This window comes from Panthera tigris, chromosome A3 (genome assembly GCF_018350195.1).
Source record: "Panthera tigris isolate Pti1 chromosome A3, P.tigris_Pti1_mat1.1, whole genome shotgun sequence".
Classification (NCBI taxonomy): Eukaryota; Metazoa; Chordata; class Mammalia; order Carnivora; family Felidae; genus Panthera; species Panthera tigris.
In genome coordinates, this window is record NC_056662.1 from 103,473,631 (window position 1) to 103,723,735 (window position 250,105).

At 44.3% G+C, this 250,105-nt stretch overlaps 5 protein-coding genes, 1 long non-coding RNA gene and 2 other non-coding genes across 16 annotated transcripts; 5 read left to right on the forward strand and 3 right to left on the reverse strand.

The window, feature by feature from the left end:
- Positions 1-3,073: 3,073 nt before the first annotated feature.
- On the forward strand, positions 3,074-50,005 carry BUB1 (BUB1 mitotic checkpoint serine/threonine kinase). Its single transcript, XM_042982030.1, has 25 exons — positions 3,074-3,183; positions 6,644-6,703; positions 7,361-7,499; positions 8,517-8,713; positions 10,799-10,842; positions 11,466-11,566; positions 13,533-13,585; positions 13,679-13,863; positions 15,199-15,350; positions 20,268-20,527; positions 22,580-22,638; positions 23,943-24,071; positions 24,167-24,277; positions 25,032-25,131; positions 26,183-26,264; positions 29,292-29,466; positions 31,437-31,524; positions 35,561-35,799; positions 36,961-37,104; positions 45,996-46,111; positions 46,431-46,592; positions 46,758-46,915; positions 47,008-47,182; positions 47,744-47,850; positions 49,682-50,005. Exons 1-25 carry the CDS (start codon positions 3,158-3,160, stop codon positions 49,875-49,877), a joined length of 3,258 nt encoding a protein of 1,085 aa, XP_042837964.1. The 5' UTR covers positions 3,074-3,157; the 3' UTR covers positions 49,878-50,005.
- LOC122237533 lies at positions 33,101-33,240 on the forward strand. Its single transcript, XR_006216134.1, has one exon. It is a non-coding gene; the product is annotated as a small nucleolar RNA SNORA29 (small nucleolar RNA).
- Positions 50,006-56,860: 6,855 nt separating the features above from the next.
- Positions 56,861-97,734, reverse strand: LOC102968763 (two pore calcium channel protein 1-like). Of its 2 annotated transcripts, none has more exons than XM_042982032.1 (19): positions 97,660-97,734; positions 89,030-89,118; positions 88,157-88,271; positions 85,243-85,371; positions 81,016-81,132; positions 80,797-80,915; positions 80,469-80,570; positions 78,919-79,045; positions 76,707-76,908; positions 68,052-68,196; positions 66,433-66,618; positions 65,109-65,173; positions 63,898-63,985; positions 63,273-63,342; positions 61,056-61,275; positions 60,814-60,904; positions 59,159-59,272; positions 58,800-58,924; positions 56,861-57,591 (listed from the first exon to the last, which is right to left on the reverse strand). In XM_042982032.1, the coding sequence occupies exons 1-19, from the start codon at positions 97,732-97,734 to the stop codon at positions 57,446-57,448; spliced, it is 2,325 nt and encodes a 774-aa protein (XP_042837966.1). In that variant the 3' UTR covers positions 56,861-57,445. The 2 variants fall into 2 exon arrangements, with proteins under 2 accessions (XP_042837966.1, XP_042837965.1); XM_042982031.1 differs by having other exon boundaries at positions 89,030-89,121.
- A 3,054-nt stretch (positions 97,735-100,788) lies between these two features.
- On the reverse strand, positions 100,789-114,026 carry LOC122237052. Its single transcript, XR_006215253.1, has 3 exons — positions 113,988-114,026; positions 113,015-113,174; positions 100,789-101,196 (listed from the first exon to the last, which is right to left on the reverse strand). It is a non-coding gene; the product is annotated as an uncharacterized LOC122237052 (long non-coding RNA).
- A 3,513-nt stretch (positions 114,027-117,539) lies between these two features.
- Positions 117,540-118,534, forward strand: MTLN (mitoregulin). Of its 3 annotated transcripts, none has more exons than XM_042979788.1 (2): positions 117,540-117,845; positions 118,449-118,534. In XM_042979788.1, exon 1 carries the CDS (start codon positions 117,555-117,557, stop codon positions 117,723-117,725), a length of 171 nt encoding a protein of 56 aa, XP_042835722.1. In that variant the 5' UTR covers positions 117,540-117,554; the 3' UTR covers positions 117,726-117,845; positions 118,449-118,534. The 3 variants fall into 3 exon arrangements, with proteins under 3 accessions (XP_042835722.1, XP_042835720.1, XP_042835719.1); XM_042979786.1 differs by having other exon boundaries at positions 117,540-117,861; positions 118,452-118,529; XM_042979785.1 differs by having other exon boundaries at positions 117,540-117,861; positions 118,449-118,527.
- A 3,252-nt stretch (positions 118,535-121,786) lies between these two features.
- Positions 121,787-121,890, reverse strand: LOC122237502. The gene has a single exon (XR_006216109.1). It is a non-coding gene; the product is annotated as a U6 spliceosomal RNA (small nuclear RNA).
- A 2,427-nt stretch (positions 121,891-124,317) lies between these two features.
- On the forward strand, positions 124,318-183,100 carry NPHP1 (nephrocystin 1). 5 transcript variants are annotated; one of them, XM_042982033.1, is made up of 21 exons: positions 124,318-124,432; positions 127,331-127,404; positions 132,865-132,925; positions 134,316-134,440; positions 136,456-136,666; positions 136,968-137,069; positions 140,381-140,481; positions 140,802-140,844; positions 142,384-142,471; positions 144,065-144,159; positions 146,194-146,322; positions 158,495-158,569; positions 160,317-160,427; positions 161,722-161,804; positions 164,716-164,792; positions 165,737-165,836; positions 166,332-166,460; positions 174,022-174,134; positions 177,368-177,441; positions 180,841-180,885; positions 182,606-183,100. In XM_042982033.1, exons 1-21 carry the CDS (start codon positions 124,364-124,366, stop codon positions 182,876-182,878), a joined length of 2,178 nt encoding a protein of 725 aa, XP_042837967.1. In that variant the 5' UTR covers positions 124,318-124,363; the 3' UTR covers positions 182,879-183,100. The 5 variants fall into 5 exon arrangements, with proteins under 5 accessions (XP_042837967.1, XP_042837968.1, XP_042837969.1 ...); XM_042982034.1 differs by having other exon boundaries at positions 142,387-142,471; XM_042982035.1 differs by lacking the exon at positions 136,968-137,069.
- A 4,756-nt stretch (positions 183,101-187,856) lies between these two features.
- MALL (mal, T cell differentiation protein like) lies at positions 187,857-222,518 on the forward strand. 2 transcript variants are annotated; one of them, XM_042982037.1, is made up of 6 exons: positions 187,857-187,937; positions 189,161-189,273; positions 196,038-196,244; positions 215,890-216,057; positions 218,663-218,785; positions 220,868-222,518. In XM_042982037.1, exons 2-6 carry the CDS (start codon positions 189,205-189,207, stop codon positions 220,928-220,930), a joined length of 630 nt encoding a protein of 209 aa, XP_042837971.1. In that variant the 5' UTR covers positions 187,857-187,937; positions 189,161-189,204; the 3' UTR covers positions 220,931-222,518. The 2 variants fall into 2 exon arrangements, with proteins under 2 accessions (XP_042837971.1, XP_007082422.1); XM_007082360.3 differs by lacking the exons at positions 187,857-187,937; positions 189,161-189,273 and adding an exon at positions 195,335-195,484.
- The last annotated feature ends 27,587 nt before the right edge of the window (positions 222,519-250,105 follow it).

Below are 250,105 nucleotides of genomic sequence, written 5' to 3' on the forward strand. Positions count from 1 at the left end.
GATAAAGAATCTGAACCAACGGCCGGACGAAGGGATACAGAGGGCAAGGTCCCAAACAAAGGAGCTTCTGTCCTCATGGAGCTTGGTGCCATTTGGCTGCACATGGAAGCAGTCTGGTTCCCGAAGTGTGGACACTCTCTGGAAAAAAAAAAAAAAAAGACCAAAAGCTGCCCTCTTGGATTTATATGGAGGCTTCATTACACAGTCATGATTGACTAAGTCTTTAGCCATTGGCTGATTTTAACCTTCAGCCCCTCCCCTCTCCTGAGGTTGGGGCTGATGGGTGATGGTGGGATGGACTGAAAGTTCAAACCCTCCAATCACATAGTTGATGGTGGAAACCAGCTCCCATCCTTAGGTGCTTTCCAAAAGCCACCTCATTAACAGAACAAAAGACACCCTTACTATTTTCCTCATTGTCTCAAGGAAATCACAAAGGTTTTGTGAACTGAAAGCTAGACACTGCAAAAGACCAAATATACATGAGAAATATATACATATTTGACCACAGAGGCATCTTCTGAAGTCACAACCTACTCTCAGAAAAAAAACATTTTCCAAGAAAGGGTTCTACAGCTCTCTTCCTAGGTATCAACTTTATTCTTAATATTCCACAGTCTCTTAAAACACACAGGAGTTTGCTGTAACTATTCTAATTATAAATCTCCAATCTTATATGATGTTTCAGCAACACATCTAATACCACTACTCTAAGTTGCTCTAGATTCCCAGAGGAAGAAAGATATATGTGTATCTGTGACATGTTCATATGTCAGAGGCAAAACCTAGAGAAAAATAATCATTTTTCTTTTCTAAACAGAGCACTAACTTTGATATAATGTGCCAACCCAAGAGTTCAGGAATTAAGTGGAAAACCTTATGAGGTTATAGGATAGCAGAAGCCAGAGAAACACGAAGACAAGGAGGCAGATTTCTTTTTTCATTTTACAGATCAGGAAACCGAGAGCCAGATTAAGAATGTGAGTCATTTGCCCATTTGCTGCTCGTTGAGAAGGTTGGGGTTGGAGCTCATCCCCTGATGTGGCCCAGCATCCCTCCTCCAGTAAGCTTGGGGATTATGATATTGAAATAACAAGTCACTGAAAACCCAAATACAAATACTTTACCTAGTGACCTTCTTAAACATTTAGAGAATCTATTAGTCAACTTACATATTAGCAATTTAATGTTGAAATTATTAGGAAAGTTTTAAAGAAAGAGAAAGTTGTGTGTACTTTACACATAACCAGACTTGCTGCTCCCAAAAGGCCCAATTACTATCATGATCAAGTACGAACTCCTTAATCTAGCACTCAAAATTTAATATCAAAGTATCAAACTAGTCTTTCAAAAAGAATCTTCACTACTCTTAAATAGGAGTCTTCAAGGGTGATCTTTCAGTAACCCTGGTCTCCACCGAGAATGACCTCCTCCAGGATCTCCCCCAGTCCTGCCCCCTTTTGCCCCTCCTGCCCCTTTCCTTGGCTTTGGAGTTTGTCCCCACCTCACCTTCACCCCACCCCAACCAGGCCGTAGGCCACACCTGAGTGGAGGAAAAGACCCCTGACCATATAGCCTGTGCTATCCACGGACACCCCAGCCCTCCTTGGCTGGGCTATGACTAATGTGGCAGTTTAGGGGGATTTGGGCAATTTGTGAGGCCCTCAGAGCTCGTTTATTCTTTGTAATAGAATCGCTCTGAGCAGATTGCCACTGTGGAAGGCAAAAGTCTAACCCAACAAAACCCTTAAACCTTGTGTGCAGATGTCATGAGAAACTTCCAAAGCCACTTATTTTAAAAATGCTACAATAGCAAAGGAGAGATCCACCCCGTTTCAAGGCCCAATTCAAGCTCCACCTTCCCTATGAAGTTTTATGAGACAGGTCCATTTCCCCTCTCTCCTCTGGATCCCCTAGCAGATAATCTGAACACTAATATGGCACTTAATACATGTGTATGCCACCTTTAAATGGTTTTATATGACTGCATCTTCATCTCCCAGACAAAGCCACAAGTTTTCTTAAGGATCTGTTGGAGTTAGACAAGGTTGCAATTGGGTATAAATCCAATGGCACCTGGTATATGATGGCTGCTCAATCAACATTTCCTAATTGATGACTGAGCCACTATCAGACGCCAATTGAAAAGCTGAATGAGTGCAACATCTGTTAATTCCTGTGACGGTTAGCAGAACCTAACATTGGTCTAAAGACCCTAGAGTGAGCACCCTCTGCGTTTTAAGCGCCACAAATCGGATTCTTGTGCACACTCAAGTTGGTCAAAACCATGGAAGGAATTCTGGACGGTGAAAGCATCAGGATTTCCAAAAGCTGCTATGTTTTCTTAAAGGTATTTAACTTAAGGGCCCTCAGAGAACAAACACCCGCAGAGCTTCTGTGAAAGGAAGGTAATCACAACAATAGCTCTCTATATTTTACTTGCATTGTCAAGTGGCTTTTGAAACAACCTGGAGAGGTAGAATGGGAAGTAATATGCATCAGCGTATTACGTATTTCTTCTTAGACAACTGGACTCCTTTACAAAGAGGTCTCTTCATTTATAATTCCCGAGAACTTGAGACTCCGGAGCTCCTAGTTCCACAGATGTTGAAAGTTTCCTGGTTGGCGTTCTATAATCTATCCAAACTCTTCCGTTCTTATTATAATTACCATTTGGATGTAGGTACAGCCCGCAGAACCTAGCCCTCCCACGCTCTGGGGCACACCATATTGCTTTTCAGATCAGTTAAATCAAACCCAGAGGACTGCAAGGGTACTAACCCATCACCTTCATATGCCACATATAAAAACAGCCCTGAAGTGCCTACCGACGCGCCCTCACATTGCAGTTACTAAGCCAAAATCCTAGGGCTGCGCGGCACCACAAAACTCAAACCGCACTCAGCGGGCTCGGAGGTTTCGGTTCAACCCGGAAGAGGGGGGAAGTGGAAGGAACAGGCGGCGTGCGGAAGGGAGGAGGGACAAAGGTCTCCCGGCAACGGCCCCGGCGATTGGCCATCCTTCTGCAGCCTAGGCCAATGGCCAGACGCCTTGCAAACGCTTGTCGCTCCGAGTGCGGCTGCGCGGGAGATTCAAATCGTCGGCGGTTCCTCGCTGGGGGAGCGGCTGTGCTGCTGCTGGTCCGCGTCCTCTAGACATGGATAGCCCGGAAAATGTTTTTCAGTAAGTGTCGGTCTGGTGGCATGGGAGCGAGGTTGGGGCGCAGTCCCCGGCTGCGGGCCAAGGAGGAGGCTGCGGAACCTAGGATTCGGTGTCTGCAGGTCCTCGGCCCGGAGACCGCAGTCCTGCCTCCTTTTGCCCCTCCCGCCCCTTTCCTGGGCTGTAGTTTGTCACCTCCCCGCCCTCACTCCCACCCAGCTAGGCTGTGGGCCACTCGTGGTCGTGGAAAGGACCCCGGGGGGTGTAGCTGGAGGTGCCCGCTGAGACCCCGGTCCCTGTCCTCCGAACTGCGGCCACGGCGGCACTTTAGGGGGGATTTGGCCAGCTCGGGAGACCCTCGGAGTTCTCGGTGACTGTTCTCGGAGTTCTCGGGGACCGCTCTGGGCAGATGGCCGCGGTGGGAGAAAAAAGTCTGACCCAACGAAAACCCTAAAGCTTGCGTGTAGGTTTCATGAGCTTTCAAAGCCACCTAATTTAAAACATTCTACAGCAGGGGAAGAACTTAAAATAACTCTTACCCATAATCCCACAATCAGTTTGAAAAAAGTCTTTGAATAACGTGAACTTAAAAAAAAAAAAAGCTGTGCTTGTTGTCATTTATGTCAAACAGCTAACCCTTTTTTTTAATCCCCCCACCTTTGCTTTATGACTTTAGGTGATTTATCTACATTGTTTCAAAAGCATTTTAAAACAGTCAAGTCCTATGTGACAGGAAGTAAAACTGGTTAGTTTTATCAGCCCTAGGATAATTTACTCTTGGGGATCAGAAGGCCCAGACCATTAAGTAAAACCAGGACAGAAATCTACTTTAAGACGTTTTCTTCAGCCTTCAACCTAGCCAGCAAGCTCTTTCACTTCTAGAAGCTTGTTTTCCCCATTTTAAAAGGGAAATCGGGTATTTCTGACCTTATTTTGGCTTTGCAAAGACCAATTTGCTCCAGCAAACTGGATGTTTTTAGTATTAATTTACAGTGTATTTTAGGTCATTTTACTAGGGAAATGTGGTTGGTATTGGAATGTGAAATGTTTGTTTGGAGCAGGCTATTATTAACATATATTTTGGGAGAAATGGGCTCACCTAGGAGGCGTGAGAAGGAGATTAAAACTTAGAAGTAATTTTTAATTTTTAAAAATAAGCAATACATTTATTTTTTAAAAAATATTTAGCAGGGCACCTGGGTGGGCCAGTTGGTTAAGCCCGATTCTTGGTGTATCTTAATGATAAAAAGGAGGTATGTGAAACTGAAGGGAAGAACATTCTAGGCAAAGGGAACAACAAGTGCAAAGAAGAGAAGCCTGTCTCCCTCAGGGAACAAAAATACTTTTATAGGGGCGCCTGGGTGGCTCAGTCGGTTAAGCATCCGGCTCTTGACCAAGGCTCAAGTCTTCATATCAAGGTTTCATGGGTTTGACCCCCGCGTCGGGCTCGGCACTGACAGTGCAGAGCCTGCTTGGGATTCTCTGTCTTCCTCTCTCTCTGCCCCTTCCCCACTTGAGCTGTCTCTTTCTCAAAATAAACAAATAAACAAAACAAGACAAAAAAAGATTTAGAAAAGTATTCATTGAGATGTGTTATACCCGTCTACTCTCCCACCCCCATATGTAACCATTTTCCTATTTTTCAAATGTTTCTTGGTGCAGATATATTTAAATTATAATATTACATTAGTATATCTGTATATGCATATGTGTATGTGGGTGGGTGTGTATGTATATGCATGTACATTTCCAGTCTTGATTTCACATAAAATGTAGCAGACCATGTATACACTCCTTTTTTTTTTTTAAACAATATCCTTGGAGATCTCTATCAGTATATAGAGAGCTCTTTCTCAGCCTGTTTTACAAGTGCATATTTAATCTACCATAATTGACCTAAAAAGTCCCTCATTGATGGAGACTTGATTTGTTGACAGTCTTTTACTAAATAGTGCTGCAGTGAAAAATCTTGTACGTGTGGCATTTTGCACATACACAGATGTATCTGTCTCCTAGATTCCCAGTTAGTGGATTTGCCAGATCAAAAGTAAATCCGTCTGTAATTTTGGCAGATATTACCAGTTCCCTTGGCAGGGATGAAGAGCACTCCCACCTGCAAGCAAGCCCCCTTGCTTCATCTATTCACTGTTGCACATTTTTTTAGTTTTGCCAATCTGGTAGGTGAGAAATTTGGATCCGAGTGAGGTGAATTTCTTTTATGAGGGAGGTTGAGTATTTTCCTGTGGGATGTGTTTTATTTATTTATTTTTATTGTTCCCCCCTCCCCCCTGGTTTCTAGAAGCTTTGTTTTGTTACCCCAGTTTATCATTTTTCTTTTGATTCTGTTTGATGTTTTATTTGACATGTAGGTAGGAGTTTTTTTATTTATATATAGTTTGCTTTATCTAGCTTTTCTTTTGTGGCTTCTAGATGTTGAGTCCTAAGAAACATTGATTGCATTGGTATACTGAGATGATAGCTAGAAGAGAGTATTGCTTACAAATCCTTTTTTCAAAAAATCATGTAATTTCTCCAGTAGAAAACCAGGGATCTTTCTTAGCTTGACTCTCTCTCACACCCAGCAAGTCTCATTGTTTCTGTCTCCAAAACACCCCAAATCCCACACTGTACTGTTCCCACCCTGGTCCAGCTCACCACCCACTGGGACTGTAGTAGCTCCCTAACTGGTTTCCCACTTCTGTTCCCATTCCACCCCTCCTTGGCCTGGAGGGGCAGAATGGACATTTTAAAATGTAAATTACATTTTGTCACCCCCACCCTTCCAGCTCAGCACTCTTAAATAGCTGCTTGGCTGGCTCTCTGGCTGTCTGATCTAGTGTCATTCTCTCAGGGAGAATAGCCTTCCCTGACCAGTCTAAATATTCTAACTCTTACCACACTCTTCCCTCTTGTCCTGTTTTGTTTTATTTTGTTCCTAAGTGCTTAATGTCACCTGGCTTTATTTTAGGTGTTTATTTGTTTACCCCCTAGCACCGAAGTGCCCTTAGAGAAGAGAACATTGCTTTGCCTAGCTGTTTTTTGTTTGTTTGTTTTTTTGTTTTTTTTTTAAAGCTTGTGGTTGGGATGCAGAAGTAGCAGCAAGCTGAATTCTCTGGGAGCTGTAGTCGCTGATTTATGAACATTGCCATTATGTGTTCTTCATGATGGTAGTGACATTAGGCAGCCGTGCCAGGAGAAGGAGACTTTTAGGGCCTAAGGATAGAGTCTGGGACCCTCTTCCAGGCATCTCTTTCACAAGGGCTACCTTCAGGGGCTTGGGTTTTGCTTTCTTCTGGAAAAACACTGGATCTGAGTTTTGTGACAACTTCCAAGTGAATAATCTTTTAATTTTTAATATAGCATTTGAACTGATATTTCAGATATCAATTTTAAGGTTTGTAAATGATACATGTAAAATAAAATACATCTTTTGCTTTTAGGAATTATCCCTAATAGCTCATGTGCCTATTTTTCTCTGTTCTAGAATGTTTGAAGCCCATATGCAGAGCTACAAGGGTGATGACCCACTTGGTGAATGGGAAAGGTTAGCATTTAGTTTATTTTTTTCCTTTAAACAAACTATATGCTGGGGCGACTGACTATTGATTTTGGCTTAGGTCATGATCCCAGGGTCGTGGGATTGATTGAGCCCCTTATTCGCCTCTGTGCTGAGTGCAGAGCTTGCTTAAAGATTCCCTCTTTCTCTGGGGCACCTGAGTGGCTCAGTTGGTTAAGTATCTGGCTCTTGATTTCGGCTCAAGTCATGATCTCATAGTAGTGAGACTGAACCCCTCATGGGGCTCCTTGTTGGGTGTGGTGCCTGCTTGAGATTCTCTCTCTCTCTCTCTCTCTCTCTCTCTCTCTCTCCCTCTCTCTCTCTCCCTCTCTCCCTCTCTCCCCCTCTCTCCCCCTCTCTCCCCCTCTCTCCCCCTCTCTCCCCCTCTCTCCCCCCTCCCTCTCCCTCTCTCCCTCTCCCTCTCCCTCTCCCTCTCTCCCTCCCCCTCTCTCCCTCTCTCCCCCTCTCCCTCTCCCTCTCTCCCTCTCCCTCTCCCCCCCTCTTTCTTTCCCTTCTGCCCTGCACACACACATGCACTCTCTAAAAAAAAAAAAATGTCCCTCTTCCCAGCTCATGTTCTCTCCTTCTCTCAAATAAACGAACTATATGCTGACCTAAAAATTAATATTATCCATATTTTTCTAGTTACATACGGTGGGTAGAAGAGAATTTTCCTGAGAATAAGGAATACTTGACAACTTTATTAGAACATTTAATGAAAGAATTTTTAGATAAGAAGAAATACCACAATGACCCAAGATTCATCAGTTATTGTTTAAAATTTGTAAGTATACTTTCAGATGTATAATCAAATCTGTGATCATACTGTGTTTTTGCTTTTTCCCCCAGATTTTAAGATCATTTTAGACTGTCTTATTTTAATTCCTGTGTTTCCAATCATAAATTTTTAAAAGTTGTATGGCCAGAGACTTGTATTTTAGAACCTTTTGGCTTTTGTATTGTGGAGTCAGTCATTTAATTTTAAAACCTTCCTCTGTCTATCAAGTTGGTAGATAGAAACCACTAAATTAAAAGGTGTGTTGGATGAGAGGTGTGTTTGGGGATAGAAGGATAAGCAGACACTGCTAGGTATTCAGAGGGTTCCTGGGAATAAATTAAATTCATTGTGAATAATTAAGAAAATATTAACTCTCAGTAACTAAATTTAGTACTGCCCCAGGAACAGGCTGCCTCAGTTTAGGCTTTAAAAGTTTGTGTCTTTACAGTCCTGAAATAAAGACTTTGGGGGCACAAGTTCTAGTAATCATAAACGGATAGAGTTAAGATGGATTTATTCACTAAATTACAAGGTACTAGGATTAGAGGCGCCCTGTGGCACTTGGGCAAGCTCAGATTAAGACAACTGTAATACATCATGAGTCATGGAACCCAGTATCCTGGGAAATTATGTGGGTAAGGAAAAGAAGGAGCTTAATTTTTAGGTTTGCTATCAGAGAGCCACACAAGCCTGCCCCTACAGCATATCCTGAACCCTCCACGAAGAGCAAACACTGGGGGTGACTGGGTGGCTCAGTGGGTTAAGCATCCAACTTCAGCTCAGGTCATGATCTCACAGTTCTGGAGTTCGGGCCCCGTGTCGGGCTCTGTACTGACAGCCTGGAGCCTGCTTCGGATTCTGTGTCTCCCTCGCTCTCTGCCCCTCCCCTACTCACACTTTGTCACTCTCTCTCTCTCTTAAAAATGAGTAAAATGAGTGAACATCGAAGGGAGCCGGGCTCCGGGCCCTACCTAGACCGGCAGTTCCTTCGTTCTTGTATCTGTTTGCTTTGGGTTTCTGTAGGCTGAGTACAACAGTGATCTTCATCAGTTTTTTGAGTTTCTGTACAACCATGGGATCGGAACCATGTCATCCCCTCTGTACGTAGCCTGGGCTGGGCATCTGGAAGGCCAGGGAGAGCTGCAGCATGCCAGTGCCATTTTTCGGAGAGGACTTCAACACCAGGCCGAACCAAGAGAGCAGCTGCAACAACACTACAGGTAGTTTGAAAATAAAACTGCAGAGTGTCCCCTGCTTTGAAGTGTAATGTTTGCTCTTAAAAATTTTTATTGCTTTGTTTGTACAGGGAAATCTTTCTCATTGTGAAAATGTGGATAATACACAATAGTATAAAGGAAAGGAAATTGCCCAGAAATATTACTGGCAACACTTTGGTGCGTTGCCTCCCAGTACCTTTTCCTACCCCTGTGTGCGTGTCCTTGTATTTGTATATTTTAACAGTAAATCGTATTGTTATGTCTGTTACGTATACTGGCCTTGATACTGCTCTTAAGAAATTATGGACTTTTATAGCACAACTTATAAAGCAGTTCTGAAATCTGTCCCAGAGTTATGTCATAATTTAACTGTTCTCCAAATGAACATTTAAGGTGTTTTCAACATTTTGATTTTTGTCAAGAACAACATAATGAGTATCTTAATGAATAACTATTTTTCACAACTTTTTTTTTTCTATGATTAAATATACCTCATTTAGAAATGCTGACAATACAGAAAACTAAAGAAGCAGAAGAAACCTGGCGTTTTAGTTGACATGTTGTTCTCTGCTCGTTATAGGATTTACAGGCATGCTTTACATATATCTGCAGCTTCGTGTCAAGGTCTTTTTCCTTTACCATAGAGTTAGCTCCCAATAGATTGCCTATTTTCATCTCTTTCCTTCTGATAGAGTCTCAGAATTGAAATTATATAGTTAAAGGGTGAATGAAGAGTTTTTAAGGTTTGTGGTACATATAAGCACAGTCCCTGCTCAAAAGGTTATACCAGCTGGCCCCTCTCCAGAAGCATCTGAGATCACTTATCTCATTGTACCCCTTGCCAGACTTAATACACTCATTGTTTTCAACTTTGCTATAGCACTCATGTTCTTTTTAAACTTTATAAGGAGAATTTTCAAGCATGCATTTAAAAAAAATATAATGAACCTCCCCTTTGTCTGTCATGTACTTTTAGTAATTATTAACGTTTGATCATGTTTTTTCTATGCTGAAGAATTTAAAGCAAATCCAAGACAGCAAAATATTTTATTCCAGGGGCGCCTGGGTGGCTCAGTCAGTTAAGCGTCCGACTTCGGCTCAGGTCACGATCTTGCGGTCCGTGAGTTCGAGCCCCGCGTCAGGCTCTGGGCTGATGGCTCAGAGCCTGGAGCCTGCATCCGATTCTGTGTCTCCCTCTCTCTCTGACCCTCCCCCGTTCATGCTCTGTCTCTCTCTGTCTCAAAAATAAATAAACATTTAAAAAAAAAATAAAAAATAAAATATTTTATTCCAAATACATAAACATCTCTAGAAAGTGATTTTTGTGCAGAAGCTTAGGCCATTTCACACCTAACAAATTTTAACTGTAATTCCTTAATATCTGTAATTTTCAGTTATTCCTCATAATGTAAAACATTGTGAGTTGTTTTTTTGTTTGTTTGCTTGCTTGCTTGCTTGCTTTGTTAACCACTGGTTTGTTTGAATTAAGAGTCACAAGATTTGGCATTTGGTTGTACATCTCTTATTCTCTTTATACTCTAGATTCTTGTTGATATCACCCAAAAATGTCAGGTTTAGAAGTTGCATTTTACTCAACAGGTGATTTGGTGTGCAAAGTTGCCATGAAATGATATATTTTAAAACTTCTCACAGCATGAACAATAATATATCTGCCATTTGGAGTGGTGGTCTAAGTTTTAGACTTCTTTCTTCTTAACATTATATTCATTATGGTCCAGATGTGTAGAATGCCTAAGATAAGGAGTTCAGACACCCCATGTTGTAACATTTGCAGACGATACACAGAGAAAGAGGGTACGTTTATTATATAAGTTTGAGAAATACGGACATAAACTAAACAGAAGGGGGAATTTTTCTAATACAGTAATTGGGTATGAAGGAAATCCCAGAATTTTTTTTTTTAATTTTGAAGCAATTCTAAAATTCAACTTTACATTCTCTCTCAACCTCAGTCTTTACTAGCTTATGATAAGCTGTCTTGATTGATCTAGATTGATCTAAATAGATTGATTTAGTTTTCACTGTAAGCTTATAATCTGTGTTGATGCCTTTACTCCTGCCACTTAGGTTATTTCAGGCACGCCTTGCTGAAACCCACTTGCCAACTCAAGGTAAAACAACGCTTTCTAAAAATGTCTAAATTGTTAATAATTTAGTCTGACTTGTGCTGGCTTTTTTTCCCTAAGAAAATAATTCATCCAGTATTTATTGATTGTATTGCCTTAGGTAATAGGGAAGGCACTCTGGTAATAATACCTAGCAAATATCCCTGGAGAGTAGAGCTCTGTCTTAGCAATTTAAAAGAGCAAACCCAAAAGAAAACTTGAATTCATTCTATTTTTAGGATTTAAAAAAATAATCAAAATTGGCCAAAAATAGAGGACAAGGCTTACTCTAGAGTCCATCTGTTCTGAATTGAATCAAATGTGTTTAATGCAACTTTTAAAGAAATGGTAGTCATATATTTTCTTAGAAATAAAGATTATGTTTCAGAAATAAGCATCAACTATCCCATCCTGTTGTTTAAATTATCTCTAGAATATTTCTCTTATCTTCTTAAAAGTGTTTTAGTTACATTTTCTAAGACAGTGATCAATGAATTGATTTATTTCTTATGCTACTAATTGAAAGACCAGGGGAATATATTTGTAATAATTTTACTTAATGTGTTTTTATCCTTGTTTCTCTTTATTTCATCCCCCCCCCCCCCCCCCCCCCCCCCCCCCCCCAATAGCTAGAACCTTGGAACCTCTCCATAATGCTCAGATTTTAAATCAAATGGTGACATCAAAATCAAATCCAGGAAACAACTCAGCCTGCATTTCTAAGAATCAGGTAATAATGACATTTGTGGGTTGTGTGGAAACTGGGAATGGCATTGAATGGTCATCCAGCTCCCTTTTACATCCACTTTGACATCTCATTTGTTTGACCTTGTTCCTGTGACTCTAACCTCTCTGTCAGCCACCTGCACCTGTGGCCTGTCATCATCTACCACTGCTCACCTCAGATATCAGATTTAAATAACTTATCTGTTTATCTGACCTAGGGCCCCCCCACTTTTTCACCTTCTGTCTTTACTTCCTCCCCAGCAGCTTCTCTCCTCCTTGGTTCTACTGGTCTCCCTCACATGGGCCCATGAGCCCCTACATTAGATAATACCCACCTGGAAATTTCTGATCCCTGCTTAAAAAACTCAGGAGGTTGGGTCACCTGGGTGGCTCAGTCATTTAAGTGTCCAAGTGTCTTGGCTTCAGCTCAGGCCATGACTTCATGGTTAATGGGATCAAACCCCCATGTCAGGGGGAGCTGACAGCACAGAGCCTGCTTGGGATTCTCTCTCCCTCTCTCTGTCCTTCCCTTGCTCACATATGTTCCCTCTCTCTCTGTCTCAAAATAGATAAAAATAAACTTAAAAAAAAAAAAAAAAACTCAGGAACTTGGAACAATAGTACCTATAACCTTAACCAGGGCTTTACTACTCCCCAGAAATTGTTTCCAGTTTCCTGGTTGACACTATGTTTTATGTATTTCCTACGTGTCCCATTTCACTGTCTAATGCCACATTATAATGATGTTAAACTTCTTTTCACTTTCCTCAAACTTAGGACCTGGTTGTCTCTAACCTTTCCTTTGGGAGCTGGCAAAAATACTATTTTAATGAGACAAAAGCCATTAGATGACATCTGTCAGTTTTCTGCCACCAACCAGTAAATGTAACTGCATCCCTCCCTGCCATCACAGTTGGGAAAGGTGGTCTTTCACTTGTGCTTGTTGTTCTTTGTTGAGATTTTTGCCCTATTGAGATCTCTTCTGCTCAAGTCTCTGCTTCCCCTAGCCTGTTTTCCAGTATCTTTCCTCTTTGTACTACGGTTTCTCTTTCAGTTTGCTAAGGACCTCCTTTAAGCTGACTCTAGCAGAAAGGCCTCTGTCCTTAGTGCATGTTACAAGTTTTATTCATATAACACATTCTTAGACGCAGAATATGCATTTCTCACTTTGATAGATACTCAAACTATCTCATTTTACATTCTACACATTTGCCAGCCTCATTGCTTCCTATTGCCCCAACTATGTGACTTTAAAAAAAATTTTTTTAATGCTCATTTATTTTTGAGAGAGAACGAGTGAGCGAGCAGGGGAGGGGCAGAGAGAGAGGAGAGACAGAATCCGAAGTGGGCTCCAAGCTCTGAGCTGTCAGCACAGAGCCCAATGTGGGGCTCAAACCCATAAACTGTGAGATCATGACCTGAGCTGAAGTCAGACGCTTAGCCGACTGAGCCACCCAGGCGCCCGACTATGTAAATTTTTAGACAGCAGAGATAGGTCTTATTTATGGTCACATTTCCAGGACCTAGCTCAGTTCAGGACATGTATAAGATGTTCAATAAATATTTGTTTGGTGAGTCAGTCCTAGCATTGGGAACTCCTGAGGATAGAATAGTACCAGAAGGAAATTTTTATGATTTTTATTTCTATTAATATAGGATTTTGGAATATTAATCCCAGAACACATAGGCACTGTGGTCCAGCTCCTTGTCTGTTGATTGGAGGGAAATAAGTGCCCTTCTCTATTACCAAGTAGGAATTTTTCAAAATCATTTTCCTATTGGACTCTTAGTTACAAAAGTTGTAAGATTAATAATAGTTGATTATGATTGAATTAATTATAATTTTAAAGAACATATATAAATCTAGTTACAGAACCCCTCTAACACTTTCTTATTGTTTTGTGAAATAATTTGGATGGCAGTTTCTTTTCAGATAAGTGAATGCTGATGTTCCCTTTCTGTCTTTTTAGGGCTCAGAAGTTTCTGGGGTGATTTCTTCAGCTTGCGATAAAGAGTCGAAAATGCAAGTATAATCAGTGCAATAATCTATTAATTAGTGTCATTCAAGAGCTGTTTTAGTACACTGTTGTAAATAATACATTTTTCCCCATTGTAGGGAGCAAAGGGTGATCATGATTTCCAAGTCAGGATATTCTGCACAACCGTCTCTAGCAGCCAAAGCTGATGTTCAGCAGGTTGTTATGTATTGCAAGGAGAAGCTTATTCGTGGAGAATCCGAATTTTCCTTTGAAGAGCTGAGAGCCCAGAAATACAATCAACGGAGAAAGCATGAGCAATGGGGTACTTGCAGTGTTGTGATCTGAGATACTCTAGTCACTTAAAATAATAACCTTGAGTAATTACCTTTTTAAACAGGTAATTGACTATGCCGAAAGAATCTGCAAAAAAGTCTCTAGCTCATGTATCTGAAGCCTAGAAATCTTTATTAAATGCAATTACTGAATGAAAAACATTCAGCAAAGAGCACGCACATACCTCAGACCTTTCCTGAAAAGTGTAGCGGCCGCATTTGTCCAGGGAACTACATTGATGTCTTGACAGCAAAGCTCAGAGTTGATATAGCACTAATGTGGGTTAAGTAGATATACCAGCGTTGCCTTCGTTTTAGTGATATTTTAAGCTTTTAAATATTATCTGAATGGATTTGAACTTCTGTATACAGCAATTTTAAACCTGTAGGTCAGTTATTTGTACTGTGAAAGGATTAGGTTAGGAACTGGAATTGAGAAGAGATTTTCTAAAATCTGCAAGAACAACAAAGAAGACATTCAGAAGGAGCCCTCTGATCAAAGTGCCACATTATTTATGGCTGCGTACTAGGTCAAGTTTTGTTCCTCACAGAGAAAACCATGAGTGTTAACACCAAAGTTTGTGCTTGTCTTTGCTGTAACAACATGAACTTTAGAGAGGAAAGTGGAACTTTGTGCCACTCAGGGCTTTTATACCATCTAAGTCACGTGGACGAGAGCTGCTCTGCGTTGGCCTTTTTTGTTTATCATTTCTCATTTGTTCACCAACTGAGAGAACAGGCAGTTAACACTCATGGAGGACCCATTTTGTGCCATGCACAGATGCATTTTTCATGGAGGACCCATTTTGTGCCATGCACAGATGCATTTTTCTTTCACACACTAGGACGTAAAGTCTTAGCCAAAGGATCTGATTTGAATGTGATATGGCTACGTTAATTGCCTTTGCAAGTGAGACTTACTGCAGTACATGTGAGGCACTGAACTTTCAGGGTACCAGACTCCTCCTCCTCAGAAAGCACTGGAGATTTACATCTTTTATCTGTTCCACTTTCAAATGATATGTAGAATCATGACTTTTATAAAAAGTGATTATTATCATTGTGCTATTATCAAATATTTTTTATTGGTCAACATTGTAAATTTGTACCTTACAAGCTCTGAAATGAAAAATAACCATCCCAAAGGCAGGTAAAAATTATAATTAAAAGGTAATACACCTTTCAGTGCTAATAACCTAATATACATGGAAAAGACTAGTAAAAAAAAAATTGCCATCTTAAAAATAACCTTTCACTCATTTCTGTGTATTCCTGTGATGACCTGAATTTAAACTTGCATGGAAACCATTTTTTCTTTCCTAAAGTAAATGAAGATAGACATTATATGAAAAGAAAAGAAGCAAATGCTTTTGAAGAACAACTGTTAAAACAGAAAATGGATGAACTTCATAAGAAGTTGCATCAGGTGGTGGAGACGTCCCAGGAGAACCTGCCTGCTTTTCCGGAAAGGTCTGAGGTATGTGCATGCTCTTTGCTGAATGTTTTTCATTCAGCAACCAGTAACACTGATTTCTGTTTTTACTTGCTCCTTTCTGTGCTATATTTTTAGAGTTAATTCTGATGTTAATTTAGATACTAGCTTTCCAAATTTTTATGATTGGACACAGAAAGGTATTCAAAATGTAAACTGAGAAAAGGAAGTTACAAAGAGTATGCTTTTATATGTGTGTATGTATATACTTATGTGTTTATGTATTCATATATGTAGTCTTTTTTGGATTTTTTAATACAGTGACATAATTATATGATGAGAATATGAATTTAATAATTTAATTAATTAATTGTCTAGTTGTATTTTGCTTGCCATTGTTTCATGTTGGAAGCGGGGAGAGGTTATGAGTATGTTAGAGTCACATGATTTTCTTAAAATTATTAAGGAATGGGGTTGATTGAGAATAAATTTAAGCTACATAATGGCTGCTTAAGTGATCACATAGTATATGTCTGCCTATGATATAGGATACAATGAAGATAAACACCTTAATTTTTTTTTAGAGTTTTTCTTTTTATTTAAGAGCTTTATAGAGGTATAAATGACATATAATATATTACACATATTAGAAGTGTAAAATTTGCTAAGTTTTGACATGTATGTACACCAATAGAACTATCATCACAATCAAGATAGTGAACATATACATCACACCAAAAGTTTTCTTGCCCCTTTGTTCTTACAAAGTCATGCTACATTTGCCTTGCTTCCTAATGTATTCCAGGCATACAACCTTTCTTCTTTTTTGTTCCTTTGTTTTGTTTTGTTGTGTTTTGAATATAGTTCACACACAATGTTACATTAGTTTCAGGTGTGCAACGTAGTGATTCAACTTCTCTGTGTGTTATGCTGTGTTCACCACAAGTGTAGCTACCATCTTTCGCCGTAGGGTGCTGTTAAAATGCCATTGACTATGTTACCTCTACTGTACCTTTTATTCCTGTGGCTTATTCATTCCATAACTGAAAGTCTGTATCTCCCACTCCCCTTCACTCATTTTGCCTATCCCCTTACCTCCCTCCCCTTTGGCAGCCATAAGTTTTGTTCTCTGTATTTGTAGGTCTGATTCTGCTTTTTGTTTGTTTACTCCTTTGTTTTGGTTTTTTACTTCTACGTATGAGTGAAATCATATGGTATTTGCCTTTCTCTGTCTGATTTATCTCAGTACAATACCTTCTAGGTTCATCCTTTTTTTGTGGTGGCATAGTATTTCATTGTGTGTATATGTGGAATGTTATATACATACATACATACACGCACACATGCTACATCTTCCTTATCTGTTCATCTACCAAGGGACACTTAGGTTGTTTCCATATCTTGGCTGTTATAAATAATGCTGCAGTAAACATAGGGGTGTATATATCTTTTCAAATTACTGTTTTGTTTTCTTTGGATAAATATCCAGTAGTGAGATTACTGAACTATATGGTATTTCTATTTTTAATTTTTTGAGGAACCACCATACCGTTTTCCACAGTGGCTGCACCCATTTAATTTCCCACCAGCAGTGCACGAGGGTTCCACATCCTCTCCAACTCTTGCTATTTCCTGACATTTTTTCAATTTAATGTAATTTAACTTATTTTTTTTTAAGTTCATTCATTTTTTTTGAGAGAGAGAGAGCGGGACAGAGAGAGAGAATCTCAAGCAGACTCCACACTGGCAGTGCAGAGCCCGACCTGGGGCTTGAACTCATGAACCCTGAGATCATGACCTGAGCAGAAACCAAGAGTCGGACATTTAACTGATGGAGTCACCCAGGCACCCCTCCTGACTTTTTTATTTTAGCCATTCTGACAGGTGTGAGGGTGATATCTCATTGTGGTTTTGATTTGCATTTCCCTGATGATGAGTGGTGTTGAGCATCTTTTCATTTGTCTTTTGGCCATCTCAATGTCTTTTTTGGAAAAAATGTCTAGTCAGGTCCTATACCCATGTTTGGTTGTTGCGGTTTCTTTTTTTTTTTTTTTTTTTTATTTTTATTTGGTGTTGAGTTGTGCTCTTTATTTATTTTGGATACTAACCCCTTATTGGATATGTCATTTGCAAATATCTTCTCCCAGTAAGTTGCCTTTTTGTTTTGTTACAGTTTTGGGTTTTGGTTTTGGTTTTTGTTTTTTCTTGGGTTTTTTTCTTTTTTTTTTTTTTTTTTGATGTGAAAGATTTTTACTTTAATGTTGTCCCAATAGTTTATTTTTGCTTTTGTTTCCCTTGCCTCAGGAGACGTATTAGAGAAATAATGCTATGACCAGTGTCAGAGAAATTACTGTCTGTTCCATTCTAGGATTTTTATGGTTTCAGGTCTCACATTTAGGTCTTTAATCCATTTTGAGTCTACTTTTATGGATGGTGTAAGAAAGTGGTCTGGTTTCATTCTAGTAACACTTTAATTTCTTACATATTTTGAAAATTATAAAAATGCATGACTATGATTTTATAAAAGCAAAGATGTTATATATGTGGATGTGCATGTGTGTGTATAGTTACACGTATATAAATGAATGGTTACTAACTACGTAGTTTGCATTTTTCCGGAACTTTACTATGCATGAACACATAAATATGTATACAATTGACATATACAGGCTTATACAGTTAGCCTGTATAAGGCTTACTTTGTGCTTTTTCTACCTAACCCACCTTACGGATCTTTCCTTGTTATTACATAGAGATCCAACTGATTTTAATAGCATCACAGTCTACTCTCATACCTTTTAGGAAGGGCATGTGTCATGTGGAAACTATCATAAACCATGCTGCAGTGAGCATTCTTGTACATATGAGATGATTACTCTAGGAAAGACACAGAAAAGCAGAATTGCTGCTGAAGTTTGTGCACCTAAAATACTGCCCATCTGTCCTCCAAAAATTTACTGTTTTACACTCATAATAGTGAATAAAAGTACGTGTTTTTTGTATATGCTTGGCTAACATTACCTATCGTAAATATTTTTAACCATCTGATGTGTTTATTTCTAATCACAGGTAAATTTGGACTTTTAAAAATACATTTAGTGGCTGTTTTTTTTTTCTTAAAAACTTTTAAGAATTTTTTTAAATTAAATTGGTCTTTTTTTCTTAAAATTAATTTTTTAAATTAAATTTGACTTTGTTCATTTTGCTATTGGATCGTTACATATTTTTCTTATTTAGTTGGATTTCCTTTTTTGTATAATTTGTTTTCCCTAGATAATTCCAAGAAATTGTTAAAATAATTGTTTCATTATTCTCCTGTGCTATATTTTTATGATACTTATCATTTATTTCTCTCTAAACTCTTGGGAGAAACTAGAAATATGTTTTCATTATGTTCAAGTACATCAGGTACGCTCTTAGTTTCACTTCTCTTGGCCACATGCCTCCCGGAACCATCTGTCTGTCTCTTCCACGCTGGCCTCCAAGCAGCTGTCCTCTCCTGACTCCTCTCCAGTGGTGTATCCCTGCTTATTTTCTAGTTCCTATGGCATTGTTTCCTTTTAACAACCCCATTTTGGTGGCACACAGTCCCTAGGAGCTTTTTTTAAAAAAAGCATATATGAGCGATTAGTTTTTTGAGATCTCTTGCTTGTACCCTCACACATGGGCGATAATTAGGCTGGATGCTATGTTCTCGAAGGGGAATCATTTTCCCTCAGAATTTTCTTAGTTCATGCTTTCAGCTCCACTTTCATTTCCATTCTGAGATGTATCTATATGTCTGAACTTTTCTCCTGATCAGCCTCCTCCAACTGTTGTTTTAGGTGTTAGAATTACTTTACCAACCTTTTGGTGAGGTTTTGGAGGTAGATGATAAAGCACATAGTTAAGCCACTGTCTTTAACCAGAAGCCTCCCTTTATGGAGGTTGCTTTTGTGTTGGGATAGCATAAGGATATATTTCCCAAACGGATTGTCAGTGGCCCCCAAATCATTTACTGAGCTACTCGACCTTTCCCCTTTGATTTAAAATATCTTTATCGCGTGCTAAATTTTTAATATACAAGATCTGTTTCTAAAATGTACCTTTGCTTTGGTTACTTACTAGGTTTCTTCTTGATCATTCCATATTGTATATTTACCATAGCTTTGTTGTAAGTTTTGATATCTGGTATGGAAAGTCTGATTATTCCTTTTCAAAACATGTTTTCAGAATTGAATATTATTATTAATTTTGATCTGTTTTTAGTTTGGTAGGTGAGAAAATGGGATAGGTCATTTCTGATTACTTTTTTTGATCACTAGTAAAAATGAACTTTTTATATTTTATCCATTTGTTTGTGAACTATTCTTGCCATAGAAGTTGGTGCCTTTTTTTTTTTTTTTAACAATTTGTGAGAATACTTTTATATGGTGAGGAATGAACTCTACTGTCTTTTAACTTTTTAACACAAGAGTGTGCAGTGACAGTCTAAGTGCACATGAGTCGAAAAACAAAGGTTTTAAGTCCAGAGCTTGTCAGCCTTCCCACTGTAAGCCATGTTTTTGTGGAAGCTATTGTTGCAAGTTAGAGTCACATCTCCTCATCAGAGAGAAGATGGCTCCCAAGTGTATTTTAATGAAGGGAATACCATTATGAGCATTTGAGGGCATTGACTTATTGGTCCTTTCTCAAAATTAAGAGAAATAAGACAGTTCTTAAACACTGATAAAACTGTAGGGACTCGTTATTTCCTATTTCAGGAAATAGGTGCTGCCCAGTTTTATCTGTGGTGAAGAAGCTACAAAAGCATCCATCATGTAAAGTGGTCCTTGTTGTTGTTGGCTGTACCTGAAGGGTGTGGGGATGCCACAAGGGGAGGGGAAGCTACTGATGACAGATGCCATTCTTTGCAAAGCTGTAGTACCTCATGAATGGTACTCTGGACTTCACGGCCTTGTTTTTGTTTGCTTAACTTGAAAGGTTAATCCGGCACGGATGGGGCCAAGTGTAGGCTCCCAGCAGGAACCGAGAGCTCTGTGTCTTCCAGCCATCAATCAGCAGACCTCAAAGAACATGGGGGAGAGACCCAGAGAGGCAACACCTGTTGCTCCTCCTATGGCAAATGCTGTCACTGCCGCTTTGGTGTCCCCAGCCATCAGCCAGAGTGTATCTCTTCCTGTTCCTCTGGCAGCCCAGCCAGTGACAGACTCCATGTTTCCAGTGGCCGGAAAAGATGACGGGTAAGGCGAAGGTCGTCCTAGAGACAATAGTGACGGGAGTGGCATTTGTCAGCTTCTTTACATGTTCTGCAGTTTCAAGAACAGTATATAAAAGATGAATGATTCCTGTTTTTACTGTAATCTGTAGATGGACATGTTGAAAAAGTTACCGAAATCGTCCCAAATCTTTCAGACTTATTACACTATTTTTCTTTTAGAGTGTTCATTTCATTTCATTTCATACTTCTCTCTTCCCTTAAGAATATTCAGTACCGGGGCGCCTGGGTGGCTCAGTCGGTTAGGCGTCCGACTTAGGCTCAGGTCACGATCTCACGGTCCGTGGGTTCGAGCCCCGCGTCGGGCTCTGGGCTGATGGCTCAGAGCCTGGAGCCTGCTTCCGATTCTGTGTCTCCCTCTCTCTCTGCCCCTCCCCCGTTCATGCTCTGTCTCTCTCTCTGTCTCAAAAATAAATAAACGTTAAAAAAAAAAAAAAAAAAAGAATATTCAGTACCTGAAACTCACCGTTTTTTTTTTTGTAACTGGAGAATGTACAGCTATTAACCTGTGATTAAACTGAAATGGCCTTTCTTACTGGCCTTGAATACATGTAGTGATTATTACTGTCCAGACACGTGTTCCTCACATGGGTTCTCCTGATCCTTCTAGCTTCCCACCAGGAGTAATTTGGGATTCATATCCATTACACGATATGCCAAAACCCATCTGTTGTACACTGCTTTGGGGATTTTTTTTTTCCCCAAATTTTGAGGGATTTTCCTAGATTTCATAAATTATAATTTATAAATAATAACTTACTTTGTTTAAATTTTTACCTCCCATGACTTCGGCACGCTCTTTCTCTCTTCTTACATACAGCAATTTTATTGATCCGTTAGAAAAAATGAGAGCGACCGTGTAACTTGTACCCTTCCCTTGGGCTAAACTCCTTAGCACAGATTATGGCTCATAAGGACCGGTTCTTCTCAATATCTGAGGTTAACTTTTATCAATGATTTCTCCTGGAAATAATATTTAAAATGCTTTTTCACTCACATTAGATTAATAATTCAGACCTGTGTCCTGTGTCATACAGTGTATGTCAAAAAAGAACTGTTGCGTCGTTGGAGTCTATGACCTTATTAGTTCTTCACTGTTAACACAGTTATAAAATGATAAAAACAGGAGAGCAGTGACAGGCTCAAAAAGATGTTGTGTGTCCCATCCGCCCCAGCAGAGACAGAGTCATGAGGCTGGAGGGGCCAGACGAGCTGTCCCTATAAAACTGTGAAACTCTTTAACCTAATGAACATTCAGATCTCAGTCAGAAGCACCTCAGCTTAACCCTGACCCCGGCCCAGGCAAGGGACTGAATGGACCCTTGGTACTCTCACTAGCCAGGACAGCTTACCGTGGCAGAGAAAAGATGCCTTTGTCTAGAATCTCATGTAAGAACTCATGTTTTTAAGACAGTTTAGTGAGGATTTATAAAATTAAGTGTGTTGTACTTTTTACTTACACCCTAACGTGGTCCCTGCTAAGGGAATTTTAGCAATGTTAAATAGACAAGTGAGGTCCACTATCGTGACTGTACTTAAACTGTGATATAAATGTCTTGTGTGCCATCTTTTTTATTTCTCGAGAACTCTTAAAGTCGGCAGAACCATGCTATGTGGCTACTGGCTCAGCATCACAGCTAAAGCACACCAGTGCTTCCCATAGCATGACTGTGGCCAGCTGCATTGCTCACCAAGGCCAGGACCTGGGTGTGAGCCCTTTAGCCTATGTAATAAATGGGGTCATTCGAATTAGAGGCAGTTTTCCTGCCCTCCCAGATACAGGAGTGATTACATGATGTTAGAATACAGGCCCACTGTGTCAAGGCAACATGTAGTACCTGACCTTGATCTATAAGAATTCTTTTCTTCAAAAGGAAATGAAAGAAAAAATAAAACACTTTATTTACTTACACCTAAGCACTTCCGTCCGTACTTTAAGTAAACAGGCTTGTAATTGCTGACATTGTTTATTGTTTGTTTTGGGGAGTCAGTTTGTCTCAAGAGTGTTCTCTTTCAGATGTGTGGCTAAAAGTACTCATGAATTCAAACCACAGAGTGGAGCAGAGATAAAAGAAGGTAATGTTTAATTATATTAAATTTGTTTCTGACCTCTTTGCCCAGGCTTCTTGAGGTCACTCAGAGGTCTTTTGGGTGGCTGTGGCTCATGAAGACTTCAAGCCTTAATGAACTGGGGTGTTCACTTTCCAATTCTTAGAATTTAGGGGTTAGCGAAGCCCCAGACCATCTCAATTAAAGGTTGAAATCTGCTTCTTGGTCATATCTTTTTAGGTAGAATCCTTTGGAAATTTGATTTCGTGAAACCTTTTTTATTAAATTTCTCAGCAGATTTACCTAAAACAAGAGTTATCTTTAATATATTGTGGGGTAGGAAAGGTAATTATAAGTTTAATTAGGAGGATTATACTTCTATTTGGTACTACTTTGTTAGAGGCATTTGCATACAAGGTAAGTTTTGTGAACAAAACAAGATACATCGATTGTGCAGTCACTTGCCCTATGTGACTGGTATCCTCTCAAGTGACGGTTCAGTGGGGAGCAAAGCTGCTCGAAACAGCTGGGAACACCTGCATTTCACCAAGACTTCCCGAGCACCTGCCAGATGCCAGGTACTGTTCCAGGTAGTTAGGGACGGAGTTATAAACAGAAAAGACAAAACCTCCCACCCGTACAGAGGGGGAAAGGGAGTGTCAGGGGGAGGGAATTGAAATGTCAGAGGTGACCAGGAAAGATGCTCACAGAGTGATATTTTGGATAAAGTCCCAAAGGGGGGAGCTTCCCATGCAGCTAGCTTGGAAAACTTGTTTCAGGCGGAGAGAACAGCAAATGCAGAGCCCTGAGATGAGAAATCTCCCTGATGGTTTCTATGCACAGCGAAGAGGCTGAGGTGGCTGGAGTGAGTCAGAGGAAGAGGAGGAGGAAGATGAGGTCTGAGTGAGCAGGTCCCGCCCAGGCTTTACGGGGCCTTGTATGCCGTTGTCCGGGCTCCAGCTGAGTAAGATGGAAAGCCAGTCTTAAGATTCACTGTGTGACTATTAACATGTATTTCTTAGGGGACAGTGGAGCGAAGGGTGCAACTTATGACAAGGCGGCTGATTTGATCTGATCTGAGACCAAGCCACTTCATCTCTTTGAACTGTCATTTCCTTTTCCATAAAAGGATAATTCTTGCCTTACCTACCTCATGGGACTATTATAAAAATAAAAGTGAAAGATATGTGAGCACTATAATAATAGAAGTCCTTAGTGGTAATTATCAGCAATAATAAAATGTTTTCATTGCAATGTTCCTTAAATTTTGTGCCTTCTAAATTGTTCTGATTTCTCTGCTGGTAATGCCTTTTGTCCCATTTCCTTTATAGGGTCTGAAACACATAAGGTTGTTAACACAGGTTCTTTTCACACAACTCCAAACACGTCACTGGGAATGGTTCAGGCAACCCCATCCAGGGTACAGCCATCACCCACCGTGCACACAAAAGAAGCATTAGGTAAAGCCTCTTGTTTGAATGTGTAGCATCTGGCGACAAATTAATGAAAGCTCTTTTGCAATCATGTTTACAGTTACTCTTTTTATTCTTCTAAGGTTTCATCATGAATATGTTTCAGGCTCCGACGCTTCCTGATATTTCTGATGACAAAGATGAATGGCCATCTCTAGATCAAAATGAAGATGCTTTTGAGGCCCAGTTTCAAAGTAATCATTTGTTAAAACACTACTAAGTGTGTAGGCATTGTGGGTGGTTGCCACAGGAAATATCAAGGAATATACACGAAATTGCCCTTCCCTTGATTAGCTTGTCCCACAAGGGCAGACAATGCATGAAATAAAAAAATGTGATAGTGTTTGTAAAGGGACTAAATACATGTCACAGATTGGTTTTATTTCTTAGAAAATAATAGAAGGACAAAATCCTGGTGAGTAAGGAATGGCCAGGAAAAGCTGAGTACTTGAGGTATGACTTGAGCCTTGCCTGGCTCGAGTAATGGCCTGGGTGGAGTGTTGGAGCCCACATTTGTTGTCCCAGGTTTTATGCTGGAAGCCAGACCGAGATCATCATAAAGATAAATAGGATCATTAGTCTCGGGAGGCCTCAGAATATAAAGTTAAGAGGTCAATTCTTTCTTACAGGAAATGGAAAGAAAAGCCACAGAGAGCTTTTTTCAGTGAGTCAGGTGACCAGAGCAATGTTTTAGGAGAATGATGAATACCGTGCCTTGCGTGTAGCAGGAGCTCAAGACCTACAGGCTTGAGTGTTAAACCCTGTGACCACAGTTAAGTCCCTTCATCTCACTACAAAGTGACTTATCTTGTTACCTAGTATTTGAAAACTGTGTCAGTTCTTTTCTGTAAGCTGTTGTTCCATTTTATTTGTAGGTGAAGTTTAGCATAAAGTATAAATGTTTTTTCCTAATACAATAATAAAATGCTACTTTTTACTCCAATGCAGAAAATGCAAGTTCTTCTGGGGCTTGGGGAGTCAATAAGATCATCTCTTCTTTGTCATCTGCTTTTCCTGTGTTCGAGGATGGAAACAAGGAAAATTATGGGTAAAGACACATTTAATTACTGCTTTATCTTGTGTCCACCTGAGGAAACAGCCAGCCAGGTTTTTCTCCGGGTTTGGAAGAGATGTGGTGGACTGGAGGAGATGGGTGTTGTCAGAGGGACATGAGATGCCGGCAGAGGTTCCTCTGGGACTCGGGATAGTGAGAAAACGTGGCTCACTGATCAGATGGCCTGGGTACCAGTGCCAGCTCTGCCACCGGCGAGCATTTTAACCACATGACTGGAAGATTCTTGCTAAAGTTGTCCAAATCTGCATTGGACACCAGAGTTATGAGAAAGCAGACCTCCCATAGCAAAAGCATGTGTTGACAGGAAAACAGTATGGTTACAAATTATCAGAGAACTGAAGGATTCTATAGATTTGAAGCTGAATTAGGTATGAATGAGTTTACCAGTACGCGTGTCCATACATGCTCTGTTTGTATTTGCAGGATTGGTAAAGTAGAAGAGGAAGTGGCTTATACTGGGTTATGCTACAGAGAGATGTTTTAAGCTGAAAGATCACCAGGGAGCCATATGTGGGGGTAAAATGGGGTAGCTCCAGGAATTTTCACAGTTTACAGTTTCAATCATGGAAAGAGAGGTGTCAGTGTGAATTAAGAGTATCGCGGTGTTGGAGAGATTCACACCGAGGCAGAAAGGAAACAGTCTGATCAGCTCAGAAGGAAGTTCCGTAGCTAGACCTAGTCTTAGACATAAGAAACACGATGTATGGCGTCCATGACCTTCTATTGGCGATAGCTCTACCTCTCTTTTTGTCCTATTTATAACTCAGTGTAGTAGAGATTTTATATGTTCTATCCTCTCTTAAGTTACTGTAGATCTATTTTTATGTGTACAGTCAAGTTAATTCAACTTGCATTCAGTTTTTCTACAACTACTGTAAAAGTAAGGAATGTGTAAATGTGTAAATAAGCAAATATCTTACTAGTCAAATAAGATAAATGGAAAATGTTTCTAACAGTCTTATTTACGTGGTAGTATCCCCTGTAGCATATTTTACAATTTGTAATTCTAGAAATCTTTCCTTAGATTACCACAGCCTAAAAATAAACCCACGGGAGCCAGGACCTTTGGAGAACGCTCTATGAGCAGATTTCCTTCAAAACCAAATGTGAGTAAATCACTGCCTCATCCACGAAGTTAGTCTTATATCTCTTTGCCCTTCATTTTACCAAATTATTATGTCAATCAAATGAGTTAGTGTATATTAAACAGTCCTGAAAAGTACAATGTAATATGAAGAGTGGGTTGGAACATTATTCTACAATTATTCAAGCATCTACTGTGTATCGTACACGGTGGTAGATACAGAAACTAAAAAATGATATGATCCTCACCCTCAAAGAGCCTTTCCTTTGGCAGGAGGAACCAGTGGGAGATATATTTTTTTCCAGACCCAAGAAGTGAGGCCTCCAGTGGAATGTTAGAAAACCCAAGTCTAAATTAAACTGGAAGGTCCTTCATCAGTGTAACTCAGCAGACAAGCGTCAGCGTTCTTCTGTCAGAGCAGCGAGGGTGCCCAGCCCATGGGCAGCTTCTGCTCTCGCCCTGAGTGTGTTATGTGGGTGCTGTGCTTTTCTCCACTCACCCAGCCCAGCCCTCTGACCGTGAGGGGTCAGACTCTAGCACTGAAATCTGTGCTAAACCCTGGTTCGTAGTTTTAATTCCACCGTGGATTCTGTTTTTGTTTTTGTTTTTTAATTTATTTATTTATTTATGTATTTATTTTGAGAGAGAGAGGGAGAGAGTAGGGCAGAGAGAGCAGAGAGAAGGAATTCCAAGCAGGCTCCGTGCTCTCAGCACAGGCCCAATACGAGGCTCGATTTCACGAACCCGTAAGATCATGACCTGAGCCAAAATCAAGAGTTGGTCGCTTAACTGACTGAGCCACCCAGGCGCCCCCACAGTGGATTCTCTGAACAAATTATCACTCAGTTCACTAATCCTTCTGATGAACTTTTTGGCCTTCTTAAAAACTTCCAAATAATGGACTGGATTTCAAATATAATGGCATCAATTCATAGATGCATTTCACCGAACTGTTCAACCAGATGTGTTTTGGCCAAAAAATCCATGATGAATGTTTTGCATCCTGTCCCTAAGCATAAGCCAATTGCTTTATCCTGTGTTCATCTGAAGAAACAACAGCCAGTGTTTCCTCCAGCATTGGAAGAGATATGGTGGCTATATAAAATCTGTGCACTGCATATTAAAACCATGGGTGGCATTTTATTGGCAACTAACGGGCTTTGCCTAGTGTAATTCTGACTCAGCAGTTTCTCTTTGTGTATAGACTCTAAAACTTGGCCATTGCATTTTTGGAGAAACAGTTAATTCTGAGGCTGAAGAAGAAAAATATAAGATGAGCTTAGAGCATCTCGTAGTGCCAGAAAGTAAGGAAGTGCTTTAAAAAAAAAAAAAAAAGATGGCATAACAAAAGAACTCAGGAGCCAACCTGAATACGCCAGTGGCCAAACCAGGCACAATCTGAACAGGAAAATAAATAGAATAAGGTAGTATCGGATTATAACCCAAGAAATAAAATAAATATCAACAATGATATAAATAAATGGGAGACAAGACAAAACAAAACTTCCTTACAGAAGAATTAATAAGTAGAAGTAAAAATGAGAAGTAATAAACATAGAAGGAATGAGTGGTAATAGAAAAAGCCATTAGAACACCACAGTAATCATTGTTCCAAGCTAGATCCATAAATGAATATTAAAATTAGTGAGTGAAACTTTAAGAAGGAACAAGGTATTTGTATAGCCTTGCAGTATCTCACTCACATTTTCAATGTGATTGTTTTAACATCTGTCCACAAATTCTTTGATATCCCTCCCTCCAGGAAGTGGATCTTCATTTACTTCCCCTTTTTTTTTTTTTTAAGTTTATTTATTTTTAGAGAGAGTGTGTGCATGGAGAAGAGGCAGAGACAGAGAATCCCATGCAGGCTCTGCACTGTCAGCACAGAGCCCAACACGGGGCTCGATCTCAGGAACCGTGAGATCATGACCTGAGCCACAATCAAGAGTCAGATGTTTGACTGAGCTACCCAGGCGCCCCATCTCCTTTTGAGTGTAGGCTAACTATGATTTGCTATGAATAAATAAGGGTCAGGAAAGGAAGAAATAGTTTCTTGCAGAGCAGAAACCCAGCAGACACTACCTTCGCCAGGTGATTGATTGGTTAATCTGGTTATTGGTTATTAGTGGTTATCCCCAGTAATAAGTTGTGTTGATATCATATATCTCCTAATAGGATGTAACAAGAAAGGGCGCTTTACCCCTGATATTCTTCCCTGAAATCAATATAACCCCAGTCTAAACACATGAAAGGCCAAATTTAAACCCAAATGGGAGGGACATTGTACACAGCTCCCAACCAGTATTCAAAAGTGTCCATGTGAGAAAGACTGAGACAGACCAATACACTGGCACAGATTAGAGGAGACTATATGCCACACGTGTCCTGGACTGGAGCCTGGAACAGAGAAGGGACATGTGGAAAAATGATAAAATCCAAATAGCATCTATAGGAGTAGTGTTTTTACAGATGCGCCAGGATTCTATAAGATGTTAACATCAGAGGAAGTTTGACGAAATGCACGTGGGAACTCTGTACTATCTTTGTAACTCTCCTATAAATCTAGGCTTTTCGAATTAAAAAATAAATCAATAAAAATTGGAACATAAAACGTGACCCTTGAATGCAGTGCGACTCCACTGGGGTGTGTCCCACTTCTGGGGAGAACGGAACCACAATGTCCTTGACTGTGTTAGCCAGGGGTGACATGTATTTTCTCTTTAATTCCTCATTTTTTGGGGGGCGGTGCCTGGGCCTCCGACTCCAACTCAGGTCACGATCTCACAGTCCGTGGGTTCAAGCCCCGCATCGGGCTCTGTGCTGACAGCTCAGAGCCTGGAGCCCGCTTGGGATTCTATGTCTCCCTGTCTCTCTGCCCCCCCCCCCCCCCCCGGCTCACACACTGTCTCTGTGTCTCAAAAATAAATATACATTAAAAAAAAATACTTTAATTCCTCATTTTTTGAATCTTAAAAAGTATGAGTGTGTTACATTTTGTGGACAAAAGAAGGAGATTGCTGCTTTTTTTTCAGCTCATCTTTTGTTGCAGGAAGTACCTCACACTGAAGAGTTGTCAGATGATTCAACCGTATGGGGCATCCGCTGCAACAAAACCCTGGCGCCCAGTCCTAAGAGCCCGGGAGCCTTTACCTCTGCTGCACAGCTTGCATCTACTCCTTTCCACAAGCCACCAGGGGACTCCGTGCACGCTCTGGAAGACAAAGGTGTGTGTGGCACTACGTTAGCATGTTGTCTTCTGCCAGCTTCAGTTCTTGCACAATTAGCTTTCTTCTTGGAAATCCTAAATGGAAGTTGAAAAATTATAAAGAAGAAGCTTCAAGTCCATTTACTGTATTATTACATGTATGATTTTTTTCTTTTGGTATATTGTTTTCTTAAAGTCTGTGCATTTTAGAAATTTAATAACTTAGATTATAGGTGGAACAGGAGGAAAACCTATAGAAGCATTTGAACGTAGATATGCAAAGTCCAACCCATTTGTACAGGGTTTAGGTTTATGTTATGTTTACTGCAAACAAAATGACCACTATGGACAGGTCTATTTTAAGAGTATAAAATAGCAAATTTTAGTCCTTGGTGTATGTCTATAAATTTTACATTAGAGTTACAGCCAAGTGCTACACTCAGGAAAATCAGATATTTTTTTTTTAATGACTGACCTCACGAGAGTAATAATAAAACTCACAGTCCTTATTTCCCCTAAACATAACACTCCTGTATCAAAGATCTTTATCTGAATTGAACCTTAATATAAGACATTGGCGTTGAGTGCAAATAATTATTACCAACCTATTAAAATTAAATACCAACCAATAAAATACATACAATAAGGTCTGGGACTACTTTACCATTTTGATGACTACTAATTTACTAGCCAAACTCCAATACTGCTGACACCTTAAAAAAAACTTTTTTTTTTTTTTAATGTTTATTTATTTTTGAGAGAGAGAAAGAGCACGAGCGGGGGAGGGACAGAGAGGGAGACAGAATCCAAAGCAGCCTCTAGGCTCTGAGCTGTCAGCACAGAGCCCGATGCAGGGCTCGAACCCGTGAGCTGTGAGATCACGACCTGAGCTGAAGTCGGACACTTAACCAACTAAGCCACCCAGGCGCCCCACTGATGACACTTTTATTAAAAATAGTAATTGTTCCCCAAAGCAATAATGAAAGAACGCTCAAAGAATTGCACTCTACTTCGTGGAAGTATATTGCACTATAAAGTCTGAGCCTGTAGACCTATACATTTTTAACTAAAGGCTAAAAAGTTTCTCTTAGAGTACTAGCTCAGTATGTTACATTTCTTTTCTGGATTTTGAAGGAGAGTTCAGTTGAAACTTGGACAACTGCCAAGTGCCATCACAAGCTTGTCACTTTAATAAAAAAAATTTTTCCAAGTGTTTTCCATTTGGGAAAACTAGTTTACTCAGTAGAGTCTTTCAGAGAGTCAATATTGCCTGTTCTTGTAGTATTTGCACGTCAGTTAGATAAATAGAAGCTGGTGTTCTAGTTCTAAAAAGGATTAGCAGCTGTCTGGTGAGGCACTAGCTGATAGTTTAGTCCGGTGTAATACCTGGCTGTATGTAGTCTTAGCGTCATTGGTAGAGGTATACTCCAATGCCTTCCTAGCTTGTCTTTCCATAGACAGTTTTCATTGGTTTGCTTTTAGTTAAAGGGAGTGATGGTGAGTATTGCCAGGTAGCTTCCAGATACAAACACTCTAAATCAGTTTAACCAACTAAACACTAACGGACTAAATAAAGCAGTTACACAGAAGGACACGCAAATCTCCACCCCCACCCCCAAAAGCGTTGCAGCGTTTTACTCTCCACGTCCTTGTCTTCAGGTTCTCCTGAAGCAGGGTGTGCCCTCCGCCATACCGGTAACCTCCGTAGGCTGCTCATCCTGCCCAGAACTGACTTGCCACCTCCCGACCCTTTTGAAGGATTGTATGGAGTTGAAATGCTCACAAATGGTAGTGGTGGTAAAAAAAATTTTAGTGATTTTTTTTTTCCCATTTTTAAACATTATGGAACATTTTACCATGGAATGCTATTTTGAAATTACAACGAAAGTTGGTATAAGAAGGAATCCTGGACTTTATAACCATATGAGGTCGTGTGTGTATGGACACACGCATGCATAACGTCTCTCTCTCATCTTCTCCATATTTCAGAAAACGTGGTAGCAAAACAGTGCCCCCACGTGACTCTGGATTCTCACGAAGAAAACGTGGTGGAACCCTCAAAAGACAGAAAGTTCAGGTACTATGAGGGCACGTGTGCTTCTGTCACCCACTGTCGCTCTAGCTTTGCTTTTAGGATGTGGTGGAATACCTAATTCCCACCCTTCGAGGCAAACAGAGACTTCATGGACTCGCAGGGATAAGCCAGAAGGTACTCTCTCCATATGTACCATACGCTGGCCACATCAGGGCAGTGAGAGAAACAGCTGGGGTAGCAGAGAGTCTATGGGAACAGTTCCTGTGACTGACTTCTACTCCTCTGGAGAACAGAGCCTACATACTCTGACCAGCGAAAGACCCTGGCGCGTGAAAACTACTGCGGAACCGGGCAAATGCGCATCTCTTTCTTTATATCCGTTCTAACTGAGAAAGGCAATAGCTTTCTTTCAAGACGAGTAAGATAGAATGTTTCGGCCTCCTAGGTATTGGTACAAAATGCAGATGCAGCATACGCTAGTGCTTTGCGGAAGTAAAGTTGCACTGTTTTGAATAGTCTGGGAAACGCAACAGACGCTAAGAGTAGCTGCAATTTTCAAGTATTTATTATATTCCCGTATGATGCTGACACTTTTTGTGCACTGTACCCTTTGGTTAATCCTTACAGTAAATTAATTGTAGGAACTATCCTTTTCATCGTTAGAGATGAAGAAACCAGGTCTAGAGAGTTAAAAGAAAAAAAAAAAAAATAGATGACCTATAGTCATACAACTTGTGATTGCAGCACTGGAATTTGAACCCATTTCTCTAGTTTCAAAAGCCTTGCTTGCTCTCACCACTATGCTGTGCCGCCTCTTCTTATTAAAAACCTCTTCTTAAAGCGAGACTCCGGCAAATAAATTGGACAAAAGACATGAGCAGAATTTACAAAAGAAAGAATGAGTAAACATGTAGAAAATGGTCAACTCCCTAATAATTAAAAAAAAAAAACACGCAAATTAACAGATCTTGCCTTTTAATTTAAAATGCCGCTCGATAGGCCCACCAGCAATCTTCCCACCTGCAACTAAACGTCTGAATCACAAGACTGCCGTAAGCCACCCTTGGCATAACATAGACCTATACAGGACAAAAATCAGTTGCCAGGGTAATAACTGTCTTTGACCCTGTGAGATGATTAAGTTGCAAGGAAACACTTAAGACCGAGGGAACAGAAGTTCCCTGGCTTAGGAGCCTTATTTCCATGGGTGTTAGTGTGTCAGTGGCTCTTGCAACACTCAGTTTAGATTCCAGAGTCCCCACAAGGGACAGGCCTGTTCCAAGACTCGTCATACCTGAAGCCTGAAGCTGCGGATTCCCAGCGTATATTCCTAATTCTCTCGGTCTAGAATGCAGTTACCAATAATGGTTATTTTTTACCATAAGCAGTGTTGACAGTGATACTCTTACGTTTTCAGTTTTCAGGGGAGAAGAGCTAGAAAGTTACCAAAATTCAAATTCTCGTGGAGAAGGGAAAAGGGTTTTATTGATGACTTATGCACCCACAGTAATTGGGTACTCACATAACTTAATAGCAATACCTATGCGTTTGGAAGCAACTTTTTCTGTGTACATGGGTACCTCTACTATGTTTTGTTGTAATATGAAATATTGGAAATACTCCCATTTGACTACCACATTTTCTCCCAATAATAGATTTTGGTGGCTATGCTTATGGGATAGATTAAAATTGCCATGATCTGAAGAGGGAGGATTTATTTGTGTCCTCCTTCTATATGAAATGGCTGAACAGAAAATTAATTCAAATAAAATATTGACAATATTTACTAAAAACCAGGAAAGTGTTCTATTCCAGCATACACCCACTGGATTAGGTGGAGTGTGGTGATTCAAATCCATGCTAGGACTGTGGAGAAACCTGGCAGACACGACCTTTCCAAATGATCAAGGTTAATTTCACAAGTGATAGCTCATGGTAGTCATGCAATGAGAAGGGCACTCTACCTCTGGAATATTCTTCCCTAAAACCGATACTCACAGTCTAGTCATGAGGAAAACCTCCAAGAAACCTGAGTCGGGGGACACTCTACAAAATACCTGGCCAGTACTCCTAAAAAAGGACAAGGTCTTGGGAGAGTAGGAAACACTAAGAAACTGTCACAGATGAGAAGGGAGTAAGGAGACCTGACAACTGAATACAACACGGTACCCATGATCAGATCCGGGCGCAAATAAAGGGCCCTGTGGAAAAACTGGCAACATCCAAATGAAGTTTGGAGGTTAGTTAATAATATAACAAACGTTGGTTTATTGGTTTTGAGAGGGAAGCCTCTGTAATGTGAAATGATAACACTAGAGGAAATTAGGTGAGGAGTATTTGGGAATTCTTTATTATCCTTGCAACATTTCTTTAAATCTAAAATTATTCCTATTCCAAAATTCGTTTCTTTTTTTAAAAAATTCATAGTAAGAAAAATGCCTGTCAAGTAAGAATGAAGGGGCACCTGGGTGACTCAGTTGGTTAAGGGTCCGACTCTTGATTTCTGCTCAGGTTATGATCTCACTGTTCGTTAGTTTTGAGCTCCGCGTTGGGCTCTGCGTTGACAGTGCAGAGCCGGCTTGGGATTCTCTCTCTCTCCCTCCCTCTGCCCCTCCACTGCTCATGTTCTCTCTCTCCCAAAAGAAATAAATAAACTTAAAAAAAAAATTAAGAGGGGCACCTGGGTGGCTCAGTTGGTCGAGTGACCAACTTCGGCTCAGGTCATGATCTCACAGTTTGTGGGTTTGAGCCCCGTATCGGGCTCTGTGCTGACAGCTTGGAGCCTGGAGCCTGATTCAGATTCTGTGTCTCCCCCTCTCTCTGCCCCTCCCCTGTTCATGCGCTCTCTCTCTCTTTCTCTCTCTCAATAATAAATAAACGTTAAAAAAAATTTTTTTTAATTAAGAATGAAACATGAAGTTGTATGTACAAAGTCCTTTTTCTCAAAATATACATTTTGTAAAATTTATACATATGTTTGTGCATATGTGGATGTGAAGGTGGAGGAGAATTATGTGTATAAAAATACATACACAGTCAATTCTTATTATTTTCACTGGTTCTTTTGTATAAAGTCACTGCAAACTCTGAATTATCCAACACGGAACCATTTGTTATTCATAGGGGAGATACACAGGTTCCTGTGAGCCTCTGTTCACAACATTTTGTTTACAGACACCTTATTTAATAAACATTGTTGATTCGTTAACATTGAACTCAGGCCCACAGCACTATAACTCATACCTGAACAAGGCTTATCCTAACACATATTCTCCGTAAGACACATCACGGCCTTCTTGCACTTAGGCACACTAGAAAACACTTTAGCGTTGCACTTGGGGAACATCCTAAACAGCGAAATCACCAACAAAAATTCAGAAAAACACGTTACTAAGTATACCATGCAACGGCACTTGTTTATACTGTGAGACCTGAGACAAGAATGCAGAGCATTGCCTTATTTCACTTTCCCTGGGAACGCGTGTGTTGGTGACTAAAACTTTTCACCATTCTGCATGTCTGTAAAAGCACCATGAGTATTGATTTGGGGTTTGCAAATGAGTTTTAGCATGTAGGTGAATTCACAAACATGGAACCCATGAATAATACAGATCAACTATATATGTGTATGTGTGTGTGTAAAGAAAAACACTGGTGTTAGGTTGTTGGATTATGGCATTTTCTGTTTGTTTCAATGCTGTGAAAAAAGCCATTTTGGGATAAAGTTAAATAGTCAGTCTTGATAATAGTAGTGATACTTAGATGACACCTTGGGGAAATAAATCCATCCCTCCCAGTGTTTATCACTGAAGAATATCCAGTGTATTCCCTCACCTATTTATTGAATATATTTCCATGTCTTTGATTTTATTTCTGTTCATATTGTACTAGCTGTATTTGTAAGTATTTGTTTATCTGAAGAAAATGCTTTACTCAACTCTTTGTGAAGCAATTTTGAAATGTCATTCCCAGAATGGAAAGGAAACTGTTCTGTGGGACTTTTTGTGTGATCAAATGCAATAGACTTGTAATCACGTGGTGTTTTGTTTCCTCTTGTCTATTCCTTTAACACATTCAGTCCCATTCAAGAGAAAAGCCCAGAACCAGCGTTCCCTACAGATGTATCTTCAGCATCCGTGCTCCGTGTGAGCCAGCCTCCTGCAGACGGTGTGCTAACCAGTGAGGTACAGCAGAGCCTTGAGGCTTGTAAACTCATAGACACTGACCTCGCCGTTGCAGAAGATGCATCAGATGCCAATGCCGGGCGCCAAGCAGAATGGATGCAGACTAATTCACTTGGGAATGTTGATGTTGCAAGTATGAACACATATTCAGTCCTACTTGTGTCCCTGAATAAGGACAATAGCCTGGTGAAAGCTGTTCCATGAAAGAAGCTCAAAGAACAGGGACTTCAATGTCATTGAGTAGACCACAAGTTCAGACAAAACTTGCATACCGTGTCGGAGTGTGCTACAATGGTAGCATACTTGAAGGGCAACTGAATCTGTTTTAATTTTAGAAAGTATGAAAACAAATACTGTTGGAAGAGGGAGTTAGAATTGGAGGGTCTACTCTGTGCCAGGAATTTAATTTAAGACTGGTATCCCTATTTTACAGAAATGTAAACAGGCTCAGTGCTTAACTCCTTTCCCCTGGTTATTCAGAAACAGTCTTGGATAGTCTTGCACAGTGGCTAAGAGCACAGACTCTGAAGACTGACTAGGTTCTAGTCCTAGCTTCTCCTCTTAGGCAGTCACATGATCTTGGCCAAGATCGTTTCAATTCTCTGGCCCTCTTTCCTTTTCTGTAAAGTGGATGTGATGGTTCTACTTCAGAATCTTGTAAGGACCAAGTGAATTACTGAGCATAAAGTACTCAGAACAGTGTCCTACATAGGCTTAGCACTAAGTACGTGGTAATCATGCTGGATTAGTCTTTGAAACTACCACTAAAAGCATTTTTATAGCATAAATTGGACAGAAACTTTATTCTTCCCTTTAGAAATTATTTCTCTTTTGTGAACCCAGAGTACATCTCATCCATGGAAATTGCTCATAGATAATATAAGTATCGAAAGGCATTGTGTTTTGTAGATCTGAGTGGGAAAGCAAGTTAAAGAATATATATCTGAGCATGTTAGGAGTAACTAAGATCCAGGTCTGCCTTTAAGACATAATTATGTTAAAGGCAGAATCTAGCAGTTCTGGGCAAGTGGAGCAGGTGCCTTTGGTGTTCATTTCCTTTGTCACAACTACATACTGATCTGACTTTGTAGATCTAAAATAACAAATAATGAACTGTGCAGAACTAGCTCTTTTGATATTTGAGAACGGTTATTATTTAAATCAGTGCTCTTTTAATGATGAAGCTTTTGAAAGCTTATTTAATGAATGTCTCCATTTGTTTTATCTATGGTTTCTTTGGGGAAATTCTTGGGTACTGAATTCATGTTCTTTTTTTGTTCCCATTCCTTCTAAGATTTGACTGTTGAGAATCCATGGGATGATAAATTGATTCTCAAACTTTTATCTGGGCTTTCTAAGCCAGTGAGATCCTATCCAAATACTTATGAATGGCAATGTAAACTTCCAGCCATCAAGCCCAAGACTGAGTTTCAACTGGGTAAGGACTATGTGGGTAACAAACTTTTAAACTCTTGTTTTTGTCTGGGAAGTTGATGGTAACCCATGCATGTGTGATTTCCCTTCTGGCACCACCCCTACACTCCCACCCCCACTTCGAGTAGTTTTATCTACAGGATAAAGCTGAGAGCATTTTGTTAAGCCAGAACTGTAGGAGTTTGATTGCTGTTGGGATGATAACTTACAGAGGGCAATTTGGCAATATCTATCAAAGTAAAAAATGCATATACTTTTAGACATTCACTTTTAAGAATTTCCACAGATATGCTTGCATACGTTCAGAATGACATGTATGCGTGTAAAAACAGCAGATTGGAAACAACACAGGTGTCTATGTGACTGCTAAAGTAAATTATGGGACCTCTATAGGAAAATATGGCTTGCTCTGTACTGATAGGTATGATGTCCAAAATAGGCTGTTAAGTGGAAGGGCCAACCTGTATTATATGCTGCCTTTCATTCCTTAAGAAGGGGGAAGATAATATATTCATATTTGGTACTATTTCCAGAGAACCCTTGAAACACACTCAAAACTAACAAATGGTTAATAGAGTGGATGTGGACAACAGTGGGAGCAAGACTTCTCACAATATACTTCACACACACACACACACACACACACACACACACACACAGGTTTCCCTGTTAACATCTTGTATTAGTGTGGTATATTTGTTAAGGTTGATGAGCCAGTATTAATAGATTATTATTAACTAAAGTCCATAGTTTACATTAGGGTTCATTCTTTGTGTTGTACAATCTATGGGCTTTGACAAATGCGTAATGATGTGTATCCATCATTATGGTATCATAAAGAATAGTTTCACTGCCCCCAGAATACCCTGTGCTCCATGTATTCATCATCTCTTCCCTCCACCTGAAACCCTGGCAAACACTAATCTTTTAACTACTGTCTTCATAGTTTTGCCTTTTCCAGAATGTCATAGAGTTGTAATCATACTGTATGCAAGCTTTTCAGATTGGCTTCTTTCACGTAGCAGTATGCATTTAAGGTCCCTTGGTCTTCTCATGACTTAACAGTTCTTTCTCTACAATCACTGAGTAATCCTCCATTGTGTGAATGTGCCATAATTTATTTATCTATTCACCTACTGAAGGACATCTTGGTTGCTTCCAAGTGTTGGCAATTATGAACAAACCACTGTAAACACTCATAGGCACTTTTTGTGTGGACATAAGTTTTCAGTTCATTTGGGTAAATACCAATGAGTTGTGATTGCTAGAACAGGTGGTAAGAGTATGTTTACTTCTGTAAGAAACTGCCAAACTGCCTTCAAATGGAGTTCGTACTATTTTGTATTCCCTCCAGCAATGAATGAGAGTTCTGTTGCTCCGTATCCTCACCATCATTTGGTGGTGTCAGTAACTTGGGTTTTGGCCATTCTAATAGATGTGTATTGAAAGGCATTTCATTATTTTTCATTTGCGATTCCCTAATTATATAATGATGTAGCACATTTTTTCATATGCTTATTTGCCATCTGTATATCTTCTTTGGTGATGTGTATGTTCAGATCTTTTGCCCATTTTTTAAAAATCAGTTCATTTTCTTACTGAGTCTTTTCCCCCATTTTCTTTTTTTTTTTTTTTTTTTTTTTTTTTTTTTTTTTTTTTCAACGGTTTTTTTTTATTTATTTTTGGGACAGAGAGAGACAGAGCATGAACGGGGGAGGGGCAGAAAGAGAGGGAGACACAGAATCGGAAACAGGCTCCAGGCTCCGAGCCATCAGCCCAGAGCCTGACGCGGGGCTCGAACTCACGGACGGCGAGATCGTGACCTGGCTGAAGTCGGACGCTTAACCGACTGCGCCACCCAGGCGCCCCTTCCCCCATTTTCTTAATTGAGTTTTAAGAGTTGTGTATTTTGGATAACCGTTATCAGATAAGTGTTTTGCAAAGATATTCTCTCAGTCTCTGGCTTGTGTTTTCATTCTATTAACTGTCTTGGGCAGAGCAGAAGTTTTTAAATTTTGTCAAGTTTATCAATAGATTTCTTTCATGGATCATGCTTTTGGTATGTGTCTAAGAGGTCATCAACAAACCCCAAGTCGCCTACCTATTCCCCTGTGTTACCTTCTAGTAATGTTATAGTGTTATGTTTTACATTTATGTGTATGATTCATTTTGAGTAAACTTTTATGAAAGGTATAAGTTCTATGTCTAGATTCACTTTTGCATGTTGATGTCCAGTTTTTCATCACCATTTATTGAAAAGGCTATCTTTTCTTAATTGAATTGTCTTTGCTCTGTCAGTGATCAGTAGAGTATATTCGGCTGTGTTTCTGGGCTCTCTCTTCTATTCCATGATCTGTTTGTCCAGACCACACTGCTCTGATTACTGTAGCTTTTATAGGAAGTCTTGATGTTGTGTCAGTCCTCCAAACTATTCTTCGTGTTCACTGTCTGGGCCTTTTCCCTTTCCACATAAGCTTCAGAATCAGTATGTCAGTAGCCACAAAATAACTTGCAGGGATTTTGATTGGTATGGCCTTGAATCTCTAGATCAAGTTGGGAAGAAATGACATCTTGACAATCCTATCCATGTATGTGGACTATCTCTGTTTATTTGGATCTTCTTTTTTTTTTTTTTTTTTTTAAATCAAAGTTTTATGGTTTTCCTTATATAGATCTTGTACATATTTTGTTAGATTAATACCTAAGTTACTTCGTTTTAGAAGATGCTTAAATATTATGGGTTTTTTTTGTTGTAAATTCCACTTACTAATTTCTAGCACATAGGAAAGCAATTGACTTATATGTTAACCTTGTATCCTGCAAACCTTGTTATAATCATGTGTTAGTTACAGGAGATTTTTTTTGTTGATTCTTTGGGATTTTCTGGCTAGACAATGCTGTCATCTGTGTACGAGAACTGTTTTATTCCTTCCCCATCCATATACCTTTTATTTCCTTTTCTTGTTTGATTGCATCAGCTAAGACTTCCAGTATAATGTTGAGCAGGAGTGATAAGAGGAGAAATTCTTGTCTTGTTCCTGATCTTAGTGGGAAAACATTTATCTGTTTCTACCATTAAGTATGATGTTAGCAGTAGGTTTTTTGGTAGATGTTCTTTATTAAGTTGAGGAAGTTTCCCACTATTCCTACTTTGCAGAGAACTGTTAATCATGAATGGGTGTTGTTGGATTTTATCAAACACTTTTCCTGTTTTTATGATAGGATCATGTGATTTTTCTTTTTAGTCTGTTGGTATGATAGATTTATTCATTGATTTTTGAATATCGAACCAGCCTTGTATACCTGGATTAAATTACACTTGGTCATGGTAAATAATTCTTTTTATACTTTTTTTTGGATTTCATTTGCTAATATTTGGTTGAGGACTTTTATATCTATGTTCATAAGAGATACTGTTCTGTAATTTTCTTGTGTTGTAACTGTCTGTTTCTGGTATTAGGGTAATGCTGGCCTCATAGAAGGGATTAGGAAGTATTCTATCCTCTGAAAGAGACTAGAGAATTGCTATAATTTTTTCCTTATATGTTTGGTAGAATTCATCAGTGGAGGGGCGCCTGGGTGGCTCAGTCGGTTAAGCGTCCGACTTCAGCTCAGGTCACGATCTCGCGGTCCGTGAGTTCGAGCCCTGCGTCGGGCTCTGGGCTGATGGCTGAGAGCCTGGAGCCTGTTTCCGATTCTGTGTCTCCCTCTCTTTCTGCCCCTCCCCCGTTCATGCTCTGTCTCTCTCTGTCTCAAAAATAAATAAAGGTTAAAAAAAGAAATTTTTTTTTTTAAAAGAATTCGCCAGTGGACCCATCTGGCCCTGGTGCTTTCTGTTTAGGAAAGCTGTTAAGTATGAATTCAATTTTTTGTCTGTTTCTTCCTGTGTGAAAGAAGAAATTTCATCGAGGTGATCAAATTTGTGGGCACAGAGTTGTTCATAGTATTCCTTCATTAACATTTTTAATTCATGGGATCTTTAGTGATGTCCCCTCTTTCATTTCTGATATTAGTATTTTATGTCCTTCCCCCTTTTTTTCCTTAGGTAACCTGGTAGGGGCTTATGGGTTTTATTGATCTTTTCAAAGAATCAGTTTTTTGTTTCATTGATATTCTCTGTTGATGTTCTGTTTTCAGTTTCACTGATACCTGCTATAATTACTTTTTTCTTCTGCTTGCTTTGGACTTAATTTGTTCTTTTCTAGTTTCCTACGGTGGAAACTAAAGTTATTGATTTTAGATCTTTCTTTTTTAACGTACACATTTAATCCTATAAATTGCCCTCTAAGCACTGCTTTTGCTGCATCCCACAATTTTAATGACTTGTGTTTCCATTTTCTTTTAATTCAAAATATTTTTAAATTTCTTCTTTGAATTATGTGTTGTCTAATCGCCAAGCGTTTTGGGGCTTTCCAGCTATCTTTCTTTATTGGTTACTAGTTTAATTCCACTGTGGTTGGAGCACCTACTTTGTATGATTTCTTTGTTGTTGTTGTTGTTGTTTTAATTTGGTAAAGGTGTGTTTTACGGCCCAGAATGGTCTGTCTTGGAGAGCGTTCCACGTGAGCTTGGAAAGAATGTATAGTGTGCTGTTGTCAGATGAAGTTTTCCATAAATGTGAATTAGATCCAGTTGATTGGTACTGCTGTTCGAGTCAGTCATGCCCTGACTGATTTTCTGCCTGTTGGATCTGTTGGATCCAATCCAACTGTTGGAATCCAAAATTTTCTGCCTGTTGGATCTATCGATTACTGAAAGACGGGTGTAGAAATCTCCAACTAGAATAGTGAATTCGTCTGTTGTCCCTGCAGTCCTATCAATTTTTGCCTCACTATTTTGAGACACATACACATTAAGGAGTTATGTCTTCTCGGAAAATTGATCCTTTATCATTATCTAATGCCCCTTTTAATTAATGCCTGATCACTTTTCTTACTCTGAAGTCTGCTCTGTATGAAATTGGAATAGCTGCCCCAGCCTTCTGTTTATTAATTAACATGGCATATCTTCCTCCATCCCTTTACTTTTAACCCATCTGTGTCTTTATATTTAAGGTGTTTTTCTCATAGACAACATATAACTGGGTCTTGTATTCTTATCGCCTGTCACAGTTTCTGTTTTCATTGGTATATTTTTAGTCTATTGATCTTTAGACAGATTGTTGGTAGAACTGGATTAATATCTACTATGCTTGTTGCTATTTTCTATTCACTGCCCTTGTTCTTTGTTCCCTTTTTTGTCTTCTTCTTTCTGCCTTCTCTGGTTTTATTTGGGTATTTATGTGATTTTGTTTTCTCGGTTAGCATATCAGTTATACTTCATTTTTAGTGGTTGCCCTAGAGTTTGCACTATACATTTAAAACTAACCCAAGTCCACCTGCAATGAACATTATACCAGTTCACAGGTAGTGCCAGGTACTTTATAACAGAATGTTACCAGTTCTTCCCTCCCGTCCCTTAGAACAGTAGTGTCACTCATTTCATTTGTCCTAAGCTGTACTTATTGCACACATTGTAGCAATTATTATTTTGAAGAGCTCCCTGCTAGACCCACTAAGAATAAGAAAAATAAAAGACTTTCTTTTATCTTCATTTACTTCTTTTCCTACACTCTTCTGATCTGAGTTTCTGACATATTTCCTCTTCCTTCTGTCTGAAAAACTTCTTTTAACATTGCTTGCAAGGCAGGTTTGCTGGTGACACATTCCTTTAATCATGGTGTAAGCAAGTCTTTATTTCTTCACTTTTGAAGGGATAATGTCACTGGATACAGAATTTTTGATTTGGGGGTTTTTCTTTCAACACTCACTCCACTCTCTTCTTGCTTGTGTGCTCTCCAAGGAGAAGTCCATGTAATTCTCATCCTTGCTGTTCTGTAGGTAGATGGTTTTGTCCCTCTGGCTTCTTTCACTGTTTCCTCCTTATCTGATTTTCTGCAGTTTGAATACAACTTGTCTAGGTGTAGACTTTTTGGTATTTTTCCTGCCTTGTATTCTCTGAGATTCCTAGATCCCTAATTTAGTGTCTGTCATTAATTTTGGGAATTTCTCAGCCATTATAACTCTAAATATTTTGCCTCTTCCTCTTTTTCTTCTGCCTGCTAATATTCCCATTACACATCTGTTACACCTATTGTAATTGTCCCACAATTCTTGAACATTCTTTTCTATCTTTTAATTTTATTTTTCTTTGCAAATCACGTTTGGAAGTTTCTGTCGACATACCTGCAAGCTGACTGATTCTTTTCCCAGCCATGTACAGCCTATTGATGAGCCCATCAAAAACAGTCTTTATTTCTGTTATAAGTGGGGTATTTTTTTTTTTATTTCTAGCACTTACTTCCTTTTGATTCCTTCTCAGAGTTTCCATTTGCTTGTATTTCCCATCTGTTCTTGCATATTATCTCTTTTTTTCATTACAACTTAGCATATTAATCATAATTTTTAAACAAAGTTCCTGGTCTTATCATTGCAAAATCTTTGCTGTATGTTTGTCTGGCTCTGATACTTGCCCTGTGTCTTCAAGCTGTGTTTTTGTCTCTTAGTATGCTTGTAATTTTTGTTAGCAGCCAGACCTGATGTACTGGGTAAAAGTACTGAGATAAAATAGGCCTTTGGTGTAAGATTTATGCTTCTCTGTCTTGAGATGAGGCTGCCTTTACTGTTTGTTGCCACCATAGAGACTAAAGTTCCCATTTGTGTCCTTATTTCTGTCTCCCCTGTTGGCTTTGGGTTTCCCCTGAGGCTTGTTCTTTTTTTTTTTTTTTTTTTTTTAATGTTTTGTTTGTTTGTTTGTTTGTTTGTTTTTGAGAGACAGAGAGAGAGACAGACAGAATGTGAGCAGGGGAGGGGCAGAGAGAGAGGGAGACACAGAACTTGAAGTGGGCTCCAGGTTCAGTGCTGTTAGCACTGAGGGCTTGAGCTCACAAATTATTAGATCATGACCTGAGCCGAAGTTGGACCCTGAACCGACTGAGCCACCCAGGCGCCCTGAGACTTGTTCTTAAATAAGGTCTGAGACATTAGTTGTGCTGTAATCCCCCAGCTACTGGCTCCAGGGGTGCTTTCTGCTCCTGGGCTTATGCTCTGGCAAGCTGTTATTCTCTGTATCCACCAGTGGGGGCAGCAGTGTGCCCTGTGACCTCAGGTCTTTAATGGCTCTAACATGAGTTGTCGATTTTCGGTTTGTGTAGCTTTTTCTTTTTTTATTGTGGGGAGTGGAGTGATGACTTCCAAGTTCCTGAAAGTGCCACATTAGAAACTGTAAGTCTGCTCTTGTATATTTGATTTTGAACATGTGGATTTTTTTAAATTACTTTGAAAATCTATTGCAACTTTACCTTGGTAGTCTCTCCTCAAACCAGTAGTAACCCCAGTGTTAGAAAAATAGCAAGACTTGGGGCGCCTGGGTGGCGCAGTCGGTTAAGCGTCCGACTTCAGCCAGGTCACGATCTCGCGGTCCGTGAGTTCGAGCCCCGCGTCAGGCTCTGGGCTGATGGCTCGGAGCCTGTTTCCGATTCTGTGTCTCCCTCTCTCTCTGCCCCTCCCCCGTTCATGCTCTGTCTCTCTCTGTCCCAACAATAAATAAAAAAACGTTGAAAAAAAAAAAATTTAAAAAAAAGAAAAATAGCAAGACCAATCCAATTTGAGGGACATTCTACAATTCACCTGACCAGTACTCCTTGGAAGTATCATGGTCATCTAAAACCAAAAGTTGGAAGCTGTCACAGCCTGTCAGAGGCTGAGGAGATTTGATGTATTTGTCCTGGAACATTAAGGAAAAACTAGTGAAATCCAGATAGGCTTGGTCTTAGTAACATACCAGTGTGGGTTCTGTATTTGTAACAAATGTACCATCCTTATTGAAAGTTAACAATAACTGAGCCTGAGTGGCTCAGTCAGTTAAGCGTCCGACTTCAGCTCAGGTTGTGATCTCACAGTTCGTGAGTTCGAGCCCCGCGTTGGGCTCTGTGCTGACAGCTCGGAGCCTGGAGCCTGCTTCGGATTCTGTTTCTCCCTCTCTGTCTGCCCCTCCCTCACTCATACTTTGTCTCTCAAAAATAAATAAATGTTTAAAAAAATTTTCAGAAAAAAAAAAAGAAAGTTAACAATAGGGTCGCCTGGGTGGCTCAGTCAGTTAAGTCTCTAACTTCGGCTCAGGTCATGATCTTGTGGTTTGTGAGTTCAAGCCCCACATCGGGCTCTGTGCTAACAGCTCAGAGCCTGGAGCCTGCTTTGGATTCTGTGTCTCCTCCTCTCTCTGCCCCTCCCCTGCTCATGCTCTGTCTCTCAGTAATAAATAAATGTTAAAAAAAAATACAGAAAAGAAAAGAAAGTTAACAATAGAGGAAACTGGATGCAGAGCAAACAAACTGTACTATCTTTGCAGCTTTTCTGTAAATTGAAAACTATCTAAAATAAAATTTTTACTTTAATAAAAAAATGTTAAGTATTCTATGAGAAATATTCGTACAGTTGTACTTTGCGCTTTGTGTCCCAGTGAAAAACACTTGGCGTTTTTCAAAGGTGTACGTAGAGCTTTGTTCAGCACTTTACAGGATCAGCAGTCTTGCCAAGGACACAGTGCAGGTATCACCCCTTTAAACCTGAGAATATTGGCAAAGAGAGGATGTCTGCCCGCTCCTGCCATAAAGTGGCAGGCCCGGCGCCCAGCAGTGCTACCTTTGGTCCCCCCACATGCCATGTAAAAAGGGAGGCTGTTTTGTGGCAGGTGTTTAACTTTTGTTTAACGCAAGGAAAACATTTCCTGAGGGAGCTATATCCATTTTTATGTATGAAGGCAAACAAGCACCAAGAAAATTCTACAAATACACAATTTACCAAAAATGATGTTTTGAACCTTTTTTTCCCCACTTTGACACGTCTGTCTTCTAAGGTTCTTTGCTGGTCTATGTCGATCACCTTCTTGGAGAAGGGGCCTTTGCCCAAGTCTATGAAGTTACCCATGGAGATATGAACGATGCCAAAAATAAACAGAAGTTCGTTTTAAAGGTAAATAATCTGAGCAGTTTTTTGTGTAGTGTACAAATGAATTTTAGAACTTGAGTTCGTCAGCCCCCTTTTTTCTCTCTTGAGACAACAGTGATTTCATTTGGGTCCGTAGTCCACAATTAAGAAACATAAACTGTCCAGCAAGGATTCGGGATGGCCTTGCCACAAATGACCTCACAGCAGACCCCATGCTTCGGCAACAGTCCGTAGCTTGTCATCACCTTCTACCGCACATCATTTGTTGGGGTACACGTTGCTTTCTGGCTGTCATTTTCCAGAATGTGAGACTGGATGTGAATGTCACATACCTGACTTGCAGGTCCAGAAGCCTGCCAACCCCTGGGAATTCTACATCGGGACCCAGCTGATGGAGCGACTAAAGCCAAACACGCGACACATGTTCATCAAATTCTATTCCGCCCACTTATTCCAGAATGGCAGTGTGTTGGTAGGCGATCTCTACAGCTATGGCACGTTGCTGGTGAGTGAATTTGATGTGAACGTGATTTGGAAGTACGTTTTTGGCCTGTGCCCTGCTCGTACCTTTTGCGGTTGGAGCTTCTGTCGGAGTGGCAGGTGGGATTGTTTCATTAATCTCATTAATCCTGTGCAACCGATTCAGGATTCCACTCTCTGTTGTTTCTAGAATGCAATCAATCTCTATAAAAATACCCCCGAAAAGGTGATGCCTCAAGCTCTAGTCCTCTCTTTTGCGCTCAGAATGCTCTACATGATCGAACAAGTGCACAGCTGTGAAATTATTCATGGAGACATTAAGCCAGACAATTTCATACTTGGAAACAGGCAAGTGTTGCACTTTCAATGCAGTTCTGTTTCCCAGCAGCCTTCCATTATTTGTGCTCATGCCGCCTGGCCCTTGTTTGTCTTTAATATAGATTTTTGGAACAGGATGGTGACGACGATGATATATCTGCTGGCTTGGCATTGATTGACCTGGGGCAGAGTATAGATATGAAACTTTTTCCGAAAGGAACTACATTTACAGCAAGGTGTGAAACGTCTGGTTTTCAGTGCATTGAGATGCTCAGCAACAAACCATGGAACTACCAGGTACAGAACTGAAGTGAGAGAGTTGAGAATTGATTCCTTTATCATACTTACTATATTTTACAAATGAACTTGGGGATCTAGTTAGTTTGAGCCGGTCCCATCCTCTCCTGTGCTGGGAGTTAAGACCATGCTCAAGTGTTTTCAGTTGCACACATATTCCATGGCGAGAGGCTTCGGAGGGCAGGTGGAGACCAGCCACCAGAGCCGCGGGGGAGGGAGGTGGGAGGACTCCAGGCTGCCCGTGTGGAAGACAGGCTGGAGCACTGCGTTTGCCCCTAGACAGAACGGAGGACCTGAGAAGCACACAGTGGCTCAGGGAGAACGGCTTTCCCAGGGGCTGCCTCAAGAGGCGGTGGCCGGGAAGCCTCCAGCAAAGCCCACACAGGCATCACTCAGCAGGGCATCTCGGTGGGGGGTTGAATAAGCTATTTATTTATTTCTTCCAAAATTACTTAAAAATAAAAGCCTGTGGTTATCTACTTGCTGCGTAAGTTAGACCTCTTCATGTACTCTTGTGTGCGTGACTATTTTAGTCACACGTGCCTTACGTTTCCTTTGTAGCTTGATTACTTTGGAGTGGCCGCAACAGTGTACTGCATGCTTTTTGGCACTTACATGAAAGTGAAAAATGAAGGAGGAGTTTGGAAGCCCGAAGGTCTTTTTAGGAGGTGAGTATTCGCGTTGGTGCCACAGTGAAAGACCACGCATGGTGGAATGTTGGGTCCATCTGGTGGAGAACAGATCTCTGCCGCTGCGTGGAAAAGCCCTGCCTCGGGAGGGGCGGTGAGGCAGCACAGTCCTGGACGCGGGGCACAGTGAGCAGGGTACAAAGCCCCGCTGCTGCTGTTCCCGGATCCCAGACGGTGTGGGGCAGCCAATGTTCTCCAGTGAAAGCTCCCGGCCACACAGTCAGCATCCTGTACGCCCTCAGATGTTCCTCTTTACCCTTTAGAGAGACCACCTGGTGTCACGGAGCCTCAAGCTTTTGCTGGTTTTCTCGCGTTTGTAAATGAGAATAATGCCGAGCGTACTTTCCTAAGATGTTGGCTTTTTTTTTTTTAACTTAATGTTTGCTTATTTTTGAGAGGGAGAGAGACAGAGTGTAAGCAGGGAAAGGGCAGAGAGAGAGGGGGGGGAGACACAGAATCAAGAGCAGGCTCCAGGCTCTGAGTTCGAACACACAAACTGCAAGATCATGACCTGAGCCCAAGTCGGACGCTTAACCAACTGAGCCATCCAGGCGCCCCTCCTACGATGTTTCTCATAAGAAGCAAAGGAAATCATGTACGTGAAAGTGCTCTGTAAATTATGAAGTCATATGATGAGGCAGCTGTCTGTCACAGGATAGGCTTTTAGTTCCTATCTCTGTGTGACTGTAGTTTTTGTAAGACTGTCTTCTCATCTATAAAATCATAGTGAAAATTGATGACTAGACTAGAGCTCTTTCTGGGAACATGGAAGGCTCTCTTAATAGTGTCATGTGAATAAGCTATAATAATGTTCAAGGATTTGGTACATGCAGATTCACTATATCAGTTAAGCTTCTCTTAACTTTTTTTGAGGTATAAAAACATATGCAGGAAAGGACACTTGCTTTTAGCGTGCAAAAAGTCTAATGGAGTTTCACATGTTTATCTTGAAGAAATTTAAGCTGGGACTCCCCCAGCCCTCCCACCCACACCCACACAGCCCGACCAAAAATACGAAAGCAGTTGGCGGTAATTTTACAAAATGGGGTGCCAGTTTATAAATAAGATTAGATCCAGGCCCTGAAGGGAAACTTATAGCTATGGTTTATTCTGCATAATGAGTCATCAAATTTAGTAAATACTCTATTCCTTCTCTTGCTCATAATCAAAGGACCAGAGGGTTATTCAGAAGGCTTCTGTCTCTGACTGCCAGTGTAGAGAAAAATCTTAACCCTCAGCAGGCCTGATAGTAATGGGCTGAATATTCTGTCTGAAACTCAAATCTCGTTGTATTCTGCTTTTGCCCCAGTGCCTTATCTCCATGCTGTGGGGTTTTCACAGTTAATTTTAATGATCACAGTAGTTGGAACTCTGAATCTGAACTCTATTCTGGGTAGTCCAGCCTGCCTACCTGGTCCCGGCACATACGCAGTTAGGCCCATCAGAACCATTCGGCCAGATTGGCAGATTCTGGGAGTATGGTATATAATGCTAGCCGAAAGCAGATCGATTTTCATAGATAGATAGATAGATAGATAGATAGACAGACAGACAGACCGACGGACAGTTCTTCACTGAAGAGCTATTATTTCTAAGCTACTTAAGTCATTTTTTTGGAGTAAGGTGTGTACATTTAATTAGATCTTCAGTTTCTCTTACCTATAATAGATTCCAATTCTTGGTGCATTATAATGTGTTTAGATGAAGTTCTATTCAGCCGTCCGAGCATGTAGAAGCCAGAGGCAGGAGTGAGGTGGCCCCACGTGTTGCACACTACATTTTGTCTTGTATCCATGCGTTGTCTCTCCAGGCTTCCTCATCTGGATATGTGGAGTGAATTTTTTCACATCATGTTGAATATTCCAGATTGTCATCATCTTCCATCTTTGGATTTGTTAAGGCAAAAGCTGAGGAAAACATTTCAACAACACTATACAAACAAGATTAAGACCCTACGTAACAGGCTGATCGTACTGCTCTTAGAATATAAGCGTTCTCGAAAATAAAATACGGACATTCCCTAAAAATCACTTTGTAAATGCTCACGTACTCACTTTGACCCTTGATGTTTTCCACACCTGTTGTTTATGTCAATATTTCTTAAAAATAAAGTCTACAACATATGTCCATGTGACCTAGTCATTACAAATATTTCAACAAAGTATAGCAGGCTGATGGGGCGGGTGGCACTTGAAATGCAAGCCTTCGTGAAAATAAGTTGATGTGCACATTCCCTGAAGTCACTTTTAATACCAACCTGTTCACTTTAGCCAAAAAGCCAAAAAGCAAGACAGCTTTTTACTAAGTTGAGGGTTTATATTTGTATAAAATAAACAAAAATTTTTCAAATGATATTCAAAGGACTTCAAATTTTTATGGATAGAATTTGACCGTTCTTTATTGTACCTGTTCTTCAGTGCTGTCCATAGGAAATATTACGTTTATAAATCTTAAGCTTCTTCCTCTTTTTTTTTTTTTTTTTTTTGGAAAGTACCATTCAAAAGAGTATCCCCCATCTTGAAAATAGTCTCATAAGCTGTATAACAGGCAACTTAGCATTTTTTGACATTTAAAGCTGGAAGGGTCCTATAAACTGAACTGAACAGCCTTCCTCCAGGCCTTCCTCCTTCTTTCCTTAGCATTATGATGTAAAGAAAGTTGAGGCAACTCCCAATTCAGGAGCACAGTGAACCGCCTCCTCCCTTACTCCCACCCAGCAGGTACCCCATTCCAGAAGCAGCCATGACCCACTTTTAAATCTTTCCCAAAATGATTCTAAGCCTATTTCTGTACACTTTTCATATTTAACTAGCATAATTAGGGTTTTTTTTAATTTAATATATAGAAGATTTACTACATAGAGGATGGTCTCATTTTTGTTAAGGACTGTATAATATTTTCGTTATATGATGTATCTGTAAATTCCTAGAAACGAAATCGCTGGGTCAGAGGTGAATGCATTTAAACTTTTGTGTCAGGATCTCCAAATAGCCCCCATACAGGCTGCGCCAGCACGAATGAACATCTGTTCCCCTCCGCCTGCGCTACAAGCACAGATCAGGCTCTCCACATCCGCTGCTCTGACGTGGAAAAAATGGTATCTCCTTACTCTGTCCATTTGCATTCTCTTCTGAAATTAGGCCAAATATATTCAAGCTCTATGTGTGTTCTTCTTCTGTGAACTCTCTAGTCTTTGTCCCCTTTCCATTTTGATCTTTTTCAGGTGAACCTGAAGGAGCCCCTTTATGTGAGGTACAAATATTTGTCCCAGTTTGTCATCTGTCTCGGAACTCAAGATTTCTGTTTCCACGAATTTTTTTTTTTTTAAGATTTTTTTTTTTTAATGTTTTATTTATCTTTAAGACAGAGAGAGACAGAGCATGAGTGGGGATGGGGCAGAGAGAGAGGGAGACACAGAATCCGAAGCAGGCTCCAGGCTCCGAGCTGTCAGCACAGAGCCCTACGCGGGGCTCGAACTCACAAACCGCGAGATCGTGACCTGAGCTGAAGTCGGATGCTCAACCGACTGAGCCACCACCCAGGCGCCCCTGTTTCCACGAATCTAAGAAATTTTTGTTTTATACTCTGATTTATAAAGTTTCAAATGGCCTTTTTTGGCTTTTGTGTCTCAAAATGCCATTCTCAGTTGAGAAATACAAAAAAAAGTGCTCTCATTTTTTGATACTAGTACTCATTTAAATACTTAAGACTAGGGACGCCTGGGTGGCTCAGTCAGTTAAGCATCCCACTCCCGGTTTCGGCTCAGGCCCTGATCTCACGGTTAGTGAGTCGAGCCCCACGTCAGGCTCTGCACTGACGGCATGGAGCCTGCTTGGAATTCTGTCTCTCCTTTCTCTCTCCTGCCCCTCCCCTGCTCACGCTCTCTCACAATATAAATAAATAAACATTTAAAAATATTTAAAATAAATACTTAAGACTTTTGACTGCTTAAATCAGATCTAGTTTCCTATTTTTTTCTAGGTGGTAGTTTGAGCATCTGAACCCTATTGGTTTCTGCAAAAAGCTTTTCAGATGGTTCTTTTGAAGTTTCCCAGTAACTAGTCATCACTACGAAAATCATGGGTTTTTTTAATTTTTTAACGTTTATTTATATTTGAGAGAGATAGAGACAGTGCGCGAGTGGGGGAAGGGCAGAGAGAGAGGGAAACAGAATTAGAAACAGGCTCCAGACTCTGAACTGTCAGCAGACAGCCCAACGTGGGGCTTGAACCCACGAAACATAAGATCACGACCTGAGCCGAAGTCGGACGTTTAACCAACTCAGCCACCCCAGGCGCCCCTTATGAAAATCATGTTTATGTCTTTCCCAATTTTTCACTGGTGATTTTTCTCTCGCTGGCCTAGGACCACTAGGAAAGGGCTAAACAGTGGTGGCGCTGGGCAGCCCGGCCTCCTGCTTTAGCGGGAGCTCTTCTCAGGTTTATCCAGTGAGCTCACGATGCTGCCCTGTGGTAGGTGTTTTTAGTCGCGTTGAAGAAGTACCCATCCATCTCTTCTCGCACAATGTATTAGAACACTTTTTTCTGGCCCATCTTCCCATCTGTATTGGTCCAGCTCTCTGCCATTCCTCTGTGTGAATTTATTGATTTAACCAGTCCTCTATTTACAGACCATTGGTTTCACCGTTTTATTGCTACAAAAAAGTTGAGTGCGTGTGCAAATGTGTCTGCAGGATAAATTAATAGAATGGGATCCCAAAATATGCTTTATTTTGAAAATAAAAAATGTAATCTACATGACTGATTACACACTCAATCTGGAAGGAAGCTGAAAAGGGACAGACCTCCTCAAACAAACTAACATTACATTTATTCTGAAAGTGTCAAAATAACCGAGCACTGATAAACCAAGATTGTGGGGTTTTTTTTTTTTCTTTCAAAAGTGGCTGTTTTCAAAGGAAGACAAGACAAGAAAAGATAAGGGTGCTGTTTACTAAACTAAGAGCGAAATGTGTCCATCTGGGAAAGGCCACTGTGGGTGCCTTCAGTCTTGGGCAGGGAGGACACTTGGTGTCCAGCCCCTATTAAAGAAAACTTTTTTTAATGTTTGTTTTTGAGAGAGAGATTGACAAGAGTGTAAGCAGGAGGGGCAGAGAGAGAGGGAGACACAGAATCCAAAGCAGGCTCCAGGCTTGGAGCTGTCAGCCTAGAGCTCGATGCTGGGCTGGAACTCGTGAACCACGAGATCATGACCTGAGCCAAAGTGGATGCTCAACCAACTGAGCCACCCAGGCACGCTGGCGTCCAGCCCCTACTGACTTGTCCTTTGTTCCCATCCACCCATTTGCTGTTACTGGGTTGTCAGCTTCTCTCACACTCCAAATATCGTCCATGCTATTCACACCAACAACCTTGACCTGACCACAGTGTCGTCTCAGCACTGCCGTCGCCCATCTGGTGTCTGATCTATGCCAAGGGCTTTACTTAAATAAACTTCACAGTCTGATTTCCTAGCAACGGCCTTGTCTCCAGGGAGAAAGGCTCGATCTGAGCAAAGTAAGCTACTTTAAGCACTTCAGCCAAATAGTTTTCGTTTTGTTTTGTTTTATCCATTACCTAGTACAAACAATAGCAACCATCTTCATTTAATTATAAATCGGTTGTCCGGATTGCACACGCGCACACACACACGCACACATGCACTGTTTACCTGCACAAGGAAACAAGCTGTGCATCTAAAGGGCAACTGAAATGGATGAGGCATCCGAAGTCAGCTCTGGGAGGGAGGAAACTTCGGGCTCACTCCGCTAATGAGACCGAAGTTTCCCTGAGGACGGGGCTGGGTCTTATTCAATATCTGTGTCTCCTGAAAAGCTGAGCAGGGGTGCAAGTAATCCCAAGTGCTCAAACTTTGGCTTGACTCGGCATAGATTCCAATTTAATATCTATCTTGGGTCCAGGCATTTCCTACTCATTCTTGGCCCCATGCTCCACATTCTAAGAAAAAAATCTGCTCACGTAGGAAGTTCGGAGATTACTGTTACCAGTGCCCTTTCCCTCTGGATTTTATCTGTGGTCTAACGCAATGATTCTAAAATTTACTTTTCCTAAGACGTGAAGGAACTACAAGCATAACTCCTGCCTATCAGAAGTAAGAGCCCCTGAAGAGCCGGGCATTTGGCCCAGTGTAAGTTCACCTGCAAAGCTATCACTCACACCTTTTTCTGCCATTCATCCCAGGAGGTCAGCGTCCTTGGTCGTCCATTTCCCTGATCCCTCAAGTCAGTCCACCTGTCTGTCGGCTCCATTCCAGAATGTTTCAGACAAACCCATTTCTGGGCTGGGTAGGCTACAGGCAGGCCAAGGTGCTGTAACGGAAAACCCACACACACAGTTTAGAGGAAACAGAAGTGATTTCAAGCTCCTGTTACAGTCTGGGGGTAAGCGATCCCATGCTGGCACTGACCCTGCCATCCTCCACAGAAGGCTTCCAGGATGTTCGAATTGCTGCCATTCTCAGTGGTGGAGAAGACACAGAGACTGCTCCCCAGGGCAAGACCTGTGAGGTGCAGGCCCCAGTTGGGCTCACGGCCCGCAGGTCTGATCAGTCATGTCGTCCCATCCCCCTGCCGGGGAGACAGGAATGAAGTGTCCAGCTGGGAGACCGTGTGCCAAAACGTGGGGGTGACAAGTTCACTGAAAGGCAGAAGACAGACCTGGAGAAAGATGCCAATCACAGCCACAACTCCTTCCTGTTCCCCTTGCTCTGAGACTGTTCACAGAGGTGAGGGGCCGTGGGGGCCCCCTGGTGGCCATGGGGGCTGCTGCACGTCCACAGTACCGGGATCCAGTCTCCTACCCAAGGGAGTCACACATGAAGAAAATTACGTGACAAGGTTTACTCTGTTACCGTTTAATGTTGAACACGTGGAACAATGTATAGGTCTATGAATAAGTAAAGCTTTCAATGAATCACGAAACGCTGATGGTACAGAACACTTGATAGCGTTTTGTGTGTGCGTATATACAAACACACACGTATCTCAATAAAAAACACTGGTAAGTAAAAAAAGATTCTTGAATAATACGTAGGAAAAACGTCATGACATCCCTCTTAGAATAAGAAATGCAATTACCTTTGGCCCTTGAATAACATGAGTTTGAACTATGCAGGTACACACATAAGCAGATTTTTTTTTATAATTACAGTATGGTACTGTAAATGTATTTTACGTATGACTTTCTTTTGTTTTTAATTTATTTACTTAACCTCTACACCCAATGTGGGCCTCGAACTCACGACCCGGAGATCAAGAGTCTCGTGCTCCACCCACTGAGTCAGCCAGGCACCCCTTCCTTATGACTTCCTTAACATTTTCTTTTCTCTAGCTCACTTTATTGTAAGAATATAGTATATAATACACATAGCATGTGAATTGTGTGTTAATCAACTGTTTATGTTATTGGTAAGGCTTTTCTGGTCAACAGTAGGCTATTAGCAAAGTTTGGTCCTGGGGGGGGGGGGTGGCGCGGGGAGTCAAAAGTTTATGCAGACTTGCAACCCTACCCCCTCATGTTGCTCAAGGGTCAGCCATATACCCTACATTCATATGCATGATACACATGACTGTAAATGGGTAGATCTGTTTCCAGAAGGATACAAAATAAACTCAGCACCACCACTGGGAAGGCGGGTGTCCGACGGTCAGTGTAAGAATGAAGGGGAGGTGGGTGTCAGGAGAAGGAAGAAGAAAGAGCAACTTTTGTCTTTTTACTGTATTATTTCGGCATTGTTTTTTGGGTTGGTTTTTTTTTTTTTACAATGACTGCATAGTTTGTAATCGAAAAACGCCCAGCATGTTTTCAAGTTAAAGAAATTGTCACTCGATACATTTAGTGTCACACTTGACATCACAATAAATGTTAGATATACAAAGAAATAGGAGCAATCCGGAGGATGGCAGGGCTCCATGAATCCCCTCAGAGGGGTCAGCAATGCCCCACCTCCTGGGGAGCGTCATGGTAAGAAAATTCTAAAGCACCAACGCCGGACCCCAGGCGTGGCTTTAAACCAGGAACAGCAATCTGTAAGAGCAAACGCTGAAGCGGCTGGGTCGGGGTGCCACTCGTCCTCATCCTCCTTCACTCCTGCACTCCTGGGACGGAGGTACCATTTACCCCAAGTGCACGTGAGCAAATGGGGCACAGAGAGATGAAGTAGCACGCTCGGTGGGGAGCCGGGGTATGACACCGGGCGACCTGGCCCCAGAGTGGGTGCCCGAAACCTTGGCCCTGCTCCTACACCGGAGGTCACCCTCAGAAACAAGGAAAAGAAATCCCTCCCCAGCCAGCGTCAGATGTCACCCCTACGTGACACATGACTCAGGTCTCACTGCACCTCAGGTCATGGGCCCCTTTATAGTGGGGCCCGTGACAAGGTACAGAAGAATGAGTCATACCCTGACAACTCACAAAGGATTGCGCTCGCTCAAATGCACTTGCGAGGCACAACGGTCAGAGTCCTGGAGACGGAAGGCAGAATGGTGGTTTCCAGGGGCGGGGCGGGGAGGGGGGGGCGCGGAAAGAGGGGGTTGCCGTTGACCGGTTGCGGTTCCATTTGGGAAGACAAAAAGTTCTGGAGACCCGTTGCACAACAGCGTCAATATGCTTAAAACTATCGAACTATATACGCTTCGACTTGGTTAGGATGGTAACTTTTATGTGATGGGTATTTTACCACAGTTAGAAATTCGGTTAATAAATAAGATAAATCCCTTTTAATTTCCCGGAAGGAGCACATCACCGCACTGGGGGACTTCCAGCTGGAGAAAGTGACCTCGGAGACCGATTTACTTAAAAGCTAGCTATCATTGTAATGTAATTAAAGAAGCTTTGAGGGGGGCGCCTGGGTGGCTCAGTCGGTGAAGCGTGGGACTTCGGCTCAGGTTCACAGGTTCAAGCCCCGCGTCAGGCTCTGTGCTGACAGCTCGGAGCCTAGAGCCTGCTTCAGTTTCTGTGTTTCCCTCTCTCTCTCTGCCTCTTCCCCCCCTCACGTTCTGTCTCTGTCTCTTAAAAATAAATAAACATTAAGAAGCTTTGAGAGCCTTCCCTGGAAAAAGAAGCCACTGTCACAGAATTTTATTTTCGCATTCATGTTTTCCTTCATTTTGAATAAACACCACATCTAAAAGCTACTGTATTAGATATATTCCTTTACCATATGTAAGTATTCAAAATTCATTCACGTAACACTGTAGCATGTGATTTAATAGAATCGCAAAATATCACATAAAAATAAATGAAAAGCTTTTACACACCCACTGAAGGGACGTCACACGTGTAGGTCCATGTGTATGATCAGTGCCCCTCAAAATCTCTTCCAAGATTTCCCCCTCCTTACTGCCCTGATCAGACCTCAGAACAACCCCAGGCGGGGCACTCGGAAGCAGCCTTTCCACACCTTTCAGCTGGTGGCTCAGGGCAGGAGGGGCCGATGCGCAGGCTGGTCACAGCACAGAGCGACCTGGGCTGGGAAAATCACCTCTAGATAGAATAAGCCAGAAGGGATGGCCGCCTAGCTTGGTTTCCACGTGTGCACCCTTAAAGGTCCAGGATCACGCACTGTTTTCGAAATTGGGATTCTTGGGATACAGGTCACCGGGTGAAAAGTTCAGAATCTCATCCAAGGAAGGGCCTTCCTCCTCTGGGGCAATTTCAGACTCAAACATCTGCTGCAGCAAGGCGTCCACGGTCCTGTACTCTAGGAGGAGGGAGAAAGGCACACGGAACTGGCACGTGTTGGGGCCGGAAGGGGAAAACTCGGCCCGGGCAGAGCTGGGCTTTCCAGAAGGATGGCCCCTGAGTCGAAGACGACGCTCTAAGCATGGCTAGCCAAACGCTCTTTGGAAGAAAGGATAAAAAAGTCAGGAAAGAACCACTCATCGCTGCTGGTGCGGACCCCACTGCGCTCCTCAGCCACCCAGAGCTCTAGAGCCCGAGAAGGTGCTCCCTGGAGGATGGAGGAGGGTGACGCCTGGTAAGGGCGCCCTGCTCACGCCACTGCTCCCGCAGGCCATGCTGAGCTGCTCACTCGGAGGTCGCGCCTCGGCCAGAGACCAAACTGACACGCAGGTTGCTGTGGGTTATTCAGCCAACCGCTAATTCGCTGAGAATAAAATGGCTAAAGAAATAGGTGTTGAGGGCCCCCACGTCCCGGGCACATCGTGAGGCCCTGGGGATACAGCGGAGGGCAAGAAGACATGGCCCTGCACCCGACGGGAAGCTTTGAGTCTACAAGGAAGACAGACGGTGACCAAACAGTCACTCAAAGATCAATGACAGGCAGCCAGCATGGCGAGTCACAGAGGGAAGGAAGAAAGGCTGAGAAAGAGAAGGAGAGACCAGGCATACATATGGGCTGCAGCAGCCACGACAAGGGACCTTGTCTTTTTGGTTTTGTTTTAATTTTTTTAATGTTTGAGAAAAGGCAAGCAGAGGAGGGGCAGAGAGAGAGGGAGACACAGAATCTGAAGCAGGCTCCAGGCTCTGAGCTGTCAGCACAAAGCCCGTCGCGGGGCTCGAACCCATGAACCGTGAGATCATGACCTGAGCCAAAGTTGGACGCCCAGCAGAATGAGCCACCCAGGCGCCCCTTGCCCTTGTCTTTATCCTTAAGACACCGAAGGTCAGATTTGCGTTCGGAAAACATCTCTCTGGCTGCAGTGAGGAGCGTGGATCGGAGGAAGTTTTGCATTGGGTTAAAACTTACTTTTTTAAAACAAGTTTACTTATTTTGAGAAAGAGAGAAAGAGAGCACAAGCAGGGGACGGGCAGAGAGAGAGGATCTGCGATAGCAGTGTGGAGCCCGACGTGGAGCTCGAACTCACAAACTGTGAGATCATGACCTGAGCCAAAATCAAGAGTCAGATGCTTAACCAACTGAGCCTCCCAGGCACCCTTAAAACTTACTTTTGGATGCAATTCTGAAGTACAAGCCTTTCAGGTCCTTCCTTTTGTTGTCTCCATCGTCCCCACTAAAGCCACTGTCCTTAGCATCCACGTTATCAACGAGCATCCCGTCCTGCATTTCTTCTCTTCAAGGAGGAAGAGACATGAACAGGGTCAGGTCCCTCAGCTGAGTCCCGCATGTGTCCTCCCAGCCGAGGCCCCGTGTTACTGTCCAGCCACATCCAGGGCTCCGGACAGTGAAGGTCCCGGAGAACTGACCCACAGGACCAGGCTGGGTGCCACGAGACACTTAGAGATTAAACGTGGCCAGTCTGCTTCTAAAGTTCTGTGAGCTACACGAAGGGGAACACAATACTCACTCTTGGATTCCCACTCCGAGCTCTTGAATCTTCTTCTCGATAGCAGTTTCTACTTCACTTTTCTCTAAGGAATATGCCACAAAAAATGCCTCCAAGATGAATGCTATGAAAATACTGGGAAAGAGGAAGAGGTAGAGGGCGTTAGCCGAGGTCCAGGTGACAGGGAAGCCTGGACCCAAAGAGTGTGTGAGCCTAAATAAAAAGGCAGCCTATTGTGGCAAAGAAAATACAACACACAAGGAAAGAATGACAAACAGTATCTCTCGAGGATTGGGCACAACTTTCATTCACTTGGAAAATCTTCTTTTATAACCTCTTTAAACAGTGAATATTAAAAAAGAAAATGGGTTTGTTTCTAGGGGAAGCTTAGGCCAAGTATTTGTTGGTAGACAATTCTCTATGAATATGTCAAGTTTCTGCACAGTCTGGGCTGTCTGAGCAAAGGCATGGAGAGCCGACTCAGGAATGCTTGTCCCCGGAGACATTCCAGGATGTAAAGCTCAACAACGCCTCCCCTACAGAGACAGCCCAGGCCAGCAAAGACTCACCTTGCCCTCCCTGGGGGTCTGCTTCCACTCCAGGTGAAACTAAAGTCCCTTTCTCCCTCTCCAGAGGGGAGGATGGGCAGGTCCCCAGCCGCCCTATGTAAGATCAGTTTCCTCATTCTGGAGCTCCTTCCTGCATTCCCACCCCAGGCGGTGCTCACCACGCTGCTCATTGTGGACGAAGGTTCGGGGAACGGACACGGGATATTGCTCTGCCGCTGCTTTCGCCATGAGTAATACAGCGTCTTTGTCTCTGACCCAAGGTGCCGTACCTTCTACCTGTGTGTACGCGTGGTATATACGTGCGGATTGACCTGCTGGCGTGCAGGCAGGGAGGAATCTCAGACCCTTCACCTCTTCTGCCTTAACAGGGATGATGATGGAGCCCAGGGTGCCCACGGCGCCCACACACTTTTGAGAGGAGAGGACCAGGAACGTCCCTACAGCCTCCCACGTCGTTGGCCCTGACGGGTCCCAGCGCTCCAGCAACCTCTGTAAGAGCCACCCAGGGAGGTGTTTCTCTCTTGTTCCCACTACGTGTTCCATTCAGGCCGTGTAAGGACGAGCAGGCCTGATCGGAGCCACCCACGGGGTTTCTTCCCCTCCCCTCCTCGGCCAGGATTCTTGAGTCGTTCCCGAGCCAAAGTCAGTAAAGTGGTGGCTGGCCAAAGCAGGCCTGATGTGACAAGGACGGTGTGGTGCCGGGAGGTCACCCCAGGGGCTGCAGGTGCACCGCCGTGCGAGGGGTATGGCAGTCGGGAAACCTCTCTGGAAGAGCATTCCCGTGATCTAGGGGACCGGCATTCACAGGGATGCTCTAAAGGGATTCGGTCTGGGCGGGGGAGGGGAGGGAGACCGGCCAGGACCCCAGAGTCCTTCTGACCCCAACAACCTCTGAGACTATGAGATGCGTGTTATGCACAGAGGTGCACCGCACTGGCAGGCAACGAGGGCACAAATGTGGACACAAGTAAGACTTGTGTCCCTTCCAGTGCCGACCCACAACGTACAGCAGGTGGACGGAACACGGGAGAAGGGAGGTAAAGCGGTTGGTTACACGTGCTCAGGGAGGAGATGTGGAATCGGCCGGTGTGGCGGGAAGAGACTCACTTAACGATGAGAATGACGACCACGATGTGGAAGCCGATGAAGTACAGCTTTGCCGCCTGGTGAGTCACGAGGGCAAAGCCGCCCGCGAGGAGTGGGAGGCTAAGGACGTCAACCTGCAGGGAACTCGGCAGGTGCCCCCACCCCCCGCCCCCGATGCTCCTGGAAGTCACTTTCGGCGCCACCCCCCTGCCCCACCCCAAGAAGCCCCGGTGAGGCAGCCGGGCCCGTCTCAGAAAGGATATTGTGCCACTGGTTAACCACCGTGAGCTCCATCAGCACGATGAACGAGGAGGCCAGGTCGTTGAAGTTGTTCTTGCAGTACCTGTCTCGGGCAAATGCTGAATCTTTCAAGGCTGGGTTCCCACACACCAGAGCATCAGGACTGGTGAAATTCGGGTCAGAGAACCGGACTTTGCCATGGAATGCTTCCATCCCGATGATAGCGAACACGTAGTAGACCACCTAGGACGGCAGCACTGGTCACCAGGGGGCGCACCGAGCTGCAGAATCACGGGGCCAGGGGCGTGCTGGAGAGGCCGGCTGGGGACATCGCTAGTCCGTGCGCCCAGCAGAAAGGGCTGCCCTCCCCAGCCGAGTCCCAGGCAGTGTCAGGGTGGACTGATCGGCTACTCTGCTGGAGAAGCCTGAGCTGTCCGTGGAGGGACAGAGGACACATGGCCAGCTGGACCACGCCGTGACCTCTCCCATGGGCTTATGCATCAGAACCAAAGCTTCTAGCAAGTTAATGGGTTAAATACTCAATAAATAATGGTTGGTCCCCCAGGAAAAAAAAATAGTAACGTTGTGGCTTCACCCTGTTTTTTATACCAAAATAAATTCCAAAGGGTCGAAAGGGTCAAATGTAAAAAACAAACCATGAAGGAACTGGGGGGAAAAGAAGTGCGTAGGGAAAGGCCCCACTAAGCATGACATAAAAACGAGATACAGTAAAATAAAAGACTAACAAATATGGCTATATAATTAATGTCAATTTTTATACAGCCCCCAAAATAGACAAATAACAAAACATAAAAAATCTACAAAAAAAAAAAACCCAAAAAGCTTTTATGTAAGAAAGAAAAACTCAAAACACAAGTGACAGAGAAGGAAAAGTAATTACACTATAAACAACTTACCAATAGCCAATTTCCTTAATCGGCAAAACACTCCTGCAAATCATATTTAAGAACTAACAGAAGAATGGACCAAAGATACGAACACGCTGCTCACGGGAAGATAAGCAAAACTGTCCAAAAGAACACGGAGAAGGCGCTCAGCCTCATGAAATGCGAAAGACACGCATGTCAAAGCAACACGGTGCCATCTTCTCCCCTGTCAGACTGGAAAACAGGGCAGTGCTTAATGAACCCCTGGTTAGGGTGCGAAGGGCGTGGAGAAACAGGCTGTCATGCGCTGTCGTTTGGGGTACACAGGGAGCACTCTCTGGGAAGGCAACTGGCCACCAAGCCGTGCAAAGTTTGAACACATTTCCCTCTTGACCTAGCGGATCCGCGTACAGAAGCACACTAAGGGGCGGGTACAAGAATGGCCCTCACCACGTCAGTTGTGACGGCCACAAGGGGAGACCAACCTCAGAGGTCTGTCAGTAGAGGGGCTGGTCAGATGTGCTCCCGAGTCTCCTCTCCGGTGGGACCCTTAACCCTCACAGAGCCTACACGGACACACGTGAACTCCAGGACGTGGGACAAGGTTAGGAGGTGGAAGAAAGGTGTGCACACTTTTGTGGATCGTTCCATTAGACTGAACAATAAACTAGACACAGACATGCATGTCCGTGGTATGCTTGTTGCAGACACAGAGATATTTAGGAAGGGTAACAAGAAACACTGAATAGCGATCGTATCTGGGAAAGAGGCAGGTGGGGGCTGGAAATGACTGGAAGTCCACCTTTCATTCTTCTGTACTAATAGGATTTCTCACTGTGATAACAGAAAAGAAAAAGAAGAGTGTCCACCGGTATCCGAGCTCCCTCCTTCGCGGTGCGGAATCTCTCCTGAGCGGGAGACACCAGCCCCCTGGCCTCCCTGCGGTGGGATCTGAGGCCACAAGCAGGACGAAGAAGGATCTGAGGCCTGGGGCGGGAGCGGGGGCGGGAGGGGGGGGAACACAGCCATGAGCCAGAAGGAACCTACATCCCTGGGAAGCACCTGCCAGCCAGGAGGACCCGCCTAGACCGTGGGCGAGAAAGAAACTGTGACTGTGTTAAGCCGCGGAAGTTCTGGTGTCTATCCCAGTCGCCGGTGTACCTTAACTGGCACATGCCCAGGGTCTGCAGGCACCGGATAATTCAAAAAAAAGGAGTACTAGAAACCAGTGGGTCTCGTTTGCTTAATCGCCCTTTCTTTTCCTCACTTAAAATAAGGCTTACGGACAGTTGCCAAGAATGAGCATCTTACCGCTTACTTCACGTGGATCGGCACCAAGGACAAGCCACTTACCAAGACGAGTCCCCCGAACGTCAGTATCGTGGGCCCAATGTTAATTAAGGTCGTCACGATGACCCGGAACCTAGGATAAAACCGAGAGGCGGCCCAAGGGAAGCCGCAAGGTAAAACTGACGCCAGGCTGGCGGGTTTGGTTCAATATCCCTTCCCCCAGTCCTGGATCTGTTCTTTAAATCCTGTCAGGAGTTTGCCTTCTTAGCTGTGCACCATTGGGGGAGCCATTCAACCTCTCTGAGCTCCATCGTCATCACCTGTGGACAAAGGATGATAAAAGCCCCTACATCGAGGGCTGTCGGCGGGCACACTCAGGTTAGCGTTAGCTGCCGCCGCAGCCGCCGTTACTCTGTCACCGTGCAGCCTGCGCAGTTGAGGGAAGGGGTCACAGGGATGATGAGAGTGGGTGACAGAAGCTCCCTCAGGGAGCTGCCACGTGGGTGCCCGTCACCATCCTGACTTCCCTCCCTGCCCCACTGCCCCCCGGCCCCAAGCGAACGCCAGGTCCTCCGTACAGGTTACGTTCCGGCTTCGTAACGGGGTGCGTCTATAGTTCTGAGGCGGGAGGGGTTTCCGGCCGGCTCCAGTGTGGGAACCACCAGAGTGCACGTCGCTCCATCTTTACCTCTGAATGCTGACAATGATCCTTAAGAGCCGGAGTATCCTCAAGATCAGCACAATATCCAGTATCTGCTGACTGTTGTATTTTCTTGCTAGGAAAAAAAAAAAAAGAAACCCCACCATCACGTAACATTCCATTTTATGGGTGCCTCTGGCTCGTCCCTTTTATTCAGTGAGGTCTGAGACCCCGTAAGTACTGGGGAGAGATGCGGCTTCAAGACCAGGGCAGTGGCTCTGAGCAATGAGGAAGTAAGTGCTCCTGGAATCACTCACCCCCACCCCCCAGCCCACCCCCGCCAAAGCCACACCGGGCGTGCCCTCCCACCTCTAGAGCTAGAGAATCATGAGAGGAGGTGTAGACGTCAGACCGTCTTTAAGAAAGACTGTGGATCAGGTTCTACAGAACACATTTCAACAAGCCCTTCCTTCCCCAATATTCATTTCATAGAGTTATGTTAAGAGGCTGCACTATCTTGGGGCGCCTGGGTGGCTAAGTAGGTTAAGTGTCCGCATCTTGGTTTCGGCTCACGTCACGATCTCGCGGTTTGTTAGACGGAGCCCTGCGTTGGGGAGGCCCTCAGCACAGAGCCCGCTTGGGATTCTCTGTCTTCCTCTCTCTTGGCCCCCTCTCTCCTGTTAAAATAAATAAATAAACAGAAGAAGAAGAAGAAGAAGAAGAAGAAGAAGAAGAAGAAGAAGAAGAAGACGGAGGAGGAGGAGGAGGGGAGGAAGAGGACAAGGATGAGGGAGAAGAAGGAGAAGAAGTTGTTGCACTATCTCTCAATAACCCCTCTGTGTCCACCGGAAGGAGTGTGCACAATGGTGGTGGAATGTGTGTGCAGACACAAGAGGCCAGTGGGCAAGGGACAATGCAGAGTTCCGGCTACAGCTGGACCATGGGAGGGGACCCAGATGGGCAGGGGGCCAAGATGGACATGGAGGTTAAGCCATGAGACTGAGGGCAGTTTTGGAGAGGAGGTGACCAGATCCTTATCTGGTATGATGGATGCACACAAATGAAATCTCTAATATACAGCAAACCACAAACAAGGCTACCATCCCTCTCAGAACACGGCACGTTTTTCAACGAATTCTCTTGTATCTCCGCTGCCTCATCCCAAACACCTTAGTGGTGCACGGTGGATGTTCCACAAAGGCTACCAGTTGAATGCACGATCCCAGGAGGTGGTGAAGCCGAGAGCCCGTGGCACTGACCTGACTGAATGGTGGTGTTGGCCACAGTGGCCACCAGGGCCGCGATGATGATCAGCGTATCAAACCTAATGGTGCAGAAGCAAAGTTGGTGAAGGATCAAGGGAAGGGCCTGTCAGGACATAACTGATCCCAAGAAAACTTTAAATCGAGTCTCATGCGAAGCAATGAGCCGGCCATGAAACTGATCTCCATAATTTTTAGAACAGTGGAGATGAAGCAAGGAATACTACATTTGAATGATCCAATGACCATTCACTGGCTGCTCCAATGAACCACCCGAGGGAATTCATGGCAATCAACCAAGTCCTATCACTTTGTCTTACAAAACAATGATATACAGTAAAACCTTGGTTTGTGAGCATAATTCATTCCGGAAACATGTTTGCAATCCAAAGCCCTTGAATACCAAAGTGAAATTCAAGAACCACTGGCTCAGTTGTGATCACGTGATGTTCGGCGTCATGTACGACTCGTATTGCAAGACGTCGCTGGTTTATCAAGTTAAAATTTATCAGAAATGTCTGCCCATCTTGCGGAACACTCCAGAACAAGCTACTCGCAGTCCAAGGTTTTACCGTGTCCTTGCAAGAATACTTTGACACATTTTCTGAACACATGGCATAATTTTTCTTGGTATTAACTTTACTGGGTACATTGCAACTTTTTAATTAAAGGGGACATTCATCACATCGTCACTTTCCTTCCTGACAGAAGTATCAAAGGACAGCCGTGCCACAGCACTGGACGAGAATAACTAGTTCCTCTTTGGCCACACATGCATCCCCAGTGACTTTCCTGGCACCGAGAGCAGCGACCACCAAGACCCAACCCCGCCAATGCACGCAGTGCATCTGAGATGGTCTACAGCATGTGGGTGATAGTTCAAGACCAGGAGGTACACAGCCTGGAGAAGAAAGGGCCACAGGTGACACACCCAATGTGGGAAAAAGCTTGCTGACGGTCTCACTGTCCAGCCACATCTGCCAACTTCTCTGATAAAAAGACTGCGGAGTGGGCTGAGGCAGCTATGGAAGGCACTGCCTCATTGGGTATGATGTTCTAAGATCCTTTCTGAATCTAGGATGTCATGATCTGCAATTCTCATTTTAGCTAGAGTCAGTTCAAACTCACATCATAAATAACAGCTTTGCCTGAACCAGATGTTTCCACACACCCCCCCAAGATTTCCTTATAAGATGCCCCAAAACCAGGCAGCTGGAGCTTGAAAAACTACGATATTCCGCACACTGAGAGAAAACCCCCTTTCGTCGCCCAGGGCCTCTGCCCCCTCCACCCCCTGCCACGCCAGAACACACATGCTCACCAGTTCCAGAACTGCCTTCTGCCAAAATAGGCTCTGGGCTCGTATGTGTACAGTTTCAGGAGAATTTCAATAATGTAGAGAGAAAGGAAAAGCCATTCTGCGTAGGAAATGAAGGGGTTTCTCTCATCCAGAGCAATGAATATGGCATTTATTAGAATGATGACATCATAAAGCCAGACAAAAATCCTGCCACGAGGGAAGAAAAGAAGAGATCCCGTCATCACACATTTCCGTAAAAGGAGCATGTTCAGAGCCTTAGAGGGGCTACTTTGTTTCCCAGCAATGTGATGAATACGAGATGCCCCCAACCCCCGTCCCGCCAATGCACGCGCGCACACACATGCACACTTGTGACTCAAGTAAGTGAAGGTTCCGGCACGGCCAGGGTCCTGAAATTCACCTGCCAACCCTGATACTTGGTGTAGCCCTTCCGGCCAAGGAGAACATGAAGACTCAGCAAGCAGGGGGTATAGAGGCGTGCTTTTCCCAGGTTCCCCTCTGGGGGCACAGTCCCTGGATCAGGTGAAAGCTTAGGCAGAACTGGGGCAAGGAGAGGGTTTAGGGCTTAGCACGGGATCATTACACCTCTGCTACTTGTCCCTAGAAAATGAACATCCTTAACTAAGAAAGCTTCTGAAAGCCTCTTCACCCCTAAGGCACATAGCCTTCCAGGGGACTGGTATGTCCATCCTCCTCACCAAGTCTGGGGGGAGATGGGTGAAAAAATATGATAGCTGGGCTCTGACCCGACTCTTCAATTACAGAGCAGGCTTCTTTGCTTAGGTGCCTGTCCCTGTGCGTAAGAGAACACGGGGTGACCCTTGGGAAGACAAGAGGGGCTCCTACCCCACTGTTCTCTGTGAAGCTCTAGACCCAGGACCCAGCTCAGGATGCCACAGGTGGACACACAAACATCCAGTACATGAAACACATCAGTAATTCAAGGCTGGGAGTAATGCGAAGAAGTCTCTACATAAAGGGCTTTGATAAATACCAAATATGGACAGCGAAAAGGGATATGGGGTGCCTGCGTCACAGGCTGAGACACTTTCAAGGACTTCTGAACCATTCTCTTCTATGAAACACTAAATTCAGAGAGCAAGAGGACGAGCCTCTGATGATAGGGATACTCTGGGCCACGCATATGAAATATAATATCTGCAACCACAATGAATGCCTCTTTCCGGAGTCCATTTGCTTGAGAATAAAAGAACTGATGATCTTCTTGATGACCATTCCAATGACTCTAATTCAGGAGTTCTTACCACAGACTTTACAAAGTCAAAGTGCCATATCTGACATCAACTTCCTAATGACTCGAGATGAGGCTAGAACCTTCTGATTTCAGAGAGTGGTCAGTTTTTCTGGCTCAGACAGCACATCTAGTCTGTGGCCCTTGGGCATCTTTGGAAATAGGGCAGAAGGAAGCATAATCCAGAAGGCTGTCCTTTTGAATAAACACATCCAGAACCCTTTGCAAGCCTCCCTGAGAAACCAAAAGCAGCAAGCAGGGGGCTGATTTATAATTTCAAGAATGAAATGTATTCAGTCCAGACAGCATTTGCAAATGCCTCCATTTTGAAAGTAACTTGAGAGAAAACTGGCCCCATCTCACTTGCCTGTGCCGAACCATCCTCTGGACCAAGAGGCTTGCAGATGACCGGTATACCCGAGGCATCCAGTCTTCCAGTGGGTGTCTCCTGATGTTGATGGTGACCACCTGAATGTTGAGGAGATCGGCCAAGCGTAGAAAGCTCACTTTGTCTGCAATTAAAAAAAAAAAAAAAAAAGATCCCCAATACACAGCCACTGTGTCGCTAAGGTTCCAAGGGTGATACCAAATCAGCGTAGACTCTTGGATCTGTCTTGCCTAGGTGAAGATCTGAAGCTTCAAAGGGAAGGCCCAAGGCCAAGGAGCCAGCCAGTGCAGAGACCCCCACCTGTACTCACTCAGACCTGCAATCAGCCCAAGGCAGCCAACCCAAGCATGTGATTTCGCCAGTTCACAGATGCCGCTGCCTCCCTCCCTGCCTTCCACCCACCTTCCTCCTCACGTGGGCCATCCCTGCTTTCTGCCTGACTTGCCTCTCCAGCCTCAACTCTCCTTCCCCTCTCTCTCCACCAACCCTTCAAGGTAGGTGTCATCCACACCCTTCCCCTCAATCCCCTATCGTCTTCTCTTCCCCTTCTCGGGGATTCACTCAAACCAACAGCTTTCTCCACAAGTGGGCTCACCAGCCAGGCCAAGATTCGCCAGGGCTTTCTTGACCAACCTGGCCCCGCATGACTGCTGAGCTGGTCTTCTCCAGACCCACCGAATGCCCAGGGCCAGCAGGCTCTTCTCCACCACCCCGCGTACCTCCCCCCTGCTAGACAGGTCAGATGCTGGCCAGGAGTCAACTGGGCTGGTCCTCAACCCTGTTCATGCGTGACCTCCTGCTCCATACAACCTAAAGAATATCACATCAACGGATCAAATCAGGATACGTAAAGAATGTTGCTGCTGCTTCTTGTAACCTCCTACAACTTCTTTCCAAGTTTTCTTTGAAAACAAAGTTTAGAAACGAAGTCAACGTTTGGACAATTTGAAGAAAGCTAAAGAAATTGCCGGTGCAGATCAGGTCTAGCTGAGACAACGGGCCAAGTTGGGGCGGGTGCTTTTAAATCCCAGAAGGCTTCTCATTCAGAGAGCCTGGCAGATGTCTGCAGCTCCATTCCAGTTTTCGGGAGTAAATGATGAATGATGGCTATACGCTTATCACCATAGCGTGGTTTATGCAAGAAAGACGATGAGGAATCGCCATCAGCCGAAACCCAGACTTCAGCCCCGTCAGAAGTGTGGCCTCATCTGAGCGAGGAGCCTGAATCAGACACAGACTTGAGTGATGTTACACACTCATGTTGCTATCTTCCCTAACAGTTTCGTGGTCCCAAGAACATGAAAGAACAGGAGTCCATCAAGTTAGATGAAAAAACACACATAGATAATCTTAGGATATCTAAGTTCCTGGGTCTTCAGAGTTAGAAGGAAAATATACATACATGTCTCAAAAGCCAAAGGCATGTAACACCTGCTCAGGCAGAAAGGTAGCCTTGGAGAATTAGGTGCCAGGGTATCTTGGATCCAGGGACCTGGATCACCATCAGTGGTTAGGGGGACAGTGACATGACAAGCATGGGTAGTAGCTGGGTGACCTACAGACAGGGAATCCAGTCAAAACATCATTCACTAAGTAACTTACACCAAAAGGGAATCTATTAGTCTCACTGGGTTCACATCTTTTAATCTGGAAGATTGAGTAGAACAAGAAAAAACAAAGAGAATCAAAACCATAGTAATTTTATGTTAAGAAGGCCCTTGTATACATCTGGCATTCTATGTCGGAGATCAGAGGTCAGCTAACTTTTTCTGTAAAGGGTCAGACAGTAAATAGGTTAGGTTTTGTAGGTCATGTGATCTCTGTTTTAACTACTCAGTTCTGCTGAGCAGCATGAAAGCAGCCATAAACAATACATAAATGAATGAGCATGGCTGTGTTCCAATAAAACGTTATTTACAGAAAGAGGTGGTGGGCCATATTTAGCCTGTGGACCATCGTCTGCCAACCCTTGCTGCAGACACATTATTCTCTCTGTATTCTCTTTGTTTTCTTCCCATATTTGTAAGTTTGTGCTTCTCAGTTTAATACTGGATTAAGTTTTAACACTGAGCACTAATAAAATTCCAGTGTTTAGCCTTAGAAACCACAATGCTCATAACTGCTGATGAGGCGGGAGAATGTTCAGAGAAGTATTGGAGACCACTGTGAAGCATGTAATTCTGGTCAACTTTTTGTTATTAAAACTGTCTTTGAAAGTATTAGTTGAACCCAGGAGACTTTTGGACAATCAGACATTAGAAAGTACTGCTATATCCCGTAAAATACAACCTATGATTCTTAAAAGCCAACAGATCTTATTGGCTGTCTTCTGTAAAGATGTGTCTGCCCTGGTAAAAATATTTATATTTTTAAAAATTAGTATTTATTTTTGAGAGAGAGAGAGAGCAAGATAGAACGTGAGTGGGGGAGGGGCAGAGAGAGAGATGGAGACCCAGAATCCGAAACAGGCTCCGGGCTCTGAACCGTCAGCACAGAGCCCGACGTGGGGCTTGAGCCCATGAACCGTGAGATGGTGACCTGAGCCAAAGTCAGATGCTTAACTGACTGAGCCACCCAGGCGCCCCCCCTGGTAACAATATTTACATCAACACCGCTGTTTGGTAAAAGGTAAAATGCTGGGAAGTCTGTTGAGCCATAAGCTCACTGGCACTTTCTTTTTGCCACATCTCTGAAGTGCTCAGAACTAAGGGCCGAGGACCCAGATTTCTCGCTGACTCCAAATCATGAGCCAGTCAGAAGACAGCAGGGTCCTGTGGGTATGTCTCGAGGGTGTATGCCTACCTCTTTCACTTGCCTCTAACCTGCTCAAAAGGTCATGAGCCGCTTCTGCTGAATGTCTGCAGGGCCACTAGGGAAGAAGAGAAATACATTCAGGTGAGTTGTGTCAATGTGGTGCCACCTGTGGCCTTGGAGCCTTAGACTAGGGGCTCACATGGCGTGAGCGGGGAAGTCTGCAGCAGATGAGATAAAACCACTGCAGTTCTGTCTTCCAGAACTGCAAATGCTCTCAAGTCTAAGCTTTTGACAAAGTGACAGTAGGACTCGAGGTTTCAAAGATTATCTGTGTGCAGGGCTGGGGGAGGTTAACCTTAGACAGAAGAAAGTTCTCAAGGAGGATAACAATCTACGGCCAGGAGCAGAAAACCAGGTCTTATGAGCTGACCTGTGTCCCCTCCAAGTTAGCGTGTTCAAGTTTGAACTCCAAGGGCCTGGGAGAGTGACTACGTTTGGCGAGGGGCCTCTTCTAAAGAGGTAACTTAAAGTGACGCCATTGGGTTGGTTCTAATCCTGTATGACTGGAGTCCTCACAAGAGGAGATGATTAGGACCCAGACACACACAGAGGGAAGGCCACATGAAGACGCACGAAGGCAATCATTGACAGCCAAGGGGAGAGGCCAACCCCTGGCAACTCGGTCCTGGACCTCCAGCCTCCAGAATCGTGAGGAAATAAATTTCTGTGGTTTAAGCCGCCCGGCGTGTGGTACCTTGTTATGGTAGTGCTGCCAACCCGGCAGGGAAACATTTCCCAACGGATTGTTAATTTCGTTGTTTTAAGGCAAACACTTCATTCCTTAACTTCCGAATAGAGACCTAAGAATTCTCCCAAGATGAAGAAATCAGTGGGGCGCCTGGGTGGCTCAGTCGGTGAAGCGGCCGACTTCGGCTCAGGTCACGATCTCACAGTCCGTGGGTTCGAGCCCCGCGTCGGGCTCTGTGCTGACGGCTCAGAGCCTGGAGCCTGTTTCGGATTCTGTGTCTCCCTCTCTCTCTGACCCTCCCCCGTTCATGTTCTGTCTCTCTCGGTCTCAAAAATAAATAAAGGTTAAAAAAAATAATAATAATAAAAAAAAAGAAATCAGTGAAAAATTCTTTACGCTTGAAATGTGCTATCCCTTAAAAAAATAAACAAAACTAACAAACAAAAACACCCTCTGGGGTGGGGTGGGGGGAGGTGGGAATGAATTTCAAGCTCCACGATTGCCTTTTCTTCTTCTAACAAAACCTGTGACAAATTCTTAGCTTGCACAAATATATTAAAAATGTTAGAGAAATTAAATATTATGTGAACCAATCTTAACATGATTTTCTGCCTGACAGATGTGCCTTCCGAATAAAACCCCCAATTAACAAACTGGTTTATAAAGTCCGGCCCCTACGATCATAAAATATATAAAACAATGAACTATTAATTTAAATAGCATTTCTATAATTTTTTAAGAAACTCAGATGGAAACCATCACTTCATTTACTGTCCTTAGTGTCTGCACCTAGTTAAATTTTTTTTTTTTTACAAAGATGTGCAATTAACAATAGAGCCACAGTTAATTGTAGAGAGTCCATGGTGGGGAGGGAATAACCTTCATTATTATTATTTTTTTTTTTTTTGGTAAAAAGATACATTTTATTTATTTTTATTATTTTATTTTATGGTTTATAATTTATTTGTTTTTTTTTAATTTAAAAAAGATACATTTTAAAGATCTGGTTAAAAAGTTTAAATCTAAAGACATTTGACTAAAACTTAAAACATTATAAAATTACTTCATTAATCAAACTAAAACAATTTAAAATTTTAATCCAAATTGACTTAACGCTCCCAATAAAGAAAAACTAGTAGACTAAGTTGTTTTATGATTTAGGGTTTAAAATGTGCTTCGTGTCTTTTTCCTGATTTTATTCAGTGTAAATAAAAACTGAAATATGGTATTTTAGTTCATGTAAAATTTCTTTTCTCCAAAGAGGCTAAAATGGCTGGAACTTCTCACACCCCTCATCCTTATCTTATAGGTCGGTGGGTGCCATGATCTCAGCTAATATCTAGGTGTTCATAAATCTAACCATGGGTTAAGAACCATGTGGCATAATATAAACTGTTGTGGTTTTAAAAGTTGGATCTTCATCAGTCAACTTGTGTAAATCTCACACAATATTGTAAATCACAAGGCCCTGGGGCACCTGGGTGGCTCAGTCGGTTAAGCATCCGACTTCGGCGCAGGTCATGATCTCAGAGTCCGTGGGTTTGAGCCCAGAGCCTGGAGCCTGCTTCAGATTCTGTATCTCCCTCTCTCTCTGCCCCTCCCCTGCTCACGCTGTCTCTCTCTTAAAAATAAACATCAAATAAATAAATAAATCACAAGGCCCTGTAGAGTTACTCATTTCAACTATGTGGACACAGCATGTAGAGTTTTCTACTTCTCTGACAAATCCTTAATATCAGCAGTAGTGGATCAACTACTTATGGTTTCTTAAATGTATCTTCTAGGGGCGCCTGGGTGGCTCAGTCGGTTGAGTGTCTGACTACGGCCCAGGTCATGATCTTGCGATTCACGAGCTCGAGCCCCACATCGGGCTCTGTGCTGCCAGCTCAGAGCCTGAAGCCTGCTTCGGATTCTGTGTTTTCCTCTCTCTCTGGCCCTCCCCAGCTCACGCTCTCTCTCTCTCTCTCTCTCTCTCAAAAAAAAAAAAAAATCACTGATTGAATTGGGGGCATTGGACTAATGAATGTTGAGATAAATAGCCAAGAATCTGGATTTACCTAAAGACTTCCAAAGAAATTAAAACGCTATGTCCCTATGTATAAATATATTTGTTCTTAGAACACCCACATTAAAATGTTATATAATAATTGTCTTACCTCATTCTATAAAAAAGAGTTTTCAAGCTTCAAATCACACTGGCATTTAAGCATATTCATTGGTATTGACTATATGTGTATGTCATGAACATTAACATGAATAGATAAAATTCACAACAGGCCCATTATACTCTTCGCATGAGGTAGGGAAGGTTGGTCATTTCCATCTCTATATTCTGCCCCAGGGAGCTGGATTTGGAGCCCTTTCCCGAGGAGATTCTCTTATTTCTCACAAGTCTGCAACACTTCTACTGACTTCCATTATCTCGAGGATGACTGTGGACCCCTGGAAGGACGTGAGGCCTCTCACTTCTGGAAGAGTTATAATGTCAACTGGTCCACACATTCCCCTTGCTATGGCTGTCCTTGGCCAGCCTGAAAACATTCTACAGCACAGCAGTCTTTGGTCATGCCTCTGTTCCCTTCCTCTGCTCCCTTTTGTCCCTGACCAGCCTCCTTTGGTAACTCTTACAGACCTCACCCTGTGCCAGATCACAACCCACATTCGGAGAAGAGCCTCTGCCGATGGACACGTGGTGGCGGTGGTGTTTTGTACACAGATCTTCACTGGCACTCTCCAGAAAGTTGTGCGGGAGCATCAAAGAGCTCCTCCCTCCTCTTCCTCATGTAATTCATGGAATGATACATCCAAACAAGTAGGGGTGCCATTAGAACTTGGATGTGTTTGGTAAGCTCCATATTTACCCTGCCACAGCTGAATGGTATCGTTTAAAAGCCAGCCTATTTATAGCCCAGAACATGGAAGAAGCTGTCAAGACAAAGAAAAGCAGTCCGTACTCCCACTTGGGAAACAACTACCAATAGTTGGACTGACTTTATCAACAAAGAAACGTTCGTGTGAGTATGTCCTAGTGACCATGTGTATCTTTTCTGCATGGGCAGGCGATACCCAAGTGCATAGGCCTCCCCATGCCTGACAGACAAAGACTCCGAAAAGCCCCCAGCCCTAGGTTTGGAACACCTCACCTTTCAATGGCAATCCAGGAATTCACCTTACAGAAGGAATTGCAAAGAAATTTGAGAAAGCCCTGAAGATTCATCAACATGTTCAGAGTCCCAATCATCGAGAAGCAGCAGAGGTACTAAACCATCAGGGAAGAATTCTCAACACCAGAGGGGCCGAAGTCTGGGAACACCTGACTGAACCGACCAGCCACTCCACCCCGGTTGTGGGGTGGGACCTCCAAGGGGACCCAAGTCCCAACCCTCTCTTCTAAGTTCAAGAGCAGTGGTCCTCAAACAGATGTCCCTGGGCCACAGCTGGCCCTGTCCGTGTCTTCCCCACCCTCTGTGGGGTAAGTGCTGAATACAGAAACTTGTAGAACAATTGCCAGGATCTTGTCCACGGACTCTAATGATGAAAAAATGGGACTTGGACTTTACACTTTGTAACTTCATTTTTCTGAGTGTTGATTTTTGCTGTTTTACCAAAGTTATCAGTCCATGGCAGGTTGGACATGAAAAAGCACTGTGCTCAGGGGTTGCCCGGGCACCAGTCACCCTTCGCCACCATTAGCAGAACCCTAATCCCGGCATGCTGAAGGGCACAGGCAACCACCACCAGTCCCTAACGGGGGCCACCAAGGCAGTCATTCAGGCTCTGAGAAGCCTGGCTCCTGACCAGGCGCTCCGAGCTGCAACCTCGAGCTGGTGGCTGAGGAGACATGCTCAGGGCTCAGCAGGAAGCCAGATCCTGCTAATTCAAGAGGGCAAAGGCCTTCCTCCAGCCAAGGTCCAAAACTCTCACTGGAAGACGTGGGCACCACCCATTTAGTGGTACCTTACTACACACGTCTTTTCATTCTCCTTTTTGCATGTAAGTTCCAGAGAATCACTGTGCTTTCCTTCTCACACGTGCACAGAGCCCTAAGGAGGCCTCTGGCTCCTCTGGGACTAGTCTGAGAGTCCTCGTCTCATGTAAATTTACATCCTGTCACACTTACCGCTCCCTTTTGGTGGGTTTCCATCTAGACTTCTTTTGAAACAGGTGAAATGAGGGTGCTTCACAGTTTGGGATGTATTTTAGTCACCTCACATCTTTCTGAATTTCTGTCTTATCTTCACAGTCATTGTTAATGTCGCCAAAATTTCCCATTATGCGACTATCAGAATCTGGGGCAGTTTAGCACAATGATGCAAAACATGGGCCTTGGAGTCAGATGGCCTCTATCACTTTGCAGCTGCATGGCCTTGGGCAAACTGCTTAACCTCTCCCAGTCTCGGTCTCCACATTGACCAATGAGGATCACAAAAATCCCCCCCCTCAGTGAGTCAGGGGGAAGATCACGTACACACCACGTGCAGGAAACAATCATGACAATGGCTCACACACGATAAGCATGCCATAGATAGGAAGTGTTATTCATAATAGCCACCGACCATTAATACATGAATTTTAGGCTACTTTCAACCTTTTACTTTCAAATATGGAATGCAATGTAGACGTTTCTTTCCACAGCTCTCTTCTGATTTTAGATTCTGTCCTTAAAGCAGAGTCAGTGGTGGAATGACCGTTACACGGTAAAGGCTTTGGGATGGCTCATGGTGACAACTCCCACGGGGACAGCCCTGTCAGAACACAGCTTTGAGGGCCCGAATTCCACTGGATTATTGCCAGCGGGGAGTGCCAATACACATTTTTATTTGCAAATTTAGGAAAACAAGAAAACAGTACTGCTGTTTTACGAATCACTTTTAGGAGCCACCCACTTCTTAAAAAATTTATTTATTTCTAATTTGGAGAGAGAGCACGAGTGGGGGGTTGAGAGAGAGAAACTCAAAGCAGGCTCCACGCTCAGTGCAGAGCCTGGTGCAGGGCTCAATCCCACAACCCTGGGATCATGACCTGAGCCGAAATCAAGAGTCGGATGCTCAACCGACTGAGCCCCCAGGTGCCCCAGGAGTTGCCTGCTCTGAACACAGCCAAGAGGAATGTCAGCAGCCAAGCCTTCTTACCCACGTGCCCCTTCTGTCCCTCGTCGGAGATCCTCAAGAGGAGCTCCAGGTGGGGACTGCTGATGTGTGGTGCCACGACCTTGGCCAGCCGCCTCCACTGGGCCTCCGTGACCACAAACTCTGTGCCCACCTTGACTTTCAGAATGTTGAACGCCTCTATCATTTTGTGACGTTTCAGGTACGCCAGTTTGCGAATCTCATTCTTTAAAAAATAGAATTGTGTTTTTTAAGAGAAAGATTCAAGAAAGCCTTGTTTCTTTACCCTAAACATTTCAAGGTAATTGAACAGCCAAAGAGAAGGCCCCCCTGGGTCTCTTAACATGCCGGGTATGTAATCCCTCCCTGCAGGTACACGCAGCTGACCCGTCTGCATAAACAGAACTCATCTTACCAAGTTCAAATGAGGGAGCCCGTGAAGGATAATCTGTGTGGTGAGAAACAGAGCAGCAGGAGGCAGACTGGTCCCAACTCCACTCTGCCCAGGAGGAAGGAAGCTTCCAGAAAGGAAGGAAATCGGGTGTGCTGCTGAGACACAGGGAGACCCCAGAGAGGGAGAAGATAGATCTACCATTAAGTCAATCAAGAAAGAGAAGGGAGGAGGAGAAAAGTCAGGGAAGTGAAACTAGGCCAGGAGTGGTCCGGAAGGAAGAGGTCCAGGGCAGGAAAGACAGCAGGGCCTGCCCGGAGCTGCCATCTGGCCTGAGCACAGGGAATCTTCCAGAAGCGGGGGGTGGGGGGAGGGGTGGGGTGGTGGTTTGCTGCACAGCCGTCCTCGGGTTACAATCAGCCACCTGATGCCCACTCTGATTGCTCCCCGCAGTATTGTCATCACTTAATTGATTACACAGCTAGACTATAATTTTTTTTTAATTTTTTTGATGTTTATTTATTTTTGAGAGAGAGACACAGAGCACAGCAGGAAGGGGCAGACAGAGAGGGAGACACAGAATCTGAAGCAGGCTCTAGGCTCTGAGCTGTCAGCATAGAGCCTGATGCGGGGCTCGAACTCACGAACCATGAGATCATGACCTGAGCCGAAGTCCGACGTTTAACCGACTGAGTCACCCAGGCGCCCCAGAGGGGTGTGGGCTGTGTCTTAATCATTTTTGACTCCTCAGAATTTTGTGCGGTGCTGGGCACCTAAAGCACATTTAAGATGTTTGCTGACTGATCCCTGTTGCAGAAGATTACCCAAAGAAACACCTCCTTGGGGCTGGGGGAGGTACAGCAACAGTTCTTCCCAGCAGCAAAAAAAGAGGAGAAGCATACCAGACTCTCTGGGACAACCTCCTTCCACCCAGAGGGAGGAAGTTGAGACAGGAGGGTCTCTGGGAGGCCTGGCCTCTGGGGCAGGAGCAGCTCAAGTCCCGGCAGTACACAGACTGCTCAGGACGTGGACAAGCCAGTCACCTTCAAAGGCCATTTTGCCACCAACAGGCTCAGCCCCGCCACCTGCTTCTCCATAGTTGCAAACATTCAAGTTCTCCCTGAATTTCTCCTTGCTCCCCGGTGGGACCCTCCCTATGCAATGAAAAATTCAGAACAGAACCAAAAGGATCAGAAGCCAAAAGCCAATGTCTTCCCTTCAGGAAAATCATCCTTTGGTGAAAAGCTTCCCTGTGCAACTAGTTTTACAACAAGAAAAAACAACCCAGCAAAGATATGTGCAGTGGAGGGCGGGCAGGTGATGTGGCTGAGGCAGCCTGGTGGATTCCAGGCTGTAAATAAAACATCCTCCACCCCCAAGTACTCAGAAGCCTCCGCCCAACCAACGCCTCCAGGAATTCTCCAGACGTAAATCTAACAGGCAGGCACCGGGGCAGAAACCGCTGGCTTTAAGAAGTTTCTGCTCTTGCTGGAGAGGGAAAAAGGAGTGGAAGCTTGGAGAACATCCCGAACTCCCATTTTTAACAAAACCTTTCCAGGAACCATGAGCAATTGAATGCCTTAAAAGCAATGAGTACAGCAATAGCCTGCCACTGTACATAAAATTCAGAAACACTGTCAGACCCATTGCAAAGAATGGTAAAGAAGCATCTTAGCCAGCAGAATAGAGCAAGACACCAAATAAGTCTTCAGATTGGCCAAAGCGAAAAGAAAAAGCACCCTTTCAGATATTGAACCAATGCGTTTGCCGGCCTCCCTGGCACGGCACCCAGCCCGCGCGCCTATCCTCGCCCGCCCCCACCCCCCTTCCGCTCATGCACCTTACCTTTAAGTGCTTCCTATAATTGTTGTAGACCACGGCCAGAAAGACGGACATGAAGATGTAGGTATTGATGATGGTGTAGGTTATAAAGTACAGACAGTACCACCAGTTGAAGTTATAGGCAGGCATCCTAGAAGGACAGAATTATGTTGCACGGTTTTTCACAGCCTAGGTCCTTAGTGCATAAAAGGCTGACCTCAGCTGCCATCCCACATGGACAACCCACGGGCACGAGGCACGGCAAAAGCTTCTCTCACTCAGATTCTCCCCCATATGGCGCGGTCCCGTGTGATGGGGTCGCAAAGCCATCACCGCCCCTAGCGCGGAACAGCTGGCTCTAAACTTGCCTTCTGAATGTCTCAGTGCCTTTTCGAGGCAGCAGCTTTCAAAGCAAGTAGGACCTTGGCGATCTCCCGATCCCATCCCTTCCCTTCACACTGAGGGAGCCTCACTGTGGTTTCACAGTCGAAGCCTAAGAAAGGAGACCGACTTGCCCAGGACTATAGAAGGAATCGAAGCGTGGCCTGGGTTTATACTCAAGGCTCTTCGGGGACACCAGACTGCCTTGTTGGGGGGCGGGGCAGGGGAGGCAGATAATTTTCTAGCCACTCTGGGACAATGAGAAAGAAAGGAGCACCATTAATAATGGTACCAGGGTGAGAGGCATAAATCAGGTGTGTGTGCTCACTCCACCTTCAGTGGACATTGGATTTCATACAGGAGGGGGTGTTGGAGGCACTGGCATGCCCAGGGTCTGGGAGAAAGATCCAAGGGCACACAAGGAGGGCCACAACTTTCCCTTGTGTATGTTTTTCCCGAGCCAGGCCCAAGAGTGAGCAACAAGCCAGAGGAAGTCGATATGATGATCCCACACAGAACTAGAGGACAGAAAACCCGCCCTGCCCCGAAGTGCAGTATGGCCTGGTTGGGATTGACACTCGCATTGAGCCCTGTCCATGCCCTAGACCCCAAGGGGTATCTACTCAGTGTGGCACTCTTTAATAATTTTACTTCCCCAAACAAGCTTAATCCATAATATGAAGGACGTTAGGAAAGAAAATACATGATGTTTTCCTCCTAAGTGAAGTCCATGTGTGTAGAGAATTGGCATTGCAAAGGGGAAGGCAACAACTACTAACCTCTACATTCCTTTCCTGTCTCACCTAACCACAAAGGTGCATCAATGCTTGGGTGAACGAGCCACGATTCCTTTTGAAAGATGGCTTAGCTGTTTAAATTCAAGACGCAAAAAAATCCCAAATAGAAAGTAGGCTCCAATATTTAAGAGTTGTATCTCAAGAGATATCTCCTGCTGCTTTCAGCTTTTAAAAAAAAAAAATCATCTAAGCTTAGTTTTAGATAGACAGGGTAGGCTATTGTTAGCGTAAACATGTTACATCCTTCAAAAATTTTTACACGAACGTGAATAAACGGAAAATCACTATTTCTCCCCTCTCAGCCCTGCTGGTGTTCAGAGACAGCTGCCTTTAACAAAGCGAATTCTGTCCTGGTAACAGGTGTCTATCCGTGAACATGAGCCAAGATGGACGTACATGACATCGGGGCTGTTCGCGGTAGTGACCAGCACGTAGAGCTCAAACACTATGTCCAGGATATTTGTGAAGTAGGGCAATCCTTCCACTGTTTTAAGACCCCTAAAGAGGAACCAAGAACACAAAGTGAAAAACACACACACGTAAGTGAGGTCGTGGTTTCTGATACACTTTTCCCCTTCCAGAAGCACTCCTGGAGTGTTTGAACGAGGAAGATGGCACCCGGTGACAGATTCTGCCACCAACAGGCTGAACCCGAAGGGGGGTGGGCGTGGGGGGGAGGCGGGGCAGGATTCACAAGCAGAATCTTCCAGAGCAGCGTGCTCACCTATCCCCAAAAAGCTTCAAGGCCATAAGGGAGAATATCAGCACACTGAACATAAACAGGAGGAAGACGTAGAGAATATCGGGCAGAGTGTTCCGGATGCTTCTGAAAGTTCTTCGGATCTGTGGTGACAAAATTTTCATTTCGTTTACAAGAATCAGCTAATTTTCTGCAAAAACAAAAGTCAAGCCTTTGCATATCCTAAAGTATATCCTTCCTTACCTGACGACTTTCAGGGAAGTTAATTAGGAAGACTGGTCTTAAGGCCCTTGACCATCGAACGCTGTGGACGTTCACAGCTTCCAGGGACCCATAGATAATCAGATCAATCAAGGTCAGCTGTGAGAGACATGGGACAGAGAGGTCAGTGTCACACTGCTCCAGGAGAGAGAGAGTGACGGTGGGGAGGCATGCTCACCGACCAGGAAGAGGGGTCACAAAGCAAGTTCCATAAACAGGATAATTCTAGTTGTGTGATGTAACATTAAAAGTAGCTGTTGTTTGTGCATTTATTATGTGCTGTGAAGCACAAAAAGCACCTTCCGTAATTATTCTATGTTATCCTCACCACACCCCTAAGGTGGGCACTATTCCTGGATGGAGACACTGGGGGCACAGAGAGGGTGAGCATGTGGCCCTGGTCACACAGCTAGTAGGGGGCAGAGCCAACCCTGGAACCCACGCAATCTGACGTCAGAGCCCATGCGGTTACCTGCACAGTTACATGCTTCCACACTACATCCTAATTAGCTTTAACTTTTCTTCAATTTGACGTATAAAATTGTCTAGCCTGGTGACAGAGGTAAGAAAATCCTGATCCTTATTGTCAGGTTCGTGATCACCTAAGAGCAGGGCAAAAGAAGAACCCAGTGTACTTTTAGGAAGATGTAAGTTAAAAAGAATAACCTCCATCGTCAAAAGTGTTAATTCAGCAAGCCACAGAGGACCCAGTGAGATCCGACACAGGGGCGGAGATGGGATGCAGCCATGGAAGGAAGCTGGTGCCCTGGGTGCTGGCAGGAGGGAACTATCGTGGCTGTCTAGGGGAGGGTGGGGACAGGCAGATCACCAAAGGTTACGGTGCTGGAGGAGGCTTCCTGGGTAAGCACTCCCTCATGTAATCTTAAAGCAAAGATAGAGGTTTGTTGTTGTTGTTGTTGTTGTTGTTTAAGTTTATTTATTGTTATTTTTGAGAGAAAGAGAGAGAGGGAGGGAGAGAGAGAAAATCCCAAGCAGGATCCACACCGTCAGCCCGGAGCCTGACGTGGGGCTTGAACTCACAAACTGTGAGATCGTGACCTGACCCAAAATCAAGAATCGGCCTCTCTTAACTGACTGAGCCACCCAGGCGCCCCAATGACAGAGTCTTGAAAGAATAAAACTCAGGGGGTGCCTGGGTGGCTCAGTCTGGTCTGACCCTTGATGTCAGTGCAGTTCATGGCCTCACGGTTCACGAGATGGAGTCCCGCGTTGGGCTCTGTGCTGATGGCCTGCTTGGGATTCTCTCTCTCTACTCTCCGTCTGACCCTCCCCTCAAAAGAAATAAACATTTTAAAAGAATAAAACTCAGAAAAATCAAGGGCCACAGCAGGAAGACATAGTAAAGGGACTCTCGGGGAGGAGCTGTCCTGGCATGTCTGGGAAGCCAAGGGTCCCGAGGGTGGGGGGGAGACGTGGCAGGAAGTGACAAGGACTAATGGCAAATGGCTTCGAGAACCAGGCTGAAAAGGTGAGTCTTATTCCCAGGGCCTGGAGAGCCTCGGAAGTCTTTCAAATAAGGGCGACGAGGGCAAAGGAGTGAAATCGCCCCAGCGACAGATGGAGGAAAGACCCGGACAAGGCAAGTGAACGCCCTCATTCAATTCACTCCATACTCGCAGTCACAGAGCGCCCCTCAGTGCAGGGTGTCACTGTAGCTCTGGAAACAGAGCGAGAGCCAGGCAGAAGGTGCCGGCCCTCACAAAGCGCACATTCCAGAAGGAAAGAACGGTGCTGCTGATAAAGACGCTCTGCGACAGGTGGTGGTCCACGCTCTGGAGAAAACCCGGATGAGGCAAAGGGCGCGCAAGGGAGGCCTAAGGCAGTGCCAGCATGCATGGAGAGAGCAGGAGACAGGGAGGGTGGATGGGGGGGGGGCAGTAATGAAGGGGGAGCACAGAGCCTCCGCCACAATAAGGACTTCGGCTTTTCTGGGACGGGAGATGGAAAGCACTGGATGACTTGAAGCAGGGAAGCACCGTGATGGGACTTAAATTTTATGAGTGCCTGCGCGCCCACGTACTTGAGGCACTGTGCTAGGAGTTTTAGGAGATGAAGAGGTAAGGGGCCAAGTAAGGGGCCTAGGAAGGGGCCAAGCCGCAGACAGGGTCGTGGAAGACACACACAGTCTCCTTGGAGGAGATTAGCAGGAGTGTCTTCCTCTGTTTTATACAGTCTGTATTGTTTGGATTTCTTTCTTCCAGAAATAGCCTCCTCCTTCCCCTCCCACCCCGTCCCCCCGCCGTCCTGCATCAGGCAGCATGGTGTCACAGACTGAACCCAAGCCTGTGCTCATAGGTACCTATATTTAGACGCTCACAGTGCGCCTATATTTCTTTTCAGTAGCAGAAAATATTTCTAAAAATAAGAAAAGTACAGATAGGTAGTCTGCATATTCTGAGGGTGCAGCAGATGTGTGAAGGGAAGTCAAGTTAAGTATGTAGAACAAGGTGAGGAAAGACAGTGGACATTCCAGGCAAAAGAGCCACCGCAGGCAGGGGAGGAGCGAGTGGTATGTGCGTGGGGCAGCAGGCAACTCGGTCCAGCTAGAGTGAAGAGGTCCCAACTAGAGTAAAGCACGTTTGCAGGACTGGGGGGCACTGAAGAGTCTTGGGGCACTGACAGACGTTTTCCAGCAAGGGAGCGAAGTGATCTGAGACGTGCTTCCGGAGAATTAATCCCGCGGCAGCATCTAAAATGCACGTATCGGGCATCTGAGGTGGAGGTGACCACGACAGTTCCCGAAAGGGGTGACCAGGGCCTGTGCCACGACGTGGGAACAGAATGGCGTGCAACAAAGAGACAGCGTGTGGCCACATCAGAGACGACTGCGATAGTCCACGTGCGGAGAATGAAACGGGGCAAGAGGTGTCCTGAGGGGCCCTGGGGAGGCCGGATGTGAGAGAGGGGAGAATCTGGACTAGGAGGACGTGGGACTGGGTGTTGGGACGTAAGGCACCACCGGCAAGCAAACAGCCAGGGGAGGCGAGGGGTGAAAGGGCGTGGGTTTCGTCCCACGGTGTTTGCGTTGACACACAGATGTAGAAACGGCTGGTGAGCAGCGGGCCACAGGCAAAAGAAACTCAGAGGGGAAACCAGTATTGGCTACAGCACGGGGACCCCTACCTAGGAGTGTTCGTGAGGGCTCTGAGAATGGACGGCTTAGGGGCGTGCAGACTGAGCCGTGGGTGAACTGGAAAGAATGAGGGTTCAGGCAAGCCGGCTGCTGCGGTTGGTAATAAGCTAATTATCAAGTACCCTTAGCTAATCACTGAAGGGGCCTCTCTGCCCCTAACAGCAGCCTTTCGGAATTCCTTACCCTGCCCCTCTTGGCCTGACTGCTTAGCATATATCCTCCCAGATCTCTCTGTGAATGCGTACCATTCTCTCCTTTTTTTCTTTGCAACAAAACCGTGATCCAGCTCTGTGGTAACTGGTTCTTTTGGCTTCATGAATGGTAAGCACCTCGCCTTGGTAATAGACATTTGTCGCTTTCACACTAGTTTAAAGGGCTGAGTGGATGTGCCACGTTTCATTTAACACATATCGACTGTCGGGGAATCACGTTGTTACCAGTTTTTCCAGTATCAGGAACGGTTCAGCCACCGACCAATCTTGTAGCTAAACCTTTGAACACATCCTTCTCTCCTAACGATAAAGTCCCAGGAATAGAACTCCAGGGTGCAAGTGTTAAGCACCTTTAAGGCTTTTCAAAGAACTGCCAAACAGCCTTCGACAAAGACAGCTTACTCGTCCCTCCAGGAGGGTATCAGGGGTTTTGTTTCCTCTCCATCTTGCTAACGCTGTTTTATAGGCAAACACATGGTATTTTATTGTTGTTTTGATATATATTTCTGAATTAGTGAAGCTGCACATTGTTTCATTATCTGCCATTATTTATATTTTTCTTGTAGGAGATGCCTTCACCTATTTTCAGCCCTGTTGGGGGCCTCTTTTTTTTCCCCCTTTTAATTTACAAGTGCTCTTGCTATGTTAAAACACAGCACTCGCACTGTCATACGTTGCCCTGTTTGTTCTTCATTTGGGGTCCGCTTGCATTTGTGCTAATGGTGTTTGCTGTGCCGACGTCTGTCATTGTTGATTTAACCAGATCAAATCTATTCAGGCTTTTGTCTTCATAGTTTCTGCCTTTGACCACAAAATCTTCAGGGTACTATAATGAGCACTCACCACGATGGTTACCATGATGCAGATGTTTTTCATATCCTTCCAGAAAACCATTTGAGGAGTGACTTTTGCAAAATGTACAAGTCTCCCAAAGAATGCAGTCAGACAGAGTACTTCTGCTAACGAGGTAGCCTGCACGCAGAAAACAGAGACTAAACACAGCGCCCCGCCTCTTGGAGGTTCAGCTTTAGCTCTCTCGCAACCCTCCCAGCCCCCCCAAGCCACCTTGATGCCCCCTCCAAGAATTAGCACTGTCCCCTTTGACTGCGGCAAATTGCAGTCAAATTCTGTGCTAGTTGGAATGGTTTCTTCCTCTTAAGAGGAAACCTGCCCTTGAGTCATGAATCCCATGACCCAACAGGCAGGGAGGGCTTCCTGGGAGGGGCTGGATCAGCAGGCAGAGCACCCAGAAGGCATTTCCCCAGAAGACGGGAGGTCTGGGACGGCAGACACAGGCATCTTCTGTGCTCTCCAATTTCAAGTTCATATTTAGAAAAGGCATCTAGAAGTTCAGTTTCTCTAACAGGAGAGTAACCTCCCAAAGACGTGTTTTGAGATGTGGGTCATTCCTTAGCCATCAGTGCCACTGCCACCCTCCGCCCGTGTGTGGCTGGTTTAGAGGAAAGAAGGGAGGCCACTGAGACCCAGTGCCAAGTCCTGACCGTCTCCTCTGTAGGTTACAGGACACCAGCTCCAAAATCCCTACAGGCAGCTAGACTGGCAGCCTGTGATCGCAGCCCGGGCTTTCCTGTGATTCCCTGAGGCAGTAACTCCTCCCCAACAAGGACACTTGCCTTCATCAGGGGGTGAGGAGGGTGGCACAGTACGAAGAGATGGGGAGACTGGGCCCTGAAAGCAGCACTTGACACAGTCTTCCCCTCCCCACCCCAGCCTTCATGGGTCCTGGGCGTGGACATGGGCTACAGCCGCTTCCGCACCGTCTAGCCCTCAGCCTATTCATCCTCGAAGGACTCTAGAGACTCCCTGTCAAGGCCAGGCTTGCAACAGGGCCTGGGGCAATTCCAGGACACCTCTGCTCAAAATAAGATGTGCTTGGTAATGCTGCATCTGGGCCAAAGCCCCCCCATGACACATTCGATTCTAGAGACCAGAGGTCCAAACACCGGCTGAAGGAGCACCCTGAACTCAGCCAGCCTGAAGCTGTACGTGACCAAAAACAAACGGAAGGGTGAGGACTCGGGAAGAGAGGCAAGGGGCTGAGCAGACAACCCCAGGGAAGTCTCATCGCGTCCAGAGTGGGCCGTGCTAGGGAGGGACTGACCGTCTGGGTCTCTGAATGCACAGCTCTGCTTCTCCCAACTCTGGGGTTTGTTTTGATAGTCACTGGGCTACAAGTTTTCTATGCAGAGACTTCACTAATTGTAGCCTCTTCATCATAGAGAAGTGTGTTACACCATCACTTTGGTGGCCCCCGGTGAACCACGCTCCCAGTTTTCAGCCCCGTGTGCAGCGTCCTCCCATGTTGACTCGGGGCTCCGGCATCTCAGGGGCTTTGGCCGAGAGGACATCAACAAGCTGACGGAAGTGGAGGCTTGTACACTCGGATGCTCCTGCTTGGCCCTGCTCCTCCCCCACTGGGAGAAACCTACACCACCTGCAGCAGCTGCGTAACACAGCAGGGCACTTGGTCCACGGCTCCAGCCAGGCAAGCTCCCAGCTCGCGGCCAGCAGCACCTGCCAGCCTCCAGAGATCCACGGAGCTTCCAGATATTGTTACCCCAGCTAACGACACAGGAGCAGGAAATCTTTCCGGCCTGGGCCCACTTACCCACAGAATCAGGGGAGGTGATAAAGATAGGGGTCAGTTTTATCTGTTGAAGGACCAGACTGTAGATATTCTGGGCCTTGCCAGTCACCCTGTCTCTGAGACAACTGCAGGGGCAGCATCAAGTCGGGAAATTAACATGAGTGGATCATCAATTACATACTTGGACCGAGCCAGAGTAGCTGGTGAATTTGATGCGACTACTCAAAACCGTACGTGATCAGCTGCTAAGTGCCAATAAATAGTGATTTAGGACTACAAAAAAAAAAGCTGGAAACGTGGCAAGTACAACAAGTTGTGTATCACACTAAATTATGACATTGTCTACTCGCCCTTTCATGGATACGCTCTGAAAATATCACTTGTCTACCCAATTCATCCCTGCGGACACGGAAGACAAAAACCTCTACTCCATTTAAAATGCCTTATAGGGGCACCTGGGTGGATCAGTCGGTTAAGCGTCCGACTTCGGCTCAGGTCATGATGTTGCGGTTCGTGAGTTCAAGCCCCGCGCTGGGCTCTGTGCTGACAGCTCAGAGCCTGGAGCCTGTTTCAGATTCTGTGTCTCCCTCTCTCTCTCTGACCCTCCCCCGTTCATGTTCTGTCTCTCTCTGTCTCAAAAATAAATAAACGTTAAAAATAAATAAATAAATAAATAAATAAATAAATAAATAAATAAAATGCCTTATAATTGAGACAAGCATCAGCTCAGCGAGTAAGCAGAGTTCTTCCAAAAAACCCCAGCAATGAAAATAAAACCTCATCCAAGGCACCTGTGTGGCTCGGTCAGGCAAACATCCCACTCTTGATTTTGGCCCCGGTCATGATCCCACAGTTCATGAGTTTGAGTTTGAGCCCAGAGTCAGGCTCTGCACTGACAGTAAGGAGCCCGCTTGGGATTCTCTGTCTCCCTCTCTTGGCCCCTCCCCTGTGCACACACAGGTGCGGACAAGCACCCTCTCTCTCTTTCTCTCTCTCTCTCAAAATAAACAAACATTTAAAAATAATAATAAAAGAAAACCACACTCGTATTTATTGAAATTTGGAAAAAAAAAAAAAAAAAGGAAGAAGGCATGGGGCCCAACTCATCAATGACAAAGTCTGGTTAGCCATTTTGTTTTTAATCCTTACCAAGAAAGGCAGGGGAAACAGTGCCGGTTCTTCAAACAGGGCGAGAGAGAGGTCGACACAAATAAAGAAGTAGATGGCTACTTGCATTGTCCAGTGGTTATAAAAATAGTAAAGTCTGAAGATGAAAAGAATAAAGGTGTTTATATACAAGGAGCAGGAGTTACACAAAACTCACACTTCCCACTAAAAGACTAATGGTGGGCAAAATACAAAATAGGACTCTGGCCACATTTCCTTTAAATCTTAGGGAGCAAGGGACAGCACTGAATTGAGCGCACATTACAAAACACTAACAGAAAAAAAAAGGCAACAATAGTATCGCTTCTCAAACCACAGTCTCTTAACCGTCTCAAGCTATGATCAGTACCTCCGGCATAGTGGTTGTGACCGTAATAAAAAGAATACTTTCAGAGGACTTTGACCAGTGACCGGTCAGGGGGTGGGAGAGAAAAGGCATGATTCTTACGAAAAGAACAAATATATGGAATGCATCAGAAGGCACCAGAAAGAAAAAGAACAAGTCTTTTCGCCTAAGTGGCTCTAAGAGGACAACCTTGTCTACGAGGAAAGGATGATGTGATTCACTTCAGATGCCCTATCTCCTGCTCTATATGTTAGTCATGTACTCATTTATCTGTCCTTAATGTATTTATTGAGTGCTTCCCTATGTGTGAGACACCATGCTCTTATAACTTAAAAAAAAAAAAAAAAAAAAAGCATTGGATGTTAGGATTTTATCCAAATCTCCATGCCTTATCCTAGAGACTTCTCAAAATGTTTGTGGAGACAATGTCTTCAGTTTGGGTTCAACTTCAAGACTGGTAAGTACTAAAGGACAGGTTGCTCTAGGAGACAGTTTAATACTTTATTTACCTGATGGCCCGAGGAGACGTTTCAAATGGAACATTTCTGTTGTACTGGGCATCAGAAACATAGGCAGCTGCCAGGAGAAGGTTCTGGTCCTCCTTGGGAGAAAGTAAGGAGAGAACAACAATCAGAGGAGGAAAGGACACTTCTCTTTTTCATGTATATGAACAAAAGGAAACCCTCCTCCCTCTCTCCCCGCACCACCTCACTCTCGCCAGAGGTAATCAACCTTCGGAGTACTGTATGTGTTTTCCTGGGCATTGGGACCTGAGGTGGGGCTGAGACACAGGCACGCTTAACCTTCCTGAATGCAAACTGTGTGCCCTGTAATGTGTGCTCTCAGAGGAAGAAACGAGAAAGCACTGAGTAGTACGTATAAACGTACTTAAATGGTACGTTTATACAAACATATATAGGGCTATATACACACAAACAGATAAACACAAAACTATATTTAGGGTACTTGATGAGTGGTTAGAGTGTTTTTCAAGGGTAGTAAGTAAATAAATTATTGCCTTTTTTGATGACTTTTGAAGCTAACTCCTTCTCAAGGTATGAGCCCCGCTCTACATATACACATAATTTAAAAATAATAAATTATTTTCATATGGTCCAAAGCTTATTTTTCTCACTCCATATATTCTGGACATTTTTTTTTCATGACAATATATACACACCTACCCCGTTCTTTTCAACAAATGCCTCTTCCTTTAAGTAGTGTCTCCCTTTACTATTTCAAACACAATTACATTGGATTTTTTAAAATATGTATTACACACAGACACACATGCATATCTTTGTGCCATATGAGTGTGCTTGTAGGACACAGTTGAACTTGTGGATGAAAGGTCTTTGCATTTTTTTATTTTGATAGATACCACCAAATTGTTTCCCCCAAAGTTACACCTTTGATATGACTCTAAATAGTACATGAGCACCATGTTTCCTGCTTCTCGCCAACATTCTTATAATTTAAAATGATTGATAATATCCAACCAGCCAGAGGGGCATCTTGAGATTTGACTTTACATCTCCTCATGACCAGTACAGCTGAGCCCCATGGGTGATGACTCACATTTCTGATTCTGTATAAATGAGATAAAGAACACATACAAACAGACTAGCTATTTAGACCTTCCTTCGTCCTCTAGGAGGAAAAAAACCCGATTATCCATTCGATTACCAGAGTTACCTCCTCAAAACACAGGACATCGTCCTGTATGGACTGGAATGGAGATCTACCATTGGTCAAGCAAGCCAATTTTGCAAATGCATCTAGTATTCGGAGAGGTCAAAAGATTCCAAACTTTGGACAAAAGTATATATTTGTACACACTGTAGGACTGCATTTCCTAAATTTATTTCATATTGCAACACTTAAAAAAGTAAGTCATATTGCATTAAAAAACAAACATTTGTTACTAAGATAGGTCTTTTAAGAGACATTTCACCAAAGAAGATATATATATATATGCATGGCAAATAAGCACATAAAAAGATGTTCAACATTTTTAGTCATGAGGGAAATACACATTTAAGCCACAATGAACTACCACTACATATCCACTAAGACTAAACAATGTCTAAAACTGAAGACTGACTCTACCAAGAGCTCACATGGATGTAAAGCAACTAGAACTCTCACACAGTGTTGGTAGGAATGGAAAACGGTTCATTTACTTTGGCAAACAATTTGGTAATTTTGGGGCCATTCCGTTCCTAAGCATTTACCAAAGAGAAAGAAAGCATATGTCTACATAGAGACTTTACATCCAACCCAAGAATGTGGCTATGTGAGAACACCATTCCGAAGCTGTATGCAAATATTTGAAATAGTTGAAAACTAGAAACTTGAGAGGCGAAAACCAGAAACAACCAAAATGTCCACAGATACATGTATGGGTAAACAAAATGTGATATATGTATGCCATGGAAGACTACTCAGCAATAAAAAGGAATGAATTCCTGATAAACACAACATAATGGATGGATCTGAAAATAAGTTTTCTGTGAAAGAAGTTAACTCCTATCTCCCAAAGGAACACCTACTACACGAGTATATAAAACTCTAGAATATGCAAATGAATCTATGGCGGCAGAAACCAGATCAGTTGCCTGGGAACAGGGGGAGGAGGGGATGGAGAGAGGGGTGGGTTGCAAATAGGCATGAGGAAATCCGTAAGGGTGATGCAATCATTACCTTGAATGTGGTATTACTATCACAAGTGTTTTCCTTGTGATATCAAGGCTCACCAAGACTCATCAAACTACACTCTTCAAGTAAGTGTAGTTTAATGTATATCGATCATGGCTCACTAAAGCGGTTAAAAATTGCCCCAAAACAAAGATAAATGTTTTGATTAAAAATAGATGTGGAACAAAAGTCTCAAAGATGAATTAACCACTGTAAGAACCCATCACCTCCTGAGTCATGTGCATTCTCAGGGCTGGTGCAGCAAATTTTTAAAAGCAGGTTATTAAACACTAAAAAGTACCATACAAATGTGTTAAACACTTAACACACGTTTTTCTTTTACATATTAAAAACATTTTAGTAGACAATCTCTTAATGCCAATTATTTTTCCATTGAACATCATGAACACTGAGGAACACTAGAGTCCTCCCAGGATATGCTCAGAAATCTATTTTAGATATAAAATCTCTGTCCCCGAGATTTTAAGAAAGTTTCATTAAGTCTCGTATCGATCATACTGGGACAGCAAAGAATTAAGATATTAAGGCCTTCCTTTAAAAAATATATTTAGGATCACTTCTCGGCCTTTTGGCTAAGATCAAGTGTAAAAAAACATATTTAGGGGCACTTGGGCGGTTCAGTCAGTTAAGTGTCCAACTCTTAATTCCAGCCCAGGTCATGAGATCAAGCCCCATGTTTATAGATACAGATATAGACATAGACATAGATATATTTAAAGCAAAATCTCTTAAAGCCAATTTAATTGTTCCCAATTTAAAAAGATGATGCTACTGGGGCACCTGGGTGGCTCAGTTAGTTAAATGTCCAACTTCAGCTCAGGTCATGATCTCATGATTCGTGGGTTCAAACCCCATGAATGGGTTCAAACCCCTGTGCTGACAGCTCAGAGCCTGGAACCTGCTTCAGATTCTGTATCTCCCTCTCTCTCTCTGCCCCTCTCCCGCTTGTGCTCTGTCTCTCTGTCTCTCTCTCTCTCCCTCTCTCTCAAAAATAAGTAAACATTAAAAAATATCTTGGGGGGCGCCTGGGTGGCTCAGTCGGTTAAGCATCTGACTTCCACTCAGGTCATGATCTCACAGTTCGTGAGTTCGAGCCCCACATCAGGCTCTGTGCTGACAGCTCAGAGCCTGGAACCTGCTTCGGAGTCTGTGTCTCCATCTCTCTGCTCCTCCCCCACTCGCACTCTCTCTCTCTATCTCAAAAAAAAACAATTACTGAAAAAAAAAATGATACTACTAACATTCTTTCAGTCCCAGTGAAACAGTTTGTCCGCACAAAAGGAGTTTGACAATTGTGGATTTGAGATGCATCATCCACATGGCCTCCAGGTAGAAAACAGAAAAAAAAAAAAAATGCTCACCAGCAATCCCTCCTCACCCAGCTGGGCCCTGGGGGTCACCTCCATCAGTCATCACCCAGGCTCCCCACACTGAATGAATGATATAAGCACCGTGGCACCTCTTTCAACTCCCCCCTTGCCATCTGAATTCATACCTGTTATGTTTAAATATGCTGACACTTTCACAACAGCAAATTTACTTTTATATTGTTTCAGAGTTTTCCCACCCTTAGCTATTGCATTTCCGACATGTCTCTTTTTAAAACCTCATCTGCTCTGTCTTCTGCTCCTACCTATCTTCCCTCTCTCCATCCTGTTTGCGTGCACCTTCTAAGGGTCCTTCCCATTTTTCCTTGGGAAGAAGTGCTCTTAACAGGCAACCTTACTATAATGGGCATTCTTACTGGTATTAAGGTCATTGGTATCTTTCCATAAAACAAATCATTTTCATCCAACCCAAGAACGGGCTTGTGTCAGACATGCTGTTTCAAAACTGCATACTTCAAGTTTACATGGGAACCACTGCCCATATCTACCATGAAAACAGCAAAGACCAAATCGCAATGCCTCCCCCCCCATGCAGCTAATAGATGGTTTTGCACCTCAAAGCAGCAGCCCCCACCTAGGGAAGGCACCAGTGGCTGCCAGGGGAGCAGTTCTAGAGCTCCCACCGCTCAGACCACCGCCTTCAGAGCTTTGCTTGTAAAGCTCTCGTTGCCCAGACCAACCACATCAGAATCTCAAGGAGGTGAGACCCAGGCTGAATTTGTAAAGTTCCCTGGGGGTTCCAATATGCAGTCAGGATGGAAAATCACTGGTCTAAACGTGGCCATTTTACTACTGCTTCTTGTATGTTTTGCATCTTCATGGTGCTATGGCAATAACTGACTTCTCTTGACTTTCTTTTTCTCCTCTTCTCGAAGCTGTGACATTTCCTTTCCTGTCCCCGAGATTTAAAAATGCGTTTAAGATGTTTGTGTTTTCTCCTCTGGCCCTCTCAACCCTGTAAACCTGCATTCTGAGGAAAGGTGAATAACTTAGAATCACTTAGGGAGAGAGGGAAGAAAATGCACAGGGCAGGGTGGGAGGTGGGGGAGGGAATCATCATTTCCAGAGGCTCTCAGTAGAGAGCAAGAAAGTTCCTTCCCTAAGCCCCCAGTGTAGGAATAAACTGGAAGCTCCAGATACCTTTAAGTCAAACAAGAACCTTGACGAAGCTGTTGACAGAAGTGCTTTGAAAAAAGCCGATATGCCTTATTTAGATATAGAAGAAAATTAACCTAACCACAACCTAAGGTAAAAAGAGGTTGCCATAAATTTTAAGGAAAATTCCCTCATCTCAGTTTTTCCCTCACTACAAGGACTGTACTTTCTGTCTGCCTCTCTCTCAGCCTCCCTTCTTTCCCCCCATAGGTTACAAGCACACGGATGCCTGGAACAGAGGTGATCGGTGCTTTCCTATCCAACTCCCGTTCAAAAGCTTCTAGTGACTTCTCTTTGCATAGAGTGCCCACAGAATCAAATGTAAAATCTCTGGCTTGGCATTTAGGGGCTCCACAATCTCCCTTCTCTGACTTCTCTTTACACAGATTGCCCACAGAATCTAATGTGACATCTCTGGTTTGGCATTTAGGGGGTCCACAATCTCCCTTGTCTCCAACTTTGTCACCCTCAATTCCCTACAGAAACCCTCTTCTCTGGCCACAACTCGTGGGTGTGCCATCCACGGCCCCACCACCAGCCCCACTTCCGCGCCTGATCTCTTGTTCACGTAAAAACCAAGAGTATCCTTTCTAGAACTTTCCTTCTTTGGGGGCCCATCTCAAATCTCACTTCCTCTACGAAGACTGGAAATACCAGAAGTTTCCATTTCCAAGTGGAAAGACTGCCAGCAGAAGTCCGGGCTGTGAAGTATGTTGTGGACATTTCATATAAAGAAACAGCTAGCTGCTAAGGGTAAGCTGGGGCATAGCAGCCACGGGAAGATGGGTGAGAGAATAGATGGCAATTAGCTGTTAGTATAAACACCTCACGTCCCTCTGTGCAGAAAGACCAACAACCTGCAGGCCAAGGGCAGCCTAAAGATGTGTTTTGTTTGGCCCAGAGAGTGCTTTATGGACGCTGGCTACTAATTCAATTTTTTTTGTTTTTCTAAACTGGAGCTTACCCAAAAATTTGAACTTCTGGTTTCTCTTTGAAAGGTCATAACATCTGGCAATGCTGGGCTCTATTTCAATACGCTTTTGCTACCCACCCTGATACTCAGGTCACCTAAATAAACACTCATTATTTTTTCCAAGTTCGGTGGGTCAGCCAGGCAACCCATCTGGTCCAGGTCAACTCAGCTGATCTGTATGGCCATCTGGAGGAGATGGTCTAGAACAGCCGCACTCACGTGTCTCAGCCATGTGCGCCAGGCAGCAGGCTGGCCACGGCTCTTCCACACGTCGGTGGTCAAAGGATTTCCAGGAGCATCAGGAGGGCAAGAACCGATGCTCAAGTGTTTTTCATATCCCTGCTTGTGTCACATCTGCTAATGTCGCATTGGCCAAAGCAAGTCGCCTGGCCAATGGTCTCAAGGGCTGGAGAAATCGACTCCACCTCCTGATGTAAGGAGTTGCAAAGGCTCACTGCAAATGGGGCCGTGTCCAGGATGGGAAGAGTTTGTGGCCATTTTTACAATCTGTGATAGGCCGTGTAGCCACAACCAACCGGAAGTAGATAACCGTGGTCTTCCTGGGGCAAAAAACACGCCCTCCGTGTCACCACAAGCCCCACTCTCCTCCCCAACTGAGTCATTCCCACCTAGGCCACGGGTTTTATGTTCCTCTCTGGCCCCTGTGGACACTTCAGTTTAAGACTCCCTGATTTAACCAATACTCTCCCAAGCCTTCCCGGGTACTCGCATTTTCCTCCTGCAAAAAAAACTTCTCTGCAAATCACTATAAGGCAACACCGGGAAGACCAGAGCCTGAAGACACGGTAATCTAAGACTTGAAGGAAAAGGTTTAAGAATAGGGAACATTCGAAGAGAAGCACATAAGATATTAAGAGGTGATCACGAAGGTCACAAAGTAACAGCATACAGGACATGGGCTCTCAACCTTGGCTACGCTTTCAATACTTGGGAGCTTTAAAGTGACTGTTACCCAGACCATACTCAGACCAATCACATCAGAATCTCGAGGGCTAGGGCCTGCCTGAACCCAGATACGCTTCTAAAAACTCCCCAGGTAATTATAACCAGCAGTAAGGGTGAGAATCACTAGCATTGGATTATTTCAATTTCACAGCTGGAACTGTTGGGAAAAGCACCAAAGGAGTGGATTGCCATTTTAGAATCTGCCAAAATAAACACCAGGCAGAAAAAGGTTCTAAAAAACTGCTTGAAAGGAGAGGGTGGAAATGGCATTTCAGATGACTAGGCAGTTTTTTTATTCAGTGACCCAAAACTAATCATGCCATCGTAGCTACCAAGTGTCTGAGGTCAGAGCCTTGGCTTAATGACTCAATCATCGCTGTTATCTCGGAAAATGAGGGGTTCTGCTGAGAATTACCAGCTGGTACCAGGCTCCTCACCTTTTCTGCCTGCTCCCCTGGGCTGTTTTCAGCCTTCCTTGCATTTCTTGAGGTCTCAAATTACTCGTGTCTTTACATTCTTCTCTTATTCAGACAAAGAAACATTAAATACACACAGGGAGGATATGGACAGTCTCAGGCTACAGTTCTTGCTACAGAAAATTCTGGTGATCACAGGTCCATCATTGTGCAGAAGGAGAGGGGCAGGGCCTGTTCGGTCAACCAAGAATCCTTCCCCTCCTCTCTCTCCTTGACCTGCCTTCCTCTACCTGTTCTCTTAAGGAGACGTGGCAGAATTCACCTGTTATAAGTGGCCAGACCAGCAGGCCAAAGACGCAGGCCAATGCACCAGGCGGGTCTTTTAAATCCTATGCCACAGAGCCTGCCCCGTGGGCCCTCTTCAGCAGGCTACAGGAGCCCACTGAGGAGAGGCAGGGGCTTTACCAGAACAGCCCAGAGCTGAAGAGGCCAGCTCAAGGAGGAGAAGAAGGGACTAAAACACCCTTCACCTCCCACACACTTGCACAACCAGAAGGAAATCCAGCAGGTATGAATGTTCCCCGAGAAGCCTGGCTGTCATTACCGTGGGCCAGGCACAGTGCCCTGAGCCTGACTGATACGGCCTTCACACTCCTCTGAGGTGGGTGTGAATTATCATCCCACCTTACAGAGGGGGAAAACAGAGGCTCGACCAGATCATGGGCCCCCCCCTCATCTTGTCATTCACAGTTAGGGTTTCCTGAATCAAGCGGGGGCTTCCTATCACTGGAGCTCTGCCTCCCTCTCCGCTCTGAGTGCTTGTCCAGAGAAAGGCAACAGTCCAGGAATGACTGCTTGGAAGCTCCACGTCTTCCAAAGAAGTGCAGAGCTGAGCACATCTGCTTCGTCCCGCGGGGATCAGAAGAGCCGGCGCTGCATCAGCACTCCCAGACCCACATCCTGCAGCCTTCTTCCCGGGCGTTTCCCTGCAATGGGACCCTCGGATGTTTTCCTGCCGCCATGGAGCACAGTGCGGCGAGCACGGGCCACCCAGCCCCGGGGACAGGCGGGGAGGCGCTTCATTGGTCCTGGACCCCCAAACGGAGCCCGGGCGCCGGTCCCAGCCCGGGCCCCGTCCGGGGGAGGCGGCTCCGGGCGGGCTAAGGCGGCGCGGGGTTGACAGCCCCCCTACCGACTGCAGCGTGCAGGGCTGCGGCCCGGGGCGCGGATCCCGAGAGCCGCGGCCGCCCGTGCGCCTTCCAGCGGAGCAGCGCCGGGTGCCAGGGCTCCCGCGGCCCAGAGGACGGAGTAAGCCCCGGGGCGGAGGGGCTCTTCGCCCGCCTCCCCACACGGGGCCCTCACTCCCAGCGGCCGGCGCCGGCTTTGCGCGAGGTCGCGCTCTACCCGGGAGCTCCGGGGGTGTCCGCGCGGGGAGGGAAACCTCGGGGCCGGAGACTCTGCCGTCGGCGCACGCCGCCAGCCCTCGGGGCGTCCTGCGAGCGCGGCGGCCGTCGCCCCCTTACCTCCTGCGCGGGCGGCTCCTCCGACGGCTGCCGGCGCAGGCGGCGCACGCCCGCGGCTCGGCCGGCCCCGGGCATCTCGGCGGCGGCGCGGCGGGCCGGGGTGCGGGAGCGTCGGGACCGCCGGGACCGCCGCGGCGGACTCTGTCCTCGGGCCCCCGGAGGCCCGCGCTGGGCGCACTCCGCTCGGCTCTTCACGTGACCGCGGAGGGGGACGGCCCGCGGCGGCCCCGAGGGCGAGGGACCGGGGGTGGCGGGGGTGGCGGGTGCGGCGGGCTTCCAGGCTCCGGCCCCTTCCCCGCCCGGCCTCCCGGCCGCGCTCCGGAGCCAGGGGCGGGGACGCGGAGCCGGCGGGGGCGGGAGCGGGCCGCCGAGGGGGCGCCGGGGACGAGCTCCGGCTGGTGGCGGCGCGGGTTAGAGGCCACCCTGGCATAAGGCCCCAACCGTGTGCCGTGGGCGCACCAGCAAAATAGTTGGTCGGAGAAGTCAATGAGTGAATGTAGAGTCAGTGGCTGCCACTGGCGAGGGCCCAGTAAACGCGGATTCCCTCCCTCCCCGTCCTCGTGGAGACCCCGGGAAAACTGGGTGTGGACTCAGTGGGGCCTCCCAGGGCAGATACTTTCAGGGAGGGCGCACAGACCCTCCTCCCTTCCCCCAGGGTGCCCCCAGTTCCAGCTTGGCCAGGAACTCAGTTTTGCCAGAGCTGATGAACTTTCCAGAGAAAGAAAAAATGCAGATTTTCATGAAACTGTTTCTGATTTTTTTTTAATGTTGTCATGAATTTATTATGATAGTACACATAAAATACTTGAGGCCAATTCTTGGATGAGCCTTGGCCAGCAGGGCAGGTGGCCCTGGACCCAGTACCAACCGACTCCGCTGACACTTCTCAGAGAAGGAAAAGCCTGGCAGGGCTGGGACTGGCCCTGGTCACCCAGCAGGAAGCCTGGTATCCTCCCAGGTGGTTCATCAGGACCCTGTGCTATAGGTATTGATGGCTGCCAAGGTCCAGCTCCAGAACTGAAGCATGCAGAATCATGTCCCCCACCCCGGCCTTGGCAAAAGTTTCCACATCCTAATCCCTGGGACTGTTACTTTACTCTCAGAAGAGATTCAGGTCACTAATCAGTTGGCCTTAAAATACAAAGATTATTCTGGATTATCTAGGTTGGCCCAATGAAATCACATGAGCCCTTAAAAGCAGAAGAGAAAAGCAGAAGAGGAGGTGAGAGATTGGAAGGAAGCCCAGGAAGGGCTCAATGTGCCTGGCCAGGATGCTAATACCTTGAAGATAGAGGGGAACTTCAAGGAACTGAATTCTGCCAACACTCCGAATGAACCTAGAAGCAAATTCTTCCCCCACAACCTCCAGAAAGGAAGACAGCCAGGCCCACTCCTTTGTGTCAGCCATGTGAGACTCGGGGCATCATCTCATGTCTATATATTGTCTCATATGAGATACTAAAAGGATGTTGCTTTAAGCTCCTAAATTTGTGGCAATTTGTTACACCACAGTATAAAATGAATACAGGACGCCAGCCTGCATTTCAATGCGAGAGTCCAGTTCTGGCCGTGAGGCTGGCCTGCAGTGAGAACACCATGTGGCCCCTGTTCCTTCGTGGGCATGCCAGGCACTGGTTGCCATCACCCACCTGCTCTGATTGTCCCCACACAGTTCTAATATCACATCCCCTGCAAGCCCTTCCTCCACTTCTCCCAGCCTGTGGGTCACTTCCTCTCTGTGGTCCCATGCTCTTCATGAAAACAACCACAAGCTGCCTCAGTTCTTCTATTCTTATATCCCATCCCACCCCACTAGGCCACAAGCACCTGGCCGAGGAGGGGGCAGAAAACTTTCATCGTTGAATCCCCACCTCCTGGGGATGGTAAGTAGGTGAAATGCCAAAGCAGAATTCACACCAGCTTGTCACGAATGACCCGTGTCTACAGGATGTCTGAAATAGTTCTTAGAATGTTTATTGTGAGGATCACCATAAAACTCTGCATGCTCTTGAGAAAAGACAATTATTCTGTTTCTATCCTAAGTGGTGACTGATAATATGTAAAATGGCATATCTTTTTTTGTATAATGTAAATGTATTCATTGTAAAGAGTTGAAACAACTAATCAAAGATAACCACCATTAGCCAGTTTTGGTGATCTTCCTTCTCTACATCTCTCTTTACCTGCATACACTTGAACATGCTTGTGTGCAGCTCTGTGCAAATGAAAAGTACTCCTACCCTGAAGACACTGCTGACCCCCGACCTACTATCCACACCCTGCCGACCCAGGAACCCAGACTCGGTCAGGCCGCCACCCCATCTCCCACTAGAGGATGATCCTGTTTGGTTTAGGCCAATGTACACAGGGTGTTTTCCTGGCAACAGTTGATCGGTCTCAGGGAAATATGTGACTCAAGTGAGCTCAGCCTGGCTAAAAAGAAGCTATGGCCCCCAAGGAGAGGCTTCTTTCTCTCTCTTCCCTCCCCTTGTCCTATGAATGTAATATAAAAAACATGCATTCCCAGCAGCCACTGGCAAGCACCTTACAGTCACCCTCTGGTAAGGATGACTGTGCAAGGTGGCACGGTAGACAGGTGCAAGCAGCTGGGTCTCTGATGGCCTCATGGAAAGACTAGATTTTGGCACCTTCCTCCCCAGAACCACCTGACCTTTGAACTTAGAATTACGTGAGCTATATTATACAGCCCAGGAGACAGAATGAACTTGGTCTGTATGGCTGATAGGAAAAAAATCTACAAGATGTTAGACGAGGGTGGGGGGAGTACCCTCCATAAATTTTGGTATCTTTTGTATAAGTTTTTAAAGGATGCATATACCTATATTTTCTGATAAATGAATAAAATATTTCCCTAGAAGCATCCATAAGGAAACTGTCATCAGTGCTGAACTTTTGAGCACACAGCAGGGAGTAGAAACTTGAAGGGAGAGAGGCCTTTTCCTCTTACATTTTCCTACAAGGTTTCATTTTTCACTATATTTCTATTTTACTTTTATGACAACATACAGTAAAATCAACAGGGATGTACAGATAGAGTTTAAATAGCAATTTTGTCTATTTAATGAAAAGAAAAACATTTTCTGTAATGGAAAAAAATTAAAATTCCGGTAGTTGCACCTGAGAAAGCCTGTTCCTGGCAGCATCTCTCCTGGTGGAGAGAATGCACCCCTGCGGGGTAAGAATGAATCAGATTTAGAAAGCACAGCCTTTAGACGTCATTTCCCTAAAAGTGCACCCCGTAACAGTCCTTCAAGGGTACTGTAAACCTTTCCTGGGGCTGTCATAACAAAATACCATGGACCGGGGGGCTTAAACAATAGAAATTTGCTTTCTCATAGTTCTGGCATCTAGAAGTCAAGATCAAGGTGTTGGAGGGTGGGTTTCATCTGAGGTCTCTCTCTTTGGCTGGTAGATGGCCGTCTTCTGCCTGTGTCCTCACAATGTTTCCTCTGTGCATGTCAGCATCCAAATTTCTACTTCGTACAAGGACAGCAGTCTTGACTTTGACATATGAATCTGGTTGGGGGGGGCGGGGGGGGGCACAATTAAGCCAATAACAGGCACTGATTACCATCCCCACTTTAGAGCCAAGGAAACAGGCTCAGAGAGGAGAATCAACGTGCCCCAGGTCACACAGCTTCAAAGTGGTGGCACTGAGGTCACAGACCCAGAACTACTGGCCCAGAGGCTCGGAATTACCACTCTGCTCTGTATAGGAGTAGCTATTAGGTAGTTTCCATTGAGAAAGTAAAGTAAGTCCATATTTAACCAAAGGATCTGCCTAATTCTGTTTGCCAGTTATCTCCTAGAATCCCATGAGATTTGGCACAATGTTTTAAACACTGCAGTGCAGTGATCAGGATATAAGGGTCATAGTTGACAGTAGAGGGTGAATCTTCTCAACTCATTGACGTGCCAGTGCGCCTGCAAGGCCCGCACTGTCTTTGACCCCTCTCTTTCTCCTTCCTCTTATTCCCTCTGTCCCAGCCTCATTGCCCTCCTTTCTGATTCTCAAACATTCCACAAGGGCTTAGCTCCAAGCCATTCCCTGAACCTGGGTTACTCACTCCCCAGCACCCACCTGCCCAACTCCCCATCCATCCCTTCTAGTGTTTGTTCAGATCCCACTTTCTCAGGGAAATGGGCCCTGACCATCTTACTTAATTCTTCAATCCACTCCTGCCCTCCTGCTGCCCTCCTTTCCTGATCTTTTACTTTCCTGCATTGCCCTTATCACCTCTGCCATGCCAGATTATTTTTAATCTCTTATGTTTCTTATTTACTGTCTGTTTATGCTTGATAGAGTTTAATCTCCATAAGGGTGGAAATCTTTATTTTGTCCACAAATATTTCCCAAGCTGCTGCAACAGTGTCTAGAAAATAGAAGGTTTTCTAAAATTTTTTTTTAATGTTTATTTATTTTTGAGACAGAGAGAGACAGAGCATGAACAGGGGAGGGTCAGAGAGAGGGAGACACAGAATCTGAAACAGGCTCCAGGCTCTGAGCTGTCAGCCCAGTGCCCGACGCGGGGCTTGAACTCACGGACCGCGAGATCATGACCCGAGCTGAAGTCGGCCGCTTAACCAACTGAGCCACCCAGGCGCCCCGAAAATAGAAGGTTTTCAATAGGTATTAGTTGAGTGAGAATTTTTAGAAGTGGTGGGAAATGGTTTCAATCAATCCCTTGCAATTAACCACAGAAAAGAGGGTGTATGAGGCTGTTCTGTGCCTCAGGTTCCAAAAGGACACTGTTTTCTCAAGGCTCCCTCCTCCCCTCCTTTAGGAAGCCCAGAGCCCCATTTTGTATCTTGCCTGTGCCCTGATGGGGAGATGATCACTTGTTTATTCTCCCTCACACAGAAGGGCCGTTGCCAGAGCTCCAGTCTAACCTAGCTATGTATCCTTGGAACCATGAGAGATTCCAAAAATAAAATCTGCAGCCTAAAATGCTGGTTTGTTAAAAATCGAGAAGTTTATAAATGGAGGCCCAGTACTAGAAGAGAAAAAAACTATAGGGACAGAAATCTAATCAGTGTTTCCCAGGAACACTGGAAGGAAGGGATTTTGCTGCAAAGGGATCATAAACTTTCAGGGTGTTGGAAATATTTTATATCTTGATTGTGCTGACTCATACATCGGTCACATCTTGTTGAATTATAAAAAGGGTAAATTTTACTGTGTGTCAAGTATGGTTCACTAAATTTGACCTACAAAGATACTATGGAGGTGGGGCATCGTGTAAGAACAAGATGTAACAGGACTGGCCATGAGTTGAGGAGGATGAGTGATGAGTACACCTACCTATTTCTGTATATACTTGAAATTTTCCATATTGAAAATTTTAAAATAAAACGCATCTAACAAATACATGCAAGCAACAGAAAGCAATAAAACTGTACTGAAAAAAACTAAAGAGGATTGGTTTTCAATAAGGGTATCAAGACCAGTAGGTGGGGGAAAGACCGCTCACTTTAACAAATGGTGATGGAACAAGTGAATATCTGCATGTAAAAGAATGAAAGTGGGCCTGGCTGGCTCAGTCGGTTAAGCATCTCACTCTTGATTTCAGCTCGGGTCATCATCCCAGGGTCGGTTAAGCATCTCACTCTTGATTTCAGCTCGGGTCATCATCCCAGGGTCGTGGGATTGAGCCCCGTGTTGGGCTCCGTGCTGAGTGTAGAGCCTGCTTGAGGTTCTCTGTCTCTCCCTCTGCCCTTCTCCCCTGCTTGCATATGTGCTGGTTCTCCCTCTCTCTCTCTCTATCTCTCTAAAATAAATAAAACAAAATAAAAAATAAAATAAAATAATGAAAGTGGACACTTAATTCACTCCACATATAAATATTAACTCAAAATGAATCCAAGACTTACATTAAAAAGCTAAAACTATAAAATTCTTAGAAGAAAGACACAGGGGCAAATCTTTATGACCTTGGATTTGGCAATGGGTCCTTTAATATGGCACCAAAAGCACAAACAACCAAAGAAAAAATAGATAAATAAAAAATAGATAAGTAAGACTTCATCAAAATGCAAAACTTTTGTGCATGAAAGAGCATTATTCACTGAGTGAAAAGGCAACCCATAGAATGGAAGCAAATACTGTATCTGAAATCACATACAGGTATCCTCTGCTTTTTGAATGTTATCAGGCCACTTCGCTTTTTTTTTTTTTTAACATTTATTCATTTTTTGAGAGACAGAGTGTGAGATGTGGAGACGCAGAGGGGGAGGGAGACGGAGACACAGAATTTGAAGCAGGCTCTGAGCTCTGAGCTGTCAGCACAGAGCCCGACACGGGGCTCGAACCCACGAACTGTGAGATCACCACCTGAGCTGAAATCAGCGGCTTAACCGTCTGAGCCATCCAGGCTCCCCCAGGCCAGTTAGGCTTTTTGAAAGACCTACATTAGTACCTGTTTTCACTAACCAAAGAGGATTTTCATTTTTATGAAAAAGATGAAAAGCAAAAATAGCATTCAGCATTGGTTTTGCAATGAGCTGTTGCAGAGGCAGTACGTAGCCCAAGCAGCGAGGGTGTCCCTCCCAAACTCCTTCCGTAGGAACTACACTCAGAGTCTCAGCATCCGGCCACCATAGTTATGAACTCTTTCTTTGAACATAAGTGCTTTATCTCAACTTACTTTGTACATCCATTAGCAAGATGTGTCCTAAAGTATCTGAAAAGCCTGAGAGATTATTTTGGGGCCCAAGAACGCTCAAAACTTTTTCCATAGAAGTTGACTTTTAAACAACATGGGTATGAACTGTGTGGGCCCACTTATACACAGATTTTTGGAGGGATAAATACAGCATGGTACTGTAAATGTATTTTCTCTTATGACTTTTCTTAGTAATATTTGTTTCTAGCTCACTTTATTATAAGAATATAGCATATAATACATATAACATGCAAAATATGTGTTAATCAACTGTTTATGTTATCGCTAAGACTTCCAGTCAACAATAGGCTCTTAGTACTTATGTTTTCAGGGAGTCAAAAGTTATACGTGGATTTTTGACTACATGGGGGGTTGACGCTCCTCACTCCCATGTTGCTCAAGGGTCAACTATAAATTAATAGTAACCACTTCTTCACTTTACGCCATTTCAGATTTCATAGGAATATTCTGGTTTGGGGTAGTGGGAAAAATCTGTATCTGATAAGGGTCTAGTATTCAAAACATATAGAGAACTCTTACAACTCATCAATAAAAAAAACAAACAAACAGGAACCCCATTTTTTCAAATGCTTTGAGAAAGGACTTTTTTTCCAAAGAAGGTAAAGAAATGGATACAACACTTGAAAATATTCAACATTATTCATTGTTAGGAAAATGCAAATCAAAATCACTATGATATACCACTTCACATTCAGGAGGATATCCATAACAAAACAAAAAAGTAGAACAAAGTTGGAGGACTCACATTTCCTGATTTTTAAAATTACTACAAAGCTACATTAATCAGCGTGGTACTGGCATAAGGACAGACAGATAGATCAAAGGAATAGAATACAAAGTCTGAAAACAGAGTCTTGCATATATGATCAATTGATTTTCAACAAGGGTCAAGACCATTCAACGAGAGATGACAGTCTTCTCAACAAATGGATATCCACATGCAAAAGAATGAAGTTGGATCCTTACCTCATAACATATATAAAAATTAATGTGGGGCGCCTGGGTAGCTCAGTCGGTTAAACATCTGACTTTGGCTCAGGTCATGACCTCAAGGGTTGTGGGTTCAAGCCCCGTGTCAGGCTCTGTGCTGACAGCTCTGTGTCTCCCTCTCTCTCTGCTCCTCCCCCACTCACACTCTGTCTCTCTTTCTCTCAAAAATAAACATTACAAAAAATTTTAAAAATAAATAAATAAAAATTAGCACAAAATGGATCAAAAACCTAAATGTAGGAGATAAAACTATAACATTTTTAGAGAGGAACATAGGGAACATCTTTATGACATTGGATTTGCAATGATTTCGTGGATATGACACCAAAAGTTCAGGCAACAACAAAAATAGGTAAATTGGACAAAATGTAAAACTTTTGTGCCTCAAAGGATATTATTAAGATTGTAAAAAGACAACCCCCAGGATAGGAGAAGATATATGCAAAGTGTATATCTGATAAGGGATTAATATCCAAAATATATAAAGAGCTATTAAATTCAACAACAAAAACAACAAAAAAACAACCCAATACAAAAATGGGCAAAAAAAACCTTGAATAGACTTCTCTTCAAAGAAGATATACAAATGGCCAATAAGCACATGCAAGTATGTTCAACATCATTAATAGGGAAATGCAAATTAAAACCACAATGAGATACTACCTCATACCCATGAGGATGGCTATTAGAAAAAAGAAAAAGAGAGAAAGAAAGAAAGAAAGAAAGAAAGAAAGAAAGAAAGATAAAATAAGGAAGGAAGGAAGGAGGGAGGGAAGGAAGGAAGGAAAAGAAAGAAAGGAAAGAAGGAAGGAAGGAGGGAGGGAAAGAAAGAAAGAAAGAAAGAAAGAAAGAAAGAAAGAAAGAAAGAAAGAAAAAAAGAAAGGAAAGAAGGAAGGAAGGAGAGAAAGAAAGAAAGAAAGAAAGAAAGAAAGAAAGAAAGAAAGAAAGAAAAGAAGGAAGGAAGGAGGGAAAGAGAAAGAAAGAAAGAAAGAAAGAAAGAAAGAAAGAAAGAAAGAAAGAAAGAAAAATAAAATAAGGAAGGAAGGAAGGAAGGAAGGAAGGGAGGGAGGAAGGAAGGAAGGAGGGAAGGGAGGAAGGAAAAGAAAGAAAGGAAAGAAGGAAGGAAGGAGGGAGGGAAAGAAAGAAAGAAAGAAAGAAAGAAAGAAAGAAAGAAAGAAAGAAAGAAAGAAAAAGAAAGGAAAGAAGGAAGGAAGGAGGGAAAGAAAGAAAGAAAGAAAGAAAGAAAGAAAGAAAGAAAGAAAGAAAGAAAGAAAACAACAAGTGTTGGGAAGGATGTGGAGAAATTAGAATAATGGTGTATTGCTAGTGGGAATGTAAAATGGGGCAACCTCTGTGGAAAACATGGTGGGGGTTTCCTCAAAAAGCTAAACATAGAATGACCATATGATCCAGCAATTCCACTTCTAGGTATATGTCCAAAAGATCTGAAAGCAGGACTCTTAACATATACCTGGATACCAATGTTCACAACAGTAGTATTCATAATAGCCAAAAGGTAGAATGAACAAACCAAATGTGGTATTTACATATAGTATAGAATATTATTTAGTTGTAAAAAGGAATTAAATTCTGAAACATGCCACAATATGGATAAACGTAAAAATGTCATGTTAAATGAAATAAGCCAGAGACAAAAGGATAAATACTGTATGATTCCACTCATATGAGGTACCTAGAATAGGTACATTCATAGAGATAGAAAGTGTAATAGACGCTACTAGTTGTTGGAGTAAGGGAGAAGGGAGAGTGATTCAATGGGGACAGAGTTTCTATTTGGGATGATGAAAAAGATCTGGAAATGGATAGAATGGCTACACAACATTGCGAATGTACTCACTGCCACTTAAAAATGGTCAAAATGGTAAATTGAATGTTATGTACATTTTGCCACAATAAAAATTTTCAAGAATATTACCTACATTACAGTTCAGTCTTTGTGCTGTAAAATTCTATGGGCCTTGACAAATGCTTAAATTTCTTGTATCCATCATTACCGTATCATATGGAACAACTTCATCACCCTAAAAAATCCACTGTACTTTATCACCCCCCAGAATCTACTGTGCTTCACCTACTCAACACTTCTCCCACCCCCAAACTTATGGTAACCACTGATCTCTTACCATCTCTATAGGTTTCCCTTTCCCAGAATGCTATGGAGCTAGAATCATGCAGCATGTGGCCTTTCAGAGCAGTGTCTTGCGCTTAGCAATACGCATTTAAGGTCAATCCATGTCTTTTCATGGCTTGACAGCTCATTTCTTTTTATTGTTAAATGATATTCCATTGTGTGGGTGGAGCACAGCTTGTATATCCTTTCACTTATTAAATGACATATCAGTTGCTTCCAAGTTTTGGCAGTAATGAATGAGGCTGCTGTAAACATTCATGGGCAGTTTCACGTGGACATAGTTTCAAATCAGTTGGGTTTCTCTTTCATTTTTTTACTCTTAAGTTAACATATAAAATTAACTTTAAAAAGTCTGTAATTTTATAAGTTTTAACACACATACAGGTTTGAGTAACCACCACTACCACTGAGATACAGAAAGTTCCATGACCCTAAAAAACTCCCTTGTGCTACCTCTTTGTGTAAAGGTCAAGCCCTTCTCCTTCCTGAGCCTCAGCAACCACTGATATGTTCTCCTATAGTTTTGCCTTTTCCAGACTGTCATATACATAAAATCATATAGCTTTGAGTCTGGTTTCTTTCACATAGCCCAATGCTTTAGAGATGCATCCCTGTTGCTGCGTGCATCAAGAGTAATTCCTTTTTTACTGTTGGGTGTTGTTGGATTGTACGGATGCCCCATAGTTTATTCATCCATTCACCCATGAGAGGACATGTGGGTCTTTTCCAATTTTGGGCTACTATGAATAAAGGTGCTAAAAACATTAATGCACAGATTTGGGGTAAATATAAATTTTCATTTCTCTAGGGCAAATATCTAGGAATGGAATTGCTGGTCACCTGGTCAGTGACTTCACAAAAGATTGATAAACTGTTCTCAGAGTCACTGTGCCATTTTACATTCCCACTGGCAATGAGGTATAAGTTTCCCATTCTCAGAGTCCCCGCCAACATGCGTGGTGTTGTCATTTGAAAAATGTCTTAGCTGTTCTAACAGGTGTGCAGTGTTATCTCATCGTGGTTTTACTTTGCATGTCCCTAATGACATTGCACATTATTTCATGCACCTGTCTCCTGTACATCCTCTCTGGTAAAGTGCCTGTTAAAATCCTTCCCAATCTTTTATGTCTGTTGGTTTTCTAGTGTTGAGTTTTGAGAGTTCTTTATGTATTCTGCATATCGTTTTCATTGGATATGTGATTTTTAAATATTTTCCCCAGTCTTTGGCTTGTGTTTTTATTGTCTTAACAGTATCTTTGGCAGGGCAGAGTTGTGTAATTTTGATCAAGTTCCATTAATAATTGTGCTTTTGGTATCTTAATAAGAATTCTTGGCCTAACCCAAGTTCATAAAGATTCTCTGTTATGTTTTCTTCCAAAAGTTGATAGTCTTATGGTTTATATTTAGACCTATGATACATCTTGAATCAATTTTATATACAGTGTGAGTTGAGGTTCAAGGTTCTTATTCCACTTATGGATGTCCAGTTATCCAGCACCATTTGTTGAAGACTGTCCTATACCTATTGAACTGCCCTCCAATCCTGGTCAAAAATCAATTCACCGTATTTATGTGGGTTTATTTCTGGAATTTATTCTGTTCTATGTTGGCATCTTCTAAAAGTTGAAGCAAAGAAAGATCTTACGCCAACTGTACCTGTGAGCAAAAGGTTAACAAAAATCCTCTGTACAGTCAAAACTGACCTTGGGTTAACTTTCTAGAAACCTCACAGAGCTGGAGCGTCTACACTCTTTGTGGTAAAAATGAGCCCAGATCGGTAAAGTGCCTCTGGATTACCAGGACCATGAATGGTGTGTAAGTGCCTGGCAGGGGGCCGTGGCTCTGGGCTTCCCTGAGTGTCGTGACATGTGAGCGGGACCTGTGGCCCTGGAGGCTCCGCCTGCAGAACCACGTGCAGGATACTTGCTCCTAGTTGGGACGTGAGCTTGGCCCTGACACCCACCTTTGTGATCTCGTTCTCTCACATTTAATCTTCCACTAGGACTGCTCTGTGCACAGCTGCGAGACTACTGCTGAAGAAACACACCCGACTGCCAGGTCCGGACCTCTATCCTTCTCAGTGAACCCAGCGCCACGCGTGGGCTATTCCAGGTACTGAATATGATTGCCTCGTGAAACCTAAGACCAGCCGCTGGTGGGCATTACAGTAACCAACTAATTCTGCCTTGTACCAGTTCATGTAATACATCTACTTCACTGTTAAAATACCCAGTGGTCGAGAATATAGATTTGTTTGAGATCTGCGTGCAATTAGAAAAATAGTTATACCTTACTTCCTAATAATGCCTAACCTAAACACCATCCTCTCCTCACTGTAATAGATTTGTACTTGTCTTTGTTCAGTGTCTCAAGGGAGTAAAATAGTCAACATTATTTGCTTTCACCCAGGAAAATTAATAATTCACTTGGACCCAGGAATCCACTGACGCCTCATCACAGTTAAACCAAGACTCAAAGGAGATGCTATTCCCTAGGTGATCGCTCTGACCCTATATGTAAATGAGCTCTTCTGAGGTCCCCTGATGTGATGACTCTAAGACTCACTTTAAGTATCTGCCCACTGACGTGCCAAGACACATCAGCTGACGGAAGGACAGTATCTAAGAAAAGATCGCAAATTCATCAAAATTACCCACAACCAACCACCAGAAGACAGTAAGAAGGATTTCTGAGACTAACTGGGTATCATGTGCAATGCGTTCCAAACTTTTCTGAAACAGCAAGGACTTGATACCATTTGCCTAAATCAAACCCTTTAGAATCTCCTTCATGGAATGGAAAAAGCAGAGATGGAAAAGACTTGCTGTGGTCTCACAACTTTCATCTACAGTCACCTGAACTGCATCTCCCAGATTACCATAAAGCTTTCTTTTCATATGTACATGAAAGGAAAGGTGAGCTGACATCTAAAGCTGTTAACACACGGCGCGTATCAAAGATCCATGGCCTATTATTAACCTGTCTTTTGACCCAGTAGTTAAGGCATATCCCATTTGTCTCAGAGCAAATTCAGCCTTAGCTAACCCAACAGACACATCTCCAGATCTCATACTGGAACTGTAAAATCTGATGGTACCACATGCAGGACAGTGCTTACTTCTAACTGAGATCATCTATTATTTTTCTGCTATTTAATTAACTAATTATGAAATACTGTTACCTTTTCCTCCTCAAGTGCTATTCTTTGTTGTAACACTCTAAAGTAGCAATTTATTATTTTTCCTGGAGGTATAAATAATATTTTGTAAATAGCCTCCTAGGGATTGTGATCCTGCCTATAAAATTTGGCCAACTTGAGGTGACCATCAACAATTAGAACCTCGCTTTGGCTGACACAATTAATGAGTCCAGCCCTTAGAGCTCAAGTAGTTAGTTATGGATAATAGAATAACCTTGGAGTTCGCACTATTACTAATACTCCATCTTTACCTAGATTTTGTTCCAGAGGTGGGATGGAACAATCCATCACCTAACTGAAGGAAAAAGGCAACCTGACTACTCAAGGTAGACTCAGGAAGTTGTTGGATTTGTCTTTAGGCCTGAGAAATACTGGGTCATGGTTTCTATGTGCTTTCCAGTCCCATCTTATAATATTCTTAATTATTCTTGTTTGTCTCATAGTTGTTCAATGTCTGTTGTCCAGAATCGCAAATGCACATCAATCAAAGACAAAACGAGATGAAAACATGTTGATTGATACTCAACTGATCATCAGACTTCTGGAAATGAAACCTCATCTTCAAGAAGAATCAATAACACTGGTAGAACTCTGCTTAATTCCTAGGGTATTTCCTGCAATTCTACCGGATGGAAGATTAAAAAGAGAGACTGAGGGAAAAAAATTGCTATCCTCCTACAAAAAAATTATCTGACCACAACAATGAATAACTACTATAACCAGCTTTAAATTCATCCTGATCAACCCATAACAACTTCATCCCAGCAGTTACACTTCTGAAAAAACAGCCAATTGGCAAGAGCCTCCTTTCAATGGAAAAACATCTGCAAGTTAGCCAGTCATCAAGAATCACTTGCTTTCACAGTTAAAAGTTAAAAAAAAAAAAAATCCTTAAACATTACTGCTTTTGAAAATCCACCAATCCCTGAACTCTGTGTGTCCCAAGAAAAAAAGGAGGCATAAGACTATTTGAAGAAAAAATGGCCAAAAGTTTTCTAAATTTGGTGAAAACTATTAATCCCACAGATTCAAGAGACTCAACACATTCCAAACAGAATAAACTTTTTAAAACTATACAAAATACATCATAACTGAATTGCTAAAACTTCTTGATAGTCTTAAAAGCAGCCAGAGGGGAAAAAAGACTCATTATATACAGATAAAGACTTTGTTTCCAAAATTAAGCAAGCCAGAAGGCAATGGAACATCTTTTTTCTTCTTCTTTTTTTTTTTTTTTGAGTGAGTGCACGTGTGTGCAAGCAGGACTGGGCAAAGGGAGAGGGTGAGAGAGAATTTAAGCAGGCTCCCCGCTCAGCACAGAGCCCAACGTGAGGCTTGATCTCACGACTGTGAGATCATGACCTGAGACGAAATCAAGAGTCTGAGGCTCAACCGACTGAGTCACCCACCCAGGTGCCCCATTCATTTTGTTTTTCATTTTTTTTTAATGAAGTTGACATGCAATGGTACACTAGCTTCAGGTGTACGACATAGTGAGTTGACTAGTGTATTTGTTATGCTGTGCTCCCCACAAGTATGGCTACCAATGGTCCCCATACAATGCTATTACAGTACCGACAATGGAACATCTCTAAAGTACTGCAAGAAAAAAGTGTCAACCTCAAGTATGCCTAACATCCACTCCTATACACTATACTGCCACTGTCTCTTGTCTACACTACTGGAATAGTTTCCTAACCAGTTTCCCTACGTCCATCCATGGCACTTTTCAATCCATTCTCCAACAGAAATCAGATTACTTTTATTAATATGCAAACAGAACCCTGTAACTCCCCTGCTCACAAAAATGGTGGTCTACTTCCCTCTCAGTAAAGTCCAAAGCCCTTGACATGGCCTGCAAGTCCTATCTACTTTTCCCCCCTCTCTTCCACTCCTGCCCCTCCAGTTCCCACTGAGTCAGCTTTTTGCAGCCTCAAACACTCACGAGTGCATCCTCCTGGTCAAGAGAAGAACTCTCCCTCCCATTCCTACTTGTGTGTCTCACGTCAGGTCCTAACTGCAAAGCCCATAGGAAACCTTTCTTGACAACTCCCATCCTCCCAAACCCAGTTAGGCTCTAATGTGTTCCCGTAAGCATGGTGCACAGTACTTTTTCATCTAAGCACTCGTCAGTGTTTGTAAGGCTATATTTATTTGTGTGAAGATTTGATTGTTGTCATTCTTCCTCCTAGACAGTAGGTCCTTGACATTGGCTCAGCATGGAATATGCAGCAATAAATATCTGGCATGTGGTATGCACTGAGCAAATACTTAGTGGAATAATGAGTGAATTATAGGTGACCATTTTACCTCAGAATTATGAGGAGATAGGCTGGTGTCTTCTTTACAGAAGAAGAATACAGAAGGTTTTTCCTGTTCTTTCTGAAAGGACTGTGGGAGACCATTCTACTGTGCACGTCTCCAGAATTAGAAACCACCGAGGCAGACTTGAAGAAGCTCATTATAGCTCCTGCCAAAGACAAGGATCAAGGCTCAGCCTTTGCCGTGGCATCGCTTTCACTCTTGCTTACGCACCAGGGAGGAAATGATTCACACTTGACAATCACACAATCTGGTGTATTTACTTTGCATGCCTACCTCCCCTAAGTCCCAGGCTCTTAGAATATATACTGGTGGAGGCAGGAAGAATTTTTCTTCCCACTTCCCAAAACTCAAGGGAAGAGAATGGGACACAAAGGATCCGGCAGTTAAAACTGACATACGGGGTTGGGGCGCATGGGTGGCTTAGTCGGTTAAGCATCTGACTTCAGCTCAGGTCATGATCTCGCGGTTTGTGAGTTCGAGCCCCACATCAAGCTCTGTGCTGACATCTCAGAGCCTGGAGCCTGCTTCAGATTCTGTGTCCCCCTTTCTCTCTGCCCCTCCCCCACTCACCCTCTGTCTCTGTCTCAAAAATAAATAATAATAAAAAAAAAAGTTTAAACTGACACAGAGGGCTGTGTGCTTGTGGCTCAGGGAAACAGGCCCAGCCTGAGTTCCACGGGCCCAGAACTCAAGGACCTACTGATATGAATGCGCCATGTTAATCATGGCAAAGTTCCACCCTTTATGGAGGCTTTAGGGTATAAAATGACTGCTTTGTTGCGTAGGGTCCTAGAGTTGCAGAGGAAATCAATTCCATTTATATACTTTAAATAAATTTATAAGCAATAAAGGTCTAATACTGTAAATGACAAAATCTTTTCCCTTGCCAAGCACTTCAAACAGCAAACTCAACAATGGCAGTTAATGTATCATTCAAAAGACACTCACACAGGGGTACCTGGGTGGTTCAGTTGGTTAAGCGTCTGACTCTTGATTTCAGCTCAGGTCATGATCTCACAGTTGTGAGATCGAACCCTGCATCAGGCTCTGTGCTGACAGTGTGGAGCCTGCCTCAGATTCTTCCCCACTCCTCTGCTTGTGTCCGCTCTTAAACGAACAAACAAACAAATAAATAATAAATAAACAACCTTAAAAAAAAAAAAGTCATGTAATCAATTAACTCATTACACTTGACCATTCCACCTGTGAATCCAAATGTAATCATCACCTCAAAGCTGGTTGACCATAATCAAGTCTACAAAAATGCCCCATTGAAATAATGCACCCTGGGGGAAAAATACAGTCTCAAGCCAGGGACACACTGACTCTTTAAGAGGGATTTAAAGCCTTACACCCCTGCCTTCTTCCCAGCAGTTCTATTCTCCCGTCTGGCCAGCGTTTCCTCCTGCAAAATTAAGGGCATTTCTACTGTCTCTCCCAGCTCTATCCACCTAAGGTTTTCCCATATTCAAGGCCTGCTGCAGCATACATGTGCACATGATCTGGTTTATTTTTAGCCCACAGGCCACTTAGGGATGAGGTAAGAATTCCAAGCGAGGTTCAAATTTGCAATAATACCAGTGGCCCAAGTACACAACTTCAGGCTGCCAAAACTTGGTTTAAAAATATCTTAGAGCTACCGAATCACACCAAACTATTTTACAATGAGAAAACTGCGATCCAGAGAAATTTCATCTCTCCTGATTTTCCTACTCATCTTTCAAGATTCAGTTCAGCCACACACCCATAAGACTCCCCTGACCACTCCCTGCTGTCATCCACTCCAAATATTTACTGACTGTTAGGTGCCAGCCCCTACTGCGGGCACTTGAGATCCACCAGTATACAACTGAGACAAAAATCCTTCCCCTTGAATAGCTTACACTGTAGCTGGAGACAGGCAATAAACAATAAGTATACTAAATACAAATGGATAGTATAAATCCTACAGTAGGTGGAAGGCTATAAATACTGTGGAGGTGGAGAATAGAGTGGGGAAAAGGAGATCGGGAGGGCCGGGGCAGTGGGGGGGATTTGGATTGTGATTTTTTAAATAGTCACATAGGCCTTGTTGAGAAGGTGGCAGTTGACAAGAACCTAAAAGGGGTGAGGAAGTTAGTTATGCAGGCATCTGGGAGAAGAGCGTGTCAGGCAGGGGGACTGCCCATGCGAATATTCTTAGGTAGGAGTATGCCAGGCGAGCACAAGAAACCATGAGCACACGGGTGATGGGGAAGGGATGGGGAGGAACTGATCATGCAGACAGCTCTGGGGACCACTGCCAGGGCTTTGGCCACTGCACGGTTTGAGCAGAAGAGGGAGATGATCCGACTTCTGATCTCCAAGGTTCGCTCTGGCTGTTTCACTGAGAATAGAATGTGGTGGAAAGCGACAGAAGCACAGAAACCTGATGAGGGCTATTGCAGTAACTCAGGTAGGAGATGACGGCAGCTTGAAACAAATGGTAGCAGTGAAGGGAGACGTGGTGAGAAGTGGTTGAATTCTGCCCATATTTTGAAAACGTGACCAACAGAACTGGTTGACAGATTGGACGGACTATAACGAGAAAGAGTCTTTCTGAGGGTTTTCTTTTTTTAAGTCTCAGCTACATACTTACTAAATATTCCAATTCATCATAATGTGTCTTAATTTTTTCCCCATCTTTCACCCTGCACTAAGCTGAGGGAAGTCGTGCTGTAGCCACTTCCACATTCCCAATGCCTCCTGCAGCATTCCATACATATTTGCCAAATAAATGAACATTAAGCACGGCAGATGTGAGTTCACATTGGACCCGATACTGTCTTTAACATCTCTCTGCCAAGATGTGTTCTGCCTCGGGTATGAAAGTCCACTTGCTGGTTATCAATAGAGACGTGAGGTCAGTCCGGCCCCAATCTAACGAGTTCAGGCTCCACGGGCTGGTCTCCCTTTCCTGACCGCATTAGTTTTCTATTGCTGTGTAACAAATTACCACAAACCTAGCGACTTAAAACAACACACATTTATAATATCAACTTTCCATGGGTTAGGAGCCCAGCCACATGGGTCCTCTGTTGGGTTCTCGAAAGTCTACAATCAAGATGTCAGCCAGGGTGTGTTCTTACTTTGGGGGTGGAACCGGGGAAGATCCTGCTGCCAAGCTTATTCAGGTTGACAGGGCAGTTAATTTCCTTGGGCTGTAGAACTGAAGGCTCCGTCTTTTTGCCAGCTGGGGGCTGGGGGCATCCTGATGTTCCTAGAGGCCACCTGCAGTCCTTTGCTATATGAGCTTCTTCAACATGTTCACATTCATCATCAAGCTGGTAAGGAGAGTCATCAGTCTGTTAAAAAGAAGTGTTATACACCATAAAGGAATCCCAGGAGTGACATCCCAGCACCTTTGCTTTATTCTGTTAGGTAGAAGCAAGTCACAGGTCCCACACTTGAGAAGAAATTACACAAAGGCATTGGGGGTCACCTTAGGGTCTGTCCACCAGAATGACTTCTATCATTAGAATTTTTTCACCATGCCAGCAATTCTGACCCACTACTAGTTCTGGCATAGCAGGGCCCTCTAGAACTCGCTGTCCAATACATATGTGACTAGTGTGACAGAAGAAGTGAACTTTGAACTTCTTTAAAACTTTAATGAATTTAGGGGCCTCTGGGTGGCTCAGTCAGTTAAGCATCCGACTTTGGCTCAGGTCATGATCTCATAGTTTATGGGTTTGAGCTCCACTATGGGCTCTGTGCTAAAAGCTCAGAGCCTGGAGCCTGCTTCAGATTCTGTGTCTCCCTCTCTCTCTCTATCCTTCCCCAGCTTGTGCTCACTCTCTTTCAAAAATAAATAAACACTTTTTTTTCATTTTTTAATTAAATTTAAAAACTGATACTCAACTCAGTTATTGGAGAAATTTTTATGTCTCTTTGGAACAACCTGAGTATATATATCTTTTTCAACTAACTTTTATGAAATCTGGATACTGACCAAGTATTTCCCTGAAACTTTAGCGTTCAAATTGAGATGCGCTGTTAATTACAACATCTACATCAAATTTCAAAGACTGAGTACAAAAAATATCTCATTGATAATTTTTATGTTGATTACAGGTTGAAATAACATCCTGTATATATTGGGCTAAACAAATCATATTATTAAAATAATTTTCATCTCTTTTTCTTTTTTTTTTAATGCGTTACCAGTTAATGGAGTGTTACATATGCGGCTCGCATTCCCCCGCCTAGAGAAAATACAAAGAGGTGTTGGGCTTACAATAAGTTTGGAAAGACACACCATCAAAGTTAGCTAATAAGGCAAGACAATATCTGACTTATCTGACTAACGCCAAACAATAACTACTGTAGAGGGCCCGAGGAGGGAAGGAGGGGACACCCACAGGCCGGCCAAACTAGAGAAGGCGAGCCAGAAGTCGTGAGTTCTGAGCGAAGGCGCCGCAGGGCGCGCTGCGCACGCACCACCCTGCGCTCCGCCCGTTTGACCCCGCCGCCGCGCCGTAGGTCAGGCTGCACGCCGCCGGCTGCCATGGCGAACGTGTCCGAGCGGACGCTGCAGTTGTCTGTGCTGGTGGCCTTCGCGTCTGGAGTGCTCGTGGGCTGGCAGGCGAACCGGCTGCGGAGGCGCTACCTGGACTGGAGGAAGCGGAGGCTGCAGGACAAGCTGGCGGTGACTCAGAAGAAGCTGGACTTGGCCTGAGACCCCGCGCGCGCCCGCGCGCCCACCTCGCCTTGCGCTGGCGGGGCCTCCGGCGGGGCTCCGACACGTGACCTACGGTCTCCGTACACACTCTGCAGCGCCTTGCTCTTGATGGAGTCGGTGAGCGGTACTGACGGTACGGAGACTAAGCGGAGATGTCGGGTACGGGCGGATATCATGGGGCAGGAGCGCCTGTGGATACCATATAGGAGGTGACTCTCTCCCACAGACACCAGAGAGAGGAGGTTTTCTTTTCCCCCAAAAAACGTACACTGTGGTGTCGTAGTTCAGTTCACTGCGTGCCTTTAGTGGGCATGCCTTACCACGTGCAGTATCGTTGCACCTTGACATTAAACTTCTGGAAAGTAAGCTACTGGAAAGAAGGAAAGCAAAAAAGAAAACGGATCGTGGGGGTATGCCGGCCACCTCCTTTCCCCCATGTCATTCTTTTCGATAGTATCCTTGGTAGATCTTGGTATATCTTTGCATTCATGTTTTGTAATCTCCAGTCTGAATTCTTTGGTTCTTAGCAGCCTGGTAAAGTGGAAAGAGCACTGGCCTGGAAGTTAGGAGCCTTGCATCTAGTGGTAGCTTTTCCATCAGAGCTATGCAAATTTTCTTATCTGTAACATCAGATCTCATAGTTCATAGTTTAACTCCACAAGACAATAATTTTAAGTTAACGATTATATATTTCTAATTGTTTTTCTCTTCTGTTTCCAGCAGTTTGTCGAAGATGGATACAGAACACTGGACAGATCTAATTTCTCGTTGCACTTTATGAGTCAATTTTATTTTCAAAATAAAAAAAATTCTTAAACCTCTTTGAATCTTTTATCACAAGGAAAAGGAGTATCTTGCCTGGCAAGCAGTTCACTGCATCAAAAGATCGGGATTCTCAAAACTCATCTGTTAGTGTTTTGAGCAGATAATCTTTTTTAAGGAATATATGGCAATTCCTTGGTACAACTGCAAAGGAGAGTTGGCCCAGGGACCATTAGGAGTCCTTTCACCCAACTGTTAATGGACCTGTGCAGTAAAGCAAGGGACTGTGTAAAAATAACTGAGTTAGGGATGATGTATGTAAGACTTTTGCACTTATGAGAGTGACAACATACTCCAGTTTTTATTGGTAAACACTTCATTTATGTGTTACTATGTTATATACATTAAAGGAAACCGCCTCTTGACTAGAGCTTAGTGATAAATTCCAACTGTTATCTAAAAATCAAGAGTGACTAAGGCCTTGTCTATTTTTAATTTGCAAGAGGTGTTTTCTGTAACACTGTCCTTGCTCATTCTTACAAAGATTAATTTTGTGTCTCAGCACATTAACATAAGAAAATTCAAACAAGTTTCCACACAAAGCTTTTATTTTTTATTTTTTTGTTCCATTTTACTGGAGCCATCATGCTTTATTACTTCCAACTCTTATTTTCCTTCTGTGAACACAGACTAAAATGTTGGTTCTTAGAGCTTATCCCATCTGGCCTGCAGTTTGCTTCTCAACCATATGAGAAGATAGAGGCCATTAGGCTAGAATTCCCTCATTGTTCTTCCTCTCAATAGCTCTGTTGAAGGGCAGTGGTTTTCAAAAGGGCTGCACAATATAATCATCTAGAGAGCCTTAAAAATTTCAGCATGCCACAGATTTCCATTTATGTAGTTTGGGGTATGCCTGAGCATTGGGCTTTTTAAAGCTCGCCAAGTGATTGTGATGCCCAGCGGTGGTTCAAAACCACTGGTTTGGAGGCTTTATCTCATTGGCTTTTCCTTTCTCACAAGAGAAGATGCACACATCCCTTCCAAGGCTGACTCCTCTTTGGCCTCCGTTGAATTCTGCATCTCTCAGCCCCCTTCCTTGTTCTCTAGGACACAGTGTATTTCTAGCACCTGCAGTCTATCCCTGCTTTCCAAATTCTTTTTATAAACCTGCACAGATCTTGACTTTGGAAAAAAAATCTTTGGTTGGCCCCATCATTTGCTAATTAGAAAAAATGGCCTACTATCACTCCCTAAATGCTTTGCCCATTAAATTCCTGGAGTCTGCCCTCTGCATGCTCCAGAGCCATTGTTATCGAACGGCCATTTATGAATTTTTAATTTTCACCTCCAGAGTATTTGATAATGCCAGTTTCTCCCTGGAAATTATTCTTGCCATACTTCCCTAATAACATAAAATTACCCACGTTCCCAAACTTTTACTACTGCTTCAAGTTCCTGAAACTTCAATCCTTGGGCCTCTGCTCTATCCTTTCCCTTTGGTTTCCAAGCCAGTCCCCAGGCTTAATGGACACATCCAAGCAGAACCCTCTCTAAGGTATTTCTATCCTACCTGATCCTTTTATTTCCAGCTTCACCCTTTCAAGTGTGTAGTGGGTGTTTTCACTGGTAATCTTACTCGAGAACTCAAATCCCATGTGTACAGTTCACTTGGCAGGAAATTCTGCATGCCAGGTGGCACTTCCATGACAATCTTTGGTAGTTGGTACAGCTTCATGATTCTAGTCCACCACCCTAGCTCATAAGCTCTTTGAGGCCAGTGCCTTAAACATCTTGTACCACAGGTCTAACCAGCGCTTTGCACCAAGGTGCTCATAAATATTTGACACTTTTGAGGTGGATTGTCTTAAGGTCCTGAAGTAGGCAACTTTCTCTGTCCTCTGCTGTAATCTCTCATTAGCGGATCCCTAACTACTTAGTTCTGCTAACTGTACATAATGAGCCTCTCAAAAGCCATTGAATACGTTTTCAGTGTCTCCTGTAAGGTAGCAATACAGAGTTAATATTCATTTTAACAGAGTTGGAAGAAAATCATAGTGAGTTTTACAAAATGGCTTGTTCTCAGGAGAAATAGTCGTCATGCTTTGCTTTGGCTTTGGCAACCTTACTACCAACCTTTCGTGTTTTAGGTTACTTTGGTTTTCATAATGGCAAGAGAGAAGCAAAGACTGTTAATGTGACTATGCTGAGCATCACAAATCAAAAGAAATGTAAATTTATGAAAAAGAAGGCAGCTGAGTACTCTCATCCCTTATAGCACACTAAATACTATTGAAATAGTATTTCTCTTGGGGCGCCTGGGTGGCTCAGTCGGTTAAGCGGCCGACTTCGGCTCAGGTCACGATCTTGCGGTCCGTGAGTTCAAGCCCCGCGTCGGGCTCTGGGCTGATGGCTCAGAGCCTGGAGCCTGCTTCCGATTCTGTGTCTCCCTCTCTCTCTGCCCCTCCCCGTTCATGTTCTGTCTCTCTCTCTCTCAAAAATAAATAAACATTAAAAAAAATAATAATAAATAGTATTTCTCAACGTTGAAAGGGCACATGAAACACTGAGGTATTATTAAAACATAGGTTCTGATTCTGTAGGTCTGTGATGGGGCCTGAGAACATGCATTTTTTCTTTTTTGAGACTATGCATTTCTAACAAGCTCCTAGATGATGTTGATGATGCTGATCCAGGACTTAAAGGAATAAATGGTTATAACTCTGAATATAGTACAAAATGTATAAAATCAGTCATCTTTCCACTTGAGATGAACAAGAGTAATCAGCTTTTTTGCATCCTTCCTCATCGCTCATATATATACACACATGTAGGGGGTTTATTTGTTTATTTTTACCAACATAGAATTATACCATATTCATGACTAACTTTTCCATTTAAAATATGGAAATCCTTATAGATCTGATCTACAATATTTTTTTCTAATTTATACATACATATTTAAATAAGGATTTCATAAATGATGGGTTTTGCTTACCTCTTACAATAAAATAGCACTCCTTTCTCATTTGTTGTGATAAACCTGTTTTTTTGTTCGTTTGTTTTCACACAGAATGCTTCAGGGGGCACCTGGGTGGCTCAGTTGGTTAAGCGTCTAACTTTGGCTCAGGTCCTGATCTCACAGTTCTCGGGTTTGAACCCTGCGTCTGGCTCTGTGCTGACAGCTCAGATCCTGGAGCCTGCTTCGGATTCTATACCTCCCTCTCTCTGCCCCTCCCCTGCTTGTGCTTAGTCTCTCACTCTCTCTCTCAAAAATAAATAAACATTAAAAAAAGTTTTTAAATATAGAACGCTTCAGGAATTTGCCTGTCATCCTTGCACAGAGGCCATAATAATCTCCTTACGGTTTCAGTTTTAGTATATGAGCTGCCCACGTGAGCACTGTTACAAATCTTTTTTTTTAATTTAATTTTTTATTTTTTTAAATTTACATCCAAATTAGTTAGCATATAGTGCAACAATGATTTCAGGAGTAGATTCCTTAGTGCCCCTTCCCCATTTAGCCCATACCCCCTCCCACAACCCCTCCCGTAACCCTCAGTTTGTTCTCCATATTTATGAGTCTCTTCTGTGTTGTCCCCCTCCCTGTTTTTATATTATTTTTGTTTCCCTTCCCTTATGTTCATCTGTTTTGTCTCTTAAAGTCCTCATAGGTGTGAATCATATGATTTTTTTCTCTGACTCATTTCACTTAGCATGATACCCGCCAGTTCCATCCACGTAGTTGCAAATGGCAAGATTTCATTCTTTTTTTTTTTTTTAATGTTTATTTATTTTTGAGAGAGACAGAGAATGCGAGTGGGTTAGGGGCAAAGAGAGAGGGAGACACAGAATCCGAAGCAGGCTCCAGGATCTGAGCTGTCAGCACAGAGCCCGACGCGGGGCTCAAACTCACCAGCCGTGAGATCATGACCTGAGCTGAAGTCGGATGCTCAACCGACTGAGCCACCCAGGCGCCCCGAGATGTCATTCTTTTTGATTGCTGAGTAATACTCCATTGTGTGTGTGTGTGTGTGTGTGTGTGTGTGTGTGTGTGTGTACATATATATATATATATATACCACAACTTCTTTATCCATTCATCCATCGATGGACATTTGGGCTCTTTCCACACTTTGGCTATTGTTGATAGTGCTGCTATAAACACGGGGGTGCATGTGTCCCTGCGAAACAGTACACCTGTATCCCGTGGATAAATGCCTAGTAGTGCAATTGCTGGGTCGTAGGGTAGTTCCATTTTTAGTTTTTTGAGGAACCTCCATACTGTTTTCCAGAGTGGCTGCACCAGCTTGCATTCCCAACTGTTACAAATCTTTTTAATGAAGATACTACGTTGGGCCATTTATGTGAATTTTTAAGTATCATGAGCCATAATGCAGAAGTTAACTCAAACTAAAGACATGAGCTACAAAAAAGCAGATCATACCAAATTATTGTCAAGATATGAAGAACAACAACTCATATAGGTACGGAGTAAATTAGTACAACTTTGGGAAAATAGGCAGGATCTACTAAAGCTGAACATAAAGCATGCCCTGTGGCCGAGCACTGTATACTTGTTTGTACTACATATATATGTGTATAATAGCATTGTTTATAATAGCCCTAAACTGGAAACTACCCACATGTCCAGCCACAGTGGAATGAATGAGTATATTAAGAGTATCACACAATAAAATACCAGAGAGCAAAAGAACTGAACAAATTACAACTACACATGATGATACAGATGCATCTCACAAATAACATGTTGAGTGAAAAAAGCCCACCAGGATGCCAGTACACAATGCATGATTACACTGGACAGTTCAAAAGAGGCAAAACAAGTGTTTGTTACAAGTTAGTATAGTGTTTACTTTGGACATAGGCAGTGGAGGTGGGTAGGGATTAGGAAGGGAGAACTACCTAGGGTTCTGGTAATGTTCGGCATCCTTATATGGGTGATGTTACCTGAAGGTGGGTTCAATGTGAAAATTCAGTGAGGTGGGCACTTGTCATTTCTCTCTAGGTATATTTGAAGAAAAAAGTACACAAATAAGTAGCATAGTAGCTGGACCTGTGGAATCAACTTGTTCGTCGTACAGAAGAGCATTCATTTATATTAGTGAAGTTCATCCTTTGCAAAGTGAGCTCATGTCATCATTTGTACTCGGTGTAGTTAGTGCAAAGTTTGGGAACTGGACTTAAAGGATTCAGAACCATCTGGGGAAATGTTATTACAATCTCTCTGAGAGGAAGAGTAAAATGGAGATCATAATATTCGCTCGCGTACCTGCTGTAGGACAGACAAAATCACCATCCTCACAGAACTCAGGATGGACAACGTGATAACGTGCAACACTAAAGTGAAATGAAACCAGCAACGCCCCAAACGGCGAAGAATATAAAACCTGTCCTTTGATGTGACAGTGTAGGCCACATAGGAAAGCTACCCTTGCTGTTAATTTAAGAGTTTATGACGCTTAAATTATGCCTTAAGATTAGTTCAGCAAAACTGGTTATGAGAGAACAAATGCCGTTACACCGACACCCCCAACAGCATTGGCGTGGTAACACTGAGGTATTGTGGGACATGTAGTTTCCGACGCCGTGGAGCATTCTCCCCCACCTCCACCCACGTCCTGTGGAACTGGCCGGCAAAAGAGAACTACTGGGCACTGGGCCTGACCTGAGAGCCCAGGACCTGCGGCGCGGAGGGGTGGCTACTGCGACAGGGCACGACCTCCACCTCCCTCCTCCACTCGCCTGCGGGTTCCAGGGCTGAGAGGCGGGCGCGCCGTGATTGCGTCACCGGCCCACCCGCCGCCGTGGTTTCCCTGGCGACCGGGAGGGCGCCCGGAGCAGAGGCGAGGGAGATGCTGGCTAGGCGGCCGCGTAATCCTCTGCAGGCCCTGCAGCGCCGCACTCAGGAACTGAAGCTACAGGTAGCGTCTGGCTGTCCAGCCGGGGGCCTGGGCACCACGAGGCAGCCTGGGTTCTAGTGGCGGGCGAGATCTGGGGTGTACCTTAATCCTGGCAGCCTACCCCAACCCACTTACTTTCCCGAGTTGTAGCGCTCCCTCCTCCACCCCAACATCCTGAAGCGAAACCCCGATTCTAACCCCTCTTGCTCCTAGTCCAACCCCCGGAAGCTGAACCTCCCGAAAATCTTGACCATCGACTAAGCGCCTTACCCCTGCCCCTCACATCTCAGTCTCCAGCCTAATAACTCCCTTAACCACTCTCCAACATAGTAACTCCCTTAACCAACCTCGCTTCCAAAGTTAAACTTAACAATAACCATTTCCAACTATCTCTGCGCCCATCGCTTTCCTCCACTCTCCATGCCTCCTTACCTTTGAGCCTTTTTCCAGTGGAAGCCGTTTTTGCGTCACATGAACTCCAAACGAAATAGATGTTAAAGAATAGACCTAATATGTAAGGAAAATATTAGGTTCCGACAAATGAGTGAAGGACATGAACTGAAGAAGAAATACAGGGAAGCCATAAACATGAGAGAAGTTAACTTAAAAAATAACATAACTGTAAATAAAATATCAAACATTTTTAAAAAATCACGATAGTCAGTACTGGGGAGGGTGTGATGAAACAGGCACTTATATACACTGCTCTAGAGTATAAAGTACAACATTTCTGGAAAGCAATTTGACAAGATGTGGCAAATATTCATGCTCCTAGGCTGGGAAATTACATTTCCAGGGACTTGCCATACATAATAATAAAAAGATTGGGACAGAAATTGATGTATAAAAGTATCCATCACGGTGTTCCTTAGACTGGATATCACTTAAATGATCAGTAATAGGGGAATGGGTAAATAACTTATGATGGGATAAAATAGTATGATTAAAATTTTGTTAAAAGATTTTAGTGTGTTAGAATATTTGTGATAAAATGTGAAGTTAGAAAAAATATCAAATATAAAATTGAATATACAGTATTTCAGTAAAATTATTTTAAGTATAATACATATAGAAAAAAGATTGAAGAAGGGCCATCTGGGTGGCTCAGTCAGTTAAGCGTCCTACTCTTGATTTCCGCTCAGGTCATGATCTCATGGTTTGTGAGTTCAAGCCTCACATAGGGCTCTGAGCTGACAGTGCAGAGCCTGCTTGGGATTCTCTCTCTCTTTCTGCCCCTCCCCTTTGTTTCTCTTCATACTTTTTGATATTTTCATAATTTTTACACCAAATGTGCATAACTTTAAAAAATAAGAAAAAAAGTAAGTAGTAATTAATGGTTTGTTATTTTCTAAAATTCTTATTTTGCTTTGATAATTTTACTTTTTTTTCATTTGATCTGTTACTGAATATAATTATTTTCTAATCTTTGACAGATAAGAGATTTACTGAGTGCTCATATTTGGTCCAGTTGTGGACTCCCATTTAAAAAGTACAAAAGAGGGGTGCCTGGGTGGCTCAGTTGGTTAACCATCTGACTCTTGGTTTTGGGCTCAGGTCATGATCTCACACTTCGTGAGATCAAGCCCCACATGGGGTTCTGCGCTGACAGTGCGAAGCCTGCTTGGGATTCTCTCTTCTTCTGTCTCTGCCCCACCCCTGCTCTTGCTCTCTCGAAATAAATAAATGAGCTTTAAAAAATACAAATTTAAAAAAGGACAACAGATTTGATGGATATAAGTGACTTTTGGACTTACAGTCGTACAATAAAAGCAACATGCTCTTCTGGTGGAAATAAAACTTGATGAGGCTTTGACTTAAACTGAGCCCTGGCTAGATGCTTACTATGTTTCTGTATCTGATTTTAAATTTAGTGAGGTCTTGGGAGAACCAGGAAAGTTTCAGAAGTAGATTACAAAAAATTATTACTAAAACAAAGACAAATTACAAACAAAACAATTACAAAGATTAGTGACCCTAGAGAAGACTTAGCTCAGGAGTCTTCTGATAGCCCGAGTGTCTGGGAAGGACTCTTTGATAGGGAAGATCTGTCTCCACAGAGGACACCTGAAGCAAAACATGAACAGATTTCCAACTTGATGTCCATGGACAAGTAATCAAGAGCCCATCTGGGTCACGCCTGTTAGCACTGACTCTGTCACCAGCTATGCATTTCGTAACTAACACTCAGATGCAAAATAGGAGGAGGAGAGAAGAAGCTAGTGAATTTCTCTTCTTGCATCCACGTTGCCTTCCCCGCGTCATCTTTAGAAAAGAACCCGAAAGAAATCTGTGCCTCTTTTGTGGGTACATTGGCAAAGGTACACAAGGTGTTGAGAAAATACTAAGTCAATGTGTAAGGTAGAAGAATGAGGATAAGCAAACTTGTGGCATAGTCATACAATACTATTGAGCAACAAAGGAATAAACTAATGATACAATATGGCAGTATCTCAAAAACACGCCGTGTGAAAGGGTGACACAAGAGAATACATCCTTTCTGAGAACTTTCTGGGGTAATGGTAATTTTCTGTGTATTGATAGGGGTTAGAGTTACCTGAGTGTATGCATTTGCCAAAACTCAGCAAATGTATATTTAAGATTTTATATATAAATTTTATACCAAACCTTGAACTCTAGTTAGCGATGCCTGTGGTACATCATTTATGAGGCAGTGTATTCATGACTGCAGTTTGCTTTCAAATACATTAAAAAATCAGATGGATTGATCAAAAGGTATAGTAAAATATTAATGGTAGAACCTAGGTAGGGGTAGATGGGGAGTCACTGTGAAATTTTTTCAACTTCATTATATGTTTAAAAGTGTTCATTGTGAAATCTTGGGAACAAAGAATTGAAATTTTATTTCCTGAGGTCGTACAGTATTTAGCAATATAATCTAACAGTCTCTGTTTATTGTAGGTTGATGGCTTGCTTTCTGAGAGTCAATTGAAAGAAGCTCTAGAAGCCAGTAAAAGGCGAGATATTTACCAAAGGTAAAACCCACTAAATTATATAAGCTTTCCAGAAACCACACTTACATTTCACTGGGCAGGATTTATAGCATAGAAATTGTTTGACATGTTCTTTCACTCCTTTATTGTACAGTTTCTCAAAAGTCAAAATAATAATGGGAAATAATACTGGAGTCATAACTAATGAAATTTTCCAAAACGTATTTAAAAATATCTCTTGCAAGTATCTGTATCTCCCAGGTGTAGATATTGGAATGGTAAGATTAAATAGAGAATTACACTTGTTAAAAAGCAGCAACTTACATTTATTCTGTACTCTGTACGGACCAAGCAGTGTGGTCCACACTCTAAAACCTTTTTCTTGATTAATTTTCACAATCATACCATGAGATACTTATTAATATAGGTGAGGGTTCACAGGGTTTTGTTCACAGGGTTTTGTTCACAGGGTTTTGTTAATACGTCTGACATTACTTTGCTGTAAGACATTAAAGTGGGCAGGCCGTAAAAATGTTTGAAGACCACTGAGAAAGGCAGAATTCACTCAAGTCAGAGAGAAATTCCCTGCAGTCTCAGTGGAGATGCAGGCAATCAAATGAAGAATTAGATCATGGTATAACTTGGATCTAGAAAAACTAACCTAAATCTGAGTAATGGATTAAGGTTGCGACAGCAGCTATAAAAACTGCTCAGATTCAAGATAGTGACTGAGGCAGAATTATGGTAGATCCTTGGCCTCCTGTAGCCTCCTGGGACCTGGTCAGAAAATTCTATTAAGGAATCCCACCTTGCTTAGGATAATGACCTTAACTCCCTTGACATGGGAAAACTGTTCTCTTGGGTGTTTTTTGTTTTATTCTGACTTTTTCTTTTAACCCTGGAGGAATTGAAAATTAAATCAAGTTTAACATTACATAGACATGATGAACTAGGTCAAATTAGACTATTAATACTTTTGTATTCAATTTTAGGACGTCATTAAGATAATGTGTATATTTTGGGTATTTAGAAGTGTGTATAACATTCAAAAGAACATGAAATTCATTTTATTAAAGGATTCATTGAATCATTTGAAAAAGTTTTACTTAATTCAGGCATTCAAAGTTCTTAAAAGCAAAATAAAATGAATTTTAAAATGTTGAAGGGAATTTAATTAACTATATTAATTAAGATTGTTTAATTCAAATTGAATTAATCAAATAATAAAGAAAAAGTGAAGCTGATAATACTTGCTTTACTAGATTTTATTTTATTTTTTAAACTTATATAGTATCTACTTTTTTTTTAATGTTTTTTAAAAATTTGTGTTTATTTATTTATTCTTGAGAGAGAGAGAAAGACAGAACACGACCAGGGGAGGGGCAGAGCGAGAAAGGGACACAGAATCCGAAGCAGGCTCCAGGCTCTGAGCTCTCAGCACACAGCCTGATGCGGGGCTCGAACCCACAAGCCATGGGTTTGTGACCTGAGATCATGACCTGAGCTGAAGTCAAACGCTTTACCAACTGAGCCACCTGGGCACCCTTACTAGATTTTAAAATAGAATAAGATTTATAGGCTGAATTTGAAGTCCCAGGGAAGACTGGGTTTTTAAATTTTATTTTAATAAACTAATAATAATAATTTTTTTAATGTTTATTTTTGAGAAAGAGACACAGCATGAGTTGGGGAGGGGCAGAGAAAGAGGGAGACATAGAATGTGAAGCAGGCTCCAGGCTGTGAGCTGTCAGCACAGAGCCCAAGGTGGGACTGGAACTCATGAACCACTAGATCATGACCTGAGCTGAAGTCGGAGGCTTAACTGACTGAGCCACCCACGTGCCCCAACTGATAATTATTTTTAAACCCAAGTAACTATAAATAGTCTTCTTTGTGTTTAAAGAGATCCCTGTCACAATCATTTAAAAATTCACATTGAGAAATATGGCCCTTTGTAGCAACGTGGATGGAACTGGAGAGTGTGATGCTAAGTGAAATAAGCCATACAGAGAAAGACAGATACCATATGGTTTCACTCTTATGTGGATCCTGAGAAACTTAACAGGAACCCATGGGGGAGGGGAAGGAAAAAAAAAAGAGGTTAGAGTAGGAGAGAGCCAAAGCATAAGAGACTCTTAAAAACTGAGAACAAACTGAGGGTTGATGGGGGGTGGGAGGGAGGGGAGAGTGGGTGATGGGTACTGAGGAGGGCACCTTTTGGGATGAGCACTGGGTGTTGTATGGAAACCAATTTGACAATAAATTTCATATATTTTAAAAAAATTCACATTGACATTTGTATGTCTGAGAACGTCAGTTAGCCCTTATGTTTGATTAATTGTCTGGTTATAAAATAAAAATCATTTCTACTTAAACCTTTGAGGACATTGTTGGTTTTCTTTGCATTCAGCGATGTGAATAAGTTTGATGATAGTTCCTTTATTTTTTTAATGTTTATTTATTTATTTTGACAGAGAGAGAGAGCGTGCATGCTAGCATGGGTGCAGGGGAAGGGCAGAGAGAGGGAGAGAGAGGGAATCCCAAGCAGGCTCTGTGCTATCAGACATGGGGCTTGATCTCACAAACCATGAAATCATGACCTGAGCCGAAATCAAGAGTCAGACGCTTAACTGACTGAGCCACCCAGGGGCCCCATGATGATATTCCTTTATGATTGACCTGTGTGGGGCTTTTCTCTTCCACCTTGGTGCTTTGGAAATTCATCACAACCTATTTAAGTGTTGTTTTTTATCCTGCTAAACACTTAGTGGGTCTTTTCAACTTGAAACGTCTTGTCTCTCATAAGCTCTGAGAGATTTTCTTTTACTAAAAGATTTTTTTTTCTACTTCCGTTTGTTGCTTCCTGAAAAACCTTTGAGTGAGGTACTAAACCCTCTGGACTATTCCTCTTGGTCTCTTATCTCCCCATTAATAGTTTTCATTTCTTTGTCTTTTTGTTTATACCCGGGGATTTCTCTTGTCTTTGGTTCTTCTGGACTCCCAACTACTTATTTATTTATTTAATTTCAGTTAGTCTTAAATTTGACCATCCATGTTGCTGGTTTTCTTTAATGTATCTGGTGGTCCTTGGGTTATTCATTTTTATTTAAGAAATGAGGGACTAGTGTGATTATTCTAGATGGCAGTCCAGGATTCTTGTACTATTGTATATGTAGGGTCTCTTCCCTACAGTATTATCCCCTGAATGAGAGTGAAATTCTTTGTCCGTGGGCAGAGAATTTCAGGGGGCTGGGAACTAACTGTTAAGCTGAGGCGTGTCCGTGCCAGAATAGAGTGGGCTTTAACCCTGGCGTACAGGAAACTTCTTTGGCAGCTGTAGTTCTCCCCAGGCCATTCATTCATTTTGTTTTTTAGAGATGAATCCTCTGGTAAGGAGGGACAGCAGAGGGGGGTGAGATAAGAGAGAGGGGAAGCTAGCTGGCTCAGATTTTCTGTGAACAGACTCTTTAAAAAATCAGACTTCTTATAAAAGGCCTTAACTAAATCTAAACTTAATCAGTATCTTTACTCTCTCCCTAAATAATATAAAGCCCTTAGATTGTCTTAAGACTGATTGCCTTTAGGGGCACCTGGGTGGCTCAGTGGGTTACGTGTCTGACTTCAGCTCCGGTTATGATCTCACCGTCTCATGGTTCGTGAGTTTGAGCCCCACATCAGACTCTGCTGTCAGCGCGGAACACGCTTCATATCCTCTGCCTCTCTCTCTGCCCCTCCCCTTCTCGCTGCCCTCCCCCCCCCCCCCCCCCCCCAATAAGCATTAAAAAATGATTGGTTGCCTTTATAGCTTAGATGCTATGGATATCATTTGATTAATATAACATAACATAATACAAAATGACATAACATAATTAATATATAAAGCAAATCCCAGCCATTGTGGATGTCTTCATCTGTAGAACTTCATAATACATTCCCTTAGACGCACTTTAATTACCCCTCTCTCCCCGATCCTTCCTACCTGCTGACCCAAATCGTGGCATCCTCTCCTTGGCAGATCTTTTTCCTCTTAGGGGCCTCTTCCGAGAACATGCTTCCATCTCTTTTCCGTGCGGCAGAAATTTGTTGAAATGTCTTGTTGACAGGTGGTCTCTCTCTCATTCTCCTACATTCAGGGTTTATTACCTTTTAAAATGTTTCATCAGTTTTGGTGGGGCTTCAGGAGGTGGTGAAGAGAAATTTTTGAATCTAGGTCTCAGGATCCTTTTAGTCTGAGTAACAGGGTGCCTGTTAAAACTAGGGGCTCTACTGTCAATCTCATTGCACAAAAAGTCTGGAAGTAGGTTCCCCCACGGTGGATGAGTGGCTCGTGAGGTCCTCAAGGCCCAGCTCTTGCTCTCATTGTGCTCTGTCATCCTCATCTAGTCGGCGATGGCTCCCTTCGCCTTTACAGAGTCCCCAAGCATCAGCATCTAAAAACAGAAAGGGTGAAGGATTCTTTACGTGCTGCACCAGGGAGGATAAAATGGGAGACAGCGCCCAACATACTTCTTTCTTGTGTTGTCGGCCAGCGCTGGGCCACACACCCACCCCACCCATGATGGGTCCTGAGCACTTAGGTGTCAGTGTGGGACCGACCCCGCCAGCATAGACCCTGATGGGGTAAGTAACTAACAGGGTCAACCGCAGTTTGATATTTTCACTTCTCGTTTCTGCCTCCTTCACAAAGGATTTTTGTCCCCTTTTTTCCTGCTTATTTCATGTCATTAGCTTCTGTGAGAAAAAAACAATTACTCAAAGCACATAAAAAATATTGGCTCTTGTAGGTTATTGTTTGAGAAAGCATTTGAATTTCGATAACCCTCGCTATTAGATGTAGCCCATTTTCAGTCATTTTTATCCTTCTTATTTGGGTCTAAGACTTAAGCCAAATTACATGAGCCGTCTGTGGAATAATCAAAACAGCGTACCCGTCTGCACAGGCGACGCTCAAAAGGGGAATGTGCCGTGGTGGGACGAGGCCGGCTCTAGAATCCTAAGCTCTGCCCTCGCGTGTTACGCTACCACTGACTAGCTGTGGCCGCCCCTTAGAACCTCACTTCCTTCCACCGGAGTGAGAGCTGGTACGAGGCTCAAAGGAGGTGGTGCTCTTGTGAAGTGCCTGGCACCGTGCCTGGTGGGCAGTAAAACTTGGATATTATCGCCATTACTCATGTCTTCTCGGCTAGGCCCTCAGTTCATGGGACTTCAGAGCTGAAGAAGCAGTTTGAAGTCCAGTGCTTTCCTTATTTTAGAGATAGGAAACCGAAGCTCAGAGTCACATAAGCTTTCTGAGCCTTGGCTGTCATACCTGTGTACCTTAGAGCACGTGAGTATCACCCAAGCCGGTGGGTAGGAAGGCAGTTACAGGTGAATTTTTTAACATCATTCATCTAATAGCTAATCGCCTTGCCCGCTTAAAGACTTACGTATGATTCCATGAAATAATGTCTAGTCTGACATTAGAAAAATTCATACTTTTTTCCTTTCTTTTTGAAAATTTAGGTGTATCCAATTAAAACAGGCGATAGATGAAAATAAAGATGCTCTTCAAAAATTGAACAAAGTAAGTGTTACGGTTTATAATATTACCAAAAAAAAAAAAAAAAGCCAACCCTGTTTTTGTCCCGATGTTTTCGTGAAGTGGGAATTCATTAGAGTGGTTAAGTTCCTGGGTTTGCTTTAGCGGTGGTGAAGTCTACCTGCGGCCCGTGCTGACTCGCCCTGCCGGCATGCTGAGGGTGTGCTTTGGAGCAGAAAAGCCAGGGCTCCAAATGCTGAGGAGAGTTCAGCTTTGGTGAACTTACCCAGCACTGAGGACTCAGAAGATCGAGGAAGAAGTTATCTTTATTTTTGCATTGCGTAAGTTTTATGTTTTACAGGCTAGAGTTGTTTTTTGGGTTTTATTTTATTTTACTTCATTTCGTTTCGTTTTATTTTATTTTATTTTTTATTTTTTTAATTTACATCCAAGTTAGTTAGCATATCGTGCGACAATGATTTCAGGAGTAGATTCCTTAACGCCCCTTCCCCATTTAGCCCATCCCCCTCCCGCCACCCCTCCAGCAACCCTCTGTCCGTTCTCCGTGTTTAAGAGTCTCTTATGTTTTGTCCCCCTCCCTGTTTCTATATTCTTTTTGCTTCCCTTCCCTTATAGAGTTGTTTTCATTTTAATTACACTGTGGGGAGAGTACATAATCTGGCCCGGAGCGTAAGTGCTAAAGAAGCTTCTTGTATCACACGGCAGCTCTAATGTCAGTGACTCTGCAGAAAACAGCCAAGGCTAGAATTTACTCTTGGAAGTCCCTTCAGGGTTTTTTCTTTTAGTATGAGCCTGAGCTTCATTCAGCTCAGTGTCCAGGGCCAGGGTCTCACAGAGCATGTAAAATGGAGGGCATCTAAAAGTCATCTCCCTGCTTGTGTATGAATCTCCTTTACTGCATCTGAGCATTTCTTCTGAAATTCTCCAGTGACATAAAACTCCTGAATTTAGGAGTCAGGCTGACCCTAAATTTAAAAATCTAAGTATCCTGTTTCACAGGTGAGGAAACTGAGGCTCCCAAAAGTGAAGCAGCTTTCTCAATGTCTCACTGCCAGTCAGTTTCCGAACTTGGGATTGGCATATGTCTTTTTGACTCCAAAGCCTATCTTCTGTCTGGAACCTAGCTCTTACTGACCATAGAGGGTAGCAAGCAAGAAAACAACAAAAACAAACTTTCTAGCTAGCAAGAAAACAACAAAAAACCAAGGAGTATCATTTTGTTTTTTCATCTGGGTTACATTTCAACATAATAATCTACATTTCTTTTAATATTATTCTAAGGTAGGCCTAGTCTCGTGTTAACATTTACTTTGTCTTCTAGAACTTACTAGAGTGTTTTTTTTTCCTTCTAAAATAAATATAATAGGAAATTGAAAGAAATTTTTCAGTGAAATAAACTTATATTCTCTCATAGGCTGATGAACCGGCACCTATTGGGAACTACAATCAGAAAAAAGAGGATGAACACAGTCTTTTGGATAAGCTTACCCACCAACTGCAGGAGCTTGCTGTGTCCATAAATAGAGAAAATATAACTGAGTATGCCTCTTTCTTTACTTTCTTTCTCTCAGGCATTATCACCAACAGTTTTAATGTCTGACTCAGAATAAAGACCTATTAAGAGTATACATATAAATGAATGGTGATGACAAGTATAATCAGTTGACATGTATTTCTTGTGTATAGTAGAAAGTCTTAGATCCCATAAAAGATGTCAAGAAGTAGGAGTCAGTCAATTTAGTTAGGGAGACAAAGGAGAGATCCGAACAACTAAGTAAACATGTGTTAGAAAATAAGGATGATGCTTTAATGTCAGTGTTGATATGTAAAAAGAAATTATTTGGATTATTTGCATATTTCCTTCCTTCATAAACTTAAAATATTAGAGGTAGAAACATACATTGCTTTTCTGCCTTAGTGGATGTTAATAACAGCTTTTACAAAGCAGAAAGAAAATTGATGGTATAAACAAACCAACCCAGTTGTGGAAAGGAAGAAGGAAAACAATTAACTATTTAGACTCTTCATGTGCCGCTCCCATACTTTTACACTGTATCCTGGGGAAAATGCTGAAGGATTTAGATACAAGGATTCTAGAATTTTCACTGATTTCTAGTACTGAGAATGACAAAGTAGCTGGTTTTGGACTTAACCTTCCTACCGTAAACAACTGTGGTTGTTTACCACAAAATCTGGACAAAATCTACAAAAACAGCTGATGTCCTTAATACAGGGAAGCACAAGAAGTGAGTCCTACATTTACCCAGACCCTCTCCCTGAGAAAACTTATGGGCTGTGGTGCAGGAAGGTAGAGCCTAAACAGAAAACACCAGTGTCACTGAGCTCAGGAGGCAGAGATCAAATTTTGGAGTTGCCAAGGCCAGTGGGACTTGTAGGAAGAGAGGAGGGTGTTGCAAGAGACAACTATAGAAATCTGAATGGAATCCTGGTCTACACAGAGCATGATTCCAGAAGCATTGGCAGAAAACACCTGCTAGGAGACTGAGAGCTTAAAAGATTCTGGAAGTCAAACAGTCTTGGAAAAATATTGGAGTGAGTACCTAGCTAGAGTAAAGAGATAGTGGTGAATGCTTCAGGCATTTAGTAGAGATCACAGAAGGCCCATGCTCTAGGAGTAAGGAAAACGCCCTAATACTAAGAACTGTGATTTGAAATAAAGACAAAACTGAAGTAGAACTCGAGGCCGAAAGCCAGACCTTAACAGGAACATGATAATTTAAGTGTGTAACAGCACAAAATTCAACACTCTGTAAAGGAAGATGACATAATCCAAAGTCTCAAACTGTCTCATCCGCAATGTCCACTAATAAAAAAACAAAACAAAACTAAAAGCAGACCTAGATCTGACTAGATAATATAGTTAGCTGATAAGGACTTCTAAATAACGATTAATATGTTAAAAATAGAAGAAAATAAGGATGAAATAGAAAAAGGCAGAGTATTTTAAGAAAATTCAAATGTAGGAAATAAATGAACATTGTACAACTGTAAAATGTCTAGTGAAATAGTGGCTGAGAAATTTCTCAGTCTGATTAAATACAGATTCAAAAAGGTGGAAAATGTCTTATAATAAAGAGACAAAATAATCAGTAGAAGCTCAGATGACCCAAATGCAAAAATTAACAAATAAGAACTCTAAAACAACTATTTTCAATTAGTTAAAGAATTTGCTAGAAAAGATGGATAGCTTGGATGGATAGGGAGGAATCAAGCAGAGAAATGGCAACTAACAGAGACCAAATGGAAATTCTGAAACTCAAATTTATAAAATATGAAATGAACAAAAAATACTGAATGGTTTAACAGAAAATTGGATACAACAGAGGAAAAGATCAATGAACCCAAAGAGAAAAAAAATGTTCAAATATGCACAAAAAGAAAAAAGAATGCAAAGAACAGAATAGAACGTATAAGGGATATGGGACATGCACTTATTTCCAAATATGGGCAAGATCTTCTAAATGTAGAAGTTATGTTGATCCGTTCTTACACATTACTTCAAGTAATCCCTATCTCTGAATTATTTTTCACAGAATTGGGGCACTTCCTGAAAGAGAAGAAGATGACAATTCTGCTGAAGAAGAGGATGATGATGAAGAAGAAGAAAGTGAAGAAACTGGGGACGAAGAAGAAACAGAAGACGAAGAGAAACAGGAACATGAATCCCAGCAACAGGCCACAAGCAAAGAATACATTGCTATTGGAGATTTTACTGCTCAGCAAGCTGGGGACCTTACATTTAAGGTAGAAACAAGACTAGAACCTAACCTAAGGATAGTTATGCATACCTAACAGAATAAGAAAACTTTATATATCTATATTACATATTCCTGGTATCGTTTTTAAAGACTCAATCTATTTTAATAAAATAAGTATAACTTATGATTTACAGGCAGTAGTCATGTGAGATTATGTTGTCAATGTTACCTGGTAGTAAAATAGTAAAATTAAATGCTATTCTATTTTTGAAAGTAGTTTCAATGTGGATAATTCCTGAGTTAGGGGTAAATTTTAATTTAGCATTTTTTACTTGTTTTGATTTAAGAAGGGAGAAATTCTCCTTGTAATTGAAAAAAAACCTGATGGTTGGTGGATAGCTAAGAATACCAAAGGAAACAAAGGTCTCATTCCCAGAACCTACTTGGAGGTTAGTCTTTTTTGTTTATTCTTCCTTTTTTCAAAACTTTTCTTGCATTTTTAATAAAATATTAAGCTCTATTCTTTTATCAGTCGACCGGTGAATGAGTTGATACAGAATTTACTTTAATTTTAGAGGGACAGGGACTGGCAAAATCTTGTTTTAACAGTCATGGGGACCTGTGCAGTGCCGTTGTGCAGGTAAGGCCTTGGTTATGACACAATGAAAGTGCTTTGTGGATTAATGCTGATCATAAAAATTAATAGGAGCTTATTGTTTGTTGTCAAACGAAACCACAGTTAACTTTGGGTTAACTTCCGCTAATATATGATCCCTTACTAGGAGGTAAACATGCTATATACATGCTTGCAACCTATTTCTTTTTAATGTTTCACTATATAGCATGGTCATTTTCTTTGCCAATATATAGAGATATGTGTTTGGGTCGGTGCTGTCCAATGGAAAAATAATGCAAACTAGAAATGCGGTTTTAAGTTTTCTCATGACCACACTGAGATGCCTTTGTTTTCTGACGCCATTTCTAACACTAATAGTGTGATTTTTCTCTAACACCAAATATGTGTTGTTTTTCCACACTAGCTCTCTGCAACCAACCAGGTGTCCAAACAATTCAATTCAATTCTGACGCTAACTCCTGGAGTTAGCGCAGACCCCTCAAGTTAAGGGCTCACCCCACGAGCTGCCCTAATTCAGATGCCAGTCACAAGTCCCAGGGGCCTGTACTTCTGAGCGACCAGCTGTAGATTCAGTTCCCATACACGCTTCCTCAGGTTTGATAATTTGCTGGAGGGACTCACAGAACTCAGGAAAATGCCTTCCTTGTGTTTACCAGTTTATTATAAAGGCTACAGCTCAGGAACAGCCAAATGGAAGGGGCGGATAGGCAAGGTATTGGGACATGGGGAGAGTGCCACCTGGACCTTCCTACCCGTACCCTCTCTGGTCTGGGCACCACCCCCCTCCAGACTTCCCACGCCCACTAGTACAACGCTTCAAAGTGGTCACCGACCTGGAAGGCTCCCTAAACCCTGTCTTTTCGGGGTTTTTATGGAAGTTTTATTATATAGCCATGATTGATTAAATGGCCATTGGTGATAGAATTCAGTTTCCTGCTCCTTTATCCTCCCCGAAGGTGAGAGGGCTGGTGGGATGGTACCCTGAAAGTTCCAACCTTCTAATCACATGATTGGTTCTTCTGGCACCCTGGCACCCTGCCCCCCACCCCACCCACCCCACCGCATTACCTCAAGAATAAACTCAAGTCTGATTGAAAGGGACTTATGAGGAATAACATCAGACATTCCTGTCACTCAGGAAATTCCAAGAGTTTTAGGAACTCTTGCCAAGAACTGGGAAAAAAGACCAAATATATATATATATATTTTTTTTCTTTTTAATATTTCATTGTATATATATCATATATGTATATTTATTATATGACATGCATTTACAAAAAGGAAAAAAGGAAGTACCTAAAAAAGGGTGGCTCAGTCAGTTAAGCCTCTGACTCTTGATTTCAGCTCAGGTTGTGAGATTGAGCCCCATGTTGGTCTCTGTGCTGACAGCACAGAGAAGCCTTATTGAGATCCTCTCTCTCCCTCTCTCCCTGCCTCTCCCTCCCCCCACTCTCTCTCTCTCAAATAAATAAACATTAAAAAAGAAAAAGAAACAGGTGATTTTTAATAGCATATTTATATTATCTAATATATCAAAATATTATCATTTCAACCTATAATCAATATTAAAAAATCTTTCCTTTTTTTTTTTCATACCAAGTCTTCAAATTCCAGTGTGTGTTTTACACCCAAACAGCACATCTCCGTGTGAACTGGTCACACTTCAAGTGTCCGTAGTCCCACATGGCAATGGCTGCTGTATTGCACGGTTCAAGTTAGATCATCTTTTCAATGGTAGCATAGTATTCCAATTTCAGGTAGATGTTCATGTTGTTTCCAACCTATGAGAACTATGTTGCACGGAGCTGTGATTAGCTTCCACTATGAGATACAAAAGACCCCCCAAATAGTGGCTTAAATAAGGTAGAAGCATATTTCTCTTACGCGTGGAAGAAGTGTGGAGGCCAGCAATCAAAGCATATTGAACACCCCATCTAATATTTCGCTCTGTACTTAAGTGGGAGGCAGCCCTTCCAAGGGTTATCTCGTTAGTTTAAGTTGGCTGCTAGATCTTTTAAAAAAATTCCAGGAAGCGAAAGAAGAAAGGGGACTAAAAGGCATGAGCTGCTATCTTTTTAAGACGATTTCCTGGAATTTACGCAAAAAAACTTCCAGTGATATCTCCTTGATCAGAATGGAGTCTCCTGGTAACACTCAGCTGCAAGCAGGGTTTGGAATACGTAGACTTCTAGCTGGCTCATTGCTAAAATCAGGGATTCTGTTACAAAAGAAGTGGTGGACAGTAGGTACCAGCCTATGTGGTGATCAATCTACACAGACGTCTTTGTAGGTTCGTCTGATTTATCCCCTTCAGATAAAGTCCTAGGTGTTCATTGCTGGTGCAAAAGGTTTACGCCTTTATATTTTGATTTAATGTGCCAGTTTGCCCTTCAGCAAAGTTCTGCCTCTTTGTACTCCCGTCCCCAGCCTCTGAGAGTACTTGTTTCCCTACGCATGTGCCTGTGATGGCTGCCCCCAATCTTTACGCCATGGCGGTAAGGCAAAAAGAAGCTCGTTGTTGGTTTTTATCTGCATTCATTGTGCTGCCAGTGAGGTTGAGCATCATTTACTATGCTTTCTGGCCATCTCTACTTTTACTTTGTAAATTGCCTTTTTTTAGTTCTTCTGGCCGTTCTTCTAAGATTTTAAAAATTTGTGATTTATAAGAGGTTTGTAATATTTTCAGAATAAGGGTATTAACCCTTGGAAATCTGTGATAGAGATTTTCTTTGGTGACCTTCAACCATGTTTATCTTTTATGTTGCTAAGTCTGTCAGTATTTCCATGTCATTTATGATTTTTGGAGTTGGTATTGTAATTGGAAAGGCCTCCCCATCTCAAGATTATTTTCTTCTTTTCTAGTTCTTTTATTTCTGTCTTCTTTGTTTCCATTGGAATAATTTCCATCTGGAATTTATTTTGATTAAACTTGCTCTCTACCTCTATCCTTGGAATTTTTTCAACTAGCAAAGCTATCAACAATGTATTGAAACAGTTTTCCCACTGATTTCTTATTATACCCACCGTGTACATTCCTGTCAATAGTTGAGCCTTTCTGAAAGTCTTTTATTGGTTGATTTTTGCATGAGATAAAAAGCACTTGATATTTCAATAATTTTTCAGCCCTATAATAAAGAAGAAGGCCAAGACTCAAGTGAAGAAGGCAGCGAAGAAGATACAGAGGTGGGGGACCAAACAGCAGAAGGGGCAGAAGTTAAACAAAGGTAAAAGGTGGGAAAGGATATCAAAGTGAGTTTAAGGAACTTTTTATTTTTACTATTGTAAATAGTTCAAGAATCTCTTGAAATGGAGACAACTTGCATTTTGAGAACTGGGCTTTTCATATTACTGTTTGCTTCAGTACTACTTTAATTTTGTGATTATTTTTAGTGCATGATATTTTTCTATCTCGGTTTCTTTTAGAGACTTCTAAGTTTTTAGAACTCACTGACAATTAAATATTTTGTTCTTTGATTAATGATGCTAATTGCGTAAATAGTCGTGGGCTGTCTGTGCATTCATCTTGCTTTTTTTTCTCCCCCAGAACTGATTCTCATTGGAATCCTGTCCGAAAAGCTATCTCGGAGGTTGGTATTGCCTGTCCTGTTAAACGATGTCCTGTTTTGTTACCTAATAGTTCTGATAGAGTTCGGATTCAAAACAGGATGGAGACTTTAGAAGATAGCTTTGGATCTTAAACAGGGTACAGGGCACGAAATGTACAGAGCATAAAACATACGGTTCATGTAATATGTCTCATTAGGCCTCTTCTGTAAGAAGAGTAGAATTGAGGGCTTGCAACTATTTCTTATTGATTCTGCCTGAGTTTTCTATCATTTGGGTAAAGATATTAAATTCCAGTAGATATGAAAAATTCTAAAAAGCTCAAAAAAGTGAGAAATTATCCATATTCCTATCATTTAAAAGTTTGGGCTTTTAGGGGCACCTGGGTGGCTCAGTCGGTTAAGCGGCCGACTTCGGCTCAGGTCATGATCTCACGGTCCGTGAGTTCGAGCCCCGCGTCGGGCTCTGTGCTGACAGCTCAGAACCTGGAGTCTGCTTCGGATTCTGTGTCTCCCTCTCTCTGACCCTCCCCCGTTCATGCTCTGTCTCTCTCTGTCTCAAAAATAAATAAACGTTAAAAAAAAAAAAAATTAAAAAAAAAAGTTTGGGTTTAAAAAAAAATTTTTTTTAATGTTTTATTTCTTTTTGACAGGGAGGGATAGACAGAGCATGAGCAGGGGAGGGGCAGAGAGAGAGAGACACACAGAATCGGAAGCAGGCTCCAGGCTCTGAGCTGTCAGCACAGAGCTCAACGTGGGGCTCGAACCCACAGAGGGCGAGATCATGACCTGAGCCGAAGTCGGAGGCTCAACCGACTGAGCCACCCAGGCGCCCCTTAAAAGTTTTTTTTTAAGTTTATTTATTTTGATAGAGAGCATGATCAGGGTAGGGGCAGAGAGAGAGGAGGGGGAGAGAATCCCAAACAGGCTCTAGGCTGTCAGATGCAGGGCTCAAACTCACAAACCACGAGATCATGACCTGAGCTGACATCAAGAGTCGGACAGTCAACTGACTGATCCAGCCAGGTGCCCCCCCTATTCCTATCATTTTAAAAAGTTACATAACCAAGTGAAAATCCACTCCTTTCCTCCCAGAAGGAATCACCATTAATAGTTTAGTAAATATCCTTTCTGACCTTTTACACCACGTATCACTTACATGGACGTACTCGTGTATGTATGTGTGTGTGTACACATATACAAAAAAAAGACATGAATTCTTCAGTGTGTATCAGTCTGCGACGTTAACTCACCTGTTACGTGGCAGCACGCTGTAGAGCAGGACAGGAGGAGGGACATTTTGATGAAAGATGTACAGGAAACAGCTGGTCTGGAGCTCAGAGCTGGGCACTGCGTAGGGCTTAGGTCCTTGGGAGAGGCCAGGATTCGATGATGGCATCCTCAGGAATTTGGGGCTAAGTTGCTGTATTTGTCCACGGAAGTCTGCATGTTTGTGTTTTCCTACTTTGGGTTGTAGTTGCTATAGCAATAAGAGAAAGTATTATAGAGGTGAGGAGACAGGAATGAAAACAAGCAACTGATTTTGGCTTTTACTGTCTCCAGCAGATAAACACTATTGATGTGCTAACCACAATGGGAGCTATTCCCTCAGGGTTCAGGCCTTCCATGCTCTTCCAGCTTCTGGAGGAAGGTAACGCGCGTCTGTGAGCCACCACAAATTTGTAGTTAAGCAGTCAGGCTTTGGGATTAATTTTCTGGTTTTAGCCAAAACGAGTTGTTTAAAAGGATGTTGAATATCACATCTCTTTGGTGCTCATCTTTTCCTTCATCTTTCCTGTGACAGTGGAGGAAGGATCCCTGACCCTGTCAGCCGCCAGCCTGTGTGCTCTGGGTTTTAGTCCCTTTGCTTTATTTCAAAAACAATGATTCTTAATTGTTAGCCCTTTAGTGTATCTGCAGCCTGCCGCCCTTCCCCACACTGGCTTCTTCCCTCGTCATAGTACCAGCACACCTGATACCTGCACCTTTTAAGAAAACCAGCCCTTCTCACCCTCCCTCATTCTAGCCAAAGCCTCCCTTTCTCTCCATTTCTTCACAGAAAGACTTTTCTGAAGAGCTATTATCCACTCGCATTTCCATTTTCTTATTCGTTCTTGGATTTCTCTGTACTTGATAACATTTGCCCGTAAGCTCGGTAAAGAGAAATAATGTTGGGGAGGATCTCCTGTATAGCCTGAAGTGTTGTGTTATCTGTGGAAGGGCTGCTTTGAGTTCCTCTGCTGCAAGGCTCTCAGCCCTCCCTGAATGCGCAGCTCCTTCCCATCCTTTGCATCCATCCCAGGGGCAATTCCGCCTTCCTGGAGAGGCCTCCTTTGACTAATGTAGGTGCCCCCTACACCCTTCCGCTTGAGCACGCTTTATGGACCTACGTTAATTTATAATTATTTTACTTACCCTCTTCTACTTATTTTGTTTTTATTATTTCCCCCACTCGACTGTAAACTAATGAGGGCAGGGGCTGTATTTCTCTGACTCACATACTTTGTGAGTATTTGCAGGTCTTAGCAGAGTGCCTGGCACACAGTGGGAACTCAGAAATGATTTCTCAAATGAATAAATGATTTTATAATCGGTATTCTTCACAACTAATGTATGGGAGAACACTATGAAAATGATTTTGTCTTAAGAAACGAAATGAATGATTATATATTTTTCTAAAAGGTATTCACAGATTTTCTGCATTTTACAAAAACATTTGAATGGATCATCTTCATGACAGGGCATGTTACTGGCCTAAAAGTTTTTGTTTTGTTTTGTTTTGTTTTTTTCTGAAGCTCTCCTTTTTAACCAGCTATATTGCAGAGATGTACTCTAGTAACAGGAGTTTTTCTTTTTTTATTTATTTAAATTTTAGTTAACATGCAGTACAATATTGGTTTCAGGAGTAGAATTTAGTGATTCATCACTTACATAGAACACCCAGTGCTCACCACAAGTGCCCTTCTTAATACCCGTCTCCTATCTAGCCCATCTCCCCTAACCCACTGAGATCTTTCTTAAAACTGCTTTAAGATCAGCCCTTATGTGCTTCTATATTTTCTACTGTTTTTTTTACACATAAATAAATCTCCATTGGCATATATGCCTTAGAAAGCAAGTTCCAGTAGGTAGCTTGGCATTTTGGATGTCTGTTTCCTAAATTTGTGGCATAGCATTATAGATTTTTGGCTTAGGATTTCATTCCTTTCTTTGTAAGAAAATAAAGGAAAACTTGGTTTTGCAGGGAATCAATTTCAAGCAAGTTACTTCTTACAGCCAGAGCTCACTCCTTCACAGCTGGCCTTCAGAGATCTAATGTGGGATGCTAAAGCAGGCACGGTGAGTATGGTCGCTATCAATAAAATTACACCTTTCCAGATTTTATCATGGTTGCAAGTATGTGAATAACATGTAAATTGATTAATGCAGTATTGAAAATTAAAAAAAATTGTTTCTGTATTTTAATTTTTAAACACTCAGTGATAACTTCATTGCTAAGACAAAACTTGGATTTGTTATCTTGACTTTATTTTATTTATCTTCTCTGTTGCTCTCTTCTCCCGTTGTTACAAAGGAAATAATACTAGGTATCTCTCTGAATCATTCTTTGCCTCAATTTCTTCATCTGAAGAAAAGGGAATGCTAATAATAATAGTTCCAACATAGGGTTACTGAATTACATTATATGTGTGAAGGGCTTAGAACAGTGCCTGGCACATGATAACTCAGTAAGTGTTGGAGTAACTTGGAATGAGGAAGTTCCAAGTCTTTTATGATTATACTTGTTTTGGGGAGAGCTTGGAGTAAAAGATTCCTGGTATTCTGAGCATTTGAAGTGGGAAATAGTCTTTATATTTAATTCTAGCCTCCTCCCTTTTAGCAGAGTTGAACCACATTAGAGCACATCACCCCCCTTCCCGTTGACCTTCTGCCCTCTCTCCCTCCCTTTTTCAGAGCCTCAAGGGAAAAATAAGAGGACCCAGCGTGGTTAGGTTTTGCGGGGAGAGTGGTGTAGAATTTTCTCCTCTCAACCTGAACTTTGCCTGGAACCTCCTTAGTGTATAAAGTGTCTTTTATTTCAAGTCAATAATAATGTTGCATTTGGTCTGTTTAGTGTACTAGAACCTGCATGAAGGGCATTTAATTTTATGAACTTGTACCCAGAGAACTAAATATTCAGCTTTTATTTCTTTTTTTTATTAAAAAAATTTTTTTTAACGTTTATTTATTATTGAGAGACAGAGAGACACAGAGCATGAGCAGGGGAGGGGTAGAGAGAGGGGGAGACATAGAATCCGAAACAGGCTTCAGTCTCCAAGCTGTCAGCACAGAGCCCGACGCGGGGCTCAAAGTCACCAACTGCGAGATCACGACCTGAGCCAAAGTCGGTCGCCTAACCAACTGAGCCACCCAGGTGCCCCTTCAGCTCTTATTTCTTAAATTGAAAATGTGACAAGCTGTTAGATATTGCCTTATTTTTTTCAATGATATAAGTTATTTAAATGAGGGGCTCCTGGGTGGCTCAGTCGGTTAAGCGTCTGACTTCGCATCAGGTCATGATCTCACAGTTCGTGAATTCGAGCCCCGTGTCCAGCTCTGTGCTGACAGCTCAGAGCCTGGAGCCTGTTTCGGATTCTGTGTCTCCCTCTCTCTCTCTCTGCCCCTTCCTCACTGGCACTCTGTTTCTCTCTCTCTCTCCCTAAAACAAATAAACATTAAAAAAAATGTTACTTAAATGGAAAGGCTCATGACCATCAAGCAGAATGTTAAGAATCAAAGATGTCTTTAAATAAGAAACCAGAGTGCCAATTTATTTATTGACATTCTGAACTATACTTGTGAAGTAGAACTGAATATCATATCCAATGGTCAGTGCATTCTATCAAAGCATCTGTATGAGAAGCCAAGAAGCAATGTAGGTAAATGCTTGGAATTAAAACGAGGAGGAGCCAGCCGGATATTAATGTCAGGTGTCATTGGTTACTATGCTGTGGTGACCTTCTATACTTACCTATGTTATATAGGAATGAATTGTAAGAATGAACCTGGAATGCACTGATTCCATGATCAGGTCATACGTTTTACCTAGTTGTACTATTTTTTCATTATGATTTTTATGCATTTACCCCTCCCCCCCCCCAGTGCAAATGTTTCAAATAGAAAGATTTATGGAAATTTTACCAAAGGTTTTTATTTAAGTGGAATGGACTATTGAAACCTTCCTTGTGTGCATATGTTTATGTGTAAATGTTTTTCTTTCATCCTTTTTTATTCTGTGTGCATTTAAAGTATTTATTAAAAATGCTTTGAAAATGAATTGGTCTTATAAGTCATAAAGTAAACCCTGTTTCTATAACCGATTTTTTTTCTCAGATTAAGTCAATACCAAGTCGTGTTTCATTCATTCTGACCCTCTGGAGCTGTAAAATGATTCCTCTTCCAGGAACAAGCATCCAGGTGCTCAGCAGACATGTTAGCCTCTGTCTGTTTGATGGAAATAAGGTGAGCTTACTGAGGAGTAAAACAGATCAATCAGGATAGGAGAATACTTTGTTAATGCTGCATGTTAAACATGTACTGCATTGAGTTTGTCTTTCTGTTTGTCTCTCTCTCAATTTCTCTCTCTCTCTCTCTCTCTCTCTGTATGTTTATGTGTACATATAAAATTATATGTGGTAGAGTGCAAACTGTAAGGCTCTGATGGCATAGGTTTAATTCCTGGCTCTTTCAGTTGCCAAGTGTATGGTGTGGGTGTATATGTCCCAGTCAACTCCTCTGAGCCTTAGATTTCTCACTTACAAAAAAAGGTACTGATGCCTGTCTTCTAGTATCGTATATAGTTCAGGTCTTGAGTGTACAGAGTATTTTATGTTTTACAAATGTACACCTGTATAATCAACATCCAGATCAAGACATGGAGCGTTACCAGCACCTTACAAAGTTTGCTTGTGTCCTTTTTCGTGACTCTTGCAAAATTAATTGATTTGTTTGTGAGACACGGCTTAAATACGGTGCTTAGATGGAATTTGTAATTTGTGGGATGTTAACAAAATATTGCTTAGAGAGAAGTTGACAGCACTAGCTGCGTCAGAAAAGAATTCTCATGTTGAGAGTCTAAGCTCCCTCCTGAGAGGGGGTTCTCGGGTTGAGATCTACGGACGAAGAGGCCTTTAGAAGGCGAAGGGAAAAGGGAAGAGGAGCCTGGCCAAAGGAACATCACAGGCAAAGGCCCTGGTGGGGAAGGACTCGGGAAAGCCAGCGTGGCCAAGTGGAGAGAGGCAAGAGGAAGTGTGGGATGGGGTCACATGGGAGACATCAGGAACACGGTATGAGACACTGTAAGCCATGATGTAAGGGAGTTTTGTCTTTATCCTACAGACAGTGAAGTCATTGGAAGAAGTGACAGAGTTTAGATTTACACTTTGGGAATATCTCTGGCTCTTCTTTGGAGATGAATTACAAGGGGGGGCCGGAAGGACATGAGTAGACCATTTGGGGTCTTTGGCACAGTGTGGTGGTCAAAGGGCAGCCCGTGGCGCCTCCAAGAAAACAAAACTTGGAGTCAGTCATTTGCCCCAGATTAACCTCGGCTCCACCAGCTTGGTGTGGGATGCTGACCAAATTACTTGGCCCTACTCTTCTCTCACTTTCCTCATCTGGTACACATCTCTTAGGGTCCATGTGAGGATGAAATGAGTTAATATAATAGTAAAGCACTTAGAAAATACATAGAACATAAATGTGGCTAGATGAGATATGAAGCGGATACCTTAGTCTGGGGAAGTGGAGATCTCGGAGAGGAGAACCGTGGCTACAGGGATACGTAGACCGTAAAAACCACAATTTGGTGCTGGCTTGCAGATGGAGGGTGAGGGAGAGCGGGGTGTCAAACATGCCACTAGGTCTCTGGCTTCCACATCTGGGCAGTTGGTGGTGACACTCAATGAGATAGGGAGCACTGAGAGCTGATCAGATTTGGAGGAGTTTGTGGGTTTAGCTTCATTCGTGCTGAGTCTGCTTGCAGCTCCCAGTGCCCTTCTTTCTTTCTGAACTGGGAATAAATAAATGAACCGGGTGATTCCAGTGATCCTCCCTCATTTCTACACACCCTGCACAAAACGCTGCCATTAATAAGCCAGTAGGTGTCGTCAGCGACCAAAAAAAGATGAATTGCCTTCTTTGCTTAGATCTGGTTTGATATTTCACTTTCCCTCTCCCTATGCTCATGAATGAGAACCTAAAGACTGGAATTTTATTGATCTAACATATCAAGGTATTAGAAGTTATTCACTAAAAATAATAGAAGGGAATTTATGTAACTAATCTATGTCAAAGTTCCAATTGACAAATTAGAGATGATAGTTAATAGTTATATAAATACTTGTGCTATTTACCTAAGAGTGCTTCCCTACTTCTAGGGAATAAAAACAATAAAAGCATTATTGTTAAAACTCTATGTAGAGTTTGAACTCTAGAACCATAAGAACTCTAGTTTTAACTCTAGAACCACAGGAACTCTGGTTTTAGCTCTAGAACCATCAAGAACCACACCACACAATATTATATTTACTTCCGCCATCAAGCATAATTTAGAAAACTTGGAAGACAATCTGTTGTATTTATCCTTATTTTTACTCTTTCCATTGTTCTTCCTTCCTTCCTAACGTTAAAAGTTTCCTGATTTTAACATGTTCTTACTGTTGAGAGAATTTCCTTTAACCACTCTTTCTGCTGGCTACAAATTCTCGTTGGTTTTCTTTATCCAAAAATGCCTGTTGCCCGTTTATTCCTGAGGCATATTTTCACTAGATATGGAATTATGGTTTGGCCTTTCTTTCTTTCCTCCTTTCTTTCTTTGTTTCTTTCTTTGTTTCTTGCTTTGTTTCTATCTTTCTTTCTTTCTTTCTTTCTTTCTTTCTTTCTTTCTTTCTTTCTTTCTTTCAGCACTTGAGAAATATTGTGCCCCTTCGTTCTATGGCTTCTGAATGGCAATCCACTGTCACTAGAATTGGTGTCCCCTTATTGGTAAATCTAGGTGTTATTTCTTTCAAGACATATGGGTTTCGTTTTTATATGTTTATGATGTACTTGGGCATGGATTTCTTGGGTTTATCTTGTTTAAGGTTTGCTCAGCTTCTTAAACTATAGGCTTATGTCCTTTGGCAAATTTGGGGATATTTCAGCCATAATTTTCTTGAATACTTCTCTAGCTCCAGACTGTCTTCTGGGACTCTGATGACAGGAATGTGAGATCTTTTGTTATAATCCCACAGGTTCCTGAGGCTCTGCTTATTTTTTTTTTTTCCCATCAGCTTTATCTTAGTTGCTCATAGTGCATAATTTCTATTTTCCTACCTTCAAGTTCCCTGATTCTTTGCTTTTTTATTCAACATTTGAGTCTGTCCAGGGAGTTGTGTGTGTTTGTGCACACCTTGGTTATTGTGTTTTTCAATTCTAGAATTTCCGCCAGGTTGTTCATTTTTATCTTCCATATCTTTGTTGAGAGTTTGTATCTCTTTCTGTATTTTAAATTAGTTTCAAACATGTCCATAGTTGCTTATGGAAGTATTTTTAGGTGTCTGCTTTTCAGGTGTCAGATAATTCCAACATTTGTGTCATCTCAGCGTTGGCATCTGTTGATTGTCCTTTCTCATTCAAGCTGAGGTTTTCCCGGTTCTTGGTATGATGAGTGATTTTTCAATTGTATCGTGGACATTTTGGGTGTTATGGGTTTCTGGATCTTATTTTAACTTCTGTTTTAGCAGGCCCCTGACACCATGCTGTCAAGGGAAGGTAGGTGGCACCTCACCACCCCAGGTGAGAATGGAAGTCCAGGTTCCTCACTTGGCTTCTATTCACATCCCTGGGGGGACAGTGTGCTTCCTGACTCTGGGGCCCTGAGAGAAGTTCACGCTCCTCACCAGGACTCCACTGACAGCACTCACTGTGTCGTGCCTCAGGACCTATGATCCCTAGCCAGTCCACTTTCCTGGCTCCACATTGGACGTTATGTATAAAATAAAAATAAGGTTTGTAAATTTCATTATATTAAATTTTACGTCAAAAAATAACTGTGAATAAAAAATGAACTCTAGTTAACGATATGCATGCTAGTTTAGAGAGAGGTTGCTAATGTCTGCAGGCTTGCAGCGCATCAAAAAATAAGATGAATTGAGGGATAGATAGATGATATATGTGATAAAGCAAGGATAGTAAGATGTTAATGGTAAAATCTAGGTGATGAGTATATGAGAGTTCACTGTATGTTTCTTTTAACTTGTCTGATATGTTTAACACATTTCAGAATCACCACCATTGTATATTTCACCCCTTTAAAACATGAATTAAAAACCCTTAAGTACTCACTAAGAAATAATACATCCACTAATTACCCATCTGTTTTGCCAATAAGAGAAATAGAAAGCAAGCCTGTAGCTTACATTTAGAATCTTTCAGATCTTGGAACATTATAATTTTCCAATTTGTTTACCTGTCTCCTTTTAGATCTATTTTATACTCACCTTATTTTTATTGGAATTAACAATATTTTTAAAAATATGAACAATTTTAAACATAGAAATGTGCGGAGGGGTGCCTGGGTGGCTCAGTCGGTTAAGCATTTGACTCTTGGTTTCAACTCAGGTCATGATCTCATGGTTTGTGAGTTCAAACTGCATGTCAGGCTCTGCGATGGCAGTGCTCAGCCTGCGTGGGATTCTCTCTCTCTGCCCCTCCCCCACTCAGCACACACTCTCTCAAAATAAATAAATAAAACAAACAAAAAAAGGAATGTGCAGAGAATAACATAACAGACACCCATGGCCTTATCACCTAATTCTATTGAAGCCTCCGAGTTTGTAATAAGTACTCTAACTTCTTTTAAAATAAAAAATGAGTACTTTCTGTTCAATTTTCTGTAAACCTAAGACTTCTCATTAAAAGTAGTCTATCATTTAAAAAAATTTTCTTTTACATTTATTTATTTTTGAGAGACAGAGAGACAGAGCGTGAGCAGGGGAGGGGCAGAAAGAGAGGGAGACACAGAATCAGAAGCAGGCTTCAGGCTCCGAGCTGTCAGCACAGAGCCTGACGCGGGGCTCGAACCCATGAACTGTGAGATCATGACCTGAGCCAAAGTCGGCCGCTTAACCGACTGAGCCACCCAGGTGCCCCAAAAGTAGTCTGTTATTTTAAAAATAAATACTGCAGCGGTGCCTGGGTGGCTCAGTCAGTTAAGCATCTGACTTCAGCTCAGGTCATGACCTCATGGTGTGTGAGTTTGAGCCCCACATCAGGCTCTCTGCTGACAGCTTAGAGCCTGGAGCCTGCTTCGCATTCTAGGTCTCCCTCTCTCTCTCCGTCCCTCCCCGACTAGTGTTCTGTCTCCCTCTTTCAAAAATAAACATTAAAAATAAATAAATAAATAAATAAATAAATAAATAGATAGATAGATAGATAAATAAATAAATAAATAATGAAAATAAAAGTAAATACTGCAAGTATGATCGAAAGCCCCAATGTATCCCTCCCACATCCTGCTGGTTTCCTCCCTCCATATAGATAACGTTTATCCTAAATTTTGTTTTATTAATTTTATACAGCCTAATTTTTAATATTCCCATGCTTTATAAAATGGTATCATATCCTTGTACCTTCTGCAAATTTCTTTTTTTCCCTTTATGTTTTATCCAAGTTGATGGATTTTGCTCTTGGTCATTCTTTTTAACTGTTGAGTGGTATTTCATTACATGGACATGCCACCATTTATCCATTATTCTCTTGAACATTTCTATTATAGTCTTTCAGGGAACATTCTTATACACGTTGATTTGCGTTCATGTGAGACAAGGCTTTAGAATATATATAAGTGTACTTGGGAGTAGATTGCTGAATGGTGGATTACTGTGTTAGGTAATGCCAAATTATTCTCCACAGAGGTTCTTCCAGGTAATACGGCCGTGATCCCAGTTTCTCCATATCTTCACAATCGGTATTATCTTACCAATGTTTTGGGTATGAAATGGAATCTCATTGTGGTTTTGGTTTGGATTTCCCTGATATCTAGTGTGTTTTTAAATGTCTCTTCTTACGTTTATTAACCAATCAGATCTCCATCATTATGAATTGTGTTTTGTGTCTTTTGCTCATTTTTCTTTTGGATTTTTATAAATTTAAATCTGTCATTTGGATTTCCAAGCTTCGTATAACTTAATGTAAGTATGTTAAGTATATAATTGATTTATAATTCTTGATAAATACTGGACATTTTGTTGGTTATTTGCATTCCAAGCACTTCCAGGTCTGTGGGTTGGCATTTAAGTTTGTGTTGTTTAAGTTCGCTTCCAAGAACAGAAGTTCTAAAGTTCATGGATGTTAGCTGTATCAGTCTTTTCATTTATGGTTTATGCTTTTCATGTCTTGTTTAAGAAATCCTTCCCTTGTATGGAAACCAATCTGACAATAAATTTCATATTAATAAAATTAAATTGAATTAAATTAAATTAAATTAAATTAAATTGAAAAAGAAATCCTTCCCTATGTCAGGATCATAAAGATACTCTCTTTTATTTTCTTCTAAATATTTCTGTTCACTGTGGTATTGACTCTACCTAGAATTTATTTCTATGTATTTTGTAAAGTAGAGATCTAGTTTTATTTTTTCCATATTTATAGCCAGTTGTCTCAATAACATTAATTGAAGAGTTCATCTGTTCCCCATGACTTGCAAGGCGGCTCTGTTATGTAACAAGTGTTCATCTCTATATGGGTTGGGTTCCGGTGTCTGTTCTGATCAATTGGTGTATTTGTCTTTCCCTGGACCAATAATAGTCTTAACTGCTATGGCTTTATAATATGACAAGTCCCCTCAGTTTGCTTTCTATATAAATTATTCTTAACTAATCTAGACTATTTGCTCCTCCATATGAATTTTAGCATCAACTTGTTAAATTACATTTTAGAACCCGGTTGGGATTTTTAGTAGAATTGCATTGAATTTTTAGATTCATTTTAGTAGAAGCTTTACAGAATTAAGTCATAAAGCCTTAAACATATGATATGATCTTTCTATGTATTCTGATCTTCATTTTTATTTTATCACAATGTTTCATAATTTTCTTTATAAAAGTCTTGCATATTTTTTGTTTAAATACAAATATCTTGGGGTTTTTGTCAGTTTTAGATAAATATATCATCATATTTATTGCAAATTGGATCATTGTCCAAATCCAAATATAGTAGCCACTAGCTGAATGTTACTATTTAAATTTAAATAATTATTTACTTAAATTTAAAATAACTTTAAATGCATATTAATTTAAAACTTAATTAAAATTAAATAAAATTTAAAATTTAGTTCCTTAGTACCACCAACTACATTTCAAGTGATCGATAGCCATATGTGGCTAATGGCTGCCATATTGGGTAGCACACACAGAATGTATTTATTATCACAGAAAGTTCTATTAGAGTTCTATTGGACAGCACTGGGTCCCTATATCAAGAATGTTACTGAGTAACACATTTGAAACTATGACTTTTTTAAAAGATGGTAAAACATAAGTCACATTGGTAATTGATTGACATGGTTATTTAACAGTCTGCCTTTGCCTTTTCATTTAAAAATCAAATTTTTATCATGAAGTTTTTCAAACATTCACAAAAGTAGAGAGAATAGTATAATTATCAAGGTTTTGCTCAACTGGCTAATCTATCCCCAATGTTTTTCTTCATTTTTTATAAATGCATTGTAGTGAAAACTTTTGACATTCCATTTTACTCCTATATATATGAATCAATATGTATGCATGTATAAACATATAAACATTTTCTTACATAACCACTTTGTTTAATGTCCACTCATTTTTGAGAGAGAAAGAGAGCGAGTGGAGGAGGGGCAGAGAGAGAGGAAGATACAGAATCCGAAGCAGGCTCCAGGCTCTGAGCTGTCAGCACAGAGCCAGACACAGGGCTCAAACCCACAAACTGCGAGATCATGACCTGAGCCGAAGTCGGACCCTTAACTGACTGAGCCACCCAGGCACCCCGCATAACCACTTTTCTTACATAACCACCATTATCCCCTCTGCAATATTCAGAATCATTCCATTTTTCTATCTAATACCCAGTCCATATTCAGATTTCCTGGTTGTTTTAAAATTTTTCTTCGTATACTTGTTCTGATCCATACAAAGTCCAAACATTGCATTTGGTTGTCATGTATCTCAAGTCTCTTTTAATCCAACAGTCTCCTTTATCCTGCCTTTTAATTTTTGTGCCATTAACTTGAAGAAACTGGGTCAGCCATCACAGAGAATGCCTCACTTTCTGGAGTAGCACTGCCCATAGAACTTTCTGTGATAATGGAAATATTCTATGTCTGTGCTATCCAGCATGGTAGCCACTAACCCAATGTGTCTTCACACATGGCTAGCATGACTATTTAAATTTTAAAGTTAAAGTTAAATAGCTACATGCGACCAGTGGCTACTATATTGGATAGTACAGCTCTGGAAGATTTCTTTTTACTTCCTTTTATTATTATTAACTTGTTTCTCTATTTACCTTCCCCCTACCTTATTATTTCCTGAAAATTAGCTAGTTTTGGTAGCTATACGAATTGGAATCTTCTTTTTATATTTTCTTTTTTTTTTTTTTTGAAATTGTTTAACTTTTTATAAGTTTATTTTTGAGAGAGAGAGGGCATGAGCATGGGAGGGACAGAGAGAGAGGGAGAGAGAGAATCCCAAGCAGGCTCCACCCTGTCCGCTCAGAGCCAATTCAGGGCTTGATCTCACAAACTGTGAGATCATGACCTAAGCTGAAATCAAGGGCTGGATGCTTAACCTACTGAGCCACCCAGGAGCCCCACCTCTTATATTTTCTAAGTGGTTATGATTGATGCATAGAAAGCTATTGTCATTTGGAAGTTGACCTTATATCCCAAAACTTTACTAAAATTGCTTATTATTTCTTTTTTTTTTTTAAGTTTATTCATTTTGAGAGAGATCTCATAAACCGTGAGATCATGACCTGAGCCGAAGTCAAGAGTCGGATGCTCAACCGACTGAGCCACCCAGGCGCCCTGAAATCGCTGATTATTTCTAATACCTTTAAAATATAGTGTCACTTAGACTTTCTATAGTCTCAAATTTCTTATGTGTATAGTTGCATTGCCTGCAAATAAAGACAGTTTTGTCTCTCCCCTTTTTATACCTTATGTCTTTTTGCTGTCTTACTCTTTGGGCCAGGGACTACCAGGAGAGACTGCCTTGTCTTCTTCCTGATACAGATGCCAGTGTTTCTGAAGACTCGCCAATGGGATGTTTGTTACAAGTTGTTGATAGGTACTCTTTCTGTGGTGAATTCTCCTCTGCTCCAAGTTTTCATATTTACAAGTAAATGTTGAATTTTAGCAAATTCTTTTCTTCATCTATTGAGATGATCATTTGACTTTATTCCTTTAATTTGTTGAGCTGGTATACCACAATAATAGATCTTCTGATATTGAAACATCCTTTTATTCCTGGGATAAGCTCTTCTTGATCATAAACTTTTTATTTTGTTTAAAAAGAAACACTGCCGATTGTTTGGGTTCACAAAAATTTGTTTGGGACCTTTGCATTACTATTCATAAGCAAAATAGGCTTATGATTTTTTTTGTATTGTCTATATCTGGATTGAGCAGATATTAGGCAAACCTCATTCACTATAACATGCATATATTTGGACTTATTTCCCTTATTTGTGTGTATCTTTTCTGTTTATCATCTTTTATCTTTGCTTTTCTCATTCCTGTCATCTGTTGAAATATTGTTGTCCACATTCCATTTTTTTCTACTTTTGATTTGGAATCTATAGATTATATTTCCATTAAGTGGTTACCTTTCAATTTTTAACATACCTACTTAGCTATAAATTATTCTCATAAATCTAAAATTATCCTGTACTTCTGTCTTTTTCTTAACACATCAAAGATACTAATAACATGCTTTATTGAATACCCTGCCCACATCTTGTTAATGTTGTCTAGAAGTAAATCTGGCCTTTTAAAAAGATTTTTTTTAATGTCTATTTATTTTTGAGAGACAGAGTGTGAATAGATGAGGGGCAGAGAGAGAGGGAGTGGAAGAGAAAGAAGGAGACACAAAATCCGAAGCAGGCTCCAGGCTCTGAGCTGTCAGCACAGAGCCCAACATGGGGCTCGAACCCACGAACCAATGAGATCATGACCTGAGCTGAAGCAGACACTTAACTGACTGAGCCCAGGTGTCCCTGGCTTTTTTTTTTTTTTTTAAACAATCAATATATAATTACATATATCAACATATCTTGTTAATTTCAATCCTCAGGGTTATTTCTTGTGTTGTTAGTACAGTATTTGATTTCTTCACGTATCTTTAGAGACACATTTTACATGAAAGATATGACTCTCTTTTCCCTCCTACCTAATAGTGGTGTGGTTTCTACCATCAGCACCACCCCACCCCCCCCGCCCCAATTCCAGTCTAGAACCAGATTTTATAGTGGAATTTAACGTTCTTAATCTAAGGTTCATGAAAGGGCCCGCTTGTTGCCTTTGTTCCCAGCCTGGTATCATGGCTTCATCTCTTTCCTCTCACCTGCTTAGGTTCACCACTTCCTATGAGGGGGAAGGTTGGCCACCATTTCTTTTTCATCCTGCTGTCTTCAAGCCGTAAGGCTGTCTGTTCTGTCATGTGTTGAGTACTGTCAGCCTCTGTAACAGGTAAAGCCAGCCTCTTGCCATCACATCCTGCTTCTAGACTCAGAGCCCGGGAGATCCCCGATTTTACTCCCACCCTCCTCACAGCTTTCCCCTTCTATCTATGGTCCATTGAATTGTTCATCTTACTTTTGAGTTCTACTCTCTTTAATTATCACTCTTTTATGTTGGGAGCAGAGCCACCGTGTTAATGTGTAAATTCAACATGCCATCTTGAGCAGAAGTCCTTATGTATTCTTAATACAATTTGCTAAGTAGAAGCCTCTAAACTTTTTGAATGCTTGATTACCTCATCCTTTGTGTTCTGGGTTTGTGCAGAAAACAGAGTGGTTCTGAGCCAATTGTTCACCCGCTCATGCTGCAGTTTTTGCAAATGTAAAATGAGGTGTTTGGACTAAGTACTTTTTAAATGTTTATTTATTTTAAGAGAGAGAGAGAACAAGCGTGAGTGGGGGAGGGGCTTGGAGGGGGAGAGAGAGAATCCCAAGCAGGCTCCACGCTCAGCACAGAGCCTGATCTGGGGCTCCATCCCAGGATCATGAGATCATGACCTGAGCTGAAATCAAGAGTTGGACGCTTAACCGACTGAGCCACCCAGGCACCCCTGGACTAAGTCCTTTTTAGCTCTCAGAGTCCATAAACCAAAAAAGGTGTAAAATTATCAAGCAGAAGAAGTTACTCCCGAATTAAAATCAGGATTGTCCAATTTGAAAAGATAAAAGCAGAGATGGTAGGAGATCTCAATTTCAATGACTGCAAAGGACTTTTTGGGTATTAGAAGTGAGAAACGCTTCTTGAAAAACTAAGAGGAACCTTAGAATAGACAAAATGCAGTCTTACATTTAACACCAGGTAATAATGAAAACAAGTTTGTACTCCGAGAGTTCAGGCTGAGAATATATATTATTTTAGGAGGTTTTAAATAAATTCCTACGTATTAGTTGTTGAAGGAAACGAGCACTTTGTATATGTGGAAAACAACTCAGCTGCCCGTAAGATAATCCTAGTTGTCTACCAGTAGGGACATAGAGGGCAGTGAATTGAATCTGACCTCATAGGACATGTTTGGGATAGTTTCTAATTGTTTTTTAAAGTTTAGTTTTAAAAGTGCTGTACTAAAATATTTGTATCTAAAATAAAAATTTTAGGGGCACCTGGCTGGCTCAGTGAGAGAAGCATGTGACTCTTGATCTCAGGGTCGTGAGTTTGAGCCCCACATTGGGTGTAAAGATTACTTAAATAAATAAACTTTTAAATTAATTAATTAAATAAATAAAAGTTTTATGTTGTTTCTTTGGAAGATGTCAATTTTAGCAATAACTTTACAGAATTTGAACTCTTCTTTGTAGTTTTTTCTTCTTTTGTATTTCATTGCCTTATGTACATTGTGGGACTAACTTCTTGCAGAAGCATTTTACAAGAGATTGAATTGTAGGAAGAGTATAATATACGGGGCTGGAGGTCTTGAAGGAAACTGAGGCTGTGTATCTGGGCTATTATTAGCATTGTCAGTCTTAGTGGCATGGTGATGGGCTACCATAAAATGCTCGTGTGGGTCACATTTCTTAATAGGTCATTTGTAGCTGAAATTTCACTTGCTTTTCTGGTAAACCTGTCTCAGTAAGTATTTCACTTACTATAATTTATTACTAGTGCAAAGATCTGAGTCTGAATTTATTTTTTCAGTTCTTTCATTGTTTTAGAAATTAGTGCTATAATAGTTTTTTGTTAACCGTTTTTAAAGTTCTGTATGTACTTGATGTAAAAAAACAAATCACAGAGTTGCACAAACTAAAAAGCATAAGAGCCCCCTCGAGGCCCTCTGCTCCACGCAGTATAGCCTGTTCCCTGTTCCCTGTTTGGGATATAGGAGTGGTGATGTTTGAGAGAGCTCTCTACAGCATGATCTCATCTAAGAAAATCTCATTTCAGGTTCTGAGCAACATTCATACAGTCAGAGCCACATGGCAACCTAAAAAGCCCAAAACATGGACTTTTTCTCCCCAGGTAAGGAATCTGCTCAGTGAATGGAATGAAATGTGAACATCTTTTACCTGTTAAGTGATAGGCAGTTCATCTCTAAGGCAAAGCTGTCCACATGTACCTCTGAGATAATGTGTTTATGTTAAGCACAGAATATATGAGGCCGGATTTGAATCTTTGGATTATCTCACGTTCTTTGGGGACTTGATGAAAATTACTTTTGTTTCTGACTCATCAGAGTTACAATTCCTATGAATCATCCCATTCAGTGGATTGCAGGGTTCAATTCTAGGAAATGCCCCCTGATGAAAATGAAAACAAAAAGATAAATTTAGGAAGTGTTTTTAACAAATAAAATCAACTGTGTTATTGAGAGCTGTGGTTTGATCAGATAAAATCAAAGGTGACACCCAGGGCTGGTACATTATACCCAGGCACTGTTACGACTGGAACAAGAAAAGACTGGAATAAGGTTAGGTGGTTTCAAACCACTGAATCCCTATGACATAGATGTTAGTGAACATGAAGATATCTTTATGTTCTTGTTATAATATTGTCGATAGTTTATTTTGCTTTACTTTTTTTCTACCTCCAAAGTCTCATTACTTTAGTATTTAGTTCCCATAACTAATTGCCTTGGGGCACCACATCCTAAAAATCCTTCACTAACCTTTCTCTTACTGCATCAAAAGATCTTCCAGCAAGAGGGGTTCAGGGAGAGGGCACAGGTTGTGGAAGAGGCCCAGCCATCTGGCTTGTGTGCTGTGTGTATCCATCTATAGCTCATCTCCTAAAAGTCCAGTTTGATTTTCTAAGTGTCCCACCGCTTGTATTTTGGTACAATGCTTCACAATTCTGGTGTTGCATGTGTACATGAAGCATTTAGGTACAACTTTCTAAAATTTTTTGGATATAAAGATGAACTGTTTAGAAGGATAAATCATATGAAATTGTTCCTTTGTTGAATGAAATTAAGTATCTGTTAGGTGCCAGACATTCTTCCCAGGCATTTGGGAACTTACCCGTTAGTAGAGAAGAAACATATACAGACAAGTATAATAACAATAATCGGTGTTTATGGAGCTCTATCCATGTGCCAAGCACGGCGGTAGGTCCTCCTGGGCACTATCTCATTTAATCCTTAGAGTAACCCTGTGGAGGCGGGGTTCCTGTTGATAACTACCACAGAGACAGAATGTAATGGTTATATAGGGCTCCAAGTACTGTGGAAACACAAGAGGAGGGTGACATTAATTCTAGCCCTCAGGCTCAGGGAAGGTTTTGTAGAAGAGAAACTAGGCCTTCAGGGATGGAGAGGATTTTATAGGCAAGACAGAGGGATGTGGTCGTCCAGAGAGAAGGAAAGGAATGAGCAAACAAGGAAAATATGTAAGGCCCACCTCGGGAAAGTTGAGCAAATGTTTGCATGAAGTCTTCGATTTTGGTTCTGTTTACAAAGAACAATGATCTATATAAATATCTTATTATGTATGCAAATTATTTTTATGACACCTCTGAGGACCTGGGTAACAGTAGAGTAGCCTCTACTCTAAGCAAAGAGCAAGTGAAGGTAAAGGTTATCTTCCTTCAACACAACAATTAAATTTTTTAAACTTGAAATCCTTGATGGGTCCAATCCATTTGGTTTTTGTTTCCTTTAAAAGACCGTTATTGTGATGCAAATGTGTAAACTGTGTACAGATGAGTAAAGCTGAAACCTCCCTCCCATTTTAAATTTTTATTAGTAACTTCGTTTTCTTCATTATTTCAGGTCACAGGCATCTTGCCATGCTTGCTTGATGGTGATTGTTTTATCAGATCCAATTCTTCATCTCCAGATCTTGGAATATTATTTGAACTTGGAATTTCTTATATTCGCAATGTATGTCAGTTGAAAGATAAAGCTTTCTAATGTTAAGAGAAGTTTTAAAAAAAGCATTTACAAGTAAAATAGTTGAGGTGTTAATGTGTAATAGAATTTTAATCTCTCAAGGAATGGCAATGGTGGTATATATATATGTGTATATATATATATATGTATATATATGTATATATATACACATATATATATATACCGCTGCTTTTTCAGTAGCATTTACAATAAAACTGTATTTATTTATATTTATAGCCTGAGTAAATGAACTCCAGTGCTTTTAAGGAATCAAGGTTTGAAAAGGATGAGACTTTTCAGAAAGTGATAAGGCATGTTCAGTGGCATTCCAGCAGTGTTTTACCTTGTCCTAGAGGGTCAGGGGTGGCACTTAACCTTGTGGCTGACAGTTCCCATTAAAGGACCTGCCAGAGTGGTAATTTTTATAAAGGGAACGACAGAACCTTGGATTATGTCACATAAACGATTGAACCAGCGGGTGTGGGTCTGTGATAGTAATTTACTTTTCTATTAAGTTTTTAATTTTAATTCTAATGTAGTTCACATAGAGTGTTATATTAGTTTCAGGTGTACAATACAGTGATTCAGCAGTTTCTGTACATTGTTCAGTGCTCATCACGATAAGCGTGCCCGTCATTCCCTTCACTGATTTCATGTGATAGTAATTTAAATGTCTCCACACTCTAATAGTACCTTGGTAGGTATAGTATATATACTTGGCCTCAAGGTAACTCGGAGAACCAACTGTTACTATATTAATAATATTACACCACGCTTTCATTTCTTTAAGGCAAATTCATCCATATATGTTGTGGGTGGGCAGGACAGGAGAGGGAAGCAGGGCCCCCAAGCAAGTCCCCAGTGGCCTTCAGCAGCTGACAGTGGAGGTAAAGTTCTAACCGATGATTACAAAATTAAAAATGATTGAATGTGTGCGTTTCATCTCTCACTGAGACAAAGCTCAAATCCGGCGTAGTGTTGTGATTTAGATCATTCCACAAAATATTTGTGTCACTCAAGAAACAGTAGCAACAGTTTCCACATCTTCAGGCTTAGGGGATTTTCAAAAGTGATTCGACAAGAGAGGATCTTTCCTTTATATAACTGCCTTTGCCATCTGGCCCACAAGGAAAATGGGACCCACCGTGTTTCACGTTATTTTCTTGGGAGGAATTGTTTATTTCTAAAAGTGAATGCTAATTTTGTTCCCTGTAAAGGACTTAGTATGTGCTTTTAAATTGGACTGGCTCAGACATTCAGTTTTGTATGCCTTTTTATTTCCTAGTCAACCGGTGAAAGAGGAGAGTTAAGTTGTGGCTGGGTGTTTCTTAAACTTTTTGATGCCAGTGGACTTCCTATTCCAGCAAAGTAAGTCGGCTGTATATTCCTTCCAAATGAGTAATTTTGTAGAAACTCATCATTTAGAATCTGCATACCTTAGGTTTGCAGAGTGTACATTCTGTTAGCATTTCAAAAATTTGTGGGGAGAGGGCTTTTAATGTTGATTGTAATGTGCTCTGAAGTAGTGTATGAAAACAGCATGCGCAGGGTCAGGAAGAAAGTATTTTAAAAGATGTTGAGGGGCTCCTGGCTCCTTCGATTAAGTGTCTGACTTCAGCTCAGGTCATGACCTCACGGTTTGTGAGTTTGAGCCCCGCATCAGGCTCTCTGCTGTCAGTGCGGAGCCTGCTTTGGATCATTTATCTCCCCCTCTCTGCCCCTCCCCAACTCACTCACTCTCTCTCAAAAGTAAATAAACATTAAAAAAATTGTAAAAAATAAAAATAAAAACTAAAAGATTTTACTCTCTGCTGAAAATATTTTTTCAGTAATTTTCTGTGGTATTAGCACATTTCACAGTGCTGCAACAGAACCTAATTCTCTCCAGAGAGTGGGAAAGCGAAGTCCAGGGTCCCCAGGGTATCTGTGACTCCACCTTTCTTCTTCTTCTTTTTTTTTTTTTTAAGTTTATTTAGATATTTTGAGAGATAGTGCAAGTAGGGGAGGGGCAGAGAGAGAATGAGAGAGAAAGAGAATCCCAAGCAGGCTTGGCACTGTCCATGCAGAGTCCGATGCGGGGCTCAAACTCACGAATCATGAAATCATGATATGAGCTGCAGTCGGACGCTTAACTGACTCAGCCACCCAGGCACGCCCACCTTTATTCTAAAGGTGATACGTTGAAAGCGTAATGGCAATGACTATAAACGAATTCAAAACTTACGACCAAAAGACAAAAAACAAAAAACCAAATATTTACCATATTATACATAACAAATTATTATCGCTAATATAAAAAGGGCTCTAAAAAATGAGTAGGAAAGACAATTCAAATTTTTAAATGGGCACAAAAGAATCTAAGTCTAGGATATAAATAAGAAATTTACAGAAGAGATACAAATTGGCAGTCATCAGGATGGTGATTAAGATCCAAGGCTTGGAATTGTAAAATTCAGGGCTCTCGTCCCGGCTCTGTCTGTGTAACTGTAAGCCAGGTTCCAGGCTCTTTAATGTGTGCGAACCTCAATTTCCTCTATCTTTAAAATGGGAGATTATAGGGGCGCCTGGGTGGCTCCGTCCGTTAAGCTTCCGACTTCAGCTCAGGTCATGATCTCATGGTCCGGGAGTTCGAGCCCCACGTTGGGCTCTGTGTGGACAGCTCAGAGCCTGGAGCCTGCCTTGGATTCTGTGTCTCCCTCTCTCTCTGACCCTCCCCCGTTCATGTTCTGTCTCTCTCTGTCTCAAAAATAAATAAACCTTGGGGCGCCTGGGTGGCTCAGTCGGTTAAGCGTCCGACTTCGGCTCAGGTCATGATCTCGCGGTCTGTGGGTTCCAGCCCCGCATCGGGCTCTGTGCTGACAGCTCAGAGCCTGGAGCCTGTTTCAGATTCTGTGTCTCCCTCTTTCTCTGCCCCTCCCCTGTTCACGCTCTGTCTCTCTCTGTCTCAAAAATAAATAAATGTTAAAAAAAAATTTTTTTTAAATAAATAAACCTTAAACAAAAATTAAAAAAAAATTAAAATAAAAAAATAAAATGGGAGATTATAATAGTTCCTACGCCAGAGGTTTTATTATGAGGATTAAGTCAGATAATGCTCCCTGCCTTCTGTGGCTTCTACTTACATCCAGGGGTGGGCATGGCCTCTTTACCACAGGGCAGAGGTAAAAGTCCAGATTCCACTTCTCTGATGTCACCCTAGTGGTAAGGGGAGGGGCACCCCCTCAGAGGATGTAAGAGCCCAGACTGCTTGTGATTTAAAAGAAAATGTCTTTAAGAATGTCAAAGGTTTTTAGTTGTACCTAGTTAGGAGAGAGAAGTGTGTCTATTCCATCTTTCTAAAGCGAAGTCACGGCTATTTTTCTAAATGAGGTAGAAGCCTATGTACTGATACAGAAACATTTCGCATATGTATCATTATATGGACAAAGCAAGTTGCAGAATAGTATGCGTGCTGTGGCTCCACTTTTATTCATGGAAAGCTGTGTTTGTGTGGATATGTGGGCAGGTGGCCTCTGAGGAGCAGGACTAGGGAGGCAGTGCCATGGGATGAAAGAAGGCTTTTATCTTCTAGTTTCTACACTTAGGTAGTATGCAACTTAAAGAGAAACGTGTCAGTTTAGAGCTTTACTGTGTATATATATATATATATTTGTTTGCGTTTGCATAGAAAAACGTAGGACAAGGGCCTTACCAGACTAGAGGGGACAGGATAGGGAGGGATTCTTTTGTTTTTTTTGCTTACCATTTCTATGCCGTGTAAACATTTGAAAAATACATTCAAAAATATATCACTGATACATTCATTAGCACAAGTCACTAAAGTGAAGACACTTTAACGGCATCAATTAATCTTTCTCATGTTAATGTGGGAAAATGTATTTTCTACAGTTCAAAGTTAAGAAAAAAGCTTGGGGCACCTGGGTGGCTCGTTCAGTTAAGCGTCTGACTTTGTGATCTCACGGTTTGTGGGTTTGAGCTCTGCGTCAGGCTCTGCTGGATCCTGCTTCGGATTCTGTGTCTCCCTCTCTCTCTGCCTCTCCCTCACTCATGCTCTTTCTCTCTCTCTCTGTCTCTCTCAAAAATAAACTTTTTTTTAAATTTAAAAACAAAAGAAACTTTATTTACTGAGATAATACTTCATAGAGGAATCAGCAACTTTCATTCTCATTTAGCAATGAGACAAATAAAATGTCTGTGAATTTATCTGCCCTAAAAAAATATTTCACCATGAACTTCAATGTTTTAAAATGGAAACACGTGGTTTGCTATTCTTTTGTAGAACGTATGAACTCTTCTTGAATGGTGGCACCCCTTATGAAAAAGGTGTTGAAGTGGACCCTTCGGTATCCAGAAAAGGTACAGCTCTTAGGCGTTGCTTTCTCTCCTTTCCTTGCAAAGTAAACAGAAGATGCATCAGCAAGGGGGGCTATATTCTAATAAGCGTAGCATTCTTCACTTGAGTTCACATTTTTAAGAATAAGTCATTTGATAGTAAGATCCTAATCATTTTCCTAAGTGCTAATTTTCTTGGTGGCACATATGAGACTCTAATGTAGGAAATGAGAAAGCATGAGGACCCTTCGTTAATTCAATGCCTTCTCATTGAACACTGGACCGATGCTGGTGACCGCCACAGAATTCATAGAAGAGGCTAATTCGGAGGTTGCCTATCGCTAGGTTGAAAGACACAGATATTTCAAATTGTGGTCATAACATGCCACGTCACCTTCCAAAAATATCGAGCAGTTTTTAAATATATTCATTGACCAGGCACCGTGCTCGATGATGGTAAAATGGAGAGTAGGACAGATAGGGCTCTTGCCTCGTGGAGCTCAGCTCCTGACAGATTTGAAACTCCCCGTTTGCTTCTTAGACATCTCTGTCCTTGTTTCACGACTCGGACCACACGGCATTGCCGCTGCCCTGACAGTGCCAGCCCCACCTTCTTGGCACAGGAAGGGGTTTGAGACCTGGGACGCAGTAGGTTCTACTTAGAGACAGTCATGCTTTTTAACTTCCCTTTTTCCCTTTGTAATCTGGCAACGACGATGCTGTCCAAGCCCCCGATGGAGTGGCAGCTACAGACGCCAGTCAGGTGCCGTTAGGGAGGTCGGTAGGCTTCAATGCCATGCTTTCTCTCTTCATCGGCTCATTTAGGGTATGTGAGGGACTCCTGCTCTTCGTACAATTATTATTTATTACCCCAAATTTTTGTTTTAGTATAAAAGGTACTTTGTTTTATTATACTTACTGTCCCAAGCACTTAAAGTTTTGACACTTACTTATTTTTTTTTTTAAAGCACATGGGAATGTTTTCCATCAGATGATGATGATGAGAAGGCAGCCTCAACTCCTAGTAAAACTGAGATCTTCGAACAGAAGATCAAGAAACTTACTAAGGTTGGTCCCCACTTACCTGGCCAGTAACTTGAGGTCCTTCAGAGTTTCTAGACCGTCTTGCTTTCGGCTTCTCCTCCTTCGTGGTCATCTTTCGTTGGTTATTTTTTCCCTCATTAATTTGTCTGCCAGGATCAGTAGGGAAATAGAATGGTAATAAATTCAAATCATCTCACTTTTTGTTTACTAGTAGCTCGAGTGAGACATTTGGTCAGAAATAGTATAGAAACTTGGCTAAACGGGGCTTGCCAGCCTTGATCTTATCATTAGGGAACTTTTTTTTATGTCAGGTTAGTTGAGGTATGATTTATATGCCATAAAATTTGCCTTTTTTGGTTTCCAGTTCTTTGAATCTTGACCAGTGTATACTCTCATGTAACTACCACCACAACCAAGGTGGAGAATATTCCCATGTCTCTGAGCAGCTCTCTCCTTTGTGGTCAGCTCCCTAGCCTCAGCCTCAGGCAGCCACTCATCTGGTTTTTTTTTTTTCCCCAGGAGTTTTGCCTTTTCCAGAATGTCATACAAATGGAGTCATACTGTGTGTAACCTTCTGAGTCTGGCTTCCTTCACCCAGCATAGTGCATTTGAGGGTGTCACCCATATTATTAGAAGTTGGTATCAGAGGTTTGTTTTTTTGTTCTAAATAGTATATTCCATTTGATAGATATACCGCAATGCATTTATCCAATCACCAATTGATAGACATCTGGGTTGTTTCTAAGTTTGGGCATTTATGAATAAAGCTACTCTAAATATTTGCAGATGAGGCTTTTGTGTGTGGACATAAACTATTTCTCAGCGGTATAAATACCTAGGTGCAGGATTCCTGGGTGTCTTTTTAATTTTACAAGAAACTTCCAAACTCTTCCAAAATGACTATAGCATTTTACACTCTCTGCAGCAATGTACAAGAGTTCCAATTACTCATATTCTTGGTATTAATCAATTTTTTTCATTTGGGCCATTTTAATAAGTAATGGGATCTCATAGTGGTTTTAATTTGCATTTTCTTTAGGTAGGCTTTTTAAATTTGTTTTATTTTTTAGTTAATTTTCTTTCATTGATTTATAGAGCCCTTTTTAGTTTTTTTTTTTATTCCAGTAATTAACTTACAGTGTTATATTACTTTCAGGTATACAATATAGTGATTCAGCACTTCCATACATTAATTACTCAGTGCTCATCACAAGTGTACTCTCAATCCTTTTCACTTATTTCAGGGAGATTTTATACTAGTAGGTTCCCAGATCTATCACCTTCTAACTCAGTAACCTCTTGGACAAGTCATTTAACCATCTCTCTCAGGATCCCCATATCTACATCTTTTAAATGGGCATAATAGTATCAACTCCATAAAGCTATAATGAGGTTTAATGAAAAGAAAGTAAATAAAACACCTAGATTGTTTTTATAATATATGGCACATAGTAAAACACAGTAAGTGTTAGCTATAATTATTTACTATTATTATCTTACAGGTAGGTAACTGCAAATATAATGCCAGGTACATGGTACTGTGTTATAAAATTTGTTCAAATGAAGGTGTGCTATGTAGCTGGTAAGATCAGAGGGGGGTTTGAAATAGGCTTTGAAGGACTGGAGAGGTGCACACGTGAAGATATGCAGCGGTGGAGAAAGGGAACTTAACACAGAGGGCACAGGGTACACAAGAGGGCTGGAAGGGAACAGCAAGGCCTGGGAAGAGAAGCTGGTAAAGTTGACCTGCCCCACCATGACTTGCCTCTTACTTGCTGATTATCAAGAAACAGAGTAATAGATGAAAAGTTGGCATAGCCTTCTGAATTGTTGTTTTCTCATTCTGGATCATGCCCTTAAATCTCATTCTGGATCTCATTCTGGATCATGCCCTTTAAATATTCCGTGTTCTTATATCTGATACTGAAATGTGTTTAAATTTTTTTTTTAACGTTTATTTATTTTTGAGACAGAGAGAGACAGAGCATGAACGGGGGAGGATCAGAGAGAGAGGGAGACACAGAATCTGAAACAGGCTCCAGGCTCCGAATTGTCAGCACAGAGCCCGATGCAGGGCTCGAACCCACAGACTGCGAGATCATGATCTGGGCCGAAGTCGGACGCTTAACCGACTGAGCCACCCAGGCGCCCCTGAAATGTGTTTTATAATTCTACTATTAACAGTTAAATCTTTCAATAACCATTAATAATGTGTTCATGGACATTATTCATTCTCTTGGTTTTTCCCCCCCTGGATGTTTATGGAGCCTGTAGATTCCCTTTTTTGGCCAATCTTTCCTTGGAAAATTGCTATTTTTCAAGATTAAAAAAAAAAAGCACAGTAGCAGTCTTTGTAAAAGAAAAGCCAAAATCCTGTTTGGCTTCATTCTTCCTGCTTCTTCAGCCTTCCTCTTCTCATCTCATTGGTAAGCCTCCAACAGTCCCCAAGCACTCCCGAGCATATCTTTCAACTATAGCTCTTAATAGTGTTGCTTTGGCCCCAAATACGGGTTCCAAGATCCTTTTTACAATCTAGAGATCAGATCTGACTGGGCGGTGCGGAGGTCAGGTAAGCAGGCCCATGCTTCCAAAGCAATGAGCGTTCTTCATTTGCTGGTTCTCAAAGAAGGGTCCTGAGTCCTTGCCCTCCAGGCCCCAGGAACTAAGATGCTTGTTTGATTTCAGCACACAGTAGGAGCTTAAAACATGTTTGCTAAAGAATTTCAAAGTAGAAATCTTCCTGCTAGTATAAAAGTGTACTTCTCGGGAGCTCTGCTCTGCCTCCCGCTATTCCCAGCCTCCCCCCACCCTTGACTGCGTATGTGCTCTTCTCTTCTCCCAGAGCTCAAGAGAGGGACCTGAGCACCGTCTTGAATTGCCACTCCACTCCGCATGATCCGGAAATAAGTGTGCCCAGTAGTGTCAAGTGTGGGCTGGTGCAGCCTAGGCTCAGCTGATTCTCGTAGAGACCGGGCCATGGGCACAGAGAATCCAGAGGCCCCCACCGGGCTGTGTGTAAGCTGTGCTGGGGGTCTGTGGTGAAAGACTGGGAACCAGCATAGGAGCTTTGGGGCGTTTCTGCTCTGAGCCTGCACAGAGGTGGAGACTGAGGCGGGACCGATCCATCTCAGTCCCCTTTCCTCCCCTGACCGCCATCTTCAGTGGATGGGAGAGGAAGCAAATAACGGTGCCAACAGCCCTCCTCCTCTCCTTCAAAAATACATTCCACCTCTGTCCCCACCCTCCGGTGCTTAAAGAACTCCACCTTTGTTTAGCCAGACTCCCCTGCTGAAAGGAGAAAAGACAGAAGCTTTTAACGGTATGCCTAGGGACATACTACAGAGCACACAGACCCAAGGTTGGGAAGCCCAGTGAGAGTTTGCCTTCCTGCCCAGTTTTACCCAGTGTCCTTGCGACTCGGCTTCCTACTGCCCTCTCACCAGCCAGCAAGCAGTCTTACGTGTGTGTACCTTTGGATGTCAGCAGAAATGCAAATTAATCAATGTAGACACATCTCTTTTACCAAAGAGCACCAGAATCCTGCCCATTGGACTCCTTTTGTGGGGACGGTTGTAATCATCGTGACCCTCTCGGCATGAGATGAAAGAGGGAGCAAATAGATCCTTCAGTTTCACCAAGTCTCGCCATTCTAATTTTGGAGCTGTTTTTCGATGGACTTTAACCTGATGTGATTTGGCCAAAGGCAAAGGCCCCGATGAGGGAAAGCCCTGAATTTAGACCCAGACCCCCAGTGCATGAGTTCAGAATGCCAAGAAATACCCGTCTGTGGAAGTAGGCTGGGTGCATGTGTATAAATTTGCTGGAAACTTGTCTGTCTTTGCCTTTTTGATGTATCCCATCTTTTTTTCTCCTTTACTCCCATTGTATTGTTTCTAAAAATAAATGAGATAATAGTGCTACTAGCCTGGGCCCCATTATTACGTTCATCGCCCTTCTGCCATCAGAGTTTGCTGGCGGATGGGTGAGATGAGAAAGAAGTACGTTTTTACTTCTACAGCTTAGCCAACCTTAGTAGCTCAGAGCTTCCTGCTTGTCTTGGGTTTGGGGAAAGCAGAGGATTTTCCTAAAGAGGACTAATAAAGTGCAGCAGTACTGCCTCATGTTGTGGGGAGGTGCCAGAAGGAAAGGAGTGCCCACACTGTGGGAGGAACGGAGGCCTCTACAGCAGGCTGGAAGTGATGCCAGCTAGACAGAGCAGGCGGCTCCGTGAGAGGAGCAGGAAAAATGGAAGGAAGGTTCCACCCCTTCCTCTAGCAAAATCAATGGCTGTTCTTCGGCATGAGACATGGTTTGGGCACGCAGCTGAGACACTGCCCAGATGGGCCACAGACCAGAGGGCGGGATGTGGAACAACCCTTAGGAATCACAGCCGAACACTGAGAAGGCATGTGGTGCCTTTGTGGCCGGTCTTTGCAATCCAGGTCAGACGTAAGACGAGAATTGTAGCAGGGTCGGAAAGCAACAGTTTCTATAGACCAAATGCTATATGTGAATGTAAGAGAACCTGTCTTACATTTTTGCATGTTTCTAGAAATGCAGGGGTTAGGAAGTGGTCAAGGCTATTTGTTAAATTCCATGCAGCTACCCCTGGGGAACCCATTGCTTCAGCACCACCTTAAGGGTTACATTCATTCTGTTCTCTTCCGACAGGCCGGAAGCCCGAGTGTTACCTCTGGGATTGATGGCCCTTCCTTCTAAAATACTTACCCTAGAAACTAAAAGAACTAATTTACAAAAGTTGAAATCTCTTTTTTGACTTTGGGTGGTTCTTCTTAGCCCAAAAATATTCTCCTCCTTGAGAGAGGACATTGTTTGCAAGGTTTTCAAGATTTCCTATGCGGTCATTCTTTATGCTTAGTGACAGAGTTCGTGTATTTCTAAAAATAACATTTAGAACACGTATATTTAGAATGGCTGAAAACATTTTCTTGAATATTTTCTAAGGTTAGCTTTGTACTCAGTATATTCCCAGTGAGCATTTAGTGTATGTCATGCATCAGGATTATAAAGTACTCACTTGTCGTGTTTCCCGATTATTATTTTGAAATAATATTGAAATTTTGCTTCTATTTTTTTAAGTATTTTCTTCTTTTTGGTGCTATTGTATATGGAATTGGTTTTACTTTTCTTTTCAAATTGTTCACTGTCAGTGTGTGGAAACATGACTAATTGATGTATGCTGAATTTATATCCGATAACTTTGCCGAATCTGTTTATTCGAACAGTGTTTTGTGGAATCTTTAGGGTTTTCTACATATAAGACCATGTTGTCTGTGAACAGAGATCATTTGACTTCTTCCTTTCCAATTTGGATAACTTTTATTCCTTTTTCTTGCCGGGGGCTCTAGCTAGGACTTCCACTATTGTATTGAATAAAAGTGGTGAAAGCAGGCATCCTTGTCTTGTTCCTGATCTTAGAGAAAAAGTTTTTGGTCTTTCACCATTGAATATGATGTTAACTGTGGGATTTTCATATATGGCCTTTATTATGTGGAAGTAGTTTTCTTCTATTCCTAGAATCGTTGAGTGTTTTTATTATGAAAAGGTATTGAATTTTGTCAAATTGTTTTTCAGCGTCAAATGAGAAAATCATATGGGTTTTTCCTTCATTCTGTTAATGTGTAGTGTATTACACTGACTGACTTTTTAATGTTGAACCCACCCTTGCATCCCAGGAATAAACCCCACTTGTTCGTAGTGTATAAACCTTTCAGCATGCTGTTGAATCCTGTTCGCTAGTTTTTTGTTGAGGATTTTCGCATCAATATTTATCAGGGATTTTCGTCTCTAGTTTTCTCATGTATCTGGCTTTGGTATCTGAATAACGCTGGCTTCAGATCATGAGTGTGGAAGTATTCCTTCCTTTTCAATTTTTTGGAAGACTTTGAAAAGGATAGGTATTGATTTTTTAACTATTTGATAAAATTTAGCAGTGAAGCCATCTGGTCCTGGGGGGTCTTTGATTATTGATTCAATCTCAGATTTTCTATTTATTCCTCATTCAGCCCTGGTAGGCTTTGTGTTTCTAGGAATTTGTCCATTTCATCTAGATTATCCAACTTGTGGATATACAATTATTCATAGTACTGTCTTATAATCCTTTTTTTATTTTTATAAAATCAGTAGTAAGATCTCTTTTCATTTCTGATTTTGTGACTTGAGTCTTTTCTTTTTTTCTTAGTCCTCTAGCTAAAGGTTTGTTAATTTTGTTGATCTTTGCAAAGAACCAACTCTTGCTTCATTGACTTTTGTTATTTTCTCTTCTCTTTTTTGTTCATCCCTGCTCTAATCTTTATTATTTCTTTTCTGTTGCTACCTTTGGGTTTGATTTATTTCTCTTTTCTAATTCTTTAAGGTTTAAAGGTAGGTGGTTGATTTAAGATCTTTCTTCTTAATTAATGGAAGCATTTATAGCTGTATATTTTCCCTCTTAGCTTAGCACTCTTTCCACTGCATCCCATTAGTTTGGGTATGATGTGCTTTCATTTTATTTGTCTCAAGATATTTTCTAACTTTCCTTGTGAGTTCTTCTTTGAGCCAGTGATTGCTTAAGAGTGTGATGGTTAATCTCCACATATTTGCGAATTTTCTAGTTTTCCTTCTGCTATTTCTAGTTTCATTCCATTGTGATAAAAAAAAAAAGGTGCTTTATATGATTTCAGTCTTTTAAATTATTAAGATTCATAAGTACCCTAACATAAGATCTGTCCTGGAGAATGTCCCATGTACTCTTGAGAAAAATATGTACTCTGTATTACTGAGCAGAGGATTCTATATGTGTCTTCATTACAGTTGGTCTACAGTGTTATGTCTTCTGTTTTTGTATTGATCCTTTGGTTGTTTTATTTTTTATTGAAAGTGGTGTATTAAAGTCTCCTACTGTGGTTATAGATCTATTTCTCTCTTCAATTTTGTTGATGTTTGCTTTGTATGTTTAGGAGCTCTAATGTTTGTTGCATATGTTTATAATTGTTATATCTTCTTGATGCATTGACCCTTTTATCATTCTTTAATATCCTTCTTTGTCTCTTTTAAGTTTTTTTGGCTTAAAGTCTATTTTTTCTGATATTAATATAACCACCCCTGCTCTCCTTTGTTAACTATTTGCATGGAGTATCTTTGTCTATCCTTTTCACTTTCAACCTCTGAGCATCCATAGATCTAAAGTGAGTCTCGTATAGATAGAATATAGTTAGATCCTGTTTTTCTATTCGTTCTGCCAATCTGTGTCTTTTTATTAGGGAGTTTAATCCATTTATATTTAAAGTAATCACTGATAGGGAAGGACTTAGTATTGCCATTTTGTTATTTGTTTTTGTTTTTTTTACATCCTCTGGGGGTGTGGGGGTTGTCCCTCATTTTCTCCTTTAAGACCTTCCTTTGTGTTTGATTGATTTTTTTTATAGTGACACATTTTGATTACCTTTTCATTTCCTTTGTGTATATTCTATAGATTTTTTTTCTTTGTGGTTACCATGAAGATTACATATTACATGTTTAAAGTTATAACAATCTATTTTAAACTGACACGAACGTAACATCAATATTTAAATTTTCTTCTGTTTTTGAGCCCTTACTATGGACGAGGCATCGCATTAAGCACATCACATTTGTCTCATGTTAATTCTTTGAGTAATCAGAAATGGAGGTATTACTATCTGAATTCTACAAGTGAGGAAACCAAAACACAAGGAGAATAATTAATTAATCCAAAGTCACATAGCTAGGAAGAGGCAAAGTCAGAATTCAGTCCAGATCTGTCACACCCTCCCACATTCCACCCAGCAACATGAACAGTTTGAGCTCATGTTTCCTTTTCATTCATCACATCAGCAGGGGTGGCCACATGGCTTTGTCAAAACTTGTAGCTGACTAGTCCCTTTCTTCCCAAAACACATAATTTACGACTTTTCTTTTTTATTTAACATTTAACATGGGCATATGTGCTAAAATGGAAATACAAGAGTGGCAAGACCGAGTTCAGGCTTGAAAGTGTAACATTAGTTTTCTGAAGTTTACCGTGGGCAACTTATAGTGGAAATTTTCCTGAAAATTGTTAACATCTTTTTTCCAATAATGAAGCAAATCTTAGAACTGTCCATTAAAGTAGTAAATACATATTTTAAAAACACCATAAGTTGGATCGTAGGGGTTTATCTAACGAATACTTGTTTTTCTTCTTTAACAGTTTACTGCCAGAAACATTAATTGGAAGTATGTGTTCCATTCATTTGTTGATATTTTATCGCCAAATTCTTGGAGATGTACTCCTGAAAGACAGGATGAGCATGCAAAGTGCTGGTAAGAGGTCTTTGCAATTTCCTTATGTACTTTGAGTAAATGTGACCTATGCTTTGAGTAAATGTGACCTATGCCAACTTTTATCTTCTGCTTCTGAAGGTTCATTCAGAATAAAATGTTTAGAATAGCATCGATGTCGCTAAATTACTTCACATGCAAAGCATTGTTCTCCATTGTGCACCTGTGTGTACCCTGTGTTAGTTCAGTGTATATTCTGTTCTTTACAATATGCATATCTTCACATTACAAATTCTGGAGATTTGATGTGCTTGCTTCGACAGCACATATACAAATTCTGGAGATTTGAGATACTAAAACTCAGATACAATCACATTTCCCCTCAATGTTTTGGATAATCTGTTTTTACCACATGTCTGATATGCGCATCATCTTTTTGGGAAGAGACTGAAATCACCCAGAATAACTGGTTCTTAATGCACAATGTTTAAATATCAACAGACTAGTTAAAATTGAATATAGGAAAGAGGTATTCAGATGTTCTATTATTTATTCTTGTATCTTCTTTGTAAGCTTGAAACTTTTTCCCAGTAAAATGTTAAAAAATAATTTTAAAAAATCAATGACTTGTCACGTATGATTGAACTTATAAAGAGATATACATGTTATAAGAATTACCTCTAAAAAAAGAGTTTAGTTTTAATGAGTAGTCTTTGAACTCAGTAAATCAGTAAGCAGATATGTATTGAGTGGCCTCCTCTATGTCAGGCACTGTGCTGAGCCCAGTGATGGATGAGACAGGCACGAGCATCCGTCCCCTGGTGGACTGACGGACTTCAAACGCAAAATTACATGAATCATCCTTTTCAACCTTCTAAAATAAGTTTCTAAAGGAAGAAAGCCAGGGTGCCTGGGTGGCTCAGTTGGTTTAGCATCTGACTATTGATTTCGGCTCAGGTCACAATCCCAGGGTCACGGAATTGAGCCCCGCGTTGGGCTCCATGGTGAAAGTGGAGCTTGCTTTGGATTCTTTCTCTCTTTCCCTCTGCCCCCCTCCTCCCTACTCACACTCTCTCTCTAAAATAAAAAATAAAAATGAAGGAGGAAAGCCCACAAGAGCATACACTGGGAAGACCTGCGGGAAGTCTCTGGGTGAGTAATATTCAAGATAAGACCTGAGAGAGGAGTTAGAGGTGTGGGGCAGGTTGCATGTCTGGGCAGAGGGGCCAGCGTGTCTAAAGACCTGAGGCAAGACAATGCAAGTGTGTAGGAGGGATTGCAGTTGAAAGCCAGTGTGGCTGGAGCGGAGTGAGCAAGACGAAGGACCCTATGATAGCTTAGTTCTCATGGACAGGTGGAGTTCATGGTTAGACAGGAGGCCTTTCCCAGAGACTTAGCTCCTGGATAGGTAGATAGAAATGGAACTCAAAATTAGGGAAGTCCCGCCATTTCTCAAGGAATAATTATAACTCCAGGGAAGGACAATTTAAGCTTTCTTGTCATCACTTGACTGTGAGTTTATTTCGATGACTTTAGCAAAACTTCTTGAATGATCTGACTTTTAAAGAGGATTGATATGACTTCTAAGAGAGGATAAAGCTCATTAGCTTTTCTGTTGGGAAGGAGGTTAGTCAGAACCGTTGTCATCAATTGAATCTGACCATCAGAGCAAAGCTAATAAGACCTAGAGGGAGGATTTCCCTTTACTGAGGACACAAGATTGTAGAATACATTACCCAGGCCATTTCAAGAATGGCCTGGTGGACTGGAGTCAGGCCTAAGCAGCCTGATGCTTATTGGTTCCTGCTCAGCCTTCCAAGAGCAGGGTGCGTCCTAATTGGTTCCTTTTTTTTTTTCCCCCAGGATAGTTAACATACAGTGTTATATTGTTTCAGGTATATGGTATTGAGAGAGACAGAGACAGAGTGCGAGTGGGTTAGGGGCAGAGAGAGAGGGAGACACAGAATCCGAAGCAGGCTCCAGGCTTCAAGCTGTCAGCACAGAACCTGCTGTAAGGCTGAAACTCATGGACCACAAGATCATGACCTGATCTGAAGTCAGACACTTAACCGACTGAGCCACCCAGACGCCCCAGGGATTCAACAATTCTATACGTTACTCATCACATAAGTGTATTCTTAATCCCCTTCACCTATTTCACTCATACCCCCACCCATCTTTCCTCTGGTAATCATCCATTTGTTATCTATAGTTAAGAGTCTATTTCTTGGTGTTTTTTTTTTTTTGTCTGTTTTGTTTCTTAAATTCCACATATGAATGAAATCATATGGTATTTGTCTTTCTCTCACTGATTTCACTTAGCATTATACCCTTAGGTCCATCCATGTTGTTGCAAATGGCAAGATTTCATTCTTTTTTATGGCTGAATAATATTCGTATATACATATATGTATATATGTATATCTCTTCATTCACCTACCGATGGACGGTGGGCAGCTTTCATAATTTGACTATTGTGGATAATGCTATAATAAACACAGGGGCACATATCTTTTCAAATTGGTGTTTTTGGGTTCTTTGGGTGAGTACTCACTAGTGTAATTGCTGGATCGTATGACAATTCCATTTTTAGTTTTTTGAAGAAGCTCCACACTGTTTTCCACAGTGTCTGAACCAGTTTACATTCCCACCAACGATGCATGAGGGTTCCATTTTCTCCATGTCCTCCCCAGTACTTGTTGTTTCTCGTGTATTTGATTTTAGCCATTCTGACAGGTGTGAGGTGGTATCTTATTATAGTTTCGATTTGCATTTCCTTGATGATTAGTTATACTGAACATCTCTTCTTGTATCTGTTGGTCATTTGTAGGTCCTCTATGGAGAAATGTCTGTTTGTCTTCCCATCATTGAGTTGGATTATTTGTTTTTTTGGTGTTGAGTTGTATCAATTCCCTAACTGGTTCCTTTCACCGTGCCACAGTTATATCATAAGAAGGAAAGAGAGGTTGGAAACACAGCATAGAAAGAAGAACAAAATTTTCTAGTCTTCTTCTGTGCAAAGCCACTTCTGCCCTAAAAGCTCTGTCTGCTTGGTACAAGACTCATTTCAGAACTCCCTGGCGTATGGATATAGCAGCAGATGGAGATTGAGCAGACAGCTCTGAGACCTCCTAGAGGTTAAAGTGTGCAGAATATGTTATCAACAAAGCATGTGGCACAATAATTTTCCTCTGAATGAATGTTTTTATGTCTATGGCAGCCAAATACATTGGATGAAACTTATGTAAAATCTCTTCTGTTCTTTCATATTTCAGACCTAATTAGTAACCCAGTGTTGGCCACCTTCCCCAAGCTCTTGGAGCAGCCTGACATGATGGACGCACTCAGGGTGGGTAGCACGAATCATGACGGAAACCCGGTGGGTTCTAGAAGCAGTAAAACACACCATGTCAGTGAGTTCTGACCCCTGCTCTAGGGGTTTTTGTCCTACTTGGACAGTGTCTCTCGATCCCTGTCCATTTGTCTAGCTAACCTGGTCTCATCCTTCCTCAGTATGAATGCTGCTTCCCCAGGGCTTCCTCCCCTGTCCCAGCGAGCAGGTGGAGCGCCTGCTGTATACACTATTGCACTCTCTTGCCTGTTGTTTGCTCCTTGGCTTAAGATGGCCACTGACCATGTCCTGAGAGCAAAAATCCGAAATGGTTTGTTAGATAAACTCTTCTGAGTTTTCAGAAGAGAATCAAGGCATGCATATCATTTTTATTTCAATTCAACATCTACTGCCTGCTATGTGAAATAGCAACCGGGTATGAGTTTGAACCACATGAAACCTCGAATTTTCGGCCATTTTTTGGCTTCCAAAAATGGCAGTTTCATAAGGTTTAATTTAACATATCAGAGATAACAAATATTAGGAGTCCCTTATGCCTACAAAGCAGTACTCAGATAACCCGGAAAGTGCCACTGACCATGTATAACCCAGTCCTTGAAGATTTAAAGAGGGCAGCAAAGAAGGACCAGGAATCTGTTCCAGAAGAGGTCCTTGGTGAGATAGACCTAATAACTGGAGCCAAGGTGGATTTTGACATGCTGAGATGGGAGGAGAAGACATTACAGGTAGAAGGATCAGCATGAGCAAATGCTTTGAAGCATAAAGGGATAGAGAATATATTCTATTTGTGATCCAGTTTGGCATGTAAAACGTGTCCGCGGATGGGCAAGGTTGGTCTGAGTCTCACACTGCCAGTGAAGAGCGTGTGTGGTAGGCAGCAGGTAATGTGCACAGGTTCTGCTGTAGGACAGCTCCTGACACGGCAGGGTGGAAAAGTACACGTGCGAGAGAGAGGTGAGCTATGCTGGGAGGTGATTCCTGTCAAAAAGGATAGAGGTCGTAAGGGCCTGACAGAGAAATGGAAGGGGGAAGCAGTCACCTCCAGAGATTTTTTTTAGACTGGGAAGCTGATCTCATATGATGGTTTGTCTGGCTTTGGGGTGTCCACAGTAACAATGAAGTTTTCAGCAAAAAGACTTAAGAAAGTATTCATGGCCTGTGATTATCCGTAACTTCAGACAAGTTCATTTGGCACTATCATTACATAACGCAGAATTTCTCTTTTTTCCCCCCACAAAGTCATCAGTGTCATACTATTTATTCATTATACAGAACACAGGGACATTGACTCATTCAACAAATATTTTACGAGAGCTCACTGCAGCTGAGGCACTGTGCAAGGTGCTGGCATACTTCTCTAGGTGTGTAACAGTCACAGAATCCGGGCATTGGAGTGAGGATGGAACCTTAGGGCTGATCTAGTCTAAATTCTGCGTTCCCTGATGAGCAGATAGCTCAGAGAAGCGCACTCAGGTCAGCCTTGGGCGTGTCCAGACAGGCCACAGGCTCAAGGAAAGGCATGTAGATAAGGTCGTTCGTACACATTGTTAAATGGGGAAAAAAAAAAAAAAATTGAGTCGTAGTAAGCGTATTTAAATATATATATTTACATGTATATCTCTGCCTGTAAAAATATCTGGAAGAATAGACTCTAGAAAAGGAATACTGATTACCTTTGGATCATGAGTTAAATAATAAAAATAAAAAAGAGTGGTTTATTCTTACGCTCTTGAGCCTTGTCTCCATGGCACACCATACGACTCAGAGTCAGCCAGGCTGTGCGGTGGTAGCTGACCCAGGTTTGTTTCTCACTCGTGGTACCTAGCCAGCACGGAGCAGTGGAAGACCCCGCTCCGTAGTCACCCAAGGGTGCAGGCTGTCGGAGGCTCCAGTTTCTTACAGCATCGTCTGGAACAAGCAGCTTCCTGTGTTGCCAGTTGCACCTGCAGGAGAAGAGAGAATAGAGGATTGTCCTTGGCCTTTCCACCACCTTTGCCCTGAAGGGGCACAGGCCATCTCTGCTCATGTTTCGTTGGCCAGCACCAATCACTTGGTGGTTAATGGCCCCACTTAACTTCAAGGGAGCTGGGAGATGGAGTCTTCTCCTTGCTCCAGAAGGAAGAAGTGGACCTTGGTATACAGTCGTGACCCTCCACACACCCCCGTTTGCTGTTTGCCACTGACTTACTATAAGTGAACCACCCTACTGCTTGCTGATGGCTCAGTGAAAACTGAGGGAGGACCTTGACACAACTAGCAAACAACAGGCACATTTTTCCAGACAATAAGTCGAAAGCTGCTAAGTGGTAGTCTTGTGAAACCAGATACCTTTTAAGGTTCACATTATGAAGCGTGTGAGCCTCCTAGGGTCACCTTCTCTAAGTTTAGTTTGCTGTTGGTGTTTTAATAATAATGAGAACACCTGGCCTGTTTGGTAAAGCACCCTGGCTCTCTAAGGGTCCTCTTCAAACTCTCCAGGACCCACGGGTGCAGCATCAATGGGGTGGTGGACCACAATCTCATAAGGTGGTTCTTTTGTGGCAATAACTGGCCATTCATGGTAACAGGTCATGGTAAATATGACCATCCCAGGACCTGGCTCATTAGGGGCACAGCTTGTCGTCTCTTGGTAGGAAACTTCTCTTTCATTTCATGGAGAATCTTGTTCTTGGTCCCATATGTCATATCCATACCCCAGGGCCTCCCTACTGATAAAAGGGCTGATGCTTTCATGGAATCCATGAAATCGGGCACCAACAGGAGAATACCTACAAACAGACACAGAACAGTGGCTGGGAATAAGCAGCCACGAGAATGGGCACATCCCTCTTGCTCACTGTTTGCCCGGAACTAGCACTGAGAAAGTCTTCAGTTCATATGTCTGTGGGACTAGTTGAACTCTGGGTTTTTTACTTCTTTAAGGAAGCTTGTGTGATGCTTTGTGGACAGATGGGAGTATTTACTTGCAAAGCTGTACCTCATTTTTATCTCCCTCTGATCCCCGTCATCGTCATGGCAGACAGAATTGCCGAGAAGAATGGTATTTGGCAGAGCTTTCTATTTCCATTACTGTCTGAACTTAAAACCTTCATAGTATGTTATTGTTCAGGTGCTGTGTTTATGCATTTTGCAAGGATGTGTTAGTGTTTCACTGATTGCATTCTTAAATTAGTTTCGACTTGTAAGAACCATGGTGTTTCTGAGGTATCTTTCACCGCCTGGTCAGCCTGGCTCTGGGTCACTAGCAGTAGGTGCCTACGGATTCACTTCTTACACGTGTAGGGTCCGTACAGCGTTTTTAACCCTGTCCATACGATTAATTACCATGAAGTTGTAGAAGTGGGGCAAAGGCTTGTGAATACTCAGATTAATATGATATTTTGATTTGCTTTTTAGAGTTCGTGGGCTGAGAAAGAAAGCACATTAAAGAGATCAGAGAAGGTAATGCCATTTTCCACGCTGAACTGAACATTTGCAGTGCTCACTGCTTGCTTGCACATGCTAATAATGCCCGTCTTAGCCAGAGGAGCCAGAGTCATAATCCCTCTTAACCAGTTAAACTGTCATCATGGTTGCAAAGACATGTTCCAAGAAGGGTTTGGGTGAGCAATTCCTGATGTGAAAAGAAACACTCGATCAAAACAATCATTTCAGACCGGTGAGTGTGTTATTTGAGGAGAAGTTTCTAAACAAAGTTGCCAGTTGGCTATCAGATTCCTCTTATTTAAAAAAATTCCTCTAGCTCTCAAAGTTTATATCACGTAAGGAGAAGGGAAAAGAAGATTGGCCTAAGCTGTATAATACATTTAAATACTGCACGGCTCATGCTTACATTACCATAGAGGCTTGGTGATTACCAAATAAAACTTGTATTTATCAGTGAGTAATGGCTTCACTGCTCTAATCCAGGGTTGACAAACTTTTTCTGTAAAGAGCCACATAGTAAATATTTTTGGCTTTTCAGGCTGTAAGGTCTCTGTTACAATACCCAACTCTGCTATTGTGGCACAAAGGCAGCTACAGACTACGTGTAAACGTCCGAGTGGGGCTGGGTTTCTATAAAACTTTATTTAGAAACAGAGGTAGTGGGCTGCATTTGGCTCATGGTCCATGGTTTCTGTACTTCAAGTCTAAAGAGTTAACTATCTGCAAGGAACATGGGAGAACAAACTAAAAATCTTAAAAATTTTTCAAAACATAAACTGTGTTTTATACAATATATATTATATGTGTAATATATATAATACATATACTGTATGTATGATATATACATATACATACACTGTGTATATGCGTGTGTGTGTGTGTGTATATATATATATACATATATATATATATATACGTGTATATATATATATATATAAACGATATTGCATCCTTATTTGAGCAAAGACCATCTGACCAGTACCATCTACACTTGACCTCTGCTGAAACTGGCAGATTTAATGCTTTTCGAGGACAGCAGTAGACAAGGTGCTGGGCCTCAGGCCCGTAGAAATTGTCCTCACACATGGTTGCTTTGAGAACAGTATCTATGGGCAGATCTGCTGTGTATAGTATCTCCCCCTTCCGACTGCTGTGCTTCCCGAGAGCCCCACCCCAGCCTGCCAGTGTCAGGGTTGACTGGTTATGACTGCCGTACTCTTGTTATCTGGGGAGAGTCTGCACATTCTTCCTCCTTGGGTCTCCTTCCTCTGGATTTCATGCTGCCCTTCTTTTATAACAACTTAACTCTGTCTCTGATATGCTATAATCTAATTAACTGGATACAGCTACCTTCACGTTGTGTTTTGGTTGTGTTTACCTGGAACCACACCCTTACCACCAGAATTAGATTTCAGCACCCCAGTGTCCTTGATGGCGTGTGTGGGGGCACCCTCAGTGGAGCTTAGGAGACACCCTGGTCTCAAAGAGTCACCCACAGACTCTCAGGGAGAACAGCTTCTCTCTCCTCCACGGTGAGTCTTGCTTGCTTCCATTTCAGAAAGTGCTGTTTCCCGACTGAGTAGCTGGTTCAGAGCCAATTACTTGCAGGCACAAATGGCACCCTCCGTCCCACCCCTTAGGTGGATTTTAGTCTACAGAGTTCATAGAATGTAACACTTAAAAAGTAATGATGTAGATCCACTCACAGTTATTTCTGATGGTGGTGTTTTCCCAGAGAGACAAAGAGTTCCTGAAGGCCATGTTTCTCCTGGTGTATCACAACTGCATGGTACCTCTTCTGCACTCCACACTCCTGCCCCCATACAGGTGGGCAGAAGAGGAGACAGAGGCTGCCCGGTGGAAGGTTATCACCGACTTCCTGAAGCAAAACCAGGATGGTGAGGGTGGTCTGCAAGCTCTGCTTTCGCCATATGGAGTCCACGAACCTTTTGACATTTCAGAGCAGACCTATGACTTCTTGGGTGAGTTAAGAAAGAACACAGCCTGATAGTGGTGGCCCTTGACCCTCAGCTTCCCACTGAATGGATGGACCCTCCTCGATGGATCCTCCTGAATAAAAGGACAGAACCAAAAGTGACCATTCCATTGTAACTTAGGCTCTGTTCTTTTTTGTACGACCACATTCTATAAAAAAAAATACTTAACCTGAGAATTTGAATATGTGTGAGTACAATAAAATACATTTCATAAAGAAATGGCGTTATCGAAATTTAGAGAAATTTTTTTTTCAAGAACCAAGTAACTTTAAGTTGACTATATCCATAGATTTCTATAAAAGCAAGATTTTATCAAAAGCTAAATTTATGATCATTCAAGAAAGTGAAAATGCAAATAAACTATTGGGACTACATCAAAATAAAAGGCTTCTGCACAGCAAAGGAAGCAACAAAACTAAAAGACAGCCTACTGAATGGGAGAAGATATTTGCAAATGATATCCAATAAAGGCTTAGTATCCAAAACATATAAAGGACTGATGCAACTCAATACCCCCAAAATAAATAATCCAATTTGAAAATGGGCAGAAGACATGAACAGACATTTCTCCAAAGAGGACACACAGATGGCCAACAGACACTTGAAAAGATGCTCAACATCACTGATCATAAGGGAAATACAAATCAAAACTGTGATGAAATATCACCTCACATCTGTCAGAATGGCTAAAATCAAAAACACAAGAAACAACAAGTGTGGGTGTAGATGTGGAGAAAAAGGAAGTCTCATGCACTGTTGGTGGGAATGCAAACTAGCACAGCCACTGTGAAAACAGTATGCATATTCCTCAAAAAATTAAAAACATAACTACCCTACGATCCAGTAATTCTGTGGATTCCCCTAAGAATACAAAAACACTAATTTGAAGGGATACATGCAACCCATGTTTATTGCAGCATTATTCACAATAGCCAGACTATGGAAGCACCCACGTGTCCATTGATGGATGAATGAATAAAGAAGATATGGGTGGCACCTGGGTGTCTCAGTCATATAAGCATCTGACTTCAGCTCAGATCATGATCTCATGGTTCATGAGTTCAAGTCCCACGTCGGGCTCTGTGCTGACAGCTCAGAGCTTGGAGCCTGCTATGGATTCTGTGTCTCCCTCTCTCTCTCTCTGCCCCTCCTCTGCTCATGCTGTGTCTCTCTTTCTCAAAAATAAATAAACATTTAAAAAAAGATACACACACACACACACACACACACACAGTAGAATATTATTCAGCCATAAAAAAGAACAAAATCTTGCCATTTGCAAAAACATGGATGGATCTAGAGAGCATAATGCTGAGGGAAATAGAGGAAAACAAATACCATATAATTTCACTCATGTGGAATTTAAGAAAACAAATGAGCAAAAGGAAAAAAAAGAGACAAACCAAGAAATAGACTTAACTAAAGGAAACAAAATGATGGGTACCAGAGTGGGGAAGATGGGGGAAATAGGGGATGGAGACTAAAGAGTACACTTATCATGATGAAAAAAATAAAATTATTTAAAAAAGAAAATGAAAATACAGTCCACAGAATGGGAGTAGATAATTGCAAATCATATGTCTGATAAGAGTCTAGTATCCAGAACATATAAATGTATGATTATTGCTAATAAAAACCTACGTTGTGAAATGGAGGAATTGGAGAAATTTATGCTATGAATCATTTGATTCAGTCTAATATTTGAATGTGATTTATCCTAATTGGATATAAAAGCAGGATCTAGTTTTGCCTTTTCAAGTCCATGTTAGTGCTCTTTCAAAAACAAAGAACAAAAACCTTTCAGGCTTTGATGAATGAGACAACCTACCCCTATGTCAGAGAACAAAGGTTTTGTTGCATTTCAGATAAACTTGTGGCTGCTGGTGAATTGTCCCAAGCCTTCACTGTTAATAGTCATAGTACTGCTGGCATTTATCGAGTGCCTTGTACACGTATCCTCAGTTAACTAGGTTTAATGCCCACAGCCACTGTGGGAGGCAGGCACTGATTTGTTCCTGTATTACTGCTGGAGAGACAGGCCAGGCAGGTGAAGTGTTTGGTCCAAAGACAGAGCTACTAAGTAGCACAGACCATATACCAAGTAAAGATCATGCGTAATTTTCTGCAACCTAAGATACTCCTCTCATCAGAACAAACATTGAGGAATCGCATGTGCGAATAAAACATGAGAAGGTTGCTTGAAGAAAAACAGAATCAGAGTTTCACCTACATGGCCAGAGGCCCAACTGAGGTACTTTTGCAGGCCACACGCTGCCTTACAAGAGGCCCTTACTTGTGGAGATCCGCCGTATTCTGAAACTCCTCACCTTCATCTTAGCTTGCCCTAAACCCTTAATCTAAACTCCGCTTGGGCCTTCAGCTCAGAAACGAACATGGTATGAAAGGGTTCCCAGCCACAAATCTGACAAGGGAACTTGGCCTTGAAAAGGAGATGTCACTGGATCTCCAAGAGCCATTTTCCGGAGCTTCTCTCCCTCTGCCCTTTGTGCCATGAGGGCAGCTGAATGTCCAGACGCCAATTCTTAGGGCCATCCCGATGCAGTTGCCCCAACCTCTTCCCCAGGCGCCGCCTCCCTCTCTCAGGGACCAAGGCCCTCCCCAGCTTCTGCTTGAAGGAGGCTCCTGCCTTTCCAAATGGAGGTAGTGACAGTGTGTGCAGGGACTTTTCCCCATTCTGTCATTGAGTTGCCTCCTCTTAGGCCCCTGCAGTCTTATTTGAAGGTACATACAACCATGTGACTTGCCATTGGGAAGCTCTTTTTTTTTTTTTTTTTTGTAGAATCCTTAATTCCTTATTCTACTTGTTTATTTTCTTAACCACTCAGCATTACGCCAGAGGTTGGGCATTTTGAACGAAAGAAAATATTGCTGGTGAATTCCTTTCAGCGAAAGTACACACAAAGAGCACAAGCTTTCTTTACTAGATGTTTCCAGGCTGTGTTCCGTGTTCATTTGAAACATGTCACGATTAACAAATGGGGGCAACTTCGTAGTTTCTGACACAGGAGGAAACTAGGGGAACCTGAGAGAAAGTAGTTTCAGAAATGATTAGGTCAAAAAGTAAGGCAAGAAGCCAGTTAGTCTATGAGGAGGGGACAGTTCCTCAGGCGAGCGGGCGCATCTCTGCCATCGAGAGAGACGCCACATGATCTCTTCAGTCAATGGAATCTTAAAAAAAAAAAAAAAGAAAGAAAAGAAAAAACAGTAAAACCTCCCTAGCTTTTTTAATGTCACTTTCTACTTCCAAAACAGGAAGCGGTTGTCAGGCAGCCAAAAACATCCTGGAAATGAGTCCTGGGGTCTGTTTCAAGAAGTGTGACCTGGCATCACTGAGTTAATTGTGAATGCCTTTGGGGGGGGTGGGTGGTGGCAACAGGCCTTTGCCCAGTGACCCCGAATGTGCTGCCTGCCTGGGAGGCCAGGGGGACTCCCCGCAGCAGAACCACTGGGGAGGGGCCAGGGAGGGGATTTGAAACTGGAAACTACATGGCCCTCTCCTCCCCAACCTCCCAGCCTCTTGTAATTGATGGAGTGTCATATCCATCAGATCCGCTGGAGGTGAAGAAGGTTGCGATTCCCTCACGGGCTGGATGGTGAGGGGTTGGGGTATGTACCAAAGAGCAGGTACAATCCCAGTCCTGAGGGCTTCTTATGGTGCAAGGGATGAGGCCAGAGCAACTCGCGAGGAACCATTTGAAGTATATACTACCACACGCAAACAGAGCAGGTTTAACTTGCCAACCCGGTAGCATCTGGGAATCCCATCAGTAGAGGGAGGGAGCAGGAAGTGTCATCCAGCTGCTGAAGGCTTTGTCAGTTCGCAGCATTAGAGGATATCCTTCGCCGTGAACTGGCCCCACTTCCTCTCCTGCGAAGCCTTCCAAGTTGGGAGGTTCTCTGGGGGCGTGGAGGCGATCAGAGAGAGCTGTCACCTAGCTGCGCTGGGTTCTGTTTGCTCAAAGCGGAGAATCGGAGACCCAGCCCCACCTACCTAAGGCACCGTGCCTGAGTTTTATCACGATCTGTTCCTTTACTCATTCAGCACGTATTCACGGAGCACCTACTATGCTCCAGGCCTGGCATTCGGCTTGGAGGACACAGGGAGAGCAGCCCTCACATGATCCCTGTCCTAACTCACTATGCACGAAGTGGACAGCAATCAACACAAGAACCACAGAGGAAGAGCACAGACTGTTAGAAGAGGCTTTGTTGTCGCTGTTCTACCCGCATTCCAACCCTACTGGGGCCCGGAAGGTTAACAGCACTGCAGCAGGTGCAAGTAAGGGGTGGGTGTAGTGATCTCTCCTTATCTGCATCCTCTCTCCATCCACTCCACTGTCGGACCCTTGGGGACCGACTAGCTTCCCATCCACATTTGGTTGTATGCCTCACTGTCTGAACTCCCACCCTTCGCTCTGAAACTCAGGAACACGTGGATTTGACAACCTAGTATCTCTCAACATCCAGACTTGCCATCTGAACCCCTGATAGGTGAACGCAGTAGTCAAATAGGTTTGGGTGGGGAGGGCGGGTGGAGGCACGAGTGAAGGGCTATGCCGTCTCACGTAGGAAAATGGAGGCCTCGGGCTTTACGACTCCTCGATGACGCACCGGACGAGGGCATGCACGTCTGCAGACAGGAATAGAAAACAAAAATCATTCATGGCATACAGCTCAATTTCAGGATGGCGTGTCTGTTGCTTAGCCCATTTCTCACGCCCTGGAGACAGACTGGACCTTACCCTGCTCTCCTGTGTCTGACTTTGCCGGCACAGTTTAACTCCGCAGAACTTCGTCCTTTCGAAGAGGCCACTTTGGGTGATAGCAGAAAAAGGCTCCAAGCTTTCTGAGCTCTCCTCCAGGTAGGTATCTCCGGATGACCCAAACATGATCCCGTTGAGTCCTTCCTCTTTCCTCAAAGTTACCCTTTAACCCTGAAATGTTCTGTGCCTGCCCAGACGCCGGAGACACCGGGAGCCAGACTCTGTTCTGCCTGACGGCCTCAAGAACAGCGTGAACCACAAGCTCCTCCCGAGCCTGGGCCTGTCGGTGTGTGCATTCTATCTCCCTGATTTGAGAGTCGAGGTGGCTTTGACTTGTAGAGGCGGTAGTTGCAATCTGGCTGTGTCTGATTCCAGAGGCTAAAGCCAGTGGGACGCGTGTATCTCTGTAGCACCAAGGGGGAGAGCTGTTTGTGCCCCTTTTTCTGCAGCAGAAAGTTGTTGCAGTGGCCGTTGGCACTTTTGCTGCCCAGAATCCATCTACTTGTCCCCTGGTAACTTTATTCCTCTTCCCTTTGTAAGGAGCACCTCTTACACACACACACACACACACACACACACACACACCCTTTTATCCCAGCTCCAGGGCTAGGCCCTGACTGGCCCCAGCAGATCAGCGTGTCCCATTGCCCTGTTCCAGTGAGGAGACTGGGAATGGACCTGCAGAGAGCAAATCCCAGGAGATTTACTCACCGCAGCACTTTTCATTCCCTGCCTGGGATAGTGGGACAGATGAGACCTGAAGCCTCTGTGTGCTGCAGGGACATTGCCACCAGGAAGAGAGAGCCTAGAGCTGTACATGGGGGTAGCACTGACTGAGGTTAAGAGTGAAACCAACTGCAGTGACAGTGACAGGTGGAGCTCACAGGCAGAGGGGATCTAGACCCCTGGTAGCGTTGCTTGAGTCCCTGGATCCAGCCTCACCTGAAGGCAGAATTCCCTTTGAACCTCTCACTTCCCTGAGGTAACCTATTCCCTCCATTGTTAAAGTTGGAATGGGTTCTCCCAACCCTTGCAGTGGGATGAATCTCAGTGGCTACAGCCGGCTATTCTTTCCCCAGACATCCCCGGCTTTCTCCTGGCCTGCATTTTATTTGTCAGGCAACCAGTAAATCTTTTCTGAAAAAATGTATGAGGCAGTTTATCGGTAGGGAGAGAGGCTGAGGAAGAGTTGCCAAAAAATTGAGCAGTTGTCTCCAAAGTCGTTATGACTGAAAGCGTAGGTTCAGTCATTCGAAAACATTTATTGAGTGCTTACTGTGTTCTGGGCCGTATTCAACATGAACAAAATTACTGCTGTCCTGAAGCCAACATCCTAGGGAGGGTCAGGGCGGGCAAGGAGACAAACAATATACAAATGAATCAATAAGCATAAGAGATAGATGGGGATAAGTGCTATGCAGAGAATCAAAACAGGCTGGTGTCGTTTTGGTTCTGATCAAATAGAGATTAGTGGTGACTTTCCCATTTTCTCTCCTCTGATATCTCCAGGCCTGGGCCAGAGACAACGCGAAACCCAGCACTGTGCACAGGATATGGACAAAAAAACAAAACAAAACAACCCCTCCCCCAAAGGAGCCCTCTATTTCTGGTCTGAGGAATGGGTAAGAGAGCCCTACAGGTCCTGGTCCAAGACAGAGTAGAAAACCTCTGTTTATATTTGTCTTTCCCATTCTTTCCTGCCCTAGCCCCCAGCTGTGACAGTAGTGGTGAAAGGCAGTGGCAGCCAGACAGGTAACTAGAACTCGGAGAGAGGAGAACCCTTCTCTCTGACCACAGGAATCCTAAGAGCATGGGGGAAATCCCTGATGCTTTTTCTCCCTTTCTCTCTGTCTCTGTCTCTGTCCCTCTAACTCTCATTGTGTGTGTGTGTGTGTGTGTGTGTGTGTGTGTGTGTGTGTTGGCAAAGCAGAGTAGGGAAACTAAAATCCTGGCTTTGCAACCAGAGGACCAAGGTGAGAGGGGAAGGGGGCAGGATCTGCTAGAAATTGGAGAGTGTTGGGGAGTTCACAGAGAGGGAAGAGCTCAAAGTGATTCCCTAAAATGGTGTATGAATGCCTGAGCTCACCCAAAAATGGACCCTACACAGCATCCCAAAGGGTTGAGAACTGAGCTCCAGGATCCCAGATTGGTCCCAAGTCCCAGACCAGCACACACACACCGAGCAGATTGGAATAGCCTTTTTGCAGACTGCAAAGCCTTAAAAATGGAACTGACACTGGTCAATACTTAGAGCCCAGAGATGATAGAGAGCAACTCGCAGCTTGAAACTAACCAGGCATTTGCCTGATCAAACAAACAAATCAACATTTTTATAGGATTTAAACAAGACCCATAATTTCATAACAATATTAACAATGTCCAGATACAATGCAAAATTACATGATATTTGGAGACCCAGGAAAATCTCCACATCTCTCAAGGAAAAAGACAAAAGGACCATCAAGGGGCAACTCTGAGATGACCCAAGAGTTCAAACTGAGACCTTAAAGCAACTATCCTAATCATGCTCCAAGAAATATGGGCAAATCTTGAAACGAATAGAAAGGTAGTCTCATCATAGAAACAGACAATACAAAAAGAATGGAATTGAAGTTTGGGGAATAAAAACTCTGATAACCAAAATGAAACCACTCATGGAATGGACTCCATTGTTTTTCCTCGTAAGTTCTTTAAAATATGTGTGATAGTTGAAAGCAAAAGTCATAGGATTGTCTGGTGGGGTTTGAATTTATGTGTATAGAACACACATGACGATGTGATGGAAAAACAAGAGGGTAAAGGCGCCTACACAGTCGTAAGGTTTCTGCATCCCACTGGAAGGGACAAAATATTAATTCTGAGTAGACCGGAAAGTTAACTGTGAGTGTTATAACTCCTAGAGCAGACTTCTAAACAAAGGATACAAAGAGGCGTAGTCAAAACTCAATACATGAGCCAAAGTGGCCACTAAAAATATTCCAAAAGTCTGAAGGAATGCAGGGCAGAGGAAACAAAGAAATGAAACACAGAGCCAACAAACAAAAAACAAAAATAAAATGGTAGGCCTACATCCAAACATATCAATAATTACATCCAGTCTAAATAGTCAAAAACACACCAAAGGCAGCAAACTCCGGGATGGATTTTAAAAGAAAAAAGACCCAACTAAAGCATAACCACAGAATAAAAACATGTAAATATAGTTATAAAAGTAAGTTGAAAGTAAAATGGTGGCAGGGTGCCCGGGTGGCTCAGTCAGTTAAGCATCCGACTTCAGCTTAGGTCATGATCTCCCGGTTTGTGAGTTTGAGCCCCTCTGTGCTGACGGCTTAGAGCCAGGAGCCTGCTTCAGATTCTGTGTCTCCCTCCCACTCTCTCTGCTCCTCCCTTGCTCTCGCTCTCTCTCTCTCTCCCTCTCTCTCTCAAAAATAAACCAAATTAAAAAAAAAATTAAGGGGTGGAAAAATGCAACCCCCAAATGTGTTATAATATACACGCAAACATCAATTACTTAAAAACATCAATTAAACATCAAGGAGCAGTTCTTGCACACATCGGTGGTGGGAACATAAATACAGTAAAACCTTGGTTTGCGAGCATAATTTGTTCCGGGAACATGCTCGTCATCCAAAGCATTTATATAGCAAAGCGAATTTCCCCATAAGAAACGATGGAAACTCAGATGATTCATTCCACAACCCAAAAATATTCATATAAAAATGATTACAATACTGTAATATAATACAAAATAATAAAGAAAATAGAAAATATGAAGAAAAATAAGTTACCTTGCACTTACCTTTGAAAGCCTTCATGGCTGGTGTGAGGGAGACAAGAAGAGGGTTATTGTGCAGGACGATTTTCACAATCACGGACGGAATCACTGATTTCTGTTGGCTCAATGGAATCTTTTTCTTTTCGTGCAACTTTAACAAGGAGGCTATCCAATGACACTTGCTTTTGCCTCCTTTTGAGGATTTCACAGAAATGTAATATTGCATCATCGTTAAACAGATTCACTGCTCATACTGCTACAGCCTTATTCAGGTGGTGCTTTTCTACATTTTACAGTTTCCCACATTTTACACATCTCCCTAATCTCATTTGAAGTGAGGGATTCCTCCACCTTTTCTCCTCCTCCTCTGCAGACAAGGTGCAGATGTAGACTTCTTATAAACTCTTGAAATTTCAGCCACTCGCATACCTCGTTCGTACTTCTCGATGATTTCTTTCTTAACTTCCACTGTAATCATCTTCCTCTTACCACCTTTCTTTTCAACCTTTTTCTGCATGGGGACCATTGTATGCACTCGCATGGATTAATACAGTACAGTATTAATAAACTTTTGTCGTATACTGTATTTAATGTAACTGGCAATAAGGCAGCAGAGGAAAGGGTCTATACCTGCAGGCAGCCTGACCTAGAAGGAAGCAAAGCCTTCCTAAGCTTACTCTTGGATGGAAAAGCAAAGAACTGTCCATAGGTGCTTTGAAGTGACAAATGTTCAAAAATGTTCAAAGTGCCAGCTGTGGGCATCTTCCAACATTCTGAAAAATCACTCATTTCTGCCAAACACCATGGTCGGAGACCGAGCGAGCATCCAAGCATGGGAGACAATTATCCACAATCCCGCAGCGACGCGGGGGCGGAGGGGGGCATTGGGGCACCGGCTCAGTTGTGGTCATGTGATGTTCCGCATCACATACTACTCATGTTGCAAGACATCCCTTGTGTATCAAGTTACAATTTATTAGAAATGTTTGCTCATCTTGCAGAACACTCGGAGAGCAAATTACTTGCAATCCAAGGTTCTACTGTAGTTTAAACCACTTTGTCAAACAGCTTGACGTTATCTGCTAAAAAACACATACCACGTGACCCACAATTCTACTCCTAAGACATTCCCGATAGAGGTGCATACGCAGATGCTCCAAAAGCCATGTTCTAGAAGTTCATAGCAGTGTTCTTAATTTTAACCCCAACTGAAAGGACTCCAATGTGCAGAAACAATAGATTGACAAAGTGTCTTCCACTCCTATAGTGGAACACTGCGGCAGGGAGTGAACTACAAGACACAGTTACGCGCACGAGTTTCACAGACGTCATGTTGAGTGGAAGACGCCAGACACAGAGGAATCCATCCAGAAACGGGCAAGACACGGCCTATGGGGTTAGGGCATCATGAGAACAGGGATTAGGAAGGAGGGCGAGAAAAATGTACCGGGAGTCTGGCAACATTCTGTGCTCTGGGCGGAAGTTTCATGGTCTGGATGTTTCGTGTACTCTTTCTGTAAGTGTACTATGCATCAATGGAAACAATTTTGAAACTATTTTTTAAGATCAGGATGGACATATTGACAGAGGAGGTTCTGTTGTTGTGGAAAGGAAGGAGGACCAGAAGAGATTTCAGGGTTAGAATTATATAAACACGCAAGTACTTATTAAGCATCCGCCATATGCCAGAACTGTCCTAAATACTTTCATATGGATTATCCCATTGAATCCACCCCGACGAACGAAGGGGAAAATGGAGGCAACGATGATGGTAATCAGCAGCGTCAGACACTGTTGCAAGACTTTCAGGATTAACTCTCATTCTCAGCCCAGGAGGTGGAAACCAGCAGACCCTTCGCAGAAGAGTCTGGGAGGCCCCTCTTCTGGGCTTGGCATTCCCCCACGGCCCCACACCAGATTTCTGACCTTGTTTGCAAGTGCATTCATACCCACAGCCCCAGAGGTGCACGGACTGGGCTTTCAAATTTTACTTTCCTTTCACTTAAAAAACATTTTCCTGGGCGCCTGGGTGGCTCAGTCGGTTAAGCGGCCAACTTCAGCTCAGGTCATGATCTCGCGGTCCTTGAGTTCGAGCCCCGCGTCAGGCTCTGTGCTGACCGCTCAGAGCCTGGAGCCTGTTTTGGATTCTGTGTCTCCCTCTCTCTCTGACCCTCCCCTGTTCATGCTCTCTCTCTCTGTCTCAAAAATAAATAAACGTTAAAAAAAATTAAAAAAAAAATTTTTCCTGTACGAAACTTAAGTTTGTTGTATGGGACGGAAAGCATGGCAAAGGCATCCTTTTGCTCAGTCATTTTTCTTTGAGATTTTCTGTGAAAAGTAAAGACTCATTTCCTGATACGTTTTCAGATAATACAACTTTCTGTATAGAATACGTAACAGTTGTGTTGGGAGTAAGTGTCTGGGGACATAAAGTCAGAAAATGAACCCGGATCCAAAAAGAAAAAAAGGAAGAAAAAAAACAAACACAGCAGGGGGAAGACACCACCAAAGAGCAGTCTCCAAGAGCTTCGCAGATGCTGCGGGGGCATCACACTGCAAACGTGGTTTGATTATCTGAAGCCATCCATGAAGATCCCCTACAGGACCCGACGCAGCTGGGAAAGTGTCTCCTGACACGGAGTTCCAGCACAACTGTCGCCGGAAGTGCGTTAGAACAGCTGTCACCCCAGAGTGTCCTGGGACGCCTCCTCCAGGAATACGGATACAAAGCTCGGCATCATTTCAGGAATGCATGAGCTGCCTCTCCATTTCTTCCCAGTCGAAGCTGTTCTTAACAACTCTGAACTTCTGCCCCTTCTGGGCTCTCCCTCCCTGGGATGCATCATGAATCCTTGCAGCTTTCGTACAAATAGCCCAAGTAGAGTGTGCTACACTTTGGCACGTATAATACGACATCACTTGGTTAGATGTAAAATCTTTAAAATACGCCACAGCGTTTATCACCTGGTTTTGTCGCGGCTTCATTTCTTAATACTCCAATTGCCTCGGGCGGTGTAAGCGGCTCAGACCCTGTCAACCTCTAAGGGGCCCCAGGTTCTATTATGACCTCTGCTTCATAGATGAGAAAGGATCCTGAGGACCGTGTTTTCCTTCTTGCTTTCCCTAAGCTGCTCCCATGATGCCGTGCTGTCAGCGGTCAAGTCAAAGCATCCTACATGCCATAAGAGAGGCACAGGGCTGACTTAAAACCTTCAGGAGAGGAGGCGTCAAGAGGTGGGATTCCTGGGGCGATGCCTGCGTAGCTTGAGTTCACCTGCAAAAAAGTGGCAGGTGGGATTAAGGCCTCACTTTCTCCCTGGGTCTCCGCGGGCCTGGGAGAAGGCATGAGCAGGCTGGCTTAAGGTTTACCGGTGTGCTCTTTGCCTCTCCTTGCAATGCTTTGCTTTGGGCTTCAGTTATCCAAACCCTGGCTCTCTGCTGGCTATCCCCAGACCAGGCAAAGGCCCAGCTGGCCGTTGCACTGACCCAGGAGGGCAGGCCCTGGAATGCACCGCTCTTGCTAATGAACAGACACTGGCCTCTTGTGGAGGATGCCAGTTACCCCAGCACACAAGGCTACCCTTCCCACATCCCCTCCTCACCAAGGAGCAGCTCACGGACTGGCCTCCCAGGGCTGAGGTTGAGGCCATGGAGGGCGGGGAGAAAGGACCCCAACCCCAAGCACCCCGAGCAGACTCTGGGGTTGCTGGCCTTCCTGCAGGTGGTCAACTCTAAGGTGGAGAAGAAAAGGACTCCAGCCCCCAGGACCTATCTTTAAAGCGAAAGGAGCGGCTTGGCCACTGGGTCACGGCCCCTCTGATCGGCCAGCGGGTGGGCGGAAGGCAGGAAGGAACTGCCTGGCCCCAAGCCCAGCTCCTGGCGACACCGGCTGGGGGCCGCTGCAGGGAAGGAGGGAGGCAGCAGCACCCAGCCCACTGAGCCCTTCTCCTGCTGGGGCGGACTTCTTCTAGAGAGGGAGAAGTCTTCCATCCGCTGTGTGAGCAGAGAGGACGGGAGGGTGGTGAGGAACCGCCAAGTCTCTGGGGACCACAGCTGAAGTGAGTGTGGCTCCTTTCCCTCTGTCTGAGATGGAGGGTGGCCCCCAGGAGTGGGGAGGGAGGGACCCAGGCAACAGGGCCAGATGGATATAAGACCCAGCATTGTCAGTGACCAGCTCTGTGACCTTAACTTGACCTAACAGATTCTCAGTGTCCTTACTTGGGAAAGCTATGAAATAACCCTGTGCACCACTGTGGGAAGGGCCAGAGTTGCCTACAGATTGCTTAGCTCAGCTCAGCTCATAGTAGGTCCTCAACAAACAGTCTTTGTCGTGGCGAGTTGCCTTGGCCTGTATTGAGGGTTGAGGCGTGGTGGCTGTAGCTGGCACCCCCTGCAGTAATATGCTCCAGGATTCAAAAATTCCTTAGGAAGAAAAGAGACTCCCGCCCTCCTTGCCTCAACGTGCCCCGCGGCTGTGCCCCAGCGGGCCAAGGCCCATCTGATGCAAATCCGAATCCGCATTCGCATTTCACCGAGGAGTCTTTTGGCCGGAGGGAGTGGAAGGACCTGCTCGGCTGGAACGTTTTTTTTTTTTTTTTCTCTCCCTCCCAGGCGACGTCCGATGGGTGTGTCAGGCAGGAGGTGATATTTGACGGGCCGAGGAGCCGGCGAGCTGCTGCGGAGCCAAGGGCACCAGGCATTGGGCGAGAGATGGCCTCCCCGGACCCGCCGCCCGCCACCAGCTACTCCCCGCCCGACGTGCCCCTGGGGGTCTCGCTGTTCCTCACCATCCCCTACGCCTTCTTCTTGCCGGAGCTGGTGAGTGTTGCCTCGTGGGCCACCTGCAGAAGGGGAGGGCCTGGGAGAAGCTGGCCGGTGGCTACAGAGCACTCCCTGGAGAAGGGGAACCCGGGCCAGAGTTGATGTGGTCTCTGATCTCCCGCACGACTCAGACTCAGCCCGAACGTCCCTAATCCCTCCCTCTGCTCCTCTGGCTTCTGCAGTATGGGTGGGTTTCCTCCTTCCAAAACAAACCCACCACGGGTGACAAGCAGGCCACTTGGTGATTGGAGGGGCTGGGGTGGGGGGAAGAGCAGGGGGAGGATGCTGCTTAAATATCCTGGGTCCTCAGGAAGGTGTTGGAAATGGATTTTTATATGGTTTCTTTTCAACAATTCCTTGCTTGTTTCGGCTTTTCTAAAGTTCAAAATGGGGGAACTGTTTCCTTCTGAGAGAAGGTCTTCCCGTATTTTCTTAATTGTCTTGTCAGCTGACTTTGAACTTGGACTTGTAGACTCTGCTCAGGAGGTAGCTTTTGACAACATCTGCCATAAAACAGTTGTGTGAGACGCCCTGGTCGCACACTAGAACGTGTCACTGCGTAACTTACTCTCTGAGGTGCCCTACAGCTGAATGGTGGCCCTGATCCCTGCGGGGGGCAGGCTGGCGGGGGGGGGGGGGGGGCTCGCGTGTTCCAGTCTGCAGAACTCTGCATACACAGTGTCAGTCAAACTCCAGTCCTCTCTGAGCCGGCTGTCACCGTCCCCTTTCTACTTGTGGGGACACTAAAGTCTAGTGAATAATTCAGGGCAAAGGAGTTTGTTTCGTTTTTTCCAAACACCTTGTGAAATATCTAGCTTATGGGTGATATTTTCTCACCAGCTCTAAATTTGGCAGTGCTGGCCCCAGGCCAGGGAGGGAAAGGTAGAAAGTGGTTCCGGCTTTCAGTCGGACCTGACCAGGACCTGACCAGCCCTCTCGTGTCATCTGCCCGAAAGCTGGGCCTGATCGAGTGACCCCGTGGCAAACTCATTAAAGTGCGCCCATTGATGGCACCAAGAAAGGGAGGGCAGGCAGGGCAGGCCCAGCATTTGGGTGGCTCCAGCTGAGGCCCCACCCAAGAGGCAGGTTTCTGCCAGGCCTGAACCCCGGGGGACATACGTATGGGCATCCTGCCAGACTGATGACATCTTAGTGCTCCTGAAAGTTCTCGGTGCCCGGACCCAGGCGTGTTCCTCACCTCAGAACAACCACATGAACTGCCAGGATCCTGGTTAGTCCACCACTGCATACTGAGAGCATGATTTATGTCAATCTTGCAAGCCCCTGGTACAGGGCCCGCCTTCCCAGGTTCCCTGTCTGCAGGAGGGAGACTCACGAGCACTTCTCCACAGTCAGACTATGCTTGAGGCCGTGACTGTCCTGGGCTGGGACACCAGCATGGGAGACCATCTGACCTTGTCAAGCCGGGGAAGGGTCCAGGCATACCACTCAGGAGGCGGTTTTGGTGTTGGATCTCCAAAGATAGACTGGATTTCCAGGCTGGCGGCCAAGAAAAGGAAAAAGGCTTGGAGTCCAGGAGAGACCAGCAAGGCAGGAGGCTGGAGGGACAGGGCTTACAGAACTAGGGAGAAACCCAGGGGGAAGTGATAGTGAGAGGGGCCTCTCATGGACCCAACCCCATGATGCTGGGCTCCTTATGCTGGTCTCTGGGGCCTTAAGTATCTTAGGGGGTGAGATATCATCATTGGCTTGATTTTTTTTTTTTTTCATTTATTTTTCTGTTGAAGTAACTTTAGACTTACCGCAAAGCTGCGTGAACAGTACAGAGAGTTCCCATATACTCTTTACTCAGCTTCCCTTAAGGTCCATATCTTACCTAATTTAACCATCAAAATCAGGAAATTAGCACTGATACTTTCGTTGCTCAACTGTTCTAATAAACCTCATTCAAATTGTGCTGATTTCCCCACCCATGTCATTTCTCTGGTCCAGGATCCAGTCCAGAATCCCGCATTGCATTTGCTTATCTGATCTCCTTTGTCTCCTTCTGTCTTTGTCTTGACACTTTTGAAGAGTGCTGATCAGTTACTTTGTGAATGTCCTTTCATTCGGCCTTGTCTGATGTTTCTGCATGACAACTTTAGTTTTAATTCACAAGTGATCCTTATTCATCGTGGGAATACTTAGAAAATGCAGAAATAAATATAATTCATATTTATGCGTGTATATATATATACACGCATATATATGTATGCGCATATATATGTATGCGTGTATGTATATATACACGCATATATACATGTATATATATATATATACACGCATAAATATGGATTTAATGGGGTTATTCTGTACATGCTATTCTGCACCTGCCTCTTCCTTAAATGAGCATTCCAAGCATGAACTACAGAATCAAGTGTGCTTGCCTCATAGTGGGCCAGGGATGGGGAGGTAAATGGGAGAGGACGGAGAAGGTCAAGTTCGTCAGTTGGTTCTGATCCCATTGAGCAGAATACGTGCTGGGCTGGAGAGGAGGGTGAGATCAGCCTAGCAGAAACGCCTCTGTCCCCGGTCACCTGGGCATGCTGCCCACTGCCACACACTGGGGCTGACACCAGAGCACCAGGCCTTGGAGTCCCAGCAGATTCTCAGTCTGGGGGCTTGAGGCATCGTAGACACACATGTGTTTTTCTAAGGACATGAGTCCAGAGGGTGCATTCTAAAACCAGGAGCTCAGGCCAGCAAAAAGGGGCAGAGCAAGTGAAATCCATACCCAGATGCAGATGTGGTCCGTGGTGGGGGTGACCCAGAGTGGAAGTGGTGGTGGTTTCCTAAACACCCACTGTGACATCTGGAGAGCAGGGTCGGTGCCCAGGACCTTTCCATGGGAATGAGGGGCTCAAAATACAAGGAGAACAGAACTAAGGAGGAGCTCCAATGAGGCCCTGAGCTCTTCCCCTCGCCTCCCCTGAGGCCCCCTGCCACCCCGGCTGCCAGCAGCAAGCAGTCGGGCTCTTTTGCAGTCATGGCAATGACAAACTAGGGTGGCATAGATTCCAAGAGAATTTTCCATGTTCCCTACCAGCTCTGCACCCAGAGACTGCTTTTACAGGCCTTTGCCTAAGTTGCTTTATCTTACACTCTTTAACATTAAAATGCACATTTGAAAAACATGTATTTTGCAGTAGTTAGAGATTCATAGGCAGTTACAGATATAGCTCAGAGAGGTCTCCCCCAGCTCCCTACGCGCCCCCCCCCCCGCCGGTGATTACATCTTTTATAACACTGGTCCCATCAAAACCAGGTAAATGACGTTGGTAAAATATGTCCACACTAATGTGCCGTCTTCTCACGTGTGTAGATTCATGTCAGCACCGCAGTCAAGATACAAAACTGTTCCATCACCACAGAGATCTTCCTCCTGCTTGCTTTTTATAGTCCCCCCAACCCACCCTGTCCTCCCTCACCGTCCCCCCAGAACCCCCGGAAACCACTAATTCCATCGCTATAATTTTGTCATTTCAAGTAAGTTATATAAATAAATGGAGCCATAGAGCATGTGGCCATTACAGATTGGCCTCTTCCATGCCTCAGAACCCTCCTGAGGGGCACCCAAGTTGTGGGGGGTGTGCCAACAGTTCCTTCCTGTGATTGCTCCTAGTGTTCCAGGGCAGGGACATGCCGTGGTTTCTTTAACCATGGACCCATTGAGAAACATTTTAGTCGCTTACTTACAGTGTTTAGCTATTCTAAATAAAGCTGTGTGAACGTTCGCATGCAGGCTTTAATGTGGATGTTGTTTTTACCTCCCTGGGAGAATGCCCGAGTGTGACTGTTGGGTCGTATCATGAGTGTATGCCTACTTCCTGTTAAGAAACTGACAAACTGTTTTTCCAGAGTGCCTGTACCATTTTACGTCCCCACCAGCGACGGAGGAGACTTTTTTTTTTTTTTTTTTTTTAGATTTTAACTTTAAAATTCATGTTTTGTTCGGTTTGCCGTTGAATTCAGATTTCCCATGTGAAAACGATGTTAATTTCAAAATGTGATCTTCGAGGGCGAATCAGTACATTTTAAGGTGAGAACAGACGTGGTGTATTCCATCCGGCTTTCGTTCAGAGAGTGTGTGAGCCGGCTGGTGCCCAAGCGGGGCAGGCTGGCGACCAGGTGACTCACAGCACCACACCCCCCAGCTCCTGATGACCCAGGCCCACCTCTTCAGCGTGCACATAGTTGGGGGTGGGGGGGGGGGGAGGCGCTGATTACCTGATTACCTGCCCGGTGTGAGTTGACTCATCTTTTTTACAAGATGACAGGGGGATCCCAAGAGCTGACCCAGGTGACTGTGACCCAGGGAGTGTTCTATGAAACATAGTCCAAGGAAGTCTTTTGATTTTAAACCTTTCACTAGTTAACTTAATTGATTTGATGTTTAACTAATTAAAAAAGAAACAGCTAAGAAGATTTCTGGAGTCAGCCAGTTAAAAGATGAAACAATTCGGACACACTGGTGTTTGATGCGTTCAGCTTCGTATTTGGCTTGCACTGTGGCCAGAGGGAAACACTGTGATACCCCTAGAAGCTCATTCCAGAATCTTCCAGCTGAGAAAGGTCACCTTTATGTCTTGCTTAAACGCAATCCCCAGCTTTACCGTAATTTCAGCCTGCCTCTTCTTTTACTCTGTTTATATGTAAAAGCCTGTCCGAAAACCTGCTGGCCCTCAAGCGGTTTCTGGTCATCTGTGCCGACTGAAGTTACTGCGGAGGCTGAGAGAAGGAGTCAGGGCTCACATCAGGCCTGGCTCAGGGCAGGTGCCCTCCCCTCTGTCGTGACATCCCCTTAAAGCTGGGTTTTCAAAGGGAGAAATCCTTTCCCTTGTTTTTCTGTGCTTCCCTTTCAATTCTCCATACTGTGGGGAGTGTTTACTCAAAAGTAAGCTCAGTTTGCCCATTTTATTTCGTCCTTGTTGCTTCTGTCCCTCCCTTCACCCCCTGCCTCACCCTCATTTGGCCTCCCCCTACCCGCTCCTCTGCAGGATGAGGGGACTAACCACCTCCATGCCCAGGGTGCCACTGATTCCCACCATAATGCCCCAGGAGGCCCCCTGCAAGGGACAACATGGAACAGGGAAGGAGGATTACAGAGTGGGGCTGGGAAAGAGCCAGGCCCTGGGAGGGAAGGACAGGAGGGGCAATCTGGGAAGCGGTCGATGTCAACGTCCCCGAGTTGTTTAGACCCGCTTTAGCCTCCCTGCACCAGTCCCACCCTTACTCTGGAGGCCCCCAGTGTGTTCAGGTTCAGTAAAATAGAGTCATTCAGAACAAGGTGGAGAGCCTGGCTGTGCTACTTAATTGCTGTGAGACCCTGGGCAGATTACTTAACCACTCTGAGCCTCAACAATGGAGAAAGTAACAGCAAAGATCTCGTAAGACAGCCCTGGGGTCTCAGTAAGGACATTCCCAGAAGACAATACCACGTTGCAACCGCTCCAGAAATGTGAACGCACGTGTTTTATTATTGTTTGTCATCCGGACCTCTTAGTAGAAAGTATGGGTCTCTTGTGAGAAACTTCCAGCTGTGAACCAACAGCTATTTACTGAGATGCTACCACTGCTAAGAAGGTTATTAACAAAGGGTATTTCCCAAGATAGGAAAGAGAGAAAAGCCAGGGTGCACAGCCCCCCATTGCCAAAGGCTCCAGGAACTAGGTAGCCTTTAGGATACGCTGACTCAAGGCAGGGGCTTGGCACTCTTGAACGGTTTGGATTGAGGGATTAGATGTTCGCTTGTTCAGACAAGGACTTCCTGTGACCAGGCAGTTAACAAATACATGCCATCAGGCTGTAAGAAAAGAGGGGACTGCCATACCTCAATGCCACGTAGTCACTCAACAAGTATTTATTGAGCGCCTACTCTGTGCCAAGCATGGGGATATAAAGATGACGAAGAAAGACATGACCCCTGCCTTCTGGAGTTTGATGCCTAATGGGGCAAAGGGAGATTAGCCAAGGAGATCCATAAATGGAGCTCGGCTGTCAGGGTGCAGGAAGAAGCAGAAACCACAGTGGGTACTGCACGCAGAGGGGATTCGACACAGGGACTTGTTTATGCCGTTGTCGAAAAGCTGAAAGAGTAGAAAGGAGATGCTGAGGCCGCCAGAAATAAGCACCCGGAGTGGCTGGAGTCCGGAGAGGGTGGCCAGTGCTCGGACATCCAGAGGAAAACCTGCCCGGCTGGTTCTCAGGCCTCTGAGGAGGGGCACGGGGACCTTGGGGTCGGAGCCAACGGCTGCTGCTGCTGCCAGAGTGACAGTGACAGGACCCAGACCAGCCAACAGGAAGCCCCCACCACCCTCCTCCCATCCCAGGCCCCCTCCAGGCCCCCACCAATGCCAGAACCTAGCAAAACTCCAACTTCTAAGGGGGCTGGGAATTGTGGCCTACAGAGTTCCAACCCACATCACAGAGCAGACCACACAAGGGCGGGCTTGAGCTGAGAGACCCTTGGAACTAACCGGTATGGTCCACGTCTGCACACGCCCTCCTGCCCAAGTCTGGACTTCCCCCGACCGTCTGGCCATCCCTGAACTGGTGGCCAGTCTCAGTTCAGACAAGACAGGCTCCAAGCTGCCGCTGGAAGGTCAGCCCGCCAGGACGATTTCCCTTAACTAGTAGGTGTTTTGAAGGAAATAACTGGGTCCTCTTGCAGAGAGTAGCAGGGCACATTCTGACCTGCTGGAACACAGGGAACCCCAGATAAGAAGTCTCGTCAATGAGAAGTGCCCCACCTGCTGCCAGCGCCCTTCCAGGAGCTCTTTGCCTAGAGAACTTTCCCCTGGGGCACAGCTGATCTGTGGGAGGCAGAAGAGGTTTCTGGAATGTTGTCCAGATTGGCAAGTGGCAGGAAGTGGGCCCAAGTGGGGGGGGGGGGGCCCACACCAGGCTTCCCTGGCCTTTACCCCTCTCATCTCTGCCAGACCCTCCTTTGCCTCGTCCCGTACCTGCCAACCAGCCCTGCCTCTCAGATGTCACCACATGGTCAGATCTTCCCCATCTCGGCCAGAATAGATGTCTGCTTGGGGCCGACGCAGGGCTTGCAACAGAGCCAGCCCATAACTCAGGTTCCACAGCCTTTGAGACACAGACCCCACCCTCCCACCTCAAGCTATACCTAGAAGGTCCAAGGTGGGTCTGAGAGGAGGGCCAGATATCACAGGGGCCCCCAGAGTCTTCTGACCTGTATCGAAAAAGCCCAACTCAGCTCCTCCCCTTGGAGGGAATCTCTGAGCTTGGCCTTTTCTGCTTTCCAAGCTGGTCACAGCCCATCCCACCCCCCATGCCCATCTGGACCTTCTCTCTGCCCAGGTGATGCTGGATGGATGTGGGAGGGGGGTGGTACGTCTATTTGAACATGGTCCTCTCTGACACACATTTTTATATAGTCCTTCCTATGTGCCCAGGGGTGGGGGGGTGGGGTGGGGGGGTGAAAGCAGCAGGGGTAGGAAAGCATCCCAGGGAAGCCCCTCTGCTCTCTGAGGGAGGACGCTCCGGACCTGGAGAATTTCTAGGGCCTGTGAAGTAATGGAGCAGGAAATGGGTGGGGATGAAACAAATGGGTGTTTGTCCCCATTCTGTCCCGGCTCTGGCAGAAATGCCAGTCTGTGGTTGGGCCAGAGTGGCAGGCCCAGAAGGTGTCGGCTGGTACCACTTGCATGGTAATCAGGCCCAGGGAGATGAGACTGAGCAGCTAGGGAGTGGAGGGTCCAGCAACCCGCCTCCTGTCTCCTCCTCAACTCGGCAGCATGTACAGCCTGCTTTGTGCCAGGCTCCGTGCCCTACACTGGGGACACAAAAACCACAGGGCCGAGTCCTGTATCCAGGAGCTCGGGGCCTGGGGAGGAGGCAGTGGAGAGAGAAAATAACCATGAGGGAGGTCACTCCTCATGATGCACTCGGGGCTTGGCAGTCAAGAGTGGCTTCCTGGAGGAGGTGACCCTGGTCTGGTCCCTGCCCTCAAAGGTCTGGTCATAGACAGGTGGGGGAGGGGGAAGGAGTCAACCAGGACTAGAGTGAATAGTGATATCACTACGGGTCCTCAGTGCCTGACAAAGAACAGGATCACGGCCATCTTGGACACAAAACATCTGTGGGCTCAGGTGGAGAACCTCCCCTGAGCCTGACTCCTGGGCTCGTCTGGTGACTTTCTGGTAACACGCGAAGGGACGTGAGCTTAACAACCATAGTGGGAGCCAAAGAGAAAGAGACCGAGGTTGGAAGAAGCCTATCCACCAGGCCACCTTGGGGAGCGGGATGCATTTATCTGCATTTACATCTTTTCTGTACTTTCTAACTTTTCTAAGGTTAAAAAAAGTTTTAAAAAGGGAGGATAAAAAACATTTTTGCCCTAAAAGTGCGTAGTGTTTTCGTTTTGTTTTGTTTTTTTAAAAGAGACAAGAAGGAAAAGCTCTTTAGACTTTGGATGGGTAAGAATGGTTTTATTACCCTACTTTATGAAAATCTGTACTGCTCGGTCAATAAAAAGCTGGGTCAGTGGGGGGGTGCAGTGGCCCTGGGGGAGGAAGCCAGGAGGGAGGGGAGGAAAGCGGAGGAGGCCCCGCTGACTCACCAGTCCCTCCCCCTGCGGCGGCATCCTGCCCCTCCCAGGCACACACCCCAAGGTAGGCACAGACTTTCCCCAGCCAGCGGCCAGCCCCTCCTTTGCCTTATGGGTACCAAGGCCTCCTTATATGATTTGTTCTGCCAGGAACGGTGGTAGCTGGAGCTCTGGCCGGCACTATTGTTCCTGGAGTGGACCGGATAAGACGTGGGCCCTCACCGGAGGCCAAGGGGCCTGGGCCACAATTTCCTGCTAACCTTAAAGCCACAGAGAAAACTCGCCCTCTGTGAATCAGGATGTAGTGACTCAGTGTTTGGAAGTGTCCTAGGTTAAATTATGGAGCGTTGAACTTCCATACAATGCTAGCTGTGTGCGGGTCCTGGATTCCAGTCCAGGCCTGGCACGCTCCCGTGAGTAACTTTGGGAAAGTCGCTTGGCCTCCCAGAACCGGTTTCCTCCCCCCGCCCCGCCGTACGAAGGAGGTAACGATTCTTGCTCAGAAGCTTCACAGGCTGGCAGCCACTGACTCAGGCACGGGAGCTGCCCCATGGGCTGTAGGCAGCACCCACGTGGGCACGGGGGTCTCCGAGCTGGGTGAGGACCGCCCAGGAGCGCCCGGCTCCCCGAGGCAGCCTAGAGGAGGCCAGCGTCACCCAGCTGTGTCTGCCCTGGCTCGACCACACTGAGTTCTAGTCACTGCAGATGTGGGACACTCCAGGACCCCTCCCACCTGTCCCACCCAGGGCTCCTGTCAAGTTTCGTTCCTGCTCCCTTCCTCTCCCAGGCTCACGAGGCCCATATGGGCCCCAGTGTGGCCCTCAGGTCCCCGATGGGCTCCTGCTATGGCAGCCATGCTGTGGACCCAATGTCAAGAGTGTCTGCCCCAGACAGTGCTGTGGAGGAAAGGACTGTGGAAGGGGGTGCGCACCAGCACAGGCAGAGGCCCTTGGCTAGAGGAAGGAAGGCATTCTAGAGCAAAGGTTTCCCCCACACCGACTGGGGCCCACAGAAGAGAGATGTTTTCGTGGCAACCCGGTACACGTGTGTGTAGGTGTGCATGTGTGGTGTATGTGTGTGCAATGAAACAACAGATTCAGGACACTGTTTCCCTTTCCCATGGGTAACGTACTCCTGCTTGCTAGTCCAGCCTACTTAGTTTTTTAATGTTGTTGGCGACGAACTAAGTGGTTTTCACCATGAATCTCAGCCCACGTTTGGAAGCCCCAGGGCTGGGGGCAATGACGGAGGCTCAGCGAGACTGACGCAGAGCGGGGAGAGTCAGGCAGGCTGGGCTTGCAGGGCCATGGCCCGAGTTTGGTCTGCGGGTCACGGGGAGCCAGCAGGGTATTCTAAGAGGGGGGTGGGGTCCCAGGCATCCCAGCTGGTCCTCGGCAGTGCCATGCCAAGGGCTGTCGCCAGCTCAGACTGGCTTGAGCAGAAGGGAACGGACCATGTCACGTTCTGGGAAGTCTCGGCCAGCTGTACCTCTGGGCTGATTCTTTCGCAGCATAGCTGCGTCGCCAGGGCCCAAGCCGTTTCCCTCCACCTCTGTCCTCTTCCGTTTCATAGCTCCAGGCCTGATACCAGACACAGCAATGGCCAGAGCAAGAACGGAAACGGTCTCATCTTGGTCTCCTTAGGCAGGAAGAACCCCTTCCCGGGAGTCCCCTGGTGTCTTCCCCCTGGAAGGGCCAGACTCGGTCACACAAATGTCCCAGCCTGGGCCTGCGATGAGCCTAGTGAATGGTGGAAAGTCACGCCTCCCTGCCCACGCCTCCTACCAGTAAGCCCAGTTGGGAAATTCAAGGATACAAGTTAAACGAAGGCAACCATCTCTGTAACGCTATTTCCTGTGTCATTGTCTGTAACGGGAAAAGCTGGAGACATCCAATGTGCAGGCACAGGGGCCTCATTGAGTAAGTGACATTTTTCAGCTTGATGGAGTGTAATTGTGGCATTGAAAAGTGCAGTCAGTTGTCATTACTGGATTCTCTCTTTGCAAACGTATGTAGTCGCGACAATTTATTCGCAGTCGCTAAACAATACAGCACTCTCCTGGTTATTGGCGGGCCCGTACAGAGCAGCAAAACGTTTGGGTTGTCTGAGGTGCATGTTCCCAGCTGAGGCCGAGCAAGACGCTACCCTGTGCCTTCTTGTCTCAGCTCTCATCCTGTAAACAAGAGTCCTTTCCAAAGTCTGTCTGGGGGCACATCTTTCACATTTTTGTGCTTCTCTTTGGTGATTTTGCTGTTTAAAATAGCCCCTCGGTTCTCGCTGAAGTGCTGTTTAGGGTTTCAGCACGAGAACCCCGTGAGTTGCCTTTCATAGACAATACGTGCTCGACAGGCTTGTAGTGCTGTTGGCCAAGAGTTCAGTGTTAACGACTCAAGAGCATATATTAAATAAGGGGTCTTTACACACACACCTAACGTAAAGCTATGCGTTGAAGCACCTCAAATAAAGGTACGTGTTGATCAGTTGATGAAAATACCGTGACCAGAGATTTTGCAGGAACCTACTGCCTACTTCCCCTGGGAGCAAATGACCCCGTGTTCACAGATTCAGTGCTCAGGCCAACTGAATAGAACGAGCTTGCGTACCAAGAATCAATTTTAGTATCAAGCCACGTAGCAAAATCCAAAAATATATAAAGGAGAATACAAAATGCATGTCCATCACGATTTCCAGCTTTATAGAAAATACGTACGCGCGAGCACTAGGGCTGGAAGGGGACCTAATATACCAAAAAATTCCTTTGCTGTTAACATCATTTTTTACAATCAGTTTTAAAAAATCTTAGGGTTGAGGGGCGCCTGGGTGGCGCAGTCGGTTAAGCGTCCGACTTCAGCCAGGTCACGATCTCGCAGTCCATGAGTTCGAGCCCCGCGTCAGGCTCTGGGCTGATGGCTCGGAGCCTGGAGCCTGCTTCCGATTCTGTGTCTCCCTCTCTCTCTCTGCCCCTCCCCCGTTCATGCTCTGTCTCTCTCTGTCCCAAAAATAAAATAAAAAACGTTGAAAAAAAAAAAAATCTTAGGGTTGAAAAATAGTAACAGCTCTCCTTCCTGCCACGTGGTTTGGGTTCGAGTCATTACAATCGCCCTGGAGTGAAGGCATTTTGAGTTGATATCACCCCCCCACCCCCCCACCCCCACCCAGGGATGGACACGTGCTCCAGCACAAACACAGTGGGTCTGTCTGAAGGAGGATTTTGCACCAGAATTACGGGGTCCAAAGCACAGCCCCAGGATGAGTTTCGTCTTATTTTTTCCCTTTTAAAGAACGTGCATCAGATAGTTGCACACACCGGCACCTTTCGTGACAGTCCAAGCGTCCCATCAGTGGAGGAATGGATGCGCAAACTATGTATGTGGTGTGTTCGTGTTATGGCCTATTATTCGGTCGTTAAAAAGGAAGGAAAGTCTGACACAGGCCGCAACAGGGATTAACTGTGAGGCCATTATGCTCCGTGAAATGAGCCAGTCGCCAAAAGGCAAATCCTGTATGATTCCACTCACATGATGTCCTCAGAGGAGCCAAATTCATAGAGACAAAAGATTAGGACAGGGAAGGGGGAGGGGAGAGGGGCCATCAGTGGGACCAGGAGCCCCCAGCTCGCTTGGCACCGTTCCCTCCTGGGCCTCACTGTCTTCATGTGGGCCTTGTCCTCCCGGCCTGAAGTTTCTGAGGCTTTGTGTTGGAGCCTGCGTTCCCCCAAGTCCCAGGGAAGGGAAAGAGAGGCAGTGCTTCATGAAAATCAAGACAAGCGGTAAGCAAAGGAATGCGGTGCTGGTGGTGAGACCCACCACGCTGAGCTACTGCCCAGCTATGCAGAAAAACCTGCCAGCAGGGTATCGCCCCAGTGCTCCTCCCTGGCTCTCACCCCCTGACCTGCCCCGCCCGAGCCCACACCTCCCACCTCATCCCGGAGTCCCGGCCCGTGCAATCTGAGACCGTGCATCCTTTTGACTCCTCCTTTGCCGTTCACATGGGGTCATCTCCAGGGCGGTGTCTGTCTTCAGAACCTCTCCATGCATGAAGTTCACCTGCTCTGCCCATCAGGGGCCTCAGGTCCCACCTGCTCTATTTGGGTGGACGGATTCATCCTCCCCAAAGAACAGGTGATTCTCCTGTCTCTCCCATTCAAAAGTCTTGACCTTTGAAGCCAGCCTCCATCATCTGGCACAGGGTTTTCTTTCTTGCTTTCTAAATATAAAATTTTTTTTTTAATTAGTTTAAACATTCAACACCCTGTCAAGTAGTTCTCCTAGGAGCCTGGGGCACTGGTTGGTTTATTGGGTCTCGTTCCAGAAACATTCTGTGCATCTGCAAACAAATGCACCTACACGCACACATACATTTTCTTCTTTTTCTACAAAAATCATAGCACACTGGGCGCGCTGGTCTGTGCCTTTTACGGTTCTTATAACTTGTTCCCTTTGGCATACAAAGATTTTTTCATTCTTTTTGAAAGCTGCTGAGTGTTCTGCTGTGCAAACATAATTGCTTTGATTGGTCCTCTCTGGATGCACATTTAAGATGTATCTTATCTTTTCCATAACCAGCAAGGCCCCAATAAACAACTTTGTACTTTCACCATTTTGTTCCTGTGCATTATTTATAGGACAGACTCAAAAAAGTGAAATTATTGGATCAAACAATATGTGTATTTAATGTTTCGATTGATATTGTCAAAATAATACAGCAGTTGATGGCACTGTTACTTAGCCTGGAGATGACAAGGGATTTCAACCTGGGAGCTGCAGGTGGGCTTTGAGGGTCTGCGAGTCCCCAGATCTGTAGACAAAAGTCGTGCGTGTACATAGGTACATTTTTCTAGATGACCGAAACTTCCATCGACTCCTCAGAAGGATGTGTGTCCCCTAAATGTTCTCTCACTCACCCAGCTGGTGGTTCTCCCGGCTCCCCCAGAAGTGAACTTCCCCTCCCTCAGCAAGACTGGCCCTGAACTTTCCCTCCTCTGGCTCCTTGTCGGGGAACATTCCCTCTGGTCTTCTGTGCCATTCCAAATGGTTATGGCTAACATGGCCAACAGTACCGCACGCTCACCGTGTGCTGGGGAGACTTAGCTAGTTCTCACGAGAATCCAATGAGAGAGGCGATCCCCACCTCCTCTGTTTGATGGACAAGTGCATGAAAGTACAGATGAGTCAAAAAACCTGCCGAGCAGGCAGAGCTTGAATTGGAACCCAGGAGGAAGGATGCTGCGTCCATAAACAGGGTGGGTCAGACAGGAAACAAAGAGAGAGGCTCCCAGGGTTCTCAGGTCCTAACTGCACCACCTGGGGAACTTTTCACAATGGGCTCAGTCGGAATCTCTGGGGCAGGACCTAGACCCTGGGGATTTCTCAGAGTCCCCAGATGGACTTTCAAAGACCCCAGGAGTAACAGGACTCAGAGGGGAAGCCCCAGGCATCCACATATTTTAGAATCTCCTTGCCTCTACACCATACTTTTGGTTGCTTTTTTTCCTTTTTTAAGCAGCAATCACAATAATAAACATTGGGGGGGGGGAGGGTATAACGATGGGCACAGCTGCCTTCCGAAATAATAAGCATCCTCCCCCCCCAAAAATGACCCCCAAAGGGGGCTTTTCTGAAAGTATTTTTTCAACTCACAGACTTCAATTTAGTTGCTGTATTTCAACCCACAGCCGTTATCCTTATCTGAAGCTCAGATTGTCCTATCAAATTGTCAACAAGACCCTTCTGAATCCTCCTGACCTAACCCCTGGTGCCTTTGAAAGTTTTCTCACTCTGTGGTGTGATGAGATGCTCGGAGTCCAACTTCTCTGCCTCCCTTCAGATTTCGGTTCAGCGTTTGCAGATTGCATAGACGAGTGGTCTGTGTCCGTTCGTAAGAAACAGACTCTGAACCAAGTCATACTTGAAATCCACTCGATCACAATATCTTACTATGATAAAATATTCTTCCACTGTGAGGGCCAGCCCCAGACATCTAAAAATATCTCCTGCTCTTGGGAAAATACAAACTGAAGGTTCAAATAAGAGAGCAGTTTAGCCTGCCAAGAAAATTTGGAAAGCTAAATATAGATTTAAAAAAAAAAAAAAAAAAGTAAAGACAAATACTCGAAACTGGCTTACCTATAAAGAATCCAATCTAGACTGCTTGAGGCAGAAACGAGGTAAGAAAGACTGGGTTTAAATTCGCCCGGAGTTTGTCCTTGGCCCTGGTCCTTTCTTCTGTCCAGAAGGTAGAGGGTGGGGAAATAAAAAATAACATTCCCCTTCATGACATTGATTATGCAACACTAAAGCCATTTCAAGAAGATTCTCAGGCAAGTTGAGTAGATACCCAAGCCCTCAGAGGCCCCTGCCCTCAGGCGTAAACTCTGGTTGCCAGAAGAGATCCAGAGCTGTCCTACCCCATGTCCTGTGTGACCTCAGGTCTCAGTCCCCTCCAATACGGCACCACCTCACACACTGTGGGGAGAACTTAGTGTGACGTGTAAATAATGTGCATCTGGCAGCGTCCGCCCAGGGCAGCCTCTGATGGCGGGGAGGGGGGGGCCCTCTGCAGGCACTGATAGGCACAGTGGGGCTCAGGCACTCTGGCACACCCTCCAGGTCTGGCAGAGGCGAACTGGCAATAAGCAGTGTCAGGTATGAAGTGGCAGTTCTCTGGTCTCAGGAAGTCCAAGGAGTTCGAACTGCTGTGTAGACTAACCAAGGCTATCTAAGCAAATGCATCTTATCAACTGTAAAGCACCTGATGAACATGGAGTGTCATCATTGATTCATTCTGAAGGATGATCTTTGACCCCATGCCCACCCACCTTGTATTAGGGCCTGTGCTGGGCACCAGGAATACAGCGGTGAATGGCACACAGCATGCTCTGCCTTCCGGGGTCTAAAATGAGTCTAAAATTTGACGAGCTCCGGTGCGGTCACTGAGTCCCAAACACCATTGCCACTAGCAGCTAGCATCGTTTGGGTGTTGACAGGGTGCCAGCATTTTTATGCACTTCCCAAGTCTCGGTGGGGAGGATGCTTAGCAGGTGCCCCAAAGCACCAGCAGACCCCTGTCATTGAGATCAACATGCAGGAGCCCAGTTCAAGGGGAACAGCGGCTTTTGTCCTTCAACGCCCCCTCTTCAGGACACGCTAACCAACTTACTCACAGGTGGTTCCAGGCTCAACCTAAGACTTGCAAAATTCACAAGGACACTGACTATTGAGATCTGGGGAAATGTGCTCCCAGAGCTGGTCTTTATGTGAAGGTGAAGCTTCTGAATGTGTTGTCCAGCCCAGTAAGAACCTTGTTTGTGGTCACCTTCCTAATCTGTTTTGGCTTCTCCATTCCTGTTCCTTTTCTCTCCTTAAGGGCTCATAAATTCTCTGTAAATCCAAAAGTGCTTTTCCTCTCCAGAATAACAGCAGTGGAAGCCTCATCAGGGACAGTGGACATATCCATGTCTATGTTTTGCTTACTTGTAAGGTGAGACCTGCTCGTCCCAGGAAGCCAGGGGTATGTTATGAAAATGAGAACTGAAAGTTGCATATCTTTCAGTTCACCTAGACAGAAATAACTGGACTCGTTTAATCCAGAAGTTCTCTAATAGCAACATTCAGAAGTGAGCTACTCCCACAGTCATTCACAACCAGAATTCACCAAACATAGGAGGGAAAAAATGAACAGGAATGAAAGTTAACAGAAGCCACAAACTGCAGAATCAGGCACCAAGACTGAGGAAATGGAATTATCAGGTATCAAATATGAAATTAACGCCAAGCAAAAGTAGTACAAAGATACCCACGCTTCAACACAAACTGCAGAACTTCAAAGACAGAAGACGTGGAACCATTGAGAAAATATCTTAGAAGTGTGGAGAGGAAATAATTGTCAGGGTGAAAAATAAGAATATTTTCTGACAAATCAAACTGACTACTACCAACTGACCTTTCCCAAAGATACTACTAATGATTGTACTGCAGGAAGAAAGTGGTCCCAGAAAGACTATCTTCATGACCCAAGGTAGGAAAGGATTTGTTAAACTTGACCAAAGAAGCACAGTCTATAAAGGAAAAGGTGAGCATATTCAATTACATTAAAATTAAGAACTCTGTTCATCAAAAGGCATCATAAAAATGTGCAAAACATGTGCTCGAGGAATATATTTGCAATAATTCGCACAGCCAACAAGATCCACACTATTAGAAAGAGTTACTATGAATCAGTAAGAAAAACAAACCCATAAGAAGTTTGGAACCAATAAAAAAACAATTAAAAATTTTACAGAAGATGAAATGTATGCACGTAAGCTCAATCTTATTTGTAATCATAAAAATTAAAACCTAATGAGATACACAGAAGATTCCAAGGAATCTACCAAACAACTTCTTCGAGTAAGTGAATTTAGCAACTTGCAGGATACAATGTTAACACACAAAATAAACAGTCATGTTTGTATTACTAGCATTGAACAACTGGGAAATGAAGTTTTTATTTTTTTAAGTTTATTTATTTATTTTGAGAGAGAGAGAAAGAGAGTGAATGCAAGCAGAGAAAGAGAGAGAGAGAAAGAGACAGAGAGAGAGTCCCAAGCATGCTCCAGCTGTCAGTGCAGAGCCCAACACAGAGCTTGATCCCACAAACCACAAGATCATGATGTGAGCTGAAATCGAGAGTCAGGAACCTAACTTACTGTGCCACCCAGGTGCCCCAGGAAATGAAATTTTTAAAAAAGCAATACTGGGGTGCCTGGGTGGCTCGGTCGGTTGAGCGTCCGACTTCGGCTCAGGTCATGATCTCACAGTCTGTGAGTTCGAGCCCTGCGTCGGGCTCTGTGCTGACAGCTCAGAGCCCAGAGCCTGTTTTGGATTCTGTGTCTCCCTCTCTCTCTGCCCCTCCCCCGTTCATGCTCTGTCTCTCTCTGTCTCAAAAATAAATAAACGTTAAAAAAATTAAAAAAAAAAAAAAGCAATACTATCTACAATAGCTCCCCCCAAATAAAATACTGAGGCATAAATATAAGGAAGTGTGTACAGTATCTGTATGCTAAAAACTACAAACTATTGATAAAAGAAGACAAAGAAATGTCAATAATTGGAGAGGCATACCATGTTCATGGATTGGAAAACTCATCATAGTAAAGATGTCAATTCTCCTCCAAATTGATCCATAAATTTAACACAAAGCCCCAGAAGATACTGTAGATTTTGACAATCTGCTTCTAAAATTGTGTGGAAGGCAACAGAACTAGGGAAAGGGATGAGTTATCTCCTGAGATGAGCAGAAATGTGAGCTACCTGCACTGATAACTCTTTCTGATTACTGTAACTTTACCCAAAGTTTTAAATCTGGTGGTGTGCTTCCTCCATACCTCAAATATGGGAGCCATCCTTGGCTCTGTCTCTTCATCACTCTAAATCTCCAGTGGTCTCATAGTCCAGCACATTTTTAAAAATTATTTTATTGCTTTATAAAAGAAAAAAATTTCCCACCATGCAGTGTGAGAAGTAGAACATTATCACTTGTTACACTCATTCCCAAACCCATCACTCTCTCCCTCAGAAGGGTCATTCTCAGAAGGTGCAGAGATGAGTGGGTTCTGAGGGAATTAGGACGTGGCAATGAGTTCAGATTTTGTAACTGTTGGATTTGAGGATCTTGAGGGGGCAAAGACAGGCCTAGGGTGGGGCAAATGAGATGCTCAGGGTGCAAAATTTAATAAGGCGCTCATTCCCGGGATCCTGCAAGTACAAAGCTGGCCCCTGCTATGAAACATCTGAGTAGAGACATCCAGTGGCAAGTGGATGTGTGGGACTGAAGACCTGTAATTGCCAACCTATACGATGCTTAGAAGCATAGATTTAACAGGAGTGAAGAGAGGGAGAACCAAGGAGGCTCACAAGGATATTCTAAGGAGAACCCAGGAAGGAGAGGAGCACAGAAACTCTGAGACAAACCAATAGCAAAACTACTTGGTGCTCATGTTGACCCTTTCCCTCAGGCCTCTCCTCTAACTGAACATGCTGTTTAGTGGACATTTATTTCTTTCCCTGGACTCACTAACATGGGTATAAACCCAGGCTAAAAGCAAACAAAGGCAGAGTCCATAGAAAAGATTTGGTTTCTCCACCAAGAGGATAATAAAAGGTTGGACAGAGTTGAGAGATGATTAAACTGGAATAGTATTGCCCAACTGCTATCTGACCACAGGGTGTCAGATACTATAACCCAGGGGCCCAAGCTAAATGCACACAGGGCCAGGCAGGCATGGTGAGTGAGTAAAGGGAACCAGGAGAAGGAGAGCACTATTCCACAGAGAAAGTGAGCAACATAAAACGTGCGACATGGGGCGCCTGGGTGGCGCAGTCGGTTAAGCGTCCGACTTCAGCCAGGTCACGATCTCGCGGTCCGTGAGTTCGAGCCCCGCGTCAGGCTCTGGGCTGATGGCTCGGAGCCTGGAGCCTGTTTCCGATTCTGTGTCTCCCTCTCTCTCTCTGCCCCTCCCCCGTTCATGCTCTGTCTCTCTCTGTCCCAAAAATAAATAAAAAACGTTGGAAAAAAAAAAAAGTGCGACACAAGGGTGTGGAGTTGGGGGTGAAGGGGATGCGGTCCACTGAGGACTCTGGGTCCTTTTTAAAGAAACAGTCACAACTCATTTCAGCCTCTTCTGGCTTGGGAATGTGTTCAACTGTGGCTAGAACTATAGACTTCTCAAGAAATGTCTAAAATCAAAATTTTTCTTGTGAAATATCCTGTTTTAAATGTTGGCAACTTATTCAGAAATGTATGTAACGGCTGTATATGTCAACACTGTTTGGGCCAAGAAGACACATCCACAAACCAAACTGCCCAAGTCCCTCCACTGGTGACCTCAGTGTTAACCACTTGAGTTTTCTAACAAAGTCTACTCTTGCTCGGGGCCAGCCTTCCTTCCCCATTTCCCTCTTGCTTCCCCCCTAACTTCATCTGTAGAGCTTGTAACCGGAGACAGAGGAGAAGAGGGATGCCCTGCAAAGGGAACTATGCCCGACACAAGCAAATGAAGGTTCTTGTTTTATTTTTTTTTTCTTACAGATATTTGGGTGCTGGGTCTGGATGCTGGTAGCTGCCACCCAGGTAGCAAACGCCTTGCTACAAGGATGGGTGATATATGTCTCACTCACCTCTTTTCTCATCTCCCTGATGTTCCTGTTGTCTTACTTGTTTGGATTTTACAAAAGATATGAGTCCTGGCGAGTCCTGGTAAGAACCAGAGAGGGTGACCCAAGCCCTTGGATTCCTCCTGATGTCTGTCCTGGGTATTGTGAGGACAAAGGGCCTTCTGGGTGGGGAAGGAGAAAGGCTGAGAAGGTAAATGACTTCATTGCTCCATGGAGAAGGTGAGGACTGTTTTTTTTTTAAATTTTTTTTTTTAACATTTATTTATTTTTGAGACAGAGAGAGACAGAGCATGAACAGGGGAGGGGCAGAGAGAGAGGGAGACACAGAATCTGAAACAGGCTCCAGGCTCTGAGCTGTCAGCACAGAGCCCGACGCAGGGCTCGAACTCATGGACCGCGAGAGCGTGACCTGAGCCGAAGTCGGCCGCTTAACCGACCAAGCCACCCAGGCGCCCCAAGTGAGGACTGTTAAAAAGGGGGATCCCCCCCACTTCAAAAATGGTGTACATAAGTAAGGCATGAAGAATGACTAATTACAATCATTTCAGATGGCATTTGAAAAGCAGAGACCAGGGACCAGAGGCCTTTTCAGGGCTGGGTCACTATGGATCCAAGACTTTTTCATCTTCACAGGTTTACTATTTTTTTTAACGTTTATTTATTTTTGAGAGAGAGGTAGAGCGCATATGAGAGCAGGGAAAGGGCAGGGGAGAGGCAGAGAGGGGAGACAGAGGATCCAAAATGGGCTCCACACAAACAGCAGAGAGCCCGATATGGGGCTTGAACTCATGAACCGTGAGATCATGACCTGAGCTGAAATCAAGAGGTGGACGCTTAACTGACGGAGCCACCCGGTGCCCTTTCCTGTGTTTACTATTAAGCCAGAATGAAAGCATTTCTCTGCCACAGCAAATTTTTCATTGTATTCCCCTCCATCATCTTCCTTGTTAGGAATATACATATTCTATATAAAGCACATTCTGACGCGTTTCCCTTTAAATTTTATTTATGGTGAAATCATGGGAGCAGCATTAAAGGAAATGATAGTAGGAAAAAAAATCACCCAATCCCATGGTGCTCTCACAAACACTGGGTGCATTCTCCTATATTCCTTGCAAATTTTATGTAAAATGTATATATAATCACACTGAACCAATAATTTTGGATGTCAGTTCTTTCATTAATATTATGTCATTACATTGTTTTCATGTCACATCATCTTGATAACCATTTAAAATTTTTTTTTTGTTTTGGGGCTCCTGGGTGGCTCAGTCGGCTGAATGTCCAAGTTCGGCTCAGGTCATGATCTCACAGTTCATGAGTTCAAGCCCCACGTCAGGCTCTGTGCTGACAGCTCAGAGCCTGGAGCCTGCTTCGGATTCTGTGTCTCCCTCTCTCTCTGCCCCTCTCTCACTCGTGCTCTGTCTCTTTCTCTCTCTCAAAAACAAATACACATTTAAAATAAAATAAAATAAAATAAAATAAAATAAAATAAAATAAAATTTTTCTGTATTGAACAATTTAGGACATATACAAAAGTAGGGACCATTATATTATGGACCCTCAAGTAACCATAACCCAGATTCCTACACTACTAAGTGTTAAACACGCTTGCAGCTCCTAGCCTTTTTTTTTTTTTCTCCTGAAGAATTTTAAAGCAAATCCAAAAGATGTCACTCCATTCTATACATTTCAGTCTGCCTCCAAAGAAACATGCAAACTTCCTTACGTTACGACACTTACATAAAGTTATTAACAATAATTCCTCGGTATCATCTAAGACCCAGACTGTATGCAGATTCACCCGATTACACCTGAAATGTCTTTTTACAGTTGGCCGGTTCGATCAGGATCCTCCCAGGGGCCGTGCGTTGCACTTGGTAGTGAGGGTTCTTGGGTACCTTTAACCTCCAATGGCTCTCCCTGCCAGGGACGCTGTTGAAGAAAGCGGGTCAGCTGTCCTACAGAAGGTCCAACCTTTTGGGTTTGTCTGTTTGTTTCTTCCTGGTGAGATGTGACTTGGTCCTCCAAGTCCCTGCAGTGAAGATGGGTTCACACCTTTCTGGAAACAACATTCCGTTAAGTGGGTTCCAGTCGTATCACATGTGGCAACGGGTGGCCCCTCTTCCACTGTGACAGGCTCACCCATCAGCTTTTCCCCTGATACTTTTTTTTCGTCTCCTAATAAGTTTTCCTGAGTTGCATATCTCATTAGGGGTTGCAAAATGCCAATTCGCCTGTGACAACATTCCTTCCAGAACTGATAACCATTTAAAAAAATTTTTTTTCTTTTTTTAAACGTTTTTTCATTCTTACTTTTGAGACAGAGAGAGACAGAGCATGAACGGGGGAGGGTCAGAGAGAGAGGGAGACACAGAATCGGAAGCAGGCTCCAGGCTCTGAGCTGTCAGCACAGAGCCCGAGGCGGGGCTCAAACTCACGGATCGTGAGATCATGACCTGACCCGAAGTCGGACGCTCAACTGACTGAGCCACCCAGGTGCCCCCGTTGCCATTTATGAATCCACTATTGTTCACCAGAAACCCTGCGAAAGAAAAAAGCAGGAGCCGGAGGAGCAGGCTTGTCTCGTTTGCCCCCTCCGCCCGGCTGTGTGGTCAGAGAGGGAAGTGTGCACCTGCGTAAGTGCCCGCATGACGGTGGCCGTGGCCTCTCCTCTTCCTTTCCAGGACAGCCTGTACCACGGCACCACTGGCATCCTGTACATGAGTGCCGCTGTCTTACAAGCACATGCCACCATCGTTTCTGAGACCGCGGACCTGAGGAACTACTACATAAACACCGCAGCCTCGGTGAGTGCCGAGCAGAACACGGAGCCACTGGTGGGGAGCACATCGAAGGGGGCTTAATTCTGTCTGCTGTGGAATGGGGGGCCCTGAGCCTCAGACTGAAGGGGGCTTGGAGGAAAGGAGATGTGTGTGTGCATGTGTCTGTGTGCGTCTGTGTCTCTGTGTGTGCTGTGTGTGTGTGTGTCTGCACGAGCTCAGGGGGTACCAAGCCCAAGTTCAGCTGCCATCTCACGTCTTCTGCTTCCCCACCCAGCCTTGCCCTCAGAATTCTTTTCTCTAAAACCCAAGCCGGAGCACATTTCTCTCTTCCATGGGAAGAATTTCCACGGCTTGTGGAAAGGAACCCCAATTCCTCGGCGTGGCTGAACCGTTCCAGTGTCCTTTTATTTCAATGACAGAAGTCCACAGGGCTAACGCGTTGGCTGATAGAACCCAGGGCCAGGTGGCCCGGCCAGTCGTGGGAAGAGCAGGACCCCCAAGACCTTAGGTCCACTAGGACCAGAGACAGCCAGCGCTGCTTGCCTTTCTCCCTTTGTGGAATGGCGCCCTCACATGGCCGCTTGATCACAGCCAGCAGCTTCCTCCTCTGGCGGCCTAACTTTCCTCAATCCTGCCTCCAACACTTCTTAGAAAGGACCTAACACCCAGGCTGGGTGAGAGCCCAACACCGACCGGTTGCTGTGACCAGAAAGATCCAGGCCTGGGTCAGTCTGGGGGCTCCTGCAAGGATCCGGTGGCTGGAGGAAGGGGTGTTGGCATGGAGTGTTATTCCCAATTGTAAGAATGGGGTGCCCGACAAGCACTAGGTGTTTCCAGCCTGTCCGCCTCCTTTCCCTCTTCCTCAAACAATTTTAAGTCCCTTAAACTCCCAACTAACGCCAACGCCCGCACACCACCCTTCCACGGTCTGGCTCGGCACCCTCTGACCTCTCTCCCCTGCTCACTCTCGGCCAGCTGCTCCAACAACCTGGCCTCCTCGCTGCTCCCTGACCACACAGAGCCTGGCTCTCGCCTCCACCCCGACAGGGACGCCCTTGCTCCAAATCTCTCACCTCCTTCTGCTCCTTTCTCACATATCACCTTTTCGGGAAGGCCTTGCCTTTCCCCCTCCCCAGCGGGCCCTGTATTTTCTCTGCTTTATTTTCTCCTGGGCACTTATCCCCACCAAACCAGCTACTCTACTGGTTTAGCTTGCTTCTTTTCTTTCTTTCTTTTTTTTTTTTTTTTAATTTTTTAACACTTGTTTATTTTTTGAGAGACCAAGAGAGACAGAGTGTGAGCAGGGAAAGGGCAGAGAGAGAGAGGGAGTCACAGACCCCAAACCAGGCTCCAGGCTCCGAGCTGTCAGCACAGAGCTCGACGCGGGGCTTGAACTCGTGAACTGCGAGAGCATGACCCGAGCGGAAGTCAGATGCTCAACCAACTGAGCCACGCAGGCGCCCCAATCTTGCTTATTTTCTGCTTCTGCCACGGGAATGTGAGCGCCGTGAGGATAGGAATTTTTGAATGTTTTGTGCGCTGTTATAGCTACTGTCATTTTTGAAGTATAGCAGGTGCCTGAAAGGTATTTGCTAAATGAATGAGCGAAGGAAGGAACGAGAACAGGGTGTGAGTGGACAGTGGGGCAAAGCGAAGCTGGAATGGCCAGCCGGGCCTGGAAGGCCTATCAAGGGCAATGGCCTCCATCTTGAGAAGCAAGGACTCACCACACAGTTTCAACCACATGAGGGGAGCAACACGATCACATCTTCCTCTTGGGACAGATCAGAGGGGAAGAGTGAGCAGAAGTGGGCAAGTTGAGGCACGAAGGATGATGGCAGCCAAGACAAGGGAGAAGTGGGCGTACCAAGAGATAGGCAGGCAGTACGCGCAGATGAGTTTGGGGATGGCTTTGGACGTGGTGGTGGGAGAAGGGAGGAGTCAGGCTGGTGTCTGGCTTGGGCAGCGGGAGGAGGTGAGGGTCCTGGAGCCCATTAAGCTCGTGAGGCTACAGAGATCTCAGGAGTCCAGTCCGGACCCAGGTGCAGGAGGGGTGGGGGCGGCCGTCTGGCCATGACTAACACGGAACCTCTCGTCTTCTGCCAGTTCTTCGCCTTTATGACCACCCTGCTCTACATTCTCCATGCCTTCAGCATCTATTACCACTGAAGAATCGGGGAGCCGTGCTGAAGGGAGAAATGCCCTGTGAACACCTGGGTGATCGGCTCCCAAAAGTAGTTTTCAACATCCACCATCTGGATGGTAAACGGAAGATCAACAAAAACATCGATGGGATGGACAGGCCAGCTTTTCAGGCTGAGTGACCAGATCGCACTCTGGCGCGTCTGTTTGGACGTTGTAACTCGTTATGGTGAATATGCAAAGGCTGGGGGAGGGGGTGGTTTGCTTGTGTGTCTGTTTGGCTTGGCTTTTGCCTGGGAAGGTAACTGTCTCATCTGACAAAGAACCTCGCTCTATTGGAAAACTGATATCCGCAGCCCTCGCCGCCATTGAGAATCCCACATCTGCCATCGTCACGCCTGTTTGGGGACTCCGCCCCAGCACTGAGTGAGGTTCCCTAGAGCAGGTTCACGGGGACGTTCAGTCTCGTTTTCTTAAAATCAAAATGGTGCTGTCAGTGCCTTCAGATCTGAAGATCCACAGACCTTGCAAGTTTGCATGACTCTGCCTTTGCTTTGGAGCTGTGGTCCAAACCCGCCCTCCTTGCCCCCCCCCCCCACCAGGGAAGCTGACAGGGACGAGCCACACTGAGCCCCCACTCCACTCCCCCTTCCCTTTCCTCCCCATCTTCATAAAAGCAACGTTGAGGGTAGATTTGTGGGGAGAAATAAGTGACTGACTCTATAGTTATACAGTAAGACCTGGCAGAGGGGAAGGAGGGTGGGTCCTGCTTCTATTTCCCCGTAATCAGGCTGTCAGAGAACTTCCAGGCCACAGGACACCTGTGCCAGAGATCCAGGAACTCACCCCTAAGAACTAGAAGCCACCTTCTCCCTCAGGAAAGACCATCAAGGAAGGAGGCAGAACATTCCACGCAAGGATTCTCCTGTGGGCTTCTGTCCCACCTCGTGGGACATCTCAGGAGGCAGGAAAGGACCCCATGCCAGGGTCTCTGTTCTTCCACATGCACCTGTTCCCCCTGCGTCCCCTTGACTGGGGCCAGCAGGGGCCTCATGCGGCAAAGACATTGGTGATTTGGGGGCATTCTCAAAGAAAAGGCTGGCGTTATGCACACAGACACATAAAATCGAGGTGCTGTTTTCAAAGTGAGTGTTTTCCCGAAGAAAGCTGTGCTCGCAGACATATCTTCGTCTGCGCAGGGGTCCAAGCCCCGTCCTCTGTCTCTGCACTGGGTTTCCTGACCCAGGCGAGTCGGGCACAGCCCCATAACTGCATGTGTCTGCTATGGTTTTGACATGAAATAAATTATTACGTGAAAGGGACTAGTCTTAGCCAATTCCAGGACTTACAGTTTTGTACCAACTTTTTTCTGCCCCTGGGGGCGGGGGGTGGGGACAGGGAGCCACCAAAGAGAACTCTCTGGCTGCAAAATCCGGCATCGTTGACCACTCCCTTTCTCACCACGGTGATATCTTGAAAAGCCACCATTTATCTCTCACTTTGTTGCCTGGGATGATTACTGTTCAATATTTACTGAGTAGCCGTATCCAAATAAAAGCTGTTTGTACAGTAAAAAATACTGATGGTCACTTTCGTGACGTTAGCAGCTGGGACCGGCCGCCATCGCACACATCCATTCCACACCCGGCCTTGCTTCTGGGGCCGCTGAAAGGGAGGCCCAGCTCGTCTCCAGGGCTTGGGGCTCATGTCATTCCAACTTCTGTAAGGACAGCTCAAGAGCAAGTTCCAGAAACTAGACGCACAGCTTGGGCAAAGCTGGGGGTGCACTAGCTCGGCCTGGGCGGTGAAGAGGCCACCATAGGCAGAGTGGACCCCTCACCCAGCCCTCTGCCTCATGTTCCCACTCTCCCTGATGGAGTGCTGCTTTTCCCCCTTGCCACACTGCCAAGCACCCCATCCATGACAGACACTGGACATGGCCCTGAGCCCCGCTCCCCCAAGTTCACCAGCAGCAGCCGCAGGGCCCAGCTTGCCACCACCTTCCAGCCTTAGGGGGCGGCTCTCCTGTCTGTGAGGGGTCTCCCCAAGCTCAGCGACCCACCGGTCCCTCTTCACTGGGTATCTCGGGACCTGGGTCCCCAGAGCCAGGCACTGCCTCCAGGAACATTCGGCCAGTCCTCCAACCATGGATCAAATTCTGTCCCTCCCTGCCCCCAAATCCTTTACTACTGGGTGGCGCAGTCGGTTAAGCGTCCGACTTCAGCCAGGTCACGATCTCGCGGTCTGTGAGTTCGAGCCCCGCGTCAGGCTCTGGGCTGATGGCTCGGAGCCTGGAGCCTGTTTCCGATTCTGTGTCTCCCTCTCTCTCTGCCCCTCCCCCGTTCATGCTCTGTCTCTCTCTGTCCCAAAAATAAAAAAAATAAAAAATAAAAAATAAAGTCCAAGACCCTTGGGAAGTGGCTGCTTAGGCCCTAAATGCAGGTGTCTTACCCCATGTCCAGCTGCTCCCCTGCCCTACCCCAGCCCAGCGCTCCTGTGTCAGAAGAGCTACTGTGACCGGCTCAGTCCTGCCTCCATGCATGTGCTGGACATTCTGTTCCCTCCTCCTGGGAACACGAAGCTCCTGTCCCTCTTGTCTACATGAAAAACCCTTGTTAATCTTACAGGACATCTCTCTCATCCTCTGGAGTTAACCTCAACCCCTCTGCACCAGGGGCATGTCCCGCTGGCCACTGAGTCACCCCGTGTGCTACGGGGTCTCCCTGACTAGACCATGAGATTTCACGGGCAAGGGTTTGGCCCTTGGGTATTTTATCATCAGGACCTCCCTGGCCGGGCCTCACCAGCCTCAGCGCTGAGCGCTCTGCCCCACACTGTTGACAAGGATGGGGACTTGCAAAGGCCACAGCTGGTCCGCAGGGACTGAAGGCCGAGCTGGCTCCCGAGCCGTCCCTGTCTTCACCTCCAACCCACAGTCCCATATCCTGAGCAGAAGGCTGTTCTCTGCTCGGCCCTGACTCCCGGACTACCATGTGGCAGTTTCGCTCCTGCCATCCTAGAACCCTAGGCCAGCTCTGGTGGCTTTGTGGGGCCCTGCCGCAGGCGGCACACATATGACCCGAGCTACCTGGGGCGGCTGCCTTGTTTTCCATCCGTTCCTGGTTCTGAGCCCAACACAGAGTCGGGCTAATGAAAGGTATTAAGGCCCCTGTAACAGGGAGCTCTTCTGAAGCAGCTACTAAAATCTTGCCTCCAAAATGCCTGAGCCAAACTTGAGAGGCCCCTAGCCAGATTTGGGGGCCGGGATGGCAGCTGTGGCCTTGAGTATGACTGGGCAGGGGTCCTCTTTATTCTCCGCGTGGAGAATGCCCGCAGCCAGGCCGCCTCCTTCCTCGTGCCTTTGTTGCCTTACGTGGGCACCCACTCTGACCTCTAGGAAGAAGGAAATGCAGGGGACAATTGTCTCAAGGCCAATTCCACCAGGCAGGCTACCTGCCCGGGACCCTGAATTGGGAGATCGTGGAGGTCAGGGAGGAGAGTCCAGAGGATGCTGCTTCCACATCTTTCTGTGAACTCGGGCAAGACATGCCACAGTTTTGAAACATGTTCTGTCCATAAATAGGGATGCACGGGTTTCCCCACACTATAATATCTAGGTGCAATACATCAAGATAGAGATCTATCAAGGTGAGGTCATGTCAAGGTGAAGTTAGGTACAGGTCCTGTTAGGTCAAGGTGTGATCATACCAAGGTGTAGTAACGTCAAGGTGCATTTAAGTCAAGGTATGTCAAGGTGCACATAGGGGACAGGTGCAGCTGTGGGGCACAGGTGAAAGCAGGGTCAGCAGGTTTGGGAGCCTATGAAGTATAATCATTCCTGGCTTGTATAATGGAATCTGGCAGGAACCCATGAGGCACCCCTGAGATCATGTCAGTTCCTTCTGCAATGATAGAAAACAACTTCATCATCACCAGAATGGTAGAACTATTTCTCCTTTTAGAGTTAAGACTCCTTTTAATGCATTTTCAAGAGCCCGGCCCCACTGAGGTGGGAAACAAGTTGAAAGAGTTCAGTGCAGGGGCGCCTGGGTGGCTCAGTCGGTTAAGCGGCTGATTTCGGCTCAGGTCATGATCTCGCGGTCCGTGAGTTCGAGCCCCACGTCGGGCTCTGTGCTGACAGCTCAGAGCCTGGAGCCTGTTTCAGATTCTGTGTCTCCCTCTCTCTGACCCTCCCCTGTTCATGCTCTGTCTCTCTCTGTCTCAAAAACAAATAAACGTTAAAAAAAAAAAAATAAATAAATAAATAAATAAATAAATAAAAAGAGTTCAGTGCAGTTACCCAAGTGTCCCACTGGGTGGCGTGGGGGCTCCACTCGAATGAGGAGAGGGCCTTTCTGGGGAGAGCAGGTGGTCAGAACCAGAAGTGGCAGGTGTGGGATCTTTGTGGAGATCTCACCAGGGAAGGCTTCTCCTGCACAGGGAGTGACACAGAGGTGTCCCCTGACTTCAGAACTCTGCCCACTGCCTCACACATGGGGAAACCGAGGCCCAGGACAGACTGTGCCTTTGCAGTTTTTAATTTGAATCAGAGCCCAAGGGAAGGGGCTGGGCATTGCACAGAGGTCCCGTCTGTCCCTCCACTGTCACTGTGGTGGGATGATGGCTGGGCCCAAGCCATGAGAAAAGGTCTGTTCTGCCTGGAAGGGGGAATGAGGGGCTCCTGTCTGATGCCCTTCCTTGGCCATCACCACCCCCGAGGCCCTTTTTTGCTCTGCTATGTTCACCGAATGCCCAGAGCCCTCCTGGTCCCCTGGGTGGCGAACCTGCACTACAGAGGGACACATGCTGGGCAGGAGCTGAGCTACCATGGCAACTCCCAGGAGCAGGGAGGATGTCAGATCACAGGCTTATAGGAGGAGAATCGCAAAGTCATACTATGGGTAAAAACTATCATGTTCCTTTAATTAGCTTCTGTGTATTCGGTATACACCCCGGTTTCCAGAAGCTACCAGTGGCACCCCCAGCCTGATGAGCACCCCAGCCTCCCCCTGCTGCGTTCCTGAACAGACATGTTTATGCAAGTGGTTCAGAGCCCGCACCTTGCTATTTGGCCATACCCGTTGCTGACATTCTGTAGCCGAATCCAAAAAGTGTCCACCCCAGCGTGCACTGATTCCCACAGTCTCAGGCATGTGCCTTCTGTCTACCTTAGTCTACTTTGTATCTTGAGGGGCGTGCAGAGATGCCCTCAGAGGCCCTCTGGAGCCACTATTTCGACAGGGAGGGTGGAAGGGAAAATCAAGGAGGGAGACCGCCAGGCCACTTTTGCATAGAGAGGGCAGGTCATGAAGCCCAAGTCAAGCCCAGAGGTCCCGCCAAGCCAGGCTCCTCTGGTATGGACTCAGGAGACACAGAGGTGGAGAAGCTGGGCGGTACAAGCCTTCTGGGAGCAGCCATGATGTCTGCTTTCAGCGAAAATTCAGGTTTAGTTCCGTTACGTGCAAGTTTGCTGTACCTCTGCTGCATGACCGGCCCTGGCCTGAGCCCTCTCGCTCTCAAGAACTCAGGAATGGGGTGTGGCAGGGGCCAGAGGGCTCGTATCCTTTGGTGACAGGGCACTGACCCCAACTGGAAGCAGAGGGGAGGAATTTACAAGGGGTCTCCTAGAAAATGGGACCCCTAGGAAGTTACCAGGACGATCAGTGGACAACCACATGCCCTTCCCTGGCCTAGGGTCACCTAGCTGGACTTCTAAAGGATATGATGCGGCCAGGTGGGGAGGGCAATTGGGATAGGGAACGCTGTAAGGAAGTGGGAGCTTCAGGAGCCAACAGCAGCCAGCTTGGCTAGGGTGAGAACAGACTAGTAATACCTCCCATGCAATCCAGCAGAGGTATGAATGCCCCTGGCTCGGGGGGGACCCCTGTCTGCAAAGGAGTAGGCTTCCCACAGGAAGTGGCTGGCTCCCCTCAGGCCTAAAGTGCAGTCACAATTCCTGACAGACCTTCTGTGCTTTCAGTGCTCAGTTAGGCCAGAATATTCTACAGCTCCAGGTCAAAATACTTGTGTGGCTAAAACCAGCCAGACTCCCAGGATCTCTGACTGGTGCGGTTGAAATGAAACATTTGGCGTTTATTTCACAAGTAGAAGTGAAATAATGCTCTAGAAATAAATTCACGCTAACGTGCAAATGGTTAACACAGGCCATTCCTTCCTTTGCAAATGTTTGTTGAGAACCAGTTGGCTAGCGGTCAGAGGCTTCAACCTGGGCAGTTGACTCTGCTTCTGGTCCCTCTGTCGTGAGAATGAAGTAAGGTAGCGCGGGTCAGCAGCCTGGCACATAGCAGACCCTGGTTACGTCGTATTCCCCAAGTTTTTGCCATCGTGGGCCACACAGAAAACAATATAATTTATTGCACATTGGGACAAACTGGGAAAACTACATGGGGCTTAGCAAAAACAAAACAAAACAAAACAAAACAAAACCTCATGACATTATCTTTATATAGACATTTAATTATAATTAAAATAATTTAAAAGTATTAGGGGAGACATTACATGTGGAATTCGTATAAAACATCAACATAGAGTCTTTTCAAAAGAATTCGTGCTGGCATTTATGTCCATACTTTTCTGCGGAAGTTTGTTGGCTTGAACTGGCTACCACCAATTCCTCACCAAGACTTTTAGAACATTCCTCAGTTGAGTGAATGGAATTGTCCCCAAGGTCTGCAGGTGACTGACCTTCCCAGTAGGCACCCAAGTGTCCATCTCGGAAGGGCTGCACACGAGGTCAGAAATATTTAGTTATTAGGGTCTAAGTGTCCAGAAGGAATCTCATAAGTGGAATTTTGTGCATGTGATGTATTCGAGATTTGGGATTCTCAGACGCTTATGTATAATTGCATTAACTGCTTTAGACCGGAGGTTTTAGGCAGAAATCTAAGTTTCTAAATAGCATTGGAACATTCAAGAGAATGTAAAATTCACTGTATGTCAAATTCAATATTTGAAATTAAAAGGCTCAAAATGACTTTATGAGACCATTGAAGTATTTTATTTTTTATTTATTTATTTTTTTTAGTGTTTATTTTTATTTTTTGAGAGAGAGAGATAGAGTGTGAACGGGGGGAGGGGCAGAGAGAGAGGGAGACACAGAATCCGAAGCAGGCTCCAGGCTCTGAGCTGTCAGCACAGAGCCTGATGCGGGGCTCGAATCCACAAGCCATGAGATCATGGCCTGAGCTGAAGTCGGCCACTTAACCGACTGAGCCACCCAGGCGCCCCTGAAATATTTTAAAATGAGAACATGTATATTAAACTTAGAAAGACAGTTTAAAATACTGGAAGGTATTAACTAAGTTTCCTTAACTAAGTTTTCAATAGAAGCCAAATGCTAATAATCCAAAAGTAAAATTAAGAAAATAATTCCATGTACAGTATTATCAAAAAAAAAAAAACACTTAAGAATAAACTCAATTTAAAAAATACAAGATTTGTACACTGAGGGGTGTCTTGGTGACTCAGTCTGTTAAATGTCCAACTTCAGCTCAGGTCGTGATCTCACGGTTTGTAGGTTCGAGCCCCACATCAGGTTCTGCATTGATGATACAGAGCCGCTTGGGATTCTCTCTCTCTCTCTGCCCCTCCCCACTTGTCCTCTCTCTCGCTCGCTCTCTCTCTCTCTCAAAATTAATAATCTAAACAAATTTTGCACACTGAAAACTACAAAACATTAGTGAAAGAAAAATTTTAAAACCTAATAAATGAAAGACATCCCATGCTTAATGGGTCAGAAGATTTAATATTCTTTTTTTTTTTTTTTTTTTGAGAGAGGGAGAGAGAGAGAGCAGGGGAGGGTCAGAAAGAGATTGGGGGGGGGCAGAGAGAGACAGAGAGAGAATTTTAAGCAGGATCCATGCCCAGTGCTGAGGCCAACATGGGGCTCAATCCCACAACCCTGGGATCGTGACCTGAGCCAAAATCAAGAGTCAGATGCTCAACCCACTGAGCCACCCAGGTGCCTCAGAAGATTTAATATTCTTAAGATGACAATATTCCCCCCAATTAACTGACAGATTCCACGCAATCCCTAATAAAAATCCAATGGCAGTTTCGGCAGAGATTGGCAAGCTGACCCCCAGTTCATATAGAGCCATCAAGGACCCAGAATAAACAACACAATTTTGAAAAAGAAAAACGGAGCTGGAGGACTCGCATTTCCCAATATCAAAACTTACAACAAACAATAGAAAGCAATAAAGGAGGGTGCTGGCAAAGGTTAGACATACAGATGAAAGGAATAGAATTGAAAATGCAAAATTGAAACCTCACATTTATGGCCAGCTGATTTATGAAAAGAGGGCCAAGACAATTCAGTGGGGCAAAATCAGCTTTTCAACAAGATGCTGGGACAACTAAATACCCACATGCAGAAGAATGAAGGTGGAGCCCTACTTCGTACCAGATACAGAAATTGACTCCAAAGGGATCAAAAGCCTAAATACGAGAGCGAAAACTACCGAAGTCTTATGAGAATACATAGGAGTTAATGTTCATGACCTTGGACTAGGCAATGGTTTCTTCAATGGGGCACCAAGAGCATAAGCAAAAAAATAATAATATTAAAAATAGACTCAATGAAAATTTTAAAGTTCATGCTTCAGAGGACACAATTAAAAGGGGCACCTGGGTGGCTCAGTCGGTTAAGCTGCTGACTCTTTTTTTTTTTTTTTTTTAATTTTCTTTATTTTTGAGAGAGCTCAAGCAGGGGAGGGGCAGAGAGAAAGAGGCACAGAAGATCCAAAGCAGACTCTGTGCTGACAGCAGTGAGCCTGATTGAGGAAAACTGGGCAAAGGGCACACACGATCTCTCTGTAGCATTTCTTACAACCGCGTGGGAATCTACGATGATCTAAAATTTAAAAGTTTTTTGTTTCCTTTTGAAGGGCTTTGCATCAGGAGACGGGAGACCTGAGATCTGGCCATGGCCGTTCCTTTAAGTCACTGTGTGACCCTGGGCAGGACACCTCTTCACTTGCATTTCACTTTTGGCTCCTTATGTGGAAGATACAGGTTTATATGTCCCAAAGGCGTCCTTCATAGCCGTGGAGATGCTGTGCTCTGAGGCCACAGATGATAGGCTGCACAGAACAGACAGGCCCCCCCCCGGGTGTGCCCTGTCCCCGCAAGGGTGAGGGGTGGTCTCGGGACCAGGCAAGGCACAGGATGTTAGGTGCTGGGGGAGTCCTGGCCTGGGAGTCGCTTGCTACTGTAGGGCTCAGGGACAAGCTAGCCTAGGGCCAAGCCGTTGGCATGCCTGCTCCCTGTGGGAGGCAGAGAACCCGGCCCATGGCAGAGCCAGCCGGGAGCCACAGAGCGGAGAGTGACAAGAGGGCTGCTGTGGCCATGTAGCTGCGCATGCCGGCGTTGGCAACGTGCTTGACTGACTGAATTGGCCAGAGTCCAGCTGGAAAACAGAGGCCACGTTAGGTATTTCACAGAGAGAGGACTGAATTCAGCGACTTGTGACCAATGGTGGGGAGGAGAGGTAACCCAGAGATTAGTAGCTGCAGGAGGTGGGCACAGCCCTGCGGCCCAGAGGAGGGGGGGGGGGGGGTGGTGGTGACCCCGCAGCCCAGGAGGGCATCACTGCTGACCCTGCTGCAGGGGAAGTACCAGAAGCCCCTGGTGCCCACAGCTGCCTATGGAAGCCAGAATGACTTCCCTGACAGAGGGGGAGAACAATGGCTTCCCCGCCATGGCCACCACCACCAAAGCCTGAGAGACGACGCAGAGCAGAACAGAGAAAGGCAGGAGAGTTGCCGTTTGAGAAGTTGTAGTCTCCAAATATACAGCATCTCGTTTACACACGTGGGTGTGCAAAGACACCCCCCCCCCCACATACCTGCTCTTTACTTTACTCTGGATGTATCTGCTCTCTAGAATATTCATCTTCTTGGGGTGCCCGAGGCGCTCCGTCGGTTAAGTGTCAGACTCTTGATTTCAGCTAAGGTGATGATCCCAGGGTTGTGAGCTCAAGCCCCGAGTCAGGCTCTGTGCAGAGCCTCCTTGAGATTCTCTCTTTCTGTCTCTCTCTGCCCCTGCCCGACTCACGCACATGTGTTTGCTCACTCTCTCTCGCTCTCTCTCTCTCAAAAATAAATAAACATGAAACAAATTATTCAGAATAGTCATATTCTTACCTTACTTGACTCCCAGGAGTCACTGGTTTTCTCAAAAAAAAAAAAAAGTTCTCATTTAGAAACAATAAATTGTAGGCATTGTAAGAATATTTTAGAAAATTCTGAGACACAAAAAGTGAAATTAAACATCACCTGGAATGCTCCTACCCAGGGGCAGCCAATGTTAGTATTTTGGTGCTGGCTTGCCCTTCCTGACTGTATTGTAAATGTGACAGAGAGACAGGTGGAGTTTCCCAGCACAGACGCAAACCATGAGAGAACGGCTGCCCCGGGGTGGTACCCTGATGGAGAGGACTCTGGTGGCCTGAGATTCTGTCTTTGTCCTCTGCTTCCCATGCAGTCTTGGACGGACGACAGGGGGTGGGGATTGCGGGGGGGGGGGGGGGCGGGGGGTAGGTGCAGAGAGAACAGCTATCTGGTAGAACAGCTAAAGTGAGGAAGAGAGAACATTCGTCCCCCAACCCAGCGGACCCTGCAGGCTTCCACCTCCAGGTCCTGCCTGGGCTGGGGAGGCAGATGTTTTGAATTGGATAAAGGATTGCAGCTTTGCTTCCGGACTGGACTGGATTTTTTTAATACCTGAAAACTAAACCATTCCTTGCTATCTCAGAGCCACATGCTGCTATGGAGCAGTAGAAATGAGGCTGGTTGGAATAGAGGTGGGTGTGCAATAAGAGAAAAGGACACACTGCATTTCAAAGACTTAGAATGGGGGGAAAGAGTGTAAGATAGCTCAATAATTTGTATATTAATTACAGGTTTAAATGTTAAGTTAGGTATATATTGGGTTGAATAGAATGCATACATTATTAAAATAAATTCCACTTGCTCATTTAGCTTTTCCTACTGTGGCTACAGGAATGTTTAAGCTCCTGTTCTCTTTCTCTGGGGAGGTGCTCCTGGGAAGAGAGAAGCCAAGAATTCACCCAGGAGTGGGGAGGAAAGGCTGGGTGGGCATTCGGAGGGACAAACGGGAAGGAAGCAAGTTATCCCTCCTTTTCCTACCAAGCCCAGCTCTTCCTACAGACCGATGTTCACTGAGCAAAGAGCAAAGCAATTGACAAGCAGCCACATTTTAATTTCCCTCTGTCCCTTTCATTCACTCTTTGGGACTAGTTCTTACCCGGTTGAAAACCCCCAGCAACCAGACCGGTTGTCCCGGTCATTCTTAGGTGATAAAGCCTGGCTCCAACCCCACCCCCACCCCAGACTCCCCCCCCCCAGCCTGCTGCAGCCTTGGGAGGGGTGGCCTGGCAGGCTTCTCCCCTTTTCTTCAAGCCCCTGCTTACGAATGCACTTTCTGACCCAGGAAGGAGGACAGAATGGCCATGGGAAGGACTTTAGGGGACAGGCCCTGTGGTGTGATCTCGCACCGGCAGAAGTGGGAAGCCACCTTTCTCTCAGACAGGTGTTTTTGCAACTTCTATGGAGATGCCCCACCCCCACTCCCTGCCCTTCAGGTGCACCTTTGGCCTGCAGACCCTGACCCGAGGGGGATGTGGCTCTGTCCACACTGGCTGCTTTCTAAGGAAACCTGGGCCGCCAGTCTCAACCCCAGCCCCTCCAACGTGGTCCTCTTCCACAGGAGCTAAAAACCACTTCAGCCCCATCCCTTGCTGCCTAGCCTGTCTGGTTCACGGCAAACCTTTCTGGCATCCTTTGCCGTGACCCACTTGGGCCCCCACGTGAAAGCAGGCTGTCAGTCTGTCATTCCCTCTCTGGATTTTTCAGTCTGAGACCCGTCTGTATGTCCCTCACACTGTGGGGTCGCAGGTTAAACTCTTCGGGGAGGGGCACCTGGTGGCTCAGTCCGTTAAGCATCAACTCTTGGTTTCGCCTCTTGATCTTAAGGTTCATGGGATCCAGCCCACAAAGGGCTCTGTGCTGACAGCATGGAGCCTGCTTGGGATTCTCTCTCTTCCTCTTTCTCTGCCCCTCCTCCACTTGCACTGTCTCTGTCTCTCTCAAAACACATAAGTAAACTTTAAAACTTAAATAAATAGGGGCGCCTGGGTGGCTCAGTTGGTTAAGCGTCTGACTTCGGCTCAGGTCATGATCTCACGGTCCGTGAGTTCGAGCCCCGCGTTGGGCTCTGTGCTGACAGCTCAGAGCCTGGAGCCTGTTTCAGATTCTGTGTCTCCCTCTCTCTCTGCCCCTCCCCTGTTCATGCTCTGTCTCTCTCTGTCTCAAAAATAAATAAACGTTAAAAAAAATTTTTTTTTAAATAATAAAAGATAAAAAAAACTTAAATAAATAAATAAATGCAGTCTTTAAAACATATATATTTGAAAGAACTTAAAACACACAGCATTTCTAAATTTAATTTTTTAGGCTTATGAAAGTTATTTAAATATTCAGGAAGATTTTATAGAAACCAAATAACTAAAATATGTAAAAAGAAAATATTATATTTATAGGTACTGCAGGGGGCTGGTCAGAGAAAGCCAGACTGACCCCAAAGCCATGTTTAAAACAAGGAAAATCTAGTCAAGGTAAGAGCTGATTTCTCACCGGGAGTCATGATTTTTATATATGGCTCTTAATTTGCATTATGAAGGCTTTCATTTCAAAATATCCTGTTTAATAAACCTACTCTTCAGCTATTTGTAAGGCTTGATTTCTCACCGGGAGTCACAATTTTTATATATGGCTCTTAATTTGCATTATGAAGGCTTTCATTTCGAAATATCCTATTTAATAAATCTCTTCAGCTATTTGTAAGGCTTGATTTCTCACCGGGAGTCACAATTTTTATATATGGCTCTTAATTTGCATTATGAAGGCTTTCATTTCAAAATATCCTATTTAATAAACCTACTCTTCAGCTATTTGTAAGGCTTGATGGCCTAGAGCGCGAGCAGCAGAGGATTTGCCACGAAGCTTCGAAGCCTCCGCTTCTAGGCCCTTCCACGCCCTGGGAGAGAGCTCTGGCAATACGCATAGCTAAGTGTTGTGTACATTTTGCAAACTGCGAGTATACAAATAACTATTTTAAATTTGATTAATGACACCCAGGGACAACTTTGCTGTTTTGCAGCAGAATACATAGCTCTGCGGTTAAGGCAGGGACCCTGGAGCCCAAGAGAACCAGGAGCAAATCCTCGTTCTGCTGTTTTCTAGCTGTCCTGTCACGTTCCTGTGCCTCTGATTCTTATCCTTCCGACGGGTGGGCGATAAGCATCCCAGCAACACTTCCCCGACAGAGCAGATGTGGGCTTTAACACAGTGGTTCCTGCACAGACCTCATGACAGCGCTTAAACATTGTTGCTGGTTCACAGCCAAAGACAAAGGGTGGAGGTCCTCTCCCTGCCTGTTAATCAGCTCGGGCCACTCACCAAATAGCATAGACTGGGTGGCTCAGCCAGCACACATTTATTTCTCAACAGTTCTGGGGACTGGAAGGTCTAAGACCAAGGTGCTGACAGTTCCAGTCCTTGGAGGGGGCTCTCACCCCTGCCGTAGCCCGCTGCCTTCTCTGTCTGTCTCCACATGGCAGAGAGAAAGCAAACTCTGATTTATAAAGATACTAAGCCCATGGTGGGCCCCCACCCTCACGAGCTCAGCTAAACCTCATTACTCCCAAAGTCCGCACTCCAAATGCCATCGCAGTGGGGGGTCAGGACTTCACCATATGGACTTGAGGAAAATGCAGTCAGTAGCACCTTGGCAGCAAAAGGCTTCATGGAGGGTGGGCATGGAGGGAGGGTACGTGGCAAGGGGCAAGATCTTTGCTGAGCAGAGGCACGAAGCAGAGACAGCGGGAGCCGGCCCCGAAGATACCAAAGATACTCTTTGACTGCTGCATCTGGCTCCCACGGTGGGCTAAATAACATCTCAAATGAGCGTCTCCAGTCTGTGCGCCGAGGCTCCTGCAGGCCGGAAGCTTCACGGAGGAGCTTGCAAGAGAAGCAGGATTTGGGGAGTGGAGAGGAAGCTGTCCTGGGCCGGGAGAATGCAGCTTGGGTTGGTTATACGGAGCGGGGAGAGATGGGAAGGCCCTCCGGATCGTAGCTAGTGCCTGAGGCTCTCCTTTACCAGCCATTCGTAAGGTATGGGCACGAGATGGGAAGACTTGTCCAATCCCTCAGCAACCCTGAGGGGAGGTACCACTGGGGTACCCACTTCACAGGTTGGGGGACTGAGGTTTAGCGGAGAGGAATAACTTGCCACAGCTTCCGGGCCACGGAAGTGGACTCGAGCTCCTGCTCTGTGACCTGGCGCCCAGCAGGCCTCGCGGCGTCCACTGAGGACCAATTCCTAGGGCCCCCTTTGTCCCTGCCCCCCAACCACCACAGACCCTGTCCATTCCGGGAGGCTGGGAGCTAGAAAAGGCCCTCACGTGAACGCTTGATCTGGTGCTGCTAGAGTCTGCAGAGCTGGAGGGGTGGAGACCCAGCCCTCCCCCGAGTTGGTCAGTCCTGCTGTGGGTTCCCTGGGCTCCAGGCCTACCCGTCCAGCACCAACAGAGTATTAAAGGTACCCAGTGACCAGCGGTCCAGGCCGGCGTGGGCTGGTGATGGCCAGTTCTGCTCCAGCTGTAGAGCGATGGAAACTCAGATTACATTCCAGGGTCTGTCGCCAGGCTATAAACCCTGGAGGCTGTGGGCAGCCCCACCCCCGTGTGCACATAGTCGCTCCAGCTCTCAGCATATCGGGGACCGGGAGGCCAGAGGCCTTCCGTTGGGGCCTTGCAGTGGGGGAAACAAGATGATGCAAATCTGCAATTTGCCCGAAGGCCTTGGGCCTGATTCCCTGATGCCATCATCAGTTCTGCCTCCTCTTTTTCTTCTGATAGATGGGAATTCAAAAGAGGCGGTCCGCCGGGAGGTAGGTCATGCAGTGGTCAAGGGTTGCTCTGCGTCAGGCACCAGACACATCCACCCCCACTTTACAGAGGGGGAGACTGAGGCTCAGGAGCCAGGTAAGGCCAAGCCTGCCCTTGCCCCATGCTGGCCACTGCAGGCACTGCCCAAAGCTTTGGATACCCGGGATGGTGGCCAGGGGGCGAGGGCAGGTGGGTGACAGGCTCTGCTTTCTGGGTCAGACATAGGTTTAAACCAAGCTTCACCACTTCTTCCCTTGTGTCCGCGCTCAGGAAGACGCCGGCATCTCTGACCATCCCTTTCTTTGTTTATAGGATGGTTGTGAAGATGCACCATCACGGGTAAAAAGCCCTTGGTCCTTAATACGTGCTCAATAAAGAGTCACTTCCACCTTTTTAATTCTCAGCAGGAGAGGCAGGAGACGGCTCGAGACACCACCTTCTTGCACCAACAACCTTGCCTGCAAGTCATGGGCTGCAAGGGAGCACCCCCAAACACCAGCCAGCCCACAGGTGAGTTTTCTCTGGCCCTAGGACAGGCTGCCGGCCTCACCCCTCACAAAAGCTCCCCTACCTCCTGGGGGCTGTGGCCCAGGGGTCAAGTCATTGGTGCTTCTTGGGTCTTCAGGTCATTAGCGACAACAACAGAAAGGACACTCCCTCTTCTACAGTTTCCTCTTGTCTGGTTAAGTGTGGTTCACTGGATCGGAGCTCCCCCTACTGCCAGGATGGCCCGTGACCTACCTTAGCCCTGCTGACCTCCAAGTCCTGTCCGACAGGGCACATCCTTCCTAGAGGACCGCACCCGGGCTCTCCAGGGCTGGGTAGCCCCTCACCGGACTTCTTCCCTCCAGTACCCTCCAGTGAGACATTGGAGTTTGTTGGATTTTTTTTTTTTTTTTTTTTATAAATGGTGCAACAGATAACACACAAAGACAGAGGGAACCCATAACCGCTTGCAGTTCCTTGGTGTCGTAGAGTCAGGGCCCCTGACATGCACGCAATCGTGCAGTATGACCACTGAATCGCGCTCCTTCTGAGTGCAAGGAACAGAATCCCCAACCCCAAATGGCTCAGACTGTAAGGAATTTAGTGCCATTCCTCATATAATGAAAAGACCGGAGCCATGGCAACTCAGGGTTGATTAATTCTGTAGCTCAATCATAGCTGGGTCCTAGGTCAGCCTCTCTGTTGTTTCCATGGCTTTTCCCTCATCATCTCAGGGAGGCTGCCACAGCTCCAAGCATCATATCTTCAATAATAAGGCCCAAAGACATAAAAAAGTCACATCACGGGGCACCTGGGTGGCTCAGTCGGTTAAGCGTCCGACTTCGGCTCACGTCATGATCTCGCGGTCCGTGAGTTCGAGCCCCGTGTCGGGCTCTGGGATGACGGCTCAGAGCCTGGAGCCTGTTTCGGATTCTGTGTCTCCCTCTCTCTCTGACCCTCCCCCATTCATGCTCTGTCTCTCCCTGTCTCAAAAATAAATAAACATTAAAAAAAATTAAAAAAAAAAAAGTCACATCGCAGGAGCATCCTTCTGCAATTTAGTGCCTAAAACTAAGGCCTAAGATCATGTGCCACCTTGGCATCTGGTCAAACTGGGAAGGGACTTCAGTGGCCTATCTGCTCGATCCCCACTCTAATCCCATAGATAAGGCCTCCGAGTCAAACAACCCTCCCAAGGAGGGGGCCAGACCCAGCTCCCGTTCACCCCCGAGCATCAGGTGTCGGCTCCAACAAGATCAGTGGAGGGACTCAAACACCCAGCCTCTTCGCAGGAGACCTCTCCCACTAGGGCGTAAGCTCCACTGGACCTTGTCCTGTCCAGTGCAAACTTCCCAGCGCCCGCAACAGTGCCTGGGAAAGAAGAGGGGCTCGATAGCTATTGGTGGAATACATGTACAAATGAACGGAACAAATGAATTTTATAACTGACCAGGGTTGTGGTACATGTCCAGACCTCCACTCATAACTGGGAACAGCTTTACCATGACTGAGCATAGACCATTCCCATCTGGTCTGTTTCAGTAAGCACGTCCCAGGGGTGCTAGATATTCCTCCCTCAGCCCTGGAAGAGGCCCCAGCCACCCCACCAGGTGTAATATAGTTTGGTTTTTTTTTTTTAATTTTTTTTTAACGTTTATTCATTTTTGAGACAGAGAGAGAGACAGAGCATGAACGGGGGAGGGGCAGAGAGAGAGGGAGACACAGAATCTGAAACAGGCTCCAGGCCCTGAGCAGTCAGCACAGAGCCCAACGCGGGGCTCGAACTCACGGACCGCGAGATCATGACCTGAGCCGAAGTCGGATGCCCAACCGACTGAGCCACCCAGACGCCCCTATAGTTTGGTTTTTTAATGCTGTCTTGACCTGGGCTAGAGGCTGGTCAGATGCCCTACCTGAGCAGACAAGTCCCCACCACTTCCTTTATGGGGCTGTCGCACCCTGGAGCCTACATACCAGCCCAAAGCAAACGGCCAGATGCAGCCCTCCAGCTGTCCTGCGGCCTGTCTTTGTCAGAGCCTGAGACACTATTCAAATTAGCCAATCCACAGGGCGCCTGAGAGACCCGCTTGCCACACGCCCGCCCGTGCACCCTCCAGCTCCGCTGCCTTTTTTCACCTCGTCCCTGGCGCGAGCCTCTGTGTGGCCCTGCTTGGCAGCTTGCTCTGGTTTGAAGCTGTAAGTAACAAAGAGTCCGCCTTTCATCTGTGTGAGTGTCTTTGTGTTGTGTCCACCATCAAAGGAACCTTTACATCTTAGAAAACAATTGGTGCTCTGAGCAGGATGGCGTGGCCGTGACCGCTGGCCCTTGGGTAGTTTTGTCGGGAGACTGCTCTTGGTTTCTTATTTGGTTCCAGACCTCGGTGAAGGGGTGCTTGGGACAGAACTCGGGCCTGTGCGTGAGCCCTGCGGCCTGCTGCTCTCTACTTACCCGAATTTCCTCGGCATGGGAATGTTGCTAATGGACGAAACTCTGGGAACGGCGTACGAGCTCAGGCAGGGCCCGCTTTAGGGCATTTGGCCACCTGAGCCACGCTTTTCCACCTTGGGGGTTCCAGAACAGCCAGGGTTTAGTGGAGGCCCTTTTCCAGGAACTTATCACTTCTTCCATGTCCTTTATTATTATTATTATTATTAATATTTGGGGGAGAACCCTGGTTTGTCTGTGTGTTTCGGGTGACCCTGTGGAAGAAGGTGTTGGTTGGACTTCCCACAAAATGGAAGAAAAACAAGAACCAATGCCGGGTCTCACTATCAGTTTGTTTCGGGGTGGGGGTGGGTGTGGAGGGCGCAGTCTACCTGTCTTCTCTGCTGCTCCATACCTCGTCGTCATCTGCACACTTCCTGCCTCCCAGACCCTCAGGGGTGTCATGGGTCACACTCTCTCCCCACCCCCAACTCCCGGAGAAGTTACTGAATTGCTTAAATAACGCGAGCCCTCTAGCCAGTGTGCTTGGGCCCAAGCGTCTCCCGCCATTGACATGAAGAGGGACTGATTCCTGGGACTTGGTGGCTAACTGCACTGTCCCAAGGAGAGGCTGCTACCAGTTCTCCTGAGTGCAAACCCTGACCTCTGGGAGGGGACACCTCTTCCCCTCCTTTCCCTGTAACCTCCTAGAAGGTCCAAATGATCAGTTATCAGAGACAAAAACCAAAAACCACACTTTAGGCTGCTAGAAATTTCCCTCCCACCCTGCCACAAAAAAGAGAGAGAGAGAGAAAGAGAGAGAGAAAGAAACCTGGATCCATTTAATATTTATATAATTAAATTATACACAAGGGCGCCTGGGTGGCTCAGTCAGTTAAGCATCCGACTTTGGTTCAGGTCATGATCTCACAGTTCATCGGTTTAAGCCCCGCGTCGGGCTCTGTGCTGACAGCTCAGAGCCTGGAACCTGCTTCGGATTCTGTGCCTCCCTCCCTCTCTGCCCCTCCCAGTCTCATGCTCTGTCTCTCTCTCTCTCTCAAAAATAAACATTAAAAAAATAATAAATTATACATGTAGACATATACATATGTATAATTAAATTGAAACAATGATCCATAATCTGACTCAATTGAAAATCTGAAATTTGCTTTAAAAAATTATGTAACTTCAGGGGCGCCTGGGTGGCTCAGTCAGTTAAGCATCCAATTTCAGCTCAGGTCATGATCTCGTGGTTTATGGGTTTGAGCCGCGTGTCGGGCTCTGGGCTGACAGCTCAGAGCCTGGAGCCTGCTTCAGATTCTGTGTCTCCCTCTCTCTCTGCCCCTCCCCTGCTCACGCCCTCTCTCTCTCTCTTTAAAAAAAAAAAAAAAAAAAAAAAAGAATAAACTTTAAAAAAATTATGTAACTTCTCTTGGGAACTGTGAGTAGCAAACTGTCTTTTCAACGGCACTCTGAAAACAGATCTTTTGGCCTCGCTGTACCTGAATAATAATAAAATCTATGTTGTTTTTTTTTAAATTTTTTAATGTTTATTTATGTTTGAGAGAGCCAGAGACAGAGCGTGAGTGGGGGAGGGGAAGAGCGAGAAGGAGACATAGAATCTGAAACAGGCTCCAGGCTCTGAGCTGTCAGCACAGAGCCCGACGCGGGGCTCGAACTCACGGACCGCAAGATCGTGACCTGAGCCGAAGTCGGGCGTCCAGCCGACTGAGCCACGCAAGTGCCCCTAAAATCTACGTTTTAAAACGCTGTGAGGGGACACAGCCCCACACCCGTGGGGCACGGCAACAGCTCTGCCATCCAGCAGTTTTCACAAGCAAGATCTTTCCCGCATCCACCTTCGGCCAGTTGTGACATCGCACCGATAACATCCTCCTCCCCGGAGATTTGCTAGCACACTCTAAGGACACCAAGTCCGACTTCTTGCAGTCCTTTCTGAGCTCTGCAGGGAACATGCTCCTCATTGACGGGTTCTACCGAATCTCACTGACGCTGCTACTGAGACATCAGATCCCCTTAAAGGGGACTTTCACCAACAAAAGGCTCTAAAAACCCGTTCGAATGAAAATCAACAGGCACCACCCTCAGAAATTCCCTCATTAGAGAAGTTTAGCCACCTCCCCTTGTATCTCCTGGGCTCTCTGGACGGCCCCTGCTGTCCAGAAGCTGCCCGTGGGCTTTTGATCCAAAAAAACTACCCTTTCAGCTCCATGCTCTGTCCCATTAGTTGCCGTCAGTAGGCCTTCTCCAGTTTGGAGGTGCAAGTGACCAAAGATTCTGCTTTTCATCTAACCGACAGTGAGTGTATTGGGTTCACCATCAAAATAATCTTTAAATTTGCTAAGAGACCAGTGCACCAAACGCTTTCTGACCCAGGAGAGGCTGGGAAGCACGGGGCCTGGGAAGATGCCGGGCAGCTTATGGGGACCCAGGACCCCCCTACACTCAGCGTCTCGAGTAAAGAAGAAAGCAAGTTGGGGCTGAGAGTGAGTAGGCTGCTTCCAAGGTCAGCCACAAAGGACACACGTTGCTGCCCATCCATATCTATCCCCTGCAAGTCCTGTGTCAGAACCACCATATGCTCGCCATGACAGCCAGGAAGGACCGACCATTCATTCACTCAGTCGCTCATTCATTCACGGACTCAGTCATTCCCTTGTTTCCCAAACATGTATGCTCTAGGCCTTAAGGAAAGAAAGACGACTAAGATTGTTCTTTCCCTGAGAAGTTCCCAGGCCCTTCCCATGGGATAACAAATACTTACTGTAGGAGAGAGGCTGGGTAACTAAAGCACCATGAGAGCTCTGGGAAGGAGCTGCCCTCGGGGGTGCAGGAAGGAGAGGTAGTGGGGGCCACGCAGGTGGTACCTGGAGTCGAGACGCATTAAGTGGAAGAGAGGGGGGAAAGGCAAACGCACAGAGACAGAGAAGGGCGAGGAAGGTTCTAGTCACCGTGCAAAGGCCTGTGGGCACCACATCAGACATCTAGGGCAAAATGAGAGCCGACTGAGGGAATTCTCCTTGAAGGAGAAGACACTTGCACTGTGCGTTGATAGAAAAAGAAGAGGGTGTTGAGCGGAGAATTAAGAAAGTAGCACAGCATCATATAGGCAGCTCAGATCACGAACCAGAGCTTGGGCAGTTCAGGACGTGGTGCTGGCTGCCCCTGCCCACAGACCTGTGGGTCTCCATCCCAGGACACGGCCACGGCGCTGGCTCCGAGCGCTCAGCATCAGGTGCCAACCACAGATTAATTCTCGTCCATAGAAACAACGAGGACCAGCAACGCTTGATGAGTTAGACTGGCTTCCTATTTCTCAAAGGATCTCACTATATCACCTTATGGGATTCATTTACTCGCTCAACAACTATTTTTGAGGACTTTCTCCATGCCAGCGTTATTCTGGGCTCGGAGCACAAGGCGGGCATTCCAGAGGGCAAGTATTCATTAAACAAGGGCTTATTGGACAATTTTCTGTTAGAGAAAGTTCCATGAGACATGATCAGGGAGACATAATAAGTGATGTGGGGAGGAAGGGGCACCTGGGATCGGGGAAACTGTAAGGAAGGTCTAAGAGGAGATCATGGGACTGAGCCCTCCAGGTGGAGGGAAGGCAAAGGCCCTGACTTGTGGGCTTTTGAGCCAAGGGTTGCAAGGTTTTTGGTGACCAGCCACCTGATTATCCCTGCTTTCCCATGCAAGTATTTGGTGACAGAAAGACCATAACAAAGTGCAAATATGCCCTGACACAGCAGCAAAGCAATCAACAAAAGAAAGCAGTAAAATTGCTCTAAGCCTATAGCCATCAACACAAATGGAGTAACAGTTAAAACGCATGAGAAACTCAGGACAACACTTGCCATGTGGTGACCTTTTGCAGAATTGTAAAAATAGTAACCACCAGCACGGTATTCAAATTGGAAAAAAAAAAAAAAGAAGTGATACTATCTCCATAGACCACATGATCTTATGTGTAGGAAACCCTGAAGATTCCACCAAAAACAACTATTAGAACTCAAAAAGTGAATTCAGAAAAGTAGCAGGATCCAAAGTCAACACACAAAAATCGGTTGCATTTCTGTACACGAACAGCGAACAATCCGCAAAGGAAATTACAAAAGCAATTCCGTTGACAAAAGCATCAAGGAGAATAAAATACTTCGGCATTAACATAACCCAGGAGGTAAAAGTCTTGCACAATGAAAACTATAAACATGGCTGAAAGAAGTGAAAAAGGCATAAATAAATGGAAACGAGTCCTATGTTCGTAAATGAGAAGACTTGATATTGTTAAAATGTCAGCACTACCCAAAGTGACCTATAGACTCCATGCAATTCCTATCAAAATCCTAATGTTGTTTTTTAGATATAGAAACACCTACCCGAAAATTCATATAAAATCTCAAGGATCCCCAAATAGCCAACGCTATCTTGAAAAAAAACAAAACAAAACTGAAGGACTCACTCCCTGATTTCAAACCTTACTACAAAGCTACAGTGATCAAAGTAGTGTGATATTGGCAAAAAATGCAGACACATAGACCAATGGGATAGAATCGAGAGCCCAGATTTAAACCCCTGCATTTGTGGTCCAATGACTTTTGACAAGAATGCCAAGACCATTCAATGGGGAAAGGACAGTCTTTTCAACAAACGGTGCTTGGGAAACTGGATGTCTCTGTATAAAAGAATGAAAGTGGACCCTTACATGACACCATATACAAAACTAACTCACACTGATCAAGGATCTAAATGTAAGACATAAAACTCTTGGAAGAAAACATAGGGCAAAGCTTCACAACCTTGGGGTCACCTGGGTGGCTCAGTCAGTTGAGCATCTGACTCTTGAATTCGGCTCAGGTCATGATCTCACGGTCGTGGATGGAGCCCTGAGTCGGGCTCTGTGCTGACCGTGGAGTCTGCTTAAGATTCTCTCTCTCTCTCCCTCTGCCCCTCTCCCCTGACGCGCGCGCTCTCTCTCTCTCTCTCTCAAAATAATTTAAAATTTTTTTAAAAGAGCTCAAAGTTAGGCAGCAGTGACACTCACACATTGTCATCCTTTGGGTTTTTTTGTTCATCACCTGCTGACCGTGGGATTGGCTCTCGTGGCCTTCCCATCTTCTGAGTTAGAGGAATTCATGGTTGGTGGCTCCTGCAGGGACTAGAACAGAAACTTCTACTTGCTGTAAGAACAAGGAACAGAAATTGCCTCAGGCCCGGGAGGTGACTGCCAGGAAATGAGGCGGTGAGGCAGGTGTGTGAGGAGAGCCAGAATGTTCTCCAATGGCATCTGCAGCTAAGTAGGGGAGAAAACGTCTAAGAGTGAAGGTATGTGAAAGGCACACGCAGGTCGGCGATGAACCCAGGGATCACTATTGCCATTTTATAGACAAGGAAACCAAAGCCAGAATGTTCGGTTTCTTCTCGTGGGAAGGAAACCCCAAGGCAAGAGGGCTGTAACAACCAGATGACCTGGTCAGCCCAAGCAAGACCTTGGCAGGTCAAGCAAGCAGACCTTGACCTTGACCAAGACCTTGACCTTGGCAGCCCAAGCAAGTAGAGAGCGTGGGGTGTTCATCAGCCAGGGGCCTCCAGGGCATGCCTCCCCACCCCTGACCTCCGATGTGCAACCATCCCTGCCCAGCCACACCTCTAGCCTGTCAGAGGTTGCGGCCATTTGAGGGTAGGGAGAAAACAATAACGTTTCTAGAAGTGGGGAGCTTTGAGATCCTGCCCCCAGCTATCTGGCTCTGCAGCATGCAGGAGTTCCCAATGTGGCAGAGACCTCCACACAGAGACGTCCACACAAAGACCTCCACGGGTCAGCAGGCTAGAGCCAAGACGTGCTTTCCTCTAATGGGTTTTCCAATTACAAGTTCATTTGCTATGTCCACGATTTAAGAAAAAAGTGATGTCTCTCTCCTACCCCAGCCCCATCTCACCCTTACCCACCAATTCTGCCCCCAAAGGGAACCACCGTGAAAAGTGTAACTTCTGTCCTTCCAGGTACTTATTTATCTCTGCATTTACAAATTTATACGTTCTTAAAGGAACAACATGAATTATGCTTTATGCATCACCTGCAATTTCCTCTTTTCACCTCCAAAAGAGACTCTCTTGGCCATCTTCCTATGTTAGCACATGGATGTCTACTGTCTCTTTTCTGGCACTGGCATGGCATCCTACCTACGTTGGGAACACAGACCTTGTGTATCTGGGTGACTTGTCTTATGCTGAGTGGACATCTTGAGACTGGATCATCCTTTCCCATAGAGCTGCCCCCTCTGAGCAACTGATGAGAGGTGAGAGGAGGTGGGGAGAGGATGCCGTGTCTCAGACAAACTGGTAATACCTAGATCCTGGTCTGTCTGATGTTCATGGGGTTTAGGGGAGATGATGGATCTGAGAGATGATGGGGTCTGGGAAAATGGTGAGGTCTGGAGGTGATGGGTTTGTGAGGAGCTGAGTCAGGGAGGTGATGCAGCGATGGTGGGGTCTGAACCATCTCCCAGGATGTAATGGCACGCACTGCACCGTCAAGACTACTCCGCAACCCGGTTGGGCTGGTCAGACAAGGGTCCAGCCCTCCTCCCCATAAGCCGTGGCTGCTGCCCATTGTTTCAGCCAGGCTGTTTCCTGCACACCTCCGGCATGCACCTCTCTGGAACCTCCTCATCTGTCATCAGGGTGAGGAAGCAGCAGATCCCCTCTCTGCCTTCCAAGGTCTTGGTTGCTCTGAGTCATAAAGACCCAGGGCAGCCAAGAGCTGGAAAAATAGGTCTGTTTGTCACGATAGGTATCAGTTTACCCAAAGGACACACTTTGTGTCAAGGATGGCAAGTCGAAGAAACCAATGGAACACCAGTGGAACCTAGAAGTTGGGAACAAGCAAAACAGCTCAGTAAAGTCTGAGGTTCCCCTGTTTTCCAGAAGCCTGCCTGAATGCCAAATTTTCCCTCTCCCTTTCCTTCTCTCCCCTTCCCCCACCCTCTCTCCCTGTCCAACAAACACTCACTGCCCCTCCCGTGCACCAGGCACTGGGCTAAGCACTGGGCACCCAGAAATGAATTCGCAAGTTCCTACTATTCTCCATAAGAACATTTATTCTTCTGGGGTGCCTGGGTGGCTCAGTAAGTTAAGCATCCAACTTCCGCTCAGGTTGTGATCTCGCAGTTCATGGGTTTGAGTCCCGCGTCAGGCTCTGTGCTGACAGCTCAAAGCCTGGAAACTGCTTCGGATTCTGTCTCCCCCTCCCTCTGCCCCTCCCTCACTCATACTGTGTCTCTCTCTGTCTCTCAAAAATTAGATAAACGTTAAAAAAAATTTAATAAAAACAATTTTTAAAAAAAGAATATTAATTCTTCTTCTGCACCAAGTTTCATATTCTGCTTAGTTGACGTTTTATGATTTTATTGTAGTTTGTGATCTCATGCTCTTCCAGATCTCCAGGGTCCCTAAGCCAATTTTGAGACCTCTGGGCTGGTCCCTAGACCCCTGTTTCTTTTAAGGTTTCCTTCACTGTCTCAAAGGCTGGAGGGCAAGCAGCTTCTCTAGAAGGTGGGGTCCTGGTCATCCAGGAGGGGATCAGTTCCCATGGGGAGGACTTTGGAGAAAGCCCTGCGGTGGAAGTGAGCTTGAGAGTAAAAAGCCTGGGGAACAAGGTTGTTCGGGGAGGCATCTGCCCAATTCTGATATTTACTCAACAACTGCTTCCCCGTCTAAGAAACACGTTGTGTGGCAAAGGCTATCGGAGGGGTGTTGTAAGTAGAACCTCGAAGGGAGTGCTAAGCTGGGAGCAGGCCAGCCCTGGACCTGCCGAGACGACATTCCAAAGAGCCACTGGCCCAGCCCTGTTCTGTGCATCTGAAGTTCACTGATATTTCAGGTAACTTGGGCCAAATTCTGGGTGCAACTGCCCAGGCAGATTGTGAGCTCTCATGGAGAGGTGCAGGGTCCAGTCCCATTAAGGGGCAGAGACAATGAGCCCAGTCACTCTCTGGGCTGAGCGGGAGGAAATGATGAAGCTTCATGTATGCTTTCGACCCTCTGAATTTTGCCTCTTTTCTCCGATGCCTAGCCTGCCCTTGGCCTTACCAGCTCTGCCCCAAGCGCCAACCTGCTCCCCACAGAAATCAAAGGACTCAACGGGCCTCACAGGACTCATTCTTGATGCTCCCTTAGCCTGCCCTCTTCCCCCTCTTCTCCGCAGGGGCTCTCTCCTCACTCCCTTGTTGGCTTCCGTCCCGCCTTCCTCTTCCAGAACTTGCTGCCTGTGCCGATTTCCCTCTGCCTTGGACTCCTGTGGCTGTTCGCATTCTACCTCCTGTGCCTACCTCAGTACCTTGGACTCGTATTATGGATTTCCTTATTTTTACCTACAGCCCTGTCAGTGTCAGAGAGTGCCTGCGACCCCTCCAGGAAACAGCCAGGGGCCTGGCATCCGCTGTTCCTCAGCAGAGAAGCTCTCTTCCCCTCCGCCTAGGCAACCACTGCTCACTCACTCCTTCACCAGCTCCCCTGACCCCCAGGCCAAGCCAGGCAGCACTGGTACGTGCTTTTGGGGCTCCCTGCACTGTCCTTCTAGCCCCAAACTTCATTACACATTTATTATGCGGCGTTTGGCTGGCCTGTCCCCTGTGCTACAGAAGCTTCAAAAGGGCAGGGGTCATGGCTGCCCTGCTCCCATGCTATCCCTGTTGCCCAGTGCTTACTGAACTGGTATTAATGGGACGACCGAGGGTAGGGGCCTTTATCCACTCTACTGTTACATCTTCAGGACACCCAAGAGGTGCTCAGAAAGGGGAGGCTGTGTCCACCGCACCCTGGCTCTGGGGCAACTGGCTGGCATGCCACCTCTCGGGGTGGAGCCTGCAGGGACAGGAAAGGCACCCAGTGCTGGCCCAGTCCATTACATTACTTTGAATGTAATGAGGTCCCTTTGGGTGGAAGTCACATAGGGAGCAGGGACTCTACCTCCCCTCTTTTTTAAAAAAATTTTTTGATGTTTATTTATTTTTGAAAGAGAGAGAGAGCACCGGAAGGGGAGGGCAGAGAGCGAGGGGGACACAGAATACGAAGCAGGCTCCAGGCTCCGAGCTGTCAGCTCAGAGCTCGACGCGGGGCTCGAATCCCTGAACCATGAGATCATGACCTGAGCCGAAGTCAGACGCTCAACTGACTGAGCCACCCAGGCGCCCCTCTATCCCCCCTCTTTAAAGACAGTCCACCCTCCATGCCTGCGCCCTTGACTACTAGACAATGCCGGCCCCTGCTTTGTGCTCAGAATCTCAGAGCCTGGCGATGACTCTCTCAGGTGGTGGGGGACCACCACGTCTCCCTGGCGCTAGGAAACATGGACCTAGAAGAAGTTGGGAGCAAACAAAAAAGATCACAGGCCGTGGTTTGTTGTCACTGGAGGCAACGGAGCACAGGTGCCCATCCGCCCACCAAGGGACAGCTCTCTGATGGGTAACCGCCACCTCCGGTTTCGAAATGTGTCGATTTTATTCAGTAGGCATGGAGGTAGTGGAGACAGTCTGCCTTCTAGAGTCAGGAGGTCCAGCTGCCTTCCGCGTGGTCTGGGCACATTTCCTGTCCACTCTGAGCTTTTATAGTGGGATGACACCTACTGGAAGGGCTCAGTGGGGTCAAATGGAGGTCAAGTGGGCAACGTGCACATGGCAGGGCTGGGCGCTTAGTAGGCCATCAGCAATGATAGCTCCCTCTGCTCTCCTGGGGCCAAGGCAGCTGTGACTGCCATTAAGTCCTCCGCCCGGGAGCTGCCCTCATTGCTTCATGCCATGGGTGGAAATGTGGGGCGGTGGGGTGACTATGAAAATAAAATCCCTTGAGATAAGTGCTGGCCCAGGGGAGCTCTCTGAATTCCGACCTTCATCCAGCTTTTCTATCCATAAACCCGGATCAGGACTTCCATTCTTGTATATACAGTCAGGGAGGAAAAGTCCAGAGCCCTGTCAGACAGGCAGAGATCCCCCAGGGAATAGGTGCCCAATGCCACACTCAAGATGACCACTAAGACTGGATTTGGGTGCCTGCATGGAGCATGGCATTTGGTTGGCAATTGCCCATCTTAAGTATTGTCTTAATCAAATGTTTGCAGCATTGGAGACACAGCAGCATTCAGGTTCAAGGCTGAGTTCTACCAGTCACCAGCTGTGTGGTCCTGGGCAGCTATTAACTTCTCTGAGCCTCCATACTTCGTCAGTAAAACAGGAGTCATTCTAAGTCCTCAACAGCAAATCACATTGCTTACTGGCAATTCCTGTCCCATGAATCTTTCCCTAAAAATGTCCCTCACCTTCCTCCCGATTCCTTCCCCTGGCACACAAGCTGGAAGTAACCTCCTGTGCCCCCAGGATGGTGTAGCAGTTGTCATTTTCTACTTTGCAGAAACCCACTCTAGGCCATGTTACTATCTTGACAGAAGCCCCAGTTCTACCCAGACTGACCCCCACATTCACACCCACTGCGCCACGACCACAGACATTGCAGTGAGTTATTAGCGACCGAGGTTGTTTTTTCATACCCTGCTGGGAACCAAAGTATGTCCTGGGCTTCTTATAAATATGAACCACCTAAACCATCAGCAAGCGGCTCAGAGCACCCTCCAGAAGCTCTGCTGCGAAATGAAGACAGACCTGTCTCGACTTACTGGTACTCTTTATGTTCAGAGTCATTTCATTTCCTCCTTGGGCAGTCAGCACAGAGAAGGCTGGGTCCATCCTGGCATGGGATAAACATTTTTGGGGCGTTTACCATGGGCTGGGTTCTTGGCTAGGCACCAAAGGTATGATACAACAGGGAAGGAAGCAGGCAGATGGGGGATGGGGGTGGTGGATGCCCTGCAGAAGGTAGAGTGTGGTCAGGAAAATAAACATCAAGCAAAGGACTATGGGTAAGATGAAGTGTTCAGAGAGGTCAGAGGTTCAGAGAGGTCAAAGCCTCTTCTTGACCTTGGCCGGGAGAGGTCCTGGCCCTGGGGGACCTGGTGAAAGCCACAATGGCACCCTGGGACTCAAGCCACCAAAGTCGGCAGCCCCAAGGCTCACAGGGGCACAGTGGGATTTTCTCATTTCAGTTGCCTGGTGTCTCTCCATGAATAGTCAGAATGAACAGCTCATGGGCATGGCTTTTTGCTTTGGAAAGTGTGTCCAAGAATTTACTTCTCCCCGTAGGGACTGGGAGAAAAAGCTGTATAGAGGGGAAAGACTGAAGGTCCCACTGGGAAGAGGGAGCCCTGTGCCCTGCTATCTGCTGT

Coding starts and splice junctions, on each gene's coding strand:
- BUB1 (XM_042982030.1), top strand. CDS start 3,158: ATGGATAGCCCGGAAAATGTTTTTCA. Junction 6,704..7,360: donor CCACTTGGTGAATGGGAAAG/GTTAGCATTTAG, acceptor ATATTTTTCTAG/TTACATACGGTGGGTAGAAG. Junction 29,467..31,436: donor GCACGCTCTGGAAGACAAAG/GTGTGTGTGGCA, acceptor TCCATATTTCAG/AAAACGTGGTAGCAAAACAG.
- LOC102968763 (XM_042982031.1), bottom strand. CDS start 97,734: ATGCCCGGGGCCGGCCGAGCCGCGGGCGTGCGCCGCCTGCGCCGGCAG. Junction 89,122..97,659: donor AGGAGCCGCCCGCGCAGGAG/GTAAGGGGGCGA, acceptor CTTTCTCCCAAG/GAGGACCAGAACCTTCTCCT. Junction 88,272..89,029: donor ACGTCTCCTCGGGCCATCAG/GTAAATAAAGTA, acceptor TTTCATCTTCAG/ACTTTACTATTTTTATAACC.
- MTLN (XM_042979788.1), top strand. CDS start 117,555: ATGGCGAACGTGTCCGAGCGGACGCTGCAGTTGTCTGTGCTGGTGGCC.
- NPHP1 (XM_042982033.1), top strand. CDS start 124,364: ATGCTGGCTAGGCGGCCGCGTAATCCTCTGCAGGCCCTGCAGCGCCGC. Junction 136,667..136,967: donor CTGGGGACCTTACATTTAAG/GTAGAAACAAGA, acceptor TTTTGATTTAAG/AAGGGAGAAATTCTCCTTGT. Junction 137,070..140,380: donor TTCCCAGAACCTACTTGGAG/GTTAGTCTTTTT, acceptor ATAATTTTTCAG/CCCTATAATAAAGAAGAAGG.
- MALL (XM_042982037.1), top strand. CDS start 189,205: ATGGACAAAAAAACAAAACAAAACAACCCCTCCCCCAAAGGAGCCCTC. Junction 196,245..215,889: donor CCTTCTTCTTGCCGGAGCTG/GTGAGTGTTGCC, acceptor TTTTTCTTACAG/ATATTTGGGTGCTGGGTCTG. Junction 216,058..218,662: donor ATGAGTCCTGGCGAGTCCTG/GTAAGAACCAGA, acceptor CTTCCTTTCCAG/GACAGCCTGTACCACGGCAC.